This window comes from Phalacrocorax aristotelis, chromosome 8 (genome assembly GCF_949628215.1).
Source record: "Phalacrocorax aristotelis chromosome 8, bGulAri2.1, whole genome shotgun sequence".
NCBI lineage: Eukaryota > Metazoa > Chordata > Aves > Suliformes > Phalacrocoracidae > Phalacrocorax > Phalacrocorax aristotelis.
Window position 1 is genome coordinate 7,679,318 of NC_134283.1, and position 288,358 is coordinate 7,967,675.

The 288,358-nt window shown below is 39.1% G+C and overlaps 1 protein-coding gene, 3 long non-coding RNA genes and 1 other non-coding gene across 7 annotated transcripts; 2 read left to right on the top strand and 3 right to left on the bottom strand.

Annotated features, from left to right (window-relative positions):
- Positions 1 to 55,324: 55,324 nt before the first annotated feature.
- On the bottom strand, positions 55,325 to 62,108 carry LOC142060946 (uncharacterized). The gene is made up of 4 exons (XR_012661988.1): positions 61,897 to 62,108; positions 60,613 to 60,706; positions 58,928 to 58,999; positions 55,325 to 55,479 (listed from the first exon to the last, which is right to left on the bottom strand). It is a non-coding gene; the product is annotated as an uncharacterized LOC142060946 (long non-coding RNA).
- ADAMTS18 (ADAM metallopeptidase with thrombospondin type 1 motif 18) lies at positions 61,643 to 145,206 on the top strand. Of its 2 annotated transcripts, XM_075101335.1 has the most exons (23): positions 61,643 to 61,964; positions 62,126 to 62,204; positions 64,079 to 64,395; positions 90,845 to 91,127; positions 97,744 to 97,943; positions 98,659 to 98,742; positions 99,614 to 99,773; positions 100,386 to 100,491; positions 103,846 to 103,983; positions 105,453 to 105,606; positions 106,655 to 106,750; positions 107,750 to 107,898; positions 113,482 to 113,654; positions 115,636 to 115,766; positions 115,904 to 116,027; positions 117,254 to 117,498; positions 128,082 to 128,223; positions 129,789 to 129,915; positions 134,448 to 134,652; positions 136,996 to 137,187; positions 137,565 to 137,774; positions 139,205 to 139,352; positions 143,069 to 145,206. In XM_075101335.1, the coding sequence occupies exons 1-23, from the start codon at positions 61,863 to 61,865 to the stop codon at positions 143,182 to 143,184; spliced, it is 3,681 nt and encodes a 1,226-aa protein (XP_074957436.1). In that variant the 5' UTR covers positions 61,643 to 61,862; the 3' UTR covers positions 143,185 to 145,206. The 2 variants fall into 2 exon arrangements, with proteins under 2 accessions (XP_074957436.1, XP_074957437.1); XM_075101336.1 differs by lacking the exons at positions 61,643 to 61,964; positions 62,126 to 62,204 and adding an exon at positions 88,880 to 88,950 and having other exon boundaries at positions 64,317 to 64,395; positions 90,849 to 91,127.
- TRNAN-GUU (transfer RNA asparagine (anticodon GUU)) lies at positions 75,218 to 75,291 on the top strand. Its single transcript has one exon. It is a non-coding gene; the product is annotated as a tRNA-Asn (tRNA).
- Positions 108,617 to 113,349, bottom strand: LOC142060947 (uncharacterized). The gene is made up of 3 exons (XR_012661989.1): positions 113,260 to 113,349; positions 112,194 to 112,275; positions 108,617 to 112,069 (listed from the first exon to the last, which is right to left on the bottom strand). It is a non-coding gene; the product is annotated as an uncharacterized LOC142060947 (long non-coding RNA).
- Positions 139,262 to 171,361, bottom strand: LOC142060948 (uncharacterized). 2 transcript variants are annotated; one of them, XR_012661990.1, is made up of 3 exons: positions 171,268 to 171,361; positions 143,042 to 143,126; positions 139,262 to 139,340 (listed from the first exon to the last, which is right to left on the bottom strand). It is a non-coding gene; the product is annotated as an uncharacterized LOC142060948 (long non-coding RNA). The 2 variants fall into 2 exon arrangements; XR_012661991.1 differs by lacking the exon at positions 139,262 to 139,340 and adding an exon at positions 141,121 to 141,230.
- Positions 171,362 to 288,358: the final 116,997 nt, after the last annotated feature.

Consider the following 288,358-nt stretch of genomic DNA (forward strand, 5'->3'; position numbering starts at 1 on the left):
GTTAAAGTTCTTCCCAATGCGGCCTGAAATATTTGATTTGTAGGGAGCTTGTATGAGAAAGAAAGAAAGATTAATTAAATTCTGTTCAAGCTTTTTATGATTAATCATCAGGCCAACTCTCTCTCTGCTGGTAAGAAAAAACTATGAAATTGTCTGGTCTATCAATCAAACTGCACTGAAGAAAGACATGTCTGAAGCTGCTGGAAAGGAAAGCATGATTCACAGGATTGTGAAATTAAACATATCTGCACTTTCTCTTTAATAAAGAGATGCATACTCATGAAAAGAATTTTCTTGCTTTGCAACTGTACATACTGGCAGCAGCAGATGACTTGTGCTTCTTCAGTTATGTTTCTAATTTGCCATTGTTTCAGTCTGTTATTCTTCACATGTGTACAGGGCATGTTCAAGCAGAAGTCTTAGAAAATTACTAATTTGTGGAGCAGTCAGTAGGCTTTGGAAGCTGATTTCTAGATACTTTATTTCTTGTGGTACCCCTCAGTAGCATGATAGGACCAGATGGAGAAGTGATCCAGAGTATTTCTTCATTTATTCTGTCAACTCGTATCTTCAAAAAAATTAGAAACTCAGCATTCGCAGGATCTATTTTGGGGATGAGGAATGCCCGAAAATGCTGAACGTAAAAGTCAAGGCCACTAGGGCATATCATTACCCATTTCACACTGTGGACTGGATTGTGTAAATTACCTTCCTAGGCTGAGGAACCAAAAGGCCTGCAGAAACCTGGCTGTCCAAGCCATCTTCTGCCTTTAGCAAGCTCATTTGTATGAAGCATTTTGCTAGTGTTGCCATCTAAACTGACTAAGAACCAAAACCATTGTGGCTTGCCCCTCCCCAAAGGGATATCGTCTTTCCCAGTGCGCTAACTCTGGAAATGCAGAAGACAAACGCAATATCCTTGAAATTGCAGTTCTCTGCCAGGAAAATCAGATTTCACTCCTGAATCTAAAAGTATGTCTTGTTATTAATAACAAACATGTATGTAGTAACTGTATTTACATTGTGCTTTACCAAAAGGAACAAGACATTCTCTTTGCCCTCATAAATTTGCAAGCTGAATAAACCAAACATGGCATATTAAATTTATCTGTTTTAAAATATATTTAGCTTCCATTACCATAGACAGCTATCAGTTTTATATTCTTGGTGTTTGTTTTCTTAAAAATAGACCTGTAAGACAGTGTAATACTATTATTCCTATAGGGAGCTAAAGCACAAGAAGGTGATTAGCTGGAATTCACACAAAAACGTATATGGCAGATGTGGGACCTAAACTCTTGTCCTGATGTATTTCTCTTGAAGTCAGGCAAAAGAAGGCAACAGGGAAAGAAACAACTTTTACTTTAAAAGATTTGTCTTGTTGGAAATCCTGCAAGCAAAGCCCGTGAATCGTTTGCTCATTTTTAGAACCTCAGGAAACACCTGCCTTCAGAAGAAAAACCTGTAAACCCACAACTCTCAGACAGAATATATCTGATTGTCAGACTTCTCAGTCATAAAGAGGGTAGGAGAATGTAGAGGAGTATGTAGAAAGATCATTCTATCACTGATCACAGAAAGTGGAGGAAGTATTGCTTAAAGCATATTTTAGAGTAGTGTAGATGATTCTTGGTGTTTATTATTTAAGCTCAGTGAATTTTTTCCTATATCTTGGAAAGTGAATTTTGAGGTTAATTTTCCTGAATACTTGCATGTTCTAAACAACCACGGAAGGGTTCAAAGTCATAGAACTTACTACCTATGAAAATAGTTGCTGCTGGGAGTCACTCATACTAACTTTTCAGAGGCAAAGCAAAAATTAAAAAAAAACAATAAAAACTTGCCTTTCATTTCAAAGTATTGAGCTTGCATACACTCATTTGCCTAAACCTCTCATACATTGACGTCAGTAACCTAGTGGAAATGCAGTAACATGTTGTCAGCAACTGGCTGCATCAAAGAACAGTTTCTGAAGTCCAAGTCTGTGGTGTTGCAATAAATAACACATGTAACATTCCCAACTAATTAACCAAACAATATTGTAGACATACTAACTTATCTGTATACAGGAAAGCCAGGCTTTTGTAAACTTACACAGGGGAACATAAGAAAAATGAATGTCTTTCTTGGCAAATGCCTTTTTTAGACTGGTTTTGAAAGGGCCACTTTGGATGTTGATAGAAGAGGAATAGACTAATCTAATGTAGAGATTCTAAGCCTAATATCTTAATGTTGATTTTTTCTTTAGCACCCAGAACCATAGCACTGGATCATCTAGGCATGAGAGAGTCCCTCAAAATTTCAATGTCATGACATACATTTTTTTCCACAGAATGATCATGCTCTATCTTAACAGCAGAATTCATCTAGTTAGGAATTCTTTGCACTATTTTACCTTAACTGTATTAATAATAATTTTATATTGTTATCTGAGGTCATCTTTTGACTTAAGTAGCTCTTCTCACTCTCTGTGAGGAAATTCATCCTCCATATGTTTTGTAGGCATCAGTCCTATAAGCAATTCCTTTTCTCCATTTTACTAGCCTTTTCTGCTGTCCTACCATCTGATAGATTATGCCTTCCACCGGCCAATCTTTTATTTACAGTTGTTTGCATTTAGAAAGTTAGGTCAATAATTTATTGCAATGGAATTGGCTATGCAGTCGGCTAGGGAGGTTTCTGTGCTCTGCATAAGCTGATGCTTCTGGAGGCAGATCTAGAGTTGTTTGCAAACTTCTGATTACAACTGGCTATCATCCAGCTAGCTTTGAGTGTGGGCAAAGCAAGCATGTGTGTGCCTGCGAAATAGCAGGGAGACAGCCCTTTGGGGTTTTCTAGCATTGCCCTAGTTACAGCACATTCTTGCAAATCAGCTGAGTGTCAAAAAACTATGCTGAGGTCTTGATAGAAGAGCTTTCAATGGCAATAGGAAATATCCCAAGTAACTGAACCTGCGGGAAATAAGTGACCCAAATCCTATTGAAGCTGATAGAACTTCTTTGACTTCGCTGGGCTTTGGAAAGAGGCCTGAATAGTCTTCAGCAGTTGTAATGCAAAACCAGATCTGACCACATAAGTGTACTGTATGTTCTCATATTCCCCACCATTGTCTTCTCCCTTGAAGTCAAAAAAAGAGACCAACCCAGAGTCTGCTGTTTTGTTCTGTGTGGATGCTCCCAAGTCTCTAGAAGGTGCAAATCCAATATATGAGGCTGCATTTTTGATGATAGGAAATTTGCTGAACTGTGGTTAACACTGACTTTTTTTCCTCCAGATGTGGATTTCTTAAAGCCAAGATACAGGCAATCATCCTTGTTCTCTTTCTATAGATTATGCTTTATCCTGAGTTCATACAAAGCATTTCTTTTGGCTTCCAATTGTGAAGGCCTGTTAAGTCATTAATTGCCATGGGGCACTTAAAATCTGTTTCTGCTTCCATCCACTACTGTTTTGGTTGTGGTTTAGTTTATAATTGCTTTTGAATGTGCATCATAAACATACATTCTTTTAAAAACTGTTATTTTAAAGGGCCAAATTAATTTAAAAGTAAGTTTCTTTCCCCAAAACGAGCATATATTTTGGATGGCACATAGTCATACTACATAGGAGAATAATGGAATACTAGATTACTGCATTAAATTAAAATCAAATCAAAGTCTGTGAAATTCCCTAATCTAACAAATGCCAGATATTCTGTATTTTTTGAGCCAGAGTACTTGTGAAGTCCCTAACTAGTGATTAATTAGAAGAAAAATGTTGGCAAATTACACAGAGTGAAGACAACAGGAAGAAGACGGATTTGGGAAAGAAAGATGGAAAGGAAAGGAGAGGAGAGGAGAGGAGAGGAGAGGAGAGGAGAGGAGAGGAGAGGAGAGGAGAGGAGAGGAGAGGAGAGGAGAGGAGAGGAGAGGAGAGGAGAGGAGAGGAGAGGAGAGGAGGAAGGAAGGAAGGAAAAGAATGAACATTAAAAGATAGAACATCTCATTGGTAAACTTCTTATATGTAGTCTATATTATCCACTGCAATTTTAAAGTGAGCAAATAATTACATCACAATAAAAAGAGCCAAGCGAAGGTGGGTTAAATGAAACTAATGGTAGGAGTATCAGTTGTTTCATGCTAACAGCCTTGTTGCTGAATAACAAGCATTCTGTTCCATGTTTAACAAATAACCTTCCATATGGTTTAATCCAGATTTGTAAATAGGTTGGCTATATGTCATGTCCCAGTCAGCATCATGGTGTTGAGCTTCATGCCATTCCAGCTAAATGTAGGAAGAAAAGCAGAGACCACCTTGTTGTACAGGCTTTGTATAAATAGTAAGGCAGGTACAGGAAAAAGCCTGCTCCTGCTGAAGAAAAGGGAAGTGTGTAAATTGCAAACTACAGAGATGCAGACTTTATTTAGATCTACTTTGGTTAGAGAAACCACACGTTAGCCAGTTTGACTTGTTAAATAAGGACAAAATTCAAGTAAAATGCTAAGTAAGAAATAAACAGTCTTCACCGCCTATATATAAAGAAGTATTGCCACGCACTTTGCTCTCTACAAACAACAACTGATATTTTGTCTTGACTTCCATATCATAAATAAAAAGATGAATGTAGAAATTATTAACTGTATAGTTTATATTTAGTAGTATCTGAATTAGACTGTGTAAAACAGAAATTGAGACAATTTGTTTTACAGCTGTTAAGTAGTTTTAAAGGGTCTTTTTTTTGAAAACTGTTTCAAGTCAATGCAAAATATCAAAAGCAGTAATGTTTAGAACTAACTAGTTTTAAAGTTTCTTGGAAAAAACCTTATTTTTGAGTTTTGCCCCATTTCAGAGCAGAGCAGTGGATTGGTTCGGTGGATGCCAAGAAGCCCTTCTACGTGCCAGTGCTGTGTTTGTGCTCCCTAGCAAAGGTGATTACAGGGAGCACGTGGTATGGTGGAATTCCACTGTGTGCAGCTGAAACGATTCCATGCTCATGCAAACATAAAACATTAATGCTCGTAAATGGACATATGGTGTGAAAAGATTATCAGGTACATCACGGCAGAGCTGAGAGCCCACAGGAGCTGTTTGAATGCCAGGGAGTGATGAGTGTTTTGATCACAACACCAAGAGATGCTGCCCACCCAGTGACTTCACTGGGAGCGGCAGAAACTCAGTATATTTAATGATCACATTTTTGGTTATATAACACATTTTACAAAAACCAACCAACTTACCCATCTGAGGCTGGAATATGTCCCCTGTTCCCTCAGTACCTATCACCTCAGAGATTTCCTTTCTTAACAGTTCACTTAACAGCTTCTGTACCGATTTATGCCAAACAATATAGCAAGTTCCAAATGTACAGAAAATACGCATTTCTTCCACTATTGTATCTAGCATACAAGAAAATAGGAAAATAGGGAGCATAGGGACCAGTTAAGCAAGAACAATAGAAGCAAGGATGGAATCCGCCCAATATACTCTATCCACTAAGTGGTTTCAACTGATTCTGTATCATCTGCTTTCACTAGTCACAAGTTGTTTGCAGAGATTACCAAACTTAAGTGTGTAGGTACTTTTTCACTTACAGTGTAAGTTAGCTTTTAGTTAACCTTATGATGTTTGAATTTGGATTATATGCTTTAAAGTATATTCTATCATAGGACTGAACACAAGCCAATTTTATCTTGGCATTTGCATTTACTGGAATGCCGTATTTTTTTTGAAATTGAGGTTTCCTGAAATGTGGTTTATTTTGCAAATTTAAAAAGTGTGTAAAGCCACATTCTTAATCTTCTTTTTAAGAATCAGATCTTATCAAAGTTGTGTTTTTCTACCATAAATTCCCACATGTATAGAAAAAATACCTTATTTCATTAAAATATTTCTACAAAGCATGTTTAAAATATATTTTTATATAGACACTTACATTCTTCATTCTTGTACATTCATTTTGTGTTTCTAATAGATCTTGTCAGACAGAATAAATCTATAAATATCATGTATTTTACAAGCTGTATTTAGCTTCTGAATAGCTCTGACTCAGCACAGACTGTATAAAGCCAATGGCTTCTGAAAATGAGTTGGTTCTGTTTAGTTGACTGAGACAGCAGAATACGCCAAAATAAGCACAAACTCCACCAGCAACACTAAGTAGTTTTCTCTTTGTATTTGTCTCAAAAGTAGCTAAAACATATCTTGTCCTTTTCTGGAAATGGAGTGGGTGACCCCTCCTTTTATCAGGCTGAGTTTCCACATTTATAAGATGCAAAGAAAGAAGGTCTAATGGTCATTCCTTGGTCTGTGGCCACAGGGAGGGTAGCTGATGCACTAGTATTTGATGTGCTTGATGTTTTTAATTTTCTCCCCACCACACAGTTGGATCAATTGTTTTTATCAAGCATCCTGAGTTTGCTATTTGCAAAATTATAATGCCCTTGGCCAGAGCACTGCTTGATTCTCTGCTTTCTCCAGGTTAAAAGTAATTTGTGGGTCTCCATCGTGAATGCCATTTGATATATTAGGGAAATGTGGTAACAATTTTGTATGGATATCCTTCTCTGCCATTTAGAGAAGTTGTAGAAGTCCAAACCAAGTTCCTCAGCTCCCTGCATTGTAAATGAGCGGTAGAGTGAAAGCACAGGGCAGAAGTGGAGGCTGTCTAAGATGGGCAGCACCATTGGCCTTCACCACGTCTTCCCACAGCTTTCTAAATGCAAGATGTTCAAAAGGCTGGTTCATTTGTTGGAGATTATCTATGGTGCTAAGGTAGATCATTACTAGCCTGTTACTGTAACAGTTTTATATGCTTAGCCAGACTCCTGACAGCTTCTCATTCCTTGAGTTGTCAGTAAAGCCACTGATAATATTCCTGTTAATCTGCTCTGTGCTTCTGAATCCTGTGTCTTTGTACCACCTTGGTTCAGTTCTTTTCAGACGAAAACAGGAGAATTGTTTAGAGAGTTTCTACTAAGGGCAAGCTGCAGATTTCACACCCACCGCTGGAGTCTTAAGGCAGCTGCAGTTCTGCAGGGAGAAGGTTATTTAAACAAAGCAGTTAAAGACATCAATCCTAGTGACTTAGTGACTGCACGACCCAAGTTTGCTTTGAGATGTTCGTCCTGCAGCCAGGGCCAACTGAGATCTCTACTATTGTTCTTTCTTACTGTAAGCTGACAAGTTTCTGACAAAATTATGGGATGTGTTGATTACAAGAGCAGAGGAGTTGACTCACAGATCTAGGTCTGTTCCAGTCCTTTGTTTCTACAGAAAACCAAACTGTCTAATTCAGAAATTGGCTCAATTTCTATTAAAGGAATGTTTCAGTTTCTATTAAAGGAATGCTGAAAGACTCTGTGAAGCTGCAGTGTTCTCTGGGGAGGTCTGGTGACATATGTAGATGTTAGTGCCACACTGAAGACGTTAAGAAGCCATCTCTGATGATGTATGTGAGTGTCCTGGGAATGGCTTATGCTGAAATCTGTGTAAAAGTAAGAGAATGGAAAAAAAATCTGTTGGAAATAACCACTTAGCATTTATTTATAAAATACAGCAGTTGTTTTCAGTGTTTAGATACCTCAGGTCATGTTTTATTTGTGAAGAAGTTTCATCGCTTTCTGTCTGAAAAAAGTATTAAAAACCAGAATTGTGTCTGCACATGAGCAAAAAGTTTAAGCCTGGTCTCGGGAAAGAGGGTTGTATACTACAATTGCGTATTTTACAGCTGCAGCCCTTTTAAGACAGTTGCAGAAAATGGTATTGGAAATGACAGAAAGTTTAAGATTACGCAGAATTCAAAGCGTACTGATTTCATTGGCGATGTGCAATTTAATAAAAGAATGGGGAAAATATTTCCTGTAGATTTTGAGGATTTGTAACAATACATATGCTAATTATTGTCAGTCAGTGCAATTGGAGAAGGTTAAAATCTATTTCTCAAGTAGTTTTAAAGTTTCACAGCAGACTGGTTTTAAGCAATTTTATTTCAGTTTCCATTAATGACTAAGATGAATACACATGCAAAACTTGTAAATTATAGTTAACCAGGAGTGGTTTCAAATATTTTGGAGAATAGGATGGGAAAACCTGTGTGGGAAAATACTGCATAGTACTTTTTAAAGAGAAATATTCACACCTATTCCAGCTGCTGGCTGCAGATGTTTATACACATCAAATATTAATCTGTAAGACTTTGCTTTCTGTTTCCTTTGCTTTTACACTTCAGTATGATTTATTTTTTTAATCCTGAGATTTTGTCTTTTTTCAGCAAAACCTGAAGAGCAGGAAAGAGGAAAATCCATAAGTGATACTGTCTCAGCACTCCCTATTCTCCTATTTTACTGCATAGTTTTTGAGTGGCACATACACAAGTTAAAAATGGTTTCCAAACACTTTTAACAGGCAGGATTTCAGAAGGATTCAACATATTGTAGGAAAAATAATAATAAATACAATTGTTTCAAGAAAGGCCCTTATGGCTATTTAGCTATCACAGAGGAATCACACAACTTTGTGTACTATGTTCACTATTTATTTATAAAGAAATAATCTGCCATTGCCTGTATACTTGCTAATGATGATCTACAGCTATTGCCGTGCTACAGTCCCAGTTTGACTTCCATCTCACCTTTTTTTAACTGGCATATTTCCATCAGTTTAATTGGAGTAGCTCCTAACTAAAACAGAGGCACTAGCTAAAACCAAGGTACAAACGGTAGATACTTGTGTCTCTTACAGGAATAAAGAGAGTTGAAGTACTCGAATAAAATTTTTTTTAACGGATAGTATTTGTGCAATGAAAAGAACATGCCATTTATGTAGTTTATGCTGCTGTCATAGGATGTGAAGTTTCTTCCACCACTTTCTGTGATGTAATAGTCCATAAAATAAACAACCTTTCCTTTTTCACACTAACAGTCCCACTGAATTCAGTACTATTAGGTATGTGAAAAAGCACATAAACTTGTAAGTCAATAACAACATTCCAGTTGAGCCAGATGGAAAAATCAGATTCCTACCCATGGTATTCATAGGACAGATACTGCAACATCATCACAGCACACACACACTTTTTTATTTAAGAATGTGATGTCCTCTAGGATAGCATGCCTAAATTTGTGTCCTTCAAAGTAAAATAAGGCAGTTATTTTTAAATAGTTAAAGTGGTTACAGTGGTTAAACATGTTAGAAGGGGACAAGCACAGCATACTATAGTGACTGCAGCACATGTAATCTTAAATTTGCAGTGTAAAATTTCAGTGTGGAAATACTGCAGAACCTTAGCATCAAGAATAGGTGTTATTCAATAATACACCCAGTCTATTTTTCCTCTGTCTTGTTTACAAATTGCTAGGACCAACTTGTAAAGAGCTCTGTTCTTTTACCTAATGTGTAATCTGTAGTAACTTCTTGTTCCTCAGTTTCCCCCTCTGTGCAAGGCGGGACAATTGATATCTACCTTTCTTTCAAGAGACCGGAAGCACCTGTGAGACACAGGAATGATTATGGATCAATTCCTTTGAAATAATTTGACAAATGAGTCCTTGCGAACAGTTAACAGCTCAGATTGCTTTGGCTTGGCACATAGGGCAGCTGGGATGCCTCTCTTCCCACATAAGCTTGACTCCTTGAAGCAGGACTAGCCTGAATGCTCCATTATTACTAACTCAAGAATCATTCAGTACAAATGTCTCCACAATATTAACTCAGAAGTCAGCCTTTGGCCAAACGTTACTTTCTGTAGATTTATTTTAAATGGTGGCAAACTAGTGACAACTGAAGTCATAGTATACACCTTTCAGAACTGTGGAGACTTTTTTGCTTTTTCCCCAAGCAGTAATCAGAGTTCATGCAAATATACAATAAAGCAATAAACACAAGTTATCTTAGCACATTTTTGCATCTTAATGTGCATATTGCAAGTAAAAAACCCAAAGATTTAAAACTTTAAATAGTGCACTGCCATCCAGCTTAAGTGCTTTTTATCCCTTAGAAACCATTTCCTTTAACTTAAAATGATGGGAATTTGTCTTTTCTCACTTGCCAAAGCCACAGTACAGAGCAACCATCAGAAAGTAATTAACACTGTCTGTCTTTTCTGATTAAATTAAACAGATGTAAGGTATATGTCTAGGGTAGAGGTTGAACTTACTAAATGAACCTCATTTAAAACAATAGAGTTGGTATCTTTCAGCACATTAATTTATTAATGGAGAATTTTTCCTTGTTCGATTTTATCTTAATGCTGGAGCAAACACAGTTACCCACTTGTTGTGATCATTGTCTCTTATCTATTAATAATTTTTCAATAACAAGAAAGAAGAATGATCATAAAACTGAGATTTGAAAAGAACAAGAGTTCAAGTCAGGTATCAGTGAAAAGTCTGTGCACCTCATTTTTAGGTGCAAAAGCGCATAGACACCTGAAGCACTGCACACTTCCGTACATTTTATCTGTTGAGAGTACCACCTCTGAACTGGATTACAAAATCTCACTAATGAGTAATTTTTGAATGCATGGAAATGTGGCAATAATCTATGCCAGATTTTTAACTGTCTCCACAAGACAGAAGGAGAAATGCTTTAACGTGGGCTGAGTCTCTGCTGTATGTTAATCAGCACACACATCACTCTAACCTAACTGCCTTGTCCGACCATCAGTCACTGCCGTTGTCTTGCAGGTAAAGCACCACAGCAGTCAGTAGGCGTTACTCACTTCCACTCAAACAATTAAACACACTTTTTGTCATATACTGTGTTAGAAAGATGAACATATTCATGGGAACCAGTAGTATTTATATACCTCATTGAATCGTATACTGTTTGAACAGATGCGAAACTTAACACCACTGAAGACTGCAGTGTCTTTATTGTCATATGTTTTAGGTGTAATTTAACATTTCAGCATAGACATCCATTAAGTTATTATAACATGGTAGCTGCTATGAGCTATAGTTCATTTCGGCTTTTGAGTATGCCAAGCCTGCTTCTGCGTGTGATAAATGGTGTAAAGTATTTTCCAGAAATGCTTTGCTTCACGGTTATAGTTTTTGCTAAGTGACGTGAATTGGCAGTTAATTGCAAGGGGGTTGCCAGAGGATCATATGTAAAGAAGGAAATCATGTCAGTAAACTACTTTCCCTTCTTGTACAGGACACTGATAATGACCATACTGTTACAATCATGCTGTGTGTCCTGTGCAGGAGTACGGATCCGTGTTGCACAAAAGTAGAAAACCACTTACGCAGAATGATTACACTTTCCACAGCATCACCAGCAATGTTCCCACCAGCAACAGCTATTTCCCACTCTTAATGTAACAGCTTGTCGGGTGTGCTGGGTGTGCCGGAGAAGGCTTGTGGCCACAGGCCTGGCTGAGCTCCAGCAGTTCCTGTCTCCAGCAGCATTCTAACACATTTCCTTGCCAACAAATTTCTTATGCCATTACATGAAGAAGGAGGGAAGGGAAGGCTGTGCTGCAGGCCATTAGAAGCAGGTGTGGCCCTAGAGTCTACAGGCATAATTTAGAGCATCTTACAGTTTCTTCTAAACAGTTCTGGGAACCCCTTGGGGACCCCACCTGTTCTAAGGGAAAACAATAGTGGCTTACAGTAGTTTTGCCCCTTTATCTTCTGCTTAGGTGTGCCAAATGGAGTTTGTGTATCTGAGCATCTGGCGCTGTTCTTACGCATTTATGAGACACGCTATATTTTGGACACATCGAACTAAGCTGTTTACCTCCATGGGAATTCTTTAAAAAACAGCAGGAAGACAGGTAGAGAACTTGTTTATCTAATTTGTTCCCTGATGAATCTGGGAGGAAAGATTATGCTTAAAAGCTTTAATAAATGGAGATAATTTGAAAATCATATCCTTTTATGATTCAATAATCTTTCAGAGTTAAGTCTTGTTTGTACAATGAAACCCACAGAAAGTGCCCAGAAGAAGCCATCACAAGAAGTTACATAAAATTTCTTAAAGGTTTTGTCAATGTTTATATTCTGTTCACTTTACTTTAGAAGTCAATAAACTCCAAATTTTTTGTGAAGCATGGGGTTTTTTTTGTATCCGGTGTTAGCATGATCCACTTGGCTTGTTCTTAATCTTGAGAGACATATATTTGGATTTGAAGGAACAGAATTCCATTATCTGTACCTTGGTGAGACATGAAATATAATCCAAATCCCCTTATTCAATTAACCTGGCTTACTTTAAAACAATAAAGTCTTTTGTCTTCAGTCAGTTGTTCTGTGGAAAAAATAGTTACTTAGTGTAAGGTTGATATTTATCAGAAAGCTGTTAAGTAACTATCCTAACATTCAGGACAACAAACTGTAGATTAAGAGGCTTCAGATAAGCAGTGCAGTGCAGTTTATGTCTTTTAGATAACACTATCATAATGCTCCTTAAGGACTAAGAAGTGTTGCTCCTCCAGATTGCTCGCAATGACTTGCAATACCGTAGGGAGACAACACATTTAAATGCTCTTGGTCTCCTTGCCACAGCATTAATAAATAATTCTCTGAGCAGAATTCACATTACACTTCCTTTCCTGTATTACAGTTTCATACTTACATTTATATCTCAGACTCAGCTCAACACCTTTTCTGAGTCCTCTCAGCTGTTTAAATTCAAGTATTTTGGGCCTCACTTCCCCTGATCTGCCCTCAGATAACTGGTATTCTGATGTCAGTGTGAGCTGCTGGTACCTTTCTGCAACTGTATTGTAATCTCTGTCCTTGCTGTTAATTGTGAGGCACTGTGTGCACATTTTATTGGCTCTGTGATTTCTAGGATCTATGTTTGTATTGGACTCTACCTTTATTTTACCAATTAATCATTTTCAGATTCTGTCAAAGAGCTTCTAATACAAGGCAGTTACTGGCAACTGACAAATACCAACCCTCCCTTGAATCTGAATTGCCAGAAATCATCATTCTCCTTGGACCTCAGTAGCACAGGGCACATTTCTCTTTCTTTAACTAGCTGCAAGTAAAGGCCTGAAAAGACATCTTGATTCTGCTAAAAGCAAGATTTATTTGCATGGGGAGCGGCAAAGGGACCAAAAGGAATCATAATGGCTATTGTGGCAGAAGTAACTTTAGCAATAGCAGGGTGAAAGGATCAATTCTAAATGACAGAAGCTGTATTGTAGAGGGTGGAGAGCAGAAGGGACATGTACAAGTGGCCTGTGGGAGTGTCGGAATGCAAGCTCATTTTAAAAACTCCAAATATATATTGCACAGAGATGAGTGCTGAACTCGTCATGCTTTTCTTTTATGCCTAAATGAACATTTTTACTAAAAAGACATTGCTAGAGGTTAGGTATTTTGTGGAAACAGGAAAATTGTGGGATGATGGTGTCTTAGAGTCCCAGGGACGGTGAGAACTACAGAGGAGAGTTTATTTGGGAGCAAGCCTGGTTATTTAGCTGAAGTCTTTGGTTTCAGTTTTTTCCTGGAGCCCTCAACAGTTGAACATGTTCACCAGGAGTAGTACATCACAAGGGAGGCTGGACTTCATTGTGCAAACCAGACAGCCTTACAGCCTTATATGCACTGGTTTTGCAAGGCGCTTAGTTCTAGGCTGTGCTTTGCTGTCACACTGGAAAATGGCTATTAAACATGGGCTTTAAAATCTTTAAGCTTTAAGAAATCAGTTCTTATACATTATGTTTACAGGTAGTTTGCAGGTGGGTTTGAAGGTGGTGAGCCAAATCCATACGTTACTCTTCCACCACAAGTATCTGTGGTAGATCCCTGAATCTTGCAGTTAAGAAACTTGTAGCTTAGTTTACTGCTCATTTAAATGATTCACATTCATGCAACTAACACTGCATTAAACCCTAAGTTTGAAGGTAAAGCAGTTATTGAGGTACCACCCCTGGGACTCAGCAGCTTCTGGATTATTTCAAGACATAGGTTAGAAGGAGGCAAATGCAGTTCACCACTGACAACGTGAGATGGCTCTTGGGAACACACGCTAAATGGGAACATATCCAGATGTTGAACTCCCAGATGTGTGAGTCATTGTGGAATAATCATCCAATCAATCAATTTGTGTAAAAGCAGGAATGAAAAGAAAAGGCAAACAATATATAAATGTGAGTTGGATATTGAAATTTGATCAACTGTAAGGCACAAAGATGGTCCTGTCAGTGTACAGGACACTGGCTGTATCATGTCTGGGAGGCTCTATGTAAGAAAGTCAGTGTTATTAGACAGGGAAGGGAAGGCAAAATTTAACTTCTCACTTGTGTGTTGATGTGTAACAACAGTAAACAGAAATGAGATGTGCAACACATGAATGACAGTCTGTTCAGCTTGCTGAAAATCAGATCCTTTCTTTGTTTACAAACTGTGCCACAGAATCACCATAGATTAATGACATTTGGAATCACCACTTCCACTCCATATTTTTATAATTTTTTTTTTTCTAATTTGTGTTTTTTTAACCCATTGCAGACACATTCAATATGGTGTAAATACAAATGCTTGTAGTTTAAAGGATTTATAAACAGCAATGAATGAGGGAAAAACACTATGGTACTTCCCTTGACCTAACATCCACATGGAAAGTTTTTAATTTTGACATGATTAGACAGATACCAAATGCCAAATGTTTTTAACTAACATCAATACACAATTACCAGTCTTTGTAATTAATCAGGGCAGAAAATTGGAGACAAGGGCATAACACAAGCTTCTCTCAGTGTTAATGTCCACTCTGCAAAAGTATAAACTTTTTCCCTACTCTTTGGACACTTCAAAATGGCTCCTGCACAATTCAAAGATGGCAATTACTATTGTTGCCCTTCATTCAAAGATCTGTCAGTGTTTGAAACCCTGTCATTATTTATGTTCAAAGGCAGGAAATATTAATGAGGTTTGATTTCACCAGTCTCCATGAGACTACTTGCATATAATTCTTGTCACAAGATAAACTCACAATATGTGTTTGTTTTGTGAAATATAAACTTAGATGTAAAACATGAGAAAACAGTAGCTGAGAGGTAATATCCTTAAACGATCCTAATACTGTGGTAAAGGTACTCCAATAAAATCCTCAGCCCAGCTGTATCATTGCAGCCTATTTCTGGATTTATGTGATTTTAGGTCTTTAACGTGCTGTTTCAAACCCATGGAACAGAAACACACATTCTGCTTAAGAAACACTTTGGAGTCCTGGTATGATTGTATTTCAGTTTAAGTATTTTATCTTTCTTCTGGCACAAAGTATAAAGCAAAAGCTACATTTAAATTTCTTACCCCTCATGGAATTAATTAAAAGACACTGGAGTTCAGTCAGCAAAACATAAGATGTTTACTACTTGAAAACTTAACTGGAATTTTAAAAAAGGTGTTTGCAGTGAACGACTATATTCACAGCTGAACTATTTTGCTGTGCAGTTTTTTTTTGCGAAAGAATCATAGAACGTTTTTGGAGTTCAAGTTTTTTACTGTTTTTCCACTGATATTTCTTATGGTCTTTCATAGTGACTCACTCATCACTCACCAGTCTGATTTAGCATTTAACATCCTGACTGCTAATGTTTCTTAGTCCAATCAAAAAGGTCACAGAACAATACATTGCTAAAAAGTCCAGTGTAATTAGGTTACTTGCAATGTAAACTATAGCTACTTGAGTTGAAATGAAATGTACTTAGACTGTTGTTCATGTAGTAGTTATCACACGTTTCTGAATTTCATCTTTTAAAATGTGGATTTAGTGTGTTTTTAGTTTAATAGCTGAAGGATTTTCCATGTGGCTGGTCCTATTGCATAGATTTGGCTTTAAGCTGGGATCAGAAGAAAAAACATAATCATGTATAAGAATTAATTACAGCTTTAGTGGATAAGCTAACTTTAAAAGATAGAGGCAAATCTGTACTCATCAAATAGTGATTTTTTTCAAGCTTCTTTGCTGATTGTCTTTGTTGTGGGAAAGTATGAGAGACATTTCAGGAATGACAACCTGATTGCAAAGATAAGTACCAGAAAAGATTTGATCATGTCATTGATATTGATGGGAAAATATAACTTGGGTTTTCATGGGGATTGACTTGATGGGCAAGCTAAAGTGCATGTGTAAGGATTAGGCTTGTCAGTGGGAAACGCAAAGTCTGGTCATTACAGTTAGCTCATTTACAGTACAAAAAGGCAAGTGAACATTTGTAACTCTTTGGTCCTTGCTGAATAAAACTGAATGGTTTCAGTCAAACTGCTATTTTAGCTGTAAAATATCAGAGCTCTCAGAAAGGAACAGTGATCAGTGACTGCAGAATGATACAAATCCATCTGCATCTGGTGCACTGAGAAAGCATTGGGTTAGTCTGTCCAAACCATCAGACTACCATAGAAATGGTCATATTGATAATATGATTCCTTTTTTCAGAGTTAGTGAGGAAGTTAATGACTTTGGTTTATAAAACTACACAGAACAAAAAATACTCAACTCATTGGAAGAATGCGTATGTAAACTGGCTGGTTTTCTTCTTTGCATGGAGAACTGAAGAAAATTGTTCTAGCTGGCCACTGCTCTGAGAGGTGAAGCAGGGACTGTATAGCCCACACTGAAAGGTTTCAGTGCTTTTAAACCATCTTTGATATCTCCCAACTATGGTCATCACCAAGGGCTGGGGGACTCTAATTCCAGAAAAACCAGCCTTAGGAAAGCTTCCCCAGTTACATCAACCCCCTTTTCCTAAGATTTCCTTCTGTCTATCCAACCAGTGCTGCCGGTTGATGCCTAGGTTCTGAAATAATCACTCCCAGCTTTTTTCTTCCGGAAGGGAGTCATATGATAGCTTTATGCTTACTTGTCATAGGGTCTGCAATAAGGGACTCTTCATCTCTCAGATCTCAGGGCCCCAAAGACCTCTTTATGCCCCTATGCAACTCTAAAGGAGAGGAATGAGGGAAAAAATCTGAACCTTCAGCCATCTATTTACATTAAGATTTATGAGTCATGTCACACCAAGGTGCAGCCCCATTTTGTTTATACCATACTCTCGATGCAATTCTTTCTGCTTAATCAATTGCAGAGGCATATTCGTCTGTTTCACATGCTATGTTATTACAGATTTTGTTATAGCTCAGAAACATGTTATTGTTTATGCTGTTAATACAGCCCCAATGGGAAGGGTATTCTGCACTGCTTGGTACGTGTCATAAAAGCTATAGTCCACAGTGAGTGCTCCATTTGTTATCAGTAATTATTCAGTAGTGACAGAACAATAGTGGTGGCTTAATGCTCAAAACACAGAAGTATTTTTAATCTTTTCCAATATAATAAAACTTTGGGATATAAACAGAATTACTCAGTTCCATGCAAAGTTAGGTCTTCAACACCGACAGGAACTTCCAGAGCCCGTGGGCATGCAGTCAGAAGTTTTGAAAACAAAGCTTGAGAAAAGGCACCTCAGTTTTCTGCTTGGGCCGGGTTATGTAGTTCCTTCTTCAGCCAGAACTCTAATCCAAGTCTAATTTGTGAGATCTATGTTTGAATTATTTACCTAATGGGGACAAGGAAGTCAACACAATACTACTGGTTTCTATTGCACAAGTAGCTCATTTCTAAACTGTGTACAAAAGTCTTAGTTAAGCAGGCTGTTTAATATAGGTGTGCCTAACTTTAATCACAGGAGAGTTCCTGTTCACTAGTCAGCTGCTGGGGGTCACAAACTACTCCAGAGGATCTTACTGCCCCTGTGTTCCTGCAAGTGCATTTCTACTCAAGATTACAAAGAAAAATGTCTAAAGATCAAAGTAAAAGGGTAATTTTCAACCTTGTAGTGCCCTACAGTGGAGTCAATTACATGAATAATTCAATATATCACAGGCATGCATTGTAAAACCCAGGCAGAGGAAGTACCTTTGTGATAACAGCTCTGCGTCAACGTGTCTATTTGCCCAAAGTGCACTGGGACTGAGAGCTTTTGCTTTGTTATTTTAAATAAGTGTTCTTTTTGAAGTTTTCAAACAGTTTTATCCTATAGATTACAGGAACAATGGTACCTGTGTTGCACTATATTACAGCAGCACTTTGAAGAGGTAAGCAAACAGCTGGAGAGTTATGTTCTAAGAAGCCATCAGAAGCAGTCTGAATTTGGCAGTCAACAGCTGCCCCATCTTCTCCAAGGCTTCCCTGTGCTCCTTTGCCTTCCCTGAAAACCAAGCAGACCAATGGCTTCTGAGCACATTCCTGGAGGTCCTTTCAGATTCACAAGTAACCCAGAAAAGGCAAGAGGGAATCTCTGCTAACTCCATAATTGTGAAAACAAATAAGAACCTTTATCTTAAAAAAACTATCCTACCTGTGTAAGATAAATAAAGATATCATATTAAATTTACTTCAGCTCCTCCTCTACGCTCCTCTACCTTCATTTTAGTCCTCATTACGGATGTCTACACTTGGAGTGTTTCACCAAAGCAATCTAGTGCTATGGCACAAGAAAAAAAAATGCAAAATCATGAAGTTGTGCCTTTCTCTGTCTTGTCATGACTTTTGAGATCTTGGCATGCTAATGACAGGCAGGAGTATGTAGTCAGATGTATCTTCCCTCTAAGAACAGGTGAGGGAGCATGTTCTTCAGCTGAAGAAAAGTCTGGCCCAGGAAATTCCTTAATGATAATAAAAATATCTCACCAGCAAGGAAACATTTTTTTTTTTTTTGTCTAGAAGGATAAATTAATTTAAAACATATTGTAGGGTGTGGCTCACATGCTCTAATGGGTATGTCAGACACATGACATTATTTAATATTACACAGCACAAGGCATCATCTTTAAATCAAAGTGTTGGATGGACCATATTTTTGCTTGACACATAGCAGATGCCATTTGCTTACATAAATCTTCAGATGAGGTTGTTAAGCTACAAAAATAGGCTCAGTACTGAACAGGGAATACTAGACTAGGCTTTGCAAGAAAAGCTGTTCATTACCAGAAGAAAAAGAGCCTGAACTGTATCAATTCTAATGCCAGTTGTAGGCAACTCCATCAAGCAGTGCTCTCAAACTGTCGTCCTTCTCTTTAAAGGAAGCTGAGGCAGGTGATGATGTTTACTTGAAGTGCTGGTTTATCTCCTTGGTCAAACTAAAGGAGCAGAAGTAAAGGCTTTTCCTTTCATCCTCCTTACCAGCTGGGTCTTTATAAAGCTAGCCGGTCTTTGAACATAATTGTCTTCCTTGTTCTCTTGGCATGTGCAAGAAAACTCTAGTTGCTCATAATCAGGAGCCAAATCTTCCAGTTTAAGTACAGGAACAATATACAGGATAAACCTTTCAAACAGGAACTATGTGAGCATGGAAGAGGCAGAGCATCAACAGCACACAGCATGCTAGATCTCATGCTGCAGTGGACTGAAAGGAAAAACAAAGCTCTGGGCAGTAGCTGTTCCTAAGGAAGCCAAGGAGATGGCAGTATTTTAGCAGAGGAATTAAATGTTGCTGTTGAAAAATGGGAAGTGACTGATTTGCGATTCTAACAGCACCCAGACAATACTAGATCAGTGAAGAATTGAAGCATAGCTGTGGCTAAAGGAGGTGAGTACTAGTATTCATGGTGCTGAAGAGATTGGTCAGAAGTCTTTTAAGCACAGCTTTTGTGAGGCCACCCTGTTGTCCTCAGCTGGGTATTGGGAGTGATGCTGCAATGATAATTCATTGCTGCTTCTTTCTGAAACTGTTTCTTCTAGAGTCATCCCTGAAACAATAAAGGTTTGTTCATTAATCAACTTTCATTAATAAGACGAATTTCCTCCTTTTTTGTCTCTTTTTTCCCTTTCTTCTTCTATCTCTTTTCATCTTTACACACATTGTCTCAGGCATTTGCATGTTCACTAATCTTTTCAATATTCATAAAGCAAAAGTCATACATAACCTATGGGGAAGTACATACCCATTCATATATTTTTTTCCAGGTGAAGTACAGACCTTCTCTGAAATAGCGAAGAACCTTATCCTGTACTAGTAGCTATCACTCATGGCACGGACACTGACTCGTACTCACAGAGTGTGCTCCCAGTCACTTTGGCAGGCACAGGTTCAATGTTGATGCTAAAGAGGGGAAAGAATGAGCACGGAGTCTCTAGGATGTTCTTCAAGATGGAACAGAGAGGAAAAGCAAAGATAATGGCGGAAAAGAAATAAGAAAGAATAGAGAGGAAAATGTTAATAGAAAAAGTGAAAAGAAAGCAAACTGTCGTGTAGAATTTGTTTGCACACATTATCTTTTTAAAAGAAACTGCTAAATATTCTTCACAAAGAGCACAGCACTATATACCATACACGTCATACAATAAACTTTTAAAAGTCCATTTCAAGTCCTAGCTAAAACAAGTTCAGCAGTCTACAAACAAGAATGCTTTTAACATTGCAACACCCACAGCCATTTTATAAGTCTTGTGGCTTGGATCTCATTCTTGTTGGGGGTTGCTCTCTATTTCTTATCCAGAGTGTTTACATCTTTGTGGTGTCGGCAATACAGACCCATCTTTATAAGACCAGCAAGAAAAGACCAGCAATAAATCTCTGCAATGTGTTTTCAGTATGTCTATAAATCTGAAATATTTAAATATAAACCAGTCTTTTTCTTTCAAAACTGTGGATTGAAACTCACAAAAGGATTGATTACAATATTTTTATTCAAGACGATCTGAACAAAGATGAGGCTAATATTTTGCCTTGAATGTAACCTTGTAATTAAGGGGCACTGTGAGAAAAAAAACAATCAGTATTTTATTAAAGTGATTGCTGGTGGTTTGTCACTATGGGACTGTAGCCAAAACTGTTCCTACAGAAAGAAGTACAATTCACTGATAAAATTATATAACCCATGTGTTATAAAGACACAGTAAAATGTTTAGCTGTTTAGATAAAAAACTGAATAGACACACATAGATCTCTCTTCTATGTCTATGTTCATCATCTTAAATATAATGTTATTCAGACAGGTGAATACAGATTCCTGTAAGTAATCTGTAAGTAGTTTGGGAGATCTTGTACAACTGGACATCTGTGCTGTATTTTTTTGATGAACTGAGATTTTAATCTCCTTTTTTGATAAATGTTATTATTTTTATAGCAGTGCAATCCCCAAAGGATCAAAGATTCATTGTGTTAAGCACCTTTACTGTGTTCAGCACTTTCCAGACTCAAAAAGGTTTTCTGCCCAACAGAGGTCTTACTGAAAGGACGGGGCCTGAGACAGAGCGATAAATAGATAACTGGGGTTTGAAAGGCAGGAGAAAGAAAGATGCATACAAAGAAAACTACAAAGTCAGCTTTAGACTGCAACAATCTAGAGGAGAGGTAGAATTACCTGGGCTGTGATTCCCTTCTGATCAACAAAGTGCTGAACCTAACAAAGGTGGAAGTGGATTAATACAGAGTTTGAAGGAAACAATAGAGATTTTGATAAAAAAAAAAATCCTTCAAAAATTCAAGGTCAAAAGCTGTGTTTTAATTTAAGAGTAGTAGCACCCCTTCACATACATTTGCCCTCTCTCATCTCTGTGTCAGTACCGGAGCACCACGAATTCCCTTCTGATGAGTGTTCTGGGAAGCACCACACAGTAAAGCCATTCTTTCTAAAATTACTCTACTTCATATAATCCTTTCATGAATGAGAAATACATTACTTCATCTCTTCTCTGAGGCGTATACCCTGGACTGTGTGTGTACCTACCTTCCAAGAGATACTGTTATTCCTAGTGCAAGATTCTAGTAAAAATAAAGTCTGTATTCAGCTATCTCCTCTGAACACCAGCATTTTTTACCTCGTCTGCTTAACACACTAATTATTCAGTCAAAATACAGGTTAGTCACTTGTCCCTGGCCCTGGTCTTGTGAGCACCTGGTAGAGATTTTGGCAACAAAAGAGGATGCACAGGTCCCAGTTTTTCACACTTAACTTGAGGCAACCACATCATACATATGAGTAAGGTCTGTAGCATATACATAGGCTGCCTACATGAATAATGCATAGACATTTTTGGAGGTCAAGTCAGCCCACTGAAGATCTGGATGCGGGCCGCCATGGCGTTCCAGTTTTCAAGAATTTTTACAACAGCAGCTTCAAAATATCAACGCAGAAGCCATAAGCTGCACATAGACAGATTCCACAAATAGTCACACAAGGCCAACCCACACACCCAAATGGATATTTCCCAGCTGCTGGAGTGAGTGGGGTCCCCTGCTGCTATCTCTGTCTGTCTTAGCAGCTGGGAAGGAGCTTCCTGCTGCTTCAAGGGCAATTGGTCCTTTTTTCCACTTTTAGGATGGAAAGAATGAAAGATTCCTAGAACATTTTTGCTATCTGGGAAGGGTCCCTAGCCACCAATACTACAAGAAGAGAGTAGGTCGTACTCCTTGGGTGAAGAACCATCAATGACCTTGTGTTATATTGTGCTGCGTTAATTTGATTTAATGGGGACAAGAAAAGAAAAATGGAAGAGACAAAAAAATTAATATTTAAGTACTGGTGGTACTGTAGAGGAGCTAGCACCTAAATTCAAGCATCCTAACAAATGGAGTGAATTGAATAAACAACTTTTGTGACTATCATGGGTCAAATCCTGGAAAAACACATTAGCAGATATGTTTATGCCAGCATAAACATTTAAGTAAATCACTGCGTGTTATTACAGTAGCGTTGCATTTGAACTGAAGTTGTTAGAAATCCCCTTCAGAAATTAACCCAGTTATTCTTAATAGCAATTATGGCTTTTTGCAACCACTTTCGCATTAGTCGTCTTAGAAATACAAATATTTCTAATTAGCAAAATGGCAATAAAAGTAAAGCAATTTGCATATTAGGTTTGCGGCTGGAAGTGTGTTTTTCTCTCAGCTCTGAGCTGCGTTGCTTCATTAGCTTTCAGAATGATTGCGTACAGTAGTTTGCCAGGAGATTTGCTCTACGTACAGTTGTACAAGGGCTTCTGTACTCTAGAAAACAAGAAATGACAGGAGTATGTTGTAAAAATGTATCCTCTCTGTTGGGAGGTTTTTTATTACACATACATTTAGTCCAAATAATTTTAAACTTACATTTCCACCAAGGCTCATCTTTGCTTTAACAAGTGGTTTTTATTAACTGGAATGATGGGTTTTTCGTTTTGAACTGAAATCTCCTTTCTGTGTTTTCAAAAGGGCATATACCTGAAGGCTTATTTTTAAAGCTGAAATGCAATATGTTGAAAAAGCAGTTGTGAGCTCTTTTTCTGTAATTGAAAAAATACATGAGTTAGGCTTTAAAGTGTGAAGAATGGTACAGCTACTATCTGTGCTGACTCAGGCCAACTGGCTTCCATGCTGGTATGACCTTCAAAAGGAGTTAGAAAAATCACTTGAGGAGAAGAGAATTTCTGTCTAAAAATGTGAATCAAAACTTTCATCACTGCGTGCTGAATATCAAGTGTAATACATGTTATCATTTTGATCTTAACATAGCTTTTTTCGAATATTAGCAATATAGTCTGACTACATCGGGATCCTAAAAGAATACTTTTGTTTTATAGTTGAAAATGATGCAGTAATAAATTCTTCTTTCTTAAAAATGTAATAAGAAGCAACTGTCATTGCAACTATGTTACTTTAACACAGTGGATTTTTTTTTTGTTGTATGTGGCTCGATGTTAGTAATACCCAGACCCAAATATACTTTTTTTCCTCTACGTCTAAATAGTACTTAGGGATCAGAATGGCCATAATGATCTGAATGGTCATAAGAATAACATTTTTATTGGTCAGACAAGAACTTTGATTGGTTTTTAAAGATGTATAATCCACACTGATTATGTTCAAAGGATTAACATGGCATTATGCTCCAGAATTGTCCCTGCAGGTCCCCATGTCAGCCAAGAATAATATCTAGCCAGATTTGCCAGTCTGAAATGGTTTTAAGTGAACTTCCTGCCCGTTCTCAACTTAGCTCGATTTAACTTGGTCAAAGTCAACCATTTCACTAATGTGTAGTTTACAGAAGAAATGTGTGAAAATTACACAAATGTATAGTTTTGAGTAGCATATTCATCAAGTGGTTATGTATTTTGACAAGTTACATATGTTGTCTGTAGCATTTTTACTGAGAAAGTAAATGATTTAATCTCATTGAGTGGGATGATAGGTCAGTGAGCATAGTTGGCAAAAATGCTTAAAAATAGACATCTAATTGATGATTACCAGTGTCTTATTCCAGACATACTGGAGAGCAGGGATAGGGCTGCTGCATTAAATATTTCAGCAGTTCCCAAAAATTCATCTCATATATGGCAGCGTGTGGTCTGTGTCACACAGTGTCACAATGTGTAGGGTGTGTCATATGGTGAATGGCTTGTCTACAAGTTTACATGTCTGCACACAGCATGATTCTACACCATACTTGAAGGGCTGTGTGTGGAAGGCAGGTGATCTGCTAGTCAGCTGCAGACCTTTTGTAATTATCCTCAGGCATAACAGTGGTCATAGTTTGGGACTGATTCTTTATATTATACACAATTTCATATTTTACCTAAGCTTTAAAGTACTATCGTTTCCCACTGAGCACTCTTTATGTAGTTCCTAATGTGCTACCTCCTGATTAATATAATTCCCATCTGCTGTGCCTATACCTGTTTGTTTCTTTGGGGAATCAAGGAAGCCACTGAAAGCCTAGGAAAATCAATGTAGTTGTCCCACTTGCCTTTCACAATCCTAGTTTTCATGGGTTGTTACTACCTTCCAGAGACATTTTGGTACCTTTCTTATCTTTATATGCTGGAGATATGGAGTGTTGAAATTCCCTCCCAGACACTTCACCACTAGTGTCCTTTGTTGTCAGACTTCACCAGTTCCAAAGAAGGAAAATCGAAAAAGATCACATTACTTGTGTAGTCCAGAAACAACACAAACATAGACACTTCTGTGACCGGGACCCCAGCTGATTCCTCCAAGTAAGCAATAAGGAAGGATATCATCATCATCATCATCATCATCATGGTGTACCCAGGACCACACCATCTGTTTCCTCAGATTCATACTCCATAATGTAACGATCAAGATCAATGTACATTATCGTTTTGCTATAGTGTCTGAACAGCTGAGTGAGTGACATACTGCATCCTTGCCAAACCCCTTTCCTGATGTTGAACCATTTTGTTCTGTAGTACCTTTTATTATTTTGACTGCTGTTTTTGCTTATAACAAGGAATTGGCAAAGTCAATTCACTGAAGAAATATTAGGCACGTCCGGTTCCAACAGACTGGCAAGCTACATTAAAGTTGTATAAAGCCTTTTTTACTCAGTAGCTAAAGAGCAATATCACTTGCTGGGTAAAGTTTGTACTTTTTCATTGATCGCTCTGCAAGAGAATCGTGCTGTTGTGTTTCATAACTGGAGTTCTGCAAATAGAATAAACTTCATTTTGTGAAAATGTACACAAATAACGGTTCTTCCACAGTCCATTCCTCTAGAAACATTCCTGAAATCATCTTTCATCTACCCACTTCTGTCAGCCCAGTTTCCCTCTCATCTCTCACACTCAGTGTAAGCTATGTGTCCTGATGGCTCTTTCCAAACTGTTGCCCCTCTATTTCTGAAGGCTCACCAGTCATGCGGCAGTGGTGCCTCTCTTATGTATACCTTCACACACTCCTTTTTTAGGTATTAGTTAAACTTTAAGCACCTTTGTGCTGTCCCTTGGCCACCTTCTTCCCTACAGGAGGAACATTACAAAAACTTCCAATGGCAGGTTGGAAGCAGAGAACTTAATAATCTCCTAGTAATATGGAATCTACCTAATTACCTGATACTGCTGTACAGTGACCCATGCAGGCAGCATCCTCAGTAGTAGGTGGTTCTGTACCTCCCATGCTAAACTACTGTCTTGTTCATATGTTGTCACTCCATGGGGGTCAGAGGCTAGAAGGATGTTAAGGCCTGCAATGGTTATGCCTTACAACCTACCAGTAAACCCTGTGATTTAAACTGGCAAGTATTTCAGTACACTTGATGAAAAAGAAATGCAATTCTTGAACTTTGTCTCTTCTACCTGACCATCCTTGTTCATAATTCAGGCTAGAAGCACCATTTGTTGGCAAACTGTTCACACCATAGAGGTGTATTTTCTTTCCTCAGCTCAATTGGAACAGTCTGAAACCACCTGAAGTCCGTAGCACAGAAGCCATAGTGCAAACTTTTGGGTTGCACAGGAGTCTGATGGCTGCTTACAGAAACGGAGAGTGCCTCCAAGATCTGTATAATTTCAGATCAGAACTGGTTTTATTAGTAAGTAAGTGCTGGGTTGCCAGACAAAAAAGGTGATTCACTTGAATGGTGGGGAGGACTACAGCTCTTCTGTAATGAGTTCATTACTAACACAGTGAGAGACAGAACCAGGCAGTTTCAAATTCACAAATCATCTGTCTTTTTACGAATATCTGTGGTTTTTGGCACCCCGAGAGCAGGCCTCCTTCCCCTGGAGAGACTCTTTCATAATGCTCAATAATGCATCTGTTATTATGAGAAGGATGTTGAGAGTTTTGAACACAGGAGCTCAGCTGAAGCAGCTGTTGCTTCAGAAACAGCGAAAGCAGAAAAAAAAGACATTTAAAATTTTTAAATATATGCTCCCATGTGGTCTATTTCTCAGCCTAAAAAGGGGCCTTTGCATTGCAGCTGCCACCTGTCTGCAATGCGGGAAGCTTTATAAAGGGTTTTCCTAGAGCTGCACTTGGCTGCCCGTTTCAGCCCACAGCCAAAGCCAACTTTAAAAACCATTGTAAAGAGTGAATTCAGCTATTCCTCCCTGCTTGGATTTCTCATGACCCTGGTCTTCCATAGGGGCTGGCAGTTAGAGTGAGTGACATGGTAAATCTTGGCCAGTGAAAAGCCTAGCCATTTCCAGAAACAAATACAATTACCTGGCTGATGATAGGTATTTGATTCAAAGTGCCACAGGAATCAGCAATTATGATTTCACAGAAAAATGAAGTGTTGGTAACCACAGCAGAGGTAACGATCCTCACCCTGCAAAGGGAGCTGTTGTAGGCATCCATCAGGATTCACACAGGGTGAGAGGGTCTGCCTGATTGAATACCATAGCAACACGGAGGCTAGTTAACAAATTTCTTGAAAGGATGCCGGGAAAGAATCCTATGGATAAGCTGTGTATTTCTTTCAAAGATTGTGCTTTATGGTATACAACCTAACTGCCATACTATATGCCTACCACTGCTTTTCCTGAATGGTAGATACTTAATCTAGTTCAGATTCTGCCTTCCCTTTCAACCCACTTTCTCATATTAAGTAACACCACACTCCTTGGTGAACACAGCTAACTCAGCTGTGACTTCTAAGGAGCGGTGAAAATCAGTTCTATAGGAAGTATTGTTTTTAAAGCTGTTTCATATAAGATATTATATCTAACTTCTTTAAGTATGGAGTCAAAAAACTGAACCATAATTCATGCAGTAGTTCCCTTTCTCTGTGTTTTGAAAGTGTAAATCAACGGTAAGATTTATACAAATAAAAACCGTCAAGTGCCCATTAACACAGAGAGTGTTGGAATTCTGGATTTGCCACACCGATGTGCAGAGACCAATGGGAGTCATACATATTTTAATGCATTTCTAGCCATTTCTAGAATTCAAAAGCAAGTATCCTGTCCCTATTGCATATTATTTTATCTTCCTTGACTTCTCCAATCAACACACATGGCCATGCTTGATGTTATGGCTTTTACAGACCCATGTGGCTTTATACTGACACAAATTGCAGCTCAAAAGAAAAGTAAGGGAAAGGAAAATTTATAGTTCAGCCCAAAACTGTATGCCAGAATCTAAAAATGGTTTAAGACAGCTTCTTAAATAATCATACTTCAAACAGCATATTCAAGTTCTTAGGCAAGAAATGTTAGGCATTTTTGTACTTCCCCATACACTGTGGAAATAAATAAGTTTTTCTTAAAAAATCAGACAGTTATTGGAGGAAATGCTGGACAATTTTCATCGAGTCTCAGAGCTGCCAGTTCTCACGATATTGGGATTTTTTAAAATAACTCCAGCTCCCAGAGCATGAATTACAATAGATTCCTGGTTCTCATTTTATTTTTTAAAGGTAACTTCCTTGTCCTTCTAACTGTGGAAAGAAAAACGTAGATGTCAACCCTTAAGGCTAAAATGTTATAAGCAAATTTCATAGTACTTTTCTAAAACTATGATGGTTAAAGGTAACACCTTCATTTTGGGGATCTAACTCATGATGCTACAGCTGTGCCAATACTGCTGTCTAATTTAAGATAATAGGTAGTCTTCTGGCATCACCACTGTAATATTCATGTTGTGTACACAGGGAATGACCAAACTTCAGTGTTTTTACTGCAGATTCTAATGGCATATATGAGAAGAAAATTGAACCTATACAATTTTTTATGAACTACGTATGATTTCTTGTGATTACCCTCAAAATAATATTTTTAAAAATCATCTAAATAGGTCAGATAATTACTATTCCAGAAGATATTACAAGGAAAAAAAATCTATGATGGTCTAACATGTAGTGCCCATTGAAAGGGTTTGAGTTCAAATGAGATATAAAAGTATAATTATATTAGCAGTAGGAATCATATAGAGACCTAGTGTAGATTATTTCACTGCCATTACTAGTTTAGATTAGATAAGCAAATTTGGGGCATTATTAACTATGGAAGAAATGTATTAACTGTGAAAGAAATGTATATTTAGGATTTTTCTAGAGTCATTGGATTGCACAGGCTGCATTTCAGGTGGGTTTGTAATATGTAGTTTCCGGAACAGGGTGTCTGGAAGATCATGTAGGTAGCTGATACCAGGTGTATCATTTGGTTATATCCATGCTTAGGTGTGCCACAACCACGTTGACATTGCAGAAAAGTATTGAGGAGAGTTTGTTTTAATACTGCAGAGAAAAATAATCCAAGGTTTGGGCCAGTTCTTGAGCACTGGTGGTAGGATTGCTCTTTGTGTGTTCTGTCTCTGGCATAGAGTTGGATGATGGGTCACTCTGCAGAGCCCCTTGCTCCTATTGCAGACTAACCACCGGCTCATCTGGGAACACAGGAGAAGCCAGCTGGCTGCTGGGGCAGTGCATGCTGTCTGAATAGCAGATCCCAATCTTTGCTGAACAAAATGTTATGGGCCAGGTGGAAGTATACACTTGTCTATGACTGGCTTGTGATACAGCTGGAATGGCTACACTATTTTCTTTTTACTGCCATACCATATATTAACTATATAATTTTGTCAGGAAGTAGACTGTACTTGCGATACTACAGAGACATGAAGTAGTAAAGCATGAAGTACAAACATGTGCATAGGAGAATTAGATTATTCTGCAAAAATGAAACACTGACTCATAGTGACCGATAGCAATGTTTGTACATGAACTTCTTACACAGTCATTGACATGGAGAAGATAGTGGGGATAAGTATGACCCCATAATTGCTGGGGAAATATTCAAATTTTCAGCTATTTATTCTTCCTTATTAGTCTCAAGTCTTTCATGATAATCCACTGTTTCTTTTTCTTCCTAATCCCTTCTAATATTAATCTATGTTAAAGCCATGTATTTATGTATCTGAAACATGGACTCTAAGGTGTTATGTAGCTCTGGCTCTCCACTTTGCTTCTTATTATATTTATTTTTACATGTGTGTATGTGTACATATATAGACACGCAGACATACATATAAATATGAACACATAATATGTAAATCTGTATAAATATGTCTGTATATATGTATGTATGTATGCTTTTAATTGCTGTGTGGTTAAGTCAAAAGTATCTGGCTACGTACCTATATAGTTTTTGCCTTTTGTATACACATCTTTCCTTAAAAAGGGAATATATCAAGACATATGTCTGTGTATGCACAAACGCTAAGAATTGCACAAAATGAGGTAGAATCCTTTTAAAAATAAGATGTAGAAAAGTCATACTCCTGTCCTAAATATTTTTGTATAACATATAAATACATTTGTGCAAAGAATTGTTTTACCATTGCTGTAGAGATTTATGCATAGGCTTAAGTCAATAAACAGTGGATAATCTCATTATGATCATTGGATTGCTACCAGGATTTAGTTAAATATGAACCTGAGTCTTTCTAGAATTAAGTATATAAATTAATTAAGTTATAAAGAACACATTTATTTGGATGGATGTGCATCATACTGAGAACATTTGATCACACTGTAGCGAACTTTGATCCTTTTTCTATGTGGCATTTAAATGTATTGGAAAATGGCTTTATAGTTGAAACTCTGATGTAACACTAATGTATTGTATAATTGTTCATTTTAGTTAAAACTGAGGGTTGGGAGGGTTGGTTTTTTGCTTTTTGCCCTAAGGATTGTCTAGGACTTAATCAGACTTGCAGGATTATTTCCATATCAAAATTAAGGAGTAAATGTTTTCTTAACAGATGTCTGCATCAAAAACTTCCACTTGGAATCCATCTCTCAATACAAAGTCTTACTGCAGAATAAGAACCCCTCCTGTACTGCAATTATAATTTTCATTGTTCTCAGACAGGAACCCACCAGTGCCGCACTTATGAATGTTCTTACATACTTCCTCTGAGGAATAATTGCAAAACAATCAGAGCACATCTAGATGGAGCTCAGAGTTGAAAACTTATAAATCACTCCTGTCAACATTTTCCATCAGTGGTTGATTTATGGTATGTCCTAGTGCTAGAATGACACAGGGACCCTAATTTCTCATCATCCGTACAGTAGGACTGAGGCTCAGTATTATGGAAAAGCAAAAAAGCACTTTCAGATGAGTTGGTTAAATGTGCTCAAGGAGAATATACCATAGACAATCCCTCAAATATTGCAGAATGGTGTTTTACAAGCCAACATGTGGAAGAACTGTTTGTGTTCCAGTAAAAACTGAAGATGAGGTAAAATTCAGTTATAAATATACATATATAAACATACATATAAATATACAGGACTAGCAGAACTGTGATACTCTGGGATAGTTTAGTTTACTCATTTTACAGCCTTACTACACCATTGCACGGGGTACACCATGTGCACCATACACTGAAGTACATCAGTGGTTTTGGGAGGCTATCTAAACTTGGCTTCAAGATTAATTCCTTTTTAGAAGTGTTTTTCCTCTCTGAAAACAAACATATAGAGAGAAGCAGCATCCCCCGAAGAGAAGAAAAACCATGGAGTTACCTCAGTTAGAGACTACAATGGCCAGTTAAGTAATTTATTTCATGCTCCTGAATAGAAGCTGATTTCATTCTCTGTGAATGGAGATTGGTTCAATATAATTATCCTCTCTAGAGCTTTAAACAAACCAGCTTTAAATATTTTAAGTGATGTGGCTTTTTTCACTTCCTTTAGACAATATTTTCATTGTCTAATAGATCTCACTCTGAATTTTCTTCTGATATCCTGCCTAAATTACTTAGCCACATTTCATTATCTCTTATTCTACTTAGTTAAAATTCCTTATAACAAGCCCTGTCAATTGCTGTTGCCAGGAGCTGCTGCTTCAAATGTTTCAGTAGAGATCATATAGCTAAAATCTTTCATCGAAGAAGGCATTCTCATAGGTATTAAAGCATTTGGCATTAAAAATATATTTCACAGATCATCTCAGTTTCTAAGCCTAAAAAATAATCCTTAATTCAGTTATAAGGACCCTATCATTTATAATTAATGCAAAATTGAAGATTGATCTAATGATAAGGTATGCTCCTCTGATAGCACTGTGGATTGGGATGGCCAGTGGGAAAACTTCCTGCCTGTCTTGAAGCATTTCTCACCAAGTGCCATGATTTGTCTACAAGCACTGTTCCTGTCCTGCAGCTGTGGGCAGAAACAGGTCTCTCTCTGTTCTGGCAGTCATCAAGATTCATGATTGCTCTGTCTGATGGCCATGGGATGTTAGAAAAGCAGTCCTGCTTTCTTGATGAAAAGGGTAAATGAGCCAGGAAGCCTGACAGAGAGAGAAGGGAGGGAGCTAGGAAACTGCAGGGTTAGATTCAGGCACTTTCCAAGGAGAAGGAAGGTGGGTCTTGACTGTAGTGGCCAGGTTAAGACTTGGAACTATCAGAGATGAGTGCAAAGAAGAAAATGTTGATGACAGCTCATTGAAAATGGTTACACTAGTTTTTACACTGGAGTAATAACTTTCAGGTTTGCCGATTAACTCTTGGCTGCTTGACCAAAACCCCCCATGTACATATCCAACCTTGTTACCCACACGCCATTGACAGATCTCTTTTACATGGGGTCTCGTTAGATAGACCACAGTCTGAATCCCTTGAACGTAACCATATAATTTGCATTTTTGTCAAGTTCAATTTACAGTAAATGTTGGAATCTCCTCGTTCTCTTGAATCTTTACAAAGTGCATCTTACCATGCTATAAGGGAGTTGGTCTCTATTTTGCTTCTGTTCTCAGCAAGGAAAATATTGTGCAGACACAGCCTGGGTGCCAGTCAGGAAGTTGTGTGTAAGAGTAGGCAGGTGTTGCTGGCTTGCATTAGACCTTCAGGCTTACTTCCCTGTAAATCCTTATTGCCAGATGGCTTACAGCATTATTCCTATTGAAGGGTTCGTTTTGCTGAAATCCTACAACAGAAAGCAGTACGTTGGCATGTACAGATGCAGTGAATGTTGTAAATGTTGGGCAATGTAGCAGGACTTCTTTGGTGCTGTATTTTTGGCAGAACAAATGACTGTAGTATACAGGCAGACCCTCAAGTTAAGTCTGCTCCCAGCTACACTAATCTTTCTTATCTCATGCTTCAGCAGTTGTGGGTTGACTGTGAGAGATGCATTTAGAAGCTCGTCACATAATCATATGGGTTGGTAAAAGATTCCTGACATACTTTCCTTCCCATGGGAAGGAACTGCAACATCTGCACTAGAAAATGTTTTCAAGTGGGTTTCAGTCATGCTTTCTACAATCTCTTCTTCTAAGGCTTCCTGCAAAGAAAAAGAAAAAGAAAATTGTTCAAAATGCAAGATGATTTTTATTTCTGTCTTCTCTCAAACTAGTAGGAGATGTAGATTACCTGAGGTAAACACCTGTTTTAAGACTAAGTCCTGCCAGGTGCTGTCCTGCCAAGTGCTGAAGTGATGAAAAGTGGATGTAGGGGAACCATGCGTGTGGTCTGTGAAAAGAATCTAATTTGAGACATTCTTTATAGATATGGAATATGCTGAACTAAATGGCTCAGCTACATACTTACAAACAGAGTTGCATTTATTCCTTTCTTTTATTCTGCTCTGACAACTCCTGTAATGCCTTACTATTGAATACTTCCTTATGAATACTGTTAAACTAAATCAGTTGCACATCCTGTTCAAGAGATTATCTTGAGGGCATGTGGCTAAAATGGTTAAATTACCCAGTGTAAGAGATGACTGATTTTCTAAGGACTGAACAGTTACATAGTGTCATAGGACAGGAGACATATGGCTGATGAGGTTATGTGAGGAAATACACCTTTAGTGCAATGTTCAAGGAGCCAAGACAGTGGAGCAGCCCATTTATTTCTGGGCAGTTTCATCAACTCCATCATCAATAAGTTCAGGTCCACATAGTAGTTATAAGAATGTAAATAGCCCCAGATAACAGAGGAGAATAAAAATAAAATTTTGAAGGTTCTTGCTAGCTGCTGAGAGAATAAGAGAGCATGCTAATAGTTTAAGAAGTATTTTTTGCTGCTACTACATACAGGCCTTTTCACATCCCAGCCTTACATTCCCATTGATAGAATTAGCTCTCTTTCTATAGCACGTACCACTGCTGCAAGTCATATGATTTCTGTGTCACGTGTCCTTGAAACTCAAGTTCCTTCAGTTTTAAAGCCTCATGTCTATTTCTGAGTCTTACAGTCTTTGAACTAAACCACTGAATTAGCATTCTCCTTGAAAAAAGCTTTTGTATATAGTATGAATGAAGAGTCTTCAATCAGTGTTAAAAGTAGAACAGACTGTAACATGTTGTATTTTTACCTTCTATCGCAGGCAAAATTGCGAAGATCAAAAGTCAGAGGATATAGAGAGCTCCATGTATCATCTTTTAAAAAAAGAACCTGATTATCCTGTGTTTGGCTCATGGTGGCTTTAACAGCTGGGATTGGCAGAGGTGTGAGCATGGGGACTGCGTACCTTACAGTACCAGCACTTTGTTACATCTTTGCACTGGGGAGGTGCTAGTATAACAGCATTATTTTAACCATACCAGCTACACATGGAAGGTTGGCTGGTGCCAGAATACTGTGAGTGTAAAAACAGGTGAAAGTACTTCTCTTCCATTATATATATTCCCAGGGTAGAGGCGAGGAGGAGAGCATGAACAAACGAACACTTGTGCTCAGCAGTATAGAGTTAGCATAGTCTCGGAGAAGACAATGAGAGGCAGAGAAGGAGTCTGACCACATGCTGTGCTGCTGTCCTAACCAACAGTCAAGTCAGCTGGGGCAGGGAATACACAAAGCCTCTTTCTTAAGTTGTTTGAGGTCTTTTTCATTGTAATACACCACAATAAGCTGTCCTAGACCTTATGCTCCTGTCCAACAGGATAGACTAACTCTATATTAGCTATTCAAACCAGATAGCCAGAGCAAGCCATTTAGAATAAAAAAGAGACCGTTAAAAGAACCATCAAAATGATACAGTCCTCATGCAAAATACACTGACTTTGTGGGCCAAGTGTAAGAACCTGTAACAATAAATAGAACAAACAACAGAATTGTAAATAACTGAGTGAAAGGACAAAGCTGACTACAAATAAAATCACAACAATAAAAGAAAGACTACTATAATTCTTCCTCTATAATTCTTCCTCCTGGCTTTTTTTCCACCTACTCTGCCACACAGAGGGAGAATTAATGTATGCACACCCTCCACGTTGCTCCAGCAGTGCACTTCCATACACAAAGCAGCTGAAATGCAGGTCATATATATTTTGCTTCTGCTGGCAGCTACTCACATCCCATCAAAGGCTAATAAGGCATTTTGGATGCTTCATCTCGTTTGTTATCTTCCTGATGGCATTATCATTCCAGTCAGAAAGGCACTGAATTCAGCCACCTCTGTGATCACCCATCACTTACAGCCATGCTAGCAGGGAAAGCACATCCAGAATTATGGTCCCCCTGCAACTTCTTCCTCCTGTTGCTGTCAGACTATACCATAGACATATACACCTTTAGAGACTGTGTGTACCGTATTTTTATTGAAAGAGGTAAATGAAAATTGACAGGGCATCTACTTTTCTTTCTCAGTCCTTGCTGTAAGGGTAGCCTTAGTACACTGGGAAGGGAAATGCTCACCCAGTTATTTTACATGCTGTGCACACAGTCTGTGTTAAGTAGGCTTCAGTTGACAGCATGAAAACGCTTGGGTTTACACATGGCTAATGCTCCACTACAGTATATGGGCCTCTTCCTCTGATAGCTTCTTCAGAACTGTGCCCTGGAAGAGCACAATATGACCACTCACAGACTAAAGCTGCCCACTGGAGGTTTGCCATGCCAAGCTTCAGGCTGTTCTTTTTCAGCCCTGGCATCCATCCTAACTGCACAGCAGGCCTTAAAATAGTGTAGGAATTGGTATCAGTCTTCCTAAGATGCCATACCCATGAGATTATTTATTAAAAGATTTATATCTTGTTAATGTTCTCAGAACCACCCACGGGTTGTTGCTTTAGAATCTGTACTTGTAAACTGATGATTAGGAAGTAACACAAGGGATTTGTTCCAGTGAAGCACTATTTTCTCTTTAATTAATACAGGAATTTCAGGGGAAGACACTCTTATCTCTGTCTGCTTAAGGGGAGAGTGAATCTTCATCCCAACATCAGTAAACTTTAAAACATATGCGCTGTTTGGTCCGTATGTATTATTTTTGTAAGTGTAGGTAGTCCAGGTAGTTTGTTACTGGGATTCTTTGCTCCTTGTCCTCAAAGGTGGCAGTGAGCTTCAAAGATGTGGATAAAATAGAACTCAAGGGCAAAAAAAGTGTCTGAGCAAAGAAAAAAGTTTGTGAGGGTGCGACTCTGTAGTGGACCAGCTAGGTGTTGTGCTGCTTTTACAGGGTGCACTCGCTGTGGGGAAGGGAACTGCTAATTATGTCTCGAGGCTGATTAGAGAATAGGAGATTACTGCTCTGTGGATCTTGCTGTAAGGTAACAACATGATCATTAGGCACCCTTCACAGCCTAAAACAGCAAGGAGGGGTATGGGAAGTACACAAATTCAGGTCAAAGAAGCAAACAGTACAAAGTCCCTAGATAAGTGGAGACTTACAAAAGATGAGCTGATGAGCTAAAGGGGACTCCTGTGCATTTTTTCATGGTAGACATTTATGAGAAATTAATCTCCACGGGTGCTGCAGTCAATTTTATTACTGAGGCTATAGCTGGACCCCACCACAGCTGTGCGACATAGCATGCTCTAAGGCCATGTTTTTCCAAACTATTTGGATTAGGAGCCTGGCAGGATTACACAGGAGCTCCCTTTGAAGACCTTGGCAAGGCAGTAAATGCGTGCCAAATTCTCCTCCGAGACAGAAATCTAATGAGAACTGTACCTATCTTCAGGTGTTTAGTTTACACAGACTAAAGTAAGCTTTTAGCCCTGAGAAGTTGCTAAGTAACTGACAGCTCAAAGAGATCTGAGGAGACATGTCATGGCTACAGTAAAAGGGACAGAGGATTCAAGTGTTAAGACAAATCAGTCTTGTGTAATGAAATATGTCTGGTGAACTACATGTTTGGCAGATACTTCTATGTAGTTAGTAAAAGTAAGTGATTTAAACCAAGGTTTTAGAGGTAGTAATGCTGTGTTCCTCATTTTCTGGGGATCCGACTTGAGACATCTAAGCTGATGTTTCTGGTTTGCAGATGTAGCAATTTCTCTATTGCATTAACATCTGTTCTGAGTGGAAATGTGCTATACGTTGTAATTGCTTCAAAAAGTCAAGCCTTATGCTTCTTAAACCAGGGAAACAAAACAAGATAGCACATTTGGCAATTATAGAAGACTCATGAGTCTGATGAGGTGCAGCAGGGAATGCAGGAGGTTTTGCAGTGAAGGAGGGGAACAAAATAAAATACTCAATAGCAGTAGTGAGCTTCGCCTGTTCCTGTACAAGAGAGTCTGTACCTTAATACATGTATGCATGCCTGCCAGATTAAGACTGCAGAGGCAATTGCAGAGGAAGCCTTAATTCTGGTACCTCCTGGTTGTTGAATTCTTACTTCATAAACTTAATGACCTTTTGTATATCGGTTTTGGAAGACTTGACATCATTAATTTGCACTGCAGAGCTCCCCGAAGGTAGAAGCTTGTTACATTAGGCGCTGTGTGAACGTATGAAAGGGATGGTCCCAGACCAAAGAGTTTATCATTTAAATATAACAAAGTACAGGATGAGTGGATATAAAAAGCTTGTGAGAGGTGCTGAAAGAAAAATGTGTCTCTGAGAGATATTATAGTGATATCAAACTCAATTAAACCTAAAATGCAGCAATTAATTAATAGTGGTAGAGGATTTGATACATTGTTCAGCCCCAGTTTTGTACTGACACTGAAAAAGTTAAAGATCCTTTAATCATCACAAGACAACATCCCTTTCTATGGTTATATTTTCTTTAATAAAAGCTATTTGTATCATATTAAAAAAAAAACAAATCGCCTCCCACAAGTTCACTGGAGGCAGGCAGTAATGTACCATAGGGTGCCTACTACAGGAGGGCTCTGAGCCTGGAGCCACCCAAAAATTCAATAGAACTGTCCTACTAATAGCTTTGAAACCAAAGATTCTTGAGACCTTCTTAAGTTTCTCTATGAAATCCTGTCGTGCTTTTCCTGACCAACCAAAACAACGAAGTACAGGTCCGTACAAGTCAAAGAGCTGCAGGGAAATCTGGTGCAAATTGAAAAACAAAAATTCCGATGTTGGTGGGCTTCTGAGCGGGACTATTCTGGACTCTATGAAAATCTAACAAAGCAACCCCCTAACGTTCATATAGGACATGTAAACAGAGAGCCATGTCTGCAGCAGTTGGACTGGGTTTCTTCCATGGGGCTGTTATTGCTTTAGCCAGACCACATGCATGACAAACTAAAACATATCTTTGTCTTTCCTCAGCCTTACTTCTCTCAGAATTAAGTGCAATGTGAAGCTCAGCTTCGGGGAGGTGATGGACAGAACTAAATGCAGGCTGCTTTCTCATGCGTACTCACCTTTGTTAGCAACAGAGGTAGTAACAATTAATAAAGATTATTTTTACTCCTTTCCCCCTAATCCTTCTTACCTCAGCTTTATGTCTCTTCAGCAGAAGGTCAGTCTTTTAAAGCATGTTTTAAAATGTGCACCCATAAAAAGAGAAGAGCAAAACCACACAGATCCTGTGCATTCCTCTTGTGTCAAATACATACTCTCTTGCAGAGGTCTGCTTGTCTTGTACTATTCTGTAAGATATCTTTCCATGGAGAAAGTGATATAAAGGTACCCCAGAGGAACAAATGAAGGAACTAAAATGCTGATCCTGTTCTTCTACAAGACAACTAGTGAAATGGAGCCTTAATTAAGATCCTTAAAAGAGAGCCATACTTAGAGAGTATGGCTTGGGAGGGGGTAGGTTCTCAGATTCTCATGGATCTACAGAGGAGATCCACATGCTTTGGTGCTGCTTCTCTGACAGCACAGAATAACTGTGGCCTCATGCAATACTCTCTTGCTACTCTCAAAACCTCACTTTTAAGCAATCCCACTGTCTGGTGCCATTCTGAAGAAAAGTCCTATTAGGCCATAACAGCATCTCATGGTGACCTGTGAAAGCTCAGGCCTGCAGCAGACTTGCCACAGGCATAGGTTAGACAATTAGTACATCGTGAACATTAAATAATAACAAAACTGAATGTATGTAAAATGCAGGAATTTCACTTCTCACAGGGTGGAGCATTGCTTGAGGCTTGGTAATACCGAACCCCTGGATGTGGATGTGGTGACTAATATATTTAATGCTCAGCAGTTCACCTCTGGAACAACTTGAAAATGGAGGTACATTAAGGAAGGGTGTTACACTGCTTTCTTTCACCATCCTCCTCTGTAGGAACATTCCCTTATCCTGAAAGCCCTGAGTGATCTGTAAGATAAAACAGCTGGCAAATGTGTGTGGAAGAGTAACACACTGCTACTGAAGCTTCTGCAAATACTGGAGATGTGGGAAGTAAAGGTCCCTCTGCATCTCTCTCTGGCATAGGCAGGAGATCAGTAAAGACAAAGTCGTTGCTTGCAGGCAAGCCATGCTGCAATGAACCAACCTGTATGCTTTGTACTAAGATTCATTAGGTTTACTGACATTGTGTAATATTCTTAGTGTGGCAGTAAAACACTTCAGTTTTCCAACTTTGCATCCACTGAGGCTTTAAAAAATCCTGTGAATTTATATCTAGTCATTTGCAGGGACATTTTAATGGAGAAAGAGACATCATTGTAGATTTCTTTACCTCAAACAACAAGGAAGCAGGGTACCCAATGGCAACGAACAAAGCCAGAAACGAGAGAAAAATTCTCTAAGGGACCAGGAAAATACAGTTCTGCCTAGAGATAATATTTTTTATTTAAAGCTTTTATTGTCTAGATTTTCCGACTGAGGCTTCTGCTATGTGAGAATGGGCTGCATATTGTGTATGTTTGGCTTTTGCTGTTGTTTTCCCAGGGATGTTTGGCGTCCTAAAGGAATATACAAACTACAGATGGTGCCCAAAGCAAGGAAATGTGGAATGTAGCTTGGAGTGTGACACAAATGGAGTGCCTGAAAGCCTCCTTGTCTGCTATTGCAGGCCAGGGGAGCAATACAGAGTAGAAAAACTCTTTGCTCCTATTATGTTATATCAAACTGTTTGCCGAAAGACTGTTCTTTTTCCTTTTCTTTCTCTCCATCACCCACCCAAAAATCTAAACATTTATAAGCCCGGTGTGAATAGGGAAATGTGTGGTACATTCTTGTCTTGCCTGATGGGACAATGTCTGTGCAATGGGGGATTGCTGAGGTAATATTTTATTGACCCTGAGTAATTCTGGGAGCTTACTGTATAAAGTTCCAATGAACTGTATTGTGTAAAAACTATGCTTAATTTAATATCTAATTTCATTAACTTTTGTATTCCCTGTGCTGAAGAATGCTAACATGGAAAGACACTTCCGAGGTAATAGCCAACGCATTTTATGGGATAAACTTGCTCTCCAGTAGCTTAAGATGGTTTTAGACAATTATTTTGGGGTTGGATTTATGAATTTTTACATACAATTAGAGCTCACTTTTAAGCAGCAAAAGCAAATTAAAAAATAGTGGTTTCTCATGTTGTTAAAGAAAATTAAGGGTTACTGTATCATCTTAGGGATTTATTCAGTTTTTGCTTTTGCTTTCATTTGTGAGAAAAAAAAGTGTGCTCTCTAAATGAAGACATCATCATTCCAGTAAGTAAAGGGGGACTAGTTCTTGCTGTCTGCAGTCCCATACTGAGGCATGTACTAACTCTTCTGTGCTAAGTTTGTTTACACCATGCAACAAAACAAGCACAGCTCATTGAAATATAAATGCCTTATCTTGTAAAAAATACTGAGATTGTGCAGAAAAGAAATCCTTTGGATCAAGATGGAAACATAGGCTGTTAATTATTTTGAAGAAACTGAATTCTGAAAAAGACAAGCGTTTTCTTCAAAAGTTGTTTCAAAATTTTAAATAAAATCAAATCTTTCTAAGGTGAGGCATATCCAAATGTGACATTCAGACCCTTTAAAACACAGTTTCTATTTCATTAAAGAATTTGTTGGAATGGACAAAATAGCCCCCTAGGTATCGTCACAAACCCTCTTTCAGAACCCTTCGACCTAAAACCATATAGCCTATACCATTATGCAAGATGCCAGCTTATTTTTTCTTCATCATCTGCAGGGGCAGTAGGTCATGGCTAAAAAAGGTCAAACAGGGCACGTGATGTGATCCAAGCATAAAGATTTTTTAAAATGTATATATTCAACTTCAGAAGAAGTTGAAGCTGTGTAATATTGCTGGTGTATGATTTAACACCTATGTTTTAGCAATACAATGAAAGAGGAACCGAGTGATTTAAGTGCAGTCAGAACATGAGGTTGCTGATGTAGCATTGACATTCGCATATCTTGAAGATGTACAACTTCTGGAATACAAGTAATCAAATTTGCTAGATAATTTAATTCAGATGTTTTGTGGTTACTGGAAAACAAACAAAGACCACAAACTGAGAGAGAGGCCTCTAATGATTTATTAGGAAAACTTTCAGCCTACATAAGTGGTCCTATAAAATTGACTTAATAACTGAGATACGGAACACAGTAAAACCAGACATTTTTGTCTTAAGGTTCAGTGTAACCATATCCTATAGCAACATTCTGAAAACTCAAGCAGATGTTCTTTAAATAAATTGTTTCATGAAACATGCTGCTTTTTTCTTTTGAGAGGAAATGTCCTTTTGGTTGGGCTGTAATGGAGATACTCTACTGACTTCAGTGGATGGCAGAAAGAAATCTATAACCATATTGATTAAAGCAGACATTTTTAGTTCAAAAGCAGTAATAATAATAGATCTGAAGACCTTAGCGAGATGAAAATTTTTTCCTTGGTAAAGCTCCGTAGCTGTAACTGCAAGAACAGTGAAATGTTTGTTCTTTCTTCAGGGCGATGTGATGCGCTGATCCCAAACTGCAGTCAGCGTGCCATGACACCCGGCTGCAAGGTGAGTCAGAGAAACACCAGAGTGTGCGTTCTGAGTGTCCTCCCGCTGCTAACACAGAGTGGGTTCTCTGATGGATAGTTCCATAGGCTTGTCCTGGTACCACAGATGGAAAGAAGGAGACTTGATTCTCTGGATGATATCAGGGTACCATGTTACAGCAAGGGAATATGTACAAGCCTAATCTCACAAGTGTGTGAATGAACAGAAAAGACCTCTACTGATTTCAGTGGCCTCTGGTAGTTTGCTAAAGGGTCAATGTTCTTTAAAACTGAGTAAAGGCTATAGAAGACTGTAGCCCAGGTGAAGAGAATGATGTAATATTGACAACAGTTCCCTTAGTAAAGGAGCTTTTCTTTCCATGACAGTTAAGGGGACAACTCTATTTTACAGTAAGAGTTTCAGGAACAGGCTGTTAGAATTTTTTATATGCATATAGGTTCAACAGTAGATCCACTCAACACCCTTCCTTGCCTCCAGTGTATTTTGAAAATCCTCCTTTGCGGGAGGGTGAATTTCAGGCTATGTCAGCCAGCTGGGTAGGTAGTAAATTTTCAAAAGCCTTGTTTCTTTTTTTACTCAAAAAGTGAAATTTTCAAAATGTTGTATGCAAAACCTAAAGCTGAAAAGTAGCCTGGGCAAAGCTCTTGGATTTTAATGAGGATTTTGGTTTAAGAAATTAATCAGCTCTTCAGATCCTTAAAGATTGTAGCATGCTGAGATGAACAACTAATTATTTAAGCAACTGCATCTCTCTCAACTGATTTGTTCGCTACCCTAATGTTCAACTCTCTTGAGAAAGACTCTTCTGTGACATCTTTTGGGAATGAACTGTCTTCTGGGTGTATGCATGTGACAGTGTTGTGATCATACAGTGGAATAGATGGTAATATTAATCTGTATTATTAAATGATCCACTGCTAGGCTGGAAATATGAGGAATACTTAATTTACTCATCAAAAGATGATATTCACAATTATTATTAACCAGACTGTAAATATGAATAATTTGGTGTCAGGTTCTCTGTAAAAAAGACGTGATATTTATCACTAAGAAAACTCACTGTGCTGATGTATATAAGAAAGTGACAGATAACAGCTATGTTATCGGAAGTGGATTTTCCCTGTACAATAACAGCAACTTAATTAGTACTTAAAACATACAGGACTACAGATCTCATTTTTCACTGTACACTACTGTTTATAATAGCTATCTGCACATGCCCCCAGGTACACCTCTATATCCTCTTCATGTATTAGTCCTTAAGCTGACTGTCAGTTCTTGCTGAAAATTTCTTTTGACATTGGGACTTTTTGTCTGTAAGTGTGCAAATTTCCATTTGTTTCTGGTTACTAAAAAAGCACAAAGATGGCTTAGAGCTCTGACCTATTTTGTATAGAGGCTGAAATCAAGTATAGCAGTAGAAAAACATTTTATACCCTTCTTTGATTGAAACACAGTAGGTGCAGTTACAGAACAGCAGACACAGCATGTTGAAATTATTTTCTCTGACATTTGGTATTACCAGCTTTTGAAGCAGGTGAAGTCCACTCTGGTGCCAAAGGCGATGAAACTCCCGTTTCTCTGCATGAACTGGTTCTGTGTGGAAAGCACCAGTGTAACAGCCTTACAAGAGGGTCAGTACATTATTTTGGCCTGGCAAAGCAAAGGAATTCATGGCACCAAGCAGTAGTGTGGTTGGACTGGAGAGAAGACCACACATAGGGTGTGTGAACACACAGATTAATTGGCCTTAAATATTGTGTATGGGGCACAAAGAGGCTGTGGTTAAAATTCCCAGTGTGTTGGTTCACGTAATATCTCTGACTGGGAACATGGGGCTGTAGTGTTCAAGAAGTTTTGCCTGCACCTTCTTTTTATTATTGCGATGTAGTCTCCAGTTTGCTTCTGCTTAATAAGATTTCCCTCTATATCTCCAGTTGGACTGAACAAGCTAAAACTTTTTGCCATTTACCAAAATAACAATTTTTTAATTGACATTCATTTCTGCCTCAGGGTATTTTATATTTGGTAACTGATAGTTCTAGTTTTCAGCTCTAGGAAACCTGTTCCATGATGAGCCCCATGTCTGTGATGTAGGAGCATGGCATGAATATGAAAATAGAGAATTTCACTGGAAACAACTGTTACCATAGATGTAAAATGATGTAAATAAATTGCCATCAGGCTCTAAGGCTGCCTCTGGCAAACTGTTGGAAATATGGCAAGAAACAATCATCTATCAAACTCTGAATTCTTATAATGAAGGCACTTCATAAAAGTATTGGTATTTGCTTTTTACTTGAGAGATGAATAGAAATTACTTGCTTGAGTTCATCAGGAATGCATGTTATAAATGACGTACGAAACACCTGCATCTGTGTTCATTTCTGTAGTCGTATATATTTTAGTGGAGCTATTCATAAATGGAGCCTTTTCTAGAAGAAAAAATTTCCACAGATCCTTTTTTTTAAAGTAGATGCAGTAATTCAAGTGAAGGGAATTTCAAAGACACCCCCAATTCTTGTATTTGATCTTTTGAAAATAACTTATGAGAAAAAGTTCAGAAAGCTCAAAAGCCCCTAAAATACTTTCCTCTAGAAACAATTCAGACTGTTTGGGGGAGTTGTTTGTTTAATCGTCAGCATCAGACATCTCTTTTATGCGTTTGGCAAATCATTGCCATTTTTTTTTTCATTTTGGTTTGATTAATTAGACCACAATGAAGACATTGGAATAAGATGGACTGGTTACTTCTTCCTTTGTTTGAAAAATAAACATTTGGTTTGAGATCACATTTTTCCACTTGAGTGCATGAGAATATACTTTCATGGGGCTTGATTTTTGAAGATCTATTTGCAAAATGTCAAGCATGTTTCTGTTTAACTTTCTTTATTTGCAGTTGTGATTTCTTTTTTATTAATCTATAGTATTTGAACCATGTTCATATTCTTTGGAATATGCTGTTTAGCAACTTTCAACTATTGAGCCCGCTGTTAATAGGACAATGAGAAACTTGTCAAATTCATGGGGAAAAAGAGGGAAAAAACATATGATTTTTTTCAGCAATTTTAAATCTTTCCATCTCATGACACACAACTTGTACAATCATTAGAGAGTTCTGTGACATAACCATGTGAAATTATGAAAATATATGGGGTGAGAGTATTACAAAGTGATGACAGCTGATTCCTAATTTCGTCATTCATTATATTTCTTGTCTTTATGAACAGCTTGAGATAAGCTGATTTTTGTGGTTCATATATTCATAGTTAACATGTTGCTATATTTCTTGAGACATATGTACTCTGCAAAATATTTTAACCAGTGGAAGCGCCTGTCTGAGCTAAATAAAATAAGGATAATTTAGGACATGCTGAACCCATGTAGAAATCCCCCTTCCCCCTCTTCTGCCTCTGCATAAGGAATGAGCCGTGAGTCAAACCAGGAAAACAAGTTTGACCATGCTCCATTTGCAAGCCTACTGTATAAAATGGAGAAAGATGGAGTGAAATAAGGAAAAAACCCAGCTACAAACAAAAGTTTAGTTTGTTTACCTGTTTTGTCTGGTCTGTGAGTCAGGCTAATTTAACACTGTAATTTAAAGAGCCAGAGAGGAAGAAAAGGAAAAGCCTCACCAGTGTCCTTTGACATGACATTTGCACTCCTCATTAAAGTAACAACTTTAATATTTGTTGGTAATCAAAGTAAGAAGTAGTTCTCCAAAGCCTCATTTTAAAATGCTATCTGCTTGCTAGATTACACCTTATTATTGAATGATAACCTATGATCAAGTACTGAAATAGCAGTTGAGAATGGGCCTCAAGTCAGTTCTCCATTGTTAGCATGTTCTATTTTAAGATTTTTATGTGTTTTATGGTAAGTAGCAAGTGTTTCCACATTAACATTTAAATACTTAACTTTCTGTCTCTGTAGTCCAATCTTATTCTTATAGCCTTCAGCCTTTCATGACATTACAGTTATCTGATAAATGCACAGTTCTCTGTTTCCTTTGAAGTAGTGAATTATTATGCAGTATGGACTAGATTATCCAGATTATCCTCCATGCAACACACGTCATGAGATTCTGAAGAGGTCGGGCACACAATCTGCATCAAGCTGCAAGGTCTGGTTTAGTACTTGCTCCAAGATTATGGAACTGAATTTTCCTTGCCCAGTTTTAAGAAGTATCTCTAGCCACAGGCACCTGAAGGCTAGGATCTTCACAACAAGCAGCATTTAAATTGTTTTCTCTTAAGAGTAGTTTCATCATCTAAAAGCAAAAATTCTCCCTGCTCTAAGAATAGTCAGTCAGTACTAAAAGGAAGTTCCAAATTCCAAAATTTGGCTTTTTAGGTCCAGGATTTGATGCTTACTATCAACTTTAGTGATGGTATTAATGAGGACGTAATGTCCCAAGTTTCTTGAAATCGTGTGGTTGTTTAAGGATATTACCCTTCATCTAAAAAAAGAAGTTTCAATAATGTGGTTGTAAAAGAAAGGCTGAAATCTACAAAAACCTAAAGCAAATAACCTGTGCACAGCTGACTTCTGCTGCATAAACACTCAGGCAAACATGAGTACATAATGATTTAATGACTTGTACATTTCTCTCCTGATTTTTAAGACGGCTCTCATGCATCTGATCTGATGTGAGATGGAAGAGTTAGCACTGGAATGGTGCCTCAGCCTTCCCTGCATTCTGGTGACATGGATATCTGGATTGTGAGAGGTGGTCTAAATCTGTTAATAAGTATTCTCAGGACTACATATGAGTGAAACGTACTTGCATCTATACTCAAGAGTACAAAAATCCAGACAGTGTGAAAATTTATGTTTCCTATAACATCTCAAAACCAAATATTCTAAAATAAAGGAACAACAACAAAAAAGGAAGATATTTTATCAGCTAGAAGTCTAAATGAAGAGGACAGTTGTCTGAAGATTTATGAACCCATAATTCTGCATGGTTCCTGTTACTTTTTTCCTCATAGGGCATCATCAAACTCTGTGATACTCACAGGGGTTGCAGTGAAAACAGTTTTGAAGCAAACAGCAATACATCCACTGCTCTCCTCAATCTCGTGTTCGGGGAAAATATTCTGTCTACATTGTGCATAACTCTTCAGGTTTCCTTAATGGATACCTCCAGCAGACTGATCTTCTGTTCTTGTGCTGGACAAGTGTTGAGAAGCTTATGGTCCATGCCCAGTTCATAACTTTTTCCACTCCACAGAGAGTCAGATGGTGCCCTTAGGAAATGTGTGATTCAGTCATTCCAATTCTCTTTTAATTATTAATTTCTACTCTTCATTTATATTTCATTGAACTGCAGAAAATCTCCAGTCATCACAGTGCCACTTCCATCTCTTAACAGCCTGAAATATTTATTAAACTCATTAAGCTCCAGTCTCAGTAGCTAATTACAACAAACGTATGTTTATAGAAACAAATCTAGCCATGGAGATTAAATTTAAATGAGTGCTAAAAACTTGCCTTTGGAGATTTTTGTTTTTCCTCTTTTTAATTTGTCATGCTGATTTGTAAAGCTTCCTAGTTATTCTGGTAACATCAGCACTGTTGATAATAACAGACACTGTTTGTCTTGGAGAAGTGCCAGTATTCTAAGTACATATCTAATTTGTCCAGACAGATTTAAAGTCTCTTGAATTTAAATTATAAGTTTAACCTGAAGAGTTACAACAGCTAATTACAGATTAAAATTTGGAATGAGAATTTTTTTAAACAAAATGAACTACCAGAATTCTTTGAAGTTAAGGGCACTGAACAAATTCTACCCCTTTTTGTATAATGAATGTCACCCACCCACATATTCAAGCAGGGCTCTCAGAGGATTGAGCATGTGGACTTGATGGTATTTAAAGGTTTCAACAGACATTGTATAGCTGATTTTGAGGCAACTGCTAGACCTAAACCTGTGTGTGTCTAATTATTGGGGTAGAAAAAGACTTTGCCATTGCTGGAGGCTCTTCTGGAGTCCTGTCCAAGTTAGACCCCGTCTGAAGCATCCTCTGGAGGACCATCTTCCTCTCCAGGAGCTATAGATAGGCTACTGGGATGAGCTCTTTAGGCTGTGGTAGGTGGCATTCTAAAGTAGTCTTCAGTCTTAGGGGGTGTTCTAGAGTAGTCTTCAGTCTTGCACTGTGTTCCACAACAAAATCCTCAGTAACATATTTTTTCATCAAAGTCTTCCCATGTGTTTAGGCTGCCATAGCAAGAGTGGTAGTGACTTGAATGCTAACTCTTACTTGACAAGTAATTGCCTTCGTTTCTACTTATGAGCCTTTCTGGAAGCTGTTCCCAAAAGTATCAATGTACCTATACAGTGACTCCCCAAGAACCATTCAAATAATTCTGTGTACGTAGGCTGTAGAAGGCTTTCTGTGAGAGCACTCTCTTCCTTCAACAGAAAGGGAAAAGCTGTTTCTCTCAAGAAACTCTGGCCATCAGATCTGTTGGGTATTACAGTTCGTTTATGGGTATAGATAATATGAGACATCCAGATTGGATCAAAAAGCCTCTTGGATTGCTTTATATTCCCTAGACAAATTTTGCTGTCGATGCACATTGCTCCAGTTCTGTTGATTTGTTACACTCTGAGCTGGCCTGCAATTCTGTCTAGCAATAGGTTTCAGCAAAACATGACTTCAGTTGAGCTATACCAGTTCACACCAGCAGAGACTTTCAGGAGAATCTGACCCCCTGTTCACAGCAAGGAGCCTGTGAAGCCTCACTGATGCTTTTCTGTAAACCGATATCTGGTTTTACTACAAATATGTTTGCTGTGAAGTGGTGTGAAATTCAGAACACTGTGCAAGAGTTGGATTAACAGAACATGAGTCAGGAAGATTCTATTCTGAATGAGAAAGGTGGCATAGGAATTTTTTGTCTTTTATAGACTTTCACATCAGTTGCAGTAAAGGATCTGGAGCATGTCCAAAACTGAGCCCATTGCGACTCGGTGATGATGGGACTATAACGCCACACTTCAATTCAGTGATATAACACTTGGTATTAGAGAATTTTCACATTTCAGAGTTATATAGCAGGATGAAAAATCTAAAAAGCTTAGCTATAAAAGATAGCAGCAGACCTAAGAAAACAAGGCATAAAGAAATAAAAGTTACATGCTGAAACAGTAGTTTTAAATAGCATCTTTCAGCTGAGAGTCAAAAGGTGGAAGCCAGAGGTTCTTTAAAGACAAAAGACCTCCCACATACTCACCCTTGCAATGGAAATCTTCATTGACTTTTTTAATACAGCAGTTTCCTTCTTGATCTATATGTAGATGACTTTGTCTTATACATTTTGTATAAACTGAGTTCAGTAAATGCCCTGGAAGGAGCTACAGAAGAGTGTGTAACCTGAAGACGGGTGTGCAAGGCTCGCTGCTGACATCTGCTGGGTGGAATTTCAGGTTTACTGGTGAAGGGAATTTGTCTTGACTTGCTTCTTGGCTGCAGCAGAGCTAGGATATAAAGTGTTATGGTGGTGTAGAAGAGAAGAATTCCTTTATGCACATACTAGGTCTAGCGTATCTTTCCAATGTGCATAGCACGTTCCACCATTTCCACACTGACTGCTTTTCAGGCTAGAGCATGCAGAGGGACTGGATGCAAAAGTCACCAGATAAGTGCTTCTGGGCTTGTGATTGCCTGAATCCTACCCTTCTTAATTTAGAAAAATTGCTTAGCATTATTTTCATCCTGTTTTAAAAAATATTTGTGGGTATGCTTTGAGTTAGGTTACTTAGACAGATAAGCTTGGGGTTGAACATGGAGTGTCCCTCTGGCATTGTATGCTGTAATGAGACAGATTTTAGGAAAAAGTAGCCCTATTTATTTTTTTTTTATCTGAAGAAATAGGAGTCAGATGAAAGATTGTAGCTTGATAGCCATCAGCGTACATTGCCAAATAAAATCAGATTTTATCTTGAAGTGTTTCTGTCACTGCCAGTCAGTAAGTACGTGCAGAACTTGAGTCATGGTACAATGACATCAGACAGGATTCAGAGAAGTAAGCATACAGACAGCGTAGCTTTTTGACATGCGGTCATTCGGCCACTCTAGAGTAGCACATTGCCCTAACCATTCCAAATCCAGTTATGTCCTCTAGTATACTGAAATATTAATGACACATTGCTGAGGGTGATATTACTTCATCATTTGACTTTCCAGTTTTATAGTCCAAGGCAGGGAATGTGTGGATGTACACGAAGCATACGTTCTGGAGTTCTGAACATTTCAGTCGGTCTGAATATGAAGGACTGTCTTTCCCCATCTGAGGACTTTAGAGTCTCTTCAAGCAACAAACGCATTGGAGTGTATTTCCAAAAGTGCTTAAAATCCTTAAAATCTATGGTTACAGTCAAGATTTTAGTGCATATGAATCAAGCACATCTATTAGGCTGGGGAAAAAAATGACTTATTGGATTTTTAATGTTTCAAGGAGTATCTCTCCCTCTTGAACGCCAGCACTTATTTCTGTCCCTTTAGACAAGAGTGGACAGTGACATATTTTTCTAATCTCTCTCCACTGAGCACTCAGGGCAATAAAATTGAATTCTCCATTTCAAGTATTTATGGATTCAGCTCCTTGATATGAATAATAGCTTCAGATATTTTTATAATGATACCATTAATATACCAAATGAAATTTGTACTTACGCCGTTTACCTAGGCTTGCATCTGACTTTTTTCCAGGTATGTCCTCTTTTTCTACCTAGATATTTTGTTCAGGAAAAATTGAGGTAATGTGATGCCTGTTTAGGACTCTGATGAGCTAATCAAGGCCATTTGCAGATGGATCTATTGCATATGGTCAGATCTACTCCGAAGTATATGAACAATGGATCCCATGCATCCCGAATGCATGGGATCTAATGTGCGTGCACTGAATAGGTGATCTGTGTGAGCACAGTAAACCCAATTCACTCTGAACATACTGTATGTGTATAAATCAAGGACACATCCCAGACACATTAGTCTCACTGCATTTCATTTTGTCTGGGAAAACCTGGACAGAAATATGGTAGCCCTAAGCTTCCCACATTCCACACTCCACACAAACACGTAATAGGTTCATGTCTTGAACCCTTAGCCTCTCTTGGGCTTTCCATTATTGTTGATACAACACATAAATCTCAGGTTAAGTGTTCTCCTGACTTTGCAGTTATTTGTGATTTTCCTGTAGGCCCAACAGTCTTTAAATCCTTCTGAGTCTCTTATTAGACTTTTAGGTGGGAAATAACAGATGCCCATTGATTTAGCTCTGAGGATGATTCAGTAGAAATCTCTTCTCTGTGTAATGCCCCTGTATCTGACAAACCACTCCAAGTGATTTTTGCAGACCCGGGCATTGCCCTCTTGTTTAATGTTCTCTGTTGTTCTCTTAGCCAAGTTGCTTTGGTATTTATTAATTGAGAGTTGTAAGTCATTCAGTTAATCTAACACTTGATCAGCAATTTCAAATCAACATTCAAGAGGGAACATGCCCTAAGGCCATTGTTATTTATTCTGGTCAGGTCATTCCTTTCTGGGCTGTTTAAACAGCAACATGTTTTCTGTAACAGTGAGGCTACCCAACTTAGGAGAGGAGTTTGCAGAAGTCAGCCTTTCTGTTTCTTTAGAAGATTAGCTAAGTAGACTGTGTAGTGTGATAATGATAATCAAGTATTAAGACGGGCAGATAGCAGCATAATTAAGAATATGCAATGCTACCATATAAAGTCCAGGTATCTGGTAAGGATTAGATTTGCTGGCTATACAAAATCATGAAGATACAAACCATTTTGACGGATCTAATAGAGAGAAAAAAGAGGAGTACATTACCATTTAATCTGCCCTTGTAGCACTGAGAAATCCTGTAGTATTTTCCACTTAAAATATTTCAACATCAAAAGCTGAACATTTGGTGTTCAGGGAAAGGTTCTCATATTTACATGTATCACCCATTGCTAAATTCTCCCTTAAGTATTTTAAGTATTTTGTTCGTCTGTGGAGGAAGTATCGACTATTACTGCTCACATTTGGATTTTAGGAGATTTCTTTTCTCCAGTCAGAGTTTTGGAGTATGAGTAAGTCTGACTTGGTATTCCAAAAAAGTCCAATAGTCACGAAGCTCCATAGTAGAGTTGCTTCTGGGCAGCTCATAAGGAAGAAGTTCAAATAATCTCAGTGAAATATGAAAGACTGAGTTATAATAAAAGCATTGTGATAATTCAGGGTCTAGCATATACAAGTCATATTTGTAGTTAATAAGCAGCCAGGCTTTAATCGCTGCAAGTATATTGCTCCCTTTAGACCTATAAAAAAGTGCTTTCAAAGTTAAGCAGCACAGACATTTAGTGAGAACTCTGACATCACAAAAGTTATACCTCGTCATGTTTATCAACAAGGTAAAACCCAAACCTCTGTTCTCCCTTTTCTTCCTCCTCCCAGGAACAACAACCTGCACACTACCAAAGCATTAAGATCTCTTTAGTGAATTGTTAGAGCAGGTTTTCCTGGATGTAATAAGGCAAGTGTCTGCAGCTCCAAAATAAAGTGGGAAACTGAAGAAAGCTTTGAATTTCAAACATCTTTCAGTAAGGAATTAGTTTGAAAAGACATACAACAATAAGCCATGAAATAAGTCCAGACACCATAATTCAGGGATAGAATATGCTATGAAACTGGCAGGCATCCAGGCCAGAGCCAGGTGCCTGTTTTGGATTAGATTCAAGTGGCCTTAGGCCACCTACAGAGCTTTCAGGTAAAATCTGGAAGCTGCTCACCTCAATATGCCCTACCTTACTTCTATTTCAGGCACTTGTGAAGGATTCCCAGATGGCTGGCCCTCGTCCAAACCAATATGCATTCAGATCACATTGTCTTTCTACTGTGATGAGGCAGGATTCAGAAAGAATGTATCTGGAAAACAGGGACTTAATAAAAACTGCCCATTTTCCTCAGTTTGCAATGAGAAAGTTTTATGGATGAGAACAGCATTTATATCTTGCTACACTTGACACCCTTCGTGTGTCATCACAAATGAGCAAGACACAAGTGTATATATATATATAATCAAAGGGACACAAAAGGTAGATCCCAGAGAAATAAAAATGTTGCAGCTTAGACTATTATAGGTCATAAAAAAAAAAAGTACTTTGTCAATCTAATTGAGATTTTAGTTGTCACATTTTTTTGTTTACTTTTAATTCCATTTTATTCTGGATTATTAAAATAGGCCAAGGTAACTCAAGCTGTAGGCTTTAGTGTGTAGACTTTTGACTGCAAATAATTTTTGCTTGACCATGGTGAAGTCCTAGACACGCAATGCCTTCCATAGTCCTCTGAAAGATCCCGTGCATATATTGACACACATCATGCGGTGTGCGACTCCAGTTTCATACCGTGAGGGCAGCAGGCAGTGCTAGCTGGCGTGGCAGTGCTGGAGTCAGCGCATTTCTTTCTGCTAGATGCAACTCAGTAAAATTATCCTGCGAGCATGGGTAAAAATAATCAGGTTACTCTCAAATAGACTAATCAGTTTCAGCTTCTGGTTATGAAGCTATAGCACAATGTTGCAGTGTCTGCGTTGCCAAGAAGGTTGAAATCTCATTTAAATTCAAGCTAAAAAGCCCCTGCTCTCATTAAAAGTGAAATGATTGAAAAGGCCACGAAATCACTTTTATTAATGTCACACTCTTAAAGAGCTCATCCATGGAGCAAAACAACATCACTTTCACAATATTTGGTCTTTCTTAAAGGAAAGGAGGGGAAGGATTTTGAGGATGAGGCACCTCCCAGCAAACATGAACATACCTAGCATTAGACTCATGCATAAGGGTTTGCTGAGTAAAGTTTCAACTTGCATGACTCCGATTTTCATGAATATTCTAGTCTACATTTCTCTTATCGTAATTGCATAAAAATCACTTCTCTCTAACTCCCCTAGCTACCTTTACATTCTTGCTCCACTGGAGCGCTTGTCTTAATATGCAAGTTCAGAACTGCCACCATAAAGGTCCAAAGCTACCCTTACTGAATTCAGCTGAAGAGGGGCTGTTAATTTCAAGGTTACAGATGTACAGCCTAAAATGATTTCATTCCTTTTTCTTCCCAACATCCAGCTCTATTGAAAATAGACAAAAAATCAAACACTTCCCAGTCAGTACACACACAGAGTAAGATATTATTAAATGTTGTCATGGCAACCAGTGCAACACTGAGTTTGTAAAACAACTGTTTGACTCCTCAACATGCTGAAATCACTTTGGAAATCAACACCACAGTCAGGAAATAGTTTTGTTTGCAAATTAGGAATGCAAAGGCGGCTGTGGTAAATTAAAAACTGTAAGATGAGCTCTTGGGATGGGGACCAATTTTCTGTTCTGCGTGTGTTCAGCACCTAGCTCAAGGGGTTCTGTACAACTACTGCTACCATATTTTTCATCTGTTATTGTCATCTTTTGGCAAGAAAAATAGTGGTAAAAATATCCTTCTTTGCAGAAAATAAAAGGTAAGTCATGAAAGCCCTGTTTTCCTGCTGAAAGTGTATAAAGCAAGTTAAACATTTGGAGTTAATGCCCTTATGCAAAGCTGTGATGTGATAGCTCGCTGCCACTGTCGTGCATAATAGCCTACAAGCAATGAGAATTTGGTCCTCAAAAAATGCAGCTTTCCAATGAGAAACACAAACCCCGCTCTTGTCATGGTACAAGATTTTGAAGTCTTTCAGTACACAGCAAACAGAATATCTATGCAGATTTATTAGACAACACCTTCTTTGTATAGTATTGCATGGTGCTGTAAGCCCTTTCTTATAGAAGCAAATATGGAACAGCTCCATAATTCTGTGGGAGACATTTTCCTGTTTGATTGCCAAGCTGTAGTTAAAATTCCCACTGAGAGGTCCATTTTGAGTGAGAAAGAGATGAAGGTGGTGGGTCTGGGCAGACAGCTGCAAAGGGAAGATGAACACACACTGAACCAGAAGTAAAAGCACCTAATTCTCATAGGAAATGGGCTGATATTTAATTGAAAATGGTAAAACAAAGTATTTGTGGGTACAGTGCAACTGTTACACAGAAGGGACTGAAAAGGCTCCTGAACCTCTTTGCAATCTATGTTCCCAGCAAGAAGGCTGAAGTAACAAAGGCTCATTGATGTGAAAAGGGGGGGAAGTTTTTAATAGAGGAATCCCAGGAGCCAGCCAAGGAAGCATTATCTTGTATTTAAAAAATCTGCAAATAATGAAATTCAGAGGAGAGAGAAGCCAATTTTCTTCTTTGCTTGGCCCATGAAATTAGTAGCAAATAAAAGAAGAAACACATGGAAGAAGGACTGGAGACTAAATCTTCCCAGCAACATTCTTCTCAGGGTACATTGTTCAAAAGAGTACAGGGGTTCATGTTCAGAAATGCTGAGCAGGTTCAGTTCCTCTTGATCTCAACTGGAGCTGGGAGTTCTTAGTACTTTGGAAAAATAAGTCCCCAGAGTGCACTTAAAATTTTCATCCCAGAACTCAGACTCCCACCCTGAAACTAACTGGATACAAGCAGGAGAATTGTCAGAGATCTTACCTTACAAAGCAATGCAAACTGATGCTAGCACTTGTGGGAACAAGTCACATCAGCAGAAGGTACTTTTCCAGTCCAGAAATAAAATGAAAAAGCAAGGTAATATGTCAGGCTTGGGGGGGTTGAAGCAGCGCTACTAGGATCAGGGGAGAAAAAGACAACTTTTAGCCTCTATTGGATGAAACAAGTATGTTTTGTTTACAGAGATGAAAAGAACCAATAAGAAATGAACAAGGTACCATTTCATCCCAATGCCATTTGTTTTGGGGGTGGAGTAACCTCATACATTCCTATCATGGAAGACAGAGGTTGAAACTTCCATATGGATTTTCTTTCTTGGCCTGGTTCATCTTTTTCTGGGGTGCAGATGCTGGCTAACTGTAACAGAGACTGGGCTTTCCTTCCTGCACATGATGCCAAAGTACGTCTGAAAGCAATACTAGTGTCTTAGAAGTAATTTGCAGGGGCTTTAAATATGTCTTTGTGACTCTGTAGGCTACACAGCCTTCCGGGCGTAGTGCAAATCAGTATTTATAAAAAGCATTTTCAAAGTGGATCTTTGAACCTGCTGGACTGCACGGTTTCTCCTGTGCCATTTTTGATCCATTGTATAAATACAAATTTTGGCACGTGCACAACAGTATAAACTGCATAATTGTTTTTATTAGAGTTCTGTGAGTTTGGAGGTACCTGTGCTTTAATTACACTTGGCAAGTTTCCAGGAAAACTCTTCTAAAATGTAGTGCTTGCAAAGCCTTAGTCGGGCCACCCACAATGACAGCTTTTATTTTCCTTCTGTTAGTGATGGACATTTTCATTTAATTTTGGTCTGGGTGTGTGACAGAGCCCCCATGTACTGAGCTGCAGCTTCCCCCTGTTCACTTTTCAGCCACAGAGTGTGTCGGGACACTGTGGCAGCAACTTGTGACATTTGGATCCAAGCCAAATGAATGCTATTTGCAGAGTTTTTAGGTTGTCTTTCTTTCTTCCTTGGTCTCCCCTCCCACTTTTAAAAATCGCTGGTGACACTAGAAGTGCAAGTCAGTTAACCTCTTCTAAAACCTAAGCATTCGCCTACAGCACTGATGGCAAGAGAAATGCAGAACATTGCTCTGTGAAGTTTCTATATGTCAGCCGTAAGCACCCAGCATGGAGGTGGTTTTAGTTCCGCTCCTGCGCCCAAATCTCTTGTGTAGCAGGATAGAGCAAGTACAATGGTAACAAGTCAGCAGGATAGCTGGAACTTCATACTGCATGCCAGAAAGTAGGATGTCCAGCTAGCACAAATAAATGTGTAGAACTAATCAAATTAGGATGGACATGCTGTGCAATACAGAGAAATGCATGTAAGCAGAAAATTGTGTTTAATATTTGTAATCAAAAGCATTTATTTGGGACTATAACAGCCCAGTGCTACGTGCAAATTGGGTGAGGAAAAAATGTTAATGTTGTTTCTTTGATTTTGTTGGGAGTTAGGGTACAGCAGGAATGCTGGATCAAGCTCCTTTTCCAGTGGCTGCGATTAAAAAGCTATGCAAAATGAATTTAGAGGCTTATTGACAGAAAATATTACTGTAAATGGTGGTGAAAACCTATTCCACAGAGATTACTCTTTATTACATGGAGTTTGCCAGAATTTATAGGATGCGAACTGAAAACTGTGGGTTTAGAGACCATTTGAGGAAATAACTTCAGTCCTAACACCACGTTTTGAGGCTTCTGCAGAAAGCAGAATTTAATACAGAAACTGGTGAGACTGGAATTTTATTCTGTGCACTTTCAGGCCCTAGAGGAACAGGAATTAATGGAGGAACCACCCTAAGTCATCCAGTGGATGTTTTTTTTACTTATACATTTTCCATGTCAGCTGAAATATAGTTGCCCATAAACAGGATAACCAGTGACCATGCCATGTGTCGCTGAAGAACGGGACTAGCCACCATGCAAAAGCAACTTAATTACAATAGCCCATATTATAAACTGAGCACTGGTTAGAAATGCAGAAATATGCTTTTGGGAACATGCTAGATTAGCATGTTCCATTCCTGAGAATACTGTAGTCAGCTTCAGATTTCAGGGAAGTAAACAAAGAAGCCCTCATCGTTTCTTTTTACAAGAGCAGCCTTTAAAATTTGGGGAGGGGGAAAGATTATGGTGCAGGAGTGGATCTGCTGTTGGCAGGCATTACAATACTGTCTAGTACTTTATAAACCTGCTCCGTGGAAATAAAAGCAAGTGCTAATGCCGTTCCAGCTGGAGGGGAAGCTGGCCGGTGTCCCCAGACCATCAGTCCATTAGGATGTGTCCTGTGCCAGCTGCGCCCCTGGACCATACATGAGGTGCTCCCCACGGCAGGGAGGTAGGCCATGAACTCTTTGTTTACAGCCTCCTTTCTGCACAAGGGATCTTTCTGGCGGGAAGGATACAGTAGACTATCTTCTCGGGTTCTGTAACTCATCCAGATAGAGGAGCTATGATCACTTATGCCAGCTGGAAGGATTTGGCCTCTTCCTAAACTGTATGGTATTGAGTGGGTTTAGATAACGTACGAATAGCCACGCAAATGTAATTGGATACCAGATGACTGCGTTCCTGCAACTATGCTTGATCTGTACGAACCCTTCCACAAGTTCCTTTTTGAGTTGCTCATATTTTGTTCAGCTAGAGGTTTTGTCCTGCTACAACTGAGTAACAGTTGCTGAACTCCTTAGACAAATTAAGCAAATTCACAAAATGCCTTCAGATTATTGAATGAATAATACAAGGGGAAAGAAAAGCCTCCTTAGCAGTTGCCATATGCATGGAGCATACATATGTACCAACTTTGGAGCACAACTTCACTGTGGAGCCTCTTCAACTTGGGACAAAGATGAACTTGATGGGTTTTAAAACCTACCAGCTCATTCTAAAGAGGGTAATTTTCATTTGTAAAGGGCTTTCCCTGAAGACTTCTCCATAAGGAGTTTCACCCAGCATGTGGTTAATCACCACTCTCTATAGATGAAAGCAAAGGGCTTCTGTGCTTCACAAGAGTGAAACATCTTCATGAGGATAAACACAAAGAGGGCGTGAAGATTGATCTGAAAGAATCCTATAGAGTGCTTACATGTATCCTGAATAACCCAACAGTATGTCGTTTGGTAAGAAACAGTCACAGAAATGGTCAAGTGGGAATGGACAGTTGCAGAAATTGAACGCTGAGTTAGCAAAAACCACATATGCTCTGATTCTACTATGCGTATTCACTCAATACGATGTGACTACCTGATTAAACAAGCCTTCACTGCACCATTTTCCCATTGTAAGTACTCTGCTTCCAGTTATCCAATCATATCTGGTTTAAATTTGGTATAAATTATTCAAAATAACTTAGAATACAAATATAACTGGAAAAATAATCTGGGCTGACAGAGGAAGAAGTGACAGCTATCAGGCAACAGACTTCTTTGAATCGTTCACTCATCTCAGTCATCACGAATGTCTCACATGATAAAGAATTTGCTCTAACAAAGGTGGCAAAACAAGCTCGATGGCATTTTAGTTCAGGGCATATTTCTTCTGCATGCCTGTCAGTCACGTACCGATAATGTGAGTTCTGTGTGGGGCTAGACTCTATCACGATGGCCATGACGGCATAGTCCTTCGGGAATAGTCTGTAGGAATTCAGAATTAGAAAGAATATTAAAAATAATAACCCATTTTCTCTGATAAGCTAACAAGTGGAAACAAGAACATCCAATGTCCTTGCACCTAAGCATCAAGGCAATGGACACTTTGCACGTAGGTGTGATCTGACTAGAGCGGGTGGACGAGAAGCCCTGGTGAAACTGAGGCTGTGCTCTTGTGAGCCTCAGGGTAGTGATGAAAGTGAAGCAGTAACTCAGTGCTGGTATGGAGTAGCAAACCGCTTACTTTCCCTTGCATATATGAGAGGAATCCTGACTTTCTGAGCCATGGTACATAGGTGTTCTCTTTACCCCGAGAAGGGTATCATTATCTGTAGTGCAACGCTGCTTACGGGTGCCAAGCTTCCAGCAGGGCCCCACGCTTTCTTGTATTCACCAGTAATGGGGAGTTTCTCATGTAGGTGGAACACAATTACAACAGGTGGATACAAACAAGCAGGGGAAGAGAAAGATGTACCGAAACCATGACAAAACTGATGAGTATAAAAAAGTGATGGCAGCACCCAACCTGACAATCTTAAGGAGAATAGAGACCAGTCCAATAACAGGCTGCAGTATGGTAATGACTGTCTCTGAAGGGATATGCGCTTGCTGGTCATCTGAGGTGGGAATTGCTACGGAGTGGGGGGCGGAAGAAGCCCCTCTGCCTGCATTGTTTACTACACTGCTGACTGTGGAGCTTTATTTCTCTAATGTTTTGCATGGTAACTATGTTTGCACATGGTAACGAGCTGCCTGCGGGATTCTCTGATGTTTATGACCATCACTGCTGGGAGCTTGATTGACTTGGGGAGCAAAGTATAATGTTGTCTGAGCATGTTAACTGATCAGTGTTGCTGCCTACAGGCCGGGAAAGGTTGGGGTCCCCTGCCTAATGCCAACTCAAATTTGGACGCATGTCATTTATAGTCATGCAAAGCAGTGTCACATTTTTTTCTTCTTCTTTGATCATACTCAGAAACTATAAATCCCCAGGGTGAAATCTTAACTCCACAGAAATCAAGAGCAAAACTCCCTTCGGTGGTGCTGAGTTTATGGTGAAAGTTGTCTTTTTCTTTCTTAAGCAATTCCTGTAATTGCTGGAGAACTGTATTTATTTCCCTCCTCTCACAGCAAATAAAACGTCAGCCGTCACAGTCAGCTAGTCTACTGAAAACAGTCAAGTCTGTCTGTTCAGGGTGTTGAGGGCTGATAATAAAATTACAGCCCAATAATTTTATATTTTTCTCCTATTATCTGCAACACACAGCATGTTTTATGTGTTCTGCTCCACTGGGACCATCATAAACCTGTAGCCAGCTATTCTGTTTGAATACACTCAGTGGGAGGTGACAGGTGCACTATTACAAAGAGATCTTGGAACTTTATCATAATATATTCAGCAAGGTGATAATATAAAACCCACTGGGAAATAGAGAGAGGTGAAGGAGAAATTCCACACCTGGGAACTTATTTAATGTTTAAAAAAGGAAATGCTTTAGAAGAGAAAATACCTCTGATCTGTCTATTCCACTGCCCCAAACTAGTTAGCACAAGACCCCGGTGGAGAAGGTAGATAGAGGAGATGCCCTCCAGCTCACCTCGGCCTCCATTGCGCTCTCCAGCTTGTGCGCCAACCAGAGCAGCCGGGCGCCTTGGATTGACACGGCTATGGTTTGTTTTCATAGTGTGACCCTGGGACAAGGGAGATTTTGTGTGAGATTGGACAAAGACACATAGTGGAAAACTCTCTAGCACAAAAGGGAGATCGTGAGGTGAGAGACACTCCTCCAAGTGCAGCCAAAAGCATCAGAAACAGGTTCTGTATCGATTTCTAACCTGGACCAGTCCCATTCACTTCAATACTTCCCTTTCCTTTCAGGTTATTTAGACCTTTGCTCCTTTACTGAAGTTTTCTGTAGAAGGGAAAGTGTAACCTAATAGCATAGACCAGATCGGTGGACGCCAGAACCAGGTTCTGCGTGTGGCTCCGTACGTGTACGCCGCTGTGTGAGAGCCGGCTCCTATATGGACATCGGTGTTCAATACCCGGAAACTGGTCCTGGCTCTCACCGCTGTTATTTTCTTCTCGGGCAACCTAATCTTTGTTGGTTTTGTTGGCTTATTTGTTTGTTTTCCCGTGAAGCTACCTTTAAAACCACTAGAAAATGCCAGCGTGTTCTCTCCAAGCGAAGGGTGCTTTGGAAGCTGGATGGCTGATGCTGGGCTCTGCTCTTCTCCCGGCATCATCGCGAAAACTCTGGTCCGCGTGATGAAGCCCCGTGGGTCGGCACCCCGTTCCTGCGCCCCCGCGAAGGCCGCCCGCCCCTCCGCAGATCGCCACAGGTGTGCCCGCTGGCGCTGCCCTCGCCCAGCCCGGCCGCCCCCGGGGGCCGGGCTGGGGCTGGGGGGGCCCCGCAAGCCACCCCCTTTCCCAGGTGCCTCCCCGCCAGCCCCGGCCCCGGCCCGGCCCCGCCGCCGCCCCATTGGTCCCGCCCGTCCCGTCCCGTCCCGTCCCGTCCCGCTCCGCTCCGCGGCGCCCCCCGGGCGGCGGCCGCGCCGAGACGCGGCGCCGGAGGCAGCGCTGCCCCGCGGCGGCGGCGGCGGCGGCGGCGGCGGCGGCGGGTTAAAGCGCGCGGCGGCGGCGGGGCGGGCGCTCGGCGCTCACCGCTCGGCGCTCACCTGGGCGCCGCTCCATGGGCTCCGCCGCCGCGCGGGGCGGGGGCGCGGCGCTGCGGGCCGGCCGCCGGAGCGGCGGCGGGGCAGAGCCCAGGTGACCATGCCGGGGAGCCGGGCTGGCCCGCCGCACGCCTCGGGGAGCAGGTAGCACGCACCGGGCGCACGGCGGAACATGGACTGTCTCCTGCTTGTCGTCTGGACGTTACCTGTTGCGATTCTCAGCGGCAGCTCCATGCAATTCCCGACTCTCCCGTGGCTTGGAAGCACTGTAAAGGCAGGTCGAGAGCACGTTCTTTTGCAGTCGCCTAGTGTAATTTCATACCAGGTTACTGCACAGTTTCTGGTGCCTTGTCTTTCTGCCTTCCCTTGTCAAGTAAATCTCGCCCAATACTCCTTTTCTCTCTCTCTTTTTTTTTTTTTTTTTTTCTCTTGCAGACCCTTCAGCTGTGCTGCCTCTGTTGCATGTCTCATGCAGCAACTTTAACCAGTGACAGCATCAGTGAATTGACTCATGGTTTGTATAGCTCTTTCTGTGTCTGTGTATATGAACATTTGCATGGATGCTTTTTTTGCTGGACTGAGCATTTGAAGGGAAGAAGCCACGGTGTTCGGGGAACATAAAGTGAAAGCAAGTTGGCTGCTGTGAAATAGCAAAGTGTGGGCAGAGACTAACTTGTTAAGCCCTGTGTGCGAAAGCTGGAAGGAATGATGTGTAACAGCAAAGCAAATGAATGAGATGGTAAATACAGCCACGTTTCCATGTGCGATTGGGAAGATGGCTGTGTGTATGCAGCCACAGCACCAAAACCTCATGTGTCTTTATGGAAGCGATGAGACAAAAGTAATGAAAAGATTCGGGTGGGAGAGCGGAAGAAGCTCTGCAATGCAGGCTAAGGGAAAACAAACCTGGAGGGAAAGGACTGGAGGGAGTGAGAGCACAGGCGCTGTTTGTTCCCAGGTTGCAGAGACTAACACTTAGATGCTGATGACTTTGGGAAGTTTGAAGTGCAGTGTATGCTTTTTATTGGGTGCGAGTGGAAACAAAGTACAATAGAGAAGCACACCAGGGTGCAGATAGGAACACCCTCTTGCACCCTACCGTCTGCTCGCTGGGGGATTCCCTCTCTCCAGCAGCTGCTTGCATTTTTTGGCCACCAGCCTGCTTAGCGTCCTCAGCTTCTGCCATTGATTATCACCACTCGAGGAAAGTGAAAGTTCCTGATGTATTGTTTCAACTGTCTGAGGGTAAACAACCTATCACTGGTTATGTTTTCAGCTTAATGTGTGTCCAGTGAAGTCTATCCAGGCAGAGATTGATAGTTTTTGCAACATCTGTTACAAGAAGGAGAGGATTTTCTTCTTTTTTTTTTTTAAAGGTGTTATTTTAATTTAGGAAGATAAATGAATTGTTTGCCTGTCAAATGCATGGACATCTTTAAGTATTAACAGAGGAATACAGCTCAAAAAATGGAATGGGGTTGGGAAGCAGGTTCTTCAGCATAATTACTCATATAACCAGGAGTAGATGCAAAGGTCCTAGGTCAGCAAACGGCTAAAATTCAGACCCAGCTTCCAGGATACAAGGAATCTCTGTATGGCTGGATCAACAGCAATGGTAATGTTCTTCAAGCTAGGCACCTGCTGGTGCAGCTAGCTAAATCATGGCCTCTATTTTTCCTTTCTTAGGTGGTTGTGAGTAGATCTTAGTCTTCTCCTCACAAACAGTTTTGCAATTTTTCACATATTTTATCCAAAACAATAAACTTCTTTGACATGCAATTAGCAGTGGCTGACTAAAGGTTATTAGGTAGGATGTAATCTCTTTCTGCTGAAGGTCAGTTACAATTTGAAACCCAGTCTAATCAAGTCACTACAAAGAGATGAGGTCTCACTCAGTTAAGGCATTAATAAATTAATCCTTTAATCCATTTGAACAAGTGGTACAGTTCTACAAAGTCTCAGTCATGGTTACCCCTACAGTGATATAATATTTGCTGCATTCTTAGGGAAAGAGCAAAACCCTGAGACCAGAGCAGCCTGTGCATTTGACAGCAATTAATACAGGGGGAGGGGAAAATCTACAGATCTGCTGGTGATGACAAATGTCTTCAGAAGAGCGATTGTGGGAATGTTCACAGCTATGCTAGTTAGGCTGTGCCTCTCAGTGGGGCAGAAAGGAAACAAACAGTGTTTGAGAGCCTGTGTGACTTACAGGGGTGAATTTATGCAGTCAAGCCTATACACACAGAGCCTGCAGAGCTTTCAGGCCATTCCCTACATGAGGGAGTGCTTCATGGTATAGTGAAAGGCTGATGCTTGCCATGTTAGAACGACACTTACCGTATTTGTTGGATACAAAAGCTGATGGCTAACTTTTTATTGTTACAGATTATGTATTTGTGACACCTGTCAAAGTGGATTCCAGTGGATCGTACATTTCACATGATGTTTTGCACAGTACTAGGAGAAAGAGATCAACTCAGAGTTCAAAGAGTTCTTTGCACTACAAATTTTCAGCATTTGGACAGGAACTTCACTTAGAACTTAAACCTTCGACCATTTTAAGCAACAGTTTTATTGTCCAGGTACTCGGGAAAGATGGAGTCTCAAATTCTCAGGAACATGAAATTGAGCAGTGTTTCTACCAGGGATTTATAAGGAATGATAGCACCTCTTCGGTAGCAATATCTACATGTGTAGGCTTGGTAAGTGGTTATTTAAAACAAATCAGCATTAAAAGTATTTTCATACGTGGAATAGTAGCTGAAGGTATGTAATTGATATAATACTCAGGGCACCATACACCATTTGCCGATTTCTCACCAGTTGCTATTGCATTTAACAGAAGAGGTTCAGTTATAGCCAATCAGCTGCAACATACCCTTGGGATTTTCTGATCACAGTCTTTCAGGAAAAAACCAGAAGACACACTGGTAGTCCTAATAATTATCCCATAGCAATTTTCGTATGTTATAGTTTGTGATAGTTTATACATTTTTGCTTGCTCTTAAGTAAATTCTCTTCCTGCCTTTGTGAACTGCTATGAATAAAGGAAAAAAAAACTCAATCCACAGGCTTGTGAGGGAAAAAAATATTGTACCTAGGGTTCTCAACCGCTTTAATGAAAGGTGAGTTTTCTAGCTCCGCGGGAGGAGTTATGAACCAATTTCCTTTTGTTTCCTTTGACAATTCCAGCCTTATTTGGTTTTGTAAGTCTTGATTAGTTGATCTCGTATGAACGTGTTAAGTATTTATCATTGCATGTTTTCCGTTTATGGCTGCCATCCAAGTAAATGAAAAATTACTACTCACAAATGATTTTTTCAAAATACTTTTGACAGTGCTCATTGCCTGCGGAGAACTCTTTACTGATGTAATTCAGAAGAATAATCTGCAGAATTAATAGTTACTGATGTTTTTTAGGCTTAAGCCCTTGCACTTGCAAAACAACCTCCTAGGGATGCAGATGAAGCAGTGGCATTTAACGGTGTTAGGTGTATGAAGCTATCTCTATGCCTTGTGGTTGACTAAGTCCGGAGGATATGTTGGGTGACCCTCTAGAAATCTGTTTTGCAAAGGTACTTGTCCATAAGGGCTATTAAACTGTGTGACAGGACCAAAAAAGGAGCACTTGAGACACCCAGTGTTTCCTTTGAAATAGTAATCAGTGACTTGAGAAGAGGGTGGCTCATTAGGAAGAGCTGTTGAATACTGGTGACTGGCTGAAGTAGCCTGGAATATATTTTGAATGCTCTACTCTTTTTCTCAGCAAGTTAGGGGAATTAGTATCTTATAGTTAATTTGAACAGTTGCAAATGTGACTTCGGAGCAGGTGCCAGGAACTGGGATAAAGCTTTCTTTTGGTTTTTTAAGTTGTGTTTGTAGTGTTGAACTGTTCATGTCGGATGTGCTTAGTTGTTTCTGTGGGAGTTTCATTTTCACAACTGCTAGCTTTTACCATATTTATTCAGGGGAAAAAAAAAAACCAACCCCATATATGAAATATGAAATAAGTGTTTTCACTTATTGCAGTGTTCCTCTAAGAGAAGTGCTCTACCTACACACAACGGTTTGGGTGATCTCCCCTGTTTTGGTTTTTAACATGCTTTCTGAGTAAGTGAAGCTGGGCTTGTCGAGTCTTGTCTGCAGAAGGAAGGTTCAAGTCTGCCTCAGGTCATGGAGAAACAGAATGTGGTGATCTTAACTGAGACTGAAATGGATCTTTTACCACTGTCTCGACATAGAGATTGTTATGACTGTTAAGCTTCACTTAGAAAAGATCCAGAAACTGAACAAAAGAGAATAAATACTGTGGCATGAACAAATTTATTATGGCAGAACATTTTTCAGTAGCTAGGTTATCACCAGTTAGAATCTCTTTCTTTAATCAGTTCCAAGGTTCAATAGATTTCACATTAAATTAATATTTTAAACTAGTAAATGTACTAAACCTTTATTTATAATAATCTCCTGCAGAGGTATCCTGAGTAGGTATCACAAATAAAGTGTAATACTTCCTTTCTCCCTGTCCATTTACTAATTTATGTGCACCTAATGAATCCCAGGCAAATTATCAACAGGATTATTAGTCTTTCAGTTTGTAAGGCTGCCGCCTTAAAAACATGTCGTCAGCTCTCTGTAATGACAACCACGTCATTTTTTTACTGTGATCCAAATTCAGTAATCATATGTTAAGTCTGGACGCTGTGCTCTGATCAAGAGAACCTTGTGAAAAGCTTCTATATCCTCTTTGCACCAACTACTTTTGTCACTTGGTTGCCCTTCTTTCCTATTTGCTTTGTTCACTGCAATTAAACCGAAAGTGGTGTTTCTTCTATATGGTTGGTAGCACTAATCTTTCCATTGTTCCTTTCATTAGCAATAGCTTCTCTACAATAAAACTGCAGTGACCCATTCTTTCAAGCCTGGAACACCACAATGTGATTTGGAAGCAATTGCATTTCAATAGACTACAGGGACTCTTTGATCTAATTTTTTGGATGACCTAGAGTATTCAGTCATTCAGCTGTCTGTTATCTGCCATTGCCTGCAGAGTAGACTTTTGAGAGACTCTATACGAAATGGTTTGTTAGGCAGGATGACCTTAACTTAACACTGGAAAGCAGCAAGAATTTGTTGCTTTGGTATAGATCTTTTAAGAGATGCGTGTATCTTACTCGTGTTTTAATAGCTTAGTTGACAGTAAGGCCCCATATTTTTATGCTGATTTGTTGATTTGAGACCGAATGTTTCCATCAGACAACGCAATTGCCTTGGTGCGTCGGAAGGCAAAACTGGATCTATGCTCTTTATCTGAATAAGCACTCTAATATATTACGTTAACATTTTTGGCGAATGTGTGCAAGTTTACTATGAGTACTGTCTCTTGCCTTTTCATCATCAAAGTGTTTAGGTACTTCAATTTTCAACAGGAAACTTGCTTTCTCCTGTCTTCTGCCCTTCCCTGCTTCAGTCAGCATCCTTTACTTGCTGGAGCATCTGTTATTCAGCAAGAAAAACTTATTTTTCTTATTTTTTCTTTAAATGAAATTTACTTGTATGCAAGAAGTCTAGTTTAGATCTTCCTAAGTGTGTATTTTACCATCAGGCATTAAGTAGCAGCATCATACTTACTTACATACTTACAATAAAAGAATATGACAGATTTATTAAAATTTAGGCTTATGTTGTACATCTCAGATTTCTCAGTCATTTTATCAAAAATGCTCAAAAGATGAATGTACTTTTACACCTTCAGAAAACTCTCTGTTCTGGACTATCTGTGGAGAATATGATACATTCTCTCTGAAGAAGTTGTGATAATTTTTTTCACTTTCATATATTTTGTTAATACATTCTCACTCTTAGGGTGGGGTTTTTTAACTCACACAACTTTGGGTCAATGAGTTCGTTTATGTTAGTAAATACAAAACTAGTTTCTCTCTTTGGCATCATCTTAATGTGGCCCAAAGAGAAATTAATGCAAAATTTTAAACTCCTTTCTCCACTGATATTCATTATTACTTTGATTAAAACTCTTCTGTTACTCTAGCATGACTTCTTGGAGCCTCCTTCAACCCCCCCTGCTCTCCCAATTGATATGTCCAGGCCACTGGTTTGTCTTGCTGCTTCATCCTCTGTTTATATTTTCCAATTCAGGCTGTTCATTCTTCCCAAATTCAGTTTTTTTCCAAACTCCTGACTTGAGCTAAGTCTTACTTACTGTAATTATATGGTTTTATTATTATTATTATTTAGTAATATATTATTACTTATAATTGCCTTTAGCTATCTATTTGGGAGGCAGACCATGCCAAATCCACAGAATGCAGGGGTTTTTGAGTTTTTCTGAAGGAGATGGTGCTGGCCACTGTTAGAATAAGAAATTATGTTTTAGGACTTGTTCAGTCTGTCCCTATCTGTATTCCTACTTCGTCGTTCTTGTGTTATGCTACCTCATCTGCATTAAAAACAGGTGTCTGTTGCAGCTCCACCATCTTTAACTCCTCTTTCATGATGACATCGTCTCTAAAAGCCCTATTAGTGTCTTCCTAGTTGGTGTATAAACTGTGTGGTGTTTGTCTCTCTTTATATGCCAGTTTTTGTCTCCTTATGTGCTGCTTATATTAAGTCTATGTGTACATAATCTCTTGTATAAAGTGAGTTGTTTGCAGTCACACAGTAAATCAGGGCAGAATACAAGAGAACCCCAGACTTGTCAGTAGTCCAGCTGTGTTCTGGAGACATTCTTAGAAGTAATTTATAACTGTGCATTTAGGAGCAGAAGTTGCATTCCCTTTGTGGACAAGAACTCTCTCTTACGAAGCCATATGAGTTTACACAATAGTCCAATAAACAACATAGAAAATAGTGAACATAATGAATGAGTAGTTTATTATACAGTATTTGTGGGGATGTTGCTGCTCTTTGGTGGAGGAGACAGGTGAGGGTATATAGCAAGTACAAAACATGTGCGCCCAGAGGAAAGAAACCTATGTACAACATAAAGGAACTCTCCTACTGTTACATCAGAGGAGACGTGCATATTTTGGGTCAAAGAGAAAATCAGTACAGTTAAGTGGAATAGTTCAGGTCCTTTAAAACTATATGATACACAGTTTTATTGTTCAGGCCAAATTCATCCCTAAGCAAACGCACTAGCACAGGGGCCTGGGGGGCTGCACCTGCTTACACTGGAGGTGAATGTGGGCCATTCTCTCCCTTTTATTTACGTACCTCAATTAGAAGAGTGGAGTCAGCTTCATGCACTAGCTAGTGCCCTCCTTTGTTTTTGGTACGATGTGATTGAATCTTTCATTATAAGGGGCCTCTTTCTCTTGTCTCAAGTTCTGTTATGTTTGTTAGTGTCTAGTCAAGGAAAGAGAAAGAGGAGGGAAGGATGAATCATGTTACACTCACTGAGCTGTCAGGAGTCTATGACTGGAGAAAGGGTTAGATGTAGCACTGAGAGATAAACAGGAGATGTATTAATTCAATGGAAGCTGTGTGTGCATGTCTGAGGGCAGGACTTTACTCAAAGTATCAAAGAAGCCACAAAATTAAAGCTTCTTAATGCAGTCTGGCCACTTAAGAGGCAGGCGGGCAAGGCAACTCGTGTACCCATTCTTTGTAGTCGTTTAATTGCACCCTGTATTAGCATTATTTAAGTTCATGCTAACAACAGCCTCTTATTCCTAGAGCTCACACTTTAAGTCCAATTAAATATGTTGAGACAAATCCCAAAGTTCTTATGCAGACAAACTCCCATCAAAATCAGTGAGCCAGACTGCTGGTAAAAGTACTAAATAATTGCTGTTCACAATGAGGTTCCTTTAGAAATGCACAGCTGTAAAAATAGGACAAAACTTGGCCCAGTGGGACCTTGAAGAGAAACTGAGTACAGAACTAGTGATTTGACTCATTCTCAAAATTATTTTAGTCCAACCACAAGTCAATATACAAATACTACATTTTCTGCTGTTCTACCAGCACAACATGAAGAGCATCTGCTGTATGAGTTCTCTGACTTTATTTATATTCACCCACCATTACATCTCCATCCTTTATAAAACACAAACTGTGTTTTACAGGCTCATAATTTTGTCCACTGTTTTGATGGACATTTTGTCATTATTCACTCCATAATATGATAAAGATGAAAATAAAAAAAATCTTTACAAGAGAATGAGGTGACAGTGGGAAAAAGCTGTATTCTTGAAGACATTTTAAATTATACTAGACAAGTACAAGACACTGTTTCTGGTCTCAGCCTTGAATTGACTGCTGATGGGGAATGAATTGTGTGATTAGATTATTGATTGCCCTTCTCCATATCTGTCTGATAAGCTTTCTGTTTAACTCTCGCTTTAGCTCTGCAAGACAAAGACAGTGTTATCCCAGGCATTTTGACCGTACTGATTCCTGATGGGTAAGAAATGGAATTAAAGAGAATTAACGATGGAGAAATAATCTATTACTTTTCCTGTCCCCTGGAAGTAGAGGTTGCATTTCTTCCAGGTTTGATGTTAAAAAGACCTGGAACCCTTGAACATATATAGAGGGAATACTGCGTCACTGAGAGTACTTTGGCTCTGTCAGCCTGAGTGCAGTGGGCTCTGGGTGTAGAACAGCTCACAAGAGTGTCTACAGGAGCTCGTCCTTTCAGTCACTTTTGCCTGCTCCTTTATTGCTCAGCTGGAAGTAAGAGTGTGGAAATTGTTAGCTGATGTATTTCAGACCAAACGTCAGGCTGTTGTGAGCACTGCTGCTTGCACCATTAAAGCAGTTCCAGAAACAGGGAACCATCCATTCGTACACAGGCAGGGGGTTTATCCTGGCCTTTCTGTTAAGCAGCAGTCTTACCATAACTTCTAAGGGAATTAGTAGACTCTGTACTTGAAACATCAGTGTTTTCCTTGCTGTAGCAAAGTCTTTCCACGAAGCTTAGTTCCCACACTTTCCCTAGTCTGTTAGAGAGAAGCTTATAGTCAAATGCTCTCATAAGGGTCAGGAGAGGATGACCTGTCTGCACAGACTTGACCTCTTCATGGCAGGATGTCTTTGATGTAAATGAGGATTTTTATTTTAAGCGCCACTATTTTCATTTGGACCGTACCATCTCTGCTGCTGAGATGCAACACGTTGTCTTCTGCACAGCTGTGACCTGCTGAACATCTAAAATATTTCCCTTTATAGAGGCAGATTCTATTAACTACTAGCAGCTTTCAGTCACTAATAATTAACCTAAATGAGGTTTTATTTCTGTCCCTTTCCCCTTCTTCCTCCACTTCAGAAGTGTCTGAGGAAGATACCAGGGTTGCAGACCTGGAGTGTAAACACTTTTGTTTACCCAAAACACAATGACAGTCTGTGAAACTGTAGTTCAGGTCCAACAGCCCACTCCTAGAGCTCTGTACCTGACACATAGCAGTAGAGTGAGTGGAAAGCACAGGAGTATTTCGGTTGTGCCCTGGCCCGGCTGCAGAGTCCACTCAATTTGAGTAAACAGTGGTATCAAAGCTGTTAAAACAATTTTTTTTCCCCCAAGCTTACTCCCTCCTTAGCCCCTTTGCAAAGCCAGTGCCCTGATTATGATGACAGCTTTGTTATTTGCACACTTCTACTCAGTTGGGAACATTACTTCGATTCAACGTAGGCTGCCCAGTCATAACCGGTCTGTATGGTCACCGGGAGGTTGTTACCAGCTCCATACGTCCCTCAGTCATTTTGGCACCTACAATTTTTGTTTGTCACAGCTATGTTTAAGTCTACAAGGTATTTAAGATAATGTTCTGTAATTTGCAACTTTTTAGGGAAGGGTTTGTATTTCTGATGCATGGCATGTCCCATACTCTTCAAAAGAGGTGGTAGTTTGATCACTGGGACTGCTGTCCAGTACTGCAAACAGTGAGAGAAGGACGGAAGTCTAAAGGCTGTTCTCGATGGCTATGGTTTTGAGATTTGCAGTCCATGGATGGGCGCAAAATGAAAGCTGGGGCCATGCTAGACAAAGGCATCCAGAGCTGTGATGCCAATAATACACTGGTCAATTCTTTAAGACAATTTCAGAGCTATTTGCATCTGATTTTGTTCTCGTCTAAGCATGAGTAATGTTGCTGACTTACAGATTCATAGCTCTCTAGGGATTTTCTAGAAAACGCCTGTTTTCTCTTTTTAGAAGTTGCAGTGTCCAGCGATAACCTTACAGCAGGCCCATTAAAGTCAGCAGCCTTTTTAGTCATCAGAACTGTTCCCTCTGACCTGATTCCTGACCACATGCAGAAGCTGTTAGCGCTGTGTGCCTCATTTTGTAATGGACTTCTCTCAGTGAGCTGGCAGAAGAGGGGTTAAAATTAGTTAACCCTGCAGCAAGAGCTAGCAGTGGACCTACAGTGAATTATATCAGCTGAAGCTCAGACTTCACTATCTTTTTTTCTAAAAACCACTCATTTTGTATTAGGAAGGCATCTGAATTGAACTTTAATGGATAATTACATTAGAAACAAGGTTTTCCTCTGTCTTTTTGATCATGTCACTGGGAGCAGAAATGTTGGTTCTTTCTTGCCTTTTCTTATCCCTTTTTAATCACAGTTCTGTTGCTGCAGGTCTACCATAAATTACAGTATGCTAAAGGAATTTCCTATTGATTTGCTCTGACAGTGATTTGACCAGCTATGTGAATAGCTGATGGAAGCAGAACTTATCTTTGGTTCAGACAGTAGAGCATTGACTAAAGCTTCGAGGTAAACATTTACAGAAGGAACCTGAAATCGTAATGCCTTGCAGCTCAGCACAATTTACAAACATGTATTAATTAAGCTTCAGTACTGGCTTTACTGTGTGTTAGACAAGAACAGCATCCTGGCTCATAATATGTTGACATCAGTAACCTTTTATTGTTTATCATGCTCGGAAGTCACTAAGAATGAGGGTGAAGAAATGTCAAATAATCAGGTCATATGCAAGTGAATGAGTCTTGATGGTTGACGCTCAGTACCGTGGGAACCATTATTGTCCAGAGTAATTTCTGGAACATATGAGTTAACTTTTTTTTTTTTTTTACAATGTTAGTTCATAAGCTCGGGAAATCTACAAACAAGTTGTACAGTCAGATGAAAATCCTTTTCCTGAATCTCATAGGCTGCCCAGCTAGTTCCTGCCAAAAAATAGTTAAAGAAAAATGTTTGACGGCAAAGATAATAGGTCTTGAAGTTATTCTTACTGGACTAACAAGGCCCAGCACAAACCTGCTTAACAGAAGAGGAAGCTGAGGCAATGAAGTGATATTTACTTGCACAGACAATAGGGCGTTGCCTTTTCACTCTTCTGTGGCATTAGCATTTCTAGCTGCCCCACTATGTACACAGCACACTCATAGCTTTATTCTTTGAGGACTGGATTCTTGCTGTTCACAGTGGGATCACTTGAATGCTAGTGCCTGCCTGCCTAATATATGTTAATTGCAGGACTTTTGTGTCTCAACATCTTTATTAATATTAATGGATGAGATTTTTAATGGACCTATACAAAATATGCTTGACCTAGCTTGAGCCCTCACTTTTGTTTTTATACTCTGCAGCACAGTGTGGCTTCCAACTAATTTAAGAACGTAATATTATATTCTGTGGCAGAATACACAAACTAATGAAACATGAATTACTCTTCAGATCTGCAGTTTCTTTGCCATGAGATATAAAATTTATGTAACACCAGAATATAATTAGTGGTTTTTTAAATAATGAAATTAAAAACATATTTGTTTTTTTCTTCATGCAAATTATTGCACTTGAGTGAAAAGAGTGAGCATTTAAAAATAATTCTATCTTGAACAGCCTTGTCTTATGCCACATACTTATTCTTTTTTAGGAAGAAGTCATCAAAACAGTAAGTCTTAAAATTAGGCTAGACTAAACCTCAAGAAATATTTCAAGTTAATATTGTAATGAAAGTATAAGCTGGTCACGGTAAGGAATAGGTATAAATTCTGTAACGCATTGTCAGAGAAGAAAGTTTAAACTTTTCTGAAAATATGGCTACCCGGTTTCATTTCTTCTTAACACTTGACAGAAAGTTATGCTCTTTGTTTTGTTAGATGCAAGTGTAAATTAAAGATTAAATTACCTATCGTGGGCTAGGGCAGAGATGAATGTTTTGCAGCCCACTCTGGATGATTACAGTATGGGCAAGAAAAATGCTCCTGTCACTTTTGCATTTTTTTGCTACTCTTTCTGACCAAGGATCATTCCTTATAGCCTACTCTACATTACATTTTTTGCAACAGATGTCTTTGAAATCACTGTACAGACCAGCCTACCACCACAATCTCCAGCCTCCAGGTTTTTTCTCTGTTTTCTGGCTTCTCTTCATGCTAGAAGCCATGCTGAAGGCCATATGGATATTTTTGCACTCCCAACATCACACACTGATGATCAGATTTTTATCCTTCCTCTAGCAGCAAAAGCTTGAGCAAAGGGGTGGATAAAGGACAATTTCCAGGCTGAGACACAAGTGAGCAGCTGATGTCTACTGATTCCAGCAGCACAGTATCTTCCACTTTCATTGACAGTGTTTGCTGTTTATGGGCTTCATCTAAAGCTTGGAGTGAGTAAAAAGTTTTATGCTGACTGCTTTGGATCAGCACCTGTCCTCAGGAGAGTTCTTTTTTCTTCCTCCCCACATCATCTTGGCCCTTGAGTCAAGATGCACACCATTTCTTTGGGAAACATTATTACAATTAATATTTGGTTTAGAAAGACATTTTGCAAATGGAAAGTACCACTGGCTCATCAAGAAAGTGAAGCATGTCTGTTTCTACTGGCAGACCACAAAACATATCTTGTAAATAATCCAAGGTGGTGCTGTGTAATCAGATTTCCCTGAATCAGAAGAGAGGTGGAGGAAAATGGCCTACTTGAAGGGCAAAGAGACCATCTGCAGACTGACCCTGTGCTGTTCGCATGGACCGCTGCACTAGTAACAGCCAGAGGTGAAATGAGGCAGGAGTTCAGGCACTTTTCCAGAGTACCAGCTGCTGCTACTGCCACTAGAAAATGCACTGAAGTGCTTGGCATCTGGTGCCTGCAGCTGCCTGATACATTTCAATGTGCTAATGCCAACTGTTTTCATTCTGCTGTGCTGCCAGGGTGTTACGACAGTGAAGGAGTAAAGGCAGCACAGTTGCCACCAAGAAATAAGAAGTTAACAGTAAATGTAAAGAGGTTACTTGGCCTAATCCCTATCAGGTCCTGATAAAGTCAAGTCTGGCATTGGGATTAAAAGAGGAAAGTAGCTTTTGAGGCTTGTTTCCCTTGTTAGACAGGAAATGGACTTCACAATTTTTGATCTACAAAAATGTGCAAGGATATTATAACTTGTCATCTTGGGGACACTGTAGGAGGCAAGACCTTATTCATCTCTGCCTTTGGTAGGAGAGCCGAATAATTGCATAGAGGAGAACATGTGGTCTGCTATAGAAATCATTAACTGATTCCTCTGATTCCTCCGCATACAGGAGAGCCATGGGTGTGAGTCTCTGTGGCGCAATCGGTTAGCGCGTTCGGCTGTTAACCGAAAGGCTGGTGGTTCGAGCCCACCCAGGGACGGGTTTGCCTTTCCCTGCCCATGGCAGGGGGCTTGGAACTAGATGATCTTTAAAGTCCTTTCCAGCCCAAACTGTTCTATAGTCATTTTAACTGCCTGAGGCACGGTGTGCATCTCATTTGATGAAGGTCGTGCATGAACTCAGATACGGGGTGGGAACCCTGACAGAACAGCATATAGAGTTGGTGCACTGTGTCACTGAATATCAGACTAATGGTATGGTGACAAAGGCTTGTTTTTTCCATCAGCCTGTGTGACAGGTGTAATACCAATGGAAATACAATTTGGACCAGAATCCGAATCAGAAAAGAAAGGCTGGGTGAACCTGGGGTCAAAAGTGTGTCAGACTTTGGTCTGGCCTATGAATATTGCACAGGTTCTATTTACAGGTTCTCAACTTTTGGGTTATAGTGCTGTGAGAAGTTTATTTTTGTTGTAATTTTCCAGGCATTTCTTGAAAGCTAGCTTTCTGCTGTGCATAATAGCACCACAACAGTAATTTATTTGGAAATAGCTGAGTGCTGAGGGAATAGTATATTTTTTTGTTGTGGCTGTTTGCGTGATTTATTTAAGAATTTTAAACATTACGCTTTAGGAAAGTTAGGAACACACTCTAATGTGAAAATTAAAACAGAAGGAAATGCTATTCACCCACAATGAAGGTCTGTCATCTTCAAGCTAGCATTTGTGCATAGCAAAGGTCACTTTACCTCCACAGCCTTACTTCTGTGTTAGGTTTAACAGAAGAAGATGTGGAGCATTTCCCCATGGGCCTGTGCTTCCTGCTCACCATCAGCCTGCTCTGAATGGTGCCCACGTGCTCCAAAATACCTCCATGGATATGCCACACACCCTTAATAACAGCTTAGCCTCTGGACCCATCTTTTTGCATTTTTCTTGCCAATAAAATGGAAGAGAAATTCATATATGCATATATACATATCTAGACCAGTGCACTGGATTGGTGCCAATCCTTTAATCCTGATTTTACAAAGGACAGTGCAATTCAGTGTCTATTGTCTGTGAAATATTAATATATTTGTATTTCCATGAAGTGGCACAAGGCAATACTTTTTACAGCTGTTGTCTCTTCTACCATTTGATAACTATATTATGTGCTAGCGAAATAGGAATTATCATCTAAATCTACACTTTCATGTTTCTTCGAGGAAGGGACTTAAATTTTAAAGATGTGATTTGCAATTGAGGTGATTTGTCTCTGACTTTTGTAGTAAGTGGATGGATGTAGTGTTATTGCAAAAAATGATAATGTAGGGGATGTAGAGCAGTCTTGCATGACTTCTGTCATTATACATTAATATATGTTAAAGGAGTAAGTCACTATAAGTCTGTAAATTATCTTATAAAATTTATTCACTTTTGAAAAAAATCAAATTTACTTTGGATTGGTTGAATTTGTGAGAATTAGTAATAGTGTAAAGAATTTGAAAAAATATGAAAGTTCAGTGTTCTATTCTAGTCCTTTTGAGGGGTTCAGTGGAAGTGTATAAAGAGAAGCCCTAGACCGAGGTGATCAAATGTGGAATCTTGGCTGAAGCTATTCCAACAGGATGGGGAGTGTAGTTTAAACCCTCTCTTATCTTAGCAGCATTCTTGTGCACGCTAGGTCTCCACAGTAAGATGGTTGATTGATTCATAGCAACTGATGGGCAGTTTAAAATTACAAAGCTTTCAATTTCCTTGTTCCTGACAGATAAAGAGGGTGGGCATTTCCTGATTATATGGTATACATTCAAAATATTTAAGTTCCCTATGGTGCTATTTGTGACTAATTTACTTCCATAGCACATTAACACTGCTGGTTTTATGCTGTGGGAGGAGTGTATAGTGTAACATGCTGTGAAGAGGGGAAATGTTTCACAACAAGTGGTCCTTCTGGCTTTTCCTCTGTTTACATTACCACCTGGGAAGAAGAAAAGGTGGAGTCAATGACTGATGATCAAAATGGATTGCATGAACAGTCACGTCTTTAGTCATGACACATTAAGCTGGGCAAATTCACACTGAGAATTAAAGTGCAGGATTGCACTTTAACTCTTGGAAGCACATATAATCTTCTGTAGGAAAATGTGTAGGCGCAAACAGGGCTTGATTACCTCCATGCCAGTAGTCTTTTGGCAGGCAGGGCCCCTTCAGCGGCCACTGAGCAACCAGATTGTTTTGAGGAAAAGTCAAGGATACACTAATGTGAGGGACAGGGGCTTGAGGACAGGCTCAAGCAGAGAAGTTAGAATCTGGGAATGATGTATCAGTGGCTGTACAAGTGACACGGAGCTTCAGAGAGACTCAGAATGGGAGGACCGTGTTTTTCACTTTTCACGTTCACTTTTCTAATTCTTCCCAATGAAAGTAGACAAATTATATCATGTTTATGGGAGTTGGTGTGCTTTGACACACTCCTACTTTGACTTATGCAGCACTTCACAGCACACCAAGTGTATCCTGATTTCTGAGTAAGGGCTCAAGACACATAGCAGCTAAGCTGTGCAGCACTTCTCTCGCCATGCCCGAAGGCCACAGAGAGCAGCCGCTGGCTGCGGTGTGGCATGGTGCGAACTCAGGTCACGTTCTGTGGTGTCAGGATGGAGCAGAGAGCACACTCAGGCCCTGGGACTAGGAGATTGAAGTGTCTGTAGCTGTCACACACTTCCCTGATGTCCCAGACCCTCTGTGACCCTGACAGCACATTCCTCTTCTTGGAGCTTTTTCCTAACCTATGTTTAACCTGACCTTTGCTTAACCTACTCCTTCAGTAGGTTCATTGCAGAAAGAAGGTCAGGCTGCTTAGGAAATTTTGCCTCCTAAATCTTCTGCTCGTTTTCTTTTTTTTTTTTTACTGTCTTTTTATAACTTTGCAGCACGCTGAGCTGTCAACAAACTCCCTATGATTGTGTCTCCCTTAACTTCAGTGCATTTTTGTTTCAATAAGAAGGCCTGTAGTGTTTAACATAGTGGCAACATTTGTGGCAATAGATTTCTAGATTTCTTGGACCAATTTAATAGAAAGAATATCTCATAGAAGAAAAAGTTGCTTTCAGACACAACCTTTCCTTTATTGCTTTATTGTTCCTATTTCCTGAGATCTGAGAGATCATCACAGGTTACTTAGATCTTTCGTTCTCCACAGACTGTATGTTGAGAGCCTAATACATAAGGTAGTGTGCTGAAAACACTTTACTGTACAAATGCTTTCATGAAGAAATGCTATTCACTTGCTTGAAAATCATAGTAAATGGTGCTTGCTGACACAGGAATCAAAGGCCTCCCTTCTTGGATCAGTTTCTGTGAGACTAGAGATGGGAACCTTCATGTCCTCTCCTCAGCTTCATCTTTGTCCTCTGTTCTCATTTCTGATTCTCAGAGGTGCTTAATAGATATGATTTCTCAATGAAAAGACCTAAGTAAATGCTCACACACCATCTTTCATACTTTTCTTAAGATTCATCCCTCCTGAACAGTTCCATAATTCATAGGCTTGTACTAAAGTCTGCTTATGGTAAAATCAGTGTGACCTTTCATGACCAGTTTTGTCCTGCAGGCCTATTCAGTAAGTACAAGTCAAACATGGATCTGAATATGTGGGAACTGTTGTGTTAACACTCTAAATGCTGGTTTAGACTTGTATGTTGTACTCTGACCTTGTCAGTAAACAGGACGTCAGGAGACGTAAACTGATGTATTGGGTTGAGGAATGGATTTACCTTGCTTTATGCTGAAAATCTGGACAAATATTAAGGTAGTATTACTGTTTCTGTTTTAAGAAGACAGTTATGGAGTAATGTTTTATTTCATACCAAACCAGGACCTCTTTATGGCAGTTTTTGCATGTTGTCACAGTTATTTCTGCTAGAGAGATTTCGGTAGTTAGAAAATTGTACTGAAAACTATTTCTCATCAAACTTGCATTTATAATAATATTAAAAATTTTTCTACTCTGGGATAAATCCACCCAGGTTTCCTGCTTTTAATCGCAGTACAGTTACACCAGCAGAGCAGTTATAGCATGCTCACCTTTGCGCATCATTCCCTTAAAATAGGAACCTAGGTTAATCTGTGGGAGAGAGGAGTGTGAAGGAGTGTGCACAGTTTTGAAGCAGGACAGGGATTAGCGCAGTGTGGCTGAGCACTGCTGATTTGGCTACAAGTGGGAAAACAAAGAATCCTTGGACTTGGCAATATAATATTGCGAAGGCAGGTTTTATGGCTGTAAATGCTGCCTACAAATACGAGACTTATTCCATTTCATGGAATATAGATGTAAGTTACTACATATATCTTAGAAAATAACTCACTTCTTATTCAAACGCCCATTGTAAACTAAGATCTGGATGCTGAGGATGTTTGTATGGTTTTATAGTTATCTGAATGTTACATGGAGTTGCCATTATACAGGTTTCTTAATGCTGTGAAAAACAGAAAATGGTGAGGTCTTATTTTAAATCAATGGACCTTTGGGATGCTGCTGCTTTTTATTTCAGGTTTAATAATATGAATTGCCCTCAAGGTTTTACTGATTTGTGATTTCTTGGGGAAAAAAAAAGTTTTTCAGTCATACTCAGGCTGTTGACCTGTTTCAAAGAGTCATTACAGTAAAAGAAGAGGAGGTTAAATATATTCTTTCCAGCTCTTCCTTTCGCAGTGGTGCTAAACAATCACACTTTCTCTATAGGCATGTGTAAAGCAGAACGTGTTAGAGCAAGGGAATTCCTAGTTGCGACCAAACCTATCAACCTTCTCAGACTCCAGTGAATGTGACTGCATGTTTCTGGGTCACCTACCATGTAGCGTTGTTCCTGTGAGTGGGGTCACATGGCAGAAGCCATCCAGTGATGCAATGAGGGACAGGTCATGGGCAGAGCCATGTCTGAGGCACGTGTCTCTGAGCAGGGCACTTGCCGGCATGGAGCCCTGCTTGATGGCACATACCTAACTATGCTGTCACCTTCTGTGCTTCATGCAACTGGTCACTGGATCACAGCTCAGGCTACTGAGGGGCGTTCTGACGGCTGGGCCTGCAGCTTATTGTGAGGCAGATGGAGGCATTTTAATAGAACAGCCCAGCTGGGGTCAAATGTGAGCCTTCTTAAGTCCCTCTTGAGCATTTACTGGCTTGATTACTAAACCCTGCTTATAAAACTGAGAAATAAGGAACAAAGAAGCTGAACTGCTGAAGAACTGTGAGTTTAATACAGATAACCCAGGCAGCAGCCTCAAGTTCTCACTTTTGGGCCATCTTTACTTCTTGTTTTCCATTCCCTTAATGGCCTGTGCTCTTTTGTTCCCCTCCCTTTCTCCTTCCCACATAGAGATTTCAACATATGTGTATGTGGAATATCAGCAAAGCCGATACTTTGCTCCCTACAGACTTCCTTGTGACCACTCTCTCATGTAACTAATCCATAGCAATATATACTCCAACAAGGAAAATTAAAAGGTTGGGAACTACTGACCTAACTTCTTAGTAAGCAATACAGCTGGCAATCAGATGTAACCCAAGCTCCTCGTTATTGGAGCTGCCTGAGCTATTCATAGCAACGTAAAATTGCTATGGGAATTGAGCTGGATTTATTTTGTTTGAATGCAAATTATCCCAGGTCAGACAGGCTCAGATCTTCTGCCCCCTCAAATTCATTTGCATCAGCTCTGCCAGGCTGAAGCTTTTATCTGGAGGATCTTTGCTGGGGAAAAGTGGGTATGGGTAGTGAACCGCCGACATCTAGAGCATTTGCTTTGGGGCTTTGATGAAGTCAATGTAAGTCACTTTGAAGCCAAAACTTCTGAACAGAGTGAAGGGTCTACCACCAGCTAGCCCCGTGTGGTGTCTAAGTGCATTGGGTAAGTGTCTCTCTATTGGCTGCAACTTCAACAGGGTATCTTGTAAGAGAGAGGGAGTCTTTTGGGCTTGTCTGCCACTCTCACTCATGATATAAAATGTTTTTCTGAAAGGTCCAACTGCCAAAGTCCCATCATCCCAGGAAAAGCTGTGTTTTCACAAAAAAAAGTTGATTCTAGTACACATGATCATAAAGGGTAAAAAACCTCTTAAAAACTCAGTTGAAAATGGTTCAAGAAATCAGAAAGAAAATAAAATACTAAATCCCTTCAGCATTATTTTAAAAAATCTCATAATTTATGGTGGTGTTTCCTGGAAGGCCTGATTCATGACTTCTAATGTTTGGAGTTGCATGTCTGATAGGGAGGAATGTTCCTGATCAGAAACACTCAAGCAGGCATCTGTTAATGCTAAGTACCTATGGAAAAGAATTTCCAAATACTGATTTTAGTTATCTGTCATCAGTTCTTTTTTTTAAGCTGTTAATTTTCTGTGTCATTATGCCCTAAGCTTATTGGTTTTGCCTTTATCACAACTATAAGAGCAGAATATTCATTAAGAAGGCATGCAGTTTCTCTAGAATATTAGTACATCTGAATTCCATCCACAAAAAATCGATTAGTTGTACACAAAGGAGGAGGAGGAGGAGGATCTTGCCAGAACATTTTCATTGCACCTAATCCTTTGAACAGCATGAATAATTTATAGGAAACCATCCTTAGGGTGAAATTCTGCCCTGCCTAAAGGCCTGTTAAAGGTCTAGGCATCTTGAAGTCACATTTCAGAGATTTAAGAGGAACATAAATGGTGCTTTTATTTTGTGCCGTTACACGGAATGAGAAGATAGGGAGGGCTGTGTTTTCTATGCTTCAAAATTTCCAAAAGGTAGACTCCTTTCACACTTTAAGGATTCTCTTAATGTGAGCACTCAGTTACAGGGGGTGCTAGATTCGGGGACTAAGCAAGCTACCTTCTGGAGTCAGTTTTTCTGTTATTCTTGATGTACCGTAACTAACTAATCAGCTGTAAGACAGCACATGACAAATAGTGGGCTCGTTTTAGGAAAAGTGGAGCATGAACGCGTTCATAAAACAATCCTGCTGTTTCCTGTTTGCTTTGTGGTGGATTTTAGAACTGTCATAACTAATAAAATATCTAGATTGTATCTTACAGTTGCAGGGATTTGCTTAAACAGGCCACACCAAAGTGGTTGTACAGCAACCAAGCCTAAATTCAAGCTGTTGGTTTTAGCTAATTGCTCTCCAGAACCATAATAGCAAGCCAAAGAACCATACTGACGGAATCATTAGTGAAGTGATCCTGAGTGCAACTTGGTAAAACTTTGGCTCTTAACTTAAATATTATTAGTGTATAGTTAGTGTCATAATGCTGTAGTTTACATTAGTATTTTTCACTGTTCATCTATCATGCCTATCTCTGATTTTAAAAAAAAAAAAACCAACCACAAAACATGAGAAATGAGGGAGCTCACACACTGACAAGCAAGTATTTAATCTGTGGCAAAGCAATCAAATTTGTGTTAGTTCTAGAATATATCATTACCCTGCAATAAACACCAATTTAATACATTTAAATACCAATGTGACTCGTTCAATTACCTTAAGTGGAGGAACAAATAAGAATATTTCCTTATTTGCTATATGTTGACAGAGGATTGCATAAAGATGTTTTAAACAAGTTCAGTCAACTGCAGAAATACAAAGGCACTATTCAGAGATAACGCTGTCTTTGTTCATATAGGAATAATTAAAGACATGCAATTTTGTTACCTTGTTTTAATAATTGCTGAATGTTCTGCATAGCAATTCTTTTGAACAACCAAACAGAGTAGTCTTTCATGACTAACTCACACTGGCAATTTAAACTTCATATTATCCTTTTGTCAGATCCTCAGATAATAAAATTCTATATTGCTAAGAACTTTTAACATTTTACATTTGCAAAAAAATCTATATTATGTTGGAAAACAGAATAAATTTTTGAATTTAAATTTTAAATTTTTGAATGAGTAATTTTTGTGAGTCACTTAGAATCTAAAGAAAAATGTGATCTGCTGTACAATTCTCACATCAAAATAGGCAACCAGTGATTCCAATGCTTCTTCCATGATAGAAATATTTTAGTGTGTATAAAGGCCATTAAGGTAACCCTAAACATTTACTGCGGTACAGAACCAGATATTCCAATCTAGTGAAAATCAGTAAAGGTCTGCTGAGTTTATTCTCATCAGCCAAGGACCCAGTCCAATAAAACATTACATTTGTACTTCCCTGACTCCGGGGCAGTCGTCCCTAACTGCCCATGTACAGACTTGATACTTTTCTGAAGGATGGGTGAATTTGTTTGGCAAACATAAAAGCTATGGAAAAGTTTAGTTAACTCAAATTCTCTCTTTCATTTACTGTGTTCGCATGCCTTTGTGTTGCCTGGTTTGGGCTAGGATCAAAAATTAACATGCTCAGAGTTTTACTCGTGGGATTTCTGACTTCAATAATACATGTGTATTATTGGAAACCTCATGAGAGTCCATTCTCACTAGTTTCCCAGAACATTTGCTTTCCCAAATTGGGATAAGCACGCTCTGGAAATGCTTGCAGAGACAATATTCAGCTCAATGGGAGCTCCTGGGTGCTTGACACTCTTTAAAAGTCAGTCATTTGTTTAACAACCTCTGTATGGATTCAGGGCCCAGACCTTTCACTTTTTGTTGGAGAATCATGGCTCGTGTCCCTGTCACTGTGTCTCGGAAGCCTGTTTAATTTACCCAGTGCTTCAGTAACATGGGCACATCTGTGTGAATTGCCATTCTGTGGGGGACAGAAACAGCATGTGAAGACAAAGTATGCCTCAGCTCTGTTAGCTGCTGCTGCTGCCCCCTTTGCAGTTACCACACAAAAGAGGGGCTGTAGGTCATAGCAGAGTTGAAATGAACTTCTTTAATTACTGTGATTTACTGCCATTGGTTTGGCTGTTTGCTCATGATACTTCCCAAGGGTAAAGGTATCTTTCACCTCAGCAATACTTTCTGCAATTCGGCTCCTTCTTTCTGCTTTGCCAGATATGTTGCTTGTCATTTTTTCTACCTAATTTCACATCTTAATTTGCTCACTTTGATTATATTTTCCAGAGCATTGACATTTTGACCCTAACCTGAGAGGTGCTCAATAACCCATCTCTCAAAAAGTCAGTGATATCGAGTATCTACAGTTCCAGGTCAGGCTGTACTACGCTGCTGGCTATAATTCTTGGAAGTAGTTTTGCTTATGACTGTAGTAAGGTTATAGTCTCGCATATTTTCCAAACTACCAACTTAACCCATCCCATGAGGTGAATCTACTTCTTTACACATCCTCTAAAGAAACAGTAATTTATTTAGACTGCTTACATGATGCAGGGTTGCTTTGAACAGCCTTGTATTTGTTGAATATCCTTGCTTTGGTGGAAGGAGGAACCCATAAAATGAATGTTGCCAAACTTAACAGGACTTTATTCTTCCTGTGATTCCTTGGTATGTGGGAGAAAACTGTATGTCCCCCATTTTCAAGGCTTGATGCAAAACCCACTCTAAACAGCAGGCACTTTTCCTGCTGTCTTGACAGGACTTTGTGTCAGGCTGCTGGTATATGCCCGGGGGACTGCCATCTCCACATGGGTTTCTCTGAGTATGCATTTGAAATGGATCAGAAATCACGGTCATTGTTCTCCAAGCTGCTTGCCATGAACTAGATGTTACAAAATACCACGTAGACACATAAACGTTATGCTGTACTTGAGCTAATCACCCAGTCTGTTAGCAGCTATACTGCTTCTAGTTTGAGCTGGCTTGCCACCAGCTGCCTTGGAGCATGTGCAGAATGAACAGAGGGCTGATCACAAACATGAAGATCATTTCTATACTTTGTGAAGGGACTACCACTATCTGCTTCTAAAACCTGAGAGAAGGGCCTCATCTCCCCATCAGTCTGTGGTGGAATCTGAGCAGAGGTACAGGGGTTATGGGGAGACCTCTCCCTTCTTCTAGCACATGGTGCAGTATGTTGGTATTTGAAAACTGACATCTGACCAATTCTAGAGGCCAGTCTGGACCCAAAGACAGCTTCTGGCTGTTGTTGGGTAGCTCTAAGTTGTGTGAATAACATCATGTTCTCTGGATTTCCATCGTACCCTCTTTCTGCTTCTAAGATGCTTGTTATTCCAGTATGGGAAACGGTCTGGCAGACAACACCCACAGGTGGGACATCTGGGCAACGGGAGGCACTCCTCCAGCAAGGGAATTCTTTGGTGGCAGAGAGAGGTCTTTTGTGCTTCCTTTGTGGTGCCAAAGTGCCAGAGACTTAGCAGAGCATCAGGGCACAAAATAAGAGTTTGACTTTGATTCAAATGAACTGTAGCTAACATAGTTTCATGAGTTTTCACTACAACGTAGATTAGAAAAGACTCCAGTAAGCTGTGACAAGAGATGGTCCAAACAATATTGTGATGTGAATACTAGATATATAGGCATTTTTGACCTCAGATAATTTAAAATAACTAGCAACCATAGTTCTTAGGTCATCTGTTCTTCTTATTCTTGGTATTTCAAGGAAGTTCTTAATTTACATTTTTATTTGTTTTAAGTAGAACTAAAAATTGTACTTTATGCTTTATATCTCTGTACTTTACGTGCTGTAACTCTTGTTAAGATGTGTTTGAATCAATGATTTGTGTTTTTTAGGAGCTGGACAGTTGGGAAATTACACAACAGAAGTCTTAGATCAATGTCCACTGAAGTCTGTGGAAAGCTTTATGCCAATTTCAGTTGGCCTTTTGTCAAGTCATTTAAAACTTTGCATGAATATTTGGAACTATTTTAATGGGTGTGAAACTACATTTAACTCTTCCTTTTGATAGATTTTTTCATCCTGAGTACATGCACACGCATCTAATGGTATAGGCTTCACTGATTTCTTTGGCCATTGTTTTAGCTGCTCTCAGTTTAGACACAGTGGCGTTTTAACGCCTAATTTTATGTATATGCTCATAACACTGAAAAAGCATTCTGGATATAAGTAGTATTCCTTATACCATACATCCAAACTTTTTAGCACTTTATTTAGTTGAGATACTCCTGTCTTTGTACAACTTGTAGTTTAACTATGCGTCGGTCAGTATTAAGCAGTTATGTTTAGCAGAGACGTCGCAGTTCATTTATTCATATGTTTTAATTCTCAGTTTCATTTCATTATGCTTCTTACCTCATTATTTGCATCTGGTTTATGAAACTCCTGTAACTTAAATATGCATATGGCCAAGCTGTTGCCTTTAATTTAATTAGCATGTAATGAAAATGCCTTGTATGCAAACAGGGAACCCACAGCCACGAGGCGTTTCTAGTTTAGAACAAGGGTTTGTCTACTGTCTCGGAATGTCACTGCATTAAATTATAGGTAAAAAATATAAGTTCTGAAAATCCTTCACTCACTGTCACTGCTGTGTTTTTTATGGAGGGTCTGTTTCTTGGAGATGCTGGAACCTCAAAATGAATTAGGTTTACAGGCTGGGAAGCTGCCAAAGGCTTCACTCAGAGCCTAAGAACACAGGGGGAGACAAATGGGAGCAGCCTTTGTGCTGTTCCAGTAAGAGGCCGATGAGACCTGTTAGAAACAGATATGTTAGCGTGTGACTCTCGTAACCATTCCATGTGGGTCTAAAATCAGGGGAAGATTTACCTGGTTTTTATAGCTTAGGATGAACATTCAGTGGTTTAAAAAAGTTCTCCTTATTTTTCAGTTTATAATCTAAATTCAATTTTAAAAATACTTGAAGCAGATATTTTATTATAATTTAATTTGTCTAAATTTTATTTTGAGATTCTTCCTTCTTTTGAAACACACCAAGAAAACCGAACAAGCGTCTTACCTTGGTGATAACACCCTCATACTGAGGAATTTCATAAAGGTGTATTGGATCTGAAAATTCCTTTAGCCCAGAGCTAAGCAAACATTTCATAACAAACAACAAGTGGGAGGAGTGTTGCCTCTTCAGCTCTTCTCAACTTGTCTGCAAACAAACTACAAGTTCCTCTAATTTATTGATTCAGAATTATTTGCCTTAACCACACAGATCAGCATATCTTTCCATTTACTTTCCAATGGCAAGGAATAGCCCTTTCAGAAGGATAGCAAATATGTGTTGTGAGAGAAGAACAAGAGAACAGCAAATTCCAACTGAGCAATCTCTTGGGTTTTCCTTCCTACCATATTCTCACAATTACTGCTATTATTAGTGATAGCCACAGTGGGGGAGAGAGGGAATAGACAGGAGTCCCTGGTCTTTTTCATGCTGTGTTGTCTAGACTTAGGAAGAATGTTAGATTTTGTCATCCTGCTTCCTCTCATAGTGTTACAATTGCAGAGAATCTGAAATAAAAATGGAGTTTTGACCTATCTGACCCTTGCCTTGTTGGGTCCCAACCCATCAAAGTTTATGGAAAGATATAATTGAGTTCTGATTCAAGGAAAGTAAAATGTATACTTACAGCTATGCTGGCAACAGGAAACCTAATGCATAAATTTCCATGACAATTTTGCCAGTATTTGCTCATCTACTGAAGTATTTGAGCTGGACAAACATATTGCATCTAACTCAACAATTAGAGAGATGTTTCATATATTTGCAGAAAAAATTCCCAGAAACATTTACACTGCCCAGGAGTACAGACTAGCCAAAATCTGGCCTTCAAGAAACTGGTATTCCTTGGCAGTGTAGAATTAGAAAAGGTGATTCTGTGCTAGTATCCTGCCTCTCTGCTCTGGCATTTTTCAGCTGGCATATTTTCCCGCCAACATGATGATAACCATAGGTCACTTTGCTTTACCTAAGGCTAGAATTCAAGGACCTGCAAGAAAAGTATCTGACAGGTATTGCCCAATTGCACCCTTCCCAATGATCCAGAGGACTGCACCTCTGTTGGAAGCCAGGTCAGCATTCTCAGCATTACTTTGGAATTAACAAGGAGATTATTTTAATATGAATCCTTCAAACCATCCCATACCTGGAAGAAATGATGGTCTGTGGTTGAATGGATGTCCAGACTGCTCTGTGGCACTTCCCCTTTCTTCTTGACAACTTCATAAAACTGGATGTTATCATTACAGAAGGTCTCTTTCATTCACACAGCATTTTTCAATTTGGAGGATGTGTCTGATGTAAAACCCAAAGGAAAGAAGTCTTATTGGAGATTTAGGGTCATTTTTGCTGGAAAAAAATATGAATACATTTGTAAGGCACTCAGTCAGCTACCGGCTATGTAAAGGTGCAGCAATAAACATGCAGTATAGGGACCAGAATTCAGTTCACTTCCCTCCCTGCCCCTGCCCCGAATTCTCAATCCACCATTATAATGTTAAATATAGAAATTATGTTTGAGGCTGAAACTTGGTGTACATAGGGACAGTTTCTTACAGGAAAATGTAGAAACCCCTTTGTTCCATATGGTTTGAATCATTTAGAAAATGAATCCTACAGGAATAATTTCAGCTGTGGAAACCTTTAAAATGGGGAAATAAAAACCAGATTCACTACATTTCTGTTTTCCAGCTGAAAAAAAAAGTATCACTTAGCAGTGCCCAGTTATCAGTGCGCTCTAGTAGATAAAGATTACCTCTCAAAACCACTTTTAAATTGTGTGATGACACACATCATCAGGATTAAAATATTACTCTTCTTCCCTACAGGAAAGTACTTTGTCATGACCAAATGTGATCTGACATTTGAAATATGCCAACTTATTGCAGTGAGCAGGCAAGTTAAATTCTTGTCAATTATTTACAGCCTGTCTCTTATTGACAGAGGCAATTTTAACCTCCATTTAGTATGTTCAGTAGATATAGGCTAAGATATGTAATTCTAAATTCATTTTGAAGAAAGAAGAGGGGGCAAGTCATTAATCCTAATATCATCTATGTTTGTTTTCATGTTATTTTTCAGGAGGCAATTAGACCCTCCCAGTTCTTAATATGGAATCTCTTCTATTGTCAAAATTAAGATCACAATACAATTTTATGATCACTATTATTAGACCTGTGAAAATGAAAGTGTGAAAGATGCTTATATTGGGGACTACTGTGAAGATACCTTTGATTTGGAAAGATGGAGGTGAATTTCAATGAAAAGGGCATAATGTATGACTATAAACTGTTGAGGTCCTGTATACCTCTGATAAATCTTTTCAACTGGAATAGACTTAAAGTCAATTTTAGCATTAGCTTAGTAATTATTTAAAGCTGTGAAGATTTCATGTAACTTTCTATTTTCAGTTGCTTTTCATTTTCTGTTGAGTTTTCCTCATGGGAAACAGTTCTGAAAGTGCAGAAAATTCCCCAAATCCTTAAGAAATACAATGCTTACATTAGGCATTCAAACTGCTCTCCTTCTGATACCCTTGGCATTCTGGTCCTAGGAGGTTAGGCTAAAGAAAATAATCCGTTTCAGAACAGAATAGGTGAGGTGACATGAGTCTAATATGTGCATTTTCAAAGAATACTTTTTGAGGAAGGAGGTGGAATCATGATCTGGGAGGACTTAAGATGGCAGGCAAAATAGTTTGCAATTGACATTTGTTTGTCTGCACATATTTTTCTGAAGCATAAGAGATATGTAGTCCTCATGGGACATCAATTTTGGCAGGAGGGTGTTGGCACATCGTAGAGCCTCACTGATCCAAAACAAAAATCTGTATCTAGTATTACGTATATAATGTAATAGAATTACCTGATGAAACTTCTTGGTTTTTGACTTGGTAAAAAGGAGTGTTTATTACAACATGTTTTACAAAACCAAGAAATGAAATAAAATCATAACTGATTAATGAGCTGCATGGAAATACTTCCTCAGTGCCACCCACATTTCCCTGGCCCTGATCCTGGAAACACTTCATCACATGTGCAGTTTTATGCACAGATACTATGTGAAAAATACAGTGTAGTTTTCCCATACTTACTTCTGTCTTTCAGGGATCCAAGAAGGAAAACAATCAGATACTTGCTTTCACTGATCATTTTTCTCTAGTAGGAGGCATAAATTTTAAACTGCCTTCATGATAATTAAATTTTGGGGATCTGATTACTGAATGATAGTATTAAAATGTTCAGATGCTTCAACTTTGTGCAGCTGTACCATAATATGCTTACGTTTCTATGTAACCTTAAGTCTAGGATCCCTGTCTGGTAATATCTTGTTCTGAAAAAACCCTGAATCTTAATTCAAATACTTAATTCAAATACTTTGTTCTACTAACGTATGCATTTATTAGCAGTTGCATTTTCCAAAAGCATTTTCTTTTTATGTCAGACTGTGTATCCTATACACAAACACACATACAAACAAATCTGTAATGTGAAGAATGGATTAATATTGCATATGAAATTATTCATGGTACTGTGTGAAGTTGCTATGCTGCCAGGCCTGCAACATTCTTGCTTTTTGTGTTACCAAATGTGAAACCTGGTCACCTCCAAAGTGAAACAATGCATACTTTAAATGGGAAGACTATCTAGATTATATCTTGAGTAAATCTAATTTAGAAGAGCGCATTTCAACCTATCTAGCCTTTGAAGGGAGATCACTTTAAGAGCTAACATGTTGAAGCTGTGAACTTTGACAGTCTTTTCACTAATTTGTGGTGGTGTTTCTTTTTTTAGTCAGGTTTGATAAGGACACAGAAGATTGAGTTCCTTATATCTCCATTACCTCAGCAGCTAGCACAGGAACACAACTACACATCACCTGCTGGACACCATCCTCATGTATTATATAAACGAACTGCAGAAGAGAAGGTGCACCGGTACACAGTAGAGTCCAACCCCAAATACTTTTCTTTGGGTCATCACAGAATTCACACTTCCCACAAGTATCATGCTCGAGCGAATGGTTACCGCCACGGAAGGTTTCAAAAGCAACATTTTTGTGGACGTCGCAAGAAATGTATGTAAGGAAACTTTCTCTCCTTGTTTGACATAGTGTTTCTTAGAGACTGTATGGTGATTCTGAGGTGTAGTTCATAGTCGCCTTTGTGGTGGAGACATACTATTTTGAAATGATGCATTTCTGAAGTGAAATAGATATAAGAAACTTGATTACTCCTTTAAATTGATGTCATCATCTGTTTTATTAAGCCATCAGAATCACTGTTTAGTTTTCTTATTCTCTGCCTAGATTAAAAGATCCCTTGCTATTTTTTTTTACATTGACATAATTTTCAGTAAGCAATTCTGTTTTAGATTGCTGCTTTTGCACAGTGATAGATGCCAAGTCCCTGAACTGCTCTCTATTAGTTCGGCGCTATATAACTAATTAGGCTTGAAGATGGAGAAAAAGACTTCCAAACCATTAATTTTTGAGAGGACAGAGAATAAGTCTTTCAGAAGTCACCATTTGATAATGAAATTTTCAGCAACTGAGATCTTCAAGAAGAACCTCCCATGTAAATTGTTTAAATAAGATTTTGGAGCCACCTCTTAAAAAACGTATTGGAATATGTTATCCTGCCAAGGTCTATTCTGTGTCCTTTATTACGCCCTCAAATTGCAGAACATTTTAGAGCACCCTTGGACACTATATCTGTACTTACAGCATTCAGTTGATTCTTTTTGAAAGGTGAGCTGCTTCTGAGCTGAGTTGCTTAATGAAGGTCTCCAAGACTGCACACAGTATTGAAAACATGGTCTCAGTCCAGTTATATTCTTCCAACTTCCTACTAGAGTTCTGAGAAAATGAGCAGGTTCCTTTTCCAAAAGGCGTGTAAGGAAGAAAGAGAAAAATAAATAGAAGGGAAGGAATGAGAAGGGAGGTAGTGGAAAAGGCAGCTGTATGAGACTGAGGCCTATTTGAGGCCTGAAAACTGCTTATTAAAACTTGACTGCTTCTTCAGAAATCCTTCTCCTTAGATTTGAAAGCTAGGCCTCAAATGCCAGATGCACAAGCCAAAGATTCAACCTGTAAATACTTGCATTCTGATGCAGCTCAAAACTACCTCATTACATACTCCCTTTCCCTCCTGTCTGGTTTTCCTGCCGCCTGTTTCAGAGCAGAGGATAATGGTGCTAAGTTAGCTCATCTGCTCTACAGTGTTTTCTCTTATTTGCATTGTGCACTGTGGTCTTGCACCTTATTTACTGTATCCCTGTGACTGCTTGTCCAAATTCAGAATTATTAATATCCTCTTGAGCTTTCACATGGTGCTTATCCCTATTAAAAATGAGTGCATTTAGAACAATCTATTTTCATAACCTCCTGGGATGTGAGAAGATATCGTTATTCCTGTTGTATAAATGGGACTCATAGACACAGGAGAGGTCAAAAATAACTATTGCTTCTGGGTACCAAATCAATAAACTGTGTTCTTCTTTAAAATGCTTATAGAATCATAGACTCATTAAGGTTGGAAAAGACCTCTAGGATCATCAGGTACAACCGTAAACCCAGCACTACTATGCTTCATAAACCATGCCCTGAAGTGCCACATCTACACATCTTTTAAATACCTCCAGGGACAGTGACTGCACCACCTCTCTGGACAGCCTGTTCCAATGCCTGACCACTCTTTCAGTGAAGAAATTTTTCCTTAAATCCAATCTAAACCTCCCCTGATGCAGCTTGAAGCCATTTCCTCTCTTTCTATGGCTGGTAACTTGGCAGAAGAGACCAACACCCACCTTGCTACAATTTCCTTTCAGGTGGCTGTAGAGAGGGATAAGGTCCCCCCTCAGCCTCCTCTTCTCCAGACTAAACAACCCCAGTTCCCTCAACCTCTCCTCATCAGACCTGCTCTCCAGACCCTTCACCAGCTTTGTTGCCCTTCTCTGGACACGCTCCAGCACCTCAATGTCCTTGTGCTGAGGGACCCAAAACTGAACCCAGGATTCAAGGGGTGGCCTCACCAGTGCCCAGTACAGAAGCACGATCCCTGCCCTGCTCCTGCTGGCCACGCTATCCCTGATACAAGCCAGGATGCTGTTGGCCTCCCTGCCCACCTGGGCACACTGCTGGCTCATGTTCAGCCGGCTGTCAACCAACACCCCCCAGGTCCTTCTCCGCCGGGCAGCTCTCCAGCCACTCCTCCCCAAGCCTGTAGCGTTGCATGGGGTTGTTGTGACCCAAGTGCAGGACCCAGCACTTGGCCTTGTTAAACCTCATACAATTGGCCTCAGCCCATCAATCCAGCCTGTCCAGGTCCCTCTGCAGAGCCTCCCTACCCTCAAGCAGATCAACACTCCCGCCCAACCTGGTGTCACCTCCAAGCCTACTGAGGGTGCACTCGATCCCCTTGTCCAGATCTTTGATAAAGATATTAAACAAGACTGGCCCCAACACTGAGCCCTGGGGAACCCCGCTTGTGACCGGCCACCAACTGGATTTAGCTCCATTCACCACCACTCTCTGGGATCGGCCATCCAGCCAGTTTTTTACCCAGCAAAGAGTCCACCCACCCAAGCCATGAGCCACCAGCTTCTCTAGGAGGATGTTGTGTGAGACAGTGTCAAAAGCTTTATTGAAGTCTAGGTAGACAACATCCACAGCCCTTCCCTCATCCACTAGTTGGGTCACCCTGTCATAGGAGATCAGGTTGGTCAGGCAGGACCTGCATTTCATGAAGCCATGCTGGCTGGGCCTGATCCCTTAGTTGTCTTGCACTTGCTTGGAGAGCTCACTCAAGATGTATCACTCCATAACCTTCCCTGGTACTGTGGTCAGGCTGACAGGCCCGTAGTTCTCCAGATCCTCCTTCCGGCCCTTTTTGTAGATGGGTGTCACATCGGCAAGCCTCCAGTCGTCTGGGTCCTCCCCTGTTAACCAGGACTGCTGGTAAATGATGGAGGCTGGCTTGGCAAGCTCCTCTGCCAGCTCCCTCAGTACTCTCAGGTGGGTCCCATCTGGCCACATAGACTTGTGTGTGCCCAGGTGGCTTAGCAGGTTGTAAACTGCTTCCGCCTGGATTATGGGGGGTTTATGCCTCATCCCTGCCTACCAGCTCAGGGGGCTGAATACCCTGGGGATAACTGGTCTGAGTGTTGAACACTGAGGCAAAGAAGGCATTAAGTACCTCAGCCTTTTCCTCATCCTTGGTAGCAATCTTCCCCTTCGCATCCAATAGAGGATGGAGATTCTCTTTGGTTGTCTTTTTGTTGTTAATATATTTGTAAAAACTTCTTTTTTATCCCTTACAGCAGTGGCCAGGTTGAGTTCTAGCTGGGCTTTTGCTTGCCTAATTTTCCCTCTGCAAGACCTAAAGAGGTCTCTGTACTCTTCTTGTGTTACCTGCTCCTTCTTCCAAAAGCAGTAGACTCTTTTTTTTTTTTTTTTTTCCTGCTTGTCAGCAGAAGCTCCCTGTTCAGCCAGGCTGGTTCATCTTGCAGTACTTGGGGACAGCCTGCTCCTGCACCTGCAAGACTTCCTTCTTGAAGAAAGCCCACCCTTCCTGGACTCCTTTCCCCTTCAGGACTTCCTCGCAAGGGGCTCTCCCAACCAGTGCCCTGAACAGGCCAAAGTCTGCCCTCCGGAAGTCCATAGTAGTGGTTCTGATGACCCCCCTTCTTACTTCACCAAGGATTTAGAACTCAATCATATTGTGGTCGCTAAGGCCAAGACGGCCTCTGATCACTACATCTCCCACCAGTCCTTCTCTGTGAACAGCAGGTCAAGCAAGGCAACGCCCCTGGTAGGCTCACTTACGAGCTGCGTGAGGAAGTTACCTTCCACGCACACCAGGAACCTCCTAGACTGTTTATTCTCTGCTGTGTTGTATTTCCAGCAGACTTCTGGTAAATTGAAGTCCCTCACTTAGAACAAGGGCAACCAATTGTGATACTTCCTCCAGCTGCTTGTAGAACACTTCATCCTGGTCGGGTGGTCTGTAACAGACCCCCAGCAGGATATCTGCCTTGTTGGCCTTCCCCCTCATCCTTACCATGAGCATTTGACCTTATCATCAAAATTGCTAAGCTCTATGCAATCAAAGCACTGTCTAACATATAGAGCCACCCCACCATCTGTCCTTCCTTGCCTATTTATTTATGAAGAGATGTATTTATCAAAATATATGGCCCTTTAATTGTACGTGTGTATCTATATATTCAATAATTTCTGTTACAACTAAAAGTTCTTAACTGCATATTCAAGCCCAGTGTATTTTACATGAAGAACATGCAATTAGCATCCAACTGTGCTGAGTTTGGTATAAGTCATTTACCCATCATTGGTTAGGAACTCAGTGTTAGACGCACTGTTAGAATCCCATTAAGCAAGATTTCACTTAATTACCTTAACTGTGAAACTCTTCACATCCTGCAGTCTTTCACTTCATGCAGTACGTACCTGTAACCTTCTGAGAGAAAGGAAGGAGTTGTTCTAAAAAATACCAACCTATTTCCATACCCAGCCTTGGTTTATCTATAGAACAATTCCATCTCATGTTCACTGAATGAATGCTGTCCTACATATAAAATCATGTGTGAGTGTTTAATTGAGTAGGGGCAAGTATAGGATGTAGAAGAAAAACATGTCACTTCAGCAAAGGCAACACCCCTTCAAAGCAACACTATGAGTACTTGGGGCTTTTTTCTTCTTGTTCCTTTCTTTTTTCTTCTTTTTTTCTTCTTCCTTTTCTTCTTCTTTTTCTTTTTCTTTGTCTTTGTCTTTGCTTTTTCCTTTTCTTTTTCCTCTTCCTCTTCCTCTTCCTCTTCCTCTTCCTCTTCCTCTTCCTCTTCCTCTTCCTCTTCCTCTTCCTCTTCCTCTTCTTCTTCCTCTTCCTCTTCTTCTTCCTCTTCCTTTTCCTCTTCCTCTTCCTCTTTTTTCTTTTTAATTTTGGATTTTACATTGTTTTCTTGGCCTTGTTCCAAGGCCTGGAGTCCTATCAGTTTGAAATTTTCAGCAAAATCTAGTCTGGTCACCTGGAATAGAAAATCTCATCTTGAATGAGCAAAGGCATTGAGAATGCAGTCCTATGTAATGCAGTCCATTGCTATTAACACTGCCTAGTCAAGGTTAATTTATCCTAACCTAAGAATAAATCCAAGCTTGCTCAACATTAAGAGGGAATACCACGCTGCCACTTTTAGTGTCATAAAAGTAGCTTGTCCCACTCACCATTTTTTTAAATTTTATATGCTGGCAATTTGTAAGCACTAGAGAAGCCAGTTAATCATCTTTCAAACTCTACTTCACAATCTAAATGTTTTTAGATCATGAGAACTGACTGGACTCTAGTTAGTAAATCATGCTTGAAATATTGCTGCTGCTTAGGTTTTATTAGTAGCAATGAAGTAAATTCAAAGGCAAAACTCCACTGCTCATGGATTTACGAGGCAGCTGCCTTGAAGTTGTATTGCTTTCAAAATACTACATGGAAAATTACGTGCCTTGAACAAAATGCTTCACTCTTGGGTGAGGCATGTCTTCATGTTTTGATGTGCTTCCGGAAGAGAAAGGTTCTTAGAGCTTGTAAAGGACAATTGTATATAATGAGTGGTACATTTTAAAATCTTACTAGCACAGTCACTTACAATGTTAAATATGGTTCAGAGTGACTTAATTCTTGAAAGCAGACCACTCTTGTGCATTCTATGGTATTCTCGATTTCCCGGGTTGGCATGGCAGGAAGTAGCATCTCTTTTAGCTCTGTCATTGGAATAACTTTCTAATGAGGCACAGGCAGGATTTTTTTAATTACCTGAGGCTCCCTCACTCGTGTCATGTTGCATCCTGTGTAAAAAAAAAATCCTATTGTTATCCCAGTAGTATGTCAAAGTGACCTTCGAGTTAATTCTTGATGCAAAGGCAGTGTATGTTTATGCAGAAGCTATGAATAACAGGAGCATTATAGGATGTAGGATACAGATTTCTTTTCCCATTTTTTGGCTGTCTGAAGAAATGGAGTAGAGACCATTCACTAGCCATGCCATTGACCATGCTACACAGAGGGAAAAATTGCACCCTGGCATTGGGGTATGTGGGCTGGATGCTCACATCCTGTTGTCAAGCCCTCCTTGCTGTTGCCTGACATTTCCCTATACTAAATAAATATGTTCTCAGCAGGAATAATCTCAGTGGCAAATTTGCATAGCAAGCTAATGTCAGTCACAATAGCAGGCTGGCAGGAATCTTACTTGTGTGTGTGTCTGATTTCTGTACTGACGGTGGACATCTGCTGTGGAAAGGAGTTTTTTACCATCTGTTATGTAAGTAGCACATGCCGAATACCTTAGGAAGTTATCAAAAGCAAGGGAAAATGTAGATATTCTGTTAAAAATTCTGTATGTATTTTTTGCCTCAGATGCTACCTTTTTATTAGGTTAATTACTTATTTTGAACCGCTTATTGCGTAAGAATGTGGTTCTCTCATTTTCTTCTCTCCCTGTAGCCATCCTTCCCTCAGGATTGGATCAGGTCTTTTTTAATACATATACAAGAACTTAGCCATAAGTATTAAATCACATGCTGTAAAAATAATCTAAGGCTCCAAATCTGTGATACTTAATTTTCTGATGAAATTTTTCATGGGTGATCTGAACCCTTTCCAAAACTGAGTTTTATTTCCTTTTAGATGCACCTAAGCCACCCACAGAAGAGACATACATTCGCTCGGATGAATATGGGACTTCTGCAAGGTTCAAAAGATCATCTGCAAAAATTCAGAAAAATGGAAGTCTAAATGTTGAAACCCTTGTAGTGGCAGATAAAAAAATGTTGGAGAAACATGGAAAGGAAAATGTAACAACATACATCTTAACGGTTATGAATATGGTAAGATGTGCTGTACCTGAAACATGTTTTCCCTGTAGAATATTGTTATGTCAGAGTAGGATATTTCATTAGACAAATAGTGATACCAAAAAGAGGAGAGGCACCTTACTCAAGCCTTTCTTCAAGACTCATCTAATGTATTATGTCAAAAAGCTCTTGAAAAATACATCCCTAGATTATCACAGCTCTGGCAACAGTACTGTAGGGTAAAAAAATTTAAAAAAGGAAAATATTTAAAACATTAGATTTTCAGGTACTCTGGTAGGTACTCTGAAATTGATACTTTCTTCTAGTATAATGAAGCTTAGCCTGTTTTGTCTGATGTTGCTCCTTGAAACAAAAATTTGAGAAAGCATAAATTTATTTTGAGAAAAATAATATAATTTAGCTAGAAATGTGTTTTTCTTTGTGGCTTTGCTCTTTGGTTTTGTACTACAAAACTTGAACTTCAAATTTGATTACTTCATCCAGGAGACCAAGGACAGAACAAAGAGCATTGAAATCAATAGAAGGTTTTCAAGTTTTTTGAATAAGTGTAGTGGTTTGGGGCATAATCCTTCTGTGTTAAGCTCTTTTGGATTAATCCTGCAAGGTATAACTCAATTAATTTGTATTGAAAATTGAAGCCCAATGCAATACCTTGGTACATATATTTAGTCTATTAAAAGAAAACAACAACATGTAGGTGATATTTCCTCTTCAATAACTGTTGCAGGTCTCTAGCCTTTTTAAAGATGGAACAATCGGAAGTGATATAAACATTATTGTTGTGAGCCTCCTTCTTCTGGAACAAGAGCCTGTAAGTTGAGTCAGAATTTCTGCATGGTATACTTCATTTGCTACGGTTCACAGGGAGCATTGGGTGCTCCCACATTATGTACATGAACTTTTCTTAGAGGTTTCTTAAGACTTAAAGCATGAGAAGAAGATTACAATCACAAAAACCTCCAAAATCATGCTTTCTGCCTTTCACTGCTTTTCGGTTTTTGATGCCAAAATCTTCATTTCATATAAATGTACTTTAGAAACATTGAAATGCTTCCAGTAAGATAAAACTTAACAATTTCCAGCACTTCCTTGAAGAGTAATTACTGGAATGAGAAATCTACTTAAGAAATATTTAAATAAATAAAAAGATTTTGACTTGGGCTTTCCAGGATGTGGTGATCAGAAGGGGGAAGGAATCAAAAGTCCCAAACTGAAGATAGCATGTAACAAAAAGTGGGAGTGGAGCCAATTCTTTTGTCAAGGGTGTTGAGACAAAAGAAGATAAAATTTCTTTCAATGAAAAGAAATTTGTGATGGATTGATCTACTTGGATAATACTTTTCCTCCGCAGAAATCTCCAAACAGTTTAATCACAAGGTTAGAAATGGTTTAGCGTTCAGCTTTATCAGGAATCAAATATATTTGTACACTGTAATTCCAAGCACTGACTTTGAAAATATCTATGTGTCCGGGGGGAGATTAGTTTTATTTTACAATAGTAATAGAATTCACTCATCAGCTGAATTGGTCATCACAGACAGCTAACACGGGAATACATAAGATTATGTAGGACAAATATGAAAAAGTAATTCCCTTTTCCCTAACCAACTCCTATTCTTTCAATCGCCTTTCTGAAGTACTGATGGAAGCACCTTATTTCTGTGTCTGTGAAATATCTACAGGGTGGATTACTGATTAACCACCATGCAGACCAGTCACTGAACAGCTTTTGTCAATGGCAGTCTGCTCTGGTTGGGAAGAATGGAAAGCGCCATGACCATGCCATCTTGCTTACGGGTTTTGATATCTGCTCGTGGAAAAATGAGCCCTGTGATACTTTGGGTATGATATGAAATATATTCTGAGAAACTTTTGGGTGTCAACAGCAGCATCTTCTTTGACAGAGACTGAAATGTTTTAAAATAAGAGAGTCCATTTTTGCACATAATGTTAGCCTTGAAGAAGAAAGAACAGTATTATTTTTACATTTTTATCTGTGAGGTACCTAGAAGAAAATGGTACCATTGCCCCAGAAAAAGTGGCAAAATAAGCTCTCTAAAGACATCCTTTTGGACTGTCACGATTTCAAGGAATATTTTTGATATTGAAAATATTTCTGAGCCACTCTGAATTTTTTTTTTCTTTTTGTGACTACTTGCCCCTTTTGAATGGAATTTCTCCCTAATTTGGGAGCAGTAAAGGCATAAGGGGGGAAAAGAATAATCTTTGCAAGTAAAGTGTATTTTGGGAGATTGGGTTTGAATTATACTTCTTATACAGGAGTCCCTTTATTGTCAAATAAAAGTCTGCTGTAATTCTTTCATGATAAACCTGATGGAGCAGACAACCATCTTCATGCACCACAATAGGTTGGCTTATTAGGACCAGTGTGGATTATATGTGTCCTTGGAATTCTGTAGAGGAACAAGCTATTCTACCGCTTCCTTCCTTCAGGATTTGCACCTATCAGTGGCATGTGCAGCAAATACCGTAGTTGCACCATTAATGAAGATACAGGCCTTGGACTGGCTTTTACAATTGCACATGAATCTGGACACAAGTAAGTTTAATGAGTCTTACATGCTCCTCTATAAATAAATACGTAAGTGAATGGAAACATAGCACCAGTTAATATAAATCAGTTAAATATGCATCATATATAGAGAGCCATATAATGATCAGAATATATAGAGCATCCAATTAATGCATGGGCCTTATTTAATACAATCTCTTCAAAAATCATAGAAATAACCACTCTGGCATTTTGATCAATTTTGCTGCCATAGGCGGAAGGACCTTATCTGATACAGGTACCTCACAACTGTTACTAATTTGATGGGAAGCTATGGGCAATTTTAGGCCAAACAGAGTCAAGACTCCTCACTCAGAGGTGTGTCGTTTGGATGGAATGGTGACTCAGCTGCCTAGGGTGCTTCCCTTTTATTTTTATTTTTTTAACATTTTGTATATTCCAGGTGATAACCAGAACAACCAGCAAAATCTGACAACAATAATTTACAAGCTTCCCACAGTACATGTTTTGGTAGACAAATTGCTCGTAGAATCAGTGTGGTTGCTTCAAAAAGGGAAAGGACACTGCAGCTTACAGGATGGAGAAGTGATCTCTCTGAGTCTTTTAGATATCCCTTTCCCAGAAGACCCAGTGTTTCATAGGATTTGGGAGCCATTAGTTCCATTGAACCTGTCCGTCTTTGTTCTCTCTACCTATTTAATGCATGGTTTGGCTAAAAGCAACCTTTGTTTCTGGTTTCTGCCTTTCTGTGTCTATATCCATTGGTTTTCTGTTTGATTTCTATGATAATAAGACTAATTTTCCTAAGAACCTGCTGTCTCTCAAACAAAATCAGTAATAATCATCCATGGAGCTTCAGCTATTCTCTGAATTGTTAAATTAAATCTAAAGAAGATGAGTAGGTTTTGCTTTCCTGTTTTTTCCCCAAATAATTTTGAATTACTTTTTCACAACTTTTTGCATGATTTTGATTTTCAGTTTTAACATAGCTCAAGCTGGAGTCTGCCTAACCCCTGGCAGTATAGTAACATAGTTTCTCTATGTGGTACAAACCTGAAATCAAGGATCAGATAAAACATGGGCATAGGATCTGTATTTTGTGTAGCAACGTTACTGCACAGAATATCTTTGAAAAGCAGTTGTACTGTCAAGGCATGAATCCTTCCGATTCTGCATGACTGCATCAGGACTGTTTAGTTTTCATTGTACAAATATGCTCTACAGTATATACTATGACCTAATGTCTACATGAGTGACCCTTTCACAGGTTTCTGTACATCTGAAGGGAAACAAGGAATTAAAGGTTAATCCAGCTACCAGCGAAGCCCGTGGGAATTGTGCCAACGCTTTCAATGGGACCAAATATGTAAAATATGTATTGTTTGATCCTCCTGTCACGCTAGTACAATTTCACTGGCCTCAGTACATTTTTAATGCCCTTCAATCAGTCTTAGGAGAGAATCAGGCCCATAGCTTATTTTTCAAGAATTATCCCCTTTAGCCTCTTAATGTCCTTCCTTCCTGTTTATTTTCTTATTTGCCTTGAGAGATTATCTCTTGGAAATTTTTTTATGTTGTTTTTTTCCCTTTTTCACCATTGCCTTTGAGTCTCAAATTATTCAGCCTTTCTTTGGTGCAGTTCCACACTCCTGTGTAATAAAATGCATTTTACCTCCTGGAAAAAATCTGCCCCGGGTGCAAAATGTCTTTACCATCATTTGTTCATGTTCCTGTTCCTGAGACTGCCCAGCATGTGATGTAAGACAACAGAATTCAGTCTCTGTGATACAGAGATTCCTAGAAGAAAAAAACCTGTGACAGCTACGGTGGTGCTGAGGTCCACTGTGAATACATTAACCTGAGGATTTCATAGAGGGAGAATATTGTATACTGTATAAATCACACTCTGTGATCCACTGAGCAGCTTCAGTTGTTTTACATTTTTATGGTTTTCTTTAAGTAGTTTGTGTTTTTACCTGAAAGTTTAGCAATTCTTTTGGGAGTTCAGAGCCCATTGCATCAGTGGTGCATAAACTGTGGATTCTTTGGCTGCAATGCGTGTGAGCAAAGTTAGTATATTTTAAAGGATTCCAAAATACTAGCTCCATTGGGACTTTTTTTGTCCATTTATAGAAGGAACCATATATTTTAGCAAGTTTGGAGCCTCAGCTGGTGGCAACACATGCAGTAACTCTGATGAGCCTGCCATGATTTATAACAGTAGAGGATCGAGTCCAGTAAATTAGATATTCCCTGCACATGCACAGAGTACATTCATAAAGTCACCAATGTACTACAATGTTGAAGTAACAGATTATGAAATTTCTATTCAAAACACATTGAAATTCACAGATGTCCTGTACAGTGAGTAAATATAAAACAGTTAAAGGAAAAAAACTGAAAATTAGCTTTATTATAACCATAAGCTCCACATAATTTATAATTTTTTAACATGGTTTTATTATTGCTTATTATTCTTTATATTATCCTAACACCTCTCCTAGTGAAAGCAGGGCCTCATGATGCTGCAGACTGAGCAAAGCACCCAATAAGAGGCAGTATTCCCACGAAAGAGGTTACAGTCTAGACAAAGTAAGTGACAGTGTATAACGAAGGTGAGGAAAAGGAAGTGATTTGCCTGAGATAATATAGCAAGGTAGTGGCCAAAATTAGAAAAAGAATGATATTTTTATATTTATACTTTTTATTTTATTCATTCAATCCCACTTCTTTTGCTACAGATTGAATGTAGCTATGTAGTTCTTCCCTCCCATTAGGAGGACAGTTATGTTATATTCTTACAGCTGCGTGACACTGATATTTTAGTGGATTCTGATCTCCACACCATTCCTGTTATCAGGCATTATCACTAGGCAAAGGCAGGCTCAGACTGCATGCGTATTTTAAGCTGACAGATTTCTAGGCAAGTACAAGTGTGACTGAACATAAGACGCACTACTTCCATCCATCTCGACACAAAACGTTTCTCTTTCAGGAAAGAGAAATAGTTAAACTGTAAAACTTTTGACCCAGTCTGCAGGTCTGGTAGTTATGTGCCAGTGACTTGTCATTAGCTCACATTGCAGAGCTCCTGTGCATCACCAGTATGGGTCTTCCTTGAAACTTGATAATCTTTTTCTCATCAGACAAGTGCATGATGACAATAAAATTTGAATGCTATTAATTGGAGCTTGTGTCATACTAATAGTCATTTGTACAGTGCATATGTTTTCATCCCTTTGGAATGAAAGGATTGAATTCCACATTCCCTGTGGAGTTCAACCATAGAACTGTTGCCCAGAAAGTGTTTCTTCTGCCCCAAATTGTGTCTTGCTTCTGGTTAATCTAGATTTTTACTCTCATGCCTGGTTCTCTTTTCAGCTTTGGTATGATTCATGATGGAGAAGGAAATCCTTGCAGAAAAGCTGAGGGTAATATTATGTCTCCCACACTCACAGGAAACAATGGAGTATTTTCTTGGTCTGTATGCAGCAGGCAGTATCTCAACAAATTTCTCAGGTAGGTCAGATGTAAATCTGGGCTGGTGCCAGGGAATGTAGCTTTAGTAACTGGGCTTGAACTCTTGAACAGACATAAAAATTACTTAAGTGTGAAATTCACCTCTTTTAAAATGTGCTCAAACCCATGTACTATTTGAGCACACGCACTTGGACTTACGAAGCATATAGGTGGTATGGCATATAAGTGTTTTTGTCCTGCATCATTTCAAAAGAATTAATTTCACCTTCCATGAATATCCTGCAGTAATGACTGGTGTATCATTCTTTCCCAGGCATTCCTGTCAGCAGCTAGGTTTATTAGAGAATTAGTAGGAAGTGAACACAAAAGAGGGCAGACACAGTGATATCAAAGTAATCACAAAATGTAAATTAACATTAGTGGCCTTTCTCACTGGCGTTTCTCTCTTAATCTAGCTCATGTCGTGAGCAAGGACATTTTACATTTTTCATATACTGTTTCTGGGGGGAAAAAAAAGAAAAAGGTGCCAGTTATTTCTCCAGCATGTCGGCGTTATTCAGTAGTGCTTTTAAAGGAACTGCTTTTCGGTCTCTGTTTAATGTCTTCAGAATTGCAGTCCTTTCCCATACAACTTTCCTTTTATTTTGTTTGTCATACATGGGTAGACTGTACATGATTGATTACTAAACAACGTGTAAGCGGTACTAAGAGCAGATGCAATGCAGGCATTTTAGACGTTAATTCCTTAGAGTGAGAATCAAACTCCCTGATAATTCTGTGGATCTGATCCTTGAATTCCAAGTTAGTATCTTAGAGTAGCGGCCAGGAAAGGTGACAAAGTTCTGGTGATTTTTTTCTGCTCCAATGATACAACATATTCTGAGTACACAAGAAAATGGCAAACTAAAAAGTCATATAAGCTCTCCAACATGCAGTATTCTCCAAGAGACACACACTTGGAAGAGAAATCCAGCATAGAGTGACCTTCTGTGTACATGGGTCCTCAAGCATATACAAAGGAAAAAAAGTAGACCATAGGGTACCTTTGGTCTTAAGCAGGACACAGCCAACCCAATGCATGCAAGCTGCAACAGCCTTCTGTTTGTCAATCCACAGAAAATGAATGCTGAAATGAGACAGTGTGACTGCTGATTCCCTTGATTCCTGATTTTTGGGAATCCATTTAAGGGAAAGAAGCAGACTCGATCACCATGCTCTTGGTTACACAGGCATAAAGGGAGGAAAAGAATTTGACATCATTCTTCCTTGTTGTCACAACAGTCCCAAAGCCTGGAAGTTCCTGCTTCCTTAAAACTTTGCAGGTCAGGCTACCAACAAGATGTCACGATTGTTTGGCTCCTGCAAGCAGATATTCTCATTTCAGTGCATAACTCTAAAGCTAGTTAAAGGTACTGTATACCATATTATGTGGTTTTGCTGGTCTGTAGCAAATTAAAATATTTTGATGTAAAGATCATAGTCATGACTAATATATATTCTCATTATAGTACAGCTCAAGCTGCCTGCCTGATTGATGAACCTAAGCAAACAGGACAGTATAAATACCCTGACAAACTGCCAGGGCAGATCTATGATGCTGATACCCAGTGCAAATGGCAATTTGGAATGAAAGCAAAACTGTGCAACCTCAGCTTCGTAAAGGTACCTATTGACATACTTTTGAAAAGTTAAAATTACATTAGAGAACTGCAGTACACTAAATAAGTACAAGTAATACAGTGTTCTTCAGAGGCCTGGGCTATTTCTCTACCTTATCTTGCTTGGCAATTTGCTTTGAAAGTACTGGCCTCTACTGGAATATCGCTATCCCAGGGGAATTTCAGAAGGAAGTGTGCTCTTTCCAGGAGTCATATGGAGTACAGTTGAATACAGAAGGCTCATGAGCCCTCTCCTACTAAGGGAAATTAGCAGGCAGTAGAGTTTTGATCAAAACTTGCATGGGGTGTGGGGTAAGAAGGAGTAAGTTTCTTGTGTTGTGGTTTATTCTTATGCATTGACAGCAAAGTCTGGAAAATATCTATAGGGTTATTTTAGAATAATAAAAATGTAACTTATACTCTGGACTTTATGATGAAGGATTAATTTAGATTAACCTATTCTTTTAGTGACTGCTACACTCCTTGCTGATCTCTTCAGAGAAGACGTTAAATAATCTGGAGTGCTTATTCTGAAAAGAAGTATTGCCGTTTCTTTCACTCCTATTATTATCCTGGAATATTTTGATTTATTTTATACTGACCCCATTTATCAGGTGATGGCAGCTGTGTTTCCTCTACAGCTAATAAACAAAGAAGGGAGATTGAACAGCACTATGAAGAGACTATGTTCCCATGTATGTCCTGTGTTTTAGAAAATCTAGTCTCTTCACAGTGTTATAGTCACTGTAAACTATATTGACTATATTGATGACATTTTAGCCTTGAACTTTTCAACACAGTTTTTGTTCTACTATAGTCTCACACTCAAAATAGTTTTAAAAAATATATAGCGAAATGGGCATAAATAAGAAGGCAATATATAGGATATGGCTGTGCTATGAATTTTAAACCCTGGATTTTCTAAATTCAGAAAATGTTTTATTTATAGGGCTTTTAAGATAGCAAAGGCATTGTATCATTCGTTACTCTTTCTGAACGCCAGGGAATAATGGGAATTATGAGTACTATAGTGAGTACCTTCTTCTTTTCAGGATATATGCAAATCTCTCTGGTGTCACAAAGTGGGTCATAGGTGCGAGACAAAGTTCATGCCAGCAGCAGAAGGAACAGCTTGTGGTATAAGTATGGTAAGTTGTTTTATAAATAGGACAATATCATTCTAACTTGTTTTTAGACTGTAGTGGGTCAAATAACAGCTCCTGTCAAAAACAGTTTTATCCAGATCCCTCCAGGTTTGCTATCATGGACTTTCGGATTGCTCTGTAAAAGACTGCATTGTGATACGTAGTCAGGACCAGTCCTCACAGTGGCACCTATCTGATGGTAGGGAATGATGCCTCTCCCATTGAGCCGTGGAATAAGATACATCTGGCAAATCTAACTCTGCAAGAAAACCCATTAATTATAACAGAAGTTAGATCAAGGCTTTAAATTCTACTCTGATATATACATTCCTTAAGCCATAATATTTGCTGTACAGGCTAGGGCCATCATGCGTATTATCATCAGTGATCACTACTAAAAGAACATGGATATTTGTTTTAGTTTCTAAAAATTTAGTTAAAAAGTTTAGTTTCCTTCTAATTTACACACATCTGTAGTTAACCAAAATATTTTCTTTCGCTGTAATGTTTCTTCCGGCAGAATATTGGTTTGATTTTCAAGTCACTAACAAACGTTCTGTTTTGCTTTTTCTCTTTGTGCAGTGTTTCATAATTGAATAATAAAAGGGAGGAATTTGAGCAGAATTTTAGCAGGCTATTTTTAAATTACAAGGGAAGTTTTGAGGTTCTGACAGCACAGGACCATAAAATAACACGGACCTTTTGGGAAGAGTAAGCCGGAAGGATATTTTCCAAGAGAACAGTTTTGAGAATTTGTACCTCAGAGACCTTCAGCTCAGAACTTGGACAAATTTTAGGACATTACTTACCTATACCATTGTGTGGCTCAATGTCCTACTTCAGAGGCCTTGTTCTAATGTGAACTATCTCATTGAGTTCATTGGGTTACCTCATATTTATTAAGGTTAAGCGCTGGAGCTTTTAAATGTGGATTTTTTCTTTTTTGCATCTACTAGATACCGCTAACTCTGATGGGATATTTTTTTGGCATTCTTTTGGCAGTGGTGTCGAAGAGGACAGTGTGTCAAATATGGTGATCATGGACCCAGGCCTGTAAATGGCCAATGGTCTGCCTGGTCAGAGTGGTCAGAGTGTACTCGCACTTGTGGAGGTGGGGTCACATATCAAGAAAGGCACTGCAATAATCCAAAGTAAGACATAGATATGAAAAGGTATTATTTTTATACTAACTATTTAAGATTTTAGAAGAAAAAAAAATTAACGGAGTCCATTTCTGTAGGGAAATAGTATGTGTGAAAATGTTTTTAAGACCTTTCTTTCATGTCCAATATGACCAGTTTGTAGCTGAAAGACACAAATATGTCCTGATACTAGGAAGAAGTGGCTGTCTGAAGGCTGCTAGAGTACTAGACCATCTGTGGCCCAACCATCCCAATTTATTTTGTGACATTAGAGTTTATCAGGTACCTGCAGGAGTCACAAAACTCCACGCAGACATATTCACACCTAATAATTTAAGAGCAAGGAAAAAAGGTCTTAAAAACTTCTGATGAGATCATATTATCCAGGATAATAAACCAAAAATGTTTAAAATCAATATCAAAGTTGTTGTAGACAGATTCTTTTTATGCCTGTCATGTTTATTGCATTCTTTTGTGTTTCACAGGTCAGAATAGAGTTGCTGAACCCTAGAACTGTATGCTAGCTAACTCATGAAATATTTCTGGTGTTTTCCTCTAGTGAATGTCTTATCACTGTAAATACTACAATTCCTTACAATACTATTTCAAAGTAGAGGTGAAGTGTTATCTGACCAGCATCTTGCCCAAGTACACAATTCACTTCAACTTACAAGAAAAAAGATTTTCACTGTTTTATTTCGTACACAACTTCAACAGGCATAGACACATGTATTCTTCATTGCACACAATAAAAACAGCATTTAAACTGCAGTAATAAAAAACAGAGAAAATATGACACAGTTTGTATGAGGCTGTAAAGAATCCTCACACCTACTATACTGTGCTGCAGTAATAATATCCACGCTTCATGTACTATGTTATAGGAAAATGTGAGTTAGTTAAAATAGTCTTTACTACCTTCACTCTGTCAAGGCAATTTTTGCAGAGCTGTAGCAGACCATTTTCTCAAACTTTTCTGTTGTTTCTTAGTGTATTTCGATAACTAAAATTACTTGGATAGTTTCCTTTATTAAACTATTCAGAGAGAGAATGCAGGGTGTCAATTACACATCGTACGTATATTTTGGTCTTCCTACCATGGCCCCTGTTTTGCCTGCTAAATTTGTATGCAAGACATTGTTCTTTGCATTTGTTCATAAGCCTTCCTTTGCTCTCCCTGTGTGACAGAAGAATGCCCAGTAGTTGAAATGTTTCAGTTTGTTGCACTATTTTAACTGATAATGATTTCAAATCGTCTTCAAACAGAAGCTCTTTAACATGAAGGGTGTCTCTTACTGTAGCATTATGTATGTCAAACTTGCATTCAGAGTGATCTGTCTGTTCTAACCGAAGCAAGACTTAATGCAATACTTGATGTAACCAAGACTTGATACCAGAACCGGATCATGTTTATACTAAGTTTAATTTAATTATATTAGTGATAATTCAGTTAGAGCAAAGAGAAGATACTACAAATCTCTCTCAGAGTTAGACTGATGAAATGACAGGACTATAAATAAACCATCCACGCAGCAGTGTACGAATAGCCAGGTAGTTGCATTTCCCATTACAGCACTTTTGTATAAATGTGGACTCAGTAGGAAAATGATACTATCCTTTTTCAGTGTTACCCCACATGGAAAGATTTATAACCTAGTCATTGTTCATTGTTCACCTCTATAGCTACACATAAACAAAGAATAATAATTCCTTTTTTTTTTTTTTAACTTCTGAAATATATTTCAGATGTTTATATATTTCAGTACATATATGTATATTATTTCATATGTCATATATTTATTTCATTTTTCCTAATCCAGATTTGTGTAGGAGCTAATGTTTATTCTGTTCAGAAGCTTGATAGATGATTTTGGATAGCAAAATTTTGAGAATGACAAAAAGAATAACATGTATTTCTGTAAGAGATTAGGACAAGGAGTGTGGACTCTAAAATGGGGTTTTAAAATAAGTAGTCAATCTTTCAAAGCAACTGACTTCTTAGGAACATTGAGGGACATTTCTAGGTTTCCAGTAATCTTAAAGGTGACATATCCTAGAGACAGGTGAAGAACACAAATTCAGGCTGCTGCTTATGAAAACCTCGTTACCTGTGTTTGTATCTGAAAATTTCCTCTTGCAAATAATATCCAAGCATTTCAATTCCTGTTCTCTCGACAATTTTAAGACAGATCTTGTGAGCACACCCAAACAACTCTGGGTATAGCTTCTGACTTACAGCCTAGGTTATGTATGAATGCACACCTTTGGAGGTCATCTGTGGAACACAACTATGCAGATTTGCTAAAATCATTATGTTTCTGTAAATTGTCACAGTGTAATTTCATGGATCTGGTTTTCATATGTCACAACATTTTACAATTGAGGTACTTTTCCAAGATAGAAATAGATTACATAATAGTTTAGCTGGGAAAGAACCTGAAGAGTGCCCGAGAGATTTAAATTAATACCTAAATCATATCTGTGGGACTGCATCCTACCCACTTCACAATAGTGCATTGTTCAGTAAGAGTACAATGGAGTTTTAGGCATGTATACACTCAAAAGACTAAATCAAAATTGTGTGAATGTGTCTTTTTAATCTTTTGTGTACAATATCTGTAACAGTGATTACAGACAATGCAGATGTAAACTAATGCAAAGTCGTGATGCCATTTAAAATACCAATTAAAAATTAATACTCTTAAAGACCTTGTAGACCTTTCAAATTCATGCAGAATAAAATAGTCTAGCTTTGTGATACGGTCATAGTATGGTCTCATAATACGAGCAGAAATGTTCTCACTTGAATTTAAATGATTACAAAACAGGAAAAAATAGGAGTCCAGAATTTCAGAGTCTAATTCCCTTTATAATACATAAAATACTTTCCTTGATCAGATTAATTCCAGGGTTTCTCACTCTCTGTGTTGCACTGCAGTGAATAGCCATTTTAATTTCATTGTCCATGAAGTCTATTATTAAAAGGGTACTGCAGAATTAATTTAAGCTATTTCTGTAGCATTTTAATATTTAAGTCTTATATGAAGTGGAGTATTTCCATCTTTGCACTTGTACTCCTTTTACAAACCATTCCTTGGAGACCGTTTTTTTGCTGGCCTTTCTCACCAAATTTCTCCCTTTTCCAGTTATCCTCAGCAAGGCCTCAGCTCTAACAGCATCTGTTCATTCAGGTATCTTTACCCAGACGCGCCAGTGCTGGGGAGGTACACAGACGGATTAAAAGTTTAGGCTGTACCTATATTAGGAGCACTGTATCACTACAGAAATATCAGAACACCCTTTTTGCAAAGCGTTCTGTTGTAAGCACAGTTATACTAACAGAGCTTCTGTGGGCAGTCAAACCAAAAGCTATGGGTGGTATAAACATCACCAATAAAAGCATGATTTTATCAGTATAGATAATAGCCTTTTCTCAGAAATTTGGTTTTGTAGATCTACGTCTTGTTTCCTGTGAATTACTTAACTCTCACTGACATCTTGTAGGTAGAAAACGAAGGTGGGGAAGTTTCCATAATTGCCTGGCCAACAGTTTCAGCAATGGGAGTGTACTGTAATATAAAAATGCTGTAACAGAGCTGGGAAACAGAATGCCTCTTTCAGGGCTGCCTTAGTCTGGTGGAATATTATACCATGCTCAAATGCAAGACTGTGGCTAGAAATCACGATCTAGACATAAATAATTCCATTATATTGCTTGTTTGCTGGCACTTACTTGGAAGGAGGTTGCTTCTTTTCCTTACACTCACACAGATTTGTTCTCTGGGGCTGAAGGAGGTCAAAAATCATACATGTGCTGAAGCTGTAAAGAGGGTCTGTAGAGAACTGAATAAGGACCCAGCGGTTTGGCTGCCTTAACTCAAAGCTTGCACCAAGTGCACAAAGTCAGCACAAATACTCCCCGACTTCACTGATGTTACGTGTCCTCCCTGCCCTTCACAGACTGAACTGCCACCAACTAGGACAGAAAATTTGACTTGGTTTTAAGACCTTCACCATTATACCCAGTGTCAGGGTAGTTAGTAGGTGACCTCAAGAAAAGACACTGGAAGTTGGTTTTATTTCCACAACACATTTTGCTGGTGCTTGAACCAGGTTCTAAATAGAGTAGTGGGTGGGTTTCCACCTCTTCTTTTGAAAGACTGTTTGATAGCCCAGAGTTCTGGAAAAGACAGATATTGTGTACATTCAAAGCTGAGTCAAAACATAAAAACCAAGCCCCAGCTTGGTTAGATCGCTAGATATGTAAGGGTTAAAATTTATAATAAAGCAAACAGAAGAAGCACCTGGATTTTCTCATCCATGCTGCACCAAGCTGTCGCCGTATTACACCAGTCAGGTGCACGTCAGGAGAAGTTGCGTGAGATACTAGATATGGGGAATAGTTGTAACATAGGGTTTAGGGATTTAAACAAACAACTCAAATTATACTTGTTGCAATTGTATCTTTTATACTACTATTATTAATTATTATTGTTAGTTAATTTATTAATATCATTATTATTCGATATCTTTTATCTTATTCTAATTATTTTCCTTAATACGTGTGTAACATGGGCAAGCTGTCCACTGAAAGATCATAGCTTCTCTTCCAAGTATGTATGTTCCCTAAGTTTTAAAAATCATTCTGTAAAGGTATCAAGTGCAGCATGGTTACGTTTCTTTTCACTTGATGCAAGAAATTGTACAATAAGACCAACAGTTCTTAGAATTTGGTGTTTTGAAGATTTGGCTCAGTACTTGCAGATGTATATCTGAGCATTGTGAAACTGCAAAAATACCGTTAGTGAATTCCTGTGTAGGTCCATAAGGAATACAAAAGTGAGTGAATACGTTTCTCAGCAGCTTGTGAGACCTCTCAGTCACTTTAAAAAGAGCAAGTCTTACATTTTACATTGTTTTACAGTCGTGTGCATAGACCAAATAGTTAAAAAGTATTATTCTGATAACATAAGATACTAGCAAAGTAATAGAATATGCTCTTTTTATTCTGGCCAAATTAAAGGAAATACCCAGGTAACATTTGCTGAAGTAGATGTGACATGTTTAAAGTTCTTCATAAAATCCAACATTTTCCTAAAGCAGGACAACGGTGCACAGGTCTTGTTTCCTTCGACTGTTTAAAAGCACATCTTTTCAAAATGATTTACAAAAGAAATGAACAACTAAATGTAATTTTTCATTCTGTTTATGTCTGATCAGTGTTATGCTGTTAGCTCTTATTGTGATAGGTAATTCTTTGCACATGTTTGTTCCTGGGCTACAGCAGAGTAAAAATAGCTATATAACAAGACTGAAACCAGTCAGTACAAAATAGCCCTATAAATTTAAATTAGTAAAAACATGACTCACCTCTGGATGGTTGCATCTTTGCTGTGTTTGCAGTGATCCAAGTAGATAATTCATGGCAACTGCTTTTCTTGGTTTTAGGAACTATGAAAATTAATGGCCCATATAAGAAATACTCATCTCCTAAGACATTGCATGCTCTCATTTTCTCTGTTAATACACATGTAACATGTCAATCGCACAAAAAGTAGATTTTGCAAAGGAATTTTTTTTCCTTTTTTTTAGGCCACAGTATGGCGGCAAATTCTGCCAAGGTTCCAGTCGTATCTATCAACTTTGTAATAATCAGCCATGTCCAGCAAATAGTTTGGACTTCCGTGCCCAGCAGTGTGCAGAATACAACAGCAAACCCTTCCGGGGATGGTACTACAAATGGAAGCCATATACTAAAGTGGAAGGTAATTATGCTACAGCTCTGACGGACAAAGGCAATTGCAGGAAGTGAACTGTAAGCTGTAATTCATCCATATTATTTGGGCAAATATCACCCTAATGTAAGCAAATAGAAATTCAGTTGGCTTATTGGAGATGTGTTTGCTTTCTAGCCTGGTTGAATCCGGCCTCCTGTGCAATACCGCCTGTATGAACATGCAGAATTGATTTTGGTGTGAATTTCCACCTCTGTCCTTAGCATGACTCCCTGGCTGTTGCTACCCCTCTCTTTCATTTTATATTACATATCTGTTAGTGTAAAAACAAACCGAAACAACTTCCATGGATTTTTCAGCATGGGAAATGTGAGGTCCCACAATAACACTACCAGAATCTTCCTTCCTTTGGAATGTTCTCAGATTTCAAAACGTAACAATAAATCAACCTTTTGACTTTTCTGCTGGTGTAGTCCCATGAGAATTGGAAAAACAAACAATGTACTGGCATAAATTTATTTAAGTCAGCTTTTACTAAGAGATCTTTATAAAGTTCAAGCCTCGATAACTGTTTCTTGTCTTTTGTACAGGCAAAGTCTATTTTGACTTTACACCTCTTAATTTTGCAAATATATTGAATCAGTAATCATTTTTATCAGATACAACAAATATTTTCTGCCGTCTGAAAGCACAATTTGTAGCTGCAGTTGCTACTACCTGAACAAAAGTGCCTGGATTAAGTCACATTGTAGCTGCTTCATTTAGTACCTGTACAAATTTGCTTTTTTTAATAGGAAGTGTATAATTATTTATATATATATATATACACACATACACATACATGTAGCTTTCATTCGTAACCTGACTATATTTTCTTCAAAAGACTTTGCAGACATTTTTGTGGGTATTTAGAAACGTATGTCCTAACAGCCATTGTGAACAGAGGAAAAAGGAAATATGTTTTCACAGCACGTAACTATGGATGTTGTATAACAGGGAGAACAATGCATCTTGTTTAACAGAAACTGAGTAGCCTATGTTGGTTTTAAAGGTAGGGGCTGCATTTAGTAAAAGAAATAGGAGCTTAAAATGAGGGACAAAGAGCAAAATTTTCAAAAGCAAGATGTCGCCAAGTGACTCTCAAGTTGAAAATGTCTGTCCTTACTCTCTTAGCTGCTTCTCAAAAATATTCCCCAAGATCTACATTTATAGTCCTGAAAACGTGATCTGGTTTTCAAAATTGCTACAGATGCCTTGCCTCTGTAGAAAGTGCTATTGAAAATGCAGCTGCTTATTTAAGAGTAAAAGGATACTATTCTGAATCCGATTTCATGTTCTGCAAAATTTTGTTATGCTGTTTTATCTGTTGCACTTGGTATTTCTATTAGAATTTCAGCAACTGTGACAATATTTACAATTGCATGACTGTTTTTGTGTATGTAGAATTAATCAGCCCCTTATAAGCATAACATACCATCTGTGTGTAAGAAGAAATTTGATTGACAATGGTTGGGATTTTTTAGAGGAAAAGTGCTTTTGTTAGGGGAAAATCTGCCCCCAGTCCTAGCTTTCAGCTGAATTGATCATTTGTGCCATCTTACATATTTTTCAAATTTTAACTAGAAATTAAATAAAATTATTACAATCTCCCATTTCTCTCAATAAAAAATGAAATTTGAAACTGTGGATCGGTGGGACAGAAATCAGGGCCACATCAGCAGAGCTAATGCACTGTGCATGTTTTCACACTGGTTTTGAATCCTTAACTCTATGTGTAGACAGTCAAACCCACATGTTCTTTTAAAATAGCATAATATAAGCTACTGTGCTTGGCTATATTTCTGCCCATCTTGGAGTCCCAATGTTTCACCACACATAATTAATCCTTGTAGCTTGTGGTCTAGGATGCAGGAAGAAACAATAGCAGGGTGCTTTTTTTCTGTGCTGCAGGTCTGCTAATACTTTCTTGTCTTGTTATTTGTTTTTTGGGTTTGGTTTTTTTTTCCCCCAGAGGAAGATAGATGTAAATTGTACTGCACAGCTGAAGACTTTGACTTTTTCTTTGCAATGTCCAGCAAAGTGAAGGATGGAACTCTGTGTTCTCCAAATAAATACGATGTTTGCATTGATGGAATATGTGAAGTAAGAGAAAATTGAGTTTCTTACAATCCTAATGTCTATTTTTTTTAAGTGGGCAATTGACTCCTTTATGGAAAAATGCAGCTGTTTCTTCAAATTCCCTTGTGTCTGAGTCCTTCACTTGTGCCTTTTGGTTGCAGCAAGTAGGGTGTGATCATGGACTTGGTTCCAAAGCTGTACTGGATGCTTGTGGAGTTTGTAAAGGAGATAATTCAACATGCAAGTTCTTTAAAGGCCAATACTTGATCCAGCACAAAGCTAATGGTAAGGAAAGCTGTTCCACATGATCATCAACTCATTGCTCTGCTGTATCTCCATGTAAAATATATGACTCCTTGCTCATTAGGGCAGTGGCTAAAAGTCCAGATGTGAACTGAAAATCACAGGGAGAGTCAGAGGAGAGTTCACATTTCTTCTGTTTCTTGGTAACAAGAAAGCTATGAGCATAAGTCTTGGTTAGTTAATTTGCAAGCATTTCTCTTGCTTCTTAAGCCACATTTTCCCTTTACGTGTGAATTTCCTCTTAAAAGAGATTTTAGGATTCAGGCAAGTGAAAAAATAGCTGTCAACAGCTCTGACTGGAATGGGACCGTAGAAGATATAAAAAGCAATACACAGCATAATGCCAAACATGACAGTATTTCCATATCCATTTTCAAATTAAGTTGGCTGGAAGCTGTCCAGCTGATTCAATGGATGATCCAGTCACCGGGAGGTGGACTTTTCTTTAGTGCACTGTCACAGGCTTCTTGTGAAATTATCTCACTATGCCTTAGTGTCTCAGGAATAAAATGCAGATAATATTTCTTTACCCATGGTAGTATGTTGAGGATGCATTTATTGTCGAACATGATAATACTACAGTAATATAGGCCAGGAAATTTTGTAGGGTATAGTAATACAGAGATACAATGCTAGAAGAATAATCTAAAGTGAATACTCTGCAAAAGTAGCTGCGTGCAGCATGTGTTGGAGATTGTCAGCAGTATCTCATCTGACTGTAGAATGAGTGAGATTCCTACATGCTCAGAGGGCAATGGGTTACAGCAGGGAGATCCAGTGGTATACAGGGCTTTGTGAAAGCTCTCTGCATCCCAGTGCATCTCACTTCAAAAACCTTGTCCATGATAGAAGTCGTACCTTCCAACTACTGTAGGGCACCACAGGGAAAACATGGTAAGACAATTACAGCGAAACCACCATTAGTCTGTTCTGCATTTTTCTAAGATGAACTTGCTTTTTCTTGTCTTTAAGCACAAAGAAAAATTCCAGGAATTGAAATACCTGTGAGTTATTCTGATTACAGGCTGCACAGCAGGGTTAAAAACAGAACTGGTTTCTCCTTGTGAAAACAGAGTGAATTTGGTGGATCAGAAGAGCTGTCTTCTATATCTTCTAAATTGCAAAAAAATTCAAATTGGCTAAAAAATGATAAGTCATTTCTACCTGTGTGACAACTGCAAAAATGTTGCTTACTTCTTTCATTTCAGACTACTATGCTGTGGTCACTATTCCAGCAGGAGCACGCAGTATACAGCTCCATGAAATGCAAATCTCCAGCAGCTACCTTGCAGTGCGCAACCTCAATAAAAAGTATTATCTAACAGGAGACTGGACAATTGACTGGCCAGGAAAGTTCTCTTTTGCTGGAACAGTTTTTGACTATCAACGCTCTTTTAACCATCCAGAGAGTCTATATGCAGCAGGACCAACTAATGAGACGCTGGTCTTTGAAGTAAGCTTTCTTCTGTTTATTCTTCCCTTGATGTCTATTACAGAATTAGTAACGACAGCTTTAGCTCTGCACTGTAGCTGTCAGCAAGATTAAAGAATAGCGTTGAGTCACAATAGTATTCAGACTTAATTGTGTGCTCATGCTAGATTGAAAGGCCTTTCACCAGTTTATCAAGGTCTGAAGTTTAGTAAACCGTCATAAATTCAGTGAAAAGGAAGGTGCATAAAACACACCATATAGCATTATTTCTCAGTTGCTGGACAATGGTAATAGAGATTATAAATGCATCCTGTAAATGGTATACAATAAAATTCAGTGGTGTAAAAATTAAATCTAACATTATGGCATGGCTAAATGGTAACAGTTTCAAACAATGCTTATGAAACTGCAGGCACACGCAGCCAGTTTTATATCTACCTTGGGATACAGATGGTCAAAGTACCACACACAGGCTTCTGTGTAATTTCTGGTGATTCAGTTTCATTGGTGATAGCATCTAAAATAATGAATTTTATACATGTTTATCTCCCGGTCAGATTTGTACCACCTACTCTGTCTGCCAGATGCTTTGTGTTGAAACTGTATTTAGTAGAAAGTAAATTTGGTACTTATATAGTTTGTCCCAGTGTTACAGTTTTGAAATTGGCTGCTAATAGTGCTAAAAAAACCTTAGAGATTCTTTTAAAATGCATCAGAACACCTGAGGGTCAATTTCTGGCTGAATCGCCAAAGTCTTTACTCCCTGTTAGCTACATTAGTTTGCCTGCTTTGTTAGAAAGCTCTAGCAAATCCTTGGCTTCGTAACTCATCCGTTATGTCTGTTTTGATGAATCCTTCCCTGTGAGAAGGAAGGAGCCCTCCTCAGAAGGGATTCAATTCCTTCCCATACCTTCCAGCAACACTCTGGTCAGCTCACTACCAAACATATAGCTTTCTCTGACGTGCACTTGGGGAGCATGAGAGCGAGCGCTGTACCTGAGGCAGCAATCTGTGGTTCTTCGCCCCATCATGTAACACCGTAAGTGAGAACTGCTCTCTGCAGAGGTTTAGTGGGAGCCGTTAGCTGAGAGCTCTGCATCCCATCTCCCTTACGCAGCTCTGCTCTGTTAAACTGAGTAACACAGTAAGTATAGACTGTGACATGAAATATATTCTTCAAGGATTGTTTGATCTTTCACAGTGATTTAGTAAGTTTTTATTTGGAATACTGAAGAGCCTTACTGCTATTCATAACGATTGAGTAATGTAGTTACACATACGTTTAAGACCCACTGAAGTTCGTGGACCATGAACACATGTTGAAGTACTTTAGGACGAACACATGTTCTAGAATGGACAGTTTGACTTGGGCCAAGGGCATGTGTTTTCACAAATTACCATCACAATTTGCGATGCCTTTTAAAAACATTTTTTTCTTAGTTGAAGAATTTTCAGTTTGGGGATGTATGTTAACAGTCCAAGGAAGGGTTTGGTCTACAAGTTACAGACATGCTTCTCTATCTGCAAATCACCTCCAAAATAGCCTTATACCAAAGAAACAAGCACACCTATAAATACTATGAAACATTAAGCTGAACTCTCAGGAATCTTAGGTGTCATAATACAAAGTAGATGGAACTGTATCATTATAGAGCTAAAGTATGAAAAATAAATTGCTTGCAAGATGACTTGGCTGCATATCATGCACATACTTTGCAGAATAAAGATTAAAGAAAAAAATTTTAATGCCAAATAACACTTCTATTTTCATCCTATCAAATTATGCTAAAGAGATTTATTAAGATTTAACATTTAACTGGAGGCTATTGCTCCTATGAGAACTTATTTAAACTTCCCTTGTATTTTTATTGAAATACCTACACCACTGGCATTGGGAACTAGGGATTCAAATGACTGAAAATGTTACAGTTGTGTATTCCCCACTTATCTGTGTCTATGAGCTGTAGTCAAGATTTTTTTTTCCTTTCAATAATTTAAGCAACATTCAACAAGCTGAATGCTGAAAAAAATGCAAAACTTTGTACGTTCAGAGCTCTGCATTATTTATAATTTGCCAATAACTCTAAGCAGCAAAAATGCCAATGAAAACTGAAGAAATATGCTTTTATGAGAAAACACACATATTGCTGAAGATCTCTTTGCAGCAGTAATAATGAACAAATCCTACTTCAACTATAAATACCATAAACTGAGAGAAGGCTGAAAAAAAGGAATGTTTAAGCATAGTACATTTTAGCTTTGTTTTTCTTTTTATCTTATCTGTAATTTTCAAAGAAGCATACCAAAAAAGGCCTGCCAGCAGTTTTTTATCCAATTAAGTTGATTTTCAGTAAGATAAGGCTTCCCAAGGTTTGGACCTCAACTTCTTCCTGCAGTGTTTAGACTCTTTAGGTTTTTTTTCCATTTTTTTAATTAGGTTGTATTCAAAAGAAAATTAATTCTTATTTTCTAGATTAGGTTTTTTTTCCAGAAGAATTCAGTGCAAGCCCTTGTAAAAATGCACACTACAGGTATTGAGAAATTGAATAAATTGCATGCATGAATAAAAGACATTTTATTATTCAGGTGCACAGAAAATAAAAGGTTTTGTAGGTGTATTTATTGCCATTCCACTATGATCTGAAAGACAGATTAACACAGCTTGAGCCTGTTTAAGTTTGTAGTCATGGGTTTGCTAGACATTTGTGTGGTGACTCAAACGGTCCAGGTTTCTGACTGTGTTCCTGACTGCACCTCAGCCTGCATGTATGCATGTATCCAGAAAGTTCAGGTTAGGCACGTCCTCTGAGCAACGTTCACAGGAGAGGATGGGACCAGTGCTCTCCAGGTATGGGTCCAGACAGGTCTGGCAAGTCTGTGCTCAAGGCAATCACTTCCTTTGGAATGGAGTCATTCCCCAAAATATTTTCTTGAAAGAGACATCTGAAGCATGTATTAAGAGAGAAGGAAGAAGCCCAAGTAAGAAAAAAAATCGTTAAAATCCTTATTTTCTTGCATATCACTAGTTCAGCCTTGCAGTTCTATGAAATGCTTTGTATTTATCTCTTATTGTACAGTATGTTCCTATGCATCTATTTTCCTATCAGGTTTTTCAATAGTTCAGCGGAGCATGTATCATTTAGTCAGACTTTGCAGACCTAAACGCTATTCGAAAATGGGTAAGAGACAAGAAAAAGACTGATTAAGTGCTTTTCTTACTTACCCTGGAATGTCACAATAAAAAAAATACACACACACATAAAAATATATATTTACATGTATGATATGTATGTAATTATGGGAATGAACCATACCAAAGAAGACAAAGGGCAGCGAATCTGTAATTTAACTAGGTTGTGGGATTAAAAATACAAACTATAGTGGCCAAATATTTTATGAGGACGAAGAGAACATTGTGAGATGAATGTGGAATTAAATGGATAGGACTAGTACTTCCTGAGCTCAACTACTGGAATTGTAAATGCATTATGAGATTGTAGAATTAATCAGAACCCTTCCTGGATTGTTCAAGAATTAATTGCACAGACGGAGGGAATGCAAAAACCAGTAAACTAGTGCCCTTCAGAATTTGTGTATCTGTCCTTCTGAAGTTCTATTATTGATACTTTGGTGATTGTGTGTTTGTAGAAACCAATAAAAGCTGAAATGAAAAATATTCATGGATTCAGAAGGCAGTTCCCAAAATGACCAGATTCAGGTTAGATGAAATAACAGACAATGGTCAAAGGACTAGAAATATGAGAGTTAAATGATAATCTAGGCTCAGAAATTAATACCAGGTTTTTAAAATATGGTTTCTGAAGCATAATTGTCTCATCTTAAATGAAAACATGCTGGAATTTTTTTAAACGTAATTGAATATATCCAGCTCACTTATCTGTCATTTGGTCATATGTAATCTAAGATCAGCACTTTCATTTTAAAGACTTTGTCAGAGTTTTTCTGTTATCTGATAAATATTTAACTTGAGGAGAAACAAACAGTAAATGCACCATTCATTTATCTGGCTTTGCGTATCAGGGCTGCCAGTGGGCACCACTAACTGCTGAAAACACTTCCCAGGATAGGCTAGCGGAGCACAAGGGACATTGCCATCACAGGGCACTACCAATAGAGAGCTCGTGCGAGGTTCACTCGTGACCTCCGTTTGTTCACCCTGCACGACTGACTTGGATTCCGAGAAATGTTCTGAAAGGGCAAAAGAAACTGAACTGTTACGTGGGCATGAAAAGTATTGCATGACCAGGGATTGATAAACTAAAACACTTAATAATTCGGTTTTCCGTTCTATCAATAAGCGGATGAAGAATTGACGGATTTGAGAAGTCAAATGCAATTTGAGAAAGCACTGTAAAGTTTTTCAGGATGAGCTAAGATCAGGATCCTCACTGAAGTTTACCTCAAACTTGGTGAAATATTCAGTCAAGAAATTGTGAAATCTTTGTGAAAAAAGATATTTTATTTTGACAGAAATAAGTAACAGATGGAAAGGATGCTTTGCAAAGAGGCAGACATTCACAGGAAGAGGTGAATGGTGCTTCAAGGCAGGAATATATCTAATTAAAACCAGTGAAATCACTTCCTCTTTATCAATAGGGGGAAAAAAAAGAGAAAGGAGGCCAGGTGGAATGACTTTACTGATGATCTGGCTGCCACTGGGAGAAAGCCAAGTTGCAGTTATAAAGCATTACATTTATTATTAGCTACTAGATGATAAATTTGTACCGATTTCCCCTAAAGAGAAAGTAAGCTAAAGAGGGCTAAGGTGTGCTTATAAGCTACAGATGTTGATCCAATACAGGGGATAAAAAGGTTTTCCTTTAGTGAGGAGAGATTAGCTGGACAGTGTCCCTGAAGGTTGTGTGTTTAGCATGTGAACAGTAAAAAAATGGAGACACAATAACAACAGAAGATAAATTTGAAACAGCTGAAGCAGAAATGGGATCATACAGGACCTTTCAAGGCTATTCTTTTTTTCCTTTTAAAGACCTTAGTGGACTTTCTTGAAAAAAAACAATAGTTTGTCATAAGCTTTTAGTTAAGACTGTGTTTGAAGAGACTTTAGAAACAGATAAAACTGCTTTTGTTTTAAGGTCTGGTGTAAGTAATCAACGGGCAATTCTCCTTTTACTGGTGCTTTCCAAACAGGTGCTCTATCACTTTCCTGTGAAGCTCTGGGTGTTAGACACTGTCAAGGTTCCCATCCAATAACTGCCCATTCAAGGCAACAGCCCTGTTTAAAACCTGTTTTAAACAGTTTTCCATGAGCATCAGATGCAGCATGCTTAGATTTATGCTACTGAAACCAGAGTAAATTCCTAAAAGTCAGTGGAATTAATCTTGAGTGAACAGAGAAATCAGGCTCTGGCTTAGGATGTTGGATGTTACAATATTTATTAAACAGCATGTAGATTCACAGTGGATGAAACCTGCAGGTCTCGCAAGCATAACACAGCCAGGCACTGGTCTTCCACAGACAAACTTCTCCATCTGCCCTTATAGGTGTAACTGATGGCTCACTGCAGATAGCTTAACTCTGTTACAGCCACTTAAAGACATTATCAAAGCCTTACAAAGCATGGGAGTGACCCCAGAAATGTTAGATGCATTTTTGAAGACTCTGATCAAAGCTACCATGTACACTGGGATTCAAAGTCTGGGCTCATGCCCATTTCATAAATTATGCACATATAGAATGAGTGAAGATGAAAATACATGAAACACATATGGGTAAACACCAGCTATTCCTTCACTGGGCTTTTTCTCTGTGCTCAGCTTCACTGTGTGAGTGAGTTGTAAATGTCTGTTAGTCCTTCACAGAGATAATGAATCTTTCTTTCAGCTTGTTACATGCCAGGCATTAGTATGCTTTCCTATACATTGGCCAGACTACTGTGGAAGAAAGAGGAGTTTATCTTGAGTAAATTAATCACTTTTAATTCAGTGTGTTGCAAGGAACTTCACATACACATCTTACACTAAATACCACCTGAAAAGCACAGAGACAATCATACCAAAGTGGTGTTGATAGGTTCCTTTAAAATTTGACCTGCACTATGGAGTATTGTGTTGGAAACTTAGGACAGCCATGAAAGAAAAAAAATAATCTCAAACAAAGGAGCAGATGCACAGCTAGTTTAGAAAATTTATTACTTTAGCTTTGAAATCAAAATTAGCAGCAAAAGGAAAAGGTTCTTTACTCAGGAGAATTCAATTTATCCATTGTTTTAACATTTTGTGCCCTAAGCGAAAGCCACAGTTCTTTTTCTTCAAAATAGATCTGCCCAATTCCAGCCATAGAGTCTGTGGTTTTCGAACTCAAGAAGCTGTAAATTTTATAACTCTGCGCCCTGCGGTCAGAGCTGCTGAGTGTTGTGTCTGAAGTCAGGTGGTTGGTGTGTTAAAGGTAGACATTAAACAGTTCTATTGAGGAACTGGAAATGTTTAAGGCGGTTGTTTGCCAGCTGTAAATTTGGGAGCAAATGCCAGTTGGCTGAAAAGATGCTGGAATGCATCCAGTTAAGTAGACTAGCACTGGAGGTCTTTCCAAATTTGTAGGTCTGATAACTTGGCTGTACGTATATGCAGACTTCAGTTATTGGGTTGTTAAGGAAGGGCTTTATAACGAATGTTTGAAAATACGATAGAAAACTTATATGCTCATTACTTTGCAAAACTGCAACTTTGCAACAGTATTGCATGCCTGATGAAAACTTGAACATTGCGCATTGTATACTGTTTTTCAGCTCAGTGCCAAGGACTTTAAAGTATACACTTTTGTGCCCTGCAATATTTTGTCTACAATACTTTTCCAGAGCTTGATTTTGCCCTTTTTCTGTGTAGCTGGGATGATATAGGAGGGAAGAGACCTGACTGTGATGCAGCTCTTGCTTTGTAAATGTTCCCTCTTGTAGTCTGCTGGGTGGGAAGGGGCCCTATCTTTGGCTGCCGGCCAGGAAATGGAGAGGAAGTTCACTTCATCTGCCCATCATAACTGCATCTACTTCCCAATGCACAAGAAGGGGGTGTAGCCCAAGGCCTTAAAAGTGTAAGGCCCAGCTTGCCTGGTGTGCCAGATTTACCCCACAGGCACTCAGCTGGAGGCTGCGAGTTTCTTACATCACTGTGTGGCTGCTCGCTGAAGCGATAGATACTAACGTGTCTTGTTCTAACTCGCCTGAGACCATTTCCTCTTCATTCCCTTCACTGTTGAAGCACCAGAATATTGCTCTAACAGGAATAAGACTGGTTGCCACTTTTATCTTCTCATTTTCCCTCTTCCGTGTTCTGAATTCTGTTGTTCAGGATGCATTTGTTCCGTTTCTTGCCTCTACTATCGCAAAGTAAAGAGCACTCTCAGGACACAAGTGGTCAGTCTAATACTTCAAGATATTTTTATCAGAAAAGTTTTAAGCTCTACTGTTTTCTTGGCCACTGACATAGCACAGTTTTATGAGAGTTATCAGAATCAAATGAGATGAGGGCTAACCATACACAAAATCTTGAGGTATGGACAAACCTCCTCTTTTGACACGACTTACTAAAAGGCCAGATAGAATTTTAGCCTGTGCACTTGAAGGAAGACAGAGCACCTACTGAAATGGGAGAAAGTGCATCCTCATAGGGCCATGAAAGAGGAAATCTGACTTTAACTTTTGCCGTACATTAGCCAGATCTTTTCTAACACAAGAAGAAAATAAGTTACTCTCTGAAATTTTCTGGCTGCCTAAGATGCTGAGAGCTGTGCTAATACCTTGGACTCGTAGGAGTAAAAGCACATGAAAGCATTTTGAGGTCTGGTCTGTAAGAAGAACCAGGAAAGGAATTGTTTTAATTAAAGAATAGTTTTCCAGGGCTCAATTCTTATTAGTGTTAATGCACCCTATTTTTTTCTGAAGCACATGTTCTGAAACTTTACATAGCAGATATTTGTCTCAATTTGTCCTTAAGAGAAGGACAGTAGAGTGAACACATGTTACCGCCGCCTGTTTTTTTCTAGAAACTCAAACACCTATGGACTTCAGGTTCAAGATTCAAAGTGACTGTGGAACAGCTGTTTTAACAGAATTGGACTTTTTGCTATCAGCAGCTGGACAGCTTTCTAAAAAGAAAAATTTATATAGATTAGATATTTGCTTTCATCTGAAGGCGCTGTTAAATCTTATAAAACATTTACATCAGATAGTGATGAACAGCCAAGGAGAAAAGGAAGGTCATGAAAAAAGTTACACTGGTAACGGTTTGAGTAGAGCACCACAAATAGGGCATGGAACGACACATTGATGAATGAGCATAAAGTAAAATAGGGAAACTTTGTAATACGCTCATTAGTGAGCACCGTGTGCTGTGAGCACTGAACGCAGTAGAGGCTTTCTGGAAAGACAGTACAAGAACCAGTGATTCAGAGTGCACCTGTGCAGGGCAGCATGAAGTCGCACAGCAGGCTCAATTCTAATGTTTCCTAATTTCAGAGTGTTTGATTTTCATCCTGTTCTTGTAAAATAGTTGTGATACATACATACATATATGACTCACCCCTAAAACAGATATAGTAATACTATTTCTATCAGAATATTAATTAAGAACAGAGAGGTCAGTCATCACTCTCAGATCTGCTTCTTCTGTAATCTCATGGATTTCTAAGGTGCTCGTGAATTAAACTTGGATGGGTGAGATGAAAACTTTCACATGAAATACTTTATTTTACCTGTGCTTGGAAGATCTTCTAATCTGAGTCTTCCAACGAGAAGACACGTACTCTCCAATTCTTTCGGGAGTATTTTGTCTTTTACAGTCCTAATCACTATATTCTCAGTTTGGATCATTATTAAGGTTCACTGCCTGAAATAAAACCTTTGGCTGCTAAGAATGGAAAATATAGCATCCGGTCTTCTTTCTTCAGGCAAAGTAAACAGTATGCAGTCCAGGTCCTTCATGTGTTCAACATTACTGAGGTGGAGGTCATGTAAATTTGGTTTGAATTTTCACTGTCATGGGTAATTTCTGTTTTCCAATATGTACACTTTCAGAATACTTTAAAACCCTTGGCTACTACTTTTAAAAATGTTATTTTATTTCTTGGTCTAAAACTACATATATGCAAGTTTGTTGCTATTTTATGAAACCAGTCTACACAGCGATCAGCTCTACCTACGTGGTTTGCTTAAGCACTCGGGTTAGACATCATGTGAACTTAACTGGTATTTTATTAATATTTTCAATGGCAAGCATTAACATAGCCTGAAACTGTACTTGAAATGCTAGGGCTTATCAAACAGTGTATTTAGGAACTGAGGTTAACTGCACCTGCTCTTTGTATTACTATGACCAGATCCGTACTGGTGAAGAGTTAAAACTTAGTAGAGCTCTGTAACTGCAAACTCTTGCCCCTTTTCTATTAAGTATGACTACAAATGCACATTGCTGCCAAAGATAGTTTCTAAAATAAATTTTAAATAGAAATTTCTCCCCAAATTTAGGTATGTGTCAGATGTTCATGCATCTTGCATTGATTATAATTCAAATCTGAAATGAATACAGTGAATTTTAGAAAGTTGCCTACATGAAAACTGCAGTATAATTCACCACTAAAATAGCACACCCTTGAGAGCTAGGCTCCCTGAGTTAAATGACAAAGATTGTTATTATCGTCAGTAATCACACTTTCTATAAATTTTCTAGCTCATTATGCTAAAATCACTAATAAAAGATTTTTCCAATCCTCTTTCCCAGGTAGACACCCAGGGATGGGTCCTCTCTTGGACTGAAGCTTTATCTGCTTCAGTCATTAAGGGGGAAATACCAGCTGAGGATCTTCCAAACAAAATTGATCACCACTCGCATAGAAAAATGTTTTTTACAAGAAGAAAAAAAAAATCTGTTTTATACCCTCAGCCTCAAGAACTGAGGAAGCCATCTCTAGGCACCTCTCTTCCAGGCCCCGCACAGCTACACCACTGCTTTGCTCAGGCTTCTTTTAGTAAAGCATTTGATTCCTGCTTACCTAATGGGCAAAGGCTTCTTCATTCGTAGGAGGCATTGTGGAAGGCTCAGCTAGCCTGGACTTTGCTTACTAAAGACAGGAAATTTCTCCCACCCCCAAATCCTTAACCCACCCACTACAGCGCCCAGGCAAACTCTAGCAGCTGCCGTGAGCCCTGGTGAATGCCGGGACCCACGCAGCGAGGGCCAGTTGCAAGAGCAGAGCACTGAGAGCTGGGGCAGGGGCAGCGACTATTGCTGCATCGCCAAAAGGCTTTGGATGATATTTCATGCTACTGAAGGCATCTCTGCTCCACCGATCCAGTCAAATGCCTTCTGGTTTAGAGGAGCGTTATGCTGAATCATGTATTTCTGCACTCTTCTGTCACATACCCTGCAGGTGTTAGTCCAAGCAAATGCTTTGCTGTTTAGGAATTACTTTGATGGTTTTTAGCTTATCAAAAAAATCAGGTCTTCTGAAAATTCTTTCACAGATATGGTAGGTATCATGTTTAGTTCATCTCCTTTCAGAATGACAGAATCCTTTTCTTTTTTTTTCCTCCTTCTTTTTTTTTAAACAAACCCCAAACACCACTCTACAGATCCTGTTACAAGGCAAAAATCCTGGGATTGCTTGGGAATACACATTTTCGAAAACCAACAATGAAAACAAGACATCTGTCAAAAAACACAGTTACTCCTGGGTGACGGTGCAGTCAGAGTGCTCAGCTACTTGTGGTGGTGGTAGGTAACTTGCCATTTGCCAGTCCTCTTATATTTTGTTTTTTTTAAAGCATCTCAAACATTTCAGCTGCCTTTAATTTTGCAGACATGCATATCGATACATACAGGGGGTGACACTGAACACCTGGTCCTTAGTTTTTTTAGCTGAAAACTTATAACACAGATGAAGTACCTCCATACTTCCTTTTTTTCTTTTTTTACTATAAGTAAAAAAAAAAATTCATGCCAGTCTCAATTCATGTCACTTACAGTGACTCAGTCTTTTTTCTTTAGGTCGATCTGTATGCATGTGATATATTGCTCTTGAAGTAATGTGGGAATTATGTGCTTTCATGTTGTTGTAATTTGGGAACATAGAAAGATAATAAATAATAAGTAAAAATTATCTTATCTGTAGAGAATAACTGAAGACTAAAATATTATCGAGACCTTTACTGACAGTCGCACCCTGATCTTCTCACTGTTTAATTACAAATATTTGAGTTCTGCCAGGTCAGAGTCTGGTCTGAAATTCTATACAAACTAAGGATTTCTTATGATCGTATTCCTCTAGGTATTTGCTTTGCACAAACCATCTATTTGTTTTTCTAAAACCTGGATGTCCTGTCAGTGAAAGTCATGCTGGGATGTAATGAAAGCACAAAAGTGGCATTTGGGAAGTCCTGCAAAAAGAATTAAGAATTAAAATTTTAGTGGCTTTAAGTTGGAACTGGGTCATATAAATAAGACTATATGATGCAGTTGTCTTTAATACCAAAGATTGGGACTGGGTGATCAAGGAAATGCCATGTTATGCTCCTGTAATGGCAAAAAAGTCCAGGGGAAATTCAGGAATCTCTTGCTAGCGTGTTGCCAAACTTCACAGCACCTCAGCAGACTGTTTGTGGAAGAAAGCCCCACCAGGAGCACTGCAGACATAAAATATGACAACTGTGTTGTTCTTGCTTCCCTTTAAAACAAATTAAGGTTGCAGCATGGATATAGAGATGATGGAAACAACCGTGTTTCCACATTTGACTTGCTGTGCCCAATGAACCATGTGTGAGGTGAATGAGACTTCTCAATTAAAAGATAAATCTATAGAATCACTTCATCTCTTAAGGCTTTTGCAGCCTTCTCTGTAACCTGTCCTGATGTTGACACTAGACACGCTTTAGGTACAGGAACCTGCAGAATTATGATTTCTGTAAAGATACACTGTAAAAAGTTGCAAAATGTATTGGTGCAGTTCACAAGTGCACGAGGAGAGCTCTAAGCAAGCACTGCTAGTTTCTGCAGGGAATTAGGATTTGAAGAATTACTAATTTTTGCTGGGGGAAGATTCTGCAAATATGCTGTTTATAACTAAAACGTTTCATCTGACTTCAATAGTACCTGCGTTACAGAGAAGGAAATTAATTTTAAAAACACGTTGCCAAATTAAATCCTATTTTATTTAGTTCAAGTCAGTGGAATTGTGCTAAGGATGAGCTTGGACTTGTTCAGTTAAAATTCTTCCCTACTATTTTTTCTCTTCTTTTTCAGTATACGTTTATTTTACTGTATTTTTTCTAATACTTCCATAGGACACGTTACAGCAAAGGCAATTTGTTTAGAAGATCATCGTACGCAAGTAAATTCCTCCTTTTGTGGCCCAAGGACAAAGCCTTTAACTGAAACAAAAGTATGCAATACCAATCCCTGCCCAGCATAGTAAGTTCTCTTTGTTTTTATACCTTTTCGCTGTGCCTTATGCCCAGGTTTGCCACAAAAGAAGTCCTCTCCGACAGGCACACAGAATCCTATAGCCTGCTCGATGAACCCACTTTTATTCTGTAACGGAGAACAGTACTTGTTTAAAAATGTTAGTTGTGTAGGCTTCTGCCCAATGATAATAACAGGGGCGGTATTTCTAATGTTGCTAAGCAAGACCCCCTGAGGATTGCTTGCAGCTCTGTCACCATGCTGGGGTTAGCTATGTGACACTGAGTAAATCTAAGTTACTTAGAGGCCTGTTCTGCCACCTTTACTCACCTTGAATCAATAAGACCATTTCCTGAGTAAAGTGCTACTCCCCGTGTGGAAGCTTGGCCCCATGACTCAGATTCCACTATCAGATTAGGTTAGAAGAATCTTGTGAAGTGTAATTAGTGATTTTTGGACAAAATGTCTCACGGAGTGTTATGATAGCAAGAAGAGGACTATCTAAACCAAATAAATCATCAGCAATGCTCCTGGTGCCCATGAAAATAAATATGAAGACATTGCCTATGTGAACAATCTTATTTTCTAAAAGACTTAAGAAAGGTGAGATGCAAAGGAAGACATTGACGTATAGATAAGCATTTAGAATCCAGCTGGTCTAAATCAATAGAGCTCCTTTAAAAACAAGGGAATTACACTGATTTATAGTAGCTGTAGTAGGGGTCCTTTGGAAAAAAAAAGTGTGCTCATATAATTAAACACAGTATCATGTCGCTTAGATTATAAACGGGTAGATTTAAGGACATGTTGGCCATCTTTCTTCTGCTGGTTTTTTTTTTTCACTTTTGGATTCCTGACTTTGCAACCTTAGCAACCTTTAATTTTATACTGAAGATCAGAAAAGCTGTACTGTGTTGGACAAGACATTTTGACTTCCAGAATAGGAGATTTTTCTAAAGTGATATGTTCAAAAAATTAAGAGTGTTTCAGTGGGAAATACAGTGGGAGCTGCATTGAAGTGCAGAGGCAGCAGAAGGCAGAGGAAATGGAGGAAAGCTCCAGACCTGGTGTCATCTGCTGGTTTTACTCTGCAGTGACAAAAGCAATGGGCGGTAAAAGGGATTGGCTAAGTCTGCTCCCATACTTCATAAAATAACACACTTAATGAAGTTTAATAGGAAGCATTCCTCATCTCCCCCAGTCCAGAAGAGGATGATGGAGCAAAGCAAAAAGATGTATATGTTCTGCAGCAGCTTTGTTTTTACTTAAAAATCCGTAGTTTGCAATATGTTGAACATACTAAAAAATAGTCCAGTAATAGTTTGGAATTTTCTGCAAAACTTAAAGATTACAGAAGAGTACACAAAACCTAAATGGCAGATTATACACTATGACCACAAAAGCGATAGAGATAAGGTTTAAATAATGGTAACATGTGACATGAGAGCCCCATGTTCCTGCTTCAGCAGTTTCTTTAGATTGCGTTTAGCCACATGATTTTCTCAATCCCAATTTTAAGTAATTTTTGTAGCCAAACACAATCTTTTCATATACGACTTATCTTCTGCCAGAACTATTTTTATCCAATGAACTCAGTATCATGTACACAGAACTGTATTGTCTATGATGTTCCCAGGAGTCGTCTTAAGCTGTTCATGCTTACCTTCATTTTGATGTGGCATTGTTATGCTATAAAGCTTCACCAAAATCATATTCATTTCTATGGACCACACACAAAATTTCCATTTCTATTAACCAGTGATCCCGATGTATTTTGAATATCCACTGATACACCTATCACTGAAAATGCTGAATATCAATTTTGCCATGCAGTGCCATGTTTTCATGCTAAAATTGCTCTGAAATTCTTAGATTTACTACTTTAAAGCACAGTTAATGACTTGAACCCTAAAAAGATTTAAAAAAGAAAAACCATGAAAGCGCCAAGCCACCTCTGGGGAAAAACAATTCAAGTCACTAATTAATTATTCTTAAAATCCTTAGGATATATTAATGCATGGAGGATCTACATGTAGGACCATGTCTTAAATGAACAGATTGCCATTCAGCTGAGTGAAACTATGCCAGAATACCTCTGCTGAGCAATCTGCCCAGAAAGTCACGGCATGTAATATTTCCCATAAAACTGAGGTTGCCAACATCAAAAAATGTAGTATTAATAAATACCACGGAGGAAACAAAGAATGCCTAATAGCCAGCAAATAAAGCAAAAAAAAAAAAAAAAAAAAAAAAAAGACAAAAAAAGGTAGGCATAATAGGCAAGGGAAGGAGGTGACTAATAGATAAGATACCAGCGTGTTGGTTTTGTGACAAAAAAGAGGCTCCAGACTTACAAAGGTCAGTGAGGAATAATTGCTGCATAAGAACAAAGACTTATTAATGTCTGAGTAGGAACAAACTACTGTCCCAACAGTAAGAACACAGAAAGGCATCAGTACTGCACACTGTTGTTGTTGGATTTCAGAGCTGCCAAATCTGGTCATAATTATTTAGTTATTTGAGCTAATGAAAGATACTCTTGGATCACAGCCCAGATAATCTTGGAAAATGGCAGTTTACTGGAGGACATTAATGTAGGTTTATTGCCCTCTCCTTTGTGAAGAGGGGAACTTTCAGGGCAGTTATGGCGAATAAACTCTTAAAATGAACACTTTTGGATGCTCAACCAATCACCATTGTCAGAAACACCCAGGCAGACTAATTAAAAGTTGTAAAATGGATTAAAACGATAACTTTTTTTTGAGAAGTTTGTGTTGCAATAGCCCAAATATTTACAAATCAGATGAAAAGGAAACTTCTGACGTGTTCTGGAATTACATAACTACTGACTTTTCACATTAATATTTCTTTGTCCTTAAATTAGTGCTTTTTTTTTATTTCCCACTACTTTTGGCAGTTACTGAAGTTACTAGACTGAGGGTTGGGATTTCTATTCCCAAAGGAATTTTTCCAGAATAGGCTTTTTATACATTTTTTTACAAATTAAAATTAGCTTTGTTTTCAGGCAGATGTGAGCAGACAGGCAAATGGGATGCTGTTCATCTTTCACACAGTAAGAAGAGAAAAAAATAAAAAGCTCTCTTGCCATTAAAACTGTATATAAGCAGTATTCCAGCGGTCACGGGGCTGATGCTGTAGAAACCGTGGCAGGAGGATAGGCCAAGCAGTCGGATTTGAGACGAGAACCTTTTATGTGGCACAAATGATTAAAAATTTGTAAAACTGCTGCTTTAAAATCTTTAGTTCAAATCCAGTGCTGGGTCTTTGAATAAGGGTTCTCAACTTGAGTAATCATAATTTCCTTTGTTTCTTCACTTCTGTTGTCCTGTAGTTGTTATTTATGGTCTTAACGTTATAAGCCTTCCGGGACAAAGACACTTGGTCGTATGTTTGCAGAATGTTCCACAAAGGCTGGGGACCCACTCAGTGCTTCAATAATAGAAATACTGAGCAGCTATTGCCATTTCAAAACTGAGCTTATCCTAAACAATTGGCAATAATTCTTCAGACTCTGTGTAACTTCAGTGACATGATGCATAACTGAAGCGTGCCTGTGACTGCCATATAGATTTGCCTGACAGCTTTTGCTGGTTAAATTGCCTCTGTTTTATTTAGATTCTGCATCATCTGTCTGCCAAATTTATTAGTCTGAGGACATTTAAATCCTCCAGCCACTAGTGACAGGGCTGCTGATTTTAGGAAGCAAATTATTTTTTGTGAATAGAGGCCATTAAGGTTTGACATAAACACCACTGGGCAGCACCATGCCATCGTTTGTCACCCTGTGTGAGTGTATCTACGCACAAAGGCACCGGGAGGGACACACTCAGCTAAACTGGCCCCATCCTTTCCCTGCCACGCCAGCTTTTCTCTTATATCAGCTTAGGTGAACCTTCTGAGAGAGATGTAAAAAGGAAAAAATGTAACAACAAAAAGGCAGAACTTTCCAATAATCAAATCTTATCTATTTACAGAACTCTCTCCATCTATCTGGCTTCCTCTTTTGGCCTCGGGTCTGTTAGTCCGTTTGAAGGTCTCTTCAGCAGCGAAAGTGACAAAAGCGATCATCCTGTCATTTCTTTAGAAAATATTTTTCTTCTCCTGTTTGAGAGAGATTTTTTCAATTAAAAGCAGAGACGTGGTAAAAAGGAATGGTGATTTGTTAGCCAGACTCTTAGATCTTCCACCCTCCTCAATAGCAGCATCTCTCTCAGACCCCGAGGAATTCCAGATTCCAGGTTGGATTCGTAGGCAAGTTGGTTCTGGTAGATGAGAACTGTAAATAAGTAATACTGGTTTTTCTAGTTGTGCAACTTATATTTCATCCCTAGCAAAATGTTCCATGCTTTGAAGACAGAAGATGTAACAGGCTTTTTGGTTGCTTCAACAGGTATCAGTACATCAGGAGAGTAGGCTAAGCAGAACCCTTGAACAATTCACATTTGACGGGGACCCATACGTATTGATTTTATAAAGCTAATTGGACTTCTGTGTTTCTAACATACATTTTCTCCTTTAAGCTGGTCAACAGGTGAATGGAGCGCGTGCAGCAAATCCTGTGGAGGAGGGCAACAAAGTCGCCTCATTCAGTGTGTCCAGAAAAGGGCTTTCCAACGGGAGGAGGTAGTGGCCCATGCCCTGTGTCCTGTCAGCACCCCTACCCAGGTGCAGATGTGCAATAGTCAGGACTGCCCACCTGAATGGAGCCCTGGCCTGTGGTCTCAGGTAATTTGAAGAAAAACTTACGGTTTTGTCTGCTGGCGTAATGAAAATACTGCTAAAAACTCTCCTCAGAAAGAAGAATAGTGCAAATTTCATGAAGATCAGTATTTTGCAAGTGACTCTATTCATGAAGATAATATGTAGACTATGTCTGTATTTTAACTAGCCTTCCTAGACAGGAGGGCTTGCCAGAAGTGGACACATGGTGTCCTTTTTGGTTTATACAAAGAGGTGGATGACTTTTTCTGGTTTCATAACTTAAGGCTGTATGAATTCTTCAAAGGCATTAACCCCCCTCAGAGATGACTTCTCATAGCAATATTAACTCTCCTCAGAGATGACAGGTAGTCAAGGAATGAAGAAATATTTGGGGTCAGGGTTGCATATTAATGCACACACATATGCAAACGGTAGGTTGACAAATTTGTGATTTACACGTTCGCTGATCAATTCTGTACTTTTGCATTTGTTAGAGTAACTATTCCACTGCAAGCAGAGTACTGCTGCAGTTAATCGCCATGAGGGGCATCAGGCCCCCGGGCAGATTCCTGCGTGTACACACCCTGCTTCACAAACCTGCCAACTGCCCGACATTAAACCAGCCTGAGTTAAAAAACCAGACACGCTTACACAAATCTGATCTTTGCTCTTTCTTCCACTATTGTTGCTGCTGGTATGAACTGTTAATGTGAGGATAAATGAAGTACTGGGAAATCTGGGATTCAAGAGGGAGCTGACAGTATGCTCATATCGAAAGAAGCTACCTTATTTATATTTTTTCCAGCTTAATTTAGTGAGATTCAAGGTGGATATAATTTACTGAAAAATCTGTGACTTCTGTGTGCACTTCTTGGTACTGTTACTCTTTAGGTGTTCAAGAACATCTTGACCTAAGCATTCCCAGCTGAGAAGCACAGACTGCCTCTCCAGGGGAGTGCCCTGTAATGCACTATGACAGACGAGTAACTACTCAATAGTCCATCATAATGGAGTTTTAACACTCAAAAAGAAACTTTTTCTTCCAGTGTATGTGAAGGAAACCTTAGTGTGGCAGGAGATTGTAAAAACCAGGTATGATGATTAGATACTTAAAAAGGAAGAAAAACCACATTCATACTTTCAAACTTTCCTTCATCTACAATTAAAAAATAATAATAATAATAAAAAAGCGTTTCCCTCCTCTTTAGGAGGTGTACAATTCAAGTTGGGATTTTGAAATAAGCCTATGAAAATTAAGTCCACAAGGCCTGCAGAATGTAGTGAATGGGCCTGTTGAACAAGTTGCTGAAGATTTTAAGATTCAGCTGAAAGCTGTTATATCACAGGCTCAAAGGAGTTAAAGGGAAAAATAAAAAAGCAAAATACCCAGCCTCTCTACACAGAATAATTTAAATGAAATAAGATTTGTGTTTGTTTGGGGGAAAGATTAAAATCACAGATTTTCAGCATGCAGGTATTTCTGTTGCACCCTCAGTACAACTCTGTTTTCATGAAATCTGTTAAAAACATTTGTGATTTTATACAGATAGTGATAGTACAGGATTCTGCCTTGGAATGTGCCCCATAAAAAAAAAAAAAAAAACAAAACCCAAAAAAACCAGACCAATTAGAAGAGGATGCAACAAGGCAGGAAGCTGGCAGCATTATTTTGGGGCTGTTACTTCTTCCTTTCATCAGAAATGGCTCGTTCGTGCATTTTCTTGTACACTAAGGCAGTGAAAACTACAGAATGTCTTTTCAACTGAACCACGGCTCAGCAATGCATACTTATTCACTGGTGACCTGTCCTACGCTTCAGCTGTAATCTTGGCTATTAAAAGATCTTTGGTCAAACTTCTTAACCATTGTCTGTATCAGATTCTGTCTTGTAGAGAGGTTCATTTAGTGAAGGAGTTATGTATAGATTCCCTAGGTAGTTTTCTCTGCTTCTATCTCATCCCTCTTGGCCAAGGTGAGGACAAAATAACAAATAGCTGAGAACATCTTGCCGTGGGAGATTTGGAGATGGAAGGTTAGGGCCAGCTTTCAACTATGCTGTCCAGGGAAAAAAGGCATTTTGCTCACAAGTCCAACTTCCCTCCTTTACGGAAGAGAGATACTAGTTATCTGTCCTACACAGGGGCCATAAGAGTTCAGAGTTTACGTTAAGAAAGCACTTAGAACAATGTTTTAGAAGTGACATACAGATGTTACTGTTACTTGTTTACCAATAGAACATCAAATTTACTTGTGTTATAATGGCAGCTACACAGCACATTAGCTATGGTTTCTACGCTCTGCTGTAAAATATGAATAATGTCAATTTTCATTTCCTGTAGTTCAAATGAATATTTCTTTCTATCACAGTGCTCCAAGACTTGTGGGAGAGGTGTTAAGAAACGGGATGTCTACTGCAAAAGTACCGGTTCTCCCAAGGTTAAAATCTTGCCTGAAAGCATGTGCAGCAGAGACCAGAAACCTGAATCCCAGCAGACCTGTGTGCTGGGACGCTGCCCCAAAAACGACCGCCTCCAGTGGGTGATTTCTTCCTGGAGCGAGGTAAAGTGGTGCAGTTACATGGCTCGCTGCCTTCTTTTGCTGCTCTTGGAAACGTCGACTCAGGGACACACACAAACCATGTGGGGGAGAGAAAGCTGAGCTGTCATTTGAAAATCAGGTGTTGTAGGCAAGCTGCTATAAAAACACAATTCTTTACATCCAGATGTAGTTAGATGTACCCTGATGTCTTTGTTTTTCAGGACTTTCACTGACTTGGATTCCTATTTAAGCTTACACATTATGGAACATGGTCTCTGTGGTTTTAGTTATATAATGCTTCTGTAGCTTCGCAGAATCTGGGGTCTCGTACACATAGCACATCCTCCTTTATCTGAATGTGTTTCTGTAGATTTAAGAGGTATCCTTTGCCTCCACAGTGCTCAGCCTCCTGTGGCCCAGGTGTACAGAAGCGAGAACTAAACTGCGGTGAGAAAAGCATCCACGGGAAATTGATCACCTTTCCTCAGAGAAGATGTAGAAACATCAAGAAACCAAACGCCGACCTGGAAGAAGCTTGTAACAATGGACCCTGTCCATCACAAACATATAAAGTGGTGTCTGGCTGGTACTCCTCACCCTGGCAGCAGGTAGGAATGGGAAACTTTCTGCCCTCTCTGCCCCTGTCCCAGCTAGCACCCTTTCTCCAGCACTATTTCATGCCTTGGCTTTTACAGAGTTTACAAAAGGAGCACGTTTCTCTACACAGTAGCTCGAGTAGCATCCCCTAGTGCTTTTCACTACACAACATTAAAGAACAAAACAACTGCAACGTGACTGCTGACTCTTGGACAGAGTATCCACCGTAACTAGAAGGGGAGGTTGAAGTGCCGGGCTTAGAGAGCACCATACCTAGAAAAGCTGTGGTATCATATGCCACCGAATGGACACTAGCTGGAGTGGCACAGACACCTGGTGGGTGTAAAATATCAAAGACCACACCACTGTGACTTCAGGGCAGTGTGAGTCCAAGTTACCTAGATTAAGCTAGCTCCAGTCTTACACTGTGCCATGGTCAAACGTCCGATTGTGCGGAGGCGGTATCTCCAGTACTAACAGTCCACAGGTGTCTCCTGCATGTAGCCATTCCCTAAAGAAGGTTGCACCGCTCAGCCACTGAAACATGATGCAGCTGGTCCACATCCGTCATTTGCTTTGGTGCAGCTCATTACTTTCCGCTAAAACTGAAGAATGTCACCTAAAATTGTTATTCATGCTTGAGAGGCACTATAGTCCATGTTCATTTTCCAACGCTTTCTTCTCAGTCTTGTTCAAAATGCACTGTGGTTGAACTATTACATATCTATATGCACAACGTATTTGAGCATCTGCACAGATTCCTTGGAATTCCCTAAATACTATGATTAATTATGGGATCAGTCTGTATTTGTTTCTACATTCTTGCAAACAAGCTTCTGTATTTCTGGAACTTATCTACTTTATGAGTCACATATCAGCGACACACACTCATTTAATAACATTTACATGAAACAATGTATGCCTGACAATTGTAATCAGATGAAAATGATCACATTTATCTTAAAGACAACTTTTCATGAAACACATACAAGTAAAAGGCTTGTTCATTTTAAAATACTCCATAGATCTTCCTGAAAACGCATAGTGTTTTTCCCCAGATACTGCCATAATTATGGTTCCAATGGGAGTTTTATCTCTGGTCAGACAGCAGGATTGGGCCCAGAGGCTCAGAGTTCAAAAGAGGTCAGAACAGACAATCAAGAACAGGTTTTCTAAAATGTTCAGTTTCTGTCTCGATGCCTAAGTAAGGAACCAAATTTTCAGCTGAGTCCTTAAAAACCAAACTTTCAGAAGGAAGAACAGATGCACGCATCTTTGAAAAGTTGCCTCATGGGGGTTGCTGAACAGCAACACATCCGACCCTGACCTCTCTCTCTTTGAAAGTCTCATCCAAAGCTCTTGAAAGTTACTCCTTGGCTTTCATGGGCTCCCAGAGAGTCTCTGCAACAAAAGATGGCTTTTACGTTTTTCTTCTCTACAGTGTACAGTAACATGTGGAGGGGGAGTGCAAACCCGGAGCGTACAGTGCCTGCGCCACGGAAGACCAGCTTCAGGGTGCTTGCCCCATCAGAAACCAGCAGTCCTGAGAGCCTGCAACACTAACTTCTGCCCCGTCCCTGTGAAAAGAGGTAAAGTTCAGCTCTACACGCTGCAGCAGGGTTGGTTGCTTAGGGCTCTATATCCAGCAAAAATCACCCTTTCCAGCTACACCCATTGAAGATTAGTATTTGGCGCCTCCCTTCAGAAATGATTTTTTCTCAGACTTTCCAGCTTTACAGTTACTCTCTGACACTACAGCATCTCTCTTCTCAAAGTGAACCCTCTTACAGCAGACTTGAGAGAATAATTGTGTCATTGTGAGATTTTAAAAACAGAGGTATGTTAAAAAACCAAAAGCGTGACAAAAAGTTATGCCATTTGGTTCTGAGCTGCATCTCTATACTATCTTCTTGAAAAAACCAGAAGCATCCTATGCTGGTAGTGTTTTCTGCTTAACAATAGCAACTTTTGAACTAAGCAATACGAACTTGTCATTTATTTTTAGTTTTTTGAAGCCTGCCCAAGCTTCAGATTGCACCCATATCCTGGAAGTCCAAAAATGCTTTGTCTAGAATGTACTTTCTCTTCATACTGCTTCTGATCAGTGTATGATGTGCAGTCAGGGAACAAGAAATTAAGCTCTGTCCCCACTTGGATGTCTACTGTATCCCTCTCCACCTCTTCAGTGTGTTTTGCAATTCTGGAGGAGCAGGAGGAGCAAGAGGGTTTGTGTCACTCTGAATGACAGAATAGGAATTCTCTCAGAACCACCACAGAGAGTTGCATTAGCCCTGTCCCAGGTATTTGCTTACAAGCTGGTTACAGTTTGTGAGCCCTTCTTAACTGCAGAGAAAAAGCTCATGGAGTCCAGCTTTGTCCCATGTAACACTAGTTACCAAGGTATGCTAAAGCACTTTAAACATTAACTTTCAAAATACCATACATTAACTGCGTTGTTACCATTTTAAAACTGGGAGCTGAAAGTAACCTGTATAAAACTTAGGCCGAATTGCAAGAGAAAGGTAGTAATAGAATTGGGAGCAAAGGTCACGCTCTGACCCTGTATCTTGTAAATTGACATTAGCCAACCACCCTTCTCATCTGTACCGACTCCTGGCATCCACCGCGCACAGAAACCCTGTAAAACCCAGTGATACCTTAGCAGACCATTCTATTGCACCGATGCAGATTAGCCAACCAATGTAGCGGGGGACCTGAATCCAAACACGGATATATAGATGAAATGGTCCTAAAAGGGATAAGTAAATAGTTCTGCTGGTTTTTATAAGTAAATGTTCTTAACACTTCAAATTAACCTTTGTAAAAAGTTCTGCTGTACTTTGGAGTTTCTGTGCTACATCCTTTTCCGTCACGATACAGCAAGCACTTTTCTTTCACCCCTGCCTTCCTCTACTATATTTCATGTCTGGACTAATGTCTGTTATTAATTTTGGCCTTGGCTTGTTTCGCTCTCTCCTCACATCTGCAGAAGCCCTTTCCCCTTTATTATAACTGGGTCGTTGGGCTCTAGAGATCAATTATCTCTTCACTGCTCTCTAACTTTCTGTCTCAACCAGCAAAAAGAGAGGGAACCAGCTGTGCTGGAGTTACATTGAAGCAAATCAGTCTCTATTATCAACCATGCAGCTCCAGCTCAGTGATCACAGTCCAGAAATTAATGTTTCAGGGAGAGTTCACACACTTTCCTAGACAAACTGGGTCATTTCCACCCCTCTGTTAGATGCAGTTACGGTCACCGTAACTCCGAGTAAACCCAACTGCTTAAAATGAATGAAAATTTAAACAACGTATAAATACTCGAGTAAATAGAAATAAGGAACTGACCGCCTGATCCACATCCATTGAAGTTTGGGGGACTCTTTGTGTTCATTCCAATGGTCCTTGGATTAGGTCCCAAGAGTAAAGTTTTCGGCCATACCTCTGTAATGTTAGTGTTGCACTCTGATCTTCAAAAGGGGCGTAAAGATTTATTAACATTTGCCTCCTCAGTGCTTATAAATTTTTTTAAACTATAATTCGTAATTTTTGAAAATTCACCCTTCCAAGGCAGGAGAGATTCCTTCTGACTGAGACCACATTTCCTCACTTTGTGCTGTGCATGTTTTTAATCTGCTGTCTGCTTTGGGTCCTCCCAAGGGCAAGTTCCGTCTGGTGGATGGTAGGTGAAGTAACGTGAAAGCTGGGGCTGAACTCCCAGTTTCACCCCTGCTGACTCCCAGCTAAGAATAGACAGGCAATGCTGTGGAGCGGGAAGGCTGCCGCTCGGCTCGGAGCTTCCTAGCTCCTGGACAACTCTTTGTTCAAGGACAGAATTTTCTTTGCGTAACATTAGCATTTTCAGACAGGCTTATGGTGTTAAAAACTGAGGAATAAAATGTAATCTTTTTTAAAAATATTGCTATTAAATCTTTCCTTACACATGCAAAAAATTTGAGGGTGATAAATGTACACAAAGTCACCTTAGTCATCATATAAAAGGGAATCAAAAAAAACAAAGTGGTGACGAACCAAAGAAGTTCCTACAGAGAGATGGAGGTGAATCCTGGCCCACAGAATATGAAGAAGTTGTCTGTGCTATGCGAGGGAGCATTTGTCTGCCGTGACTCAACTTAGCTGATCTGAGAACGCAGACAACAGTGGCTGGATTTTTCTTCACTGTCTCCTTGTAAATTCCTTTTATTGACCATGTAAACAGTAGTTCCAAGAGTCGAATGGAATCTTTTCCCATGCTCACAGGAGATTTCAGTTTAGCTATAAATTTTGCTAAACCTCATTTAAATGTCTTACTGCTCTCTCAGACATGGTGAATTTGTTTATAAATCATCCATATGAATCATCACTCTGCTCTTTTAAAGAAACATAAAGCATCCACTACAAAACTGCAGAAAGGAGCAGCTATGAAATGTTTTTAAAGTGACCGGGCTGTGTGTATAAATGATGCGCACATAAATTTAAATGAAATAAAATCTTAATTGAAAAATACGGTTTATTTGTATTTGTAGTTAAAAGTTGGGCTTTTCAGAACTAAGAGTTGTCAGCCTGTCTCTTTTCCCACTGCAGTTAATTAAGATTTCACCAACGTGGCATAATCACAGTCTTAAAAGCCCGATTCCTGCCACCTAACTAAAGTGTCTAGGAAGAGAGATTTCTTAGGCTCCCTGCATAGTCAACTGGAGAGGAGTAAGTCCCTCTGGAAGGGGTTGGAACGCAAACACATAGCAGAGCACTTTGCGTGCGTGCGTGGCGTAGGGCCCGCGCACTCAGATCTCCATGCATGTTGTGTGTACACACACATACACTCAATGCTGACATGACTTTGAGGAGCAGATAAACTCCATGTGATGCTGATGGCAACAAGCCATCAGCATCGAGCACGGCGCGGGCTCGATTGTACGAGTGCCTGGCTTTAGAACAACACTTGTAATCAGAGATGAAAACACAGGTGACTTTTTTTATCCTCTGGAGTAGAACTTCCTCCTGTTTCCTGAACCTCAAAGTGTGCCCTAAATGTTTTAATTCTTTTTGCCTCTGACCCTCCTATTTTATTAGCTCTATTGCTATCAAATTAACAAATCTAATCTAACACATTAAACAGCTCTTAACCAATTGAAAAAGAAACAAGTATTTTTGAGATGAAAGCTAGTTCATGTTCCTCTTCTTCGAATTGAGTAACCCATGGTGGTTTTAATACTACCAAACGCATACAAGTATGCAGAACTATTGTCTGACATGTAGACTTGCTAAAACACAGCCTTACCATCTTGCTTGGATTTCTGTCCTTCAGATGATCCTTCCTGTGTGGATTTCTTCACGTGGTGTCATCTGGTACCCCAGCACGGTGTCTGTAACCACAAATTTTATGGCAAGCAATGTTGTAAATCATGCACGAAGAAGAACTGATAGCAGCGTGTTATCTGAACCCTTCAGTGATAGGATTCTCTTCTTCAATTTATGTTGGAATTAACTTTGCTTTGAGGCAAGACATGGTGCCACATAAACCACTGAGGAAGAGACATTTTTTCTAAGGGAATGTCTGAGGTACAGTAATTGTTGGCTGTGTGTTGAAAAAGGAATGTTTCTTTCTTTTTTTTTCTCTATTTGCTGACCTCACTGAAGTACAGGGTACTGCGGATCACTTGAACACTGAGGCTCGAGAGGCAGTTCTTCTTTCTTTAAAAGTGTCATTTTGCACTGTCTTATGTTATGAGGAAGAAATTAAGGCAAGGAAGCCTTTTCTGGCTAATTTACCAGAACACAAAGCAAAAGAGTTTGGGAGCTCAAGGAGGAAGGTTACAGCGTGGCAGCATGACAGATCCCACTACGAAAAGTGCTTCTTTTCATATCTTTTATGATGCTGTCATCCCAGGGTAAGGGAGCTGTTTACTGCCACTTTCACAGACAGACATTGGAACAGCTGTTGTTTGGAGAATGCAGCGTCACACGTGTGACCACAAGAAGTAAATAGTGCACTACAAAGATATATGGTGCTTCTCTGTTAGACTTGCTGCTGGAAAAGCAAGTTTTGCATCATGCTAATGTTTTTATTGTTTTGAAGAATTCATTTTCTGCTTTGTGTAGAAACTCAGAGGTGGTTAACTAGTAACTTGAAATGTATTCCTAGAAATATTCAGCATTAGAATATTTGGACTTTTAATATTGCTGTGCTACAAGTAAAATAGAATTTCATATTTCAACTAACTCAAGGAACTCAGATTTATTGAGCTCAATGGATATGTTTTCAACTTTCTAAGCTCATTAGATATGTAATTTTAAAATTTAAACTTGCTATTTTAAAGTAGTTTTTTTCAGAAGCTAGCTTGTTTGAATGACAAGATACTGAAGAATGTCTTCCTTTTAATCTCAAATCTCTCTGCAAATTCTGATTCATCCGTTACCCAAAGGCAATAACAAGAATATTACAGTCCATTAATTCATGCTAAACTTCTCTAAATAGTTATTTATTCACACAGTTTATATGAAAAGAAATAAAAAGATAAGTGAATTATTTACTCTAACCAAATAAAAGTCAATTTTATTTTTATACATTCTCCTAATACTTTTCTTTAGTTCAGAATCCACCAGCAAACAAAAGAAATCTAAACAGAATATTTGTGAGCATTCAGTATCGAGATGTTCGGTGACACTCTGTATCAACTGCTACAATTTAAAAAGGTCCTGCATTGAAAAAATACCCAACGTATTTGCCAAACCCATTCTGAGACAGAGCTGGGTTCTACTGTAATTTTCTGGGGAATGCCTACAAGGGACATATTTATCTAATTCCACCCAATCCCACAACTTCGTTTGATGAATGTAGTTCAGTTTTGCTGTTTTTTTAAAGTATCGTTTCAGTGTTAAGATTAGCCAGCTCAGCACTAATGCCAGACAGTGGTCACTTAAAATTAGCAGTTCCTTTTGCAACAATTTAAATTAAAAACATGTATTCTATGATACTTCAAGACATGATGACTGGAAACATATCTTAACCCACACCGCTCTGTCTTGATATTGGACATCATGTAATTATAACCTTTTTTTCTAGGAAAACGACAAGGGCTTTTTTGTTTTGTTTTTATAATTGTGTCCTTTTTATTATTTGATGTAAAATAATTAATTTATTAATGCATAACTTTTCCTTTATATTTCTTTGCTCACTTCCTTAAGTGACAACTGAGGAAAGAAAATGGTAGTGTCACAAAGTATGAATTATGGTGTAAAAAAGCAAAAAATATAAGTGTAATATTTAATTATTTTATAAGCTGTGTAATAAAGTACTCTAACTGTTTCATTATATTTGGAATTGTAAAATTCTTGAATAAAATACGGAGGTTATAAGTAAATATCAGGTACTATAAGTGGTGTATGCATTCATTCGCATTTGTGTCGATTGTCCCTCAGTATATTTAAGTAAAACATTATCCTGTTTTCATCTGCTACGTAATTGGCCGACGTCTGCGACTCTGGGCCTGTGCCAGTTCTGTGGAGGGGCAGCGACAAAAGCTGCCCACAAGAAAAGCCTGTTCTCTGGGGCAGTGGAAATTTAGCCACCAGAGCCAAGTGTGACCTCTGCCTAACCATGCCCCGACCATTCAGGTCTTGTATGGGTTAATATTGGCGGGGGAACCCTCGAAACAGTAGATTTGAGTGTTAACAAGCCATTATGATGAATGGGATGGAGGTCATTCCTTTCAGGCACTCAAAGTCAGGCGTATGTGCTAAGGTCATGTGAAACTCCGCTACTTTTGAAGGTCCCATTATACTGGCAATTGAGGAATGCACGACTGGTTATTCAACAGAGTGAATATATTGTAGTTGCCTTTTAAGAGCAGAAGATGTTTCTCATTTGAATGACTACCCGACCATTGAAGCAGCTGGCTCGGATTGTGCCCATTTCAGGCACAAAAAGTCAAAAGGGACAACACGTCATGGTTTTATTTTCATAACAACACAAAAGCTAAGTTACACAAAAGTACAGTTGCCCCCCCTATGTGCAAGCCAAAACTGACTGTTGCGTCTTCCACCAAAGACAGCGGAAACTTGTGTATCACAGAACCAGCATGATTCTCCCCTGCATGTATTTATCTGCAAGGTGGTTTGCAAGGTAAGAAGCCTCATTCAACACAGCATTAGGTTTTACAGCTTCTCCCATGTGCCTGGGGGAACTTTATTTTTGTAAAAATGACTCAGCTAAGACGTTTCCAGGCCAATCCCTAGTAGGGACTACATTGAATCACTGGATCATTTTATACATATATTCTGTAACACATATTTGCCACTTGTCCCTTCATTCACCATCACTCAGCTCTCTAACAGCAAGCTGCTTAGAGTATTGTTGATAGGAAATGCTGAGCATGCTTCTGACTTACAGTATAATCTAGGAGGTGATAATATGCAATGGATCAGTCTGCTCCCGAAGGATTGCCAGCAAGCGCCCTTCTGAACATGATTTGGGCTAGTGATTTAAATAATTAATATGCCCACACAAGAATTCAGATTCTGAACTGCTTTGTGTTCTGGGCTAGAATTTTGGAATTAAAATGAGCTGACAGTTGTCAGTGAATTACAGTGTTGGAGATGGATGTTGAAAGAGGAACTATTGCATAAAGACGTGCTATTGTGTGGTTGGATCAACCCCAAGTCCACAACTTTTATTGCTGAGCCCTTACAACGATATTTGGTATACAAAGCTTGGCAGTTTTCTAGAAGTATATTGCTGCAAGGCTCACTTTATAAAGCAGAATGGGGTCTTTTCACAAAGGACTAGCTCTGTTTCCTGTAGTCAGATTTCATCACTCAGGTAAAGGATGCATCTGCCTAAAACTCAAACAGATATTTAATGAATGGCTTGATTGTGTAAATCAAACTCAACTACATCGGATGCCCAGAAGATATGAAATGCTGGAGACAAACGAACGTTTCACTGCATGTGGTTTTATGGTAACATGATCCACACCCCATATTTCCCTTATTTTTCAGCAAATCCTATTCAAAAGCATCAATAAAATAAATTAACATTATTACTTCTATTGTAATAGAAGTCCAACCCTACTGAGTCACTGGGATCCCATTGTGCACAACACTGTGTACACACTTCAGAAAAGGCTTACAGCCCTGGGTGTACAGCAAGACACAATAGGAAAAGAATACGTTAATAGTGAGCTCATTGTGATTAGGAGAAAAAGCGTTGCTCGTGGCTCACTGGCTGGACAATGCAGAACGCTTCAAAAGCAGCTCCACGAGGGTAAGATCTGAAAGAGCAATACTGAGGAACTTTATCTTGACTCTGTTTCGAAAGCAAACGCTGAGCACTGCCGAGGCCTGAGAGGCTAGTAGAGGGGACAGGCAGCAGGGAAGCTGAGATACAGCAGAACGAATCAAAACCGAGGTGTGGTCGACGCTGAGTGGTAACCCAGATAGTGACTATCATGAGAGGAAAGCAATACATATGAATCAATCTAACTGTTAGCCTGGCAGTTAGCAGGGACTGCAGAGATGTGAGTTTCTGGCAAGGCAGTATGTCTTCTTTCCATCAAAAAATGTTCTGAAATAAGGACATGCAGCTGCTAGAAAATACCTTAAATTCCTCCCCAGCCAATAATGTATGAACATCAGCCAAATCAAGCTGACCTTCCTGTCTACTTCCTACACACTGTGCACCACTATCACTTCATCCCCTGCTCTTCAGAATGAAGATCATTCTGTCTCGGTCTCTGATCATCGGTCTCGTCTGGAGTGTGTCCTTCAAGGTATATCACATTCCGAAGTTCTTCACCTTGCAGCTTACAAATAGCACCTGCTTCCCACAAGAACAGGCAGTGACAGACTGGTAGCAGGGCGTAGTGATTCGCAGACCTGCACTGCAAATGCCACGGATGCGGGTTGTTACGTACAGCGTTTGTTTTGCATTGCCCAAGGGAAGTCATTGCCTCTGCCGTGGGTAGAGGTAATCAGAAGCACCCTCTGGCCCAAAGAGCTTGCCTTCTAAGAGCCAGCGCACACCAGACGGGGCTAAGGCAAGCACTGTACTCATTTTGCAGGAGAGATATTGGGGCAAAACCAGGCTGAATGTCCCAGATGGGCTTACCTAGAGACAAAACCTGAATTTCTCAATTCACATTGTGATGTAGTAACATCAAACTCATGCTCCCTGAAGAAAAGCATCTATCATGGGAGATATACTTCAAAATACGAAATATTTTAAGTACTTTCTTTCAATAATAAGTAGTATTCAGTTATAAACAGAATCTGTTTTAATTTCTGGATTCTGGCAATGGAAGCAGGAACCTTCGGCTAAGTCCTACCTTCCAGGCTTGCTTTCTAAGCATTAAATCAAGCTATTGTCACCATACATTTCAACCCTAACACTGCTGTGTGATTTCTCCAACTTAAGATAGACCTTTAGTATCCCTTAGGTGACTTGGGATGCCAAGTATTAATTTATTATGTTCTGTTGTGATAACGTTCACTAATCCTTTCATAATAACATACGAGAGCTGACAAAAAAGCTCATTCAAAAAGAATATGAAAGGGTTTATAATGGAAATGTTTACTCATTAATTTCTTACCTGTGGGAATAAAACACATTTCAGAGAAAATCACACACAAGAACTCCCTCTCTGGGATCTTCACCTCTCACATCACCATAATATCTGACCTAGGTCTGTCTAATAGGAGAGACTGAAGGCATTCTCCCTAAAGCAGGAATCCTCTGCCAACACTCCTGTGCTTCCATGGAAATAATGTCCCTCTACTAGCTCTATTTAGGTTATAGGTGAAGAGATTCGGGGTATCTGCAGAATTCAACAGTTGTTCTTGTACAAAACACTCAGTGCTATCTAGCACGCCCTTTCTGACCAACTGTCACAGTGCTCTGAGCACGGTAATGTATTACAGCCATCCTCATTGCTCACCTCGGACACCGTGATGATCCCCAGGATTCCTGCAGAGCTCAAGCAGAGGGGGGCACCTGAACACAGAAGTGGCTATCTTTTCCTTCCGTAAGAAAGATGAGGGAAAATGCTGTGAATGTTTTCCCTGGCTGCAGTTATGACTCGTCTCACAGAAAAAGCCATGTTGGTGCAATACGTTCCCCAGAGCACTAGAACTCACATTTCCATGTTGTATATTCAAAGTAACTGTTGAGCAAGTAAAAGGTTGCTGAGGTCTCTGTTTCCTCAAAATGCACAACCAAAAAATTATTTTTATAAGCTACTAAAAAAAATATTTTGTGGCTTTCATTTTTGGAGGATTTTGATAGCTGAAATATAACTTTTGATTGAAAAAGACAGCATAAGCTTTCTATGTGTATTTTTAATATAGAAACAGATCACCTCACTGATTTTTTTTCCCCCAAATGGTATAAATAGCTAAACCTGCAGAAAGTGCTCATAGATTATTCATTGCACATGACATGTCTCTATTTATCCACAGAAGCTGAATAAGAAGTTTCAATATACAAATCATTTCACCCTCCACAAAGATACTCCCAAGTCTCTTACAGGAATTTTAACTTTCAAAGAATTTAACTGTACAGCACCCTCCATTGATAGAAAATATTTTAACTGGATGAGAACATTCCATTTCTAGCCAGAGATATTGCCTGTCAGCAAAACATTCATCAGCTCAGGCTTTGTAAAAATACACTGCAAATGCCAAATTGCCCAGAACTACCATGACTTATTCATTCTTGTCTTTGCTGGTGTGTGGGGAAAAGTCAACCAGCACAGACAATAACAGGCTGTAAACGCAGCTCTCTCCAATTCAGTGTAGTATAGACTTCTTCGAACTGTATAATTTACCACAATTTAATTTTGAGGGTTTTGGTGTCCACTTCCAAAATACTAGTTGCAAAACCAAAATTGTATATAAACAAAATGTAACATCTAATTTTAAAAGCATTCAGCTATTGAGTGAGACCATCAGACGGTATATGGGCTACTGTGATATACATCTACCATATTACATCTTCTGAACTTGAATTGGCGTTGTTTCTTGTGGCCAGTTAACATCTAATGCTGAGTTTTTTCTCAGTTGCAATGGAACTTGCCATGAAAATTATGACCTTCTTATAAGTATATTGTTCAGATAAGCATAGAGATTGCTCAAGTGGCAGAAACAGTCAACCAACCTCTGGCTAGACTAGACTTATGTTATATTGGCCACATCGATTCAAGATCATACCAGTGCAGTCTCAGGTAGCTGATATAAAACACTTAACTAAGACACATATACAGATCCACAGAATGGCGGGGGTTGGAAGGGACCTCTGGAAATCATCTCATCCAACCCCCCGCCTGAGCAGGCACACCCAGAGCAGGGGGCACAGGACCGAGTCCAGGTAGGGTTTGAATGTCCCCAGGGAAGGGACTCCACAGACTCTCTGGGCAGCCTGTGCCCCTGCTCTGGCACCTGCACAGGAAAGGGTTTTTTCTCATATTGAGGTGGAGCTTCCTGTGTTCCAATTTGTGCCCATTGCCCCTTCTCCTGTCACTGGGCACTATTGAAAAGAGCCTAGTCACATCATTCTGACACCCACCCTTTAGATATTTATAGGTATTGATGAAATCCCCACTCAGTCTTCTCTTCTCCAGGCTAAACAAACCCATGTCTCTCAGCCTTTCCTCATAAGGGAGATGTTCCAGCCCCCTCATCATCTTGGTAGCTCTCTGCTGGACTTGCTCAAGCAGTTCCCTGTGCTTCTTGAACTGGGGAGCCCAAAACTGGAGACAGCACTCCAGATGTAGCCTCACTAGGGCAGAGCAGAGGGGGAGGATAACCTCCCTCGACCTGCTGGCCACACTCCTTTTAATGCACCCCAGGATACCGTTGGCCTTCTTGGCCACAAGGGCACAGTGCTGGCTCATGGTCAACTTGCTGTCCACCAGCACTCCCAGGGCCTTCTCACCAGAGCTGCTTTCCAGTAGTTCAGCCCCCAACATGTACTGGTGCATGGGGTTGTTCCTCCCCAGGGGCAGGGCCTTGCACTTGCTCTTGTTGGATTCCATCAGGTTCCCCTCGGCCCAGCTCTCCAGCCTGTCCAGGTCTCGCTGGATGGCAGCACAGCCTTCTGGTGTATCAGCCACTCCTCCCAGCTTGGTATCATCAGCAAACTGGCTGAGGGGACACTCTGTCCCATCATCCAGGTCATTGATGAATATGTTGAACAGGACTGGACCCAGCACAAACCCCTGGGGAACACCGCTAGTTAAAGGGCTCCATCCACATTCTGCTCCGTTGATCACAACCCTCCGAGGTCTGTTGTTGAGCCAGTTCTCTGCCCACCTCACTGTCCACTCATCCAACCCACACTTCCTTAGCTTGCCTACGAGGATGTTAGGGGAGACAGTGTTGAATGCCTTACTGAAGTCACGATCGACAACATCCACTGCTCTCCCTTTGCCCACCCAGCCAGTCACACCATCATAGAAGGCTATCAGGTTGGTCAAGCATGATCTTCCCTTGGTGAATCCATGTTGACTGTATTGGATAACCTTCTTTTCCTCTACGTTCCTGGAGATGACCTCCATCACCTTTCCAGGGATGGAGGTGAGGCTGACTGCTCTATAGTTCCCCACATCCTCCTTCTTGCCCTTTTTGAAGATTGGAGTGACATTTGCTTTCCTCCAGTCCTTGGCACTTCTCCTGTCCTCCATGACCTGTCGAAGATGATGGAGGTTGGATTGGCAATAACATCCACCAGCTCCTTCAGCACTCGTGGGTGCATCCCATCGGGGCCCATGGATTTGCAAGGATCCAGTTTGCCTAAATGATCTCTGACCCAATCCTTCTCAATCGATGGAAGTCTTCCTTTCTCCAGATATTTCATCTCTTCTCTGGGGACTGGGATGCCTGACGGCCAGCCGTAGCAGTAAAGACTGAAGCAAAAAAGGCATTCAGTAATTCCACCTTCTCTGCATCCTGCGTTACCAGGGCACCCACCTAGTTCAGCAGTGGGCCCACTGTGTCCCCAGTCTTCCTTTTACTGATGATGTATTTAAAATAGCACTTCTTGTTATCTTTGACACGCATTGCCAGATTTAATTCCAAGTGGGCCTTGGCTTTCCTCGTTGCATCTCTGCATATCCTGACAATATTCCTATATTCCACCCAAGTGGCCAGTCCCTTTTTCAACGTACTGTGAACCTTCCTCTTCCATTTGAGTTTATCTGGGTGCTCTTTGCTCACCCATGCAGGTCTCCTGCCTCCCCTGCCTGATTTCTTCCTCCTGGGGATGCACCGATCTTGAGCTCAGAGGATGTGGTCCTTGAATACTGGCCAGTTCTCTTGGACCCTCCTGCCTTCCAGAGCCCTAGCCCATCAGATTCCTCCTAGCAGGTCTTTGAAGAGACCAAGCTGGCTCTCTTGAAGTCCAAGGTTGTAACCCGACTCATAGCCCTGCTTCTACCTCACAGTATCATGAACTTGACCATCTCATGGTCACTGCAGCCAAGGCTACCCCCAACTCTCACATCCTCAACCAGCCCTTCCTTGTTTCTTAGGATAAGGTCGAGCAGCACATCTTGACTCGTTGGCTCCTCCACCACCTGCATCAAAAAGTTATCCTCGATGCTCTGCAGGAACCTTCTGGATCGTGCAAGGCTCGCTGTGTTGCTTTTCCAGCAAATATCAGGGTGGTTGAAGTCCCCCATGAGAACCAGGGCCTGTGATTGCAAGGCTACTTCCAGCTGTCTGTAGAAGGCTTCATCAACTTCCTCTTCTTGATCAGGTGCCCTGTAGCGAACACCCACAACAGTGTCACCCATATTTGGCTGTCCTTTAATTTTTACCCACAAGCTCTCAACTTGTTCTCCTTCCACTCCAAGGAAGAGCTCAATACATTCCAGTTGCTCCCTCACATAAAGAGCAACTCCCCCACCTTGCTTTGCTGGTCTGTCTTTCCTGAAAAGCCTGTAGCCATCCATGACCACATTCCAGTCATGAGAGCTGTCCCACCATGTCTCTGTAACTGCAATGAGATCGTGGCCCTGCGACTGCACACAGACCTCTAGTTCCTTCTGTTTATTCCCCATGCTGTATGCGTTGGTGTACAGGTATTTCAGAAAGGTGCTTGAGCACACAGGTTTCCCCAGAGGGGTGTACGAGGACCCACTACAGCCATGCAAACCCTTGAGGTGGTTGGTCTCCTGGTTGCCACTGCATGAGGCCACTACGGCACATTTATCAGTGCTCAGGTTGTCCTGTCTTATTCCCCCATTCTGTGTGATGGCATTAGCGTTGCCAGTTTGTCCCCCTCCCCCCAAGTTCCTCAGTTTAAAGCCCTCCTCACCAAGTTTGCCAGTCTTCTGCCAAGGATTCCCTTGTCCCTTCCGGACAGGTGGAGTCCATCCCTCCCTAGCAGCCCATGGTTGTTGAAGAACGTCCCGTTGTCATAAAAGCCAAATTTACCATCTAGCACACTCATCAGCCATTTTATTTATTCCTTAGCACAGTGTTTCTGCCCTAGAGCTTACACATTTTTGAGAATCCTGCTCAGTTTCACCAATCATATTGCTCTCTGTGTTAGAGCTAAAGCCTCCGTGTTGCAGTGCGGTGCTGTGGGTTGGTTGTGGGCACTGGTGAAAAAACTTCATCCGGGCCCAGGAGCTGAGAAGCAAGAAGTTCACAGAACTGCTTATATAACAGGTGAGGGTTGGTGCCAGAGCTATAAGTTTGGGATTACAGGGCTTCTGAGCTTTGACCTGTTGTGATCAACAGCTGCAAGGTTGAAGGAAGGCCATACTGGCTTGTGTTTGCTGCACAGTATTTGCATTGCATTGAATTTGAGTGTTTCTGCTGGTGTTCAGCAGGGACCAAGAATGGTATTTTTGTCTTGAAGCATAACTTGGAAACACAAAATAGAAGGGAATCTGTCTTCTGACTGACAAAAAGCAGAGATGAGACACTGTACAGGACTTGCCGATACTCTGTTTTTCTTGGTTGAGTGATTTGCTCACTCTCTTTTTACACCCAATGCTAAGTCTATGGTCAAGAAGGATTTTCTCTCACCCAGTTAAGATCATCTGGACATTTTCAAATACATTCCTAGTATTATTGCACATATTTTAAACTCTTCTAAAATCCTCCTGTGAATTACCAAGTTTTAAGTCTTTGACCTTTTGTATTGAGTCTGCTCTAAGGTGGTAGATAGTGTTTTTGCAACTTCTTGTACTTGCACTGGGGAAGGAAGAGGGGAAAAGAAACAGAAGAGCAGATACTTAGTTCATTCTGGACTCTAAAGCTATGACAGAGCAGTCTGTTATGATCAGAGACTGGATTTGATAAAATAATTGATCACTTTCAGCCCTTTAACCACCTCTCTCTAGGCGCGCTATATCCACTATCCCCTCTTTGATTAGTTTGGTTAAATGATTTTATTTAATGCAGGCACAACTCCCACCTCATGTTTGCACGAAGGCAAGTGCAATAGGCCTTTGTGTTGACTGGTGCTGATAACAGCACTTACATGCTGAGAGATCGCGACTTAAAGGGAGATTAAAGGTCGTCTTCTTCTTTTAGGTCAGAGAAGAGATTCCTCTAACAAGGCCAATTTTAGAACCTACCACCCAAACTCTTCTTATCCACATATATACAATATATACTGGACAGTTCTTCCAGGCTGTTAATCTAGCTTTTTTATATATATATTAGGAATTGAATTAAGGTGGAAAAATCCCCAAACTATTTCATATATGCTACGTCATCTTATTCATGAAACAGCAAGAGTGAAGTAGTTCCCCAGCTTCCTAGATTACACAATCACACTTTGCCCAGGGACAGAATACTGGGTTATTCTTGGTGCTGGCTTTTGTAAATGCTCTTCTCTGAACTTCTCATTAACCTTCTGAACCTCATGCCTACTGGATGGATCCCAGCCAGCATCCTTCAAATACCCACGGATTCTTTGAAAGGAGAGTTTACACCTCAGTTTCCAAATTGTGTTACTGTGGCATACTAACTATATAAAAGAGGAAGGCAAACAGTGGATTTGCTTTTTTAAAAACAGCGGTCAATCAAAAAATAAAGTACTGATAATGTGAGGATCATACAGTCCTGAAACCTTCAGACATTTTGGCACATAGCTCTGTCTCTCTCGGACAATTGCATCCCCTTTTTCACTGCTTCCCTCCTCCTGTTCCAAAGCTCCCCCCCGAAGCCATCAGGGGGTGGGAGCAGAGTGGGTTGTGAAGTGTCTTGGGGTAATCCACTTTGACAGGGAACTATGCTGATTAAAAGTTACGGCTTTGGAACAGTAAAGCTCCCACTGCTGTCCATGTACAAGTTGCTGCTTTCTATTTAAACCTTAACAGTCACATCTAATCAAGGGAAAATAAGGACGTTTTTATGAATTCCATGAGAAAAAATTCCCCTCAGGTGTAGGCTGCACGGTTTGATCAGCTCCAGTATCATGTTTTAGCATTTCATATTAATCCCACAGATTCTGAGCCAAGAATGCTAGCTTTCATACTCGCCTGACAGCCAGGCAAAAACACTTTGGTAATTTGTTATTATTTCAGCTAAACTTGCAATATGCAAATTAAGATTTATGGCAAATAAAGGCTAAAAATTATGCATTTATCTTCACATGGAAAAGGTATCATGTAGTTGCAAGGTGCCAAAAAATACCAAAGCTGGGCAGAGAACAAGCGAATTACAACTCCAAGAAGGCACTGGAGAGCTGTACATCAGCTTTTTGTATCCTGATGACAGGAAACAAACTATTTCACAGTCTGAGATTTTCTGGAAGATAGGGAATTGACCCAGCCCACATTTCAGTTTTCCAACTGAAAATTGTTAAAATCTCAGGTAAATCTGAGTTTTTCAGTTAGTCTAAACTAAAAGAAAAATTATTTTTTTATGGAATATAAGTATCCTGTTGAAAACACGGTGATGGGAAAAATCTGTTTAAGTACAGATAACACTTCTATTCCCTACTATTTGCCCATCCTCCCCCTTGTTTCTCCATGCATAAGCAATTAAGATAATTTCCAGCCATGTGCCGACTGAGCTTTGCTGCAATGCCATTAAGGCAAAGAGACAACATACTGCCTATTCCCTACCTCATCTTTCTGGGGTAGTACAGAGTAACACAGACCATGTAAGTAAGATTCAGAGGTGCTCTAGAGAGATGCATTCCTGTGTGGTCTTATTCCCTGCTTTATATTCTGCAGTACTGAAGACAATAGGATGACACATGGACTGGAGATAGATCCATGCATACTTTCCTTCGTAAGTCAGGGTTTCCAATGAAAAGCATTGGAAAACTGAGATACATGCCCAAAGTTCAGCTCAGCCTGAGCCTTGGGGTCCAATTTTCATCTCAATCAGAAATAATTTCCCTTAAGTTAAAGGATTCATAACCATACAAAATCAGTGCGTACAAGCCAAACTCAAGCCACATCTGGTAATAAGGACTTTAACAAGAAGGATGTTAAGTGAACAGCACGTAGCTTTTTTTCTCAGTCTATCCCCTCACATACAAACCACAACTTCCAGATTCTGGAAGCTGCTTTGCCTCAGTCCTCTAGCTTACTGGAAGAATAAACTAGCCTTTGTTACGCACAGTCTACCTTATTCCCTGTTTTTACCTGACTTCTATGAATACTGCATAGAATCCAAGAAACTGTTGATGCGAGGAAGTCATTCAGGCGAGGCTCGGACTTAGTTGACATAAATACTTAATTCTGTCTTGGAGAATAAAAGTGGTTTAATCAAAGGGATCTGGTGGTGTCCAGTCCGTGTGAGGCTGGGGTCCCTCAGCCCGGACCTTGCAGCTGGTACCTGGTACCTGCTGTGGCCGATGAGAGGGTGCTCTCCAGTGTGAGATCAGAGAATGGCACAGCAGCGAAAGAGCTGGGTTTCAGCAGCTAAAAGAATATGAGTGTTCTTAGACAGCCACCTAGTGGCTTTAGTGAGGAATCAGAGCTGGAAGAAAATTCAGTGAACTCTTACAGAGACTGGAGTTACACTACAAATACAGCGCTAAAACAGTGCGAAATTAGCAATGTGTTTCATAGGGTTTTTGCATCATAGCAAATGCAGTAGCAGAGCAGAAGGGCTCTTGAATTACTTCATAGTAGTGAGAGGAGATTCCTCATCACTTTACGACTCTAGAAATGAATGTTTGGGTGAGAGTTCAAGTATTTAAAAAGATGTCTGAGGGTTAAGTGAATTGCAAAGTTTTGTTTAGGAACAAGTATAGGTGTATGTTTTTATACATATATATTCACCTCACCTTTTTCTTAGGTACCCATTTCTAAATCAAAACATTACTGTTGACTGAAAACCCTTATACCATACAATATTAAAAAAGGGCAAAGTCCAGAGGGAGAGATCCTTAGAACTGCCCCAGGGAATTCGCACAGAGAGCCTGCTTCCCCATATTCTACCATACATTCTTCCCCGTATTCTACCATATCTGCTAACCTAAATTTGCATGTTGTTGTGAAAATAATATGAAGTCTTTTGAGTAAGACAAGAGAACCTATGAGCCCAGTTCATATCAGGAATAGCACTTGCATGTACTAGCTCTGTGTGTGAAGTTCTAGCTCTATGAAACAAAAGAAAAACGAAAAAGCTCTCAACCATAAGGGTCCACAGAAAAACATCCAGGTATGATTCCTGAGTTTGCCTTTGCAAAGTTATTCCAGGAGATCTCTGACAAAGTTACACACTTATGGTCTCATATCTGTGCTCTTCCTCTGGATGTTCACAGAGCTACACCATGTATTTATCCTCATGTTAGAAAGATGCAGAATGTGTGGAATTATAAAGAAGCAGCCAGAGTTTGCACCTCGTCAGTCTAGCAATTACCTATTAGCCACTGCTTGCTAAATTACTTTTTGCTATAAAGACCACTTGCAAGAAGAAAGCTCCCAGATGGTCTCTTTTCGTAACAGTGATCACTGAAAAGAAAATGAAAAGAAAAAAAAAAATTCAGCTGAAATAAAAAATTAAGACACTAGTGGAAAACCTTATCAAAACCATTGTTCTCCAAAGTTCATCTAATATTAATATGCCAGAGAATAGCTGCAGGAGGTTGAGCAGGTCAAAGAAGAAATAATTAAACCTTGCTGATGAATCTGTTTGGGATGCTGTAGAATTTCTACTTAGACATTTACTGCCTCCCAAAAATCAGATACAGAGAACTGCCATAGCTGCAGATCATGTCAATCCTGAACCACTGCTGCAGTCTTGGACATATAGCTTCTTTGTTCTTACAGACTTGCAGTGTTTGTAATCCCCAAGTCCAACAATATAATAATATACTAAAAATAGCTATGAGTGCGCTTTGAATTCCTCTCAGAAACATCAGCTCTACATGCCTAATTAAATATCCTCAACACATAAAAAATAATTGCAAGGAAAAAGAAATCTCCCTCATGAGGGCCAGATGATTTTAATTAGGTCTCCCTCAAAATCTTCCTAGCCTCACGCGGCTCAGCTCACTACAAAACGCTCAGTCACACTGAGATTGCACGCTGTGCTCCAGGCCTCTCCTCGCCCTTTCACACTGGTTGCTGCTCTTCTGTCCCAATTTCTCCGTGTTCCTTAAGAATTTACTGTCATCCAGCCCTCAGAGCTCCATTCTAAAACTCCCCAGACATGTGGGGCTGGTGCCGTTTGCTGATTTCTTATTTTTTTATACCTCAGGAAGAGCTAGCCTGCACATATGGCATGCTTCTGTGTAGAAGCTGAACATATGCACAAAGGTTCCACACAAAATCTGTGGAGAAGGAGAAACAGTATTTATTTATTCCAGATAAAAGTTACAGCCCCTTTATCCTCCCACAGACACAAGCCCATCTGCTATCAGCCCAGCAGCTGGAATACAAACTCAGGTCTCACTGCCTCCCTTACAGGGAAAGAGGGGTTAAATCCTGATGGCAGCTCACCAGACCCCAAAGGGTATCACCAGAGGGACTGTGGCTACCGCAGCCACCACCACCAGAAGAGATCCTGACAAATTCACACTTCTGCCATCCTCCTCCACAAACCTCAGTTTTCATCTCTTTTGTACCTGGGGCGGAATTCGTGCCACGACACCATGGTGTTCTGTGACCACGTCAAGACAAGTGAGATAAGTACTTTTCACTGTCCCAGTTCCAACTCAGATATTTAAGGCTTTGGCATTAAAGAATTGGGGCACCTCTGAAGTACAGTCTTCTACCTCCCCCTTTCCCAGCCATAGTTATTAATAATACTAAAATTTATACTCTCTGAGAATTGGAATGATATGAATATCTAGTTTGCTCTAAGTAGGTATTTACAAACACTAGAATTATTTAATCCACTTCATTATAACAGATATTGGTTGTCATAGTTAAAGTCCCGCAGTTCATTCTTGTGTGATTTCTCCTTGTCCTGAGTATTTTTAAGCATAGGCCTTTGCTTTGATTTTTTTATGTATGTGTACTGTGGGTTCAAACATAGCCAGTATTAAGTGTCACAAGCCTCATCCTAGCCCTGAAGGACTTTTGTTTACTACAGTGTTTTACCTGTCATCTCAAGTGTTCATTCTAGATCTTGCAATGACTTTTGAATGTTGTTTGTTTTTAAATGCCATATCAGGGAGTCTGGCAAATTATAACTTGCAAGATTACATTCCAGCTGTTGGAAAGACTTACAGCATGGAACATAGACCTGAAACATATCCACTGCTGCATCATACTTATCCTCCCCTTGGTGTCACCTACAAGTGTTCCCCAAACGGCCACTGGTTCCCAGTGCTCCCCTGCTGCTGGAATTCAGCACTCACAGGTGCTGTGTGTGACGTTTTGGTCTGAACTTCTGCCAGCCACTTCCACAGCCACCAAGGTTTCCAGCTCTGGCGTTAGGAGTTCTATTCCTCCACATTGGCTTATTTTTGGTTTTTATCTTACTACTAGTACTACAACTTGTCCAGGAGTTTGAAGAAGAAATCTGTTCCCAGTCATTGTTTAGTTACATACACAAGCCTCTTTAAAGGGACAGTCACCATGACCCCTCTGTATGCTTCTCCATTTTAGTGTAGATATCTACACAGATCCTATTAGCAAAATTTAGAAGCCTTTCTCTTTAATTATTAGAGGTCAAAGCAACAAAATTATATTGAGTCATATTCAATTCAGCCAGAGAGAAAGCTGCATAGTGCTGTTGTATTAAGGTAGTATTACACTATCAATAGTTACAAAAGTGTTCTAACCTGAAGCAGTTTCTTTAGCTGTGAAGCCATGCCCATACTGAGCTTCCTACCTACAGGTATAATCCTTGCTTTTACGCAGCTCACCTAAAGTGCAAGTAAAATTTATCCCTATTAGCCTATGCAGAATGTATTGCTTCTTAATACTTGAAAATGTATAAAATACCTTTCCTTTGTTAGACACTTAAAAACATATAGTGTAACTTTTCTTTTAGGCAATACCTGTACAACACTAATTTCTACTTTATGTGGTTAAAACCTTTCCATGACGATCCCTAAAGAAAGTCATTCAGAATATCTGAGGTGCCCTGGAGAACTCTGTATTCCCATCATGTTTAGACGTCCCTTTCTGAGAGCATCTGACCTCTGTTCCTGCAAAGGGGAGGAGTATTGCATGTTTATAGACATCTGCTATGGAGCAACATCTCTCTTGCGAAGCCCGATTCTGATTCCCCTCCCATCCATGACCACAGCCTTTCGTTCTGACACAACCTTGTACCCAGAATCACCCCACGAGGTACCAATTAATACCCATAAGACATTGCAGAATTTAAGCATGTAGAAACAATAACATGAACAACATCTGATCCTACAGCTATGGTCAGGCATAGCTTAAATTTTGTTCTAGGACTTCTGTGCATGCATTTGACAATTTGTTCTACACCATTGCTCTGCTGAATTAAGTGAAAAGTCTAGGCAAGAACTGAAAGAATCCAAGGCATTGAAAGCAGACCAGCTTTCTGTGGCCCCCACAAAGATATCCAACTTCTCACATGAATGACTTAAGTTGCATACATCTTTCTGTGGTTTGAAAATAAGGGCAAGATTTGACTGAATATCTTTGTGATCATGGGTTTAACCTTTAATGATTCAGAGCAAAAATATCTCTCTAGGGTCTTCTACTGTGCTCTCTAGTGAACTACTCCCCTAAATGGAAATTTGATATTCCCAAAAGCCTCTGGAAAATACTCTACGCAGACCAGCAAAATTAGAACCATAAATTTTCTTGCAAAGGACAGTTTGATGGATTCTTATTGTCTCCCAGATCTTCACAGAAACATTCCTTTTAAAACTTCATAGACCTTTCATAAAACTGTTTGGATTCTTTTATTGTTTCTATCCCTGATTTAATAACTGGATGTTTCCTTTAAGTTTTGAAGGCAGGCAAGAACATGAAATTATACCTGAAGCTGGTGAGACCTTGAAGTATGGAACCACTAAAAATTCACCTCTAATGCTGGAGTAAAGCCATCTTATAGGAGTAACATTGTACACCAATGTAACACCCTCAAGCATATGAAATTAAACATGTACTGGAAACTATTTTATTATGCTTTTATTTTTTTCAAATCTGACACGCTGACACAGAATACGGCAGAGTAACTCACAGTAATAGGAAAGCATATGTTTAAGTCTCCAGTGTATTTTATGTAAAAGTTTGTGTTACCCTGTGAACATGCGATACACAAAACCACAACTATTACTATTAAGATTTGCTCAAGACTTTTTTTGTCAAATTCAGCTGAGCTGAAATCAACCAAACCAATGCAGTATGTGCTTGTGAAAGATGCTCTGCAGATGTGCCTCGCCTGAGATTCTTTGCAGGTAGCAAGAATACGAGAAAACCCCCTGCATTTGCTGGATGACTTGCTGGCAAAAACGGATTTGTTCCATTTTAGTGAAAACAACGTCAGAGACACAAAGTTATCAGACTTTTCGTAAAATAGGAGAAATGTTGACCCATCTGAGGAACTAAGATACACCTACTTGTTTAATAATGTTACATGGATTAACAGTATGCTTGCATTGATAATACCACAGGCCTCAGGTAACAGAGCCAATAGAAACATGCTACTGAGCCTGGAGACAGCTCTTCTGTCTTGTCAATGTTGCACAATGCTGAGCCTGTCTAGTTTTGGAAAAAGTCTCATATTTTGGATCTGAAAGAAAAAAAAAAAAACATCCTCTTTTTTCACAGATTTAGGAGATTTATATTCAGGCAGTCTGTGAAATTTCATAGAAGCAGAAACTTCCCACAGCTCATATAGAACTTAAGAGAGGTGTTTGCTCATTCTATTTGATGTTTTACACTCTTCATGAGAGACAATTCCCTCCACTGATCTCCCCTAGTGGTCTTAATTTCAGAACAGAAGTGTTGTATCATAGAAGCAGACTGCACGGTGAGATGGTAGAATAAGTTGTAGAGGAACTCTTATGTCATACGGGAAAACTCTGAAAGCAAGTTACAGGTGTTTAGATTATTACCAAATGAATGATTAATCCTTCCTTTATACACTTTTTGGACATTATTAGAAGAAATGCTACAACTATCCCCAGAAATGTGCTATTCTTGCTGTTCAGTATCAGTAAGACCTGAAAATTTTTACCTTTTTTCCCCCTTGTTTCTGTATCTATACAGCCCTCTTAATGTGGAACAAAACTGCAAAGAGGTTACCTACCACTAACAGGCTCTGAAAACATAGTAAGAAGGATATTGCAGAGGTCCCCTGACTATGGCTCATTGCTATGTAAGCATAAGACGAATTTATCAAAGGTTGGTGCAAGATTTAGAAGATCACGTCATGCAACATAGGGAAGGTATGGAAAAAACAACTTTCAGGTAAGTCTAACTGGCTTGACCTGCTTGCTAGATTAACATGTGTCCAGGTTAAACCTAAACAGTATAAAGTCTATGTTACACTGCTCAGAGCACTTAGAAGGTTTGGCTCCTTGAAGTTACAGGTCTAGAGAGGAGATGGTCTACAGATGGTCAGACAGATATGGTGAGTCTTTGCTTAAGGACATTGCCACCTTCAAAGTACAGACCAGAAGTAGCTTTGGCTTAATTCAGACCACAGTAAAATCATCAAGATAGTATGTAGGGGAAACCTTGCATGAAGAAAGGCACAATTCTTAATTTAATGGTACTAGTTATGACTATTTTTCCTTCTGTGATTTCACTGTAGCCCTTCCCTCTAGCCTGCTGAAAGCACTGTATAGAAACAGCTGCACTGCTACAAGCAGCAGGATCCTTGCTTCCTTCCGTGAGGAAAGTCTGTACATAAATACAGTTCAAATGTTTCCAGCAGGTGATAAAACTCAACAAAGAACCTCTTAACTCTCGCTTTCATGTTATACCTATCTAATTCTAAGGTACCTTTGCCAGTATCATCCTCTCTGAGTTGATAAAAATTAAAACAAGTTGATTAATGTTACGCCTGTTCCGTTAATATATGCCTCCAAAAAAAGATGAGAGTGCCTTTCATAGCATTGTAACCAAGCTCCCCAACTCTCACTTCATGAGCCTACTTCATTGAACCAAACCCTAAACATAATGCATGTATGAGCAATTGCGTTCATATTATTTGCCTGAAGGTTCTGCACATGTGTGGATCTACTCATATTCTTTAAGAAAAAATACTCCTGCATGTAAAAACATTAGTGTGTCCTTAAAATTGCCCTTCTGAAAATAGCTTAGCCTATTTGTAAGAATTCCTGCAACTTAGCACGTGCTTCATCTTTAGTCAGAGTGTTAGCCAAGTAATAATCAGCACTCAGCAAGAATTAGAAAGCCAGTTTGTCACAGTGAGGTCATGGGGAAGATTATTCCTGCTTTATGTCTCCATTTATAATAAATATTCCATAGCCTGTCACGGAAAGGATGTAGAACATATTTATACTTCCAACCTCCCTTTTCACATACAATTCATCAACTTGTTCTGGTAAATTCAATAGAAGCCTATTCCCTTTTGTCATTTTTTACATGCCTTCTTGCTCAGAGAACCAATAATCTACCTTAAAGTACAATGAAGATATTGTATATCTTTGAAAGTGAATGTAGTACAGATCTAGATTAGCAAAGGTATTTAGGTATTTCCTTTTAAGCTAGAACATAACTGTATAAATCTTCTCAGAGTCAAGTCAAGCGTATGATGCACTCACCTCATTTAGGCTGCTTATGACCATCTGTTGAGACATCATGATTCAATTTCACAACTTCATCTTACTCCTAACCAAGTATTTATTGCCAGATAACTGTGGGGTTGGAAAAGCAGCCTACATGACAGTCTAATGGCTATCTCCTCCTCTTTCATAAACGCTTTAAGGAAAATCTACTGCATTTCTCAGAACACAAACATTCTTTTCTCTGAAAAAGGCAACAGGATATGTGAGCAGTCTCTCACTACCATGGCAATGAGCTATTGGAATAACTTGTGGTAGTCATTAAAGAATTAGTCCCACCCTAAGGGATCTCATAAGAACATCCTAGACAGTGCAGTTATCTCTGCATCTGCACATAGAGGTGTGCCAAGGAAAATGGTAATGAAGTTGGCTATTGCATAGCTTGAAGGGAGTACTACATGAAAACATTTTCTGCAGATGGGATTGACTATGTTGGGGAAATCAGTAACACAATTACAGGGTCTTAACAGTCAGGGAAGCCAGAGCAACTAGTCTAATCTATAATGGGTAGGTTCCAACACATATCTCCCATACCCAGAAGGTCAGAGTTCAGCAGACATTGGACACAGTTTTCCTATGTTCTCAGATTCTCTAAGGGAATATGGCAAAGGAGCTGGTTGTGGTATTTTAAAGACTAGAGAGTCCTCATATCAGGAAATTCCCTTGAGAATATGTGGGGAAGAGCACATGCCAACACCAATTTGCTACTTGGTGTTGCCAAGCTTGCAAAACAGGTTGAAGAAAAACTCTAGGTTCTTTTTCCTTTTCACTCTGAACGTTTTAGCAGCACTCTGGTGACCATGCAACTTCAAAAATAAATCAGGTTGAGGAATGTATTATAATTCAGTTCCCAAACCACTGAAAAGTTATAAAAAGGCAGGAAACAAAACATGTCAGCTAAGATTTCAACAGAATAGTATCTCAGAAAGGCTTATAGCATGAAATTGGCCAGCAAACAGAAAAAGCATTTATTTACAAGACATGAAGATACATGTTGTATCTGTGTCCACTATAAATATATAATGAATATTTTAATGTATATCATTGAAGCAAATTCAGTACAGACAGCTATTTCTTTTCGCACAACATATGGGATTGATTATGATGGAATTACTCTTTTCGGAAATTCAGGCATGAAGTTTTGGGGAACTTCCAGTTGTACTCCAATAACATAATTGCTTAGAGAGAAAGCAACAATTTTTTGTATGAAGAAAGTTTCTAATACTACATTTCTTAATCCTATCATTCTTACCCAAATGGCTTTCAATAAAGTCTACTGTATAAAGAAGCACTCTCAAGTGAGTGAAAAATAATAATGAAAAAATTAGTGACATACTTAAGCTTCACAAAGAAATATATATTTGTCTTGAGACAAACTTGACAACTTGCATATGAATTTATTTTTTTTTTCACAACAGTATAGCAATTGCTGATAGGGTTGTGAGGCTTATCATAGCTGAGCTGTTTCTGCATTGATATTCAATGCCTAGCAGCATTTAACTATTTCACAAATAGAGCTAACAGAAAAATCAGTGCACCTATCTCCTGGAGGAGACAGGAGCCTGGAAATAGAGAGGATGGATTTCCCCCTGCCCACCATGGCTGAGAATCTGTTAAAGCCTTATGTAACTTTGTGGAGTTTTTCAGCCAATTCACACAACTGTTACTTTAGGACAAGAAATCAGAGAAAGGATGAATGAACGAATGAACAGTCAAAAAAGAACCACACTGAGAACAAAGCAGTAACCACGTCTAGGTGCTGAAAGATGTCAGAATTTGTATTTTTAAGTCTTTAAAACTACCATCTTGCTCTGATGACCTGAAGATAAGTACCCTTACTCCAGCTCCTGATCTTTCTTCAAAACATCCATCCCCTCTCAGTTGCAGATCTGACCTGGGTCATTTCTCATAGCTTCTCCTTAAAAGCTCCCAACATCAGCACCTGGCCTTTAGCTCTGGCTAACTTTACAGTAGCCATATCTTGTTTTCCATATCCAGGAACTGTTAGCATCACATCACTCAGAGTTCACTGGACATTTCCGTCATCATTCTAAGCAGGATTCTGTAACATTTTAGCAGTTTCGTTGTGGGTGATTTTAGTCCTCTAACCTAAAGCTGCTGGTAATGTCAACAACAGACTTTGCATTCCAATATATACACATACGCAGATTTTCAGGTTACATGTAGAATACTGGTGTTTATCTGAACAAAGTGTCAAGTGAGCTTAAAAACACCAGGTTTTGTGAGTCTTTTCGAGGGTGCAGCACTTGACAACTATCAGCGTGGTGTATAAAACAGTCAACAGTTAACACTGTTTAACTATCCTTCTCAACCATCCATTTGCAGTTGAGAGAGTAGCATTAGCATCTCCACGATCCAGCTGGGGAGACAGAGGCAAGAAGCTTATGTCTAAAGTAACACCTACCAACAGGATCAGACCTGCTTAGGAATTCAGGAAAGTCACCTTAAAAGCTGTATACAATCCCAGCTACCTTACTGAATCCTTTCCCATACTAACAAGAACTACAACCATTTTGCTGAATAAATCTTAAATAATAAAAAGTATCAAGAGGCAAGCCAGCTGAAAAGTGAGAATAAGGATTAAAAACTGGCAAGACAAATAAAGATATGAGCACTAAAGAAAAAGAAACCCTGGAGCATGTCCTACATTGTAGGTAACATGTCAGTTAAGATGGGCTACACAATAAACCTGTCATAAAAGCCTTCTGCAGACCCATGAGCAACTATATTTTTAAAAAAAGCTGTAAAAAAAACATTGACCATAAACCCAATTCACTATAACTAAATACTATTCCTTCTTGAAATAAGCTAATGTAGCACTAGTGCAGCACTCAGTCAAATCTCTGGCACTTAACAGCACTTAGAGAAATACACAATGCAAACTTGGAAGCCAGGCAAAGACAGATGGAAATGAACAATAAATGAACGGGTGGCTAGACAGACAGAAAATCTCACCCAATATTTTACCTTCCATCTGCTTCTCCTTGTAACTGTACCTTTACACAATTCAAGCCCCAGGTTTCCCATCCTGACACTGGAAATGACACAAGGAGGTTTTATGACAGAGTAGAATGGGTTTAAACACAAAAAACACAAAACAACAACATTAAAATCTGAAGGTAAGCATTTGAGAGCAGAGACTCTTGAGAAAGGTTTCTTTAAAAGAAAACATTCTTGTTATTTCCTTTGTTTTTCAGCATTGTTCTTTAATGTTCCTCCTAGAGGGGGGTCTGAACAACAGCAAGAGATAAGCAGAGAAGAGATGAAAGAAGGAAAGATGCAGCTTTGAAAAAGCAAAATCTGTTTCTTTTTGTTTAGCTCTGCAGTATCACCTGCAGCAATATGGAAAAGCAGTAGGAAACATGCTGGGGTGGGAGTTTTGCTGCAAGCTTCTGTTACAGGCAGTGCATTTTTGCGTGCCACAGAACACAGTCGTCTTCATCCTTCCCATCAGGTCTAATGATACTTGTCACTTACAAGTTTAACATACACCATATTTCAAAACATTGTAAATCATCTTTGATTTAAATTTACATTGCTCCTGTGGGGCAGAAGGCAAGGCAAAAAACCCCAAGTGGTTAAAAGCTAGGTAGTTACTGAACAGGTTTCCACACAGTGAAGAGTCAGTGAAATGCTTTAACAAATTTACATAGGAGGATCGGTGCTGTGATACTATGCATCCTATCACCACAGGTACCTCAGAGATACCTATGGTTAATATTTTCTCCTGTCATCAAATATGCAATAGTAGTATGAACCCAAAACTTTCTCTTCCTCTGCATAGAAGAAATACTTTGCTACCTAATATAAAATTAGTTCGTCCAGAAAAGAGTGAGAAACAAAGCTTACTTAGGGCTGAAGGTACATTTATAATGTTGCCCTATATTATTTCTTCAAACAAAACAAAACTACCCCAACATGCTGGACTTCAGGAGTTCTGACTCACCATCTACATCACACTGAATCTACTAGAACTATCACTTTCCATCCCCATTTACTAAGACTCAAGAGAGAGTACAATAAAACCATTTTCAACAGGATTAGCAAATTTAGAATCAATCTGTTTTATTGATGCAAAGTACAGAGGGATTTCTAGTCGCAAAAGAAAACATATGCCTCCACTTGAAGCTTCCACTAATTTAGATTTCTTACTTAAAAGTAGCAAAACACTTTGAGTAGTCCCTGGTGACCAATTCCTGATGAGAATGGGGTTGGCACAGAGCACTAAATCAGTGCAACAAAGGATGCTATTCCCTGGCACTGATATAGTGTGTTTTTATGGCAAAACCATACTGATTTCAGGACCATTCTGTAGTCAAACATTTCAGAGTGCTGCAAAGGCTTTGCAAGAGTTGCAGCACTGAATTTTATCAGTTGTGTCAGTTTGATTGGGTTGTAGTCTAGCTTCAGAGATGCCAACTATATTGTAATATTTTATTGCTTGTACCTCTGACTAAGACTGTATTATCTAGATCTTAAGAGGGCTGTAAATAAAAAGCAAAACTTTGCAGGACTAAGATTTCAGGTTGTGAATGGCAAGAGGACACATTCACAGTAGAACACAGGTAGCATTTTACGGCCCCTAGTTAAGAGTTATTGGTATTTTAGCAATTGAATTATGATGGAGAAAGCTATAGCAACTTTGCCTTGGGTCACAAGGGAGATCAGTAAATAGGTTCAGAAAAAACCTCTGCATGTCCATCTCCCTGCATGTCAGTTCCCCATCTTAGTGAACACTCTTTGCTGAGTAACTATAAAATACAGTCTTTTAACTATCAAAATTAAATACAGAATAAAAAGACTAATTCTGCTGAGCAGAAACTTTGCATAATGCACATCATAGCACATATACAGCACAGAGATTGTGCTTTTGAAGATATATACTTACCTGCATTTAGTGCCTATCACAGTACCTTCTAGCACATGGCTTATTTTGTAGAATTGCTTACGTGTTCAGTATCACAGATGACAATACCAACTCAGCTAATGGAGAGTTTACTTCAGCTGACATAGTGGAGAGCTCCTCTGAGAGCAAGAGCTGCAGAGCTTGCTTTTCTGTGTTGTGTTGAACCTGATCCAGCATCCATTCCAGCTGACGGAAAGACTCCTGTTGACTTCAGCATGCATTATATTAGGCCCTTGGTGCAGTCAGTTGCAGTGACAGTGTTTGAATGCTGAAGTTCTTGAACCCTTATGTTACGTGGATATTTGACAACTTAAGGAACACACATAAGGCAGAGCCAGAGAAAGTTATTTCCCCCCCCTTTCAGTGCTCATTTTACAGTCTACCACAAAAAATACAAGTTTCTCCAAGACATTGAGCAAGCTCCCTTGCTTTTATGTGCTTTTGTTCTTGGAAAAAAAACACCAGACAAAAATACCAGCTGCATTGTCTCAATATCAAACAGCTACTTCAGAGCAATGACTGCCTTATTTTTGACAATATTCAGCAGTTCAGAAGTGGATTGTGTTGAGAGTTGAAAATAATCAGCCATTTCATTTAGTGAATTACAAAATCCTAGTTAAAACCTTCTTCCATTTCAGGCATGTTCCTATCTCACACAAGGCCATGCACTGCCTTGATCATGGACTGAGAGAAACAGTTCTCTCAGGAGACTCAGCTGAAAACTTCTCAAATATCACCTCATGCTAAATACTCTAAAACTTGCTACATACTAAATACTTTAAAACCAGTCTCAACAATCTGATTCCCTCCTCCTCCACTTGCTTCTGAAATTGCTATTGTTTCTAAAATCTGCACAATACATGTAGGAATGATTCCCTTAGTAACTGTAGTTATCTGGGGTTTTGTCATACTATTGCTTGATTAAATGTATTAGTTCTCAGCAGGAATTCCTACTGACAAATCATCAGAATCTGAAAGTGCTTAGGGGAAGAGGCTGTATAAACAGGACTTTCCTTGTCTTCCGTATTTTTTCTATTCCTAAGTGCCTCCATAATATGAGCTATCACAACTAACATAAGAAATTCAAGTTACTTAATGATATTACACTGTATTCTTTGTCCCTTCTAGTAGTCAACCCCTTACCTTTATTGGTTATCAGAACATGCCTACACCTGTTAACAGTGCTGTGACCAAGGTTTACCAAGTTACAAGCCATTGAGGGTTGAAATCAAGGTGAATTCTATTACTACAAAATTATATTTTGTTTTGTTTTATGTTTTGATTTTTAAGCTTAACATAAGATGGCACCTTCAGGAGAATGGCATACCCTGGAAGATTGTTTTAAGAGAATGAGAATTACAGGCTATCCACGGAAACAATCTACTTGAGATATTTCCTAGAGATCCAATCACTATCATGGCAAAATTTCCATGTGTGAGGCAGATAAATATGGGTGGCAACTAAGCTGCAAACTGACCTTGTAGGCTTGGGATAGATTTAGCCACTGGTGCCAAAAAAATTTTCAGGTACAACAGAGATTTGTGCCCAGGGGTCCTCTTCTTACCCAACTAACTTGTAATCACAAGTGTCAGTTTCAGAACATTTATAAGACCCTGTGGAGTGTAATGTGAGTCAACCATGTGAATGTGAAATTTGTTAGACAACTGCAGCATGCTCAGTGGGAACAGATTGTGAGACAACAGTGATCTATAAGAGAAGATGAAAGAACAGGTTAAAGGGTTCCTGCAGTGGTTTTGCAGGTTTGGGAATAGGTGTGCACATATTATGTGCCAACGTGCTTTCTCACACACCTCAGAAGAGATCATTTGGATGTTGTGAAAACTTCAGCAGTAACAGAACCTGACACCTATCTCTTCCAGTATCAGGGTATAACAATGATTAGACTACACTTTAATAAGTCTTGCCATTCTTTGTTTGTCAAGGACATCAGACTTTGAAAGCACAATTTGCTAGGTTATAATTTTGCTGTGAGAGGTGTGGGCAGCCCTTCCCATACCACTACCCATTATCCACAGCACCTCTTAGCCTACGCCGGTCACTCCTCTGCAAATCATTCTAATTGTATAAAGGGGTTTTGAACACTACTAACTTATGTCTAGTACAAGCAGGGTTGATTTATTACTCCTTCCCCACTTATACTTGTTTTAGCCTTCAGCACTCCAAAAGGAATCTATTGGTACAGTTAAGGGCTTTATGTAAAGCCGAACCCTCAGGCAATGAGAGACTACCTGGCAGGCTCTCACTGAGTTATCAGTTACATATTTTTTTCATTTAATTCTAATTTTACTTCCCACTTCTACTTTGCCCCATAATTTCTTATTGCTGAGGTGGGCACTTACAGAGAAAAGCAGTACTGCTATTAAAAGAATCAATACTTACATTGCACAATACTTACACTGCTTCATTCTGTTTGCATCCTGTGCCCTTCATCTGTGAGGAATAGTGATCAATTATGAAGATCTGTCAGGTTAGTTATTACATGAGATCATTTATTCTGTTAAGAGAATAAAGCAAAGTCAGCAAGCCAAGAACATACTAAGTCAACTACAGTTTCAAAGCCTACAGTTACAGCCTGTGAGAAAGACAAGTAATTTCCTATGTTCGAAACACAGAGCTTAAGAGCAAAGGGACAACTCTCTTCAGCCCAACCACAAAAGAAATATAAGCAAGAATTAGAACATATAGCTTGAAAAGCTCTGCATGCTTCTTCTAGCAGTGTTTTTGCCTAAAGGCTTTCCCCTAAAGCCCTCCCCTCCATCATAAGAACAGTCAACTAGAACAGCACATATCAGATCCTTTTTATACTGGACCAAGAGAATTAATTATTTTCCATAGCTGGCCCGATTCAGGTTCTCTGGGAATTACAATTAGGGCATGCAGCTGTGGTCTTCTCTTGCCTCTCTAAGACAACATCAACTTGAATTTACCAAAACTAGCAGATGCCCAAGTGCACTGTAACAGGTAAAAAGAAAAGTAGCAAATACGAGCAGAATACAGCTTCCAGATCTCTAAGAACTTGTTACTAGTGTGATTAAGCTCTAGTATTGTAACTGAATGGGTCAGACACTTAATCATTAAATTTGCAAACATTCAGCTGCTGACTAGCAAGGGTCTACTTACATACATACGTATGCCCAATCCAGGCAAGGGTAAGGTCAAAGACAGATATTGTTTCTTGAGGTTTTATGGTTTTGCTTTTCTTCACAAGATAAAAAACAAAGAAAAGAGCAGAATTCCTTATAGTGATTTTCAACTAATGCTTTGAAGGGGAAGAAGGGGAATTGCTGAATATTTAAACTTTTCCTCACAGTGGGAATTCTGATATTTGTAGCCATTGCCAAGAAAGGATCTTTTACTACTAAACTGAAACTGAAAGTGAACATACTGCAGAGTCCGGGAGAGATGCCAGAACTGTGAGTTCTCTGCCTAGCTATAGAACAGGTATAGTGCAAGTACAACATGTTCAAGATATTTTTCTATCCTCAGCAAATGTCTCATCCTAATTTGGAAAGGACTATGTTGAGAGTAAAAAGTTTTTTCATTCTGCACTTCCATTCAGCAGTGATTTCAGGAGCTCATTATTGCCAACATCTGAGATTCAGATCCTAAATAAGCTTAAGCACCGATTATGTATTGCATGGCATGCCAGCTGAAAGCCATGTACCTCGGAGGGTCTGAAGCCAAACTCCACTATAAGAGGAACCAGCCCTAGAGGCTGAATTTTCTCTTACTCCTCAGTTACAGGAAACCCAGGTGGAGACTAGTTCAGACTTGTGTTCAGATCTTATAACACAAATAATAGATATGACTCTGAGAACTTGAAGAAGAGCTTAACCCTAGGTACTAAAACCAGTAAGGTTTAAGCTACTTCTATCTTCAAAATCTTAGATAAGTGTGCTGGTTTGGGCTGGGATAGAGTTCATTTTCTTCATGGCAGCTAGTATGGAGTTGGGTTTTGGATTTGTGCTGGAAAAAGTGTTGATAATACAGGGATGTTTCCTTACTGCTGAGCAGGGCTTAAACAGAGTCAAGGCGTTTCTGCTCCACATCCCATGCCACGAGTGAGTGCGCTGGGGTTCACAAGGAGTTGGGAGGGGACAAAGCTGGGACAGCTGATCCCAACTGACCCCGGGGACATCCCACACCATATGGTGTCATGCTCAGCATACAGAGCTGGGGGACAGAGAACTAGCTCAACGACAGAACTCAGAGGGTCGTGATCAACAGAGCAGAGTCTGGTTGGAGGCCTGTCACTAGCGGTGTTCCCCAGGGGTCGGTGCTGGGTCCAGTCCTGTTCAACATATTCATCAATGACCTGGGCAAAGGGACAGAGTGTCCTCTCAGCAAGTCTGCGGATGATACCAAGCTGGGAGGAGTGGCTGATACACCAGAAGGCTGTGCTGCCATCCAGCAAGACCTGGACAGGCTGGAGAGCTGGGCCGAGGGGAACCTGATGGAATTCAACAAGAGCAAGCGCAAGGCCCTGCCCCTGGGGAGGAAAAACCCCATGCACCGGTACAGGTTGGGGGCTGAACTACTGGAAAGCAGCTCTGGTGAGAAGGCCCTGGGAGTGCTGGTGGACAGCAAGCTGATCATGAGCCAGCACTGTGCCCTTGTGGCCAAGAAGGCCAATGGTATCCTGGGGTGCATTGAAAGGAGTGTGGGCAGCAGGTCGAGGGAGGTTATCCTCCCCCTCTGCTCTGCCCTAGTGAGGCTACATCTGGAGTGCTGTCTCCAGTTTTGGGCTCCCCAGTTCAAGAAGCACAGGGAACTGCTTGAGCAAGTCCAGCAGAGAGCTACCAAGATGATGAGGGGGCTGGAACATCTCCCTTATGAGGAAAGGCTGAGAGACATGGGTTTGTTTAGCCTGGAGAAGAGAAGACTGAGTGGGGATTTCATCAATACCTATAAATATCTAAAGGGTGGGTGTCAGAATGATGTGACTAGGCTCTTTTCAATAGTGCCCAGTGACAGGAGAAGGGGCAATGGGCACAAGTTGGAACACAGGAAGTTCCACCTCAATATGAGAAAAAACTCCTGTCCTGTGCGGGTGCCAGAGCAGGGGCACAGGCTGCCCAGAGAGGCTGTGGAGTCCCTTCCCTGGAGACATTCACACCCCGCCTGGACTCGGTCCTGCGCCCCCTGCTCTGGGTGTGCCTGCTCAGGCAGGGGGGTTGGATGAGATGATTTCCAAAGGTTCCTTCCAACCCCCACCATTCTGTGATTCTGTGAAGAAGAAGGAATGGGAGAAGTGTTTGGAGTGATGGTGTTTGTCTTCTCAAGTCACCATTTGGCGTGATGGAGCCCTGCTTTCCTGGAGATGGCTGATCACCTGCCTGCCCATGGGAAGGAGTGAATGAATTCCTTGTTTTGCTGGCTTGCATACATGGCTTTTGCTTTCCTGATTAAACTGTCTTTATCTCAACCCATGAATTTTCTCACTTTCACCCTTCCAATTCTCTTCCCCCATCCCAGCGCAGGGGAGTGAGCTGTTGTGGCGCTTAGTTGTTGGCTGGGTTTAAACCACAACAATGAGCTATCTAGGCTTTTCTCTGTTTTAATGCTTTACGGGACTCAAGGCAGAAACTATGGTCTTAGACCACATAGACTCAATCCTCCTTCTAGCTTAGCATGCTCCTGGCTAAACCTACACAGTGTAGTCTGTGCTATTTCCAGGGCCAAACTTTCTTCTCAGTACAGATTTAACCTCTACAGAATGCACTGGAGATTTTCCAGACATATTGGTAAGAATGCATTTAAAGCGGAACTTTTGTTTCTTGTTATTCTCCCATATATCTCATGTACAGCTTTCTTTTAAAATGTGAACAATCTTAAAATATGTGTTTGCATATATGAAACCAGAGTTTGCATCCTACTCTGAATATGGCCCGATGACATTTGTGTCACTGAGCCTGTTCTGAGTCTGCTGATACGTTACACAAGCAATGACAAGCTGCAGAGAAACAATTTAGAAGAAAAGAAAAGCAATTCTAAATGTGTTATGCTTATCTACATTTGTAATTCCAGTCATGGATCCTATCTGTTTGTAAATTTCAAAGCAAAATATCTCTGAACTTAAGTCAGTATGGATATGCTAATCCCTTTCTTGCTGCATAAAATTAGACACATACCAGGCAACTGTGAACTGATTAAAAGAGTCTCTCAAGAAAAATAAAAGAAGATAGGTCTTGTTATAAACTTGGTTCCTGGCTCTTGACAGAGGTAAGAATGTAAGGTGCATTGAGATGCTTATGAGATTCCTGCTGACTATTATGAGAACTTTAAGAAGTAGTTACATGCTGAAAAGTGACTCTGAATAAATAGTATTGTTAAGTTCCAAATTTATTTTCTCTCAAAGTCTTACAGAATAAATTTGCCCACTTTACAGGTAAAGATATGTTTTTTCTTGCTGACAGCCCTGCAAATGCTGAAAGTCACAGCTGTGTTCTCCTTGACTTGTGCATTCCACTACTGCTCTTCTGAAGTGATGCCTTAGTTAAAACTCTATTGTTAATTTAAGAGAGGAAAAAATCATCCAAACTACTTCCCTACCACTCTGTTGATTCTACAGGACTAAAAAGTATAAAAAGACCCTGGGAATTTTTTCCTTTTATATGGCAAAAACAGGCACGCAGGGAACAGATCTAATGAATCTAATGATCTAATGAAGGGATCACTGCATGTGGCTCCATTTTTGACCTGACAGAAAGAAGGAACACAGGGACATGAAGGTGTAAGCAATGACCTGTAAGTCTTCTGAACTCAAAAGAGTTTTCTTGCATCCTTTGGCAGCCCACCTTCCAGTCTAGGTTGCTTATGCAAAGATTAAGGAATAAATCCCTGCAAAGTTAAACAACACTTGCATTCTGACCAGGAAAAAATGTCCTGTTTGTGTCCGGTTCAAGTTAGAGGTAAAGGTGCAATCTTCCTTACACATACTACTACTGTGACTGGATGAATAGTAAATTTAGAGTGCACCAAGTCATGGCCCAGAGCCAGCAGATGAAGGTAGCTTATGTACCATGTTCAGCTCCTTTGCTCAGAGATGAGAGCTGGCAGTTTCATTAGTGTCACCCAGTACAGCTGTGCTGCTCAGAACAGAAAGTGAATAGCCAGAGCTTACTTCCACGCCGTGCCTTTTGTTGGGTTGTGTGGAGTCTCCTCTCATGTTGATACAAATGTGTTTACCGCATATGAAGAGCTGTGCCGAGTGCCTCTATGCTGTTCTTACCCTGACAGATTCCTCTACAAAGACAAGTGTTTACAACTGTGATGGCCGCAGTTGCTGTGGGCTACGAAGTAAATCTTCAGACATTTTTGCTGCTGCTCTGAAGTCTTCCCTAACTCTAATGGAACTCCTCTCTGGAAAACCTCTCACTTCAGCCACATACATGAAGACAATTGGCCTCATGATGTACTGGGAAACTGTGCAACCTGCAGTACATTTAGCCATTTAGCTTCAGATATAAATCCTTTAACAGGCCTTGAATATAAAACACAAGCAGTGCATATCCTAAGATTACTATAAAGCTATAACCATAGCTAAGGGGGCACACAAATCACTCTGAGATTTGATTTCTGCGAATCATAAAGATTCACCATAAAAATCTAGTTATGAGCATCGTTAAAAAAATGAGCTTCAGAGCATGAAATGTTAGACGTTTGCAATCTTTTAAGAAAAATAGTGTCTTGCTCAAGATCAGGTTTTAAATCATCTTCTGTAAGTTGACTGAATGCTAACTTCTGGCATGCAGGTCAAGGAGACATGCAAAAATGTTGGAAAAGTGTGTTTTAGAAGTGTAATGTAAAACACCCAGTACTAGGATGTCACAGTCTGCTGTTCTCAGAAAAGGATTAGGGTCACATTTTGAAAGACGTTTCATTTCTAAAGACGTAGATAAATGCCTATTGACAGTTTTGAAAATCTTTAGTATCTCACTCTTGTGAAAATCCTTTAAATCTGGAAATACTCAGCTGTTTTGAAAATTCCAGGAGGTACTGAGCATGACAAGTGCCCAGATGACTAATCATCAGTGCCTTTAAATGGCTGGCAAAAGAATATCTAGAACAGGCCCCTTACACAATTAAAGAAACAGATAAATAGATGACAAAATGAAATGGGATATTTAACATTGCGCTGATTATGTTTATTTTGTTAGGATAGGTCATGTTATGTCATCGGAGTTGACTGCAGTCAGCTGTAAAATCAGTATGAGATAAAAATCACGCCCAATATGAATATGTAAAAAACCTAGTAACATTTCTTGTTTGTAAACAGCTAGGATGTCATCATTCAGCTTGGGTTGGGGATTTCAGGATTTTGAATAAGAAATGAGCAGGGTCGTTTACTGGATTTCATCAGCATGTTCCCAGCAAAATCTTTTCCAGTGGTGCACATGAGCTCCTGTATGAGCACAGGATGGAAGCACCTGTGAGAGAACTGGAAGCTGTACTTCATATGGATCACTTTGGGACTCTTGAGTCTTCTGGGTTTTTCCTTCAAACCACCCCCGAAATGGCAGCAAGATGAATATGATGCATGGTTTGAAAAAAGTGCATTTACCTGCTGATCTGGGCTTGAAACTTTCAGGAAGGGTAAAGAACTTTTCTGGAAAACTATTGTGAGTTTGAAGATAATTTTAAAAATCTAGAAATTTATCCTATTATGTTTAGAGCTTTCAGAGGAAGTCTGGATATTATCAAGTAAAACCCCAGCTCTGATGGACCATTTTCATCTACACATCTCAAAGAAGTCTACGTAAGAGAATTGCGTCATCATCCTTTTTTATAGATGGGAAAAATGAAGCCTAGGAAAACAATACGACACAGGAAATCCAAAATTTGAACACATAGCATCCCACAAATGGTAACTTTATCCACTATATCACTATATACTTTCCAGGAAATGAGGAAATAGGTTGGTAAATGAGTAAATCTGCAGTATTTGATGCCTGTCTGGTAATAACACTGTACATCATTTAAATACCAACCAAACATGATTTTAAAGGTCTCATTTTCAAAGAAACTTAATATTCCTGTTGATTGCTTTTACTTAGAATTGCAACTAGCCAGTATGTTATTAGATCAGGTCTAATGAGTTACCTAAACAGTGATACAGGGTCATAATTTTCAGCACCCACCTAGCAAACTGCTTGTAGCCTGTCTACTCATAGATATTTTTTCTCTGGCAGGGGGGCAGTAGTTATTTTCTCCCTACTTTCATAGAGAGTGCTGATCTGAATCCACACTCCCTCACAGTCTGGGACTGTTTGCTTTAAGAATTTGTTTCAGACATAAGGGAAGAATTTGGACTCAGTATTTTTTTCCCATTTCAACTTGTAAATTTCCCTGGAAATTGGAAAGCCTTGGAATATTTCCATGGAAAATTACAATTATTTACTTCTTTCCCATTCTCTGAAGCACATCTAAGTCTCATGAACCAGACACACTCCAAATTGTTCATGCCATTCTACAACAATGCTGTTTTGATCTTACACTTCCATGTTTATTCATTTTATTTATATTGGCCCATTGTTAAGCCAAGCATTTTAAATTCCCTGAGAAGCTGTCAGCTGCAGGAAAACTGGGATTAGATCAAAATGCCCATATGGCAACAGCAGCATCCTCTTTGGAGTATGACTAGAGATGTGGAGAGCAAACTAAAGATCTCTGTGCTCTCCTCATGCCCTTTGTGTGGAAATGAATATTCAAAGCAGTGCTTCTTCGTAAAGGTCCTAGATAACTGACCCAACCAAAATCAAGGATTGCAAAATGCCTTTTTTTTTTTTTCACAGATATATGGTCTTCTCAGGTTCAGATCTGGCACTGTCTCTTTGAAGCATGCATTTGTTGTTCAGTTTTACAAATGGAACCTTCTCCATACATTCTGAATTAACACCAGAAGGCAATAATGGGTGAGATATTAAGAATTTCTGAGCCTGAGAATATTTGAGATGGGTGGTCTTCATTTGTTAACAGTTGTTAAGCAAAATTCATAATTTGGAAAGGACTTTTGTTGGCATAGGAAAGAGGATGAAAAAGCTTCACAGAAGACTGGAAATGAAAAATCGGTTGCTTTCACATTGCTGTGATATTCTTAAAGTGAAAAACTCCTTTGGGAAGGATATCTGCATACAAGGAAGGGGTGTCTCTTTAAAATAAATAATAAGGGACATTTTAAGATCCCTGAATTTAATTTGTATCTTGGTAAAGCACTAACAGAGAAAAAGCTCTTGGAATGGAAAGGAGAGAAGAGGAAAAAGTGAAAACAGAAGAAAAAGGGAAAAGAATGGGGGAAAGAGAAGAGGAAAACGGAAAAGTTTATAGAGGTAGGTAGAATTCAAAAATATCATCTCTTCATTAAAGGTATGTTACCTGCACAGCCTGAAGACTGTACTTACCCTTACTGTCAAATCTCTCTGTAAGTTTTACCTTAAAGCTAGTTAATCTGTAAACTGACAGAGTTTGGCAAGGGAAGGGAGGAAGGGTTTGGTTTGCTTCTCTTTGCTCTTGACTCAAATTTATCACCTGTTCATATAGTGTCTTGGACCATACATTATTTTTAACAACTTTGTGTACCCAGGTTGCTATAAGTAAAGGATATTGTCTAAAGCTTGGACACTGTATGGTTCTCGAAAATAAAACAAAAATCTTTGCATCTTACTTCTTTCAGGTCTCAATAAATTCAAGGTACCTGGATGGCTTTTTGTCTTGAATTTACAGCTCTGATGATTAACATCTTCAGGGTGCATTCAGACAGCAAGAAAAGGTTTTGCTTCAAAAAAGCTTTTTTTTAGGAACGTCAAGTGCAAAATTAATGATTCAGTATTCAGTCTGGAAGAGACATAAGTGTGAAGTGAACCTTTAATGGTCTGTAAGAGGGAGTGACTGCTTAGAAGAGTTTTTATGGCACTGCACTTTCTGCTACTTCAGTAATAATAATAACAACAGTAACAATAATAATGCCTACTCTTCACTTCCCATCAGCAGAACGCAAGTAATTACATTCCCTTCTTATCTTAAAGCACGTGTTACCAAAGAAAGGAATGTGATAATGTCCTATATGTTTTCTACTATCTTTGTTTTTAAGCAACGTATCAGGCCCAGTTTTGTCTCCTCTACTGAGGCAGGATTCAGAGAAGAACCAAATACAGATAAAACTCTTTTTGAGCACCCACATTTTAGACTGATCACTATAATTTCCTTAAAGTTAGGGTGGGGATCATGCCATGGCCACACAGATGTCTGGCTCCTTTGAGCAGAAAAAGAATATGTTTGTTACATTTAAAAGCCTCGCCATTTCTGCTTTCAGCTCTATAGCACGGGACTAGCATGAGGCCACATTAGTGTGGTATGCTATTGATGGTCGATGCTACCTATTGGGCAAGCCAGGCGGTTTAAAAACAGAAGATTAAGAATAGGAATTAAAGAGAAGTCTTAAAATGCTCATCAGTCTAAGGCGGCTTAAGTTTTTTTTTCTCCTACAGCCAATAGGAAATTATTGTGCCACATGAAATTAGATCAGGTCATGACAGTACAGCTGTGAAGCTAGAGGACAATTCATGGAGATTGCTCAGAACAGACTCTCAGAACAGAACAGTTTTCATGTTTCGTTTAATGAGCGTTTTGGTTGGAAAATTTGTTATGATGCACTTCATTTCCAGTATAAGATAAATATGGCTTCTGTGTTTTTGAGCCTCTCCAAGATAATTACTGAGATTCAATTGTTCCTACTTTATGCACCTATGTTCCATAGGTCTACATTCACTTTGTCTTTGGCAGGGTATGAAAGAGGACAATAAGGATATTCACTTAGGTCAGGTTTCCCTGAAGAGATCTTACCTCTCATACTGCTCTTCTGTTCTTTCTGCTAATCCAAACGTAAAGATGAAGAGTAACAATTCATTTCAGCTATATATTATTAATTTTAAGCAGTCTAATTTTTCTTTCAGCCACTTTATATTACCCACATGTAATGACCCTTGCCCACATAAATCAGCCAGGAAGATTTAATTCGCTTACTGATGATGAACCCAGTTCTGTTCATTTCCAGCCTCTTCCTGCAAAACTAAACATAATGCTCAGTTTTTTCTTAGTCTTCCTGAAGAAGTAATGCATAACTAAACCCTTCACTGAAACTTGGAAAATCGCCCTTCAGCTCCTAAATGCTGACTATTAACTGCAGGAATTTTAAGTGTTTCGCTCTATTGTATTTAGCTCGACTATGCTAGATTATCCTTGAGTTTTGCACTGTCCATTTTCATTGAATGAGGTGATAATTAAACACATGCAGTCTATAGAACAGAAAGTGTTATTCAAAACTAACCAGCAAAGGTCACAGAATAAATACATTGACAACTTGCTAAGAAAGGAGCTTATCCAAAGTCTTGAATTGGTGTTATTTCAAATCCCAAGACACAAGAGAGTTTTTATTCCCTCTCAATTCCTTTGTTGTTTGGGGATTTCTATGTATTGCTTAGCTTTAATTTCTGTCAAAGCCATTCAATCACCTCTGTTGACTGCTTGGTAAAATTCCCTTCTACACTTGGGTCAGTATGTACTGAAGAAGAAGGTTATCTGGACTATTAAACCTTTGACTTCTTGTCTTTTGAAGAGATCATTTTGCATTTTGCTATGGCAGAGCTGTAATTAGATCTGTTAATTAAGGACAGAATGAACTTTTTAAGAACTCTAAACCCCTTTGCATTTTTGATAAGTTTGCTTAGGTTGCTACTGACCTTCGTGCAGGGTTTGCCACTGCTTATTAATTGTTAAATTTTAATTAGGCATGCTGATGAATGTGCTAGCCTTTGCAATAAACAAAAGGTAGCTTCATTTATAATCGGATATTTACCAGTGTACAGTGAAATTATCTGCTTTCAGAACACAGTTAATTTAACACATTTTGATAACAGTAATTGGTGGTATATAAAACCCAAACCCAAACAGATAAATAGAATGAGTCCCTGGTTTGGAGATTGGATTACCAGTGCAAACTGAACTAGGACACTGGATCTTAAAAACATTCCACAGGCACTTGAACTAAATGACACTAACAGCTAGTCAGCTATTAATTGTATTTTTACTGAAATTCATTCAAAGTATGTTTCCCAGAGAAGAATCAACCCTTCTTACAGAAAGAGCTGGTCAGACTGGGGAGATAGAGAAGTAAGGGGATGAAGAAGAGGATCGCGTTTCACACCTAAGGGAAATGAAGATTTGCAGCATTAGCAAGCAACCTGCATTTTTCTTTGCCAGTAATAAATATGTGGCCCATGCTTGTGCCTGTGTGACCCAGCCAGGAACTCCACAGACTGACCCACCGAGAAGGTTGTGAAGCAAAATAATGGGAATCTGTCCCAAACTCCCTTTAAATCAAAGGGTACCAGGAATCAAATTAATTCTTTCAGATTGACCAGTAGCCCGATATCTGAATGAAATAGCAAGTTATCTATCCTGTTTGGTTACTCTAGTAGAATTAGTAACCATACTGTTTAAAATGGACCTCCTGCCACTCTCACCTCTTGCCTCTGTGAAGGATTGTCAGAGAATCTTCTCATGAAGAATGACATTTAATTAGCCATGTCCATTACCATGAAGACAGAGTTAACAATCACCAGCTTCTGACACAACATGCTCATGTGTGTAACTTTATCCCCAGTTCCAGTGCCATAACCCTAAACTGTGCAGTAAACTGTGAAAATAATAGAGACAGTGACTGAAGTCCTGGTTCAGGTAGAGGCAAGTGGCAAGTCACCCATAATTTCTACACAGTCCCTGCCAAACTTCAGATATCAACAGCCAAATGGTCTATGCTGCTTTTATCAGGACCCACCACATACATACTGAAATGCTACTGCAGCTGGTACCGACTTTCCAGCTGTTCCACTGTTTGCCTTGAAGAAAGAGCACATAAAATTCACTTTTTGCTGGGAAATTTATTAAGTATCTCTTCCCAAGGACTGTGTAATTAGATAATTATCACGTTGCCTGTATTATTACTGATGAAATGCTACCTAAATTTCATTAGGGATGGTCCAAACAGGTTTTGAAAGCTGATGAAGTGCACTGCTCAGAACTGTGTCTGTAGTGCCAGGGGTTCCCTGTCCTCTGACCATCTCAAAGCATGTGGTCACTGCTGTTTGGTTTGATGCCAGTTCTTCAAGTGTCAAGTGCTGCTTTCAAGATCCACTCTGCAAGCAGCAAGGCTGATGACTGACTTGCCAGGGTGATTTCAGGCAGTCATGAAAGTACTACTTTTCAAAGGCTGGTGCTTTGGGAGCATTCTACCATACTGTGGGAATATTTTGTTAGTGGTACACCTAGCTGCTAACTGGGCTTACAGTGAGAATTCAGAGACAGTAGGCAAAATAATTTTCTGGGTATTAATAAGTATGTCTTCCTAGAAAATGTGTTTCAACAGACCCCTTCTGTGGGACTCAGTGATATGTGTTTGATTCCTGACATTGAAAAAGAGACCTAAGCCAATTTTCAGAGAGTGTTCAAGTAACCTGTATGCTGTTAACCCTCTTCTAGCCACAGATGTTCCTGGCAAGTCTGAGAATCAATTCTTTTTCTTTTGGAATCAGGTATGATTGCACATGCCTGGCTTCACTTTTCTCTACAATGAAAAAGCAAGAGAAATATCTGAAAGCCTTTCCCCTTACAGACATAAAAATGACATTACAGCTTCAGCACAGGGTGAAGCATGCTTCATCTGATACTTCAAGACACAGGCTAATGCATCTTATGCAGTGCTGTGTTGATTTAAGTGAAGACCAACACCCTAGAAATACAATTGTTACTGCAACAGAAAATGGGGCATGAAATAGAGGCTGCATATCAGCATTTTTAATAATGATCTCCTCGGAGCTGTATTAACGAGCTGGAAGCCAGGAATTATGGTTGAGCAGAATTTCTTCCCCTTGAACGTAGAATAGCAGCAGGACATGAAGGAGCTGTAATAGAATGTTATTTTACAAGAAGTAAATAATGTAATAGAGTCTATAAGGATGTCAGCAGGAGAGTTAGAACTGTCATAGCATAATCCTGACTTGAGCAGCAATGTGTGAAAAAGTAGCCTGCAGCAGTTTTTCCAGTACTTCAATAATTTCTGCCTTCTCACTGATCTTTGTTTACCCTACTTACCTTGTCAAAAAAATGTTTTACCTTATGTTAAAATGCAAGTTAAAAGAGGAAAATGTATTCCCAGAAATCCCAACTTTTCAAGCATACACATTTTCTTTTCTTCTTGAGTTGTTGCTGTGGAAAAGATGGAAGAATTGTATTCTCCTCACCTAAAAATTATGAAGAGTAGTAAAATCATAAATAAAAAGAAGCCTGTGTCTTTGTTGCTTCTTTTTTCCTTCAGACTAATGAATAATTCAAAAAATTGGCAGTATTACATTTCACATCCTTGTGATATGATGGCAGTTTTTCCAATGAGTCCTCAAATGTAAGCTCAGGAGGGTCATGAAACTACATGGCTATCATTATTGGAATACAACAACATCTTCCAAGATACTGCAGCACCTTTATATCATTATTGACGCAAGGTAGAAAGGACAAGCTTGCAACTAAATAAAATGCTAAGTAGCACACTGAAGTTACAAAAAAAGGGGAGGGGAGTTGAGTCTCTTTTTTGTCACATCTCTTTTCATATGACATCTATTTAAATTATCTTAAACTGCTACTACAGGAATGTAGTAAAGATGGGGGGACAAACTAAACCGAACTTTCAGGATGGCTTTGCTCCTGCCTTGGTATCGTGCAAAGAATTCAGAGTATGTACCCCCAGAAGAATGCTCTCACAAGCCTTCCCTGGCACAAATTCAATCTGACTTTCCACAGGATTTAGACAACTCTACGTTTCTTTAGAAAAATGTTGCTTCTGTTGTTACTTCGCTAACTGGTGCTTTTGCAGAACCCAAGATCCTATGCAATTCTCTCATCCCATCCTAGTCATAGCCTCAGGAATACTATGCTGTGCTTTTAATTCAAATTGTATTGGCTTCTCTAAGTTTGAGACAGACCTTTAACATCAGTTTGGTATAATGTGTTTGTATGGAGTATTTGTCTTGGTTTTAAGGAAATACATTAAAAACCTTTCACTGAGGATGTGAGATATTGCATTGTCCTTGAAATTGTGTTAGGTCCCTCAAAGCCATTTAATCTCAATTAAAGCAGAGCATACAAGATAAGGTGCTGTGAAGATGCATTAAAGCGTGTTATAGTGCCAAGCCTCCATGCACTTTGACACATCCTAAAAGCACTGTGGCATTGGTTTAAAGGTACGGTTCAAAAATCTCCTTGCGACCCATTATCCATGGATCATTAGCATAATTCAGAACTATTACAGTGTATTGTGCCAACGCATGCTAACAGGAACTGTTAATGTATGAAGTCTTGACATGATAGATTGTAATGCCTCTGGCTCTGTCATGTCAGTGGAAGTTTATGCATTAAATAAAACACACCAGGGGATTAGATAGCTAAGAGATTGGAAATGCACTATAAAGCCTTTTAATTCAAAATCACCATTTGTAATCTATGCTGGAACTGCAAAGTACAACCAAAAGTTTGACCTCAGATGGACGGTCAGAAATTTATTTGAAACTAGTTTAGTGTTCTCAGTATAGTCCTTCTACCACAGGACAGCATCCTTCATACTGTTCCTACTGGGCTCCTAAGGACTGCTGGCAAACCGAAGCCCAGGCTACCCTCACAGCTGAGTGAGCACGAGACATTTCAGGGTGACATGAGCAAGCTTATGCTGCCATTGATTTTGCTGCACTAATTCAGAGGATAAACAGAGGACTCAATTCTCCAGAGTTATCAATCTGGCACCTTTCATGCACATTTAGATTGGCATGAGCTTTTGTTTTCTGTTTTCTTTTTTTTTCCCTTCCTAATTACACGTTAAGTGCAGCAGTGTTAACAGATGTCACTAGAATATAATTCCCAAGGATTTCAAGAGTAAATAACACTAGGAAAAATTTGATTCACAAAAAACTGTTTAGCTATCATGATCATTGAAAATAAACTACATTAGTTTCTTAAATCCCTAGTTCAAATACAGTTTTTAGAGTTCTTTTGCTGTAAGATTTTGCCAAAGTTGCCAGCAAACAGCGTTGAATGACAACCACACAGGAAGAAGATGGTGCAACAGCGAGAATTCACCAGCCACAAAGACGAAAGGCATTGGGCCATGGTTTTTACAGTAGTCTAACCACCACACCTATAATATGGTATGTATCACAAAATCCTGCTGTGGCAGAAAATGTACTTATATTTGTAACATGCTAAAAAATACCACACGAGTACGTCATATCCTGGCTCTATTTCCTACTTGCTTTTTGGGCTTAGAAAACTATTTTTGTATTTCTGTACTCCTTCATTTGTTAACAGGGATTTTTTTGAAGCAGCTCCCCTACTACATAAGTCTGTTGTTTATAAATTTACAGTTGGTTTGACCGATAAATTTTTAAAAAATAATTACATAGGAACCTGAAGTAATTAATACACCAGAATGCCTATTTAGATTCCTACAAAATAATGACCTCAGAAGCACAGAGTTCCCACAGCTTCCAAAGAAGGCGGTGAAAGCTGCAAAGGTTAAGCCTCTCTGTAAGCAGAGCTGTTTTAATACATCTGCCCACATGGGGACATACACACTAAAACTGATGCCCACGAATTTTATAACCTTAGGCATAATAATAATAACTCATTAGTAGTTAAACTTCTTTTTGAAGTTCATTACCACTGGCTCTTTATTTTACACTAATACAGATCAGTAATTTTTAATATGCATCTATTTTGGATGTGGCAAAGCATCTCACAAACAGATCAGCACACTTCCACAAAAATACTCAACACAGACTCTCTTTGTAGTTCATGTACAAGGACCGTATGTTTGTTTAATGCTACCCAGGTCTACTGCCAAAAGTAACACTGATAAAAGTAGAAGAAAAATCTGTGAAAATTGATTTCTGTGTAGGATGGGAATATCCCTGACCCTTATCAGAAACTCTGTTGTTCATCTTCTACTAGACCACAGCCCCTGGAGCTGTATCGGCACATCAAGGTCAGTCAGGTCTCTTCTGCATGCCCTGAGCTGGCTGGCTGTGAAGGAGGTCCAGCCTGGAAGCCACACAGCCAGGCCAGTGAACAGCCAGCTGAAACCTGACCAGAAAGAAACCAGCTTGTCTGGCCAGCTCAAAGCATGGGAAAGCAGATGTGTATCTGTCTGCATCTGATCACAGCTTTTTTTCACTTTTTTCCCTCCAACTATACCCTTGGACTTCGGGATGAGATCTGCTCATTTTGCCCTTTCTGAGTATCGTTTCAGGAAGTTACTACCCCACTTGGAGAAAGCCCATTAGGACCCTTCCAATTAAGATTTGCCCACAAGACCTCAAGTGTCCAACACCAAAATAGAAACTGGCCAACACCCACCGCAGAACAACTTCAACTGTGTGCTAACGCTCCTCGTACTCCATGCCAGAGAAAAAGCAGTTCCAGCAAAACACATAAAAATTTTGCACTTTTACCCTTACACTAGTGTATTCTCCTCACTTAGTCTGTTGTTTAGAATGTGAGCAGAATCTGCTTTTTATCTTATTAGTGACCTGGTTCAGGCACAGGTTTCCAATGCTTCTGGAACTATTTCAGTCATGACCTGTAGATGGAGTTATTAACCCACCAGAAGCATCTGACAGAGAAAAAGGAAAAGGCCTTCAACACATTCTTCTCCAAAACATTTCTAATCTTTGCAATTATTTGTTCATTTACTAAAAATAGTATATTTAAAGGCATGGAATGGCAGAAGGCTGGAGTTATTGGGGCATATGACAGATATGACAGATACCTAGTTTGTAAATGCCGTGTGACTTCTTGTCCTTATACCACCATCCACCTCCAAGGATGCTTAACAGACTCTAGACCTCCAGAAAAATAATAAAAGACATAAATTAAACAGGAAAAGAACAGGAGAGATCTCAAGATAAAAAAAAAAACTCACACAACAAAACACACTCTTAGAAACACAAATAGCCCAATTTGCTTGATTACATTTCATTTTAGGAGTAGCAATAGCTCCTTACTGTTCCCCAACTATCAGTTAACATCACAGCTCACTCTCTTTGTGTTTCAGCCTTGTTTTGAGCTGAACTTCACTGATTTTTGAACTTGGGAAATCGTCAAACACCTGCTCAGTAACATCACCATTGGGCTAATACAAACAAAACCATCTTCACTTTCCAAGATGTGACAATTGCTTATTGAAAATATTAGGATGACATCCTCTTTCTTTGTAATAGAACATCTTCTCTCCATTGTTATAATACTTGCACATTTCTAAGGAAGCAGAAGACCCAGTCAGCAGCGGGTTAAGAAAATCCCCTGGAACTGCATCATAAGCAAATTTTATTCTTGTTCAGTGATTTACTTAAATGCAGTTATCTCTGAAGGATAAGAAACCAACCCTTAGGGTACTCTCAGAAGCAGGGAGTTAGGGCACAAGGGGATTTGTCACCCTCAGATCAAATTAACTGACTTAATTCTAAAATGGGGGTGGTCAACTGGGATGGTCAACCAAGCACTTGTTCAAGACTACAGAACATGACTAGCAGAGGAACTCTGCTGACCTCAAGTTTTTTGGGGTAATCTGAAACCTCAGTTGTGGGAGCAAGGGAAGTAGCAGAGACTACTAGGGCTGAAAACAAACAGCCAGTCCCAAGCAGCATCCTGGAGAGCTGTTTGCTTTTAAGACACTTTTCACCTCCTCCTCCTCCTCTATCCATTTTACAAGGGGTTTGGTATGCATTTTCTTATCACTCTCAGCAATATGAAGCTATCAAGATACAGTTTGTACAGTTAGGAAAGGCAGCCTAATCTCTTCTAGCCAGCTGTTCTCAGCAACTGAATGCTGAGGCAAACATGGGAGCATCTTCTTGCATGAGGAGATCCACAACAGAACCTCTAGAGCAAAGGGGACACAACAGCCAAGGCACCACTGGTGACATACGGCACTAAGCAGGGGACACTTCTCTGTGTTTGTAAGGCCCTTGTACTCTGACACAGAGCACATCTGTCACAGGGCCTGAAGGCAAACTGGCTTGAGGGGTCCTTCAGCTAGACCAGACCTCTGCTCTCTCCCTGCCAGCTTAGTGTAATAAACAAGGGCCAAGAGAAACAATTTGTTTTGAGGTCAATATTACTTGGATACTTTCAATACTCACATAGATTTTTCTTTATGTTTTCTGAACGTGAAAGAACATGTTGTTCACCCTAATATGACTTTTTTCTATACGCATATATGCCCCTATTCATACTTCCATTGTTTTCTTAATACCAGTCCTTTCATTCACACCGGAGCACCACAGGAGGTGGGCTAATTCTGAAAACTGCCAACACAGACGTTCATTATTGTCAGTCAGAGCAAGGTGGTCCTAGTAACTTCCATGTAAGCCTATATACCAGTTAAATATGCAAGTTTTCTTATGCAGATAATGCTACAAGATAAATTGCACAAAGTTGTTCACATTTACAGGCAGTATGAAGATCATGCCTTTTAGCTATCTATCTACCATTTAAAAATAAAGCGATTTGAGAAATGTTTGTTATAATCCTTATGATACTGCAATTATTTGAACTGAAAAAATTCCACACCTAGCAACACAATAATTTGATATCTTGCTAAAAGAAACGAGCCATAATAATGTATTCATGTTAAGATTCTGCATTAAATGGAAGAACTACTTGCAAAGATGTATGTCTGATTCTCTGTTACCCTAGGGCCACTTTAGACTACTCTGAATACACAGCCTTAGATCATCAGTGCTGTTTATGCAGTATAGCAGAAATGGGAGTTCTGGCTAATATTTATATACTTGAGAATGCATAGCTGTTTTTTTATGTATTGTATTAAAAACACCCTGGAAATGCTAAATGAGATTTAATAGAACTGATGATCTGGTTATGCTGAGTACTTTTGATTATTAAAAGAACAGCATTCTGTAACACAATTCTTTGCTAAGGAACGCTAGAGGTCTCTCTATGCACTCTTTCTATGTCATCTCTCACTCTTGGAGTGCTTGTGTACGAACTCTTATTTTGGACCATAGTTTCTGTTTATGCTTTAGACAATTTACCTCATATAACCTGAATGCTAGTGTATAACACCCACTTATTGAATTAATTGTTTAATAGGCCAATTAACTCCAGCTATATCTCTCTATAAGTGCACAAATGAGATCATTCTCTTCCTCTACATAATGTGACACTATTGTAATGAAAAGTTAAAGGAGATTAGATAAAGCAATGTAGCATTAGTCTTTCGAGCATGATCCAAGAATTATTGCAGGCAGCGGGACTTTTGATATTGACTCCAGCTGCATCAGGATTTGCAAAAAGCCTATTTACTACAACAGAGGTGTCCATTAAGCTGTGTCATTTTAACAGATTCATGTATCACTTCACTCACTAATGCAGAGTTTACCTTTTAAGTTGTGTATGTGTCAACTAATCTGTCTTATATTTCGTATTTCTTTCCAGATCACTCAACTAGTTGGTTTATTAAGCATTTTCCACACTCCTTACACATTAAGAAAACCTGACTTGCACACTCCGTTAGCACTCACCAAACAGTGTTTAGAGCTGAGCTTCTGCAGAAACGCTGCCATAGACATACACAGGGTAGCATCGGCTCAGTGAAGCACATAAATTCCTTACCATGTAATTCAGTGTCTTTGGCTGACTCCTGTCAGAGAGCCTGCGCAGAGATCCACCTCAGCGTCACCACCATCTCTAAATTAACCCGTAGCAACTAAGGCAGTTACAGCTTCCAGCCATTTATGCCACTCCCCTGCTGGAATTCATTCCCCGTGGCAGGAATAAGACAACCTCTTGGATGCTCCTTCAGGCACTGAGGTTTGCACAGGGACTGTTCATGACAGTGTAGCAAAGGGCTCTCACCTCAGCTCTTAGAGAGACACCCACCCCATTTCTCCCACTTTTCTTCTCCCCTTGTTATAGCCTTTACCACCAGTTGTTGGAATGAAGTGGAGAAGTGCTTAGGGTTAGATGTCAAAAACTTTAAATCTGACTTAAGATCCATTGTCATTGGTATATAATTTGGCTGTATTAAGTGAATCAATGAGCACATGCCTTGCACATGTTAAAAGTCCCTCATAGTTGAGAGTTGTGCAATCATCTAGCTTATTTTTCCTCACAGTAAATAAACAAGTTTTTCTTTTGGTGTGTGGACATGCTATTATGTCCATTTCCATTTGGGAAACTGAGTCAGAGACTCTGAGTAGTTGGTTAAAGGACCACTCACCATATTTCTGGCAGACACAGAGCCAAAGCCAGGTATGGAAAAGACAAATAAAGACTTGGATACTCCGTGTTTCATCAAGCAATGGGGTACCCAATTTAGCTGGCAGCAGGTTCTTAGTAAACAAAATGAAAGCACTTTTTAACAGAATTTTAACATTATGGAGTTCAGTATAATTTAAAGTTATGAAGAATAAAATTGTAAATGTGTTCGAGGAAGGAATTAGAAAAGCTTATCCCCATGAAAAACAGATCCGTTAGCCTGTCTGACTGACAGACTTCTTTTGTATTGGACTAAATACAAAAGTTCACATACAACAGCAGCAAATCCAACCCATTGGATGAGGGGAAAAGGTTCACTGTTACATATATATTCCTTAAACTTTACCCTTGTCTCCCACCCTGCTCACTCTGGAGACAGGATGTTTCACAGAAAAGGATTTGTGTTGGAGTTACCACTCCAGATGAGAGGAGAGAGAGGAAAGCTCTATTTCATGAGGGATATCTAGTAAGCAAGTGCAGTTATGGTTGTATAATGCAAACAGGATTTGCAGGGAAGGAAGAGTTATTTTTATGTTTTTCCTCTAAGGTTCAGAGTCTTTGTTCCTATAAAAAGTATCATGTCTTATTTCAGAACGCTGGTTCAGGATATGCCATGGAACAAGCAAACAATAATGACAGAGTTTGCATCACAGACAGAAGGCTAAGCTTGTTAAGTCAATCCAAGTGGGTCTCGCCTTCCATTGACAGGAAATCAGGCCTTTCTGCTCTATACATAGACCTACGACATGCTACACTGCCAGGTATGGAAATCAATACACAATAAGAGAAGACAGAAGTTTCAAAAGGAGCCTTTCTACCTTTTTCAACCCAAGTACACCACAATGGTTATAAGGGTAATTTTGAAACTAAGGACACTGCAATGTTGTTTTTATTTTGCAAAGCAAATGCCAGTTCTCCAAGCATAATGGCAACTGATGGCAGCTCAAGGCTATATCCATTTTTATTCCATGTGTGTTCCAGGAACTAGTCATGCTGGGAGGTTGCTGTGAAAAAATGAGGGGATCTAAACAACCACTTGTTTATATGAATATTCTAAATACGCCTTCAGTAAAGCATTGTGGTTATAGAAGTAATTACCCATCTCACCTCCTTACTGATTTCGTGGCTGCACCCATTGCCTGTTAGTGCAGGTCTCCCATTTTTCATATGGATCTGTATATGCCCTGTTTTTAATTGATTATCATGTGAAGGTCAAGCCAGATATGTGTTCTTCTCTCCTCAGGATCCTGTTACTAATACTATATTTATTAAGAAAGTATATTATTAGCAAATATTGCAAAAATTTAAAGCAAATGAATATAAAACCAAACACAAGCAGTCTATTTACATTCTTACTCCTATCTAATGATACACATGTCTACTTAATACACTGCCTTGCAGTTATAGAAGACTGGAGTCAACTTACACCCCTTCACTTTATTAGGTCAAGAAGCTCTTTGTTTAGCACCGACTGCTTTACCCAGTGAATGTCTCCCCCAGTTCGGCCTTACCTTTCAAGGAAGCTGGATTTCCTCCAACAAATCCTTATATTTTTATTTTTCCTCTCATTTTCATACTGCTAAGTCATCCTTGTTACACAGTCTTTACCTTCTTTTTTTCTGCCATTAATTTCTTAAAGCTGGCAAAATTCTAGCTGAATAGAAACATCAGGAGAAAATGCCTCTCCAGTTTAGTTCAAAACTGTAAATCATCAGAGTGGGGCTTTTTCCTCAAAATAAGAAAATTCTCCTGAATCAACTGAAACATTGTCTTCATTTCAAAACACAAATGTTTCAGGTTTTATTTTTTAGGTTTTTTTTTTTCTCATAAGCTTCTAAATTACATTTAAGTAAATTTATGAGTAAACAAATTCAAATGATTGGTTTCTGAAATGTAAGAAATAAAAACTTGAATTTTTTTATAGTTTTCCTTTTTAAGGCAAAGCATCTTCTGAATTTGAAAGAAATCTGTAACTCATTTTTATTAACCTGAAGTTTCATTTTTAGCAAATTGCTATCACTTGTTCATAGCTAATTTCCCAGTTAAGCAGACGGACCACCCATGACGATGTCCACATGATGGTCCTACCATTGTTTGCCATCTTAATGGCTAACTGATCTTGTGCTTGCAAAAAGATACATGGAAAATATCTTTGTGATAACCCACCTCTGATACTGAATAACCCCATTTTGAAACAGCACTGTGAGAATCCCACCACAGACACATTACTCCTGAATAAGTAGACAGACTGACACTATTGGAAGCCTACCTTCTGTTATTTTTACTCTATGTAACTTGGCTTTAAATGGGATTAGTTTGGCTCTAAATATTTTTCATTTAGACTCTTAATAGATTTATATTGTTACCATTACCTAAACTTTCAAATACATCAAGGAACCAACACTGAAAAGAGAGGGAATTTTAAATAAAGCCAGTGAGATAAATCTTTGCTCCTAAACAGATGTTACACAATCCTTAAAATACATACAGCTCAAGACGTCAGTTCCTCGGGTCTTATTTCAGCAAGTCCTACAGATAAGAAAATTAAAAGAACCTCACCAAACATGAGCTGAACCATCCTGCAGGATTCTTGGATTTTAAAGTAAGTAAAGACAGCTATGACTATCCAGTTTGATTTGCATTGTGCAGGCCAAAGAATTTAATCCAATAAATCCGGCTATCAAATGAATTATTACTTCCTTCCATGTAAGAAGTCCTTAGATCCAGTAAGTTGTGGCTGAATTATAGCATAAATTTCAGGAGGGCATCCGGCTTCCTTCCATCCTATAATGCTTACAAGGCTAGGCATGAAGCCCAAGAAGCCATCTTTTTCATTTCATAGTGCTACAACTTAATCTAGCTATGATGTGAATGTAAACTTACGCTGTTGTGACATACTACTCCCATATACCACTGCCCTTACTCCATGCCAGAATTCTACCTTTACTCAGTGAGATAAGTATTTCTTCAGAAATGATGACTAGGGTACTGGGAAGACATCAGTCAACAAGAGGCTTGCTCTCTACAAAAGGAGTACTTCCCATTTGGATCTTTTCCCAATTTGTTTTGCAATTTGAAAAGCAAAGCAGAGAATGGAAGGAAGAGTATAAAAGACAAAATGACAAGGGGCAAGAACATGTAAATATCTCACATTTATCTTGTGTCCCTCACTGAAAATCTTTGAAAATAATACCCTGAACCTTAGGAATGTTACCTACAGTCTCCCTATACTGTCAGCAGTGAGTTAAACACTTCTGGAGGAGAAATCAGATCAAACAGGCTCTGAATCTTCTTTGGGTGCCTTTTTATATCTGCAGACATACATCAACATATATGTGCAGGTATATTCCTTACCTAGATACTGGTTTTGTGGGGTAAATCTGAATATTATTCATAGTTACGTCTAGATGAATGTAGTCTGAAAATGGTCCTATTTATTCTACTGGCAGGCATCTGAAATCATCTTGCAGCTTAATTTGTGATTCTATTACATCATTGAAAAATGAAATATGTTTAATAAGCAGAATCCCAACAACTTCAGGATGGAGGAGAGATTGTTGTTGTTGTAGGTGTTTGCCATTGGTGACATAAGCAAATGAAAGATGTCCCAGCTGCAACCCATTCTCCCACCTGATTCAAGATTTTAATTTGAAAATGGCTATTTTTAGGCCAGAGCTCATTTGAGGTTGTTCTCTGTCCCCAGCATGTAGCTGATTGCTGATAACCCGTTTGGGGGAGTGGGGGTGAACTAGTGCAATCTGCAAACATTACGAATCAGATTGACTGAAAAGCAGAGCAGAGCTGCAGAGACCTTTCTGCGATTCAAGCCTGATCTCTGATACTCTGCCTTCTCTTAAAGATCCACTCTTTAGTTATAAGTGACACTTCTTTCACATTTTAAATAGCTGGCAGAAAATAAAAAGGAAAAGACCCTAAAATGCTTTTGCCAGACTAGTCAATGCATTTAAGATTAAGCTGAACATTTCTATACATCTGTGACCTTTAAAATCTGTTAGGAAGGTGAGATGTTTGGATTTAGTCTCAGCCAGGTGATTGATGTTTTTTTTCATCTGTAAAGCAAGGCTATACTCTGTAGCCTAAAGCCTATTTATAATCCTCTTTAACAGTGCTTGGTATAAAGATACAACTCATTTCTTTGTGAAAATAGCCTGGCTTTGCAATAGTACCTTATATTTAAAGAAAACAAAGTAAGACCTGGAGCTTACTTCTGAGATATATATTAAAAAACCATCAAATTTTGTTAATATGAAAACCTGATAGCATTCCTGTATGGTAAGTGCCAATAAGTGTATTTCACTCATCCAGTTACTTTCTAAAACAAAAAGGCAATGACAATAAACAGGAACAGAAGCAGCTTTGCGGGTGGGGTATTTGTTTCTCTGGCTGCTCCCAAGGACATGTCACTTTATACCACTTGCAAGTAAGTGCCAGTGCACGAAGAGCAGTCTGAGGGTCAATTGCCTATTGACAGTAATGCTTAATGCAGCCCCCTTCACTCTTCTTAACCTGGTACGCTCTACTGATCCATTCTTCATGTGCTCAGGGAAAGGTATACATCCAGATGTAAATGTGCATGCCATTTGATGAGGTTTTACCATACACCTTTTTTTTTTCCTGACTGTAGAAAAGTAATGGAAAGAGGGAGAGAAGGTATCTTGCATTCACTGAAGTACAGAAATGGACCAGATTTAATGGTTTGCAGCTTGGAACCTCAATGTCAAATGGAAGTCAGAGTCTGACTGTCCTTTAGCTCTGACTTCCCATCACAATGATCCTGCTGTCGGCTTTTTGTTACCTCTCATTATCTGGCACTAGATTGCAAATCTCACAGTAAACCATTCATAAGCCCAGGCCATGTGCTTACATGGAACATTTTATACTGGCCATCAACAAACCTTTACCTTGCTTTTGGAAGGTGTTTTTTCAATATGCAAGGCTGCAAATAACACGTTGGAAAAGCAGCAAAAATGACAAGCAAAATCTGTTTGTTTTACCTAAAGGGATCTACCTTAAAGTCTGTCCCGATCTACTTTCATCTACTGACATACAGAGCATGTATCACCCTCTATTGTTGGATAAGTATTAAGGGGACATTATGCACTCAGATTTCAATCCTGCCACCACTGAAATAGCTTGATTTCGGTCTTAAAGCTGCAGTAAAAATTTACAAGGAAACACATCCCTGGTGCCTCAGTGCGACTTCATTTTTAGTTTTCCAGTGAAGGAAAAGGTGGGAACACTGCCTGAGTTATTGCAGGCTGATCCCCCTGTGCATTCAGTCCCTCCCTGCCAGTCAATCCAGATGGATGTGTTCCTGGCTGCTATCTTCTTTCACTACCCTTTTGTCTTACAAGGTGAGGTATACCTCACTGCTGGCATTCAGAGTGATGGGCCTGCCTGCTCCCTCCAGAGCAGAAACATTTACCCTTGATCTTCACCCCAGGGAAAAGTTCCTTGCACTCTGCATCTACCCGTCTCTACCACTGTTTGCATGCCTGTTTTTCATATTTGGTAACTAGAGGAGTTAGTCATGAGATTTCGCTCAGGGAGATTTTAGCATGAAAGGGATGCTATTGAATTTAACAGTGTCACCTTCCTTTTGCAACAAAACAGCATGTTTGTACATGACAAAGTAAAGCATTCCTTGCAGACACAGACAAGGAGCTTTCTAGGCTATGGATGTCCCAAGAACTAGGTGTAAAAGAGCTAAACAAATTAAAAAACACATAAAGGTTCAGGCTCTGAAATGGAGCCTCAGTTGAGCACCTATCTATCTAAATACCCCTGGGACTTAACTACAGTGCATACTTTCCAAAAAACCCAACCAAATATACTTTTGGAAGGGTCAAAAGACAAACTTAAGGGCAATGTGATCAAACCTAGGGTTTACGTGGGCAAGGAGAAGAAAATATTAACCAATCTCTCAAAGGAAATACTGAATCAACATAGCGGAAAGAAGGTCTCATTTTATTCTGCGCAGTCAGTTTGGATTTTGCCAGCTTCTCTAAAAGCGTTGCTGGAGGAACATTGTGTCTTATTTCTTTTACCTGAAACTGATACAGGATCATTTGCTGTTACATCTTGATATGAAAACGTTAACTGTTAGTGCTGCACCTCTCAAGGAAAGAGGCAGAAAAGAAAAAACCGCTCAAATAGCAGGTAAACATCCTTGCTACAAAACCTTTCTCTGCATGTCCAGCCTTTCTGTTTTGGTTCTTTGCTGAAAGGAAGTACAGGACCATACCTAAGAAACGCGACTGTCGGCATTCATTAAGACCAATGCTTAATCTCAGTTGACAACATCAATGTCAGAATTGTAGCTGGGAGCTGGCAGCATTTCAACAGAGGATTCTTCTGAGCTCTTACACGCTACTTCAATAAATAATCCTACCGGGAAATATGGAGAAGAGCATTTAAAATTATTTTAGCTGGCACATCACTACAAGGTTGAACCATCATGTAGTGATGTGCCCACTGCCTAATTCCACTGTGAAATGTTGAAATACAGCTTTTAGCTCCACAGAAGCATGTAGGCCTCTATTTACATGCAAATTGATGCTATTCATGTGTGAACTACAGCAGGTACTGACTCTGCCAGATGGAATAATTTGGGGATGGGCCCATTCTCTTTTGCTGAGGGCTGCATGTATTCACACATGCTGTAGATAATTGTTGGAGTTTCTATGTCACCAGAACTCCCAATTAAATAACTATTTAAATAATTTACTTTCTTCCAAGCGAAACATTGCCATGCATGCAGTTGCACAGACTAAAAATAATGATGATGATAAACACACTTATAATACCACTATTAGTAATACCATCATTAGCAATAAGGGAGAAGCAGGTGGTTCAGGGCAGAGTATCAGGAAACCTGGATGTGTCACTGTCCAGTGATTTTGAACATACCATTTCATCTTGTCTCTTTTTTTCCCTTTGTCTTCATCTGTAAACTATTCACAGAAGGCATAATACTTTACTCAGTTTCCTGATTTGAAGTAGGAAAAAACCCCACAGACATTACTGTAACAGACATTTACATGCATTTCGTTGCATTAACCCACACTTGACCTTCACCAGCTGTGAGGGTCACTTGATTTTAATCAATGGCAGCTTCTTTCCACAGAATTAGGATGATATTGCAAAGCAGTAGGTGGCTAAACCGACTGATGAAAACAGGCCTGGTTTGGCTGATAGTGCTTTATTTGAAGCACTGATATGCTTAATATTTCTTCAATTATCATCAGCAGAGAAATCAGGGTATCAGTGTGAACCTCCTCAACATGTGCTGGCCAACCTAATATAAGGCAGCAACAAACACAAGACCTGAGAGGAATCAAACAACAGAATCAGCCGATATATTTACAATTGGAAGCTACAAAGGGGTTTTTAGCCAGTGATTTTCATTCTCTTGAAGCTGCAGATGCAGAGACAGCTTTTGACAGTTGCATGAAAAAAAGGATTTAATTAAACTGAAGAAAATGGAATAAACTTTGCATAACAAAAGAAAGGAGGAAAATACACCTATCTTGCAGAACTAGGCTGGGACAGGATATGAGGGGCTGTCCTCACCTCCTCCTGCTCTCCTTGAAACTTCTTTCTATAGTGTGTGCTTCAAGCCATACAATAGGGGAGCAGCCTTGCTGCTGCCAACCTACACTGTTTGCATTGGATCTGCATCCCGGGGTTTTATCATACAGGCAGTCCTATAAGAGGGCTAGTCCTCCACAGACTGCATCCAGCCACTGCCTGACATGGCCTTGTGAACACCCCCTGATCAGTCTTCCAGCAGGCACCTTCTGGATTTCGCCCAAAACAACCCACATCAGAAGTGTTACTAGAGAAAGCAGTGAGAAAGGAGTATGGCAAGTGAAGATCAGCTGCACATTCAAAAATCATAAATGGAAATGACTGAAAAGATCATTAAAAAAAAAAAAACAACAAAAAACCCCCCACATCAGAAAAACCTCAAAATTCAGGCTAAATACGCAGCCATTAGGAAGGTCAGCAGAGCCCTTCCTTTTCCAGTTTCTCCTATTCCAGAGCCATTTCATAAGCATTTGGCTTCACTGCTCCCATCGCCTGGAGCACTCCCAAATGCCTTTACATTCCAGGGTCTCTAGGGCTAGCCGATGGGTTTGCTTCACCTGTGAATGTTGGCTCGCACTGCAAAACATAGACGTACTATGAAATCAGTGGAAAATACAGTGGGAAATACAGCATCATCTTCCAAGCATGGAAAAAAATCCCTTTATTGTAATCCCTAATTCACAGGAGGAAAGTCAAAGACATTTCTCCCTAAATATAATTTCTAAAAGGCCATTTTAAAATAATTTAAAAATAAGATCAGACAATTCCTGCAGAAGAGAAAAGAAAAACCTAGGGTGTGAGTATCATGGGTAAAATGGCACACACTCAGATACTAATGCCTGAATGTTTTTTTCTTTAACAGAGATGAAAAGCACCAGGAATTAGTCCATTCTGGACTTTTTACTTTCCCCATGTGCTTGATTCTAGGACACTAGTTTTGTTTTGGTTTTTTTTTTAAATCCAATCTTTCTTTGTCAATTCTCTGGGATAATAATAATTAGGTCAGAAAGTGGAATAAAGGGCACTACCATGAAATTGATATCCATATCTGTGAATGCTTGTCTCCTCAGCTGGTATGCACATGTTTGTGAATAGAAAGGCTTGATTTGCTTGCCTAGCTCCCCAGGAGTTAATCAGCATACGCTGACAGACCTGCCTGATATGTGATACATTGAAAAAAGCCCTAACAGAGGAAAAACAATGAAAAGTTATTCTGTGCTGCACACTTCCACGGATACTAAAAACTGCTGCACTAGATTAGATGAAAAGACCACCTAGTTTTGTACTCAGTCGTTGAGAATGAACAAGGAGAGAGTACAAGAAATGGGAATACACAAGGGAATACTTTCCTTGCTGTGCTCAACAATTCATGGTCTCTGTGACAAAAGACTGGAACACAGAACTGCTTTTACTAGCCACTAATAAGCTTGTCCTTAAATAGTTTAATCACATTTTGAATCTATGTTTAATTTTATCTTCCAAAAATCCCGTAGCAATGAGTTCCACAAATTAATTATACAGTTAGCAAAAAAGAACTTCCTTTTCTTTGTTAAATGTATTCACCAGTGAGATCACGCGTTATGTTCTTATACACCGATCTTGAAAAGCAGTAAAGTAATAATTCCTGATGTTTCTACCTTATATTGTTTATGACTTTATCCACTTCTATCACATGCATTCCCTTTCATTTGTTTTATAAGCCAAAGACTTCTAATCTCTGTGATCTTTCCTCCTATTTTGAACATTCTTGTTGCCTTTCTCCTGTTTTAGTATTCTCCCCGAGCATTCCTTGACTTCTCAGTCAAGTCTCTAAGCATTTCAGTTTTCAGTTTGAGTATCCTGATAATTTTCTTATTGCCACTACAGATCAACCTTGTCTCCAGGTTCTCTGATAATACGTTGGTTAGTACAAATCCTAGCTCAAAGCCTTGGAGTACCTACCTCCCTTTAATGCAAAAGCTGTCCATGTATTCTTACCCTTTATTTCTAATCATCTAACCAGGTTTTTTAATATAAGAGAAGGCCTTTCCCTTTATGCTTTGACAGCTTAGTTTCCATGAGACCGTGTCATGAGAAACCCTGACAGAAGTGCTGAATGGAAACCACTTGTATGAAATGTTTCCTATCAGGAATTAGAATTTTCATTCAGGATCAGCATTCAGGATTTCTGGAGAAAGTGAAAAGGAAGAGCAATTCATTTATAGGATGTTTTCTGACATTCTATATCAAAGTAGATGCTGCAGATGACATTAAAATATCATCATTTCAGTAGCTTATCTTATGTTTTAGTAATATCTGGTGAATAATGAAACTGATAATTTTCTCTAAATTCTGTACAATACCACTTCCACTTCTTTTCTTTTTTAAACTGAAAACTAAAATGAAAACAGGGATGACCTGAAATTGAATATAATAAGCTGAATTTGCCTTCAGGCACATTTGGTGAGGCTGAAGAAAAATGCCTGAGCTCACTAGAGCCAATATTCAGTGCTGGAGCCCCCTGGCGCCTCCCGTCAATCCTGGCTCAGAACGCAAGGCCTGCTCAAGGTGCGAGCAAGACAGACTAAAAGAAGTGGCAGACTCTCTCCTTTGCTGTTGTCTATTCCACCTTTAACAGCGGATCAGCCTGAACTGTTCTGGCAGATGCTGCATTGCCATCGAGCATGTGTACGACGTACAGTTACGGGTACAGGCCACATTCCCTGCCAGCGCTGGCAGTCACCTCTTGCAGCTCCCTCCTGGCAGCAACAGCCACAAAAAGTCCCACTCTAGCAGTCTCCCCAGCTTGGCACCTTTCCTTTCCAAAAGCCTAGGAAGCACTTCAAATACAGAATGTTCTGATGTAGGGCTGCTTCCCTTAAAACCCAGTAAGTAGAGAAATGCAAAAACTTTAAAGTAGGTGGGAAGTGAGGACCCCTTTCAACTACTCTCCTCCAGTCAGAGCCATTCTGACCTCTCTCCTCCAACCTTTCTCTGCCATAAACCTCCCCCAGCCTCACTGCCGACATTCTCAGTTCTTTCCCCGCTTACCTGCTGTAACCTTAGGGGCTCGTGGCAGTCCTCCTCCCCCAGCAGAAGCCACTCAGCCGTCCCTCCGAAACGGAATTTTCCCACTCTGCTGAGAGGCTGTAGAAAAGCAAAGAGTAAATGGAAATTTATACTGCTGACACTGAGGAGGTCTCCGTCTGTTTGAAATACAAGTTATTGTAGTAGTTTGGAGAGCTAAGCAAAGTGAGCAGAGAATCTGTATGAGCAGGCTTTCACATTCTGTTTCCTTCTGGTCATGGCATGGAGAAAAATAATTTACCAAGGAAATGATCTCACAAAGGCGTAATTTAAGAATTAGTAATGTCTAAAATAAAATAAACTCTTTGTATGTGATATTTTCCTGTAATTTTATTGAAAGAAACATTTTTCATACTGAAAAATCCAAGTTAGCTTTTATTTTATTTTATAATCTTGTGATACTTCCTGATGAATAATCACATGGAGATAAAATTCAGGTTCATGTGTACCAGGCATTTAAGGATATAAAATATCAGAGGCATATTGTTAATTCCCAAGCCATGCATTGCAAACCTAAGAATACCAGCATTAAGATTACACTTAGAAGACATCTGCAAATGCTAAGGACAGTAAAGGTCATTAAATAAACTTAACACTTCCCTGTACTTTCAATAGAACAAAGAGTTTGAATTCCTGCTGTTGGTGCCAAGCCCACTCTGTTTTAACTCTCTAGTTATGACCAATGTCATACCAGAACTTATCATTATAACAGAGAAGCTCCCTACAAGGTATATATGTAGCTAGACAACAATTTTAGAATAAAAGCTTTTAGCTTTGTGGGATTTTTAAAAGGCAAAAAAAACCCCCATAAAAATAATCTAGAAACAGCGAATGTGAGAGAACTACTGCTCCTTAGCAAAATGGAGAAAGAAAATCTCAGAATAATTTATCAGAACACTGTTGAAATTTTTCTTTTCTTAGGTGTTTTGTGTTGGCTGGGAGCCATTTACTCCTGCACTGCAACTGAAGAGAACATTTGCCTCCTTGGTTTTTGACTCTAATATCTCATAGCACAAGCAGAGCTTTTGTTATGCATCAGCAGCTGCCAATATTTTAATGAAAGGCTCCAACAAAAATGGTTGTCCTTTGCTTTTGATTTATTTTAGCTGGCAGCTCTTCAGAGTTTCACTCCCTGGTTCAAAACCAGTCGGCTGTAGTTTCTATACGCAGTCCTCCAGGATCTCCCAGTATTCTCCCATTACAAACTGATTGACTACACTGTCAGAACCTCTCAACAAACTTTCCAGTTTCATTTAGCCTGCAAGATTTTTATTTTCAGCAAAGCAAATTCCCAGTTGATCCTCATCTCCTATTAAACTGGAAGGAATATTTTGTAACAGGTATGTTCCTGCTGAATCTAGCCACTTAGCATGTCTCTAATTCTGTCTCTTCATCCTACAGTCTGCATTTGTTTCTCAACAAGTAAGGCATTTCTTTGCCTATTAATTAATTTAAAGTTTTATTTTTTAATTCTTCTTTCTTTTTTTAATTCTTGTATTACTGTGCATTTCACTAACACTCCAACTTGGATACTGTGATAGGCTCAGGCAAAATGTCAGGCACCTAAGTAGGCCTGTGGTTAGGACACATAAACCTGCAGAAGTTAAATACATGTCTAAATGTTCTCTTGAACTCTAAGTGACAAAAAGATTTGCAGGCTTTTCGCAGTGGACTCTGCCGACGTCTCTGTTTTATACTATTGGTAACAACAGCACTAAACCGGCTTCCTTTCTGGTGTGATATTCCTAGGAACTTCAGGTAGATCAGTTGCAATCAGGAAAAAAAACCCTTGAAAGATAATAAATACCAATTCATTTGTACAAGTATAAAAACCGAGGCTGACTGCAAAACACAGTTTAGATAAAAGAGTGGAAACACTATGAATTATATTCCTATTCATGACACAGAATTTAAAAGCACAGAATTTGCCCAGATTAAAAAAGACCTGGAGAGATTATATAATTTTACCCATTTCTAATAGCTTTCATGATTTATCTTGCAGTCATGGTTCTGTGGAGGTATAACACTGCTTGGCGCACTAAATAGTGTCACTTTCTTCTGATTCTGTCGAGTTTTAATGTCAACTAGCACAAGGAAATGTTAACCTCTCCTGTTCTCACTCTTCAGTGTGACTTCTAATACATCTGACACAATCCCTTGCAAGTCCTTATTTCTCTGTAATTACATTAACATGATGATGTGCCTTCATCTGGGACTTCATCAGGATTTTGTCTTGTAAAGCAAAAAAAGTCCTAGATCACTGAAGTACCTTTTTCTTGTGAAACCATCTTCAAAGCCTTAACCTAAATGTTTCTAGAGATCAGTCAGCTTAGGAGTAACACCTGACACCATCAAATTATTGCCATTATCACATCCAGGGCAATCACTCCTCCCTCCCCTACCATCCCAAGGTTTTCAGAAAACAAAAAGTAGGGTTTCTTTCAACTTTGAAAGTTGTTAGCCATGAGTGTGAGTTAGATTTGCTGAATTATTCTACTGTAGTGCCCCAGGAAGACTTGGCAGAGATTGATTCCAGTCACACCGAGGATGACACGTATCAAACTCCTTCACAGATGCTTATTCACCCATCAGATTATATAACTTTGACCCTGGAATTGCTGAGAAGCAAAAGGAGTAAAAAGACAGTTGGATGTGTTTTATCTGGAATGTCAGGTCATTAAGACTATTCTGGTAAGATATAACAGAATGGTATGATGCAGACTTTCTACCTCAGGCTATGAACTTGTCATCTTACAAGTGAAGTGAAGCCAGTCTGCTTAACTGCCTGAGCAATAAATAGAACCTCTTTCCCAGCACATAATAAAAGCAATGGACAACTTCTACTTAACTTTTTTTTCTTCATTCTCTCTTCTAAAAGTGCCCTGAGCTCTGCTGCAGTGCTTGTTTAAGAGTATTCACTGTTGATATTTGTAAGTAATTAGCCATGGTAATTGTGCTATTTTTTATGCCACGAATGTCATTATATGTTTACAAATGCAACTTCGTAACTTCATGAAGTGGTGGAACATGGCTTAATTTTTGCAACTTGAAACAATGCTAAAGATGGGAAAGAAGAAAAACTGTAGCTTTTTCCTAAAAATTTTCCACAGCATGTCATTAAGTAAACTGGAATGTGAGCAAACACAGGACCTAGGTCCTTGCTGTAGAGCTAAGACATTTCTCTGATGACCTAGTCCAATGCTAAACATGCATTCAATTAGATGTTCCATTTTAAGATGGTTTCTGCCCTATAGCAGAAACCTGCCTATTGCACAGGGGACAGAGTAGAGGAAATAAAAGCAAGCATCAAGTTTTGACTCTGTTATTATAAAAGTTGGTTCAGACTGTACTACTGAAAAAGTGTCCTACAGTTACGCAAAAAATGTATTTAGGGGTTATTAAAAATCCTACATTGGTGAAGGATAGATACTACACTGACTGACTTCTCTCCCTCTCTTGATATTCACAGAATTTAAGGCAGCTGGGCCAATTTGATCTCCTCTATCTTGCAGGACATTAATTTCAGTTACCTCCAGATCCAGCCCAGTATTCTGGTCTAGACTAAGGCATTTTGATCTTCAACAGACAAACCTGTGGCAACCACAGGCAGACCGTGGAAAAGCCTGCTAGTATGGCACACCATGCAAGGCATGGGTCACACAACAGTGCTGAATGAATATGATCTGCAAAAAGTTGTTTGTATTGGCCCTTTTCCTACAGCAATATACGAAAGCCACATGTTGAGGCAACTGTATGTCATCACCCTTACATCCTTCTCTGACTGCTGCTTTTAAGTTGCCTCAACTTTGTAGTAATAACAAGATGCTGTTCTTGTCAGATAGTGAAAACTTCATTCCTGGCCATTGTGGCATACGAGTCATTAGGTTTCTTTAGGGAAAACATACATTAAAAGCTAATATAAGATCTTCGGTACTCCGGCCTTCTGAAGAATACTTTTTCCTTCCTATGAATGGCTTCACATTGACCTAAATAAAAACATGGCTTGTCTTCAGTGTTCTGGTACAGTCTACATATTCAGCTCTCACCCTCTTTTTCTTAGGTATTTAGGCTTTGAGTTGGCAGAATTTGCATCTTCAGTTATTGCAACAAAATTATGTTTACAAACGAGGAAGATAATCAGGTCCCTTTAAAAATCAGGTTTATGGGAACTAATCTAAATGTGAAGTTAACTCATTTTTAAAGCTGCAGCTTAAACTGTCATTAAAGCAAAAAAATAAAGGCCTTCAGAGAGAAGGGAACATTAAGAGGAAGGAACTGAGACATCAGGTTACAGAGAGAGTTGTTTCCTGCCCAGCAAACAAGTAGTAGAGCTAACCACTTCATCTTCCATCCCACATAAACAAGTAGTTGATGATACAATAAATGCAGCAAAAGTGAATCTCAATACTGCAAATGGTTTTATGTCAAAGCGCAACAAAAATCAGGCTCTGTGGTTGTATAAGCTCTTTACAAAGAGGGAAGTTAAGACTGCAATATTACACAAGTTCATTTAAAGCCTCTAAAAACCTTTAAAATTTCTCTCTCTCTTTCACTGGCACTTTAATAAGGCAATTCCCAATATTTGACTTGTGAAATAGCCTGGAATATAACAGTTGTATCAGCAGCCTGTAGCTAGGCTGTTCCTTATTGGTCCTCTGTGAACATTTTAAACACCCTTTGCAACATGATGAAAGCCATACCTATTTCAAGGCTTATTTGCACAGAGGGAGTAGTTAAAAGTTTTGATTATTGGGACTGCAGATGGTGGGGCTGATTCTGGGAGTAGCACTCTATTCTCCCAGTCCCCAGCATCTGGAGGCCACTGGCTACACTGGCACCCATTTTTTCTGAACTAAGTCCTTTTCATCTGATAACAAATCTGTGACTCGCACTGTTCATTTCAGTAATCCAGCTTGGTGTCACATCAGCTTTGTCCCCATCTTTAAATATATTCATGCCATCTGTCTCACGGTCTCAACTGGTAAAACAATTGCATCGTAGGTTACGTACAATCAATTCCCAGTTGTTCTGAACAGCTTGAGATGTCTCACATCTTACTCAGTGGCTTGTGGAAGAGACTGATAAATGATTTTTTATAGGAAGATGATCAGTTTAGGATTCCCTTTACTGACATTTCAGATGCCAAGAAGTTCAGATTTTAGCTTGATATCTTTGCACTTTCTCCCCATATGGTTTTGGTTCCTCTTGCAAAGAAATGTGTTTCTCTCCATATGCCTCTTATCTTGAGCTTTCAGTGTCATCTTTAATTAGAAATTGAAAATCAGTTGGTTTGATTTATATCAGTATTTGTCATTGCTGCTATTGTCTTTCAGACAATCATATTCAGATGTTAATGTCAAATTATAATTATTCTTTATAGGGTCATAAATATGAAATATGCAATTAAAATGTTCCCATTAAGAAATAACGGGGTGTATGACAGACTCTTCTTCACGATGCTTCAGCAGCACACCCAGTCAGCACTGTCTTTGTCAGAGAGTGCTAGGAATCTCTGTCACTCAGACCTACCACAGCAAAAACCTAGATTAAATCTATGGCTGCAGGTGTGACACAGTTCATATTCAGACACCAGGGAAGTTAAATTTGCTTTCAGCTCTTGTGATCATGATGAAATTGTCAAAGTGAATGATGATGCATCATCCAAATGGAGAATGTAGGTGGTCCTCTCTGAAAGCTGTGTATCAGGAGCAATTGGGTCCCCTTACATCCATGGGAACAAAACCTACGGGTAGCAAGGCTGTGGTCTCTGGCAGGATACAGCTGCTCTGTCTGAATATGAAAGGATAACCATATGCAGAGAGAAAAATGAAGAATGTGGAAAAGCACAGGCCTGAGAAGGCAGGCCAGCACTTGCTATACAGATTTGTAAGCAAAATCACTCTCACCCCAATTCTACTTCTGAAAGTACATCACATTCCTAATTATTTTTTTGGACTTGAAAAACATCCAGCTTCCTTATGCGATAACTCCACGCTAACCTGTGGGTTCTAGTGACAATAGGTAGGTGCTTGCCTTGAAGCCTCTGGAAAAAGCAGGGTTTTGTCTTTTTCTTTAAATGAAAGGAGCCTGAACAAATGTATAACTTCATTTTGGTAGGTCTTTTTTTCATCCTGAGTCTATAACCAGCATTTCTCTTTCATAAGGAACCTTCTACAGTAACTTAGCTGACCCTTTTGTTCCGTTACACATGAGCACGGTAGTGTGAGAATTTCCAGCATTCACTCATTACCTTACCCAGAGGTGGTAATAGGGCCTCAGATAATCCATAAATAGTGCTAAGAGCTACGTGTGAAGAGCTGTACACAAAAGAAGCCTTTTACAATGAAGCATAAAACAAGGTATTTGATTTATCCTGCAATTCACAGGAATAAATGCTGCATACTCCTGCATGCTAGGTACTGACATGCTGTCTTCAAACTAGTTATTCAAGCTAGTTATTTTCACGTTCTCAGAGATCACTTTTGTCATGATGAATGACTGCAGCCATCTGGATGTTCAGAGTTGTCCTGAAGCACAGAGTATATCCCTCTTCCCCACAGCTCCTCACACATGGCAGTGGCAGGGAAAGGGAACCTCAGGGTTCCTGGAGGAATATGGGAAAGCAAGAATTTGATAGGACTGATGACATGGAGGACAGACTGGTCCTTATAGGTAAGGAAGAAGGTAAAATACTCATTTCAGCAAACTTCTACAATTTTCTTGAATGCAGAGAGAAGGACACAAACTCGAGCACAAACTGCCCTACTGGCTCCTCCACCTGTGATCAACGGTGTCTGGAAAGATGATAAATACCTTCCAGAAATGGGTGGGCTCCTATTCTGTGGGGATTTTATTTCTGTGTGACATTTTTGGTCATTCAAAACAATTTTAAAGTGGAATTTCTTCTGTGCTCAGCCATTCTATGAAGCCCTGTCTTTGTGACAAGGTGCTAGTTATCTTGGAAATTGTTTTACCACCTGAGATGCTTCAGCTCTGTGCAGGGTTATGGGGACACTGACCATAAAATAATAGTATCTGAAGCACTGCTTCTGGATACTGACCTGAGTAAAATCAGTCACATTTTTGGAAGGCATCCAAGTAGTTCTAGCCTCCATATTTTCTTCTTTCCTGCTAGGTAAACTGAGAATAAATCAGGGTCTTTTATTATGATACAAAAGAAGCAATGTGTTACACAGGGCTTCATGGGTCAGTGCTTTGATGTCTGTGCCAGTATGAATCTGAGCTAAAATGTATTTCCTAACTACACAGGGAGAACAGTAAAGAATGTGAAAGGAGCTCAGAGGATAAGTAGACTAAAAAATGAATAATTGAGATAGGATTTCAGTAGACACTGCATTCATCTGCATGAATAAAATGGGTATGGTCTTGATTTTGCTTCCATCTCAGGCAATGGCAACACCGCCTTGTCTGTACAGGGAAGAGTGGGACCGCACAGATTATCACCTACAGTGCACTTGCAAATTTCTGCTTGAACAGACTGGTGCAAATACAGCATCGTCTGTATTTTCTGGAGCTCTATTTCACCTGTAACTTACCAACTCAGTAAGAGGCAAAGATGGAAAAAACATTGAAGGACTACATTCAGGAATTTGTCTAGCAAGCCTTAAGAGGAGCCAGTGAGATTGTTGAGTCACAAAGTTTATCAAGTAGCAAATTAAAATGCAAAATATGGGGGAGTCATACTTCAATGTCACTATAAGAAGTCCAGTGAATATCAATCTAAATTAATTTTGGCCTCTTTAATCAATCATCTGTTTATGAAACACAAATAAAGCCACATCAGTATGACATGCTATTAAGGAAGAAAAGAGATGTGCCCTAAACTTCTGGTGACAATTTACATAAATGTCATTTGAGGCAGCAAGGTTAGACCTCAGGGAGAGCATTACAATATTCTAAAGAGCATCAGAAACCTCACTGTATACAAACCATGAAACACAGATCATTGATGCCCAGGACTGGAGGGTGCTGGAGGAGTGAAAGGGAAGAAAGTTAATTTGGCACCTCTGTTATTCCTGGAGAGTTTTTATAGCATAAAAGGAATGTAAATAAGTCATCAAAAGAAAATGGCGTGAAAGAAGAATGTTTAGTGCGTTGTTATTTTTTTTTAAATAAGAACTATGATCCTTAACTCATCAAAAAAATTCTCTTTTAGTAAAAGATCTGTGTAACTAAGATACATGGTTGTTGTATTTATTATATTATACCATTCCTGTTACAGTATTTGTATTATTGTAACTTCCAAGTCAGCATGTGGAAGTGGGACCCTGTTATGCCACACATTTGCTATAGAAGAAAGTCACACTGGGAATTTTATATACTGAAGAGTGGAGAAATGGAAGGAGACTGATTTCCCAGGGTTATATTGAACATGGTTGGTTATACCACAATTAAAGCTCGGGAAATGCCATTCACAGCCAGTGCCCTAGTCAGTACACAACCCAGCTCTTGCACCCTATATGCCTCTGATATACATCATGGGTATTCTTCACAAAAAGGTCATCGGATCACACTGAAATCTCAGTCGTAGCCAATTTCTCTCATCATGTCTCTAATGTGTCTTTTGCTTTCCTTCCCTTCAGCCTGTTTATCATTTATTCCCATTCTCCTATATCAAAAATGAACAAAGACACTTTCTAAAGGCCATTTCACAGCTTTAGGGAGCTGTATTCAGGAGAGTAATGTATGATCTAAGGCAAGCTGAGGAGCATTATTTTCCTATCACCACCCCACAGATGATGGGGAGTGACAGATTACATGTCAGTCACTGCACACTAGGCAAAGGGCCAGTCTGCCAGTAGTTCTGTCCTTTCTGGCTCCAGCCAAAGCATTGTTGAGAATGAAAGAATGGTTTATAAATAGCTCACACTGAAGTCAGTCTATCATAGAGGCTGCAGATCAGCCTGGTCTTTATTCAGGCTGTTCAAGATGATGTCTGTATGCCCATGTACATGCAGGTGTTGCATACACAGCCTGTAAGGATCACGTCCCAGAGCTCTTCCCTTCCTAGCTGTCACCTTTCTTTGCAAGAAAAATAAAACCTCCTGCGAGCACATTTAACTTCACTCCCTTCACTCCTTTTTAGCTTCCCTCTCATTTGATAGATTCCACATTAATTCGTACTTAGGAAGACGTTTTTTTAAAAAAATAATTTTCAAGTGTTCATCCTTTCCCTGAAAAACTTACAATGAAAAAAGAACAATATCTTATTAACGATCATGCTAACAGATCTCCCACAGAAAGTGTAATATGGAGAGTAGGTATTCAGTAACAGAAGTGAGCAAAACCTTCTGCCAAAACTGAAATGAATCAGTCTGGAGGCATCACAAATGAGTCATTCTTCTCTAACCCTTCCCTGAATGTTCACACACAAGAACTATATGGATTTTCAAGAGTTTCTGCTTATACTATGAAATGAAATCTCTCTGAATAAAAGCATGAGTGTCCTCAGTCTGCTGAGAAAATTTCTTGGCAGTCCTAGAGGCAGAGCGGGCACACATTTTTATGCAGTCTTTCTACTACTTAATCTATGGGCAGACCCCAGAAGACCCCACCTGCCCAGGATTTTGTGATGCCCCAGCCTCTCTGTCCTGTAATTGAACACAGCTATCAAAAAGTGTCTCCTTTGCCAAGTAAGTGACAGGAAAGACTGGTATGGAGCCAGCTTCGACAGACCTACAGCAGCATTCCCTGTTCTAGATGACTCCTGGATTGCTGTGGCGTGGTGACTTTACACAAAGGGACTTGAAGAGGGACTGACTTTCTAATGGATACCTCCACCTGGTTTATTTTTAAATAACCTCTCTGAAATGAACTTTCTGCATTATCCATTAAACTTGTTCTTAGTGCTGCCAATAGGAGGGAAGATGAATAAGGCTATTTGTTTCAGAAGAGGAGTCCTAAGCTACAATAAAATTTTATTGCCAAAAACAAAACCAGAACAGATTGGAACAGAAGCTGTGCCCACAGAAGATTTTTTTTTAAATTCTCATTAAATATCATTTATCCTGTTTTAATCTTATGCACAGAATATCATTACTCCTGATATATTGATCAAGGATAAAACCCAACAAGTTACTCAGTAGCTGAAGGTGTAAGATGAAGACTAATGAATTATACTTATGTTTTGGACATACCTTCAGCCAAGACTGTAGGGGTCTAAATAGGGACTCACACCTACCAAAATCATACCACCTGAAATTTTCAGCCATGCGCCTTCTGTACATTCTGCATCATACTTGCATGTAAGAGTGATGACTGCCTAGCATGTCAATAATTGTAAAAAAAGAGAATTACAATACAGCTCATATATGATAATGCATACATTGTTTGTGGACTTATTTCTTTAGCAGGGGGCAAAAAGAGGAAGACAGGTAGGTCGGTAGGTAGGTGGATAGATAGATAGATAGATAGATAGATAGATAGATAGATAGATAGATAGATAGATAGATAGGCAGGCAGGCAGGCAGGCAGGCAGGCAGGCAGGCAGAAGGACAGATAGTGTCCTGGATAAGAATCAGCATGCTTGTTCTATCATCTACACTCATATAAATCACTGAAACAGATGCCGCTTTTTGCCAACGTACACGTTCCAACCGTGGCTGCTACATAATGGAGAGGTACCTAAGTTAGCCTCCTTACAGGATTAATTTACCTTTTAGAAAAACTCTGCACAACAATCAAAGGCTGCTTCTAATATCTGACACATAGGCTTTTATAGCTAACTGGGTATCTTAATACTGCTGTACTACCTGCATATTAAACATATCCTGAGTGGAAAATGTATCAGGCTCTCCTTCAGTATTGCAGAATTCATGTTTCTGTGTCTGTGGTGTTTTTCCATTAAATGTGGGTCTGGTCCTGAAAATACTTCCTACCAAAGTAGTGCATAGGCACAAACAGCACAATTCTCCTGCGTTCACATTGCCTCCGATGTTTCCTGTTTTCTGACTGCGTAGGGTAATGCTCACCTCCTGGCAAGCACCAGAAAGATGGTGACAAGCAGTTCTTTGTACAACAGCTGAAAATAGATCTGTCTTAAAAGAGAGTCTGTTGTTCATTGATCATGTCTCTTATTGTCTACATAAATAGAAGCCGCTGATTGCAAAAGTCCTCCACTTTGGGAAAATGAGGATTGTGCTGTCAATTTAAGGCCAGATTGCACATGGCTGAATAGCAAACTAAAGATGGAGGAATGAGAAGTGCTCTGCTCAAAGGTAGCAAGATACTGTATGAGTTTTGTGGTTGATCCTCTCCTAGGGGGTCTTCAAAGTAATTAAAAGTCTAGGTAAGCTTTTATTTATGAAGAATCATCCTCAGCTAATGAAAACTGGCATAGTTCATTAACTTGAACGGTGAGACACTGATTTATGTGGGTGAGTATATGGCCTGACAGTTACACTGAAGTCATCGACAGGAAAACCAGAAACTATGTCAACAAGGATAACTAACTCTCAGAAATAAAATTATTTGATTAGGTTATTTACTGCTCTTGTGGTAATTTTTCTACCACTGGTACCCTGGCCAGATGAGGCACTTATGAAATTTGGCTGCAATCCTTCACTGTGAAGACTGAAAATTTCATGAAAAATCTGTGCTTTTTTTTTTTCTTACCAATAACTTTATTATTGGTCCATCTCAGACAATAAGCCTGCTATTTTCCTTGAACTTTGACACAAGATGAATCCTGCAGGTTGTTAAGTGCAACTAAAATCACTGCAGGCATTTCTTGCAATGAATCCAAACTAATTCTGTTTTACTCTGCTCCTTCATCTCTTTCAGCGGCGGGAGGTCATGACCTGCCCTACCCTCAACCGGAAGTTGCAGAGGATGAACTTGGCTTCCAAAGGAGAGGAAGAAAATCAGTGAAGATGGGCCTTTTGTATAAATCACTGAGAGTAAGGCATCTCTGTGCTTTTGAAAACCCCACCAGGGGCCCAGCAACATCATTTCAAGCCTAAATACTTTTCAAAATCTTCCTTTAATGTTTTAGACTCCCTTAAACCTACAGCATAAAGGACCATATTATCAAAGATTAAAACTAATATCTTTCGTCTTAGTGTCCTCTGAGTGAAGCTATTCTGAGAGGAAGCATAAAGAATGGAAAAGAAAAGAAATAAAAGCTGTACCACTGATCTCTTTAGTGTATATGAATAGCAATGCTAAGCTAATACAAATATTGCTTAGCCAGATCCTGTTTTGATATTCCAGTAGTGCATATAGTTCTAAAACAGTATCTTTAATATTGAATTCCCTAAATAATTATTCACTATAAAAGATATTCAGTCCATAACATTTTTCCTTTTATTTTCAGGGATTGAATCTGGAAGTCCTTATTTAGGTAAGATGCTGCAGAAATCCAGAGGGCTTACCTGAGTTAAGAGCTCAGGAACTGGTCCTGCATATGCACATAAATTGCTTTGGGAACTGAAAGACTGTAATGTAACAAAAAAAGGAGTCCATAATGCATGCAGACTTCTGACAGTTTTTGCAAACATCAAGGAATATGACATCTACCCTTAATATGTTTCTGCTCTGATTATGAATCCCCAACTGCACTGAGTCCATCTTTGCATATGCCAGCCGAATCATTTTTCCAGCCTGAGCTGTCTGGTATTTCTCTGAGTGGATGAAGAACTTGTTAAATGAAATACAGAGTAATGTGTACTTATAATTTAAATGAGTCACTGCATGCAAAGTAATTTCTTTACACTATCTACCAGGTAAATCTTGAATCACCAGCATGACACATTTGAAATTTTAAAAATTTGAACATATATCTTATTTAAATACTAATACCATTAATTGACACACAGCAGAGTACAATTCATTGTTTAAGGGAAAAATCCCAAGATGCCTGTGCAAGAAAAACTTCCAAAGTCAAGAGAAGTTACACCTGCAGATGGAGAAAAGGCTACAAAGGTCCCATTCTTCTCTGTTAGACAGGCTAACCTAATGTTTACCTTTATGAAATTGCAAGGAAGAACATTCACACTTCGTATGATGGAGGAAAATGTTATCTACCTCATTATCTAGAGACCTTCTACTAGGCAAGCTACAAAAGGATTAGGAAGGTAACTCTATCCCAGCCAAACCCAGCACAGATATGCAGTTGTCCAGAGAATCAAGATTTTATGTATACGTGCTGTTTGCAGAAGCTGTAAAAATGCACACCATTTGCCTTACCTGGCTTCTTCTGATGCTGTGTCAATGCTATGTGATTGTAAAAAGACCTCACTCTAAATGTAGCCTGACACATTTGGAATTGGTCAAAATCTTTAATTTGCACTATATACAGTTAAGATTCTGATGTAAAAGTTTTTCCCTTTGAGAACACTACACACTTTCAGGAACAGGCATGTCTATATCTGGGTAAGAACATAGAAGGATGAGGCAGGAGGTTGGTAGGAAAAGATTTGAAGTGGGGAGATTGTGTCCTACTGTTCTGGGAGATTTTCTGCAATGTTAGTTTTCAATCAAACTTTCATTAACCCTAGCAGTAAAATTCAGACATATATTCTACATAACTGACTGAAGCAGCCAAAGCATTATGATGAGCAGCTGTGCAGGCGCATCAATCTATGCAAGTTTTACACAGGTCTAAAGTGAGAATGGGCGATGTGTAGCTGAGTATACCTTGCAGGTATATTACCTTTCCCTTTGAAACTGTTGATCAGTGTTTTGCAGTACCCTAGGTATACTCCTTAGCTCATATGACATGAACCAAGGAGACTACGGCATATGTACTTCCAGCATAACAGCAGGATCAGGCTCTATATGGCTGTCATTGTGCATTTCACAAATTTATCCTGGTGTGATTGTTAATGATGTCTAATATTTGGGATATCTTTTTACTACTATAAAATGATAAAAATCAGATTGTGGATATCTGGCTTAAGCTAAACATCCTTGTTCTAAGAAGCAGTGCTTTTTGTAGACATTACTTCTTTTAAAAGGATAAGGGGTTAAGAGCTATCATTGGTTTAGTTCAAAAGCACCACTAAGATTGAAAACAGTAATGAGGAAAAAAGAAAAATGCAACGTGTTCAACATGACACTTTTAGAATTTTTAAAACTCCATATTTCCCTTTACCAGACCTGAAGCAAAGCTAGGCTATGCTATGCTATTGTATTTTGCCTTCCTCACTGGGAAACAAGAGTGGATTTTAAAGTGCATTAAGTGATAGGATTAGGTCACATAAGGACTGATGCTAAATTAAAGAAAATTGAGAAATCTGTTCTTTAAGTACAGTTTTCTGTTACATTTGAACTTATTTTTCCCATGGTGATTTTGAAAGCTTTGCCTCACCCTAAAAATAATTAGTCTAAAACTCAGTAATGCATTCGAAATCAATGAAGTTAAGCAGGTATACAAGTGGTGTAACTAGTATCACCTATGAGAACAAATTCTGGAAATATCTGGGTTATTTTATGTCAAGAGGTAGTATCTCATTGACTTCAATGAGCTTTGAATAAAGCTCTAAAAGTCTCTGCCTCACTTGATTTTGGATTTGTAAAACAAGGACAAAGCAAGATGGTTCCACTGAAATAAATGGAGCTACACTTGTAGAGAATCAAGGTAGAATCAGAACTGGGATTACTGAAATTACATTTTTGGCAATGCTAGTGTAAGAGAGTTTAAAATCAGATTCTTTTTATGGTCATTCTGGAAAAGCATTTTCCTTTTGTTTGTTTTAGTAAATGTTTTTAATAGAACAAAAGTGCTTTACAGGCAACTTTCATATTAACAAACCAAATTGGATTTACAGTTCCTTTTTATTAACACTAAAGGAACACTAATTCAAGTTTTGGGTGCAGTGCACCATGAAACAACAATAATCTTATTTTTAGCCCTACACATGTAGAATAGCTTAGGCTTTCTTCTATCACATAGTGCCCAAATGGCATTATACTTGGTAAATGTAGCTGACAGTCATGATTTGCCTTTCTTTTGTCTTCATGTTTCTGAAGACAAGTTCTTTTGTTCAACATTAGGCCACTTCTTCAGGTTAAGCAAACCCCCTACATTTCCAATGCGTTTCAGCCAAAAAGCTGTTGCTGTTTTATCCAGCTTTCTCAGGCCCAATTACAATTCTCAGAAATGCTGTAAATATAACAGGTGGGGTCACCCCAACATAAACCACTTTATTAATATTTAGATGTTTGCACAGTTCACTGATTGGCTTTGTTTACATTAAATGCCCATCTTTATGTCGATTCAGTAGGCTTTAAACCAGCCCTTTGAAGACTACACTAATTCAACCACTGTGTAACAAGTCAGCTAAGTCAGTTCAGCTATGACCCTTTGCTGGAATAAGTTATTGAATTACATTTTATGGGGAAATAATATTCTCATAAATAACCTGCTGCAAACCCAACATTATTAGAAGAAAAGAAGACAAACTAGCAAATCAGTAAATACCAAGCTGGAGGCTGGATTGCAGGTTGAGTAGGCAGAGCCTTGTATCTTGTCCCAGAACACAGGAAATGTGTTTAGAATTAAAAGTCACTGAAGTAGATTGCACCCTGCAAGACAGTGGGTTGGAGGGCTTCTGAAGGCCTGAGCAGGAAACCAACATATATGTGTGTACAGCTTCTGAACAGCCTTGACTCCCAGAGTCTCCTCTGCCAGACTAATACAAGTGTCACCTTAGTAGGAAGGTTTTGGGATCCATCTGGAGCACGTCCACTCTCTGTAATATTTTAATCTGTGAAACACAGAATATTTTGCTGTTTTGACTGGAGGATTAGAGTGGCATGAGGAAGAGGACATAAGCAAATCAGAATGTGCTACTAAGCTCATCTGTCAGGAAGGTGTCATTGGGGAAATTACCACACTAAAGCTGTTGGTGGGCAGTTCAGAGCTTGTTGTCCCTTTGCAAAGGATCGTTAAACTTGATTGTGTCTTTAGAGGTGTTTTTACAATGGAGGAATACCACTGATGAACAGGGAAAAGATTAAATGCAGGGCAGCTGATGAGAACGGGTCCTGATGAAGATGGTATTTCTACTAGTTCCTGTATTTGACACATATGTTCAAACAGAATGACAGGAGTGTATTCTACTCTCTTATAAGCTCTGTTTGATTGGTACAATTTGTATTTAACATCTGCCTTTGATTTCCTGGCTTTATAAAGTTACTCCCATGGCTCCTATTATCTAGTCCAGGCATACCACTAAGTTAAAACTGGCAAGGTGGGAAGGGCATGATTAAGGCTAACGGCAGAAGAACAAACTGACAAGTACAAACTACCCAATCTTTAAACAAAGAAAGCAAGTAAAAATCTTTTTACATGTTTACTTGTATATTTTGCCATTAAACACAATACAAAGTTTGTCACAGAAAGCAAAAAGAGCACGAGCAATATGCCATTGCTTTATTTTGAAGTGTGTGTTTGGGGGAAGTTGCTGGGAGACAACAGGAGAATGTCACTGTTGAGAAACGGTTGGCTTTGTTCACAGCTGTGTAATTTCCAAGCCAATAGATTGGTCTACACAGAGACAGAACAAATATGTGTTGTCCTGAAAGCCTAGACCTTTTTTTTATCTCCCTTTAGAATTATTTTTTTCTAGTTGGAAATGAACATATTCCATCAGTGCAGAAACCCCAGAGTGGAAATGTAATTTCCCATAGCTAAAGCAGAACCCCCATAAAGTCACTGTGTCTATCATTCTTACCCAGGAAATAGTTCCTTCAATGGTATTAATAAAATCGGCAACTTGAACATTTCCTCAAGTGGCAAAGGGGGATATTTTTGAATATAGCTTTTACTTAATATAGTCTTCTGTTACAGTTTATCCTTAAAAATCAAAATGAAATTAACATACCTATCTGCTATGCTTAAGAAGTTATACAAACAGGCCATGGATGCAAACAGGTTCTTGAACATTAGTAAGCTATACATAAACGAGAAAGTATTGCTCTTTTTAAGGTGAGCACCATTATTCTTAGAGACCTGTTGTAATCCTCTGAATGCTTCAGCTTGTACAAGTTATAGGTATGAGATGGTGACTGAAACCAGTGTCCAATGGGAAGAACATGGAAATGTTGTAAATTTAAGAAAATGACATGACAGCAAACTATAACAGAAAGAGCAGTGAAGGCCTGGAGCCAATTTTAAAGTGTTCCCCCTCCCAGACAAATTTATGTATATAACAACAATTCGTGATATCAGTAAAAACACAAGCATAACCTCAGAGGTTAAACTTGAGCGACAGTGACTGAAGTGACATTGGCCAGATGCCACTCCCTGCTACTGCACATGTGTGTGCATCAGTATTTCCACCAGAGTGACTAAATCTAGAACAACTCCACTGGCCCTACGTCTAATTAAACTTGTATTAAAAGAATTTTACGGATGTTATGGATATACAATGAAAGCAGGAGGTGGTCCACTGTACCTAATTTTCCACACAGCTTGTTCACACATTGTATATCATTTTGATAATCTATGAAATGTTCTTTGTAGTTTTTCTTCTGAGCTAATTTATAATACATAAAAAATTATGGAGTCTAGAAAGCTTATGTACTGCTATACCATAATTTCATATGTCCACTAGGTTGGTGACCTAATCTTCCAGAACCCTTTAAGCAGGCACAAAAAAATGTATAGCTAATGAAGTTTTAAGCCTTGCTAGTTTAAAAGCATGCTGCATATACTTAGTGGGGAAAATGCTAATTTGCATGTGAGTTGACACCAGTCAGTCTAGGATTTTCTAATTAATAGTAAAATAAATATACCAAAAGATAAAGAAGATTCTAAAAATGATAAATTGTCTACTTTCCATCTCCCTTCACTGACCAGAACATTGGTCTTGAGCGTGAAGAATGAATTTTAAGAAATCCAGTTTCTTTGTGCTTAATAACTTTTTCTTTTTAGAAACATGGTTTTGTGAAAAAATAATTGATGTATCAGCCAATACACTTTGTTATTCCAGAAGGATTTCCAGTAAGAATTTGTGCTTTGTGTTTCCTTATACAGATTTTTTTTCTCTAAGAAGGGCTGAGTTACTGACGCTGTACTAATAAAGTCCATTGTTTAAATACTCTGCTAAGTGTTTCAGTGTGGCTTTTGATCAAGGAAAGAATTTGGCCAGCCATCAGTAGGTTAACCAATTAATATGCACAAAGCAACAAATGTGACAGCAGGTACTTACACTCAGCTGTAATTGTGCCTATTGTGATATAATATTGTTGGAATTCTGTGCCCTAATTGCAGACGTTGGGGATCTGGCAGGTCAGATTCTCAGCAGAGGAGAAATTAATGTCATGGAATATGGGGAATACTCTTAAAGCAGCTTGTTATTTTAAGCCCTGTATGCAGTAATCTGTGAAACAGTGTTGTTCCAAACGACAATGGTTGCTGACATCATTCAGCAACAATGCCCTATATGGCTATGACTGTGTCTAGCACTTGGCTCTGCCTCGAGAGCTGGTACTAGTTTGAGATTCGAAGAAGACAAATTCCTGGGCTGCTCACTAGTACTTTCTCCATAAAAACCCCTCAAGCAAAAGCCATGAAATGTTTCTTCACATGCTACACATCATTTGTACGCTATCAAAGTAAGCTGTAGAGAACTGCCTCTCCTTCCTGCCTTGGGTGACTTCTGCTAATAATAATATAAATTTCCTTTCTCTTAATACAGAAAGGATGGCTAGGTCAAAGGTCTGAATAATCCTTACTCAGATTGAAGAACCACCTTTCTTAGAAGAAACTCTGGGATAAATTCTCTCTGTGAAGCCATGTATTTCCATCTTGTCCTTAATATGTAAATGATAAAGATGTACAGTCTTTTCCTCACTAGCACTTCCTTAGGCTAATGCAGGTACAGGGAGAACTTGGAGTAGTTTCTGAAAATGGAGGATGATGTAAGATTGAAAGAGGCACATCAGATGGGACAATACATAAAAGAACAAATAAAAGAGGCAAAGGATGGTGGGTGATGTACAATGTTTATACTATGATCCTCCCATAAGGACTTCATAATGCTCTGTGCTGCCTGAATCTCAACAGGCTTTTGGTATCAGCAAATTGTGCCACAGTTTGAGAACTAACTAGAGAAAAAAATGCCACTTCATGTGCGACCTTTCAGAGAGAGTTAACTTATTCATATTGGCAATGTAAGCAATGAAATAAGAAGTGAGAGACAGCATAGGCACTAGCACAATTCCAAATTCTAATTCTGATTGATTGTTCATGTTTCAGAAGGGATTGATTCATTTTATCACCATGATGTTCACCACCATTTTACTTTCCTGAAAATGGAGGTGTGAAGGGCTAAATCTCAGACATCAGAAATAAAGCAATTAGCATCTCCTACACAGAACTCTATTAATCTAATGGCTACAATATTCAAGCCCAAAGCAATTTACTAAGATGATGTATCTCTATTTAAATCTAAAAAAAAGGAAATCATAAGTCTGTATCTGTCAGGTGACTTGTAGGGGTGTGGTTATTATGAAATACACATATTTATGGGGAGCACTCAGCTTTCATATAGCAAAATGCCCAAGGACGTTATTGTCTCATGATAATCACATCCCACACTGGGTTTTATTGCTTAAAATTCTCACTTTCTTATTAGAAAGACCATCTTCTATTAAGTTTTTTTATATTATCAAGTAGCATAGACAGTAACTGAACCTTATTTCCCATATTCAAAGTAATTACTAGGAGAGTTCAGTTGTCGGTTTAGAAATCAATTATTTAGAAAAATCTCTCATTTTAGTGCTTCTCTAAAAGGTCTGTTTTTTATGATGTGCATGCCTTTTATTTGTACAGCAAAGTGAACTCCCCAAATTCATCTGTCAAATTTGTGTGCTAGGCAAATACATTTATGGAAGTAAATAGGACTATGTCTGAAAATTATGATGATACCCAAAACCTAATAGGTAAAACTATACAAACAATTTTTAAAATGTTTCCTTTCTGTGGCATGTGTTGGGCAACAAGTTTTTTTAGGTACTTGTCCTACTTCAACAGTTTATTTAGTATGATCAAGTCACAAGGGAAAAGAATCACCACCTTTAACGTCATTTACACTGAGGAAATGCAGACAGGCTGTGACTGTGACATCCTGGGATCTGAAAATGACAGGCTAGGTCTCGGACATGGCTTTGGTTGCGTGGTGCAATGGCAGTATGTTCCAGGCAAGTAGTATTAAAATTCAGAATCCTATAGGTGGTAGCAGGGAAGACTGTTTCATCCTTTGTTACTCTTTTTGTATTTTAGGGTACTCCTTGCTTATTGATATCAGTCTGGAAATATTTTTCCAGAACATGACATAGCCAACACGTTCATAAACAGTTCTGACCTGATACAGGAAAGAAAAAAATCATAATAAGGATAATTAAGCCCTGCAACAGGAGCCAAATAAGGCTGTGGAAGTTCTCAAGACAGCTCTGGTCTGAATTCAGAGGTTGGTCCAGGAGCCCTCCTGTGATCCCTCCCAACCAGACTCTTTCTGTGATACTGCGAAATGTTGATGAAGCACTGCAAAGAGTCACTCTAGAAAGCGATTCCCAACAATATGGACCAGGGGACTTTGGCTGGTAACTCTGCCTTCAGCGTTTTTCAGAAAGAGAGGATACAAACCAAATAAGTAATAATTTATCCACCCCTAAAGCTGTAAAAGCTGACAAACAGTAAATAAATGAATAGTAAAAGCTCCAGGGTTACAATCCTGAGAGATGTACTGTTGGAACTACACTCAGTTTTCTGGGAGCTGAAAGATTAAGAGAATATGATAAACCTGTAGGTTTTTAGTACATTTATGGTTCTTTCGCATGTAAAAGAAACAGCTCAATGCCTCGAGCAAATTCCAACAGGTATTTTGCACAACGCCTTCAGAAAATAGATTTCATTGCATAGGCTTGCTGGTTCAATCTGTCCTTGAGAAGAAGTCATTTCTGAGGCATACAAGTGAACACTGCAGTTCAAATACTATATTCCAGTTGCAGTTGATACCAGTCTGTATTAGACAGATGGGAGTAACACACAGATCTGGTATTTGTTTTGGGAACTTGCTGTGAGAGGTGACTGTGCCACTGGCCAAAACAGAAATCCTAGACCAAGATCATTTTGCAGGCTGCGAAATCAAAATCTTGAATCTAAACCCAAACGCAGTAGTTCTTTTTCATTTATCACCTGGTTTCACTACATCACCTGTTGCTACAAGAGCACGTTACTACGCTTCATATACAACAGTAAACATGAGATTGAGAATAAGATCCTTTGCTGGTGACCTGTTATTTCACTGAAGGTCTGAGTCAAGAATTTGTATCCAAACATCTGAAATAAAACAAAAACCTAGATACAGCCTTTGTTTATAGGTTAGAGTAGTTTAGAAGACAAACATAACCAAGGTGGGGTGGTTTTCTCTGAGGTTTGCTTCTTTGTCAGGCATTTAGTTACTCTGAACCATTTACAACCTTTCTGATGATGGTGATGTTGATGTCTAGATTTATGTGCTGCAAATTAACTCAGCAAGTCCATATCACAGAACAATATTAATCGAAGCAGAACTGCATGAAGAAAATCTGCTCTCCTTACGTTTAGCATTTACTTGTGGCAAATGTTCCCAACATCCTATTTTTATCATGTGGCAAGTGAACAGGGAACAACTCAGAAAGCACCAGAGCTGTGACAAGAATGGCATTTTCATCTTTCTAAAGAATTTGTAATTTCAAAACTGTTTTCATGCCCATCAGGAAGTAAATCCTATCACTTCAAAATTCTCCATGAAAGAAGATTCCAACCGTAACAAACCAAAATACAGTCTCAGGCCAGCTACTGACAGATTTTATTTTGGCAAAAATTAAAATGCTTCATTTGGTTGCAACTGCGCTTTAGTGTAGGATATAAAATAGAAAGATATTTGAAATGAAGACCTCATTTGAAAGGAAAAATAAAAATATTTTGTTAAAAAATATAAAAGCTGGGCAAGTAAAAAAGTACTTCACCAACACATGCCTCTATTATTCCCAAAATAAAAATTCAACAAAATTAACAATCTTTCAAAGAATTTAGGTATGATAAAAACATACTTCCCAATGAAATTTCAAAAATATTTTCAATAAACACTTAAAAAATACCTCAGGGGAGATTTTCTGATCAGTCAGTTCCTGATATACCACCTCTTAGAAATCACAGATAAAAGTCCCTTTTAGACACAGCTTGTAGCTGAGGGTACTGTACTGCCACAGTCAGTTGCACCCTAAATGCCTTCTGACGTAACCATGGAAGAGATTATGAAAGACAGGACAGATGATTAAAGCCAGCCTTGACTCAGAAGCCTCCCAACCACTTCCTGCTGCTGAGGCTTACTCCCACCTCTGCAGGAGCGTGCGTGCCACTGCTCAGGAGCGCATTCAACAAAACAATCCCATTACCACCTTCTTCTGCACCACAGTGTGAAAAGTTTCCTTTCACCTAACTTTATTTGGCCTATCATGAAGAAAAGATGCCTGAAGTCTCTCGAGTAACATCCTGATGTGAATATTCTTAGGAAAATCAGTGATTTCGTAATTATATACGTAATTACTTAAGTTCACCTACTGCTTGAGTAATTACTTGAGCTCAGCATTACTTCTTCTTCAAACTGCTGTACCATAACACAAAAATATACGTTAAAGCCTTTTATTTTACCCTTCTGTCCCTTGAAATATGACCCCTTTGTTCTTAATGCAAGAAAATGTATTTGGAAAGGAATATATTACCATTTAGTAGGTCAGATTTTAATACAGTCTCCAATGTAAAATGGGAAATGCTCCAATGAGCTCCATGAGTTTACACAAGTAATCTGCTCATACCTCCACATTCCTAATTAGTGCACAGGAATAAAATGTTTAGACCGCTAAAAGTTAATAACTCATTTATTTGTACAAGGATACAGTACTAATAGATCTATATTTCACAGACCTCTGCAAGCAGATGTAAGTCAAGGAAGGTATTACAGGCAATGAAAGTATACCCCTACACAGAAAAAAATTGGTTGAATTTTGCAGACACTTCTAAGGTGTATGCTCAAGGAACATAGCAAAAAAACAGTTATTCATCAAGCTATTTGTTATTCTTTACAACTACCAGCCACAGTGGAACTGGTTTTGTCTTATTTTAAGAAGAGTAATTTTTCATCGACCTTAGATTTGTGAAAATTAGGTGGAATTAGGTACAGTATGTCAAACAGGAACACCTGTTTAGTAAAATAAACATATTTAAATATCAACCTTTCCCTCTGATTGGTTTTTGTAGAAGCAACTACTGATTAGAAACAGAAATTGCAAACCATGACCTTCCATGACAGGAGCTAACATGTAGTGCCATTAAATTCTGTTATTGAATCATCTCATTAAGTAAAAAGGGCAGTTTTTGAAATTTTTTTTTTTTTTTAATTTTTGCAAATCAACGTGACTGTTGTAAAGAAATCTTGAAAGCAAAATCTCTGGTCTGTATCCATGCTTGCAAAAAGCACTATAGTCAACACATATATTAGAAATAGAAATAAAACATACCAAAGGCATCTGTCATAATGCAAATCTTTTTTCTTCTAGAGATGTTTTGAATAAGCAGTGGTTTTTTTCTGCCACAGCTCTCTCCACTGAGTTGGAAAAGATATTCTTCAGAACATAGGTAAGATTGTTAATCTAAATAGCATCTGAAAAAGAAAGTCTATTTTTTTTGTTGAACATTTATTACAGCAAACATACACACCAGTATCACAACTGTTCAAATCCTTAGATTTCCTAATAAACGCTTTGTTGGTGTTAAAAGTTCAAACTTGGAGCAAGTGCACATGGAAAGAAATTAAATATTTTGGGATTTTTTTGAAACCATAATCTTGTCACAACAGATTATCAAATTATCAAAGCAATAAAAGAATGAATTGGGATTTAAACTTTTATGAAAAAGCAGTTATATTGTAGGATCAGACTTTTTAATAGGCTGCAGGCATTAAACAGACTTTGTATTAGGCTTTGAAATTAATGGGTCACTGTATAACATTCCAGTCTTCATAGATTGATAAGATTAATGCTTGCTTATATAGCAAATTCAATGGCTCGTTTAATTTCATATGAATGTTTAAAGTTAAATTGCTTTTGCATTAAGTCTAAACTCATTATTCATTTTAATGTCTGAAAGAACTTTCATTTTTCTTTCATTTTATTTAATCAAGTGCATCATCATTAAGTAAAGGCTATGAACTTAGCTGAGAAATAAGGAAGTTTATTAATTTAGTTATAAAAAGACCTATTTGTTAAACTTCAATTCAATGGCCATTTGGGGTTCAGTAAGAAGTTAGGAAAAATAGTGACTGCAACTTTTTCAGTTTTCCTCTAATAATAGCAGAGGGAGAGGGTGCTTTTGGACAATACGTCTGGACCATATTAATCCCTCTGAGAATCTGGAAAGTAAATTTTGTTGTTAATGACACTGTTATATTCACATCTCTTTTTTGCATTTTTAAAGACCAATCCTCCGTCATTGTAACTCAGCAAAACTTTTGCTAACACTTGACCCACAATGCGTATAAACTAATTGATTTCAGTGCATATACATCAGTTTGCACCAGTAAGGCTCTGACTCTGCATTGCCCACTGATGTATTGGGGTACACCGGGCTAATAAAGGATTTTTCCTTAATACTGTATTAAACTTCTGAAATCTGAGTGCCAACAAAAAGTACAGTATACTTTCAAATGGAAGAAGATGCATTAACTTACTTATCAACAGAAGCCATACATCAGTTTCCACTGCCATTCCATGCAGTGTGCACCCTATTACCATACGCATTCACTTTCATCACAGAATTAGACACTGTGCACTAATACAAGTTCCAGAATAAATATCTCTAAAACCACTCACACATCCTCTTATTATGTAAACCTTAATGCATTTGATGAGGAGCATGGCTGAGGGACCACAAAAGCCCTCTCTGGGATTTACCTGGGACTATCAGAGTTTAAAAGTGTTAGCTAATGAATTATTCAGAATGAATTAATAGCTTGGGAGAGTCCTTCACCTGTCTGACACAACTTCATTTTCCTTAGATAAGGTTTCTCAGCAGAGTGAGGCACTGGCAAACAACTTTGTCTTTCCTTTCTAGTGTGTGTGTGCCGATTTGCACTACAGACAATGAAAAATATATTTTATTGCAGAATAATAATAATTTCACTGAGCTGCAATGTAACATAAAGGTGGACCTCTGAACGCTTTGCAGCGGAGGTGCAGTTACCATCACAGATGATAACCTGACCACATCCAAAACCCAGGACAGAAACAAAACCCAGGACAAAACCCAGCCTGCTTTGTCCAACTGAGTGCTCTGTTCTTTAGGTAACATTGCTCATTTTCTCAGAAAGGAAGCACAGTTTTCCATAAAGATATGAGATAACATTTTAAGTTACTTTTCCCTGTTCATTGTATATAAAAAGCATTTTTTAAATGAGAGGATATATTATACTTGTATCATATTTGTCAGTTCTTTTCCCTGAATAATATCTTATTCAGGAGCTGAAGAACAATTTGCCTGTCATAGTACTGCTGTCTTTTATTTATTTATGGATTTATTTAATTAACAAGGGGAACCTACTTTTCTTTATAATTGACTTTGCATGGTGTGTTTAATGCCAGTATCTCATAGTTCACAAATGGTGTGAATCTGTGCAAAGACACATACACACCTATGAAAACTGTAGCATCATGTCTTAGTTTGTGATTTACTGTAAGTTGTTAAGCACTTCTAAATAAAAACACTTTATTATAATGTTTTTACAATGTTTGAATTAGTGTTAATCATCCAGTAACAGAATAAATTCAAATGAGGTCTACATCCTCTTGCTGGATGTTGCTTTATATAAGCAAGCAGAAAACAATTCCCAGAGCTCCTAGTAACCTGTCACTAAAACTGGGCATTTCAAACTATATAATGACTTTGACTCCACGCTGAGTCAGGGACAAATAAAATTAAGATTCCTTCCCCCTTCACCTCAAATGTCAATCATGCGGAACATCGGTATGCAAGATCAGTGAGTTTTATAGTGTGATACTCCTCCTGCATACCCTGAGAAGCCACAGGAGTTATTGCTGTGCTTTCTCTTCCATCTTACATGATGGGCAGGCAAACTGACCTGCCATCAGTATAGTGCAATTTGTTGCTGCCTTTGGTTTACAGTGAATTACTACTGCCCTGAAGCAAGGGAGAAGCAAAGAGGGAATACGTCTCTGAGGCACATTTCCTTTGAGGCTATTCCAGGGGGATGGCAGCTTATGCTTAACATATGATCAATGTTGTTGATCAACAGCTATCTTTGAAAATAAATCTGCTCAAGAGTCCCAGGAGGTGTGATACTGCCCCTCAATCACTCACAACTCTCAGGAGATCCTGCTGCAGCACATCCAATCCTCTCACTCCTCTTTATCCTCCAGGGAAGACCAGCCACAGCTCGGGTTAAAGCAGACAAGATGCGAAAAGAATATGGACTATGGGCTGGAAGTAACAATAATGAAAACAGTAATGTAACATGGCATCAGTAGTGACATGGAGGCTGAAAGAGCAGCAGTGCTGTACAGATCAAAGCAGTGGGGAACTGTTCTTTGTACTATTAATATCTCCCATATTTTTAAAGTGGAGAAGAAATGTAAAAGCAAACTATACTGTTTTCCCTCAGGCCACCACCAGTAGAGGCACTTGATAAGCCTTGCAAACTCCTACAGAAGGACAGCAGACCACTGGAGTATAGAATATAACATGTACTATCTAAAAAGCTAACATGACAGATACAAGGCAAAGCAACTATTCAATTTGGGCTATCATGAAAAGAAAGAAAAACAAGAAAAGAATCTTTTATGACAGTTCACCAAGGAAATGGCTCTGCTGTATCTGGAAGTGTAGCCCCGAGCCAAGAGATGTCTGCATTGTGTGCCGGTGTGGAGGTATGTGAGATGGTCCTTATCAGGAGCAGTCTTGGGAAATGGATGTTTCCAAGATTTTTATCATGTTTTTACTTTCTTTCCTCCTTATTCTTGATGAATAATCTTAAGGCATTTGTCTTTTATTTCTAGCCAGACCAAAACCAAACTGCATCCTTCCCCCTACTTTACTGTCCTCCACTGATAGATCAGAGACCCTGAAGGGTAACGTGAGGTATGTACACAAGACCAAGCTTTGCCTATCCCCTGCTTGTAAATAAGCACGTAGCATGTTTACTCTCCTAGGGTTGGACCGTAGATCTTGCTAACCCATGCAGAAAAGAGAGTTTTCTTGCCTGTATAGAGAATCAACTGAATTTTTAAAAAGTAAGGGCAAAAATGCATTAAAAGGGAACACGGATGTCTAGAAATGGCATAGGGCAAAGAGTCAGGTCTCTTGGTTTGTTTTACTCATACAGTCCTTATTTCCCTTACTGTCTTTCTATACTTTCTATACTTCCCTCTCTGTCTCACCTAGCTACACTGAAAGCTCTTTGGAGCTGGAACTGTCTCTTCCATAACTCAGCAGGAGCTCTAGGAGAAGGGGGGTTTGATCTTGGTTGTATCCATGGGTAACATCATAGCACAAATAATAATTTTCAAAGTAGGATTACTGAGCAAAATATTTGCCAAAGACAACAGTGGATATTGTAACAGCAATGCACTGCCTGCTTGACAGAGACTGAATATAAATGTATCCTTAGATTATAAGCAAATGAATTGGTTTAATATATTTCCAACAAAATAATCTTCTGTTGGAAAATATCAGTGAAATGGAGCTTTACTTATTTTTATTTCTTATTCAAATTTCTTATCAAACTTTTCTTATTAACATTTCTTACAAAAAACTTCAACTGGTTTATCAAAATTTAATATTTATTTTGACATTAAAGTTTAATTTAAAATATTCTGTATTTTTATTCACATGATTTCATGACCTGTCAGTAGGAAAAAACGTAACACTGTATCCTACATAAGGATATTGAAAACAGCTCCTTCTCTATTACACTGATAAAGAAATCAGCAAAGTCTGTGATGATGCTTTTGCTCTTAGTAAATTCTCCCATACACTGTCATTTCTTTAACCAGACTATGACAACAAAATAATAAAAAATAAAAAGGCAATTTTAAACCTAAACTTTTGAGTTTGAAATGCACATTACTTTTTGAAGCTGCTATGTAGAATTTTCCTTTTGTACGAAAGTTATTTGTTCCATTTCTGAACAAAATTGAACTTCAAGATGTCCACATTTCCAAATAGAAATTCTATATTCTGTTCAGCTCTGTTTAAAAATTCAGCATGTTATGTGATGCTCTCATTGCTCAGAATAGTGCTATTTAGAATTGTGCTATTTGTGGAATATTTGACAATTATTAACAAAATATCATTTCAGCCTAGCTTATAACTTCAGCTCAAAACCTACTTGATAGTGTTTATGTGCTAGCTGAAGTGTTTTTCATGTGTTACAATGACATCTTCAGATGTCTTGCACTATCTTACTGTTTTCAAATGAAGCAGCTCAAACGGGGCTCTTTTTAGTGGCAATTTCATGAAAATCATCTAAAGAAAAAGGTTATTTAGAAGTAAATGGAAGGGGGGAGTGCAAGAAAGTAAGTGAGGCAATACATTTCCAGCTAGGTTAAATGTCAGATTAGAATTCAAAGAAGCAATAACGGTAGGCAACTGTTGTCAGATTCGAATGACTGAGAAATGATGGGTCTGATTCCATAGATGCTATAGAAGTTGCCATATTTGGTCATTTCAAAAGCTGAATGGAGCAGATTCTTAATGGATGTAAAACTCTAAAAACCCTACACCATGTCACAGGGAAGCTGACAATTTATATCAGATGAAGATCTGATGCATGTTATACTACTAAGTTTATTTTTTATATATGTATATATACGCAATATGTAACATATATCCAAACATATCTAACATGTTATAGTACTTATATGACCTTCCCTTCATGTTAAAAGGTGGTCCTATCCTTACGCTATCAAAAATCTCCGTATTATTTTTTTCAACTAAGTGGTATAGTTTCAAAATATCCCCTGTGCAAATAAAATCCAGACTGTCCATTTGTCTCAAACTACACATGTAACCGTGCTTGCCTTAAGCATGCAAAGAGACACACCCTTCTGTACAAAATAATTGCTCTAGTTATTAAATGTTCTCTGTTTGCCTTTTTCTTTTGGGAGGCAGAGAGATTCTGGCATTGCAGGATCATCCCCCGAGTAGTGTATGTAAAAACATCATATAATAAATTGCCAGGTTGGTGGTGGAACGTCACAGACTTCACGTTTGCCTTCCTCCCTGTAGTGCTTTGACTTTTAGGAACAAATATGCACATTTCCCTATTGGTCTCTAGCAAAATACAAGAATAATATTTTTTTTCTTTACCTTCCCCATTCCTTTGTGAATTATGGAGTAGCAAGCACATTTTTAAATACAGCTTTGCAGACAGTGAGATACAGCTCCACTCCGAGCAAGACAAATTGAAGCTCATTTATGAAAGTACATCTAAAAATGCCAAGGGAGTAGACTTATCAAAGAGATGACACCAAGTTGTCACTCATTCTTCATACATGCACCTGTGATTGAGAAAAGTGTTTTCTTTAATATAACTTGATATTTGAAGAGAATACGACAAAATGAAGCCCCATCCCTTCATCATTTACATTATGCCTTAGGGGTACAAAGTTGATCTAAGACATTTTGATTTATGCCTATTAGTGAAGCTGTGCCCACAGATGATCAAAAAGCTCATTCTGATTCCTATAAAATAGTCAATATCGCAGTTAGGGAAACCTATCAGGTATAATTAAATTACAGCTATAAATGACATAAACCTGAAATATTTTATGATAAATATAATTTGATATACCAGCTTTTTTAAAGAGTTCATCCCATCTACCCTCCTTCTAAAGACAGGTCCTAAACCACAGGGCATGAAAAACGATGAACATAAAAAAGGAAGCTACCCTGCTTACAGACTTACAGCTAACTTGTCAACCTCTTGTGCTTTTCCACTTGACATTGTACAAGCTGTATCATAAAAGGACAAGCATAATGAAAGTATCTTTTGCCTTTATTTCAATCATATGTATCCTTTGTCAATCAAGATGTAATAGAGATGTGCAGAAAGGGAAAACAGAGCAATACATTTCCACTGGAATCAGGGAGAGCTCAATGTACCATTTACAAAAGTCAGTGGGCTTTTCTATGCAAGCAAAAAGCTTTGGATGGGACTGAGGCAAGAAAAGAACGACAGCATGTTGCAAGAAATTTATTTCTCATATTCAGCGTGCAGCAGACATGCAGCAGAACATACATCTAACCATATGCAATGAACTCAGTGGCAAACATTAAGGGTCAAGAGTCAGAAGTATGCCCAAACATGCACATTAGCCAGGAATTGAGCAAAACTAGCTATAATACCCTGAGTGTGTCTGTTTGGAATTATTAGGTTACCTTTACAATCGAAATAAAAGGTAAATGGGCTGCAGATACTCCAAGCAAAAAAAAAAAAAAAGATGTTTTTAATACATTGTTTCAATTTGTTTTGGGAGCAAAGATGTGGAAATTATTTCCACATGGAGAAAATCCTAGTTAACTAGTGACATAAGGGCAGGGAGCAAACATGAGAACTGCAATTATGTTTGACCTATGCTCGGTCTACTCTGAAGTACTCTGGATGATGCAAGCACCACATCCTTGGGCCAGGTGCAAGAAGCTTCCAGAAAAATAAAAACCTAAAATTGTGCTAAATCCTATTACTGAAGGAGTTCGTGTTACCCTCACACTCGGTAGTCGTTCACTGTATATACACGTAAAGCTATTGTATAATCCTTCCTCCTTAGGACCTTTCCACTTCTCAAAGCCTATGAAAAGCTTATTGAAGGACAGGCTGTAGTGCATTGTGCCAGCTGCCTGTCAGGCAGGTAAATATAACTTCCTATACTATTTTCTTCCAGCAGTCAGTATTCTTCTCTTAGCTGTTATTTCATTCTTTATGCTGCAACTTTCCTGGGCAGCCTTTGAACTTGTTTTTGTTCCTGCATGAGTAGGAGAAGTGATGGAAAGCATCTGGGCACAGCACCTCTTAAGGGATGCCCATGCATAGTAACTAGATTGCCAGATTAGTGACAGAAGTATACCTAAGTGAGGGCGGGGAAAAGTAGAAGTCATATGCAGGTATGGAGCGCGAAAAAAGTGACCTGAGAGGAAGTGTATAGCCATCTTGGAGCGTCTTGGTAGAAAAGAATGGTCTGCAATGTGGCCACACATTTAGTAACTGTCTGAAACAAGCTACTCCACTCAGGTCCTGATTCAGCAAGGGATTTTGGTGAACATCTAATTGTAATTGTTTTGACTTCAGTGAAAATGCTCGTCTGTTCAACATTAGACATCTGCTTAATTTCCTGAATGGATTGAGTCCTACAGAGCTAAACATACAGATATGACAAGCGTTACTTCAGGTGGGGGACTACGCCACTTTGAGACAGATGTTCATAAGCCACTGAATGCGTCAAAGTCAATGGCACTAAAAGAGGGTCGAATTAGGCCCTGTTTCTACATTTATATATCCTGTCGCATTGTGTTTTTTCCTTTCCTTCATTTTTGCATTCCACTGTCTCACTTCGCTACAAACTGTATGAGACAGAGCCTCCTGGGGGAGCAGCTAGAGATTTGAAATTCACATCACTTTTACCCTTAAGCCTGTCAGATGATCAGATAGCCGAGAAAGTGCTAATAGCTTATGCTCTGGTGAAATATGTTTTTCTGTACATGATTACCTTTGTATTTTGTTCCCCTTATCCCTGATTGTCAGCATTTTAATTAAAAGTAGAGGTGTGAGAACAAGGGAAAACCTGTCTGCAGAACAAGGCTGACTTTGATTTAAGTTAGTGTACTAAGTTTGTAAATTTGGAACCCAATTTTCTGCTGCTATCATCTGTTTGGAGTGGTATTATGGAGCTTGACGCTGTGCAATTCAGCTTGCTTTATGACACATCTGTACCCCCCAAGTAGGGCAGAGGGAGTATAGATAGTAAGTAACCCTTGATGATTCTTTCCAAAAGTGGTTTAAGCTGGTATTGCTTCTCTGACTAAAAGTTTATGTCCCTACTACAACACTGGGAGACCACAGGATGTCCGCTCAGCTACGCCTGCCACTCAGCTCCTCCATGGCCAGTTTACTGGTGCTTAAAGGCTCTGTCTCATCAGCTTTATGGATGGATTAAAAACTTAATATCCACAACTTTTGTTTTCCAGGGACTACTGACCTTGTAGCCAATACAAGAGGTAGCTCGCCTAATTGCTCAGCTGCTATAGTTCACAAACATCTGTATTTCATTGTAAATTAATCCAGCTGTTGGTAAGGAGCACATTTACGTTCATTCAGCCACCTCTGTCATGGGGCTGTAACTTCCAGAGGAAAATCAAGGACAGGTGCAGACAGCAACCTCTCTAATGAGCACATCTTGAATCCCTCCAGCTTCTAAGACCCCTCACCAAAGAAAATGGCATGCTAACATGTGGATATACGTTCCCCTCTACTGCAGGGGAAAAAAACTGCTGCAGAAAGATGGGAAAGACAACAAAGGGCAGTAACCTTTTAATTTGCCACCACAATATTTGTCAGTTTATTTGCCAACTTCTGTGGTACCTTACATTAAGCTTCACTACATAAAAATCCCCAGTAACCTAATTTATTGACAACAGCCCTGGCTTTGACAGGGTTGGCCTGTTCAAAGCTACATTTAAGTGCAATCATGATCCAGAATTAGATCTCCTCCATATTCCCTGGGAGGCCCAGCCGGTAAGAGTCCACAGTTCTTTACTGGATTCAGCTTTGTGTAACTCACTCACTTCTGGAGAGCAAAATTTTGCTCCTGAGTTACATAAAGGCTTTTTGAAAGTAGTCCATCTCTAGTGAAGTCTGTAAAACAGAGACTGTGAAAGAAAGAGAAATCCTTATGCTTCTCCTTGTTATACAGTACTTGGGATAGTAATTTTTTTTTTTTTTTCTCTGGGGTTTTATGATCAAAAAATACCTTTTTGATGCCAAAACAAAAAATTAGCACTCCCTCTCATGGAAAAAAAGTAATATTTTATCATAAATCAGTGAGCAGATTAGATTACACTATTATTTTTTTTTCAGGTAGAAACATGCTGTGAAGCAACCATGACAGACCAGTATCTGATTGCTGAGGTGACACAGTGATTTGACAGAAGAAACTACGAGATGAAAGGAAGTAAAACAATACGATAAAGATGAAAGATGATACAGCAAAAGTATCACGAGGAAAGAACAGAGCATGAAGTAATAGCATTAGGACACAACACAATACGATGTGATAGAAAAGAATTAGCTTGATATGGTTCATGATGCTGCTGCATAGGCAGAAGCATTATGATGATATATTACAGCAACAAAAGACAATGCTGGATTACACAGAATATAACACATAAATGGACAAAGCAGAAAAATGCTGCAGTACACTGGAAAGAAGACAAAGCATTCTGATACTTATATTTTAATGATCTCATTCTAATTTTATATTGCTGAAGTCAATAGCAGTGTTCATATGGATGCTTATTAACTTAATTGAAGACATTCATTTGATATAAATAACCTAAAGTCTCATCAGAGATAGCAATAGCCAGCAGAAATTCTCTACAAGCACTAAGGCCCTGCTCCCACTGCTGTATGGTGGCACTTTCAGTGGTGGCAAGATTGATACATGACTGGGATTTGGGATCATGAAGGAGAGCAACACTTGACCCCCACCTGTGTGAGCAAAGACAAGGTGTGCATGTCAGCCTGCTTTATTGCACTGTAATGTACCACACTGTTGGGTCCCTAATAAAAAATTCCAGTATCTCTACTGTGTTTATATATTGCCATATTTAAACCAAGATAAAATCACTGAAGTTTAGACAAATCTCAGTTTCAGATTGTCTGTGCGACTTTTAGGATGCTGTGCTTGCTTTCTCCGGCAGGAAAGTAGGTTGCTGATATTCTTGGTTCATCTTTGCTCACAGAGGTAAAATTAGAGGCCTTGAGACTCCTGCTGGTAGAACAAGCTCTCAATTTCTCACTGTCGAAATTCAATCTGATTTCTATCTTTTTCACTAAAAAGCTGTCAACAGAAAATAAGCAATTCCCATCAAAGAGTTATATTAGTTTCTGAGGTATATACATTTGGCTGATAGATGAAGAAAAGCTCAAAGTAATTTAAATTGGTTTTTTATTTTAATTTGTATTTTCTAGGAAACTAAGCAAAAATATTAATGCAGGGTGTAACTATAACCCACACAAAAGAAAACAATCACAAAGAGGGAGGCTGATTCACTGTTAGATCACTAATAACTTCTTTTCTTACTATGGCCCTGGGTCTGATTTTCTTCTCCTTATACTGGTGCTGACCTGGTTGTCCTTTACCTACTGTAATGGAAGCAGCAAGAGAGCATTTATTTACAATGAATAACATACAACTGAAATCAGAGGCTTTGTTCATAGTATAGGATAATATGAGATCTATCAGTAGCCAATGGGACCACCTTGATATGCCAACAATACAACTCCACTTTTCATACGTGGCATAGCAGCATTCAAATACAGAGAATGCATAAAGCTGATTCCAGGTGTGGTTTAGCATTTGCCAGTCACACTTTGAAAATGGATTTATGTTTTATTTATAAAGAAATATCTAAAGAAATGTTATGATACAATTTTTTTCAACTGTTTAAAATCTCAGAATACTGGGGTTTTTCAGTGCAGTTTTTACATTACACAACTTCTCAAGGGAATTTTAAAAGTGGACAATTTGTAGTTTGAAGTTAAATCCACGCTTTCTGTGAAACCTTCTTCACCTTTGAGAATAACATCTGAACTCTCTACTTTCCCTTCTTTTTTTGTCAGATATTTGAGCAATAAAGTTGTTTAGATTAGGATTCTACAGTCATTTAAGATTTTATCTTTCTTTGTTACACAAATTTATTTACAGGTTTTTGTCCTCTTGAGCACTACTACAGGAGCTTAGCAAACAAGTAGTTCAGAGATTTCTTTTCTTCACCTGCAAGGCAGCTGTGCTAAGTGCTAGCTCCGTGTAAGTACACTGGTATCTGAATTATGGTCCAGTTCAGCTTTATTTCTCTTGGCCAAAAAAGTTACTAATCCCCCTGCCTGCCCTGTCCTTCTTCTGGAGATCACTTCCACCAGAGCAACAGTGGCAAAGAAGATGGTGTCTCTGCTCTTTTGACGTTGAAGTTCACAACCTGGTATATTAACCCAAACTGAAACTGATGGTAGGTTGAGTTAATATGCCAGGCTGCAAACTGGGGCAGCTGAGCCTTTACTACAACACCCATTCTGCTGGCTTTGCCATGGGATTGTTGATCTCCATACAGGGGCAGAAAGCCCAGCAACAGGCTTAGCCACTGCCCCTAAAGCCAAAGGAACTATGAAACCGAGCCCCGATCTTTAAGAGTTGTCTATTTATTGTTTCCTCACAGGTCTTTGTTCTTGCGCATTTCTTGTTCATCTTGGATTCTTGATAAGAACTTTAACCGTAGTTCTTCCTTCCATAGCTTTCACTGCTCAGAATTATCTAGATAGTCTAATTAACTTCAATTTAATCAGTTTTGTTTGCAATATAAAAGATGAATGAAAGAGAATACTAGTGTTCCAGCTAAATATAAAAGTACAGCTGCATTAGAGAGTATGAAATCCTCAAGAAAACCTGCAACAAGAATCCCAGTGCGCTACAGAGTATTTCCCTGTACAGGCACCAGATCACACTATCTACGAGTAGAGCAGCCTATACATACTAATAAAAAACAAACAAACAAACAAAAAACAACCCACAAGTGAAAAAATAAACAAAATTAATGAAAAATATGAGGAAATTATCAAAACATGATACTTTACATGATGAGAGAATGAGAAAAGGCAAGCACATGACAAACTTGTAGCTCCTTCACAGTAGCTTGCTTAATGGGAGTTGCTTAGATGCTTTAGTGCAGAACATTGTCTAAGGGGAAACATGGAAGAGAATACAGAGCAAGTAAAGATCTGAGTATTAAACTCAGTGCCTTCTCCCACGGGCTACATTTGATGCTTGTAATACACTGGGGATATTTACTGTGCAGCATTTAACAGCACTTAAAATCATGCTTTCTCCCCATGGTGTGTTGAGGAAGTGCCCACTGTATAATCGAAAACCTGTAGGAGAATTAGATTTATCCACAGCTGCTAATGGCTTTCCTTTGCTTTCCCTGAGATTCTTTATTCATCCAAATATATTGCTTTCTACCTGAAAAATATTTATCAGACTGGAAAGACGTACTAGGAAGCTTCTTCCCAGGAGGGATTAAATGACCACAAATCTTGTAACTTTCAGGAAAAAAAATAAATCTCAGTATTTTATTCTTGCTTTTTTGTAAGTAAATCATCAAGAAAAGAAGAGCTGAGGAAGGAAACAGAAAAGCTTGACATTTATCTCACAAATATTTAAGGCATTTCCTGATGAACAGGTTATAATGACAAAGACAAACTGAAATACGACATACAGAAAAGTTTAAGTAAATTCAACTATTTCAGTGAATTCTACCATTTTTCAAGAGAACAAGTCCTGTGTTAAAATTCAGGACAAGAATGTCTGAGATCTGAATTTAGGTCTATGTTCTGACCCAGAACGTGTGTGTGGCTTCAAGCAAGTCCCTTTGAGCAAGATTTCAAAGATGCTTACATACCCAAGGAAATAAATAGATGTGTGAGTACTTCTTGTAGAAAATGGACATCTTCATACAATTGGAAAATCCCACTTGGCAGCACAGCAGCCATTTGAGTCTTTAAGTCCCAACTGTCTACAAAAAATCCAGACCTTAATCCTTCTTTACCTTAGTAAAACAGGAACAGCAACACTTTTTTTTTCTCCTGGCTTGTGTATTTAATTTGCACCTTAAAGCAGGGCTTCTCTTACTAAATACAGCTGTGTCCTCCAGCCTTTTTTCATAAACAGCAGTGAATAATCACCTGCACACTCAGGGCTATGGACAAAATATTCCAATATCCTGGACCTGCAATACAAGAGCAGAAGTCTCTTGAGAAGAGAAATGAGCGATGTAGAAGAAGAAGCAGATGCTACCAGAAAGCTGAGGTGCAGGAAAGAATGAGAGTGTATGCCTTTGTGTGTATAAGGATGGAGTGGTAGAAGGTGAGATAAATCACTTTTTCTTTTTAAAGCTTCAGAAGAAATTTGATTCAGTTTGCAGTGACGAAGATCCTGCAGAAAATCCATGCAAGGATGATAATTGTGTCAATGTCAATGACTGACCCTAACTCACAGCTTGCTTTTTGTACCCAATCACTGTGTACAACTGTGGATGGGTCAGCATCATGGGAGAAGGGGGGCAGTGTAGCCTTCTCGCCAGCCTAGATGGCAGGACCCAGAGGCCTGTGATGGGCTGGCTGATGATAGTGATGGCAGGGGAGCAAAAGTCCCTTTGGCACTGACCAGCAGTCCACCTCTATACACAACAGAGCACAGGAATACACACTCACGGGACCAAGGAGCTTCTCAGTGTGTCACGACTGTAAGAAAACCTGGGTCAAGAAGAAAGAAAACTCAGAACCGAAGAAAATATTCTTAACCTGACAGTCCTGAAAATGCATAGAAAAGGGCACAGAAAATAAGATGTTACTGCAGACAAACTTAAAAATATGAACAAAACCTCAGAAATGAAAGGGAAAGGAGGCTTTAAATCTTGCCCAAGTACAAAGCACTAGCAGTTGGACAGCTGTACTTATAAATACCCTGCTCAGTTCTAGGTATCTGAAAAGCAAGATTTTCCTTCCTCCAATGCACAAAGCACCACACTGCATATTGTGTTCAGTGATTTTTTTGTACTTCATTGCTGCAGCTGATCTCAATCCTTTATAGTCTTACGGTGCCCAGTAATAAGAATCCCATAATCCAGCTGTATTTCCCACATGCTGGAACTGCCATCTTCTTATTACATTGTCCAGCCAGTCAAAGCTCCACAGTAAATTTCTTTACTTTTGAATGTAGATAGCTCTCCACTTCTTTAAACCTTCTAGAGACAGGTTAAAAAAGTCTTTTTATAGTACTCTCATGGGTTTGATGAATAACAAGCCGGTGCTTCTATACTCATAGCAACAAGGTGAGGCTGCGGTGTACTAATATTCCTTTATAATTTGCAGACCAAGAACCACAGCATATGCAGAAACTGAGAGTTTGTCTACATGATAAAGGTGAATATTCCTGAACTGGATAATGAGAGCCAGTTCCAGTCTCAAAGCCCTGAAGTTGTGTTACTCTGGGAGTTCCAAATTGAGACAGGCTTTTGCATGGGACCAGAGAGACTTGAGGCTTGCAACTGTCTTTTCCTGACTACATTGACACATCTTAATCAGCCTTTCAACGTCAGCCAAGAACCCATAGCAGGAATTCCTCCCAGAAATTAAGCTTTTTGTTTCCCAGAGAAATCCTCAGGGAGTTACAAAAATACAAATAGATATAAAAGATACTTTCATTTCTGTGCAAATATTTGCCATTTTCTTTCTTACTCCTCAGTTCATTCTGATATGCTACTACAAATTGCAATTAATGTGAAACTTGTGCCATCATTTAACATAGTGCTAGCTGCATGGATCTCTGCATTAAATTGCATCACCCCAGTTGCTCTCTCTTGTCACTCTACTTTCAGCTATTAAGAGATATTCACTTCACAGACATCTTTACTTTTGCAGATAAAAAAAATTGGGGGTTTGTGGAAATTAAATAACAACTGTAGCCAGTTAGCTATTTTGATTAACTTAGAAATAACATGGTAGGCCACAATCGAACAGAAAACAATGGAGACTTCTGCAGAACAGAAGCAAATGAAGAAACAGTGGTATATTAATTGAAGAGACAATGTCACTCAAAGTACATTATGCTTGCTATTTAAAATAGTTAATAGGCTTTCTCAGAAAAATTTAGCAAGGATTGATTGGTGAAATACGTAATGGATAGATATGCATGAAATGGATGCAATGTATTAAATTTATTTTTATTAATTTACCTCAAAAACCTTAATTCTTTCCTAATTGGTAATTATTTTTCAGGACTGTCTGGAAATATACGTAGCCAAAAGAAGGAAAAAAATATAGATTGAAGTCCCAGCTGCAGTGTTATTGAATAGGATACGAAGGAAAAGGAGTCCATTTTTACACTCCAGAGTACACACTATACAGCTGGTGTTGCAAAATAAAAAAAATTCCCATTCAACTTGTCCTTCACAAAACTGAACAGTTCCAAACCTCATCAGGATTTGTGTTTTTAAAACACTTTCAGCAGCAAACCCCATTGGAGACTATGAACAGCTTGAATGGACTGAAACTTCCAGTTTTTTCTGAAACTAGTACTGGAACTTTTGGCCTTTTCTGATTTATGACTACACAGAATTTATTTGGGAGACATAGATCGCTCAAGAAGGTTTCCATATTCAGATTTCTGTCTAGCTATGTGAACAGGCATTTGTTAGTGGCCATTTATGCACTGTTTAGGAATAATCCACTGATGCAGAAAAAATTGTAGACCACAGATTGACAATGGACTGCAACACTTCTATAGGTACGATTACTTTTACCACCAGTGTTCACATTTGGGTACACCAGTTCAGAAATAGGATTTATGTTGGCATTTTGAGCCAGCATAGAACAAAAATTGTTTGTGACTAAGAAACTGATATTTTTGAGAAGGAAAACATAGCTTGGTTTGAATCAGGCTGTCCCATATAAACCTTTCTTAAGAAATGTAAGATATTGCATTGGGAAACTGTTAGATGAATGCACAATGGATGGAGAAAACGCACCCAGCACGTCAATATCAGTAAGTAACTGTCCAATTCTGAGCATATACCGTTTGTGATCTCCCAGGAGTTTGCTCCACGTCTAACACAAATCAATGGATTCACTGACACCTTTGTGTAAAGGAAGATAAAGTATACTGCATATTGTGGATGATGCTAAGCACTTTGGATGACAGGATCAGAATTCCTAATGATTTTGACCCCACTAATTTGGAGAGAGAGTCTGAAACCACTGTGATGAAATTCAGTAAAGACAAGCACAATGTATTCTACTGAGGAAGTCAAAATAAACTTGTAATTACAAAACTGGGGAAAAGTGGCTGAGGCTATAACAGGCCATGAACTGTTTCTGTCTGACCAAAGTAACATTTTGGGTTAAAAAAAGACAAATGTAAATCAGGGATGTAATGATGAGACACTCCTACAGAACACCAGTGAGACAATTATTGCACTTTATAGGCTTTAAGAATTTACATCTAGAATACCTGGTCTTCACACTAGGAGACATGCAGTCAAACTAGAAAGACTCCAGAGGATAGCAACAAAAATTACTAGGATTTTAGAAAATATTACTTACCATGAAAGGTTAAAATAATTAGATTTATCTGAACCAGAAAAGAGAAGATGGAGTGGGACATGAAAAATGTCTTCACAAATGAGATGTCTTCATAAAGGAGATGGTGATCAGTTGCTCTCTGTCTAAACTGAACCTTAGACAAGAAGAAATAGGCTTAATTTTCAGCACAAAAAATTGAAGTTAGACATTAGGTGACACAGTCAGACTATGGTAACTGCTAAGACCAGCTAAGCATTGAAGTTATCTAGAGAGTCCAGAAAATCCCCTTCATGGAAAGTTTTAAAGAACAAACTAAGGAAGTATTCATTAGTGATGGTCTAGATTTACTAGCTTTTTCATTAGACTGGGAGACAGAATGAGACTTATTAAATGACTTCCAGTTCTGAACTTCTGCAGCTCTTTCACAGATTAGAATTCTGTGATATTTTAAAAGACTAGAACAACATTTCCCATAGACAGTTTATGCTAATTTGTAAAGAAACCCAGTTGACAGGATCAGAATCACTATATTACTTAGCTACAGGTCTGGCCCTTTCCCCAACCTATACACTATTTCTATTTTTTTTTCTTGAAAAAGAGACCAAATTCCTTTAATGTACTTTATAATGATAAATCTATAGAAGACATTGGCATTACCACTTATGTAAAACTGATGTAAGCGAAAAAAACCCTGAGATCCACTCTACTGAAACAGGAACTGTAGATAATAATTTTAAATTCACCAACCACTTAATCTTATCTAAAAAAGTAGGCCCAGCTTTCTATTAGTGTGTGAACAACTTAGAAATAGTGCTGCTGATCACAAACAAATGCAAGATACAATCCAATTCTCTTCAAGCAGAAGAGGAGGTAGCAGAGCATATTTCTTAATCAAGACTATGGAAAACATTGCAAGTTCTGAACAGAAAGTGTAGAAAAAGTTAGCACATATCTGCCTTCCCTTTTCTTGGCCTCCTTCCAAATATGTATCCTGCCTCATTCATTTCAATGTTTCTGTTGTACGTAACAGTAAACAGGTCAACATCTTTGTGTGACAAAGACGTAAAATGGAATTTCATCTCCATTGCAGCTGACGACAATACCCCTATCAACTTCACAAGTGTGGGTCCAGGATGCAAATTTGCATTTTTGACCATGCTTTGATCTAAATGTATTATATTGTTTGCCTGGATAAAGAAAAAACAACCGTCTAGCAACACTTCTGTCAAGAGTGTACTGCGCAATTTATTTTAGATTGCCTAGAAGTGACAACCCATATAAAGCGTATCAAACAGAGAGCTCTTGCTTACCTCAAATGACAAAACACAAGTAGTTCCTTCAAATGGGGCCAGGTGCTCCACACTGACCTGTCACACTGATTCTTTTCTTTCAGTAGTGCTGCTAAGATATGCTACCATTCACCTGTCATTTTGCAAGCCTCAGAAAGTCAATGCAGAGCCTAAAGACTAGTGTTTTAGCAAACACTTAAATTTATTTACATGTCAGGATAACAGGGAAAAAAGTTGCAAAGACTTACTAGCTAGGAGTTAATAAGGTCAGCCAGCCATGCGTAATTGCAGGTAATTGAGACTCAGTCCAACAATAACTGAGTAGTTTTTTATCTGTTTATGTTGCATAAGGGAAGGAAATAAAGAGGTTCTGAAAAGGTTTCTATATTTGCCCAGCATGACACAAACTGGCTCTCTGAAGCTTGCAGATTATTGATAAGATAAATACAAGCAAAGAAATAAAATATAGTGATTCTAATTGGTTTTGAAGTTTATCATAAACAGTACAGCTGAATAAAAGATGGATGGTACCAGTTATGTTCTCCAATATTAGAAAAGTATTTTAATCCAAACTATATGGAGGGAAACAGAATATAAATTTGTTTAAAATTGGTGGCTATATTTTACAGTGATCTAGATCCAGGATACTCTCAGATACATCTACTGAAATGCCCACTGTTTTAAAAGGAAAATAAATTGAATTCTCTCTGAATATGACAGCCATTAATATTAATTTGCACTGTTACTACTTGAGAAAAAAAATCTGCTTCATAATCTCTGTGACCTTTCCTTACTAACATTAGGATCCTTGATAAAGTCTAAATACTAGCTGCTGCACATAAATACTGTGATATTTCTTCACAGTTATGATAGAGTTTCCCAGTTGAGCATCCAGAGATGAACAGTTTGGAAAATGCATCATGCATAAGATTATGTCTAGAAAATTTAAGAAGTCCACAGGATATCTGAAAGAAAGAATAAAGACTAAACGTTGTATTGTCTTGGCTTGCTTTCTTCTTTTACAAAAACTCAGAACGTGGTATCAAGAATGAGTTATTTCCTGCAGAGCCATGAAATATGAAATCGTGAATATTTGAAAAACCTTCCTAAACAAAAAAAGAAAAATTATCACCATCAAGGCAACTGAGATGCAAGGCAAGGCAAGAGGAAATATGTTGTGAAGCTGCACATTCCTTGTGATCACTTTGAAAAAAATTACTAAATTGCAGTTGGTCTGGATAAAAAAAGGGGAGGCAAACTTGAGGAGTTCACATGCCTCTGAGATGTGATAGACAAATGCTATCACATCCTTTAATAACATCATCTAGTCAAACAACAGCAGCAGCAGATTGAAGAGGCTCTGCAAAAACATTGTTGGAGTGTCAGCTGCTAAGGTAGGTTCTCAACATACATCAGTTATGCCTGACTGCACAGCAGGCACATACCAGACAAAAAATATTTCATGTGTTGTGGTACATTAGTATTAGGGAAGAAAGATTCAGGTAGTCATATAAGAATATTCATAAAACCTGTGCTAACTCTGTCTTTATAGATTTAAACAGATATAGCATCCCATCCAAAATACTGGGTTGAGCAGGCACAGAGAAAGTTCACCAACAGGGCACAGGGAAAACATGAAAATACAAGAGAAAATATGCCAAAACTCTAAGTACAAAAGCAAATTCACAAAGAGTAAATAACCATAATGCAAAAGAAGACCTATTGATACTGTAGAGGAGAAATATGATAATGGAAAATGCCCTGCATATGAGGTCATAAGCAATAATTGTAGCAAGAGAAAACATCATGTCAGAGGTTGTAGGTAAAAAAAAACAAAGTACAAAGGCAAAATATCAAGGAAGCAGGCAGTGACTCAGGGGATGAGATTTTGCGTATCCAACATGAATGTAGCACAAAAATAAATAAACGGTTTATAAAGCTCAGGCTAGCATAAGATTCAAGGGCAGGCACAGAAACAATGAGAAAACTGAATGCCAATGAGAAAGTAGAGCATCAGAGACTCTGCTGGCCTGTAAAGACTCTCTTAGCTTTAAATAAGGGGGGAAAAAACCCTGAAACAACAAAAACCCCAAGGCAAATTTACACCAACCTGAACCAAATTAAAATTTCACTGGTGCACTGCCATAATGCTACTAGGATAACATAAATTACAATCAGAATACAAAAGTAAAGTACATAGACCAAAGTATGGGTTGTAACAATATGAGACATAGCTACCAGCTGAAACAAGCAAACTAACGAACCTAGAGAAATTATTAATAAAATACAAGAATGAGCAAAACACACGTAACTCAGAGCAGGCAACTCTCTATGGTATCCCTATAGCAAAGCTGCTAAAAATTACCAAGCTGTATTTGAAAGACTGGGACGTCTTCCAATGATGTTACACCTGGAAATAAATAAAACAATTCAGCCTGTACAACACCTGTCTTGCAGAACACCCATTGCATTAAAACAAACAAACAAATAAAATAGTGGGAGCAATAAAGAAAATTAGGAAAAAAACCCCAACCACCTCATCATTGCTTAACAAATACCAAGGGAGTCATTGAGAACGCTAGGCAAGCTGTGAATTTGCAATGGTCCAAGTAGTTTAAACAAAGTACTAAGCCAAGATAATTACCAAATACTTACTTCTGTAGAAACCTGCTTGATTTTACAAAACCTACTATACTGTAAAGATATAGTGGATTAGGAGGACAGTAACCTCTCCACACACCAGCAGATAGACAGCTTCCCCGTGGCAAGCAACAAAAGACTATCAGTTCTTGATAGTATCCTGCTGTATGGAAGAAAGACTTCAGGTCTTTAACGCAACCTTGTATGTTTCTAAGAATGAGTCAAGAAAGAGTCAAGAAAATAAACAAGGAGCTAAATAAGATTAAGACAAAATTGTAGAGAAAACACAGTGTAATTCATAGCTTTACAAGGCCTATAAATCCTTCCCTAAACAAAGAACAAGAGATGATGGACCATGCTAAAAAACTCAGGTCAGTCTGAAGACTATTGAGATTCATAAATCATATGTAAAACATTCTTTCCACCGTCTCACCTGTTTGTCTTCAGGCCAAATTCAGTATAAATATGCTTATTGTTCACTTCACACATTATCAACTTACTGAAATACAAACCAAAGACACGGCAACAATACATGGAATACCAGAGAGAGAAAGGCTGCAGGAGTTGTTTTTAAGTAAGATCAGTATTTCCAATGGCTCAATGGACTTGCATGGGAAAACTTCAATCTGCATGCTAAGGATGGAGAATCTTTGGAGCAGAAAATGACGTAATTGCAGTGCCTTCAGCACATTCCTCCAGTTTCCCTCCCTGGGGGTTTGGCTGCCTGGGCTCAAGGCCAGCTTCAACAGTGCAGCTGTGTGGCCTGGAAACACTATTTGAAAAGTCTCAGCTCACTCAGGAGCTCCTTGGTCACTGCCTGAGCTACTCTGCAACCATGACCATGCCTAGCCATGTACCCCACTGACCCTGACCCTGACCCTGACCCACTGGTTGTACTTCCTGGCATGATCTCAGACCTGTCTCTTCTCTATAGTCTTGTCTGACAATCTGGACTCTTGACTGAACCAGGTAACTGTCACTAGACCTGCTCTGGTCTCTTTGCTCAGGCACTGTGGCACTGTCCCCATGGTAGTGAGACCCCTGCCCCTGCCTGTCCTGCTGTAACACTCAGCTCCCAGCTTGCCTTCCCATATGGAGCAGTGTCTGCCCTTGCTGCTTACTGGTAATAGAATCATAGAATCATAGAATCATTAAGGCTGGAAAAGACCTCTAGGATCAAGTCCAACTGTTAACCCAACACCACCATGCCCCCTAAACCATGCCCTGAAGAGCCGTGTCTACATGTCTTTTTTTAACACCGCCAGGGATGGCGACTCCACCATCTCTCTGGGCAGCCTGTTCCAATGCCTGACAACTCTTTCAGTGAAGAAATTTTTCCTAATATCCATTCTAAGCCTCCCCTGATGCAGCTTGAAGCTGTTTCCTCTCTTTCTATCGCTAGTAACTTCACAGAATCACAGAATCACAGGCTGGAAGGGACCTCAGGGATCATCCAGTCCAACCTTTCTAGGAAGAGCACAGTCTAGAGAAGACGTCCCAGCACCCTGTCCAGCCGACTCTTGAAGGTATCCAACGTGACCAAGTCAACCACTTCCCTGGAGAGATTATTCCAATGGTTGACTGTCCTCACTATGAAAAATTTTCCTCTTAGGAGGAAAAACTTGGGAGAAGAGATCAACACCCACCTCACTACAACCTCCTTTCAGGTAGTTGTAGAGAGCAATAAAGTCTCCCCTCAGCCTCCTCTTCTCCAGGCTAAAAACCCCAGTTCCCTCAACCTCTCCTCATAAGACCTGCTCTCCAGACCCTTCACCAGCTTTGTTGCCCTTCTCTGGACACGCTCCAGCGCCTCAATGTCCTTATTCTAGTGAGGGGCTCAAAACTGAAAACAGGATACGAGGCGCAGCCTCACCAGTGCCCAGTACAGGGACATGATCCCTGCCCTGCTCCTGCTGGCCACACTATTGCTGATACAAGCCAGGATGCTGTTGGCCTCCCTGCCCACCTGGGCACACTGCTGGCTCATGTTCAGCCAGCTGTCAACCAACAACCCCAGGTGCTTCTCCACTGGGCAGCTCCCCAGCCACTCTTCCCCAAGCCTGTAGCGATGCATGGGGTTGTTGAGACCCAAGTGCAGGACCCAGCACTTGGCCTTGTTAAACTTTGTGAAATTGACCTCGGGCTTTCAATCCAGCCTGTCCAGGTCCCTCTGCAGAGCCTCCCTACCCTCAAGCAGATCAACCCAATCCCACCCAACTTGGTGTCACCTCCAAGCTTACTGAGGGTGCACTTGATCCCCTTGTCCAGATCATTGATAAAGATTTTAAACAAGACTGGGCCCAAAACTGAGCCCTGGGAGACACCACCCATGACCAGTCACCAGCCGGATTTAGCTCCACGAGAGCTCTATTTGGCTCCATAGCAACCAGGAGAATGTTTTTATGACAGTATTGCTAAGGTCTCCCAAACCCTCCAGTTTAAGCTACTGAAATCTCAAGATTCAGGCTTACAAAGATGCATGTCTAGAAAGGAATCAATTTCTATTTGGCTGCCTGCTTATCCTGAGCAGAACAGCACTACGAAATCCCAAACCTAACAGAACATAAATCTTGGGGAGCATCGTCCAAGTCGATTCTAGGCTAGGTTCAAGGTAGGGCTTGGAAAGAATCCAGGAATCCACTATAGACAAAGATTTACATGTGCTGTAATCCATCATCCTGTTCAAACTTCCAAGCACTGCAAGAGTAGCTCCACCTGCTCCTTGACATCATCAGAATCACTGTGATTATTTGGACATATAAATTACTTTAAACAAACAGGTAGAAAAATTACAATCCTGCTTTTACATACCAAAATCCAAAGCCTCTCTCAGGAACACAGTGATCTAGAACAAAATTTTGTATCCAGAAGGCTAGACATGCTGGACTAAGATTAATAACAATATTTGAGGTCTGATGGATGGATGTGATACTTATGAAAAAATGCAAGCCAAGCAACAGAAAGAAACAAATTACTTTTTCAGCACCAGGACCCAGACTGAAACAGGAACGTGTTTTTTCTCACGACAGACCATACATAAAATACCTCATTATTATAGACAAGTCAGGCTTCTATAAAGTAGATGAACTGACAGACATGATTGTAATGACAGTCACAGGCAAAGCAATACAGCATGACAGTAGTTTGATGGCAGAACTAGGTTTCTTTGCAGTGAGTTCCTCCAATTTTCCTGGAAATGAAAATTGAGATTCATCATATTATCACCATTTCCATAATCAGCCAGTCAAAAGCAAAGCTGACCCAGTATTGCAATTTCAAAACTTCTCATACAGAGGTGTGCTAAAAACCTTACCACAGGCCAGAAGAAATCGTTCTTAAGTGGCGTGACAGTCCTATATAAAGCCCAGGAAATATTCTGATGTATGTACAAGTATGATAATGCCTGTAGCATTACTAGAACTCCTGATAGTTGAAGGGTAACGCGCTAAAAGGAGGAAAGGACACACTAACATCAAATTCTACTATGGCAAACTAAAGACATCTAAAAATACAGTTTTGATATCATATTTTGATCAAACTCTTCCTTACTTACAGAGTGGATTAACATCGGCTTTCCTTAGACCACAGACAGATTCACTCAGTAGCAACACAGAAACAGACAAGTGTTCGGTGCTCCTAAATCCTCTGAGAGAAAAGAGGCATTTAAGTTCAAAGCTCTTTTTTGGTTGTGAAAGAGATAGTTCCCCACACTCCCACAACAGGGCCTTGTCTGCTGGGTGACTTTAAGCAGCTGCATACTGTCCTTTGGTAGCTTACCTTTCCTTAGTCGAATATATTAGATTCCATTAAGAGGTACCTAACTCTTCCTATAATCGCAGAGATGCACCAAGGTGCTTCACTTGGGAATTTGGGATTTCACTGTGGGAGTCAAATGCTTAGAAGTTAGATGTTTCACACTGAGTCCTTTACTAGATTTGTCAGGAGTATTTGCAGACTGCATACATTTGTAACTGTAGAGAGGTAGGAGTGAAGTACCTTAAAATGAAATAATTAAAGGAGACACTGAAATGCACGAAGGTAAAGATAAAGCCAACAGGACTGTGCGAGATAATAGTTATCTGCAGTAATAAACATTAAGTGAGAGCAATTCATGATTTGTGATAACATTTAATGTGAGGATATAAATCAGATGAAAAGAGTACAGTTGAAAGATGGAAAACACACACACAGCTAGACAGAAATAAGGAAAATATGAAGAGCTTTTTGTTATCTCCACCTTGTAATTGAGATAACGCTTGTCTTTAATGATACACCCTTAGAGTGGCTCCTGCACTTAGCTGCAAGGCTGTAACAAAGACATATTAACATCTAAGTTTATGGATATACCTGATTAGCATAGGTCTACGTCAGGCACTGCTAAGCCTGTTGCTTGCTGAGTCACACTGAAGACACTGAACTTATCATTGTATGCCTGGCATTTTGAAACATTTACCTGTAAATCTGTACATGAGGTAAGGATTCAAATTTTCTTTTTAGGCAAATGATACATTTCTTGATATTGTCAAAGTCTGATGTGTAAAGTAATTCATATTTTCAAGGCCTAAGGTGCACCTGCAAAGGTGAAATTAAAACAGGTAAGAATGAAGCAGAGATGCCATATGACCAATGGCATCAGGCTTCTTGCTTGAAGAATGCCATTGCTGTTACAGGAGGTACTGCTAGAAGGCAGATGGAAAGCAGAAAGCAGCAGTTTCTTTTCTTCCTCACAGGAAAAACATTCAAAAGAAAAAAGAAATTGAAAGAGCTAATATACCAGAATTTTAAAGAAGACAACATGTTCACACTGGTTCCCTTGAAGCTTCTGACACTGTGTCACACAACATTTTCTAAACCTGTAGAAGCATCCTATCTATAGATGAAACAATTACGTGGGGAGGAAAAACAGAATGAAAATTTTAGCCTGAGATTACTTATGAATATTTCACGGCCTTACTGAAAGAATATTGCAGGTGAGTCTCCACAGCAATCTGCTTTCTATCTGGCATCATTAAATAATTTCATATTAATGACTTGGCTAATGGAGCAGGCATTAAAATTGCACTTAATCTGGGGTGGAAAGGAGTGCAAATCTGCTGGAGGAATAAAAATGGTAATACCAAACTGGAGAAATGCTCCAAAGCAAAGTGTCATTGTTTAGGGATGAGAACAAAGCTCTGCACATAAGCAGGAGAAAGAGTCATGCAAAACACGAAACTGCTAGCTGAGAAAAAGTTCTGCAGAAAATCTAGGGGTGTTTACTGGGTCATAATCTGAACATGAGCCAAAAATAACATGCCGTTACGAAAAGCATGTCACAGGAGGATGAGTATAGGCTGCAAGACATAAGTAGTACTGTCTCCAATTTTTTTAGCAGTGCTAACACTTTAGCTAGAATACTTACTGGGCACTGGATGGCAGTATGGCAAGAACTAAAGCAGCACAAGATGAATAATTAGAAATACCAGGGACCTGATTTTTCAGGAAAACTGAATGAATTGGGGTACTTTAGCCTGAAGAGGAGAAGGGTGAAGCAGAATATAGTGACAGCCTTCATATGTAAAAGCCAACTGCAAGGAAGAACAAGAGAATGATTTGTGAAGTGTATCTGTGAAAGATGAAACAAGAAGTAGTGGGCTCAAATTGCATCACAATGTTCAGGCTAGATCTTAGAAAAGCTTTTGTACAGTAAGGACAGTGAAACAATGATGAAATAAATTGCGAGAGGAGAGTATAGTACTTCCACCTTTGGAGGTATATAAGACAGGATGGCCAACCATTTATCAAGAATAACAGAGTGAAATAAGATGACTTCCTGAGTTCTTTCCAGCCCCAATTTTCTATTTCTTTACACTTCTCAGCTACTAAGTTTCCATGATTCAAAGAGCATAGTTCTCTAGTATTCTGTTCTCCCAGTTAAGCCTTTCTCTTCATATTCAAAAACTGCTGTGACTTTCCATGACACTGACTAAGCACAAGGAACTTGTCATGAATATATATGGACAGGGAATTTTCACATGAGTAGTGTTTAAACGTTAAAACTCATTCTCAGAAAACCTAAGAGTGTCCCTACCACTACTGGTTCTTTTGAAATCAAAAGGCAAAACTTAATTTCTCTTGACAGTACTTTTTTACTGTCATTTTTATAGCAGGGTGTACAAGGCAGTAATTTTCTTAAAGAAAAAAACCCCATTTAACATACATTTCTTAATTCAAGTTGGTGAAGGAAAAGAGGCAGGAAAAAAGTCTTAATATGGACATTGTTCTACAGGGCTGTAAAAGAAACAAAATCACATGCAAATACAACATTGTCATTCTTTGAAAATAATTTTTCTACCTTTAGAGTAAATAATTTGACCAAGACACTTTGGAACCTCTCAGTTTTAGATCCCTACGTATTTTTTAAAATCTAGTCACGTATGATGCTAATACTGCCAATATTCTCAGAGGCACACAAAATTTAATGAGGTTTTTTTTCATTCTTATTGGCCAACGAAAACAAATTTTCTGACTGTTCATAAACAAGTATTTAACTATTACTACAGTTGTTGTAGCTTTTCTTTTACTTACCCTTATAAACTGAAACAGTCTTTTCCATTAAATTTTCACATGCCTTCCATGCATGCTTTTGACAATTCAGTTTTCATTAAGAAGTAGCAGAGTAGCAGCCAGAACCCTTTTCTATTTCAAGAGTTCTAAAGAGCCCATGGAAGTCCAGGCCTTTGAAAATCCCTGTTTGTTTGTTTGCTTTCTGGATAACTATCCTGAATTGTGAAAATACCTGTATAGTCCTTTATTCACAGGTAAAACGTTACTAACACTTTTTAATTTAGTGTCTCCAGCAAGCATTTAATTCAAATTTAGCAAGCCAGATACTGCTTTTTAATTAAATATGATTGTTAAAAGAGAACTTACTGAGCATTTAGAAGATAAATCTAATAGTCTTGTAATTAGCTCAAAATTACATAAGCAAGAAATGCCTAATCTCATTCTTAGTAGCACATGGACTTTGTAAGGAATTTGTAGATACTTAATTAACAGTTATCAAAATAGCCTAGAGCAAGACAGGTTTCTATTAATTGTGAAAATAGTGATATTTAATAAGCTTGTTAAATGATAATACGCTTGGGACAACAGACTGATTTAGTTTTTAAGTATTTCATTGTAATTCCCTAATGTCTTTATCAATATATTATATTGCTGGTTTGTCCAAAGTAACCAGTGATTTTGCATTATTTAATTTTTAAGTTTGTAAAGAGGCACCACCTTCAGGAGTAGCTGTTTAGCTCCTCGTAAATACTGCAAGGCTGTGTTCACTTTTGAAAGTTCTGATCATGACAATTTCAGTAACTTCTGGGCAGGGGGGAAAACCTTGCCAGGTCTTTCTTGTTTGCAAACCTGAACTGTTCGTCTTGCACAAGCAAGTTACAGTCATAAAGTAACCCTATTAGAAATTCTTTCCTTCGCTGTGCCTTTCATTTCCCCTTCCTCACTACTACAAAGAAGGTGTTTTTTTGGGAAGCTTAGTTTTTTAGTATGAAGAAATCTTTAAGTAGTTTAGAGAGGTTATACTGACAGTGTACTTAGTACTTCAGGAAGACTTTATTCTCCTTGGCTAAGACTGTTTAGAGTTTCTCCTACAACAGCATTACCTAGAATACTCTTTCCCCGCTTGAATTATTAGCAGTATAACAATGAGGTCTAAGTTTGTTTTCTAGCACTGTAGATGAAGTAATCAAGGCTGTGCTTATCACCAATGGGAGAAAAATATATTGATGATGGTATGTAATTGCAAGACCAGATTTCTAAGCCGGTGAAAGAACAGGACACTGTAAATCTCCAAGTTCCCAGGCTAAATTTACTGCTAAGTACCACTAGATGCTGTTTACAGACAGAAAAAGATTTGCTAATGCAAGAAATAGAAGCAAAGAAACAGTATTTGTATGGGGTTAAAACAAAAATCCCCAAACACCACTTCTTTAGAACTCAAAAGCATAGAAGTACCAATCCTATCATGAGTTACTTAGAAGGACCAGTAAAAGAGAATGTTTACAGATATTTTTTTCATTTACTCAAATAAGAAGGGACCTCTGCAGCTTCTCTTCAGTCAATGCATAAAAGGAATCATATCTGTATAAAAGAGATTTGGGAGGAAAACAATTGACCTATATAATCTACAGTGGGGACTGGCTTCCAAATATATTTTCTTCAAAATGTCCTTTAGGACCCTAACAGTGAGAAATTACTTCGGCACAAGTAACTCAGAGGACAAGTATTTTTTCAGCTTCTTTTTGGTTTTAGGATTCTTCTTTTGTTTGTTTGTTTATTAAAGAGCTGGCAGACTGGAAAGAGGGCACTAACCCATGGCCCCTAGCCATGGGAGGTTACATTAATTAGAAGAGTTAGAACACTTAGTATTATACATTACACAGTATGCTTCATACATTACGCAGCATGCTTAATTCTGAAAAGCTCAGACTACAGTTGGTATTAACCATATAGTGATTGTCGCCAATAGTGCCTTTCTGTCTGTAGGGGAAGCAAGAGAGTATTACTTCTATCTGATACAAATACGAAAAAGGGAATAAGCTTTTCAGGAGCCAGTCCCTTCGTGACATCTGACAAAGAAGCAGGTAACTCCAAATTAACAATAGATTCCAGTCTGACAGATTCCATCACAAACAGATGGGTAACTCGCAAGTTAAATGAGGAATAGTGAAGAGATTGATAGGATCTTAAGTTTGCATTGTTCATACCAGTCTGAATTACACAGTGCATTTGGAAAAGTATTCTTACTGTTTCATAGCACAACAAAGCTGGCTGTCCCAGCAATGCCCTGTAGATCACAAATAACAATGCCTATTCAGATTGCATATTGATGTGTACACATTGCTTTAAATGGCATTTATTATTTCACAAGTAGCATGGGAGTCAGTGATGTGGTAATTCATTTAATTTGTTTAACCTATTTAATATACTGGAGACACTGTGCAAGTACTTGTCAGTCCATTAGCTGCTATAGTTCTAGGGGCTGTTTCATCTACATTTAAGCCCATTACTTCCCTAAAAAGTTTGTTAAAATTGACTATCTAATTTATTAAGTGAAAGTAACAATGATGCATTTCCCTATTCATTGTCTGTGATAGATAGAAGTTGAGATGTGATCAGTAATCACTGGATGACAGCGGAAGCAAGTGTTACCATATTCTGTGAATAACCCTGGCAGTGAACACACAGAAATGATCCTCTACAAATAATGCAAGAATAAAAAGAAATACATCATCATTATGGACAGAAGTCTTCTACAGGCAACTCTTTATGATAACAAAGAGAGAAATAACTACAGCCAGTACTATCTGTGGTAAATACAGTTACAGCAGAGATAAAATGTTTGTGGGTGGGGAAGAAGAAAGATAAGGAATAAAATGTGGCTTAAGTTTTTATTTCCTGGCTTTTGAAGCTTGACATCAGGAATGTTATAGGCAGAAGCTTAAATGTTTCATTTAACAATACTTTGGATATTAATTTTATAGCTTTTTAGGAGTGTTTTAATGTTTTTAATAGTTTGTGTCAATAGGAATGAGATCTTTGTGAAATACCATCTAAAGTTTTGCCACAGAGGGGCAACTTCTGATAGAGAAAATTATATCTGAGTGGAAAGTATAGTTGCTGATGGAGAACATTTTACCTGCAGAGAAGCACAGATACTGCCAAAGAAGATTTTATCTGCCTGCTAACACAAAAGATTTTACCTGGTAGTAAAATGCAACTACTGACAGAGAAGATTCCACTCATCAGCAGTTGAACTTCTGTGGTACATAAAACTTTTTCTGTCAGACACTGCACATAAATTTTTTTCTCCATTGTAGGATAAAATCTAAGGAAAAAAGCAGTTGCTGATGAAGCTTGTGTGCATTTGTGTGATGGGAAAAGGTTCATTGGTTCACTACCTGCTGGGGCATACATTTTCACCAGCTGAGAATCCGTCCCAGTTATGTATTACACACACAAATGAAGCATTGCATCTCAGAGCAGGAGCCAAAACAGTAATAAACTCCAGAGAAGTAACGTTATTATGCAAAATTTAATATCAACACTGTAATGACTTCATTTTTTAGAGCAGTCATGTGGAAAAAAGGATGCTTAATTGTTATTGCCATAGGCTGGAGAACCAAGACGACCGGCACACAAAGAAGGAAACTAAGAGCCCCAAAGCAGCCTTAACTTAGTGTATCTGGGTTTGTTTTGTTTTTCAGCCTTGGGTTGCCTTCCTAAACCAGCCACACAATTTTCTTCTCCAAATTTTTTTGTGAGGTGATTGTGTGAGTGAAGCCCTATTTGTGCAATCCACTTGGGAAGCACAAATACTCAGACACAGATGAATATGCAGGCAGCTGGCAGAGCAGTAAGTGGCAAAATCTGAAGAAATGTCATGTTATTTGAGACAGAGGTATTGATCAGAAATAAAGAGCTTTGTCTTTCTAAATACATACATTGTGTTTGATTTCACGGGTTTCAGGCAGTTTTCTACTTCCTTACAACTGCTAAGCAACTTGCTCCTGTGCTTTACTTTTAAGAAGAAAATGCACAATTGCAAAGGTAACCACAAATCTCTCAGACTGCAAAATATACATATAAAAGACATTTCCCACTATTCTAGATTCCAAATTCTTTTCACGTAGGCTATTGAAAGAGATGAAAATGGATAAATGTGTAGCCACCAATGGCGTCCGCCTCCCACTTTATAGAGAGCTACCATTTCATTAAGTTTGAAGTTTTTGAAATAATATAATCATAATGAAAGAAAGGAAATAAAATTCTCAGAAAATTCTCAAAGGAGTATTAAAAGATGAGATTTGAATAAGACTGATCAAATGTTGGAATGGAAGATGCAGATAGGTCATAAGCCTTTGCTTTTTTGATTGCCCATATTGTCTCGAAACTGTTCAGCAGAACAAAGAGTTTTGTGGATGAAAGACTGGTGTGAAGAAACATGAATGTCAACTTGAGTTCTGAAAGACAGTCTGCTAATGAAATATTCTAAAAGTCATTTTCAAGGTGGTAGAAAGTTCTCACTGATGTGCACCAATGCTTCTGATAAAAAGCGTCAAATAGTTATGCAAGTATTGGCTTTTAGGTCTGAGAAAATAAAGCAATGCTTGTATGACTCCAAATGTTGCAGAAACGTATTTAGTTTTTATACCTTCAGAGGATTAAAAACAATAAATTGGATATTTGTTTAGATTCTAGTTTAGGCATACAAAACAATTCTGGATCAGTTAATTTTCAATATAACAAAATAAGATAATGTATAGTGCAGACAGAAAATAAAGGCAGATAATAAATGCATTTTTAGTTGAAGAAAAAAACCTCAATGCACTATTTGTTTGTGCAATAAGTATAATTTGAGACAAAGAGTAAATAATACATTTGGCTGTCTCTAGCAGGATAGACTTCTGAATATGACGTTGTGTGTTATTTAATAGCTGCTTCATAATAGGAGTTCGTAATAGAGAAAGATCTAAACGCAGTAAACATATTTCCAACAGTTCTAGGTAAGCAGATCTAATTAAATTTTGGAATATAAAAGACTCTAAAGTCATACTGACAAATCCCATCTTCTACAGGGATTTTCTTGCACCCTTGAAGTAGCTTCTAAAAAACTTGCTTTATCTTTGATTTCTTGTAGGACCAAATTTTAACAGCACTGAAGTTCATAAAGGCAAGGCCTAATTTACCTTCAGTACCCACTGCTTCTGCCTTGGCACCCTTTCTCATTAAACTACTGAAATAAAACTATAAGTCTGTAACCTTTCAGACAGAAAGACCAGATCCAGGAAGACATTAAATACCTGAAGGGAAATTTAAGTAAATTTTTTTGCTTTTAGAACAAAATATTGAAGCAAGAAGAAGTGCTGTCTGTAGTTACCTAAACCCCTTAAGTGACCTTTAGGAAGTTCCCTGTATTCATCTTGGAGAGCCCAGTTACCCTGGTGTTTACTTGGCTAAGGCACCTCTGCACCCAGCTACGACTGCTCCTGACTGGCTTTCAGAAACAAGGTCACAGTCATCTGGGGCACTGGAACCTGTTGGCAGATTCAGAATATGCAGACCATAAACCACCGGGAGAAAATACACTATAGAATTAAATTGCAATGATCACTTTCTTGTCAAATACAGTCAAAGGAGAGGTGGTTCATACTCAGTCCAGTAATTGACACACTCTGCAAGAAGCGAGCGAGTTTCTGTCAGAGTGGCTGAGACCCTACCTTTATTACCTTCCAGAAAACCCTAGTAAGCAAGCTAAGGCTACTTAAAAACAGAGGAGGGTCATCCCTACCCCATCTTGCTTAAGCAATTTCGCAGAGAAGGAAAGAAATCAACTTTATATGGGCCAGAAAGGAGGTATATGAAATATGATTCTGAACAGGTGAAGGTAAACAAGATGGTGGGATGTATAACTCCACTGTTACCCTCAGCATATCTCAATGGCTAACTCCGAAGAGCTGCCAAGTCAATACCTTTCTTACCTTGAATCTCATTTGAAGGCACCTAGCTCTTGCTGTACAATGTATACGGACCTGGTCACCTAAGAGAGAGCTCTGAGCTCCACACAGGCAGCCTCATTTTAGATATGCCAATCTTTCTAAAATTTCGCTTTAAGTCTGCAACCCACAGCCATTTTCTTTTGCTTCTATTTTGAGAATGACATAAATACATTATATATCTTCTTGTTTGAGTTACAGCATCAGCTTTTATTTCTAGAGTCACTATTTTCCATTAGATTATGGTAGGGCATAGGTTCTTTGTTCCAAAACAATTCAGCCAGGTTTCAAAAAGATAATATATATTGTACGCTAATAGAATAAAGTCTGTACTTGCTTTTAACAGGTCTCCCTTTGGAAACAGGAAATGACTGGCTGTTATTGGCTGCTCTCCCTTATGATTTAAAAGGAGAACTGTAGGAAGGCTTTGCTGAATGGCCTTTGATTTTCTGTCAATGCAGTTTTGCCAGAATTTTAATCGAGGTCCCATAAGTAAAAGTAAAACATTAATCTGCTCAGTCAGTCAGTCCCTGTATAAACCTTAGAAACTGAAAAAATGTTTACAACAAAGATATCATAACCCTTTGAATACTTAAAAGAATGATAGCAAAGCAAGTAATTCTATTTAAAGTAAGATGCAGCACTATTGTTCTGCATCTAGATGAACAAATAAAAGCCAAAGACAAGTTACAGTTTATATTTTAAAGTTACTTAGCCTTTTTCTTAAAATCAGCCCTAAATGAAATGTTTAACTCCCTTTAAATGTGTGACACCATCCATCACAATTTTATAGTTAGACACATAATAATGTATAATCTCAGCTTGCTGTCCACTTGTAAAAATGGGAATAGACTTCGAGAAATAAGCAATTTCCCAACAGAAAATTGGAAATTCTGCCAACCAATTCCAGGTGACCTGCCATCAATCAGTGTTAAATTCTCCCGAGCTATTGCTGAAGGGTATTGCCATTACTGACGGGCTTCACCTGGTGACTAATGGTATATAACAAATACATTCAAGAACTATAGAAATCCTAAGAATCTGTAATTGTCAGTTAACTTCCAGCAAAGACCTTCTCAGGCAATTCAGAAAGTGAGTGAGATTTCTATAACCTCGAAACTACTCATTTTTACTATAATGTTTTTAAAAAAATCAGAATGACTTGATGCCATGAAACTAAATTAAATCAGATTGCAAAACACTTACTTGTTGCAGAATGATTTAATGTAAATCTACTTTGCCATACACACTGACTATGTGCTAATGCGGCAATTACTCTAAACCTGGACTTACATTCAAGTTTCTAGAAAAACTTTGTGTGATTAATAATAATGATTAATGTTTGAAGTGTGCTGTTCCAGGGTAATAGTTTCCTTCACTTGCCTGAGTATATGTTTAGAATTAAGTATTCAAGTGCTTTGGTTACCCATGTATAGCCAGAGTAGCTATGAATTACTTTACAGGTGAGAAGCAAGCTACAGACAAGAAATCTTGACTGTGTTCAATCAGTATCAGAGAAGCAGAGAGAAATGATGATGCATTTGATACAAGGAATCTCCAAGATAAGGAAATAGGGTTTCCACAATCGTCAAAAACAGAATCCGTGAAGATTTAAAGCTCTTTGTGAACTACAGAAATTTTAATTTCCACTGAACTTTCCGATTAAAAGAGAAAATAAAATTTAAAAAAGTAATGGGAAACACTTCTGGGTCCATCCTGGAATCAGATCAGATCAGGAAGTCTCTTTTCCCCTAACAGCCCTTTCAAAGTCGCTAACCCTGAGTTTAAAGGCCCACAGGACTTCTGTTGTCAGCGAAGCTATACACAGAGATCCAATGCAACAATTCTGCTTGCCTGGTTTCTATGAGGCAACTCACAGGGGTGAAGAAAAGCACATCTACGAATATTAGCAGAACCTAAATTTATAAAACCTGCAACAAGATGGGTAACTAATCATGTGTTAGGGGAGCAAGAGATAGCAGTACCAGAATCCGTCTTTTTTTCTCTAAATAGATCTGCTTCATGCTGTGCTATGTTAGGATAATAATTGTGGGTTTCTAAGATAGATACTGCAACATTTTAATTCATGGTGAAAAGCTGTATTATAGTTCTAAAGTCCATAGGACACTGGGCCACTCCCAAAAACAATGCAAATCAACAAAAAACAAAGGAGATGAAAATATTTAACATGCATTCAGTATCTGCTTTGTCCAAAAAGGTGGAAGATGATGAAGGCAGAGAATTACATGTGAACAGAAAAGAAACAGTCTTTATATCCCTGATAACATTCGAAATAAGAAGCTTCCTCATGCCTTTCACCATGGCTCAGGTAAAATGTAGACAGAAGAAGAAATCTCTACATAACAGAGACATCTGGATTTTCCATGTATATATGTAACAGTGGAGATTTCATCCCACATGATTCTGATGGTTTAGGAGTTGGGGTTTTGTTCATAACTCATTATGTGCAGCCTTCTTATCCCTTGACCAGCCAGCCAGCAATGGCAAGAGCTTAATAGTTGGCTTTCCAGAATTACTGTTAAGAAATCTTCCCTCAAGCAGAGGAAGAGCCTTTTACTTCCAGATGATGCCACCTGATTCATTTAGTCAGGGTTTGCTTGCTGTTGAGCAGGTTAAATGCAGAAAAGTAAATTTTCAAAAGAGCAGCCAGTTTCTCAATAAAAACAGGGCTCGTTATGATGGGCTACAAAGTTATCATGGACATTCTTTTCTGTTAAAAACACAGGTCAGTGCCAGTGCGAGCAAAACTATGAGTAGGTATTGGTTATGAACATAGGATTGAAGTAATATGAGGTCTTCATTCCCTAAGTCAGGAGATGATCAACATTTCATAAATTTCTGTGAATAATCAGATCATCTTTACAGTGTTTATTAACTTTCTCACTGCATCCCTCTGTCAGAGGTGTTACTTAGAGACATTTTACAGATGAAGTATAAAATGGAGAGGTGCTAAGTGGAAAAAGAATTAATATCCAAGAGTGGGTTTCAGTCCCTTTGACATACTGAGAAATGATATGTCCCATTCTCTCCATAGCTTGCTGTGCTCTCTCTGAGTGCTTAACATAATTTGTAAAAGAAATCAGCTTAGATTTTCGAAGTAGAGACTTAAAATAGCCTTAAATACTTAATGGCAGTTTGAAAGATTAAGGAATAAAAGTTGAAATATATTGAACAAAATAGCATCTAAGATATTAATTTAATTACCAAGTCTCCTCTAAGGGTTCAGTAACTGATGTGTGGTAGCGTGGACTTAATTTTTCCCTTTAAGTTCAGAACAGAGAGAAGCAGCAGATGACATGATCCTTTATTATTCTCCAGATTTACATCAATGAACGTTGTATTGCTGTATTTCACAGAACAATGGTCCTTCAAGTTTAGTATCTTGTCTCAAGACATGTTTTCTGAGAGTACAGTCACTAATGGAACTCATTGAAAGATTTCAAACTGAAAATATATTAGATTAAAAATTAGATTTTCCTTTGAAATCACATATTCCCAGATAATTGCCCTTTTTAAAAATTTTAAAGATAATTTAAAAATTATTTCAGCTTGCTGAGTTAAACTCCAGCCTATGAGATACTAACTGAATAGCACACTGCCATTAAGCAGCCTTAAATATTTTCAATCTGTTCAGTAACTGCCCATAACATATACTGGTATTCACTGAGTCACTGATGCATCCAAATGACTTTTTGAAAACCTGGACTTTTGTTATTTGAATTACTTTAAAACAAATTAAATACAATAATTTCTCTCATTACTGTTAAAAAACCCCAAGTATTAACACATTTCAACACATTGCAGTCTTCAAAACTCTTGAATTCTGACCATGTAAGTTCCATAAGCAAAGGATGAATTCGCAGTCACTGTAAGTTCTGCTGATTACACAGGAATAGCAGGAGTGTAAACCAGATGATTTTAAAACAGTTCTAAAGAGATTTAGAGCTGTAAGTACCAGATCTGTATATGACAGGATCTATGCAAGAGATAACCCTAAAAAAGACCTTTCTTCTTATGAATAGTTGTACTAAATTCACAAGAACAGCTCAGACAAATGTATTCTACTGAGTAGGAATAAAAATAGGCCTGTACATGCTGACATCCGAAAGAAAAAAGAAGCAGGTATTTTCATAATGTAGCACATTTTTACTGTATTAAAGAGAGATGCCTTAGAAATCCAAAGACAGAGCATTGCTTATGACAAATACTGATTAGAACTGCTCAGGCCTGGAGGTATGTGTCCACTTCAAGCTCTGTGAACCTCTTACAAAGCCCATCAGGCTTTTCAGGCCTGTCCCATATTGTTCACACATTGTATACTAGCATTTCCATCTGTGACACATCACAGCCATGACACGTAGGAAGGAGAGAATGAGCACTACAGTTCACAAAGAAATATGTGCTATGGATTGTTTACAAAAATAAGTATATATAAAAAAACTACAGGAAATAGGTCTCCTTACACCTACAGTCTGGGAAGAAGAGCTTTCTATCTAACATATCTCATAGTAAATTATTATGAAAATTAGAGGAATACTTTAGTATTATATAATTATGCAGAATTATGTCTTTTCTGTAACATCACAGAAGTTACTGATAAACCTTCGGATATAATAAAGAGTTTAGCTGAAATATTTTCTCAGAGTATTACACTATTAGAGAAATCTAGATTTCCTGAAGGGGTAAATTCTGACACCCGTCCTCATGCTAAGTAGAACCTTACTTCATGAGTTATCTCACTGATTTAATAGACTTATTCACTGAAGAATTTCTTAGAGTGGTCTGGAGGCCTGTAAGCAAGCCCCTACTTTTTAATACACAAAGATTGTTTTCCAAATCCTTCCTCAGCTGACAATTTCCCCATCAAAGGCAGAACAGCATTAAAAAGACCCGCAGCATTGCCAAGCTTAAAATAAGTGATTCTGTTGTATTAAATACAAATACTGAGATGTGGCTATGCACTTTGGAAGGAAGACATTCTCCTTCCTTGAAAAATGCAAGAAAGCAAAAACACTAAAGTAGTTTTGATAAATGCTGTCATTCTCTAAGGAAATTTAGGAATTAGAATGCTATTAAATGGAGCTACTTTATATCCTCTTTGAGTTTTAATTTCTTCTAACAATGGAAACGGCCTTTGGGAAGATGTCAGATGTTTATCCCATGAGGATGTGAAGTGGCTCAATTATGTCCTTGTGAGTAGACTGAGGCAATGAAAGCCAGAGACCTTGCAGTCCCCTGGCCTACTCCGTCTGTAGTAAGTTTCTTCCAAGCCATTAAAATAAACGAGCAAACAGCTCTACCATTCTCCACACACAGAGAGAAATTTCTGTGATTCAGTAAAATTTCAAATATCAAAAAATGTTTGAAAGTGTATATTCTAATCACAAATATGCTTTTTGGGAACATCTGTGTTTTGGACATATTACTAAGTTTGGCCCAACTCTCCTCTCACATCACTGCTATCAGTGTCACTGTGGCTTATTTCCAACCTGCTAAATCCAGACAAGATTATTTGAAGTTGTCTCATTTCTTTGAACTGGCCCCTCCCAGCATGAGGATACCACCGGTCTGTGGGCTGGGCATGTGGCACCTTCAAGGTTCTGAAAAAATAACTACAATTACAAGGAAGCAGGAGTAAAGAGCACACTGTTTTGGATTGCAACTAGTAATACCCTTTAACAGGGACAAGCCAATTTGGAAAAACCTACAGTAAAAGGACACCAAGTCATGATGGAAGAATAAATATAGAGGGAAATCAAGACAGCATAGTGTGAACAGCACTGTTCTGAGATTTAAATATCAGAGGTTTTAGGAGCTATTCATTCAAAAAATGAACAGAATAGAAGGTTAAAGAAGTGAGAGGTGTTCTCTAACCCATAACAGCATGGCTCACTTCATAACGGCCTCCACTGCAGTCTTTCATTGAGCCACTTTCTATTCTGAGTAGAATATTTTGTAAAGTTGCATCTTTTAAAGTCCAGAAAGCAATCAGTGAAGCAAGATGCATCTCCTTTAGAAACAGGAATTAAAACTCACCCCATGTTCCATGAAGCCATCAAGCTCATGGCTGAGCAACACAATCTAGAGTTGAATATAATGAAGCTGCTGTATAATGTCACATTACAGAAAACTCTGCAATCCTAAAAAAAATACCTACTGCATTCTGATAACACAGCTCCCTTTCCCCCTACTAAAAAAAGTTCAGAAGAAAACAAGGAAATGGATTCAGGCATAGCAATATCTTCCAGTACATGTTAATTAGGCAGTTTTTCAGTCAAAATATACACAGTGAAACACTCAACTGAGATTCTTCAGAGATTATCAGAAATTAAGTATATTAATTGCACATGCTGTTATAAACTGATCTTTCTTCACTATAAATTAACAAAACTATGGAGAGCAAAATCATTGTTATTTGATTGCTAAAATATTTTTATAAATGACCATTAACTCTTCATTTGCAATTCCATTAGTTGACCGCAACTCGTTAGCCTTGAAAACTCTATTATAAGAGGAATTCAACCTAATTTCTAAATTGTTAACCTCTACAATGGATGTTGAATCTAATTACTCATCCTTACTCCCAAATTTGGGGCATCCATGATTATTCCAAACTTTAATAGACATAAGAGTGATGATGAATCAGGCCTTAGACTTTTTCCTGGCCTTATATGTCTGAAACACTTGGAGGCTTACCTTAAGAATAACCATACAAGGAGGCAATAAAAACCAGTTGCTTGGTAGACTGCAATAAAAATGGACTAAGCAAGAGTAAATAAGATAAATCCTCCATATGTCTCTTAAGAGATGACCCTGATGGCAAGAGCCATTTCCTGTGCAGAAATCACTTCCTCACTTGCAATTTATGTTTGGCCATTTTTCTCCTCCTTTATCTGAAAGTTGAAATTTCACAGTCTTTCATATCCTGCCTTTTTAGGGTAAGAAAAAAACCCCCAACAACTAGAATATACTCCCACAGCACTGAAGAGAGAAGCTGGCTACCTCAGTCATCTACACCTGAGAAGGTTCACGCAGTGCCTTCCACGGCCATGCCACAGATGCTGTCTTCCTACATGGTGGATTCCTGCTATGAACACAGTTCATTATTGATCTATATGCCATTCTATATCAGGTGAGAAGATGTAGTTTGTCCTGTATCTTAACAGGCACCAGGCTGTGGAGTCTGAAAGGCTGATTGATATAGAATTACAGAATCATAGAATAGTTTGGGTTGGAAGGAACCTTTAAAGGCCATCTAGTCCCACAATCCTGCAGTGAGCAGGGACATCCTCAACGAGATCAGGTTGCTCAGAGCCCTGTCCAGCCTGACCTTGAATGTTTCCAAGGATGGGATATCTACCACCTCTCTGGGCAACCCGTTCCAGTCTTTTACTACCCTCATTGTAAGAAATTTCTTTCTTAAACCTAGCCTAAATCTACTGTCTTCTAGGTTAAAACCATCACCCCTTGTCCTATTGCAACAGGCCCTGCTAAAAAGTTGGTCCCCATCTTTCTTATAAGCCCTGTTTAAGTACTGAAAGGCTGTGAAAAAGTCTCCTTGAGGCTTCTCCAGGCTGAACCACCCCAACTCTCTCAGCCTTTCTTCATAGGAGAGGTGTTCCATCCCTCTGATCATTTTTGTGGCCTCCTCTGGACCTGTTCCAACAGGTCCATGTCTTTCCTGTGCTAAGGTCTCTAGAGAGTTTTTAAGAGAGTTCTCATAATGAAACAGTACTAGTGACACATATCTTCTTATCAGGCATACAGTAATTTTGCTTTGTGGCTTGGAAAATCTCTTTCATTTAAATTCACCTACTAGGCGCTGTGTGTCAGGCAATTATTCTCTACCAGAAGATTTCAAAGTCCAAGCAAATTAAATGGCCTCTGTTCTTAAAGTAATAATTCCCTCAAAGCATCATTATGGTTGTTAAGAAATAGCAAACCCGAAGGCACAAAGATTTCTCTTCTCTCCTATGAATACAGGTGCAATTCCTATTATTGTTATTGGCAATCAGGTGTATGTATTTACAGATCTAATGTAGAGTTTTTCTGGATGAGGAACACAGTGGAATACTCACAATTCTGAAAGAACAGCACTGAAAAGAAGAACTGAGTTCAGTTTCCAGAGCACTGAGACTTCTGAATTAATATAATTCAAAATATGATTGCCTATAGTGGCAGTAGTTCCAAATCTGTAAATCAAAGGTAAAATCAAGTTTTGTCAGGAAAAGACTCCTGAGGAACAAGAACAACCTTGCAAGACATGGCACCAGTGAGCATTTTTCTTCTTTTGAGTTACTACTAAGTGAATGTTCTTGTGAAGTACAGAAAACCTCCATGTGTTGCTGAATTTTAACCTTCGGTTGCCACCTCTCTGAAATACAAAGTCAATGGTTGATTTTCACGTCACACATTGAAAAAACTTACAGTCATTTACAAACCTTTGGAACCACTGCCCAAAATACAGGCCATCTGAAAGCCTAGAGATGATTTCATTTACAAGTGTACAGAAGTAGTCTGGGGAATTATAGGATGGCAGTCCACGTTTGCAAAGAACAGCCATAACCCACAGGAGAAGCAGCACAGCCCTGAAAAAAAGCACATTCAGCAAGCGTCAAAAAAGATGTGAGGACAAGTTTTTAACAGGTCAGGTACATTTTCAAAGCGTTGCAAGGGAAATTAGGCACAGAAATCCTTTCAAACAGAAGAGATTATTTAGACAGACCTTCTGAAATCCTTGAATTAGAAACTATTCTTCTAAGTACCTTCTCTAGCAATATCATGCCACTTAAAGAAGAGTCAGAAGAAAACAATGTCCAAGTTTACTTGAGAGACTGAAGAATTTCTGAGCCGTTTGCTGGTAAAACTGATCTATGGCAATAGGAAGTCAGCAACAGAATTCTAGCTTCTAATCCAGTACAATCTATGTTGCTAAAACAGTACTTAAAAATGACAGCATTTCCTCTGATCCCATAAAGAACCAATGCCATAATCAGACAGGCTTTTAAGGCTGTAACACTGCTACTGTCATCCTTTCTCAGCCAGGTTCACAAAAGCAATATGTTCGCAGTAGTTCCCACTGAGAACGCACAAGTTGTTGGTTGTCAAGCACTTTAGTAAATCTCTCTTCTTCCATTTATTTCTCTGCTATTTCTATGCACATCCTGCATATCTATCCAGTAATGACACAATCTAGGTTGTGTGGTACTGCAGTCACTGTGGCTATAAAAACCTGTGGTTGGTTAGACAGCCAGTTTTGCCTCACTAAAATTTTCCTGGAGGACAGGATTTATGCTTTTTTTAGTTTATAAGTTGTTTGCATTCTCCACAAAAAGTATGCAGAATTTGGCATAGCCAGTTTGCAGGTATTGTCACCTGGTTATAATCTTTGGATTAAAGTTTTCCAACTTAACTAGCATTTAGGTATCATTTCAGCTCCCCTAAGTAGCACAATTTATACTTCAATGTCATTAAATTGAAGAAGATAAGATAAAAGACAAACATGAAGGTACCTAAACAAAGGCAACGTAAGATAACATTGCCAAAAGCATCTCAAGTGATCAGAGTTCTAGAAAACATGACCTGTGAAGAAAGGCTAAAAGAAGGGTTATATCTAGCACAAAAGGACATTGAAAGACAGCAGTGTAATAGTTGTCTTCAAACACATGAAGAAACATTTAATGAGGAGAAAGAGACAGTTATTCTCCACATGCACTTGGAATAGGACAATAAATAATGGGCTTAAATTGCAACAAAGAGGAGGGAGGAAGATACCACTCCCACAAAAGGGCTGGTAAACTACTAGAATGAACTGCATGGACAGGCAGTGCAACCTTTATCACCGGAAATTTAAGAATAAATTAGATGAGCTATTGTCAGGAAGTGTTTAGACAGAGCTGATCCTACACAGCGATGGGGGCAATGCACCAGATGACCACTTCAGACTCCTTCTATACCTGTTTTCTATTATGTTACTATTTCTTACTATTAGTTCCCAAGCTCCAGATTTCCAATGATATAGAGGCATGTGTAGAGCAGAATAATGGAAAGGAGGTCAGTTGGCACTTTAGAAATTCTCCTTTTTACTTATCTTCATTTACTGGCACCTAAAAGCTTTCAAAACCATCTAGAAGTGTCCAGATCACTTCTGAAAGCAGGCTCCTAGTCAGCTAAGAAACACTGAAAATCTTATTCAAAGTGACTATTCCAAGTGTACACAAAAAGCATCTAATGATAGTACTTGGGTACTGTCCTGACTATAGGAGAGGTCAAACTGAGCTGAATAGAACTGTTCATGTTATTAAAGTTAACAGCAATTGAAACACTTCACTATATGGGGAGCTTATTGACAGAACTGTATCCAGAACGAAAGGAATTCCAGCCTTGAATAACGATACTGTGTTTTTCTGTCTCCCATGCTTTCAAAAAAGCCAGTATAAGATATAGGTAAATATAGGCAAACAGATGGAAATAACCTGTCCAAATATTTTCTGAAATTATCTCCTTTGTGCAGTTTGCCAGAATCAGCTCCCGAGCATGTGTTTTATAAAGGATATTACACCTCATAAATTTCAGTTAACTACTGTTAGAGACAAGCATGAATATTCTGCAGGGCAGGTTATTTGCCTATCATACTTTCACAGCAGCTACTGTCAGATAGTAGGTACTGGAGCAGCTAAAATTTGGGCCAGATCACATTTTTTATGCTCCTACAGTAGTTTTGCTTCCTGAAGATCCATACACGCCCTCATGGTATTCAGTGAAGTTCATCTATTTCAAGCCAGTTCAATATCAAGTACTCAGTCACTGATTCCAATTAAATCTCTGCTTAAAACCAACTCTTTCCATTCTTTTTCCATTTGTCTTGTCCTTTATTTCATTACTTCACTTACAAACAGAAAATAAACTCTTCATTGTTATTGAACCAAAGTCTTGTAAGCACAGTGACATTGCAGCAGTATCTGTGAATGATTAAAAAGATACTTAATATATTTTACTATATGTAATGCCACGAAGCCTTGGCATTTAGGTATTAGTGTAAAGCAAATAATAACAACTGTGATTAAAACTGAAACACCTAACAGTGCATTATACAAATGTAAAAATAAAAGAAAAGATGGTTTAGATAGTAAACAAGGATATGGGAAAATCCAATGGGAGTCAAAGATCAGTATACTTAAAGCCATAAAATTTCCTAGTGTCAAAACTAATTGAGGGAAGCAGCTTGTCACTAATGTAATTGTGCCTTAATAATTGAGATGGCATCTACATAAGCCTGTGAGAAAGGCAGCTCTAAAAGACATAAATGAAAACTTTTGAAGAGATCGGGTTTATTCTCTGAGCCATTTGTGTTGTGCATCAAGCTGAAATAATTGGATGCATCGTTTCAAAACATACAGTTTCTGCTTGAGTGAGTAGGAGGACCTCCTGTAGTTCAGGGTAACTCACAGTCTGTTCCGGGGACCTTCAAAATTCACTAGGTGGTCCCCTGAGAAACAACCCATGTCATCTGATCTCCTAGCTCTTTTCTACCCCAAATTTATACAGTCTGTCAAGGTTGTCAATGTGAAAGCCATTTAGATGTTGTCTTGTTTTGCATTTCCTACTCTAAAATGTTTCAGAAATGAATCAACTATCTCTGAATAGAGAACAGGTCTAAGAATTGGCAAGGACTTCATTTCAACATTTATTAAGGGCTTATCAAGTAAAAAGGACTGGAAGAAAGAAGAATAAAATATTTTATTTCCCCGCCCTCCACCTAGTCTGAATGACAGTCCTTTTGAGGTCAGTATTGCTTAAGCCTGTAAAATGAAAGTGCTACGAATCACAATCAAATAACTGTCAGGCACCTTATTAAATTTCATTCAGTTCCATACAAAATCTTAAGGGACCATTGCTATCTTCCAATTTAGACAAAGATTAAATAAAAGCTGATCAAAGATTTATAGAATTCTAAAGTGATACTAAACACAATGTGCTATGCCTGGAAAGCTTTCTCTGGTACAATGGAGTTAGAAGTGGCCTGCTTTAATGGTTTTATTTAAGAACCACTTTTCACTGGAGAAAAAATTAGCAGTTTACAGCCAACTCACCTAATTAAAATCTCATAATTCACAGTCTAAATCAAGTTTGCACTGACGCTAGGATTCATATTGTTATATGATAGAATAAAAATCAGTAATATCCTCAAAAAAAGAGGCAACATTACAATTTTTTTTTAATTCATAAAAAAAGTCAAAACTTCACACTTGGTGGGTTTCCAGACGAGCAATTTTCAGCTTATCTGCATCAAAATAAATGTAAAGGTAAGCTAAGAAGGTCTCCTAAGTGCAGGTAGTAGCAGTAGTCACTACAGCGTCTATTTTTGCCACTATAATACCCCTGGTTCTATCCACCTATGGTAAAGTATGACATGCAATCATTGTCCCACCATATTAAAAACATTAATAGGACATGATGGTCATCTTTGGATGAGCAAAGAGTTCCCAGAAAAACTCAAATGGAAGAGGGAGGTTCACAGTATGCGGAAAAAGGGACTGGCCACTTGGGAGGAATATATGAACGTTGTCAGGGTACGCAGAGGAACAATGAGGAAGGCCAAGGCCCACTTGGAACTAAATCTACAATGCATGTCAAAGATAACAAGAAGGGCTTCTTGTACCAGTACTTAAGGGGTAGCTACAAAGAAGATGAAGATTCCCTTTTTACAAGGGGTCACGTGGAGAGGACAAGGGGGAAGGGACACAAGTTGCTCCTGGGGAGATTCTGATTGGACACCAGAGGAAAAGTTTTCACAGTGAGGACAGTCATCATTGGAATAATCTCCCCAGGGAAGTGGTTGACTCGGCCACGTTGGACACCTTCAAGAGTCGTCTGGACAGGGTGCTGGGCCATCTTGCCTAGACTGTGCTCTTCCTAGAAAGGTTGGACTAGATGATCCCTGAGGTCCCTCCCAACCTGTGATTCTGTGATTCTGTAACTCTAAATACCTCATCAGTAAAAGGAAGACTGGGGACACAGTGGGCCCACTGCTGAACTAGGTGGGTGCCCTGGTAATGCAGGATGCAGAGAAGGCAGAGATACTAAATGCCGCCTTTGCTTCAGTCTTCACTGCTACGGCTGGCCCTCAGGCATCCCAGCTCCCAGAAGAGAGAGAGAAAATCTGGAGAAAGGAGGACTTACCCTTGGTTGAGGAGGATTGAGTCAGAGATCACCTATGCAAACTGGATCCTCACAGATCCATGGGCCCCAATGGGATGCACCCACAAGTGCTGAGGGAACTGGCAGATATTATTGCCGAGCCACTCTTCATCGTCTTTGAAAGGTCATGGAGCACAGGAGAGGTGCCCGAGGACTGGAGGGTAGCCAGTGTCACTCCAGTCTCCAAAAAGGGCAAGAAGGAGGACCTGGGAAACTATAGAGCAGTCAGCCTCACCTCCATCCCTGGAAAGGTGATAGAGCAGTTCATCCTGGAGGTCATCTCCAGGCACATAGAGGAAAAGAAGGTTATCAGAACACTCAACATGGTTTCACCAAGGGGAGATCATGCTTGACTAACCTGATAGCCTTCTATGATGGCATGGCTGGCTGGGACGATGAAGGGAGAGCAGTGGATGTTGTCGATCGTGACTTCAGTAAAGCATTCAACACTGTCTCCCATAGCATCCTCGTAGGCAAGCTAAGGAAGTGTGGGTTGGATGAGTGGACAGTGAGGTGGACAGAGAACTGGCTCAACAACAGAACTCAGAGGGTCATGATCAATGGAGCAGAATGTGGATGGAGCCCTTTAACTAGCGGTGTTCCCCAGGGGTTTGTGCTGGGTCCAGTCCTGTTCAACATATTCATCAATGACCTGGATGATGGGACAGAGTGTCCCCTCAGCAAGTTTGTGGATGATACCAAGCTGGGAGGAGTGGCTGATACACCAGAAGGCTGTGCTGCCATCCAGCGAGACCTGGACAGGCTGGAGAGCTGGGCCGAGGGGAACCTGATGGAATCCAACAAGAGCAAGTGCAAGGCCCTGCACCTGGAGAGGAACAACCCCACGCACCAGTACATGTAGGAGTTTGACCTGCTGGAAAGCGGCTCCGTTGAGAAGGACCTGGGAGTGCTGGTGGGCAGCAAGCTGATCATGAGCCAGCACTGTGCCCTTGTGGCCAAGAAGGCCAATGGTATCCTGGGGTGCATTAAAAGGAGTGTGGCCAGCAGGTCGAGGGAGGTTATCCTCCCCCTCTACTCTGCCCTAGTGAGGCTACATCTGGAGTGCTGTGTCCAGTTTTGGGGCTCCCCAGTTCAAGAAGGACAGGGAACTGCTTGAGCAAGTCCAGCAGAGAGCTACCAAGATGATGAGGGGACTGGAACATCTCCCTTATGAGGAAAGGCTGAGAGACTTGGGTTTGTTTAGCCTGGAGAAGAGAAGACTGAAGAGGAATCTTATTGATGCTTATAAATATCTAAAGGGTGGGTGTCAAGAGGATGGGGCCAGACTCTTTTCAGTGGTGCCCAACGACAGGAGAAGGGGCAATGGGCACAAGTTGGAACACAGGAAGTTCCACCTCTATTGGATTCCTGCAGGATCCAGTACTGTAGTCCCTGGTCTGGGTGTACCCGTTCAAGCAGGGGGATTGGACATGATTACCTCCAGAGTTCCCTTCCAACCCCTACCATTCTGTGATTCTGTGTCATATAGGGAAGGAAAAGAAGCAATAAGAAGACTAAGGTGCATTAACAGAGAAAAGTTTCTTCATATTTTCTTTTCTTGCTGTTCAAGGAAAGAACTCCTGAATAGGAAGAGTCACAAGCAGGTAAGAGCCTGCCTTACACATTTAGAGAGAAAGCTCTTAAAATTGTGTTTGTTTTCAAGGCAACTAGGTTCATTACAATATGAGTGCTTTATAAAGTGTTCCAGTGTTTATCTGCAACAGAAATCATACTTCTAAAAGAAAGATTTCAGCCTAAGGCTTACAAGAAATTTATGACTCTGCACATAAACTCAGAATTTTGTGGTAGAACCTCTTGAGGGTCAGTGTACAATTATAGCAGACATGCTGATTTCTGAAAAGCTTTTAATGATATGTAACTCAGAATATTTTCACTGTGTTGTATATCTAGCCTACTTTCTTCTACTGGGTCCCTTTGCAAACTTATCTGAATACCCACAGAACCCTTTGTTAGTGAGGTGATGTTAACTGTGTCCTAGAAATGTGGATCTATATTCATTGAAAAATTAAACATAGGACAAAGATGCAAAACTCAGATCCTCCCATACCTTCTTGACATTGGTGCAGCCTCACTGACCTGAGACAGATGTGAAAGCAAAGGCTAAATTTGCAGCACAAATGCCAAACAACAGCACTTGTGACTCCTACAAGTTGTGGTATTTCAAAATCACTTTCAGACCCCAGAAATAATATACAGCAAGACATCAACTAAGCCATCTTTCTGTTAGCAGTCTATGTAGTTTTCCATATTTCTAAATACACTTGGCACAAAATCATAAGGAGAACTGTCAATGACAGTGTTTATACTTGTAGTTCATAAATAAGGTTATTCTGTTATCTATACACGATAAACCTAAACCAGGCTCCTGTAAAGGCAATTCATAAATGTCAGCCACAAGGAAAAAGACATTAAAGTGGTTTACAGTAAGCGTGTTTACTTTTTACTAACAAGTTCAAACTGAGAACCCTTCACCTCTACTCAGTAACATCACAGGTAATTAGTGAATAACTTTTTATCGTGCACTGAAAAAGAAAGATGTAAAATAAACTAAAACATAACAAGAATCATTGCCTGCCAATCACAACTTCAGTGTTGGTATGACCTAATTCTTTTTGATACTACTTAAAATACACAATTTAGGATGAATTCTGAAGGGGCAAGGTAGCTGTACAGAGAGATGGATTTAACAGTGGTTAATAGGCTTTCCTGTGTATCATTTAAAATAATCGCTTTGGTCATTTTTTTAGGATTAGCAGAGATCAACATTCAGGATTAAAAAATAAGAGTAGCAAAATGAACTGAAGTGAAAATAAATCGTATGCCACTCATTCATCTGTGAAAGATTTTCTTTCTGTTCTTTCCTTGATGCAGGATCTTCCTGCTAACATTAAGCACGTGAATCGTAAGTACTTCTGAAACATGCTAATTTCCAACTGTCAGTGCCACAGAAACCTCTGTGAACCTCTCTGATGGGTCTTGTGTCTGAGGAAGGAGCTCCATCTGAATTCGGTACACTAGGATGGTTTAAAATTCCTTTTTTTGGAACATCTCCAAGGAAGCAGAGGTGGGAGCAAAAATGAGACAAAAATTGGGAAATCCCATCTTCCAACTTCTGTTGCTAAGAGCCTTCTTACAAGCCAGAAGAAAAACAAATACAACAACCAAACTCTCACAAAAACCAGGACATACACACGGTGGGAATTTGGGTGAAAAATGTACATGCCATGTTTTTTCTTCTTCTGGGGAGTGAGGTATAGAGTTCTATTATCTGGGCCTGACACAGGCAGGGCTTTTTCTCATCATCCGTTTTTGTCTGTGAGAAAAGAATTAGAAGAGAAGACTCCTAAATTTTCCCTTCTACTGTCTCTTAGCCTCAGGCAATATGAGGCCTGTTACTTCCCAAAACCAGGAAAAGACATACAGAAGTTGTCATTTATATTACAGAGAAGAAAAACCTATCCTTAATCCAGCACTTGGTGGCCTCAGAGGAATGATATACAGAGAAAAAGCCTGCTGCTCTTTTTCATCTGGCACCTTTCCCAAGGAAGCTGTCCCTCCTATACTTCAGCGTCACCCAACACACTCCTTGTATATTCCTTTATAACAAGAATACTTGGATGGGTAAGTTGGCAGAGGAAGGACCATTGATACTGTAGCAAAGGTAGGTGAATTCTACTTTGACCTAATTCAGAGGCAATATATAATGCATTTGCTCTCAGCAATATCACTGGTCACGAACCCTTCTGTTCTCTTACTGTTACTAGTGCTGTTCTTTTCAGAGAAATGCCATTTTACCACATCATTTCCCAGTTCCTACCTCAGCTCCAGAAACAGCATTCAGCAAAACCCCACCTTGAAACCTTTACCCATTTTTGAAGTTTAACCCTGTTATACAGACCTTAATCTGAGTTTCTGTAACTTTCAGATGGCAATGCTGGGAATCTACTGAAGAGGCCCAAAGCAGTTTGAAAATGGGCCTTTGGTCTAAGATATGGACAGGATCAATCACAGTTACACAGTAGGGTCAAACTCTGATGGGGCAATCTTTCTTTGTTTCATCAAAAATGCCCACTATTAGATGAGCATATACCTTTAAATTAAGCTAATGGAACCTATGTGGGAAACTTGGTATTAACTCATTAGAAAAATTAAAAGCCAGGCACCCAGTGAAATTACCTGTGTTCTCAACCTGTTCTGTTTCACAGCTACTGAAGTTCCGAGCTCACATAAACAACTTCTATTTCTCTTCACTATGGGAATATAAAAAAAGAAATATTTTATATTTTTACCTTGATTTTGTATTTAGAACTAAGAACTGACAGAAAAAAAACTGAAATGGAAATTAAAGTGCATAAACAACACATTCATGTCCACTAGGAAAACAAATTTAGTCCTGAAACCTTTACACGCCAATATATTTGATAAAAGGCTTATACAAAAAAAGAAATATTTTGTATTTTTATTGTCCAAAACTATCTGAAGGATGAAAACTATAGTGTAAAGAGTGTATGACATATTTCTAAGTAATTTTTGACAAATCAGACAGAAGCTATTGAACTACTTTAAAATAATATCATATGTATTGAAGAAGCCTTCACAGAAAGCCACAGAAAATCTTAGTTGGGCTTAAACATGCTGACATAGCTTTCTTTTTGTTTGGAAGTGAAGTCAACTAACATATTTGCTTATTTAATTATTTATAATCAATAAAACCAGTTGTAGAAACATACTCTGTAAAATCGAAGTAGCCTCATCTTTAAAGCATGCTCTTAAATTTTCTAGAAACCAGTTTAAGATCTGTGCAGGGGCCTGCTTTTCAGCAAATGCTGAGCACTAGACATGACTGAGCTATTTTATTTGTTTCCTATTTTTAACAGATAACTTCATATGATAGTTTAGCAATTACTTTCAAATTGAACTTCTATTCTCTGCATATTTTGCTTTACGCATATAATCTTGCATCAACATTTCTGCCACTTGTAGCATATTTTTTAAATCGAAGCCCTTCTTTCCACAGGAGACTGAAACGTTTGAATCCCTATCGACAATCTAAGACCTCATGTACAACATAAAAAATTCCAAAGAACCAAAGAATGTTTAATAGAAAATGGCATCTATAAAGGACAATGAAGCCAAGGCAGTCTCTTGGTAGCTAAAACATGTGACAGACCCATGGGCAGCTTCAAAGCTGCTATGATGATGCATCTGCCAAGCAGCCAGCTGCTCCTGCTAGACAATCTTCTTTGTGACTTGGCATCCAGATCTTGTGCTTGCCATTCAAAAGCAACAGAAAGAGTCACAGGATACAGGATGTCAGCTATCCCTTCATAGGACATACAACATCTGTAAAAATCCCTGTGGAGATAGTGGATACCATGGGAAGCGACATTTTTGCTCTAAAATGCTGTTGCAGTCATTCACAAGGGGAAAATGCAAACTGAAAACTAAATATATTGTAAGAGCTCCTTCATCTTCCCAATGAAGTATCTCAGGACTCAGAAAAGCTCCTGTGGCATAAAGAAGTACTATTTTCATTATTTTGAAGACAACTGAGGTACCAAAGATTAGACGGCTCAGGAGAGGTCACAGAGGGCATCTGTGAGAATAAGGATTCAAGTACGTCTCCCCAGAAACAAGACTAACATTACACATAACAGATCATCCCTTCTTCCCTACAAAGGACAGATAATTTCTATGTGCAACAAGAGGTTTGCTGTACAGCAACCATCAGAAATGAAACCATTACAACTAAGTTAAATTATAGTTGCGCAGAATCTCCTCTTAAAAGCCTTTCACAGTTTTAATGAAGGATCGTGTATTTCCTAGTTATATTTTACATCATTCTATACAATATTAAAGCAAATCTATAATTTACTATTACATTCTGTAAGATGATTCCGAGAAGTTAGCCTCTTCTCTCAAGCCTTAAAGAATTTTATAGTAAGAGTAGGCTTGATTTGATTGCTTAACCCTCTTCAGACTTATATATGAATTCTTATTTTTATGGGTTCCTTGGAAGTGAATAAATTGCTGTTCAATCCCCTGTAAACTTAAAAGCAGCAGTGAATATCATGATGGAAACATTTGGCGTTGGTGCTACAGCATGAATAGCCAGGTTTAAAAGCTCATAGAGCAGTGATTTGAAAGTCTCAGATTAATTTCCAGCCAGGCTCATTCCCTGGCAAGAAGTGATGAGGTGGATGGAACACCACCTACTCCCTCTTGCAGCTGTTTCTATCTCAGCATTCACTTCATATACTTTCCCTGAGCTTGTTTCTGTGTCTAGAGGGCAACCTGGCATCAGCTTCTTTGAAACATTCATATACTATATCATATCCAGGGATATGGCAACATTTAAACAAGACAGACGATTAAAAGACAGTGAGAGCCATGCATTATGGATTAAAGTGTAGAATGGAGAGTTTTTGGAACATTAGTGTTCCACAAATATTAACTATAAGCTCATCTGAAGTATTGAAGTATGTTCTTTCAGTGCAAAACTGAAAAGAAAATAGAGAAACATATCCCAGTTGTAGGAACAAATTATATATTTATAATTCCTTATTAGGATTTTCTGAAAAGACAGTGTGCTCATAATCACACATAGGCAACAGAGGAGTTATGAAAGCTAATATTTGGCCTTAATATAGTCTTATTTATACTGCAGTAATTTGTAGGAACAACAATCAAGAATCTTCAGCTTGTATAAAGCTCAAAAACAAAAGCAAACATAAGAAGAGAGATGATGTTCAAAAATACACTGACACGTTCGTTGTCTTTGTTGTGTCACCTGTGGATTCCATCAAAAGATGAAGGCAAACTGAAAATTATTTGTCTCCTAAAATATATGTACAGGAAATATTTATTCTGATATATGACTGATTAAATGTTGCAGCAGTCTCAGAAATAGTATGAATTCCTCTGGAAAACAGAGACAAGACATCATCTGGGAGGCCGACAGTCCTGACCAGCTGGATTGTTCAGGTTGCTAGGTCCTCAAGTTAGCTACGTCAAGATGGCATCTAGAAGGTAAATCCTACTGAGCTGTCCTCTCAGTCACTACAAAACAAATCTCAGAGGAAGTTCCACTATGATAGAGATTCCCTGCTTTTGAATCCACTTTAGCTACTACAGCTAAAAAGATGAGTTAGAGAAATGGGACACCTGGTGCATTTCAAGCTTGCATGATCTCATTGCCATAAGATGCCTCCTTAGTAGACACTGTTACATCTTTAGATAGCATAGAGAGGATGCACAAAACCCCCTGAAATATTTACATTTCGCAAGTATACCATGGTATTTCTAAAAAAGAACATGTTACAGCTTAAGATACAGTTCTAAAGCAAAACGGCACAACTGAAGTATGATCTCCAGTATAAGAGGCAACTGGTTAAGACAACAGGCCAAATTAAGTAAAGAGGGCTAGGAGGCTGGGGTAACAACTGAAAGGGATCCCATTCTTGCGTTTCTACTCTGTGGGAGCAGAGTAGAATACCTACTCTGCATTTTCTACTCTGTGGGAGTTTTACTATAGGGTTTGAATGAAACTACACAGACCAATAGACAAGGCACTGTGCATTTCAGCCATGGATAAGGAGGCTGCAGTAATGAGGATGTCTGGTGAATCTATTTGTGTTCTGAGGCCTGAATTTATGGGAAGTTGTTACATTCACTGAAATCATGACAGGGGAAGTAGTAATAAAAAATGCTACAGCTGCAACAAAAAGCTTGCAAGAAGGGCAAATAAACCCCTCTGGAAGTTACTCAGAGTAAGTTACCCTCATTTTGGGGAGTAACTACTTGTTAACAAATAAAACTTTATTATTAAGACGATGCTAGTTTGTTGCTCTGTTTTGCAGATTTCCTGGTCTCTCTGGACATTCAGTTCTGAAATACACATTGTGAGGAACTAAAATGATTAAAATGTGTAATCTGTTTATCCAGATCATATGCAGAAAAGTACCTTATTTCATATGTATATACTTTAAAGTAATACCAACAAAGCCACTAAACAAAAAATGATCTATCAGATAAAGGAAGACAATCCTTACCTTCTCTTGAGACCTGTCTCCAGCCTCAACTCTCCATCAATAAACTGCCATATAAAAATTTACCTATCTAATTATCTTCGGCATTTACACACAGAATCACAGAATCACCGAATGGTGGGGGTTAGAAGGGACCTCTGGAGATCATACTTGTCCAACACCCCTGCTTGAGAAGGTACAGGAACGCATCCAAGTGGGTTTGAATGTCCTCAGGGAAGGAGATTCCACAACCTCCCTCGCAAGCCTGTTCCACTGCTCTGTCACCCTCACAGTAAAGGAGTATTTTCTCATACTGAGGCAGAACTTCCTGTGTTCCAACTTGTGCCCATTGCCCCTTCTCCTGTCGTTGGGCACCACTGAAAAGAGTCTGGCCCCATCCTCTTGACACCCACCCTTTAGATATTTATAAGCATCAATAAGATTCCTCTTCAGTCTTCTCTTCTCCAGGCTAAACAAACCCAAGTCTCTCAGCCTTTCCTCATAAGGGAGATGTTCCAGTCCCCTCATCATCTTGGTAGCTCTCTGCTGGACTTGCTCAAGCAGTTCCCTGTCCTTCTTGAACTGGGGAGCCCCAAAACTGGACACAGCACTCCAGATGTAGCCTCACTAGGGCAGAGTAGAGGGGGAGGATAACCTCCCTCGACCTGCTGGCCACACTCCTTTTAATGCACCCCAGGATACCATTGGCCTTCTTGGCCACAAGTGCACAGTGCTGGCTCATGATCAGCTTGCTGCCCACCAGCACTCCCAGGTCCTTCTCAACGGAGCCGCTTTCCAGCAGGTCAAACTCCTACATGTACTGGTGCGTGGGGTTGTTCCTCTCCAGGTGCAGGGCCTTGCACTTGCTCTTGTTGGATTCCATCAGGTTCCCCTCGGCCCAGCTCTCCAGCCTGTCCAGGTCTCGCTGGATGGCAGCACAGCCTTCTGGTGTATCAGCCACTCCTCCCAGCTTGGTATCATCAGCAAACTGGCTGAGGAGACACTCTGTCCCTTTGCCCAGGTCATTGATGAATATGTTGAACAGGACTGGACCCAGCACAAACCCCTGGGGAACACCGCTAGTTAAAGTGCTCCATCCACATTCTGCTCCGTTGATCACGACCCTCTGAGTTCTGTTGTTGAGCCAGTTCTCTGTCCACCTCACTGTCCACTCATCCAACCCACACTTCCTTAGCTTGCCTACGAGGATGCTATGGGAGACAGTGTTGAATGCTTTACTGAAGTCACGATCGACAACATCCACTGCTCTCCCTTCATCGTCCCAGCCAGCCATGCCATCATAGAAGGCTATCAGGTTAGTCAAGCATGATCTCCCCTTGGTGAATCCATGTTGAGTGTTCTGATAACCTTCTTTTCCTCTATGTGCCTGGAGATGACCTCCAGGATGAACTGCTCTATCACCTTTCCAGGGATGGAGGTGAGGCTGACTGCTCTATAGTTTCCCAGGTCCTCCTTCTTGCCCTTTTTGGAGACTGGAGTGACACTGGCTACCCTCCAGTCCTCGGGCACCTCTCCTGTGCTCCATGACCTTTCAAAGACGATGAAGAGTGGCTCGGCAATAATATCTGCCAGTTCCCTCAGCACTTGTGGGTGCATCCCATTGGGGCCCATGGATCTGTGAGGATCCAGTTTGCATAGGTGATCTCTGACTCAATCCTCCTCAACCAAGGGTAAGTCCTCCTTTCTCCAGATTTTCTCTCTCTCTTCTGGGAGCTGGGATGCCTGAGGGCCAGCCGTAGCAGTGAAGACTGAAGCAAAGGCGGCATTTAGTATCTCTGCCTTCTCTGCATCCTGCATTACCAGGGCACCCACCTAGTTCAGCAGTGGGCCCACTGTGTCCCCAGTCTTCCTTTTACTGATGAGGTATTTAAAGAAGCCCTTCTGTTTATCTTTGATATGCATTGCCAGATTTAATTCCAAGTGGGCCTTGGCCTTACTCATTGCTTCTCTGCATACCCTGACAACGTTCCTATATTACTCCCAAGTGGCCAGTCCCTTTTCAACATACTGCGGACCTCCCTCTTCTATTTGAGTTTCTCTAGAAACTCTTTCCTCATCCATGTGGGTCTCCTTGGTCCTCTGCCTGACTTCTTCCTCCTAGGGATGCAGCGATCTTGAGCTCAGAGGAATTGGTCCTTGAATACTGTCCAGCTCTCTTTGGACCCCCCTGCCTTCCAGAGCCCTAGCCCATGGGATTCCTCCTAGCAGGTCTTTGAAAAGACCAAAGTTGGCCCTCTAGAAGTCCAAGCCCTGCTTCTATCTCACAGTATCCTAAACTCAACCGTCTCATGGTCACTGTAGCCAAGGCTACCCCTAAATCTCACATCCTCAACCAGCCCTTCCTTGTTTGTTAGGATAAGGTTGAGCAGCACATCTCGCCTTTTTGGCTCCTCCACGACCTGCATCAAAAATTTGTCTTTGATGCTCTGCAGGAGCCTTCTGGATTGTGCATGGCTTACCATGTTGATTTTCCTGGAAATTTAAGTAATACTCATCATAAAGGCAGGTGAATTCTTAAAAGCACAGCTTTTTGATTTGTACAACCTCTGGGTTATACTTCAAGAAATGCTGCAGCTCAACTGGACTGTGATATACCTGTGTACAGGTTGATAAAATAAATTTGCCCAAGACACTCCATAGCCTCAGCCTCTGACTTCTCCATAGTCTGCTTCCCAAGATCTTCCATCAACATAATTAAACATGCCTACGTTATTTCATGGAACTAAGCCTGCTTATACCAGCTAAAGATCTTGTTCAATTTGCCTATGCAGTTACCTCACGTTTCATCCATCTTTTGGGATACGTGACAAATACAGATGTCCTGCATAAGAAAAAAGTATGTACGATCAAATCCACCAACACTGTCAATATTGGCTACAGCTTACTAATTAACTTGCGAAAAGTGAATGAGCTAATTAGCAGGGCAAACTAAATAGAATATCATTAGTCAGTCAATCAATGCTGCTTTCCACTAAGTGAATGAGTAATTCCCACACATTCTGGGTCACTGTCAGCCTCTCAGATTTTCCATTGGACTGTCTTGTCCTCTCACCAAATCTAAAACTGAAGATACTAACAGTATGACCTGGTTCAACTTACTGCTTGTATTCCCACAGATCACTAGCGGTTACATTCTGGGAAACACTGACACAGCCTCTGTTGCTTCAGACTGACTTCTGTTCCCTTCACTGAGAACAGCAAATGAGATCATAATTTCTCTAGGTCCCAAGAGACCTCAAAAATTGTTCCAACAAATATCCCCATCTGGGGAAGTATTTATTCAGGTATAAAGCTCGCAGCCACAAAGAAACCCTGCCACAGGCACAAGTGACCTAAGGAAACTGCTTTAAGTGGTGCCTAATCTTTGTGGGTTGGCAGAGCCCTAACACAATCTGAGTGTGGTAAAGTAAATTTAAGATTATTGACAACAGGCTCACTTCTCCTACTTGCCTTTCATGGATTCCTCCAAATCAGTCTGCTGACCCCCAGCAGGCTGCCAGACCATAGGCTGCAAACCATTCTGCAGATATGTAACTCTAGAAACAATAGTACAATACAGTACAACAGGCAACCCCCAAAAGAATATGTTCAAATACACTTTCACTACAAGGTCCACTGCCCAAACTTCAGCTCATTTACGTTAGTGGTTAAAGCCTTACAGGAACGTCTCAGCTCTCTTAAGACTCTGATAGCTAAAAGTGTAACCACTGACGTTCAGTCATGGCCCTTGCATTTTCACTGATAGCATGTAATTGTTTATGGTACCCTTTTAATACTAAAATAACAATAAATATTCAGCTGCAGACAAGGGAAAAAGATAAAATGTTCATGGTGCTTATGAGTCTTGTCATTCTCTGATTTTAGAGTTTTTCTTACACAAGTAGTTTATTTTGACTATTATCAATCCTTAATGCCTGTACCATGCAAAATCTCCTGCTACGTGTGCATTCAGACATCACAAGTAATATTTTGGAAATGAAACATTTCCATTAGTTTAGATAACATCATCACATTCAGTGGGAGAGAATGACTGATCCATAAAAACACTGGCTGGAACAAGAGTCGTGATGAAGCATCTCTTATTGATTAGTAGATTTGCTCTCACGCACGTTATTTAACAACATCCTTAATCAAGCCTTCCCTGAAAGATTCCACCAAGATTCAAAGAAATTCTTGATTTTGATAAACAGGCTGTCAAGCAAGGTTAGACTTGCAGTGTTTTTAACCATCAGCTGGACATTACCTTCTCATTTCAGACACAGACTTAAGTCCTAATATGTAAAACAACCCCCAAACCACATATAGCCCTAGAGAAATGATGTATTTTGCTATGACACAGTTGGGAGTCCACGTTGAAAAAAAGCTGTTACCAGCATATGAGGTGATCTCATTCCGAGAGACTATATGCTCTTTGCAGCCTGCTCTTCACAAATCTATGTCTTTATATGATACAGCAGAGAAGTATGTATCTCCGCAGTAAGTACAGGCATTGGACGTCATCTAAAATGCACTTTCCAACATGATTCCTTGATTTGGCTGCCATTTCAAAATTTCCCGGTAACATGAAAAAGCACTGTATCACCAGGAAAGCCAAAGAGAAGAGCTTGAGATACAAGTTCTCTTCTGCACCATGCAGAAAGAGATAGAGGAAATTACAATGTCAATCAGTGGAGGTGAGAAAATATCAGGAAAACATGCTTATGTGCACTTCACATAAAATAGAAATGAGGCTTCATTCAACCATTCCTGTTTTCCTACATTATTCTATCTGCAGTACATCCATCAAAAGCATTTTTCCCACAACGTTGTCTACTAGAGCAAATACCAGTTTGAAGACCCAAGAATGCTTGGATGCATTAGTCCCTAGGGAATTAATTGGTAATGATGATTAGAATTAGTATACATGATCAATTAGCAGTATACAGATGCCAAATGTCTGGCAGAATGTGGAAGCAGATCCTTAAAGTATGTAGGTTTTTTTTCCTTACACAGTAGTCTTCACAGAGGAGATAACTGCACATGATGCTGGCATATAAATTTCCAAACCTTTCCAGTATGCATCTTTAGGATTAAGTCCACATTTTTTCAAATGCTTCAGTGAAAAAAGATTATCTTCATGTACGTAGCTGCTCTTTTTCAGTGACAGTTTTTTACTTTCACAAATAATATCTGGGTTCATTGGAGGCAAGCAAGACTCCAGTACAGAAAGCAAACATTAAGGCAATAAAATATGATCACTTCTTTTGTCCATAAGAGACCTTTCATGTGGAATACCAAAAATGAGCATTATCTTCTAATACCTACTGGAGGATTTCAGCTAGCCCAAGTGAAAAGAATAAGCACTGCATCATTGGTATATTACATTTTTAAAGTATTAGTCTCCTTTTGATTTAGTACTGATATCCACTTCATACTTTATCCACTCATTCGGCAGGTTTATGCTAAGCACGGAGCATGTAGGCTCAAAAAAACACTGAAATGAAGCAGTGCTCAAAATAATGGGAATGCTTCTTCTAAAGTTAGAGACTTGATTTATTAGAAATGGTTCAAACATTTTTCCTAATTAATGTGAGCAAAGTGCCTAACAAAACTAGAAAAATGTCTCTAGTTTGGACTCCACTGAGACTAATACTCATCCTTCACACTTCAAAGGGCAAAGTTTGGTGGGAGAGAACAGGGAGCACTGGTTTTAGTCTCAGTGACAACATTAAAAAGGGTCATTTAAAGTTAACATGTGAGCCACGGCTGACAAAAAAGTTCTACGTTTTTCGACTTAAATTGTAAATAAATCTTGAAGTTGAGTTAAAAAGTCTTGCTGTTATCTCATACCCATATTTCTCTTCACATCCTAAGAGTCAGACAGATTTAGAAATATATGCAAATATTTTTCCTAGCACTGCAAGGAAGTTGTGCTTCTATATTCTGACACATAAAATGAGCTACAGAGTCAAGATTCCTCTCTGGAAGTGAATGTAAATCAGGATTAGGTATCTAACTGTGGGAGTCATTGCCTACCTTAACGTTTTTAAAAGGTACGTGTCCAAAGCAGACACCCTGAGATGTACATTCACTTCACCAACAACAATCTTAGGATATGACTAAGGATAACACATATCTGATGGTTTTGACTTCTCTCATTCCAGCCTTTCTTGCTACATTAAGCTACATACCCATTCAGTGTACTGCCTCCGCCAAAGCCCATTCTGGGCTGCCTCCCTCTATATTTGTCAGGGTGTGCATTGTATTCCAGGAGCCAACAAAACACCGAAGTCCCTCTGGAGATCTGGCTCAGAATGATTTGCCAACAGGTGCGACCCATGCCATTGTCAGCACCAGAATTAGGGTTTCAGGACACCTGGCTTCCAGTCCAAAGCACAAAAATTACTCTTGCAAGAGATGTCTAATGGTCAAAAAGATGCAGAATCCTTCACCCAGTTTGTATGTACAGCCAGTGTGGAGCTGTATGTAAAAACCAGGCAACCAGTCCCTCAGCAACTCCAAATGCTGAATGTAGTCCTGGCATAAAAGCAGAGGGGGACAAGACAATGCCTTCTTCCCCACTGTTTGGAATTTGACTTGCAAATAAAACGTCCCAGTTAGGACAGCTACCAAACTTCATGAAGTTAACCCTTTATATATCTCTTGTGCAAGACTTCAACTATTTATCAATGCTATTCACAATGTGAAATATACATTGATGTATTAAAAGCTGTTCACTCATCAGTTTCCTTTGGCCTAGGCTGAAGTTATGCCTCCAAAAGTAAATTTCATTCCAAATGTACAAATGATCAAATTATGAGAAACTTTGACAAACCACTTTTGCCAGTGAAACTAAAGAGCACTTAGTCTAAAACTTGTCCTCTGGCTTGGCCTTTGATGGCACAACCAGTATGGTAAGTGTTTTAATTTCGGGATTTGCTAAAAGTAATGTCTCAGAACTGTAAAGCTGGTTTTGTCATCCTGCCAGTGGGATGGGAAGAAAACACTGCCTGAAAGCAAACAAGGGTTTGGAAGTGCAAATAACAAGGCTAGGATGTGTTGTGTGTGTCAAACTAGAAGATCACTGACAGAACTTGACACTCCTCTTCCACATGTTACTTCAGTGAAACACCCCAAACTTTCATAGATCTTTACACAAAGAATACCAGTGTTGACAATACTAGTGTGGATACTAAAGATCTTGTTCTGTTTTGACATCTAGTGTGGTATTGCTATCAACACGATTTGGTATCAAGAGTTAGTCAAGTTGGCACCATTAGCAACAATTTAACAAAATCTACCAAGTTACTTTTTATCATTCCTACATGCACAATCCAACTCATTAGGAAAAAACATTCAAATCAACTTCACTAAATGTATTCATACAGTATTTTTCTTTTTCCTTGATTCTAGTTAAAAGCAAATACAACTTTTAACGGTATGCATTTGTAAGAAAGCCGCAGGAAGTCAGGTGGAAAATGACTGACTAACAAGGAAGACTAATGGCACCAATAGCAGTAAAATGCATAATCAACTAAAGAATTACAATTTGATAGTCTTGCATACATATGCTCGTGCATACATACTTCTTCCAGTCACACTACGGATGTAGCTCATCATTATGTTTAAGTGTTAAAATGCTGCGTAAAATTTCCTTAGACAATACGATTTTGCACTTTACTGTACTGATGACACTGCAGAAGTAGTTGTAAGTTTTAGCAAGTATGTACACTAAATGTAGATCTAAAGGACATCTTTACTGAAAACAGTTATAATATTACTTCTAGCTGTGGGAAAAAACCTTGAAAATCTGAACTTTTCTACATAAATCTTGATGTTTCGTTTAAGAATTTTTTTTTTTTAAATTCTGTTTAGTGTGAAAAATAGGACAGTCCCATCCCCAGCTCCCACCCTCCCAAAAAAAACCCTTAAGAAGCCAAGCACCATTTATTTCAGGTAGGCTGAGCCACCTTACTGAAGAATGTTTGACAAACTCATCCCATTTTGTTAGTGAATGAGCAGTAGATAGGTTTCAATTTTTACAGACATGTTCATTATTCAAAACCCTTTAGTGAAAGGTTTATTACGATGTATGACTACCTACAGCTTGTTCATGAATGAGTACCTGGGATTTTTTTAAAGTGATCAGTCTTTTATTATTCACTCTGTGCTGTGACTGAAACTGGCAATATTTAAAAAAGTAACTTCCAATTCTGATTTGCTAGCTTTTGGATATCAGTCCAGTAGAAGATGTATTTCCGCTGA

What these genes read in the sequence shown, in the direction of transcription:
- ADAMTS18 (XM_075101335.1), top strand. Translation starts at nt 61,863, where the DNA reads ATGGACTGTCTCCTGCTTGTCGTCTGGACGTTACCTGTTGCGATTCTC. An exon ending in GATCCAGCACAAAGCTAATG is followed by an intron (nt 116,028 to 117,253) that starts GTAAGGAAAGCT and finishes CTTTCATTTCAG; the next exon opens with ACTACTATGCTGTGGTCACT. An exon ending in ATGAGACGCTGGTCTTTGAA is followed by an intron (nt 117,499 to 128,081) that starts GTAAGCTTTCTT and finishes ACCACTCTACAG; the next exon opens with ATCCTGTTACAAGGCAAAAA.